The 288,358-nt window shown below is 38.9% G+C and overlaps 1 protein-coding gene and 1 pseudogene across 2 annotated transcripts; one reads left to right on the top strand and one right to left on the bottom strand.

Annotated features, from left to right (window-relative positions):
* The first annotated feature begins 86,981 nt into the window (after positions 1–86,981).
* GLRA2 (glycine receptor alpha 2) lies at positions 86,982–259,349 on the top strand. 2 transcript variants are annotated; one of them, XM_059680559.1, is made up of 9 exons: positions 86,982–87,402; positions 89,488–89,621; positions 121,881–121,948; positions 129,683–129,906; positions 150,732–150,814; positions 153,709–153,846; positions 155,478–155,692; positions 222,050–222,199; positions 259,071–259,349. In XM_059680559.1, exons 1-9 carry the CDS (start codon positions 87,335–87,337, stop codon positions 259,347–259,349), a joined length of 1,359 nt encoding a protein of 452 aa, XP_059536542.1. In that variant the 5' UTR covers positions 86,982–87,334. The 2 variants fall into 2 exon arrangements, with proteins under 2 accessions (XP_059536542.1, XP_059536543.1); XM_059680560.1 differs by lacking the exon at positions 121,881–121,948 and adding an exon at positions 121,718–121,785.
* LOC132224901 (F-box only protein 31-like) lies at positions 201,509–202,955 on the bottom strand (annotated as a pseudogene).
* Positions 259,350–288,358: the final 29,009 nt, after the last annotated feature.

The raw sequence follows: 288,358 nt of genomic DNA, 5'->3' as shown, positions 1-288,358 counted from the left end.
AGAAAAAAAAGGCTAAGGGAGTTTATTACCACCAAGCAAGCAATGCAAGAAATACTAAACGGACTGTTGTAAAAAGAAGAAATAGAAATGGAAGAATAAACACAGGCACAAAGAATAAAAATGACAACAAATAAGTACCTATCAATAATAACCTTAAATATAAATGGATTAAATGCTCTAATCAAAAGACATAGGGTGGCTGAATGTATAAGAAAACATGACCCATATATATGCTGTCTACAAGAGACCCACCTCAGAATAAAGGACTGACACAGACTGAAAGTGAAGGGATGGCAAAAATTTTTTCAGGTAAACAGAAATGAAAAAAAAAAATCTGGGGTAGCAATACTTATATCTGACAAAATAGACCTCAAAGTGAAGGCCATTAGAAGAGATAAGGAAGGCCACTTCATAATACTAAAGTGATCAATACAACAAGAGGATATAACTCTGGTAAACATATATGCACCCGATACAGGAGCGCCCAAATACATAAAAAAAAAAAAAAAACTTCTGGAAGATATCAAGGGAGAGAGCAACAGAAATAAAATCATGGTAGGGGACTTTAATACTCCATTAACATCCATGGATAAATCTTCCAGACAAAAACTCAAGAAAGAAACAACAATCCTAAAGGACTCATTAGATCAGTTGGACTTAATTGATATCTTCAGAACATTTCACCTGAAGGCAATGAAATATACATTCTTCTTGAGTGCACATAGGACATTACCAAAGATAGACTGCATATTAGGGCACAGGCAAAGTCTCTTCAAATTCAAGAAGATAGAAATCATATCAAGCATCTTCTCAGATCACAATGGCATAAAATTAGAAATCAACTACAATAAAAACAATTTTAAAAAATCAAACACTTGGAGGCTAAGTAGCATGCTATTAAACAATGTTTGGGATACCAAAGAAGAAATAAAAAGCATCCTGGAAAAAAATAAAAATGAAAACACAACAACCCAAAATCTATGGGACAGAGTAAAAGCAGTCGTGAGAGGGAAGTTCATAGCTCTACAAACCTACTTTAAGAAAAAAGAAAAACTGGTAATAAATTATCTAACCCTACAACTTAAAGAATTAGAAAGAGAGCAATAAGAAAAGCCCAGAGTAAGAAAAAGGAAGGAAATAATAAAGATCAGAATGGAAATAAATGACCTAGAGATAAAAAACAAACAAACAAAAACAATACAAAATATCAATAAACCAAGAGCTAGTTCTTTGAAAGGATAAACAAGATTGATGAACCTCTAGCCAGGCTCACCAAGAAGCAAAGAGAGAGGACCAAAATGAACAAAATCAGAAATGAAAGAGGTGAAGTAACAACAGACCCCACAGAAATACAAAAGATTATGAAAAAATACTATGAACAACTCTATTCCAACAAAATGAACAACCTAGGAAATGGACATATTCTTAGAAAAACACAAGCTTCCAAAACTCAATCAGGAAGAATCAAAATACCTGAATAGGCCGATAACTACCAAAGAAATTGAAGCAGTAATCAAAAATCTTCTAGCAAACAAAAGCCCTGGTCCAGACAGCTTTACAGGGGAGTTCTACCAAGCATTCAAAGAAGAAATAAAACCTATCCTCCTTAGACTACTCCAAAAAATTCAAGAGGAAGACACACTTCCAAGCTCTTTCGATGAAGCCAGCATCACCCTAATCCCAAAACCAGATAAAGACACCACAAAGAAAGAGAACTACAAGCCAATATCCTTGATGAACATAGATGCTAAAATCCTCAACAAAATTTTAGCAAATTGGATCCAGCATTACATTAGAAAGATCATACATCATGACCAAGTGGGATTCATACTGGGGATGCAAAGATGGTACAGTATCTGCAAATCAATTAATGTGATATTTCACATAAACAAATTGAGAGACAAAAATCACATAATCATATCAATCGATACAGAAAAAGCATTTGACAAAATCTAACACCATTTCTTGATAAAAACTCTCGGCAAAGTGGGAATAGAGGGATCATACCTCAACATAATAAAAGCCTTATGTGACAAACCTACGGTCAACATCATACTCAACGGGCAAAAACTAAATCCATTTCCCCTAAGAACAGGAACAAGACAGGGATGCCCACTTTCACCACTCCTGTTCGATATACTACTGGAAGTGCTAGCCATAGTGATCAGACAAGAAGAAGAAATAAAAGGCATCAAAATAGGAAAAGAAGAAGTAAAACTGTCCTTATTCACAGATCACATGATAGTGTACATAGAAAACCCTAAAAATTTCATCAAAAAACTACTAGACTTAATAAATGAATTTGGCAATGTAGCAGGATACAAAATGAACACCCAGAAATCTATGGCTTTTTTTGTACACTAATAATTAACTCACAGAAAGAGAAACTAAAAAAACAATCCCATTTACCATTGCACCAAAAAAATTCAGATACCTAGGAATAAACTTAACTAAGGGGTAAACGACCTGTATTTGGAAAATTACAGGACATTGAAAAAAGAGATAGAGGAAGACATAAACATATGGAAGAACATATTGTGTTCATGGATTGATAGAACCAACATCATTAAAATGTCCATACTAACCAAAGCAATCTACAGATTCAATGCACTCCTCATTAAAATTCCAATGCCATATTTCACAGACCTAGAACAAACTCTCCAAAAATTCATCTGGAATAAAAAAGACCCTGAATAGCCACAGCAATCCTGACAAAGAAGAACAAAGTTGGAGGGATCACAATACCAGATATCAAGCTATATTACAAAGCCACTGTTCTCAAAACTGCCTGGTACTGGCACAAGAACAGACATATAGACCAAAGGAACCAAACAGAGAGCCCAGAAATCAACCCAAGCCACTATGCTCAATTAATATTTGACAAAGGAGGCAAGAGCATATAATGGAGTCAAGACAGTCTCTTTAATAAATGGTGTTGAGAAAATTGGACAGATCCATGCAAAGAAATGAAACTAGACCACCAACTTACATCATACACAAAAATAAACTAAAAATGGATAAAGGACTTAAATGTAAGATGGGAAACCATAAAAATACTAGAGGAATCCAAAGGCAACCAAATCTCAGACATATGCCAAAGCAATTTCTTTACTGATACAGCTCCTAGGACAATGGAAACTAAGGAGAAAATAAACAAATGGACTATATCAAAATAAAAAGCTTCTGCACAGAAAAAGAATCATCAACAAAACAACAAGAGAGCACACTGCATGGGAGAACATATTTGCCAATGTTATCACCGATAAGGGTTTAATCTCCAACATTTATAAGGAACTTATGCAACTTAACAAAAGGAAGATAAACAATCCAATCAAAAAATAAGCAAAGGACCCAAATAGACACTTTTAGAAAGTGGATATACATAAGGCCAAGAGACATATGAAAACACACTCAAAGGCACTGATCATCCTAGAGATGCAAATCAAAACGACAATGAGGTACCATCTCACACCTGTCAGAATGGCTATCATCAACAAATGAACAAACGACAAGTGCTGGCGAGGATGTGGAGAAAAAGGAACCCTTGTGCACTGCTGGTAGGAATGTAGACTGGTGTAGACACTGTGGAAAACAGTATAGAGTTTCCTCAAAAAGTTCAAATTGGAACTCCCATTTGACCCAGTAATCCCACTTCTAGGAATATATCCCAAGAAATCAGAAACACCAATCAAATCTCAGAGGGAAGGCAGGGGAGGGTTGGAGGTGGTGGTGTAAGAGATCAACCAAAGGACTTGTATGCTAGTATAAGCATAACCAATGGACACAGACAGTAAGGGGGTGAGGGCATATGCTGGGAGTTGGCAGCAGCTGGGGAGAGGTCAATGGGGGGGGGAGGAGACATATGTAATACTTTAAACAATAAAGAATGTAAATTTTTAAAAAAGTAATACCAAAGGCAGTCTATAAGTGAAACCACATAGCTTTCAAGTATTGGTGTTGCCCCTATCTGAATCCAGATGCTAATGAAACATGTAGGAAGGGAATTCCTCACCAGACCCCAAATCATTTAAATTATTGGAGATCATATAGTGTGAGCCACATAGACCAGCAAATGATTAAAAATAAATGAATTGCTCCTGGCTTCTTCTATATCCAAGTGGGAACCCAAATATTCAATACGTCTGTTTAGATTTGGGAAAAGCAATATCTCACATTTGAAGATCTTATTATGCCCTATTCACCAAGTTCTCTAGAAGAAAGTAACTGATTGTTCCTTGTCTGTAGTAGTTGTACACAGAATTAAATATTAAAGGGGCTAAAATTCCTGTAAAATGTTGAATAATTTCATCAAAATATTCTATATCTACTTGTTAAATTCTCATATTTGTTTCATATGGGGATTAAAACTTCTGGGATAGGTCCAAAAATGTTGGGAGAATTTCTTGTACAGAGAGATTTGGGAATGTTAAAATGTAATGTGATTACAAAATTGCCAATGAAATGTGCTATAATCCAAATGCACTAGTGTTTTCTGGGTTAGAGAATTTAGGTAATTCACAGAAATTATTCTACTTGAACTTTTTGGGATTAAATTTTGGTTGTATTTTCTAACTCTTAATTGGTTTTTGAAAAAATGGACTGGTATAACACTGAGGTAAGTAATTTTAATGTAATTTGTATCATTTATTTATTGCCACAATAACACCACATGACAAACAAACAGAAAACAGTAGCATAAGACAATAAGTATTTATGCTTACACATCTGGAGTTGTTGGTTAAGATGGCTCTGCCATTCTTGGCGAGGCTTTATTACATGTGTGATATTGCTTGCTTTATTATACTGGTTGATCTTGGCTACCTGTGGCTTGGGTAAATGGGGCAACTCAGATATGTTACATGTATCTTTCATCTTCCTGGGTATGTTTTCACAGGTGGGTCACAGATGCAAGGGAGAGAGCAGAAACATACAAAGCTTCTCAAGAACTAGGCTCAGAACTGGCTTGCCATCACCATCATATTCTGCTGGCTAAAGCATGTCACAGGCCAACTAAAAAAAAGATGGGACACACATTCCGCTTTTTAGTGAGAGAAACTTCAAAGTTACTGGTAAAGGGTGTAGACACAAGAGGGGGAATGTGGGTGAAAAACTGGTACTATTGATAGAATCAATCTACTAAATACATATAAACAAAAGGCCTTTAAAAAGTCATAGTTCAGCCAGGCTGGCATGTCTCAGTGGTTGAGCATCAACCTATGAACCAAGAGGTCATGGTTCAATTCCTAGTCAGGACACATGCCTGGGTTGCAGGCTCCATCCCCAGTGTTGCGGGGAGGGTGCAGGAGGCAACCGATCAATGATCCACTCTCATCACTAATGTTTCTATCTCTCCACTTCCTCTCTGAAATCAATAAAAAATATATTTTTAAAAAGTCACAGTTCAATATTAAGGTCTCCATGATAAATAAGAAATTATGACATTATGACCAAAATAATAAAAAGTTAAAGAACTTTGGGGAAAACTTTAAAGATTTATAATTATCTATATTGACCTATTTCTTGCTTTTGCTGGTAAATTTATTTTATGGAATCTAGCTTAACTACTGGCAGCTTGTGTCTCTGTATTCTTTGGTGTTCCCTTAGAACAGGGGTGAGGAAAGTCTCACCTGCAGGCCATGTAAGGTCCACAAAATCATTTGGTCTGGTCCTGCCAAGGCAACCACAGGCAGGACTTGAAATTCAATGAATCTAGGAGTTATTTTCATAGCAACATAAATATTAAGTGAGTAATATTAAGTGAATCCTAGCTAATAAAGAGGGAATATGCTAATTGACCCTCACACCATCACAAAGGTGGTGGTGCCCACAGCCAATAGGAGGGAATATGCTAATTGATGCCATGCCCTCAAAGATGGCGGCACCCACAGCCACAAGATGGCGGCATCCAGTCCCCTCAGCCCCCCGGATCGGCAGGCACATGGCAAGGCTGGGCCCGAGCCCAGGTAGCCCTGGCTGCGCCATGTGCCTGCCTCCAGAGTCCCCCAGTCCCCTCAGCCCCCCAGCCACCCAGGGCCAGACTGAAGCACAGGCAAGCCTTGGATGGCGGCTTCCCAGCTTCCCAGAGCTTCCCGAGGCTCAGGCAACCAGGGCTGGCCGAGGCTTGCGCTGCCGGCAGTAGTAGCAGCAGAGGTGTGATGGGGCATTGCCTTCCCCTGATTTCCAGGTCACCTCCCACCCCTGAGGGCTCTCAGACTGTGAGAGGGGGCAGGCCAGGCTGAGGGACCCCTCTCCAGTGCATGAATTTTCATGCACTGGGCCTCTAGTAATATTATAAATATCCAAATGACCCTTGGCAGAATAAAGGTTCCCCACCCCTGCCTTAGAAGGATGTTGGGATTTCTTTTTTTTCTTTATTGATTAAAGTATTACATATGTGTCCTTATCCCCCCCCCCATTCCCCCTCACACCACCCCCCCACCCCCTCTCGTGCCCGCACACCCTCTAGTGTCTATGTCCAATGGGTAGGCCTATATACATGCATATAAGTCCTTTGGTTGATCTCTCCCCCTTACCCCACCCTCCCCTTCCTTCCCTCTGAAGTTTGACAGACTGATCGATGCTTCTCTGTCTCTGGATCTGTTTTTGTCAATCATTTCATGTTGTTCATTATATTCCACAAATGAGCGAGATCATGTGTTATTTATCTTTCTCTGACTCTTATTTTGCTTAGCATAATGCTCTCCAGTTCCATCCATGCTGTTGCAAATGTTAGGAGTTCCTTCCTTTTTACAGCAGCATAGTATTCCATTGTGTAGATGTGCCAAAGTTTCTAATCCACTCATCTGCTGATGGGCACTTAGGCTGTTTCCAAATCTTAGCTATTGTAAATTGTGCTGCTATGAACATAGGGGTGCATATATCCTTTCTGATTGGTGTTTCTGGTTTCTTGGGATATATTCCTATAAGTGGGATCACTGGGTCAAATGGGAGTTCCATTTTTAGTTTTTTTGAGGAAACTCTATACCGTTTTCCACAGTGTCTGTACCAGTCTGCATTCCCGTTAGCAGTGCACGAGGGTTCCTTTTTCTCTGCATTCTCGCCAGCACTTGTCATTTGATTTGTTGATGATAGCCATCTGACAGGTGTGAGACGGTACCTCATTGTTGTTTTGATTTGCATCCCTCAGATGATTAGTGACTTTGAGCATGTTTTCATATGTCTCTTGGGCCTTCTGTATGTCCTCTTTCAAAAAATATCTATTTAGGTCCATTGCCCATTTTTTTTGATTGGATTGTTTATCTTCCTTTTGTTAAGTAGTATGAGTTCCCTATAAATGTTGGAGATTAAATCTTTATCGGAGATAACATTGGCAAATATGTTCTCCCATGCAGTGGGCTTTCTTGTTTTGTTGATGGTTTCTTTTGCTGTGCAGAAGCTTTTTATTTTGATATAGTCCCATTTGTTTATTTTCTCTTTAGTTTCCATTGCCCTAGGAGCTATATTGGTAAAGATATTGCTACGACATATGTCTGCTATTTTGCTGCCTATGGATTTCTTTTGTTTTTCAGACAATTGGTAATTATAGACAATGGAAATCATTCAGACTGAGAGATGGCAGATAGTAAATATTTCAGGTTTTGCAGTCTCTATGACAACTACTCAACTCTGCTCTTATGGTGCAAAAGCAACCATAGACAACATGTAAACAAATGGGCATGGATGCAATCCAATAAAATTTATTTTAACAATAAGCAATTGGGCCAGATTTGTGTGGTGGGCTGTGGTTTGCTGACCTCTGATCTAGATTTTTCATACTTTTGCACCAAAGTTGATGATGCTTGAGCAAAAGAGAAAGAAGAGAAAATAAAGACTTCTAAATTTGAAGCAACAGTAAAAATGGAGAGCATTGTTTGTAGTGACAAAATATGGCATTGTACACCAGCAGTTACTGGAAGGAATAAATAAAACAGTTTAATAAGCTCTCATATTAGAGAATGGTAAAAAAAAAAAAGACCAGAATACTTAGACTTTAAAGAAAATGATTAGTGTTCTTTCATTCTAAGTGCATTACAACTTTGAAATAAGATTTCAGATTATGGACATATCTAATAATACTCATAACTTCAAAACAGTTTGTGTTTAGAAAAAAATTGACTTAATGCCAAATTAAGAATACAAGGATCATGGTTTCACATGGAGTGATTTTAACGACAGCAAGGAAACACTTGTATAATTAACATGAATGTAAAACTTTATAATTTTTAAACATTCCACATAGATTAACTTGTTTAATTTTTGCAGTAGTTCTTTTGCATATAGACAGTATTATTTTCATTTCACAGATGAGGACACTGAAGCACAGACAGAGTAAAGAAACTGTCCAAGTTCACACACCTGATAAGTCACAGAACATGCCCTTGAACATGGATTTTCTGCCCCCAAATTCTTTGCCAATTAAATATCTTTGCAAAGAGTTAGGGCAAAATATGAATTTAGAGGGCACAGTCTCTAAGACTGCCTTCACTTCTGAAACCAACTGCAAGTTTGGGGGGGTTCCCCAAAATACCCTCAGTTATATATGTCCTCAGCTATTATATTCATGGCATGGTTTATTATAGGGAACGGATACAGGTTAACACCAGTCAAGGGAAGTACATAGGGCAGAGTCCAGGAAGGTTCCAAACACAAAATGTCCATTGACTTCTCCCCATGCAGTCAGGACATTTTACTTTCCAGGTATCAGTATGTAACAATATGCATGGAATATTGACAAGTAAGGAGGCTCACTCAAGCTTCAATGTTCAGAGTTTTTATTAGGGCTCCATTATGTAAGCATGTTGATCAATTGACTACATAGTTGATCTCAGTCTCCAGGCTGACTACGACCACGTGACCTAAAGTCCATACCCTAAGCCATAGTGTTGGTATTTCTGGCATGGCCACCTTAAGACTATATGGGTGTGGCCCTAAATCACTTAGTTAGACTGTCCAGTATAACTCAAGGCACTCAGGCAAACAAAGATACTCCTAGCAGGCATACTATTACAAACGGCCAGAGAATACCTCCCAGAAAGAGGGCAAGGCCAAATTCTTTACTATACAATCATGTTGGGAAAAGAGTTTTCATAGCATAAAAAGATGTACAAAATGAAGACAGCTGGTAAATGCATATGTACATACATATATGTCAACATGGCTGGTTGAAATCAAATTTTGAAACTTGATTTGGCTTTGTTGTTATATTTTCCCCTAGCCGGAAGATAAGTGAATTGGGAAATGTAAGAAGTCCTCGATGAAGGGGATTATATCATTACCATGGTTCAGGTATAGCCCTTGTATCTTATAAGAAGAGGTACAAGTGTGAGAAGTGATAAAAGCATATAGCCTATTATTTGAGGAGAAAAGTCTGCTTGGTTTATGTTTTTTTATGGAGCTCTTAGTTGCTTTCAGTTTAAAAAATTGATATCCATTATCAGACCAGCAACAGTCAACTCCTGGGGCCTTTTGCTAAAATTAGTTTTGATACCTTAAAGAATATTGATGACATTTTAGAGTAGAAAAGCCTAAGAGATCCAAAATAAAAGCTTTCTAAAAGAGACTTTATCCTGTAGCTTTATCGAGGCCAAAAAAGAAATAAAAATGAATTCTGCTATTAGACATAAAGGCTCCAGTTATTTCTATTTATACAACTGCTCAGCTTTATCTAGCATAAAATAAATTAGAAGGAAGCAGTGCCATATATCTGAGTAAGCTGGGTATGTGCATAGTAATTCCTTTTGGCTTATAATTTATTTTCCTTTGGTATAATTTTTAACCATTGAAGTAGATGGAGACTATCTCTGGTGCCCTGAAACCCCAAACTACCACTTCCCATGCCCTTTTGCCAACTCTGTCTTCTCAGAGACCCTCTTTTAAATCTCCTGAAATTCTAAGACATCTTCTGTTTCATGTGCTACTCCTCTTCTGATGAGCATTTAAAATTAAGAAACTATCATGAAGATTAAATTTTCTAATTATATTTACCATTCTGGGTTTATTGGTTAGGATAGGCAAAGCTCTATTGTAGTAACAAAACTCAAATTTTCAGTGGTTTGACACTATAAAGGCAGAAACTTCATTTAGAGCAGATTCATGTGTATTGGGGGCTTCCCCTGCCTGATGTCTTTCTTTCTTTTCTTTTTAAATCTTCAAATATATTTTAATGTATTCATATAACATCCTTTTTAGATTGACAAGTGCTCATATTAATATTCCCTTTTAATGGGTGGAAGAACCCAGAAAATGGTGTATTGCTGAAGTCACACTTTTGTCAAGTGACACAGGCAAATTTTTGAACTCTCCATGTTTTCCAATAATCATCTATTATAAATAAATATCCTACATATGCAGTGTTACTTCCATTGTCTTTTAAATTTATCTTTATTATTGAAAGTATTACAGATGTCCCCCTTTTGCTTGCTGCTCTTTCAAATGTTGACTCAGGGACTGATGGCTTTTATTTTGCAATTCTGACGTATGAACCTAAGTGTGAGAGAGAATGGAAAACATAGCCTGCTCTTAATATCCTGGAACTGGATGTGACACACCTTTACTCAAGCTGCATTGGTTAGGATTAGTCACAGAGAAGCTTGACAGCTAGAAAATGTAGAGAGCAAAATGAGATATGTTTGGGAGAGAGGGAATTTCAGGAATGTACAAATCATACTAGCAGAGAATTGCATACTCCACTAAACAACCAGCTCAAGTTTGTATCAGGAGTTCAGCAGACCTAGATTGTTATTCTATTCTAAACCAAGAACTGTGCTACATGCTGGGCACACACAAAAGGAAACTGTGATGTTGAGTTAGGGAGGTTTACAGGGAAAGCCCTACCTACAATGCACTATGACATTTACAATAATAGGCATATGCACAAGTTATATTTGTACAGCATGTAATACTTCAAGACTGCAATGTGAGGGGTAGAATTAGGGAAAGCTTTACAAAGGAAGTGACCCCCTACACAGATGTTGAAGGAGTTTTCCAGGCAGAAAAATAGGAAGAACCTGTGAGAAAAACCTGTGAGAAAGATAATAATGTCAAAAGTGCAAATACAAATGAGAATGTAGTGTGTTGAAAAAGCTAAAGTGGAATGCAGAAGATTCATTTCAAGGTGGGGCATAGTAGAACAGGAAGATGGAGAGCTGGTCAGGGGCAATCTCTTAGATTCTTCCATTTAGCAATGCTGAGGTGCATAGAGTCCTGTGGGCAAAGGGAATCCACTTAAGGGTTCTTGGCAGGGAGAAGATCAGTATCTAAGCTATTCCTAAAAGCTTAAAACACTCCTAACCTTTACTGAGCTTTCACCATGGACCAACCAAGCACAGAGTGAAGCACTTTCTGGTCATGATCTTATTTCATTCTTTCAGAAACCTTATGAGGTATTATTATTATTATTATTATTATTATTATTATTATTATTATCATTTCCAGATGAGGAAACTTGAGACACTGAGAAGGCCAGTAATTTGCCCAAGGACATGCAGCTAGTATGTGGCAAAGCCAGGACTGAAACCCAGGCAATATGATGTGGAGTCAGATCTTTTTATCGACCATAGCTATCCAATAGAAATATAATATGGACCACCTAAAAAATTTAAATTTAGTAGCCAAATGAAAAAAATAGGTGAAATTAATATTTTTTTCATTTAACTCAATACAGCCAAAATATTATCATTTCAACCTGTAGCCAAAATAAACATTATTCATGGGTTATTTTACATAATTTTTCATCCAAGGTCTTAGAAGTCTGGTGTTTTACCATTGTAGCACACCTCCATTCAGACCAATCACATTCTTAATACTGAACAATAACATGTGGCAAGTAGCTACTGTATGGAAGGGTTATTTCTGTGATTTTAGGGAAATTCAGCTGAAGGATACTTAGAAACCATAAAACTAAATGTCTGCCATCATTTTCAAGTGGATTGTTTATAATCACATACATATATTCACAAACAGATTAAACAGCTCAATTTGAGATAATTTTCTCCTATCAAAACTTTTTCTAATTCTCCTTTCCTCCTTATAGCAGTATTCAGTAGTAATTATGCTTCTAATATTAAATGAGCACACCTGGCATTGATAGGTGGCATGGTTCATTAATAAGACTATAAATGACAGATGGATTATTCAGACTCCACATGCAGAAGGGACTACGATCTGCCTGGTAAGTAGTAAGTTTTCTCTTCCTAGTTTGTGTCCCTCAAAATGATGGTAGATGTTATACACACCCAACATGTTTTGAATGCCAATGTGAAAATTCTAGAAAATCTAATTAGGGTCAGCTTGGCACACTCCTGGGAGAAACATTAAACATGGATAATTGAGTTTCCTAAATAAAGGATGACCTCACTGTTTACCCTTCACAAATATACATGGTCTCTTAGCCTAATTCACTAAAATTCTATCTAAATATGTCCTGTGGGGAAGAGGAGTTTAAATAAAATCATCGAATAGTCTCTTTCAATCTCCCTACTCCACCAGATTTTTTTTTTGTCCATTATATGCCTTTATTGAAAATCTATCTGCCATTCCCATGCCAACCAAGATAATTCAGGCTATATTTTGAAGCACAAGACACACATGATAAATTTGTCTGTGGGAAAAAGTTGTGGTTGTTTATATTGCCAATGGAGCAAGTTTTTATCATTTAAAACCTACAATTTAATAAACCTTTTGGAGTTTCTATGACTAAGGAATTATCCTGGATCTTGGGAGATGGCAAATGATTTTTAAAAAATGATTATATACTGCCCCTGACTACAAGTAGGATAGCACAATGGCTAAAAGTTTAGCCAGGGGTGGGCAAACTTTTTGACTCGAGGGCCACAATGGGTACTTGAACTGGACTGGAGGGCCGGAACAAAAGCATGGATGGAGTGTTTGTGTGAACTAATATAAATTCAAAGTAAACATCATTACATAAAAGGGCATGGTCTTTTTTTTCAATAGTTTTATTCATTTCAAACGGGCCGGATTCGGCCCGCGGGCCGTAGTTTGCCCACGGCTGGTTTAGACCCTGATCTGAAATGAATCTGAGTTAGAGCAACAGCTTTCTTATTTATTTGACCCTGGAGTGAGCTATTTAAACTCTCTAAGCTTCACTTTCTACATCTGTAAAATGGAGTTAATGATATAGAACCTCCCTTATAGAGTTGTTATCTGAATTAAAGTATGAGATATGGAAGGCAATTAGCCCAGATGCTGGTAAAAAGTAAGTGGTCAATAAATACTCTTTTTCATTGTCTTTTTCTTTCTACTGTTATCATCTCCTAGTGGGGGAAGGCAGAAACATAAACACCTATAACAAAAACCATAGTGTGACAAATGCTAATTGTGGTGCAAATCAACACTAGGAAGGTAGAACTATTCATTCTGATTAAGGATAGAGATATTTTAATGGAGGTGGTAGCATTTGCCTAGGGCTTTGAAGCATGAAAAGGGACAGAGAGGAAAGAAGGAAATATTTAGCAAAACCATGAGCAATAGAAGTATAGTATTTAAATAGTCTAGAAGTAGCAACAGAAGAGATTGGTGTGTTGGGCCATTGAAATTTATTGTGGAGTATAGTTTGGTCCTCAGTAAGAGCTCTGAATAGTGGACTAAGAAATTTGGCATCTTCTTAGTAAATGGATAGCCATTACTGGCTTGTGAGAAGGGCAATTACATGCAATGTGTGTCTTTAAGAAGGTAACATTGAAGGCAATGTAGAAAACAAAATTAAGATGGAGGCCATCTGGGTAGATTCAAGACATGGCCAGTATTTTAAGATGGGTCATGAAAAATTAAAATTCTTGATTTTCAAGCCTCACCCAGTATTAGCACAAAGATATTCTCAATAGAAAAGGGACTATGTCAGTGGCTGTAAACTCCATCTCTCCTCTCTTTTCACCCTGTGTATTCTCAGGACTTGAAGAATTATAAAATAGATCTGGAAAATACATCTACCCCTAGTTAAGGTGATAAACACATCTACGATCTCTTATTATGATGTGGTATAATCATAAAAACATTGCCCTGTGGTAAGAAAACACTCTGGGGTACTTTTTAAATAATACTAATGCCTATGTCCCACCTGAGTTCAATTACATCAGAACCCCTGGGTGTGAAAACCACTGATCTTTCTTAGGTGCTTGGTATGAATTTGGATATTTAATAAGCAATGACTATGACTTGTGATAATATATACATGATGTTACACACAGATTATCCCAAATTACCCATTATGGCAAAAAAAACAAAACAAAACAAAAAACCTACTCTCAGGGAACTAACAGGCTTGTTATCTTTTTTAACCAAACCTTTTAAGAATACTACATTTGCACAATATGCTTATATTTGCTTAATTTAAAAAATAGTATTAAATGAAATTACATCAAGTAAAATTAACATGCCAAAAAGATTCACCAGGGTTTCCTGTGGTTTCCCATCTGCCTGACATCTCCAAGAATACATGCAAAGCAGTTGAAGATGCATAGAGAACAGAGAGATTTGATTAAAAATGAGCAGACTTGAGATTTAAACAGTTCTGCTACTAATCAGTTAAGTGGCTTTAATAAATAACTTGACCTTTCTGGCTGTGTGCATGTGTGTGCACGCGCGCACGTGCACACACAGAGTAAATGATATTTGAGGCCCTTTTATACAAAAAATATTTCAGATGAAAATTTTGTAGGCTCTTATAGAGAGCTGGAAGTCAGAGACTTGTCTCCAAGAGGTGAAACAGGAAAATCCTCAAATGGGAGGTATGTGCTTTTGGAATTGTTCTGTTTCTCTTTCATTGGGAATCCATTTCACAGAGATGTAAATTTACTCAAAGTTTGAATATCTTACTTTTTCTTTCTAAGAGCTTTAAAACCTAGATCTTCATTTATTTGCTGATTCATTGCTTTTTAAAATTGTCATAGTGAACAATTCCTCTACATTGTGTTTCAATAATCTTTTGCTGCATAACAGCTACCCCAAAATAGAGTGGCTTGGAATAGCAATGATCTATTACTCCTCACAATTCTTTGGGTTGACTGGGCAGTTCTGCTGCTCTCACTGAAGCTCATTGCACTCAATTTTTGGCTCTGCTTGGATGGCTGGGCCTCTCTCTTCAGATGATCTTTCATGTCTACTTCTCCACCATGGTTTCTGGGGTCCAGGAGGACAAACCCCAACAAACAAGCATATATCAAGCCTCTGCTTCAATCACACTTTTTGTTGTTCGATTACCCAAAGCAAGGGACATGGTCAAGTCCAGACTCCAAGTGAGAGAGAATTATACAGGGCAAGACTTCTGGGATGTGTGATTCACTTGGAGCCATTACTTAACAATCTACCACAACTACATGTCCACTTGATAAAAGTGGGGGCAACACTGTGATTTGAAGAATGCTAGGAAGACATTCTCTCTTGAAAAATATCCCTTTGGCCCTGGCTGGTTTGGCTCAGCGGATGGAACATCGGCCTGTGGAATGAAGGGTCTTGGGTTTGATTTAGGTCAGGGGCACATGCCAGGATTGCAGGCTTGATCCCAAGTGGGGGGAGTGTAGGGGGCAGCCAATCAATGATTCTCTCTCATCATTGATGTTTCTATCTCTCCCCTCTTCCTTCCTCTCTGAAATCAATAAAAATATATTAAAAATCTCTTTGTTATATTATCAGGGAAACATTCAGTTTCATTTCATTGGATTAAAGCAGTGGTTCTCTACTGGAGTTCATTTCAGAACTATTGTGGCATTTTCTTAAAAGACAGATAGATGTCTGATCCCCCCAGGCAGAGCAATAGAATCAAATCACTCCACAGTTGATTCTGACATACACACCTGGTTAAGGCCAACTGGGTTACAAATTCCATTTCCAGTAATGATGGATTAGCTTGTGGGAGAGCAAACCAAAAGTGGAACACCAGTTCCTGAGGGGCAAGCGCCAGACAAAAAGGAAAATCATCGAGGCTTTCCGATTCCTCCTTTTCAAGTCCTGTCCAAGTGGTACAGCTCCTCACTCCAGAATGTGGGAATTGATGCCAGTGATTGTTCTCCAGTCTCTCAACCAAAACCGAGAGTTTCATTTTAATATTCTGTTACAAGAAATTTAAATGTTGAATCCTTAGGAAGTTGCTTATTTCTCCCCAATGTATTTAGGTAAGTACCACCAGGTAAAGAAAAACAGGTTTTTCCTGGTGGGGTTAGGGCTTACTCTTATTGAAGATAACTGATATGATAGATTAGTACATTACTTAATCTATTCATTTCAAGTACATTAAAATATTTTAAAGAATAAAACATACTAATGAAATGCTCTTCAGTAATTAGGGATAAGCAATACCAAATTTAGCACCAAATGTAATTATGATCTTGCTTAATTTAACTCCAGTTTGTCTTCCAAAGTTGAATAAAGACATTCACCATGAGCCTTTTCTTTACAGTGGTTCAGGGGCCAACCCAGGCCCCTGAGGTTTTGCAGCAGCACCTTGGCTTTCTCATCTCACCCCACTAACAGAGTGTTTAGTACTTGCACTCTCAAGGGAGAGAACTTGCTTGCCCTTCTAACTTCCTTATGTCCTCTTCTCCAGTGGGCAGGGGCAAGGGGAAAAACAACAGGCCTCATTGTGACATTCCAGGTCTCAAGTGAGAAAGTAATTTACTCAAACCATCTATTCCTTTCTTTAAAGATGCTTGAATCAGCAGGCATAATTGTTATAAATGCTATCTTCAATCAGATTCTTGAGATTATCCATTAACCACTCACACAGGCACCTGGCTCCTTTGGAAACAGTTCTATTTTTAAGGGCTACACCCCTTTTTTATTTTTGGACATTGCTTTTGAAATTCATTTAAAAATAACTGTCTCTAAAGGAGCAGGTACAGGCATTGTGGAATGCGCTGGATGACGCAATTGGAGACAGGAAAAGCTGTGGGCTTTTTACATTTCCAGGACTCAGTCATCATGCTGATCACATCCATGGATGTGGAGCAGAGCCACAGCACTGATTTGATTCATAAGACTGGACCTGCATTTCTGGCTCCATCATCAATTATCTGTGAAGTCTTGAACATGTCATATCACCACGTGAGGATTTATTTCCTGTGTGGTAAAAGGGGGGGAGGCGGGTAGTTGCTAGTTTATTTCTAAAGTGATCGCTGGGTCTCCTAGTTGACAATTCTGAGCACATTGCACTTTGCTTGGTACTGACTTGATTCAGACTCCGGTTTGAGGTCATAAATATTTTGATAGCCTACATTTCTTTTAAGAAGATGTTACACAAATGTTTTAAGGAAACAAGGAGAGTGAGAACCGTTCTTACATAGCAAGAATTTTATATTTAATGCACTAAAAATGTGCAGCCTTTTCTTGTTGAAACTGTGAACCAATATGGGCTTATATATTCTCCAGAGGTTCTCTTATAAATTACCATGATTGGATAGCTAGGAAGCTACATGTTGATTCATGAACAGACCAGGTAGGTTAGCAAATTATTTATAGTTGTATTCCCTGAGGCAACTGCAAGCCTTTTACTAGTCAGTAAAGTGTTTTGACTAGTAAAAATGCAGAAGATGGGAACAACACATCACTGAAAAGATTCCATTTAACAATGTTCTGAGACTGGGTACCTCAAATTTAACGCACACAGATCACCTGGAGATCTTGTTAAAATGCAGATTCTGATTCAGTAGGTCTGAGATAGGGTCTCGGATTCTGCATTTCTAGCAAGTTCCCAGCTGAGGCCAATGCTGCTATACAGCCCTTTGAGTAGCAAGGCACTAAGGTACTGAATAAAATGTGTGTGGATTTTTCATCAAGTATAAGTCAGTTTTCCCATTCTAAAGACAGATAGGCTGTACACCACTTCCAAAACACAATACCTGAGCTACCATGAGAAGGATCTCTTTTCAAATGGCACATCAATAGAATGGCATGTTTCAACTTTAAATATTCATGACTTGTCTTCCTCTGGTTTCTTTCAAGCATTTTGACATTTACTTAAGTAATTACTGTCACTTTCAAATGGCGGCCCATATTTTTGTCCTTTGTAAATCCCCTACCTTATTATTCATGCCTTTGTTCTGCTTCTACTCTTGGAAGCTGCCTTTATCAGGTTTGCCAGGCAGATTCTGCACATATCAGAATTAATCTCCACGGCCCATCAGAGTGTAGCTAACTTCATTTAATCAAGGAAGACACAGGGAGGAAAACTGACTGGGAGGGAGGCTGGGAACCTGATGACCACTGCAACTTATGCTGATGGGACAAAAGAAAAAAGCCACTTTCCACTCATGTCTTCTTAGAACTAGCATTGCCAGACTCTTAATGTTTTGCTAAATGCATTGCAAAGAGTTGTCTTCCAGACATACAGATTGATATGTTAGTGTCATATAGTCTTTGCTTCTCAAGATTATCTATATTACAAATTGTCTTCCTCCCTCTTTGTGAGTCCATTTGGGAGTTGAGTTGTGGGAGATGCTTAAAGGAAAAGGGAGGTGATATGTGTTTCTACTGTGCTAAGATTTCTAATATATTCTTAATCCTCTAAGCCTATTTAGTGTTTTTAACACGTAAGTAGTTATGCATGAATCTCCTATGAATGGCTGAATTTTTTTATTAAAGGGAAAATCATTTTCTGATTAAGCAATTTTTAAAGTTCCTTTTTGATTAAGTTCCTTTTTTAATGAACATTCTTTTGGTTCTGATATACAGAAATAAGTAATCAAAGCTCTCTCAGTAATGGCCATAAATATTTTTGTACTTGAACACTTTTAAAGTAAAAGTTGAAGTCATTTTCAAGTTGATCGATTAGTCTACCAAGATTAAGTACATTTAGGTATTAGCATGCTATTGCTTAATAACAGTGAGCTGGCAGAACAGAAAGTAATCAGCCATAGATTGTTTATTTTCTGGAGACCATTAGGCAGGCAATTAACCAATACTTTACATTTTAATTTTTTTAGGTAAAGTAATCCAGAATGGGTTAATTAGCTTAACACAGAATCTGAGCGAATCGGATGGACAGTTGAGAAGCCACTGTTTTATGGTATCTGTCATTGTAGCAGTTTAATTTGGGGGAAAATTATATTTTAAAATGTGACCTCTTGACAATATTTCTTTAATATAATAAACATTGTTTGTTTCCTCCTGGCAGGCATTATGCCTTCTTCTTTTTCCCAAGAAACCAAATAGCACTCCTTGCAGGAAGCCTTTTGTTAGGTGCTCCATACTGTTGAGTCTGAGTACCCCCATGCTATAAGACACTGGTCTGTTAAGTGGCACACACACCAGCTCGCAAACGTATATATCCTTTGCAATCAGAACTTTCAGATTCTGCCAGGCCTCATTTGGAATCATTGAGGTCGGCTCTGTGATGTCAGAGTGTTCCTTTTAAGGAGGGAAGGTTCTCTGTGGGGTATGCTGACGTCTTGCTATAGAACGCTGTCAGTAGGGATGCTCTGACTCCTTTGGGGGCTACAAATCCATCCTGACACACATCTGCAGGGAAAAAATAGCTCACAGTTTCATTCACGCAGGCACAGCCTTTTTTGGCAGCCTCTGGGCCACTTCAGGTGAGGTCTACCACCTGCGTGTTTGTGAACATCACAGAGCAGAGAGAGAACACAGGACTATGTCTCAGGCTACCCTTTGCTGGGCTCACTTCCATGCTCCTTTGGCAGTTAATCTTTTGTGTCCCCTTTCCATATAACCTCTTAGCTCTTGAAATGCTTGATATTGAATATGTTGACCTTATTTTATGTGATAGATGCTATTAGGAATTAGAAATATCAGGGGGAACACTTTAAAAAGTATATGATTGTCTAACCACCATGCTGTATACCTGCAATTAAACATCTATCTCTATATATAAAAAGCCAGCAACCTTAACAGCCATAACAACCATAACAACCGGTCCCTATGATGTCCACTGTGTCCAGCAAACCGGCTGGATCAGGGGGTGGGGCCAGCTGGCTAACCTCGCAGCCCCTCCTCCCTGCCGGCCTGCCCCTGATAGGACTCTCCCACCCTGATCAAGAGCAGAGCAGCTGGCCAGATGCCACTCCCTTCCCACCCCCACCCCCACCAGCCCCACCCCCAATCAGCCAGCCCCACCACGATAGGCCTGCAGCCCCTTCTCCTGGCCACCCCGCCCCTGATCGCACCCCCCACCCCAATAGGGGGTGGGGCTGGCCAGCCAACCTCTTGCAGCCCCTCCCCCCAGCCGGCCATGCCCCCAATGAGCCCCCACCACCCTGATCAGCCCCTAGCCCTCCCCCCTGGCAGGCCATGCCCCTGATCATCCCCCACTCCAATAGAGGGCAGGACTGGCTGGCCAATCTCCTGCAGCCTCTCCCCCCATGTGGCCCCACCTCAGATCAGCCCCCCAACCCCAATCAGTGGCAGGGCTGACTGGCCAACCACCCATGGCCCCTACCCCAGGCTGTTGGCTCCCGATTGGCATCCCCACCCCATTCGGGGGTGGGACCAACTGGCCCACCACCCACAGCCCCTTCCCATGGCTGGCCCCACCCCAATCGGCCACCCAACTCCAATTGGGGGCCGGGCCCACAGTTCAATTGCCTGCGGCCCCTCCCCTCAGCCAGCCTGGTGCTGATGAGGCCCCAATCGAGGTGGCCCAAACAGCCAACCTCCTGCCATCTCTTCCTCCTAACAGACCCAACCCCAATCCACCCCGATTGGGGCCGGGCCAGCTGGACCCCACCCATGCACAAATTTGTGCACTGGACCTCTAGTACAAAATTATCTATCTATCTATATATATAAGCCTAAGCAACCACACGACCAAACAAATGACCGAATGAGCGGTTGACCAGTCACTATGAAGTGCACTGACCACCAGGGAGCAGATGCTCAATGCAGGAACTGTACCATGGTGGTCAGTGCACTCCCACAGCCAACCTCCCCAGGCCCCTCCCCCTGGCCTGCCCACCCTGATTGGCCCCAGGCCCCGATCAAAATAGGAGACAACCCCCATTGAGCCCTGATTGCCAACTAGGTTGAGGGACCCCACCAGTGCAGGATTTCGTGCATCAGGCCTCTAGTATTGAATATAAACTGCAATTGAAAAAAAGAAAATGTAAATATGTTAAAAAAGAATTGGTAACTTAGGATTAATCTTCTGTCCCCTGGACTCAGATCATCATGTGAGATGATTTATTTTCATTTCATAGTGATTTAACACTTGAGATTTGGCCATTAGTCAGTCAAGTAGTCAATAATCTGTAGAACATCACAATGTACTAAGGAAGTTTGTTATTTATAGGGGCTTTTAATGCAATGCTGCAAGGGTTAAGGGGTGTGAATAAAGGAAGTATGATTTCTTTGCTCTGTGGTGTCTCTCTATGGTAAGCATAGTGATATTGGAGAAAATTATATTAGAAAAAAATGAACTCTTAAGAATTTTTCCCTAACATTGAGTCTGATACCACTGAATAATATCTGATATTAGAAAGGAAACTCACCATCCATATCACTAGTGAGGAAAATTTTAATCTATCAGAGACTGGGGATCTTATAAAATGAGGCTTGACATGGGGATAATACATATAAGTGTCTATTCCATAAATGGAATAATGCCTTCTAGTTCACATTACCCCATGAAATGGTACTGTACTATCATTTCCAAACTGGATGATTAGAATTATAGTCCAAATTGTTATTTTCTTTACAATCCTGTTTAGGAACTTTTTGCCTACTCATAAACTATGAAAACAGAATCCTTTGTTTTCTTTGTTGCTCTTTATATCCACACTAGAGGCCCAGTGCATGAATTCGTGCACCAGTGGGGTCCCTTGGCCTGGCCTGTGGGATCAGGCCGAAACTGGCTCTCTGACATCCCCTGAGGGGTCCCAGATTGCAAGAGGGCACAGGCAAGGCAGAGGGACCCCACCAGTGCACAATTGGGGCCAGGGAGGGATGCGGGAGGTTGGCCAGCCAGGGAGGGACCACAGGAGGGCTCCATGGCCAGACCCCAACAGCAAGCTAACCTACCGGTCAGAACATCTACCCCCTGGTGGTCAGTGCACATCATAGCAACTGGTTGACCGGTCTACTGTCTGCCCCTGGTGGTCAGTGCACGTCATAGCATGTGGTTGAGCAGCCTTAGCAATCATTAGCATATCATGCTTTGATTGGTTGAACGGCTGACCAGATGATCAGACACTTAGCATATTAGGCTTTTATTACATAAGGATTATATCTGAAATTAATCTTTCTATATAGTGTGGGATAGTGGTCAAGATTCATTATTTTTCCCATTTGGACATTTTAAATAATCCAAGACCATTTATTGAAAAGACCCTTTTTCCCATTGTCAATTTTGTCATAAATTGTGTGACTCTATATGGGTGAGTCTGTTTCTCCACTATCTATTTTGTTCCAGTGGTCTATTTGTCTCTCCTTGTACCAATACCACATGGAACTTAATTGCTTTAGCTCTATAATAAGTCTTGATATCTGGCAATGTGCCTCAGTTCTGTGCTTCTTCAAGATTGTCATGGATGTTACTGGCCTTTGCTTTCCATATAAATTTTATAGTCAGTTTGTACATTTTCACAATGATTGAGATTGCATCAAATCTATGCATCAAGTTGGAGAGAAGTAGTATCTCTACAATATTGAGTCTTCCAATCCATGAATATAGTATATCTGGAGGAGAGAATTAATGTTTTAAAAGATCTGGAATAAATCCTGCTCCCCCCAGACATTTAGTTGAGTGCCAGACAGGTACTGAAAAAAGATGTGAAGAATGTGAATATTAGCCTCAGACTTTCTTTCCATTCTTTCTGTCTTCTTTCCATTTCCTACAACCAAATGCCCAGGAACTTCATGAATTCTTTTGGGTGTCTGGGCATTCATTTTAATCAAACTTCACACCACTTCTCCACAATCAAAACTCATGCATTACCCAGTAACACAAAACAGAATTGTGATGAGTTGCAGTGGCTATAAGCACAATACTGCTGCCTAACAACCAACCACAGAATCTCAGAGGCATATAGCAATAAGCTCACACACTCTGTGTCTCTCATTTACTCTGAGGAACAGGGAGATAGCCAGAGAAGGTTCTTCTCATGGAAGTAGCAGAGGTGTAAGAGACAAAGCCCAACCACTCAAGTGCTTTCAAGCTTCAGGATTCCACTACCTAATGCAACTAAATTAGCAAACCCAGAATCAAGGGATGGGCAAGTATATTCCACTCACAAAAATGGGGGAAGGGTGAGTGAATAATTTTTAATATATACCATAGCTAGGAAATTTTACAAATACTTAAACCATATTAACTTGTTAATTGCCAATAAATAATCAAATTCTGTTCCAATGAAATAATAGAAATTAATAGGATGTTATGTTGCCCCAAGAATTCCTTTGTTTCACATGTATCCACAATTCACATTTATTAGTGACATGATCTCATAAAATATGACTCCAAAATCCATTTTATTAACCCTATTCTCTCAGGATTTCAGTTCTCCACAACCTCAACCTGTCCAAATTGGCTCCCTCTGCATTCTTCCAAGTCTCTGAGAGTGGTCCATCTAGATCTTTAAGCAGAAGTCTGGGAAACATTCTTCATTATTTCCTTTTTTTGATCATTCTTTATATTCAATGAATGCCCAAGTGCTAGGGATTTTTTCCTAAAATTTTCTCAAATAAGATCACATCTTTTTATAGTCCAGGACACCCTCATTTTTCATCTGGTCTACTGCACTAGCCTACTAACCGGTCTCCATACTTTCTGGCTTGATTCCCTCTAATCCAAATTCCATAGCTTAATCTAAGTGATTTTTCAAAAATATAAATCTCCTAATGCTACTTTACCTACTTTCCAGCTAGATCCCACTATACAACCACTTACCAACTGGGTAGTTGTGTCTGAAACTGCTAATGGCCCTCATTATCCATTCTATCCTTTGACCTTTATTAATGGTATCCTTGAATTTTTACTGTTCATATGACTGACTGCATTTCCAGCCTCTCTTGCAATCATATCACTAGGCACTGGCCAAAAGAATGTGAGCAAAAGTGATGAGTGAAATATTTGGTTCATTCACTTTAAAGAAAAGGGGCATGCCTTCCACACTCCTCCTGGAACACAGCCATAATGGTGGGAGTTGGAATGCCATTCAAATAATGACATAGAAGTGATGGGTTGGAGATTACAGAGCAACAAGAGGTAAAGGGCATGAGTACCCACTGTAGATCTATCTTATGGCCCTGGATGATTTATGATTGGAGTGTTACATGAGGGAAAATGAATCCCTATCTTTTTAAGCTACTGATATTTTGGTGTCATTGTTAAAGCAGCTACGCCTATATCCTAAAATAACTGATGCCTGCCTATTTTTACTGCCATATTATGTACTACTTCCCAGCCTAACTGGTGATCCTTGCTTTGTTACATCTCAGTGCCCTTACATATGTGCCCCACTCATCTGCTAGGGTAACTTCCTATCCTTTCGGTAGGTCTTTTCTCCTCTGGAAGCCTCCCTAATGCCTCCCTCCTGTTGTGTATTTGAAAATGTCTGTCCCTGGTCTCCCATAGCATTCACACTGTGAATTAATCTATTAAAGCACTTAATACATTGTATTCAAAATAGGATTTGCTTGTCTGCCTTACTTTAACATGTCTTCTCTCTCAACTGCCCCATCTATTCCCTTACTGTGGCTTGCACAAGGGTAGGATTGGTTTTTATCTCTTTATCCCGGGTAATTAACAGTGGGCTATAAGTAAATTCATGTTAAATGAGGAAAAGAATGAATGATTTCTGTGCATATTAAGTGAGTGTATGCCTTCTTGGGCGTTTTTGTTTATTTGTTTTTGTTTGTTTGTTTGTTTTGTTTTGTTTTGTTTTATCCTAGAAAGTAGCAACATAATTCAGTCAGAGCATTTGTTAAATTACATGTTTTTGGTCTATTTAGATATTTTATGTATGCAGCAACTGAACTCTGGTTGGAGTACTCTCATTTTTATGCAGATAAAAAATGAAAAAAATTTTCAGAGGGGAAAATTACTTAAGTGTGAAGTCTTATTTTTATTTAAATTAAAAATCAGTTGCCTGATAAAATCTCTGGTTTTGCTTGATCTCAGGAAGAGACCAAGTATTTCTACACCTATTATATTTACATCTTCTGTGACTTTGGTTTCTTTGAATTTGCCTATTGAGATTAATGAAACAATGGAAAAACTCCCATTGCCCCTGAAGAGAAAATGTGTTTAAGTTTGAACTGCCTTTGATGACCTATCTTTCTAAGTAGCAGTCACACAGATGTGCCTTCCCCCAGCTTACATTTGTTTGTCCTTCTCTGAGGGCCCATCATCTGCTGGGTAGAATGCAGAATTAAAGATGCTTAGTTACATATGTTTCCTTTTAATGTACCTAAACTCTCAAGATTTAGGTTAAGAATTTCTTTAATTTACATTTTCAGTTAATCAATTCCTTTTTCTAATAATAATTTAATGTTTCTAAACAATGTATGGTCATTGTAGAAAATATAGACAATAGCAAAATAAAACAAATAAAACTTAAATGATCCCTAATTTCATACACACACACACACACACACACACACACACACTTGTTATGGAAAATAAGAACATATATTAAAATAAAAAAAAATATTTAAAGTCTCCATAAGCTCAACATCTATTAGAATAGAACCATTATTAAAATCTCATTCTCTCTCTCTGTGTGTATATATATATTATAATATTATATATTACTAGAGGCCCAGTGCATGAAATTTGTGCACTGGGGGGGGGGTATCCCTCAGCCCAGCCTGCATCCTCTCCAATCTGGGACCCCTCAGGGCATGTCTGACTGCCCTCTCACAATCCGGGACTGCTGGCTCCCAACCACTCGCCTGCCTGCCAGCCTGATTGCCCCCTAACCACTCCCTGCCAGCCTGATTGACACTTAACTGCCCTCCCCTGCCAGCCTGATTGATGCCTAACTGCTCCCCTGCTGGCCTGGTTGCCCCTTACTGCCTCCCCTGCAGGCCTGGTCACCCCCAACTGCCCTTCCCTGCCAGCCATCTTGTGGCAGCCATCTTGTGACTACATGGGGGCGGCCATCTTGTGTGAGGGCATGATAGTCAATTTGCATATCATCTCTATTATATAGGATATAGATATCTACGTGTGTATATATAATATACATATGTAAACACATGTTTTTAAACAAAAATATATTTACATATTGTTTTTAACCTATTTTCACTTTATACTATATAATGAACATTAGTATTTCCCCAATTCTTAATTATTTTTCCATCATATACTCTAATGACCAGATTATATTCCACTGTATTATATAATTAATTTACTCAATCCCCACTTGGTATATATTTAGACTTTTTTCTCTCACGTACATAATTTTAGCAAATATCCATGTAGCCATAGATTTTCAAAGCCGTATGATTTTTCCTCCCTTAGGATAAATTCCTAGCAGTAGATTTGCTAGATCAAAAGATATGCAAAGTACAAATTAAGTCTTTTCATATCCATTGCCAAATTGCCTTTTCTGGATTTATTTTAGTACTTATATATTGCTTTTCAGTTATAAGCAGCATGCCTTATAAGCTTATCCTGTCTTTTGTTCACTTCCTATGATCTCTGGGAACCCTGAGGGACATGGGATATTATGAGCTGTGGTTGTGCTACCTGCTGACTGAGCTAGCAGAGAAAATCCACATCAGACACACACTGGTGTCTGCCTTGCTGGAGTTCATTTTTACAGTGAGGCCCTAAAACTGCCCCTTAAGCCTTCATTGTGGCCCCTTGGGAAACAGTCAGGCACAGTTTCAAATCTTACATCAGGTTCCATGCCAGCAACAGCTAAAAGGGCCCACTGCTGGTGTTTTATTTTTAAAGGTTGGTCAAAGTACATGCCAGTCGCAGACTTCTTATTTATTCCTGAGAATCAGCTTTTTCACGGAGTGCATTTCACAAATGATGATATTCTCACCATACTTTCTACATAGACACTGTTAAAAAGAAATCACTGTGGGGGTGGGTGTATAAAGGTTGCTGTAAGTTTGAAAGGAAGTGTGAATATATGACAGTCATGGCCATCTTCCTAGCACAGTGCATTGCTCACAATGGACAGCCAGTAAACATTGGTTCAAAATTGGATAAGTAAAGAATGTTGTTTACTATTCTTGATGTGTAAAAGAGTTTATGTACAGTTGTAGTATTTTAGACTCAGCCATAGGTGAGACATAGCCATATTCTTCTTGAGCCTCACTTAAGTTTGCCAGAAGATATGTGTGGAGCTAGAAATGTGAGTTAGAATGCGCAATATTAACTATTATTTCAAGTATCACAGTTCTGTCAATTAATTGTGAACAGGGAAGTGAGATGGCTGGATCAGGACTGGAAAGTTTGAATAACAATGCTAATCCTAATTAATCTTGGAATTTGTGGTATTTAATTTTTTAGAATATTAGATTTGCAACAATATGTAACAGGAAATAAGACTATGCCCATTAGTGAGGGTCAAAAATCTCTTTGGAACCCTGCCCCTGATCTCTCTCTCTCTCTCTCTCTCTCTCTCTCTCTCTCTCTCTCTCTCTCCTTTTTTGATGCTCTGAAGAATTATTATTTAGTATTTTTAGACAAGAATTTGTATTCATTATCTATTGCTACCTAACAAGTTACTCCAAAATTTAGTGGCTTAAAACGGTACACATTTATTATCTCACAGTTTCTGTGGGTCAGAAAGCACATATGGCCTGACTGGATCCCACTGTCTCAGCGTCCAACAAGTATTTCTGTCATTTCAAGGCTTAACTTAGAAAGATTTGCTTCCTAGTTGACTCAAGAATTTGTTGGAACCATATTGGACTGATGGCCTCAGTTCTTCATTGTTGGTCAGAGGTTTCCCTCAGTTCCTTGCCAATGTAGCTCTCCATAAAGCATCTCTCAATATCACCCATCTCTCAATATCACCACTGGCACGTGTGTGTGTGTGTGTGTGTGTGTGTGTGTGTGTGTGAGAGAGAGAGAGAGAGAGAGAGAGAGAGAGAGAGAGAGAGAGAGAACAAATATAAGATGGTCACGGTGATTTGGAAGTTTTGTTATTTCCTCTATTGGAAATAAAAAAAAAAAACATCACTTTTGCTGTATTCAATTTTTAGAACAAGTTGCTACAGTGATCCAGGCTACATTCAAAAGGAGTGAATTACATATGGGCATGAATACCAGGAAGTGGTTTCTTTGGGATCATCTTAGAAGTTTGCTTGCTACAGAATACATGAGAGGGAATGGGTATATTGCTATACCTACTATCTGTCAATCCATCTATTCATCTATATCTATCTGTCTATCTATCTATCTATCTATCTATCTATCTATCTATCTATCATCTATCTATCTATCTATCTATCTATCTATTATATATCTATCATCATCATCATCTATCTATCATCTATCTATCTATCCATCCACCCACCCAACTACCTACCTAATTATGCATCTCTATCAAGGTTCCACGAAGTCCCTAGGTGGGCTCAACCACAGACCCCTCCCCCCCTAAAATTTGACTTGGAAACTACCCTTTCTTCCATTGTCATTCAGCTCTCTGATGCTTCTCCATCTTTTTCCCTCTGCTTTCTATGTACCCTACTGAACCTCTCTCTGTACAGGTACTCTTGCTCTGGTCTTTAAGTCACTTCTAAATAAAATTCAAGAAGCTAGCCATCTCACCATGGGGACAGATGCACAAATAATCAAAGCATGGTCAGAGTGATATGTCCTAGTAATGATTAATGTGGAGATAAATGTTGGCAGAATCCAGGGAAAGGATTATTTTGTTCCAGCTGGGAGGACTGGAGAAGGTGTCACAGAAGAGATAGCACTTGATCTGAGCTTTGGAGAATGAGAAGCATTTTAATAGAATGAGAGGTGGGGGAATTAGTGTTTTGACATATACCTGAAGTGATGTGCAGAGTAGTATGCTTAGAGGTAAAACTCTGCATGGGTACAGCCACTAGAATTATAGCTTTCCCCAACTTGTAGCATTATCTGTTTTATCTTGCATTTGTTATGATCTGCCTCAGTCCCCTTTAAAAAAGCATATTGTCAATCTAAAATATCAGTAGTGAAGCACCTATCAGATATGTTAAAATAAAATATAGTGACACAAAGTGCTGGCAAGGATAGAATCACTTATGCATTGCTAGTGGGGATGTAAAATGGTATAGCAACTTAGGAAAAACAGTTTGACATTTCTAATAAAAATAAACCTGCAACCACCCGAGGACTCAGCAATTACACTCTTGAGCATTTAATCAAGAGGAATGGAAATGAATTTTTCTACAAAGTCCTATGTGCAAATATTCAAAGCAGCTGTACTCAGAATAGCCCCCAACTGGAAAAAACGCAGGTATCCTTCAATAAATGAATGGTAAAGCAAACTATGCTTCATTCATACTGTAATATTACTTAACAGTAAAAAGAATAGACTATTGATACACCAACTTGGATGAATCTCCTGAGAATTATACTGAGTGAAAAACGCAAACCCCAAAAGGTTGCATACTATATGATTTCATTAATATAACATTCTTGACATGAAAAATGAAACATGATAGGAATGGATAATAGATTAGTGGTTGCCAGGAGTTAAGGACAGGGGAGAAGGAGAGAAGATGGAAGGTAAGGGTGCTTTTTAAAGGGCAATATAGAGGATTATTGTGGTGATGGAACTGTTCAGGATCTTGATGGTAATGGTGATGGGTTGACAAATATAACCATGTGACAAACTTGAATGGTATGATACCCGCCCCCCCCACCCACCCACACACACAAGTACGATTAAAACTAGGGAAATCTGAACAAGTTCAGTGGATTGTATCAGTATCAGTATCCTGGTTGTGATATTGTATTATGGTTTTGTCATATATTATATTGAATAAAATGTACATGGATATCTGTATTATTTCTTTTTATTTTTTTAATGATTATTTTTATTTTTTTATTGCTTAAAGTATTACAAAGGGTATTACATATGTGTCTTCCCCCCCCCCCCTGCACTTGACTATCCCCTGGCCTCCCCCACCCCCCAGCGTCCCATGTCCATTGGTTATACCTATATGCATGCATACAAGTCCTTCGGTTGCTCTCTTATACCCCTCCCTCCTGCCCCCCAACTTTCCCCGGCCTTCCCGCTGCATTTTGACAATCTGTTTGAGGCAGCTCTGCCTCTGTATCTATTACTGTTCAAAAGTTTATGATGGTCTCTATTATCCATGAATGAGTGAGATCATGTGGTATTTTTCCTTCATTGACTGGCTTATTTCACTTAGCATAATGCTCTCCAGTTCCATCCATGACGTTGCAAATGGTAAGAGTTCCTTCTTTTTTACAGCAGCATAGTATTCCATCGTGTAGATGTACCACAGTTTTCTAATCCATTCATCTACCGATGGGCACTTAGGCTGTTTCCAGATCTTAGCTATGGTGAATTATGCTGCTATGAACATATGGGTGCATATATCCTTTCTGATCGGTGTTTCTGGTTTCCTGGGATATATTCCTAGAAGTGGGATCACAGGGTCAAATGGGAGTTCCATTTGTAGTTTTTTGAGGAAACTCCATACTGTCTTCCATAGTGGCTGCACCAGTCTGCATTCCCACCAGCAGTGCACAAGTGTTCCTTTTTCTCCACATCCTCTCCAGCACTTGTCATTTGTTGATTTGTTGATGATAGCTAGTCTGACAGGTGTGAGATGGTACTTCATTGTTGTTTTGATTTGCATCTCTCGGATGATTAGTGACTTTGAGCATGTTTTCATATGTCTCTTGGCTTTCTGAATGTCCTCTTTTGAGAGGTGTCTATTTAGGTCCTTTGCCCATTTTTTGATTGGATTGTTTATCTTCCTTTTGTTAAGTTGTATGAGTTCCCTATAAATTTTGGAGATTAGGCCCTTATCAGATATGACATTGGCAAATATGTTTTCCCACACAGTGGGTTTTCTTGTTGTTTTGTTGATGGTTTGCATTATTTCTTACAACTGCATGTGAATCTATAATGATCTTGAAATAAAGAGTTAAAAAACTATTCAGATTCATATACTTTGATTTGCTCAATATTTCAGTAGAATATAACTTTTCTTCCACCTTATAATTTTTGTTTGCAAATGCTACTGTCTCTCCTAACTACATATGCTTCACTAGGCTAAGAAAATCTAGCCTGTTGCCAACAATACAAATACAGCACTAGAAATATGGCCATTATTTATCAGACTCTAACTTATCTCCAATATATTATGATTCATAGAACTAAAGGATAATAATAAAAAGCATAATCTCATCAGATATTTTAAATATGGGTGACATTTAAAACAAATGAAGTTTTCAAAATAGTTGTTTCATTCCAAGTTTTATTTGCTCAACATTCTTAATTAATGTTTTCTATTAGAGCTCCATAGACATTGCCCATGTCAATGTTGAGCCTGGTATGTTTATTCTTCTGTTAACTTGTTACTGCTAAGAATATATCTTTATTTCTTCTGTTCAGAATGAAGTTATTTGCCAAACCAGTTCCCTGTTGCAATGGTGCTAGTAGCTTTGCTTCTAAATCAGGACCGCTATCATACTTCTAGTACTAATGAAAATTCAGAGTGATGGATCAAAGATATAAAACCTGCTTTGTAAAATGAGGGATATTGCTATTTCTGAAACTGTGGAAGGTAGAAAGCAATAGGAGAGGGTGAGGTCTTTCAACTCTTCCGTTTGATTTATTTGACAAATAGAAGATAATCATAGTCTGTATGTCAGGACAAGATAGAATCAGAGTGTCAGCATAATTTCAGAGAAACATCTGGAAAATCACATAGGGCAATGATAGTGTATGCCTTTGAAAGCTGAGCAATATGGTACTTTAAGAAATTATCTGGCAAAAAATTTTGAGGATAAAATTGGCCTAATTATGGCTCAATAATCTACTTGCTTTACTTAAAGTGTTCTTTGTTTTCAACAATGATTTTGATAACTGAATGTTTCTTATTGACCAGGAAGAAGTTGAAAAATTATATGCTGATAGGGATCATTGTCTTCATCTTATTTTTAATGGAAATGTCTCTACTATTTAGTAAGAAGTTTGTTCTTAGGCTTTGATAAATATGCTTTGCTCAAGTTAAAAGGCACATTTATATTCATCACTAATACTTTTTAGCATTAACTTCTGTTTAATTTTAGTACATAAATCTATAAAGATTATCATATGGATTTTTCTTCTTTAATTGTTCAAATTGTTTTATAATATTGAATTATTCTTATATTTCTTCTGTGTAGTATAATATTCTTTTAAAGAAAAATACCACATGATCTCACTCATTTATGGATAATAAAGAACATTATAAACTGATGAACAAAAATAGATACAGAGGCAGAGAAGCATCGAACAGACTGTCAAACTAGAGCGGGAAGTCTGGGGAGGGTTGGGGGGGGGAAGGTAAGAGATCAACTGAAGGACTTGTATGCATACATATAAGCATAACCAATGGATGCAAGACAATGTGGGGAGGGGGGGTGTGAGGGCATGTGCCGGGGGGTAGGAGAGGCTGGGGAAAGGTCAATGGTGAAAAAAAGGAGATATATGTACTACTATTTGTAATACTTCAAACAATAAAATAAAATTTTAAAAAATAAAATCTAATATTCAATTTGCTAATGTTTTCAGTATATTCATAATTGAGATTGGATGATAGTTTTCTTTTGGGGAACAGAGGTATCCTTATCTAATTAGTGTGCTAACGATAGCTTTGTCTCTTAGAAATAAATATAGACATTAATCCTTTCCTTAGCTTTGAAATAGTTTAAATAGAATACATATTATCTTTTCCTTAAAGATACGATAGCCCTGTTCTACAGAACTAGGTGGTCAGAGGGGTTTTGTGCTGGGAAAGGAAACATTTTGACAACTTAAAAATTTTTCTTTTATGGTTCGTTCAGTATTTTTAACTCAACCTGGGTCATATTTAATAATTTTTATTTTCCTTGAAAAATGTTCCAATCATGTATATTTTCAAAGCTATTGGCATATAACTGTGGAATTCTCTTACATGCTTTTGTATAACTCAGGCAAAGCATAATTTGAAAATATTTACTTCTTTATACCACCAGCTATTGTATTAAAAAATCTAGATTTAGGGAAACTTATATCCTGATTTACTTGTGGGAAAAATTAGGACTTGTTTCTTAAGTGTCCTCTACTTTCAGGAAACCTTGCTTTAAATACAGTCAGAATTGGCAGTTGCCTGGATGACATGTATTAAAGGGAACCAAAAGCCTCTTTGCCCAAAATTCTTTACTATTTCTTGATCACAATAAGGGGTAATTGCACAAATTAATCACTTCTCTATATTAAGACTTTGGAGACCCCAGCTTAAGTGAAAATATGCTCTAGGAAAAGAGCGTCACATTCTCCATTTTACCTTATGACAATTATATTCAGCCCTAATGGATCTCTGGACATCCTGGTGGCATGTACACCCATGGTTTTCAAATTGAAATATAAATGGCCCCAAGTGCTTGCCCTTGAGAAATAGAGCAATACTTATTGTTTTATTCCAGACTTTGTATTCTAGATTTTATTCCATGCTAGGCAACATAAATTTAATTTCTGCCTCAGATTTGTTTGCATGCTTGATTTTGGATGTTTAACCCTGGGTTGTGATTTTTGGTTAACTAAGGCATAATCCTTCAGCAGGAAAATTCTGAATCCCCATACTAGATGCAGATGGATGTCCACTGACCACAGATAAGCTGGTGAAAAGTTAATTAACAATTAAGTAATGAACAACCAAATACAGGGCCATCAGCATGCATGGAACCAATGGCTGGGAAACTTAGTTATTCATTACCCTTGAGATTTGTGCTGACTAAGATGTATCTTCACGGCTTCTTGGCATTCATTTACCTCCTTATTATAAACTCAGAGGATGGTTAGGACTACCTAATAGTAAACCTAATGAAACTAAGAAGTTAGTTTTCCTTAATTCTAAAAAATGGAGTCTGGGGACACCACTGCATAGGGTATTTAGCTAAGAGCTAGTAGTCTGGAATTGAGCTCACCATGTTTAGCTCTCTCCACACATTGTCTCCATCTGCTCTAAGATTGAGCATAATAAATATTGATCCCTTTACCTCACAGGGATTTTTTTATGCAGTTTAATGAGCTGCTTGTGTACAGCTCCTTAGAGACAGCAACTGCTAAGATACAGCACTTCAAAATGCATGGAAAAGAAATCAATCACAGCCTTATCAAATAAGATTAGTACACAGTCACACACACTACCTCGTAGAATCCCTGAGGAAAGTCACATTTTGCGGGGGGGGGGGGGGGGGTGTTGTTTAAATCAAGAAAGCATTAAAGACTCAATTCCTTTTTGCCATTAGTCCCAAGAAAATAACTGTAGGGAAATCGGAGTGCAAGTGCCCGGATCGAATAAAGCCAGAGACTGATTGCATCTCTGCTGTGCATGTGAATGCCTCCCCCAGACAGTTCCACATGGGGAAGTGAGGGGGCTGCATTTATTCCATCCACACCCCTCTATAGCTCCAGTTCATGCCAAGCTGTGCTGCCCAGCTTCAGTTGTTAGTCCCCAGAGGGAAGAAGACTGCTTGTTAGCTTACTTTATATCAAAGTCAAATAGCCTAAATTAGTTACATGGGTCATATTTTATATTCCCTTTCAAATATTTCAGAAAGGTTCTGGGTTTGTTTCTATTTTACCAAATCAAAAGTTCATACACCTAATATTTAGCTTTGGTGTATATTTCAGAACAAAAAAGAATGCTTGAGTTCAGAAAAAAGGTAGCAAGTAAATATAATTCTTTCCAGCTTCTCCCTCACAAATTAAATCCTTGCTTTGTAACATAGTTTAGACCAATGTTTTCCTGATTTAAAGTGCACATAATCCCATGAGGATTGGAACTGGGTGGAGGGAAGCAGTGTGTGTGTCGGGGGGGGGGGGCAGGGCATATCTCAACAATAAAGATTTTTAAAAACGCAGAATCTGGCCCAGCTGGTGTTGCTCAGTGGTTGACCATCAACCCATGAACCAAGAGGTTATTGGTTCAATTCCCAGTCAGGGCACATGCCCAGGTTGCAGGCTTGATCCTCAGTAGTGGGAGTGCAGGAGGCAGCCAATCGATGATTCTCTCTCATCGTTGATGTTTCTATCCTTCTCTCCCTTTCCCTTGCTCTCTGAAATCAATAAAAATGTGTGTGTGTTTTTTTTTAAAAGCTCAAAGCCATGTATGTTTCCAACAGTCACCATTTACAATATTTTAAAGAAAAAATGCAGAGTCTGACTCAGCAGGTCTGAGTGGGGCCTGGGATTCTGCATTTCTAAACAATTCCCCAAATAATGACCAAATAGCTAGTCTGCAGACTACACTATGAGGAGTAGGGCTATACTGTCCTACGGAGATATTAACCAGTCTTTAAATGTCTTATAATATTAAAATAGAAACAAAAAAAGAAATGAAAAAGAGAAAATAACCTGATAAGAAAGAAAATATGGGAAGGTCGCCCAGATGGTATAGTGGTTAGGCGTCAACCTATGAACCAGGAGGTCACAGTTCGATTCCCAGTCAGGCACATGCCTGGGTTGCAGGCTCAATCCCCAGTGTGGGGCATACAGGAGGCAGCTGATCAATGTTTCTCATCATTGATGTTTCTATCTCTCTCTCAAAAATCAATTAAAAATAAAAAAGAACATACCAAAGTCAAATAGCCTAAATTAGTTACATGGGAAGGTCTGCATTTTCAGACAATACGTGAACAATAAGTAATTTGCTACCATTGTGCAAAACACTCCAAATTGGAGGCAAGATGTGATGGGCCTGCATGCTTAATCACTTAAGCTCTTTAAAAGCAGAAAACAGATCTAATGGAGATAAGCAGTAACTGTTCTGAACATGTATTCCACTTCAGTCCCCAGATGGATAGAGTTTCACTTTCTCATGATTCCTCAGGTAATGAGAAAAAACTCCTGAAGTGTGACATAAATGGCCTTCAAGAGGCTTTAGTGTTTCAAGACACACACACACAAATCTTTTACTTCAAGGTTACTGGGGGAAAGGAGCATTTCAAATGAGCAGAAATGGGGATAGCAAGTGATGAGGCAGAATTTTTCTTCTTAAGTGGGCCAGTTAATGAACTATTCAAGTCTATTTATAATCATCCAAATATTCTCAGGCATGAGAGTGTATCACAGTGTTAGGTTGACTTGTATCTTGGGAGGAAATGTCAGAAGGGATCTTTCCTTCTCTGTTTCCTTGAGGTGAGTAAACTATAGGATGGATATGGAAGGAGAAATTGGCACCTCTTCATCTTTGAGTAAAGGTGTTGAGCACTTGGGTATAATAAAAAGGAGCACTAGGCCAGCAGTCAGAATATCCAAGTTCTAGTGCCAACACCACTATTAACTACCTGTTGGACCTTCAGCAACAACTTCCTGAATAAATTTATTTTTTGAGAGGATTCATCTAAATTAGCATTCCCCAAAGTGCGACAGAATGCTAACTGTAGTTATGTGGGAAAATGCTGCCCGTGTTCAAATGAGGCGGACAGACAGATACTGAGTTAAATACACTTAAACAGGTTTCATTAGCACAAGCTTACTGAATTCTTTATGTGGAAATTCTGAATGTGGAAAGTAGCATTTCCAAAACTTATTGTATTGTGGAATCCTTTTTATAAGGAGCATCTCACAAGATTAATATTCCATGGGACTTATTCTTGGAAATGTTTTCTAGGGATACTTCCAATTCTAGCATAATATTATCCTACTACCAAAGTTAAATGAGGTAATATTGTTTTTAATTATTTGCTGATTTAACTTGATAAAATGTATTTTAAAAAATAATCTCTTGATCTGATTTTAAAGCCAATGTACTTTTAAAAATTTTTTTATTGATTAAGTTATTACATATGTGTCCTTATCCCCGCATTACCCCCCCACACACACACACACACACTCATGCCCTCACCGCCCTGTTGTCTGTGTCCACTGGTTAGGCCTATATGCTAGCATATAAATCCTTTGGTTGATCTCTCCCCCTTACCCCCACCCTCCCCTACCTTCCCTCTGAGGTTTAATGGTTTGATTGATGCTTCCCTGTCTCTGGATCTGTTTTTGTTAATCAGTTTATGTTGTTCATTATAATTTATTATAAAATTTGATTTGAAAAATGAAGAAGTGCAAAAAATTATATTTATTAAGATAGTTACAACCATTAATATTTTCATAGAGATCCTTCTAAAAATCAAAAAGTATTTCCTAGATTAATTAAGTTTATTGTTTTCATTCTTAAGTCAAGGTTTTTATCTCTCATTTAGCAGGTCTCATATTCAAGTTTGCATATGGTCATGCCACATTCACATTTGACCCATTTTTTTTTAAAAAGGACCTCAATATACAAAATGTTTCTGAAACAACATGAAATACCGAAGCTTAAAAATACCTTCAAATTTAAAGATAATAATAAATTGCAAAGTAGAAAATTAGTTTCATCATTACAGTCAGATACACTATTCTCATTATAATATTCTAAGGCTGAATTCATGTTACATATGAATATTCCCTGATGGTGGCATATTTATAACTTATCTTGTTATAAACATAATTTATGATGACTGTAAGTATCTTTAAATTGACTCCAAGAATTAAAACTCACTGGCTTTAAGATATTGAGAGATCATAGCCTCTTAAATATCTCTGAGGGTAGGAGATGATGACTTTCATTCCATAGACTCATCAGAATAGCAGGATTAATCATAATACCTGACTAATTCCTTCACATTGGGTGCTTTTATTGAAAAGACTAGAAGAAATTCTAGAAGACACTGTTTATAACCCTGCCTATAAAAATGAGGGATACACTAAATGACTTCTGAGCTGACTTCCAACTTGCTATGAATCCTTCCATTGGAGGGGGGGAAAGCTATTCAAGGAAGAAACAACAGGAATTGTTTTTCCCTAAAATGGTTTTTCCCCCTTAAAATTGTGCAGTCATTTTCTAAAAAGCCCATCTTACAAAGTCATATTACTGATATTTAAGGGACAAATCACAGGTTTTTTACTGGAAAGAAGTTTTATTGACTTTCTATGATTAAGGAATAAAGAGAAGATTGTGCAATGCCAATCTTCCTTTGCCAGCTGCTGGTATTTTGATTGTAAATATCAAAACATATTTCTCTTTAGTACTCTTAGAAAAATAAAAGTGAATCTAAGAATTGGAAGTAGTAATAGTTCAGAAGGTTTGCTGTCAACTGAGACCCCCAGATGGCTTAAGGATGAACGATCAGCCTCTCATCCTAAAACTTTTGTTTTTAATAATTAACATAAAGTATGTGTTGCCACCACTGTTCCCCACTTAATTACTTTTCTTTTTGATCAAACACATTAATGAAAAGAGACCTAATAAATCATGTGCCAAAACAGTAAAGCACTTAATTAACATGTGTTGCCCTGATTGATAGTGATGGAAAACCACAGCAGTGCTGAGTAGGCTCACAAGGGCACCTTCAACCGACCTGGTATCTTGAACAAACATAAGGCTGAGAGCAAAATACATGAACTCCATTCTCATTAAGAACCAGACATGACAACTACAGATCACATTGTGATTACAGTGTTTTTTTTTCTTTTCTTTGACTCAGGGGTTATTTCCTCCTGACCCAGGAGATGTAAACAGTATGTGGGAAACATAAACCAATGAATGCTGGGGTAGGTAATTTCTAATACTAACAGCCAGTATTTACTGAATACTTACTATGTTCCAGATACTATGCTATGTGTTTTAAAAGATTGTCTTTAGAAACAGACTCATATAGAGAGAGAACAGAGGAGCAGACTGACAGCTGTCAGAAGGGAGGGGGGTTGTGGGATTGGGTGAAATAGTTGAAGGGATTAAGAAATAAAAACCTCATAGACACAGACAACAGTATGGAGATTACCAGAGGAAAGGGGGGTGGGAGGAGGTGGGAGAGGATAAAAGGGGGATAAATGATGATGGAAGGAGACTTGACTTGGGGTGATGAACACACAATACAATAAACAGATGATGTATTATAGAATTGTACACCTGAAACCTACATAATTTTATTAACCAATGTCACCCCAATATATTCAATAAAAATTAAAAAATAAAAGACTGCCTTATTTAACTCTTCAACAATGTACTCAGCTAGTGATCATTACTATCTTCATTTTATAAGGAAGAAATGGATACATATAGATGGTAAGCAATGGCCCATATCGCACAGCTAATAAGAGCGGTAGCCCAGTCAATTTTATCCCATACCCTCATTTGATTGGGAACCTTCAGGTGCATCATTTGTGTATTAAGGGATGTGAGGGGAAGGCTGATATACTGTGTATCTCAGTTCTGCTAAATGCTCACGTATAAGAAGACAGAGAGCAGAGCTCTGGTGGCTGAAGTGAACCAGGGGAATCACAAAGGATGCTCAGAGCCGGGACAATTCCTTTGGTTCATGGAAAGAGGCAGAGAGCATCAGGTATGTCGTAGAGTAAGAAAAAAAAAGTTCAAATAGGTGAAAGGACCAAAGAAGAAATACAAAGAAGGCTGTAATGAAACTGGAGAGGAAATTTGGGGAGAGAGTTACCCCTCTTTACTTGACCCTATTTTGGGCCAAGAGATTCCAAAGTAACAATTGGAAGATTTTTTCTTCCCCATGGGAACACACGCCTAATTTCATTATAGAAGGGGAAGAAAAAATTCACAATGCATATGCAATGCAAAGTACATCTGTGTAAAGGATAATCAGGGTGTGGTTTAAAAAGAAAAACACAAGGACAGATAATAATTCGGGGAAGACCTGGAAAGGGGACAGGAGCAGGATGAGGAGGGCTAATGGGAGGGGTGAGGGTGGTCAGGGAACATTCGTAATACTTTCAACATAAAGATAATTTCAAAAAAAAAATTGAACAACAGCTCTCCATGGGAATGAACTGAGATGCTTGCGAGTTAAGATTCCATTACTGGAATTGTTCTTAGCTTTTTGGAAAAGGTAGTAAAGAAAAAGATTATTTTAGGAATCTGATGAAATCGACTGTACCCTCTTCACAGGAACAAAAAAACCACATTCACACATATGAATTGTTGTACTTAATCCCAGTGCTTCTGCATCCCAGCCATGGCCTATACATGGAGCCCATTAGAAAACACCAGCATTAATGATTGCTCTGTGTTGCTCCAGGTTTTCTCCCTTCCCCAATAGGTGTATAACAGTGATGGCGAACCTTTTGAGCTAGGCGTGTCCGCATTTTGAAAAGCCCTAACTTAACTCTGGTCCCGTGTCACATATAGAAATTTTTTGATATTTTCAATCATAGTAAAACAAAGACATATTTTTGATATTTATTTTATATATTTAAATGCCATTTAACAAAGAAAAATCAACCAAAAAAATGAGTTCGCGTGTCACCTCTGACACGCGTGTCATAGGTTCGCCATCACTGGTTTATAAGGTGCTATCCTTGTGTTGTAGGCATCTCTGTGTTTTGTCATCTTCTATGAACCCAACTCATCTTTCATTCAATAGTTGTCCACTCCCACTTTAGAATGATAAGCCAGCCTGCTCAGACTGCATTTCTGCACAGTGGGGACTGTGCAGTGATAGGATTTTCCTTTCTCTGTGATCAATGCAGGGATTTGATGATATCATGACAAGAAACTGTTTCAGATTTTAAAAGGAAAAGGAAAACTTTCTGAATCGAAGAAAATATGGAAGAGAGGTTCTAATTTCTTGCTTTCACATTTGATGGCAGGGTAAGTAGTAGAGAGTAGGGGTAGATTGTCACTGGCCCTGTCTGGATGTTTCCTGCTGCTCTGTTACATGGGAATACATTTTAAGAATGGTTTTGCACACAATCCAGATTAATAATGAAATATTGAAGTACTTATATCTTCTCAACATGTATGATTTTCTTAATAAAAATGGCCGAAAGCAATTCTTAGGCCTAAGAGGCTGTGTATATAATGACTACCCTAATTACAACAATCAATGTGGAATTTCTGTAATGCTGTACAATCCGTTATCCATTGAATGAGTCTGATCATATAATTAGACCATCCAATTTCCCAACTCACCAGGCTCTTCTTGAATCACTTCAGTCTCTCATATGATCACATCATCAAAACTGAACCACTCTACCAGGCAGAAATTAATTGGTGATTATCAATCAGCCTATACAGTTTAGTGTGGCTTGAGATACTTTGCACCTCAAGCTGCCTTGTGTAATGGTGCAGTTTGTGCCTGGTACATATTGTTGAGCTTAGGGGGCTTGAGTAAAGACAACTCCAATCAGAGCTTACTGGCTAAGTGTCTCGTTTGCTTCACTAAATACTCCAATACCTCAAACTGTAGTGGCTTAAAACAATAACTATTTTCTTATCATAAATATTATAGATTGGCAATTTGGGTTGGGCTCAGCTGCCTGGTTCTTCTACAACTGGCTGATCTTGGTTAGCTTGCTTTCTTTACCAACAGTTAGCTGGTGGGAAGGCTGAAGCTGGCTGGTTTAGGGTGGCCTCAGCTGGGATGGCTTGGGTGACTAAGACCTCTCCCCTTATAGACTCTCATTATCCATGTGGCTAACTTGGCTTGTTTGCATGGTAGGAAAGGTTACTGAGAGCAGTAAGAGGGCAAACCCCAATGTATAAGCTTTTTTCAAGTCTCTGTTTTCATCATGTTTGCTGATGTTCCATTGGTCAAATAGAGTCTTAATGACAGTCCACAATTACTGTGGAAGGGCAATACCAAAGAGTATGGATAAGAGAGAATACTTTGTGGCCCATTTTACAATATACTACACAAAGCCATGGCACTGGCCTGATTGTACATTATTAGCATGGTGGATGGGGCAACTTTTCTAGATGATCCAGCCATTAGTTGTGTCTTTTCCTAATTTCATTTTCCCAGAGTAACTCTTTTTTTACTACACACAAAGGCATTATATGCGCTAGCAGAGACTCTGATTGCTCCAAAATATGTTTCGTCTTCCTAACAAGATTGTAAGTGGTGAATAACATCCCTGGGGATATTTTACCCTTTTTCTGTTTAGCAGGCTTTCCAAATTAAGCAGTCTCAAAAAATAGAAACTGCTTCTTTAAATTTTTATGTCTTTGAGGGAAGGATCCATTTTTTATTCAACTTTGTAAACTCCACAGCCTTTAGCCTAGCATTAATTTGGGCTCAAAAATAATCTGAATTGTTAAATTTTTTATCATGAATATTAGTTATAATCTCTACCCTAGAAACATGTTGTTCAAAGTGGATCTGTGGACCACTTGAATCAGAATCACCAAGAGTGCTTGTTAAAATGCAGATTCCTGGGTCCCTCTTCAGTCTAGTGTACCAAAATCTCTGCTCTGGGCCTAAAAATCTATCTTTAATCCACCTGGGTACTTCTTGTGTGCATTAAAGTTTAGGAATCAATGTATTAGCCCTAGCCGGTTTGGCTCAGTGGATAGAGCGTCAGCCTGCAGACTGAAAGGTCCCAGGTTCGATTCCGGTCAAGGGTATGTACCTTGGTTGCGGGCACATCCCCAGTAGGGGGTGTGCAGGAGGCAGGTGATCTATGTTTCTCTCTCATAAATGTTTTTAACTCTCTCTCTCCCTTCCTCTCTGTAAAAAATCAATAAAACATATTAAAAAAAAGAATGTCTTAGAGAAGTGATTTTTGCAATGTTTTGAACTCTATCCATCCCAATCACACACACACAAAGACAGATAACTGAATAAAAAATTTTGAGGAGAAAATACCCTAAGTACAATAAATATTTTCTAATCTATTTAAGTTTTCTAAATGCTGAGCAGTGACTTGGATGTATTTCATGACCTAATAATGTGTCATGGCCTGGCTTTTGAAAAACACAGCTCCAGGGAATATGCTCATAGTATATTTACTTAAAGACATTCTTTCTTCTCCCATGTATACATGACAAATATATAATGCTTCTCCTTCTATAATTAATAAATGCCTTCTAATATCCATTTCCTGGTGCTGGTGGTTCTCAAATTTTGGTATGCATAAGTATTTGTTAAATCACAACTTCTGGAGGCCCACCTCCAGAGTTTTTGACTCAATGAGGCTGTGGCAAGGCCAAAAATTTGCATTTATATCAAATACCCACATTGATGCTGCTCCTGCAGAGACCAACTTTGAGAACCACTGCCACCTATATTCCAGTCTCTTTTATTTGGTCCACAAACCCTAAGAAATCCCTAAGTTTCGTGATTGATTTTTATTACTCTTTTCTAACTACATTTGTACCATTACCTGATTGTGTTTTTATTATTATTATTATTACTGCTTTCCAACTACATTTGCTTCAACTGGGTTTCCACTCAGACTTAGCTTTGCATTGTGTAATGAACATATTGGATTCAGCTGGCATTTTCCTAATGCCTGCCAAGTGCACTCTAACCATTGTCTCATTGGCATGTTTCCTTACTACGATTCTAAAGCTGTTCTTCTAGCTCCTCCTTTTCTTCAGAATGCACTAAGGTGGCTCAAGTCTCAGTCTAGTGTAAAGTTAGATTATTGTCATATCAGAGACAGCAGATCAGTCCTGCAAGGATGGTATTCTGATACTATCAATACTTTCTTCCTCCAAGGCTCTGCTAGGTCTCAGCCCGAGTCTACTGGCCTGTATTTATTAGCCTTACACTATTAGAAATTCAATACAACAAGCAGAGAGTGAAACATTTTTGGAAATTTTATGTGTTTGCTGGGAATTGGACAAAGTAGCAAGTTATTATTTCACCTTCTCTTCTCCTAATGCATAAATGTGACTTTTGTTCTAGCCATTCTATCCAGTTTCTTTGGGCTGTGAAGAAAGAGGAAGGGAGACGCAGTAAGTCTAGACCTCCCTGGAAATTCTGGATTACCCATGGTAAGACCAGCTTTGGATGTTTTAATACAGGGAACAGGGGACTCATTCCTGTCCAAGAACCCTGCATCTGGCCTCACAATCCTCTTGGTCATGATAAGCTGATTAATGTCTATGTCACAAATGCTCTCAAAGGAAAACTACTTGGGAATCTGATGTCATTTTGTTTTTTCTCCTTCACTTGTGACCCAGACATTCACAGCTAGAATGCTGTTATGGTGGTCATGGCAGTTGACCCTAAAATCTCCCTGTAAAATTTCCAAGGTCAAAGTTATCTCTCTATCCTATGATCTCTGTTTATCTGGGGAATGGGGTTGGATCCCTAAGTTCTCATACAGAATTTTGAGAAGAGTTTAAGTTCTTTTCTGAGAATAATTAGGACTCTGTGCCGAGGTCCATCTGAGGTTTTATTCCATTTAAAGGTAGGATGACTTTTTACCTAAGTGAAAATCCAAATCAGGTTCTTTAATTTTACAAAAGAAGGATGTTTATTTAACTTTGCCACACAGTCATCTGAACGTGAAAGCATTTGGGTTTCATTTCATTCAACAACACAAAATACATGTCAAATGCTCATTGGAAAGCATGTTTTGGAACTGACATGTGCCTTTGGCCAATATCATGGTTGGAAAGGGTTGTACATGCAAGAGATCATCTAGGTTATCCAGCAATAATTCTAGGATCTCTTACTTCTAGCCTGTATTAAGTGTTAGATCCCCTGAAAGCAATGCATTCAACAATATTATCTTGGTTGCACTACAATCCTACTTCAAGACATCATGCCACTCACACCCAAAAGTGAAAGTAGTCTCCTGGCAATCATTTTCTGTGATATGGCCTTGACTTTCTATGCACAGTTGATTGGTTCAGACTTGAATGTGTGACCCAGACTAGACAAAATAGAGGACCTTCCCTGAAATTTGGAATTGAGATTGAATTTCCAGTTTTCACTAGGACTGTTTATTTAAAAGGAGGCATTGAAAGTCCATGAGTGGTAGTGTGATCCTACTTTTCATCATGTGGACTGGAGATCAGAGAAGCCCAGGAGGAGAGAGAGAAACTTAGAGGAAAGAGAAAGAAATGAATACTTGTAGAGTGATGCAGAGATGAGAAATGGAGATAGCACAGAGGGGGTGTTAAGCCCTCCTTCTAATCTATTGCCAAGGCCTTTGTAGGCCATGTTATATCTTAGTAATAAATGGTGGCTTTTTTTTGCTTACACTAGTTTGGGTACACTTGAACCTATATCTTGTATATGCAACTAAAGGAGTTTTAATAGCACTTATTCCTTCTATGAACAACTATCTAATGTTATCTCTCAGCTTGTATTATAATCCTTACAGAAAAGATATCTGTGTTTTATATAGAGACATGGTTGAAGCATCCCCTTTTGCATTGCAAGCTTGGTTAAAAAGTATTTACACAGCCCAGCCAGTGTGGCTCAGTGGCTGAGCATCGATCTATGAGCCAGGAGGTCACAGTTTGATTCCAGGTCAGGGCACATGCCTGGGTTGCGGGCTTGATCCCTGGTTGGAGGCATGCAGGAGGCAGTCGATCAACGATTGTTATCATTGATGTTTCTATCTCTCCCTTCCTCTCTGAAATCAATTAAAAAATATTTACACAGACTTATAAGTTATTTGTGTGAGAGTGTTTCTGTGTGCACATAATGTTACATTTTCTCTATGAAAATGTTTACCTCACAGAAAAGATGTCTGTGTTCCATATGGAGACATGATAGAAGCAGCCCTCTTTGCATTGTTAGCTAGCTGGGTTAAAAATATTTACACAGACTTATATGTTATTTGTGTGAGTGTGTTTCTGTGTGCATATAATGTTACATTTTCTTTATGAAAATGTTTACCTTTTTGTAGTCATTTGACAAATGTTTACTGAGTACCTACTATGTGTGTTAAGCATTATGATAAGACCTGGTTTTAAAACAATGGCAATTTATTCTATTAGGTGGTGACAGTTTTATGATCTATAATGTTTTCCTAATTGTCTTGCCTGCCAGCAAGCTCCCAGCTAAACTTGCATGTTTGCTATGGGGACTATTTCATTTCATTATTTTATGGCTGTTACACTTACAGTCTCACTTTCTTTATATGATTCTTGATTATAATTTAAATTTATTTTGACTAGCTTTGCTTCACATGTCTGCACATTTTTATTTTAGTTCTACTCCAACACTTTCATGAGAAGGTGGGCACATATAATTTGGAATTCATACAAATGAAATTTGGTTTCATTTGGGTTGATCCTTAGAGTGAAGATGTTATTAACTAATGAGTTGAACCATGGCATGGCCATGTTTTCTGTGAAGTGGATGAGGGAGGGAAGGAGAAAGGAAGTGTGGGAGGGAGGGTAGGACAGAAAGGGAGAGAGAGAGAGAGAGAGAGAGAGAGAGAGAGAGAGAGAGAGAGAGAGAGAGAGAGAACACAAGAGAGAAGATACAAGTAGGCATGCAGAGAAGCAAAGCAAAGAATGTAACACTAAACTGGGCTTTCATCATTCACATGCATTCTTTCCTTTATTCTCCAGAGCTTTTTGGGTGCTTAGAAGAAAGTGTGCTGAGTGCTGAATATTGGAGACAGAGTTCACTCTTAGTTTTTATACCATCACGAAGGGATCATCATTTAAAACCTCCTTTAACTGAATCAGATTTCATATTGCTGACCCAGGATGTTTCTTTTTTCTTCCAGACTAGTTTTCAATGGGCTTTCTAGCTTTACTTCTGATCTATGTTTCTGGATTCCACATTTCACCTACTGGCCTAATTAATACTCAGGTGGCCTGTCCCAGGCTTCACAAAGCCCTTGGTATTTACTGCACACCCTAAAGCCAGGAATAAGTCAGTATTAGGCCGGCACCCAATGGTTTATCTCACTAAGGTCAATGGAGAGTCATGAGATGGGATGAGCACTTGATATTGGTAGCTGGCACTGCATGCAAGTAGCAATTTAAAGTGAAAATCCAGCTGCCTGTCCCCTGAGCTCTTTCACATTTTGACAATGGATGTTTACTGGCAGGGGAAGTAATGTCTGTGCAAAAAGAAAGATTGGAAGATAAAACATCACCCAATCTTCATTACTGAAATTAGAGCTTTGTTACTTCTCTTTACTAAATATTATAATATGTTGATCTGAAGAGATTTTCCTTCACTGTGTGACTAAATGAATTTCCTGAGATCCACAAAAATACTCTTATCATTCAGAGTCTGAAGAATGATTACAATGTATGGGCATAAAAACAATACACTCTCTCTCTCTCTCTCTCTCTCTCTCTCTCTCTCTCTCTCTCTTCTCTCTCTCTCTCTCTCTCTCTCTCTCTCTCTCTCTCTCTCTCTCAATTTTCTTCCAATTCAGTGAAATTTGGTCCTATTTATAGGCCTGTGTTTTAGCCCACTCTCACACCCAAGAATGCATTATAAATATTGCTTCAGAAAGCTGAAAGAAAAAAACATCAATTAAATGTTTCTATTTTATAGAATTAAATACAATTAAATGCATATATATATATTAGCAAGTAGGACTAACTATTGGCTGAACTATACATTCCTGATTTTTAAAAAGTGTGCCTTAACGTCCAATTGGTATTCTAAAACCTGAGAGCAAACTTCTTGTGATAGTGAATGGAAGGAATTGCAGAATCCAAAGAAGCCTTTCTTGATGTGTCATCACTGATCACAAAGAACACATACGCTTAGTGAACACAATTATAAATTAATTTAGAATACCCAATGAATTATTTATCAAAATTCAGTGTGCCTGTTTACAATGGACTTTGTATTGGAAATAGATGCATTTATAGTATGTATAATGAATTAGGTGAGATATTCCCTTTACAGGCAACATTATCACACTATTTCTTTCATCTCCAGAAATGCTCTAATCTGTTAACAAAATTGTTCAGAATTATGTCCTGCAAATTCTAATTTCTGAGCAATGTGGGGGGGGGGTCAGAGGAGAAGTTTTACCTAAGCAAAAGTCCTCCCCCAATTTTATTCAAATGAACTCTGGCTATAGGACAATTGGTAAAATATTTTTTTCAAATGCTCTTATAATGTGTCAGAGAGATGGCAAAGATGAAACATGTAAAATTCAGTAATGAGCTACAGAAAAACTCATTGATAAAGAAATGTTTCTAATTCTATATATTATATTCATAAATATAAAATATAGAACATCTCAGTTAAGCATCTAAAATTGAAGGTTATAAAATTGAGCATGCCAACAAAAGATAGTGTCTTTATCATCATCACTACCATCACCACTATCATCATTATCATCATCAATGTCATTATCATGGAGTATCTTTCATGTGCTAGGTATAAAGTTAAGTATTTCACTATCAATAGCTCATTTAATCCTCACAAAGACACTATAAAGTAGTCATATTATTACTATTATCCTTTTACAAGGGAACAAACTATGTCTTAGAGCAACCAACTATATAGCACTAAAGTTCCAATTCTACTATCCATCTAGTTATTTGTCACTATAGAGTCAGCAACCTTAACTGTTCTTGATTTGGTATCCTTCTAAAGATAACACATTTAAAGTTTGAAGCATGCTATAAACATTTGCTAGACTAAAGGGCAATCCTCTTCCAATGTGGAGTGTAAAAGAGTTATTGAAATATCATTTAAAAATTCTTTTACCAATACCTGACTAATCAAGAAGCAGCTATTTTAATATTATCATGACTCCTGTTTTCCAAATTTGTAAAAGTGGTGCACGAACTGAGAAGGGCACAAAATTAGAAGCTCACTCTTTTCACCCATGTTTGTCACTACAGTAAGTGATAGAGCCAATTTGCCTGCACATCAGAATGGCAGCACAACACAGAGGTTATGACATAGATTCTGGAATAGGACTGTCTGGATTCTTCCAGATCCTGGTTATATACCCCTTGCACCTTGTGTGAACTTGAGGTAGTCACTTAACTTGACTATACCTTTATTTCCTTGTCTGCAAAATGGTGGTAAAAAAATCCTACTTCATAGGGTTGTAGTAAAGATTAAATGAGCCCTAACTGGTTTGGCTCAGTGGATAGAGCATCAGCCTGTGGAATGAAAGGTCCCAGGTTCGATTCTGGTCAAGGCCATGTACCTTGGTTGTGGGCACATCCCCAGTGGGAGGTGTGCAGGAAGCAGCTGATCGATGTTTCTCTCCCATCGATGTTTCTAACTCTCTATCCTTTTTCCTTCATCTCTGTAAAAAATTGAATAAAATATATTTTAAAATGATGAAATGAGATGCTACATGCAGCATACTTCAAACTATGCAATAAATGTTAACTTGTATTATCATCTGACTATAGCATTCACCTCTTACTCACTAGTAAACTGTACCCCAGAAGTGATCATTGGGTTTTTGTTGTTTCTAAAACTATTGGCTTCTAATTGTCTCCCCATGATAATCAATTCCTTCATGATTGGAGCATTTGTTATCTCTTTATACCACCTAGTGCTTAGGACAATTGCCTTTTATGTGTAAGAACTCCATAGCATCTTGCTGCATTAAAAAAGTTTGGTTGATAGGGAATACCTTTGATTTTTTTTCACTCTGGCCTACCTTTATATTAGTTTTTCAGATTCCGAAAGCTAAAGTCATGACAATATAAAAGTAGCTGCTGTACTTGGCTAATGATACAAATGGAAAAGATCTTCAAATCACACTAAAGCATCTTATATACTTCTCATTACTTTGAAGAAAGGGTTTTACTTCAATCTAGTCAATGTTCACTGCTGGTTAGTGCCTTTTATTTTCTTTTTTAACTTAAAAAAGAATGCCAAATCAAGAACACGTAATGTTGCTGACCTTATATTAGCAATAAACCCAACTGGAATGGGTAGTAGAATTTGGCCTAATTGTATGAGTCCTTAGGTACTTGTATGAGTCCTTAACTCATTGGATGATGTTAGGTACAGAAGGCAGGAGTGTGGCACAGAGGGTTGAAGTCCTTGACAAAATCTTTTGGTTAGACATCTATTATAAACCCAAGGGAAGAGAAAGTACAGCTTTTGTATCAGCCACAGAAATTAATTTGGTTTTGATAGTGTTAACCTGAAAACCAAGTACCTGGTACTAGCTTTGAACACTGAGATATATGGGGAGACACTATGTCATGTTGATGATGGGGTCTGTCATTTCTGAAAGTCACAAAGTCAATAAGGTATACCAAGCCATCCATCATAAAGGGCTGATGCAATTAGAAGAGCATGTGGAAAGTGTTTTTCACTGGTCAGGAGCAGCAGAAAATGATGGTCATCTTGGTAAATAACTTTCTTCCAAGGAGCTCAAGTGTTCTATTTATATTCAGACAACAGAAATCTCAAAGCTCTCTACTGTAAACATCACCCTTAGGCTTGTGTTAAAATAGCACTTGGTCTTAAAAACATTGACCTCTTGGAAGCAGCATCATTACAGATACTCTCATTTACTCTGATTATTTCCCAAGATGGCCAGTGTTGTTAGTGCCTATTAGTTGCCTAAGAATCAAGGCTTACAGACACTACTCTTTCAGCTCAACTTCATTATCAGGCAAGGGTCACCACTTGAATGGGAGGGTATCTCTAGTTCTAAGGAACTATGTAGGATATTAAAGTCTGAACTAAGTTGTCCTTTATACCCATGCTCCATGAGGGAGAAAGAAGGATGATTTATTAAACACATATACATACCACATTTCAAACCTATACTGGGCACTATTTATGTATATGTGCTTTATATAGTCTACATATGCTATATATATTATATGTGTACTGTACACTGCATAATCCATCCTTATGGTTGCTCAACCAAAAATCTTATTGTGTCATTCTTGCTCTCTCTCTACTTCCAATGCCTCTCTTATCTTATACCTCACCATGGATTCATCAGCAAATATAATTATCTTTAACTTCATAGTATACCTGGAATCTGACCACAGGTCACTATCTCTTCTGCCATCACTCTGGTCCAATCTTCCATCTTCTCTCACCTGGATTATTGCACTGGCCTTATAATTGATATCCCTGCTTCCACTCTTGTCTCACAAAGGTCTATTTAAATTAGGCTCCAGAGTAATACCTTGAAGACATAAACAGGTCATGTCGATTCTCTGTCATCTCACTCCATGATCTGTACACCTAGTACCTCTCTGGCATTATCTCTTGCTCTTCTCTGTGCCTCATTGGACAAAATGTGGAATATTCTGTTTTGAGTTTTATGTAAATGGAAGCATAGATTAGTTATTCTTTTGTGTCTGACTCCTTTCTTTCACCGTTTTAGTAATTAAGAGGTTATAGTATCTTCTCAGGGTTAAACAGACTAATGGAACAAAAGGGAAGGTCTGGAATTGTGCCCACGTATACGTGAGAAAGATGAAAAGAGAAGAAAGATATATGAAACAAAAGGGCCTAGAATTGGTCCACATATACAAGAGTGGGCACAGGAGATCACTGAGTAAATAACTCATCTATTCAATAACTAAAACTGGAATAAATCGTTATCCCTATGAAAAGACTTGTATCCCCATTTTATATCATAAATAAAAGTCAAATACAGATGAATAAAATATTTAAAGGGAAACAAAAAATAAAGCTAAAAGAAATATAGAGGAATAGTGCTACAAACTCTAGGTGGGGAGAATTTCTTTAAAAAGACGACAAATGCACAAGCAAAGGAAATACATGCTAAATTAAAATATATTAAAATTAACAATTCCTGTTCAATAAATAGGCTACAAAAAATAAAAGACAAGCCACAAATAGGAAGAAGATATTTGTAATATATATAAATGACAAAGGATAAATATCCAGAATATTTCTTAAAAATCCCACAAATCAATGGAAAAAAACACACACACAAGAATACATTTAACAAGAAAAGATATATGGATAAAAAGATCCCTAAGCCCATTAATAATCTGGAGATACCAATTAAAGCTACAATGAGATGGCATTTTATGCCTACTAGATAAACAAAAATTAAAATGCTGACAAAGATGATTATTGCCAGAATGTGGAGAACCAACCATGTCTTGAACTGTTGGTAGATATAAAAATTGGTGCAATCACTTTGTAAAACAACTTGGCATAACCTCATAAAGTAAAAATATGTGTACTCTTAATACCTAGCAGTTTGACTCCACGATATGTGCCCTAGAGAGAATACTTCTTATTTGACCCTAGAAACATGTGAAAAATTATTCTGAGAATTTTAATAGCAAGAAAATAGAAACAACACTATTATCATTGACTGGAGAATGGATGAAGAAACTATAATATATTAATACATAGGAGCAGGGAACAAAAGAATACCTAATGTGTGCTTCCATTTAAATAAAGTATGTCAGTATATTAATAAGATCAGTACAAATGAAGTACAGCTATATTCATCAATAATGGGTGACAGTTAAACATAATATTTGGTTAAAAAAAAAGTCACCAAGGAATGTACACATTACAATTCTGTTTTTCAAATATCCAAAAACATGTGAAGTGAAATAAAATTTTGTTTAAGAATGAATAGAATGTTTCATAAAGACATAAAACAAAATAAGAAAATGATAAACACAAAATTCAGGATAGTAGTTACCTTTGGGGGTGGGGTGAGATACAAAGGCATCAGGCAGGGGCACTAGGGGAACTTCAGATATTTAGGTAATATTCTCTTTCTTAAGAAGGGTTGAAGTGTACATGAATTACTTTATTATTATTTAAACTGTATATGTTATATATTCTTTTGTGCCTATGGTATATTTAATAAAATTATAGCACCCATGAAGGCAACAGTTCTACTAGAACTAGGATTTCCAATATGATATTTCTTAGACATATGTGGCTATTTAAAATAAAATTGTTTAAAATTAAACAAGATCAAATATTCAATTCCTCAGTCATACTACCAAATTACAAAGGCTCTATAACCATATGTGGCTTGTGGCTATCATATTGGACAGAGAAGACTATTGGGAAACACTGTTCTAGAACATTCTTATCTCCTTAGAGTTAGATCCTGTTTTTATTCACTTTTTATAAAATCAAGCAATTCATTGGATTTCTGCCAAAACAAATACAAAAAACATGTCTCCAAAATTCTGTCAATAACAGCAGTGGGATATGAAACAAAGATTTGCTTCCTACGGATTTTGTTGATCCTCTTGGTTAAAGGAAATTCCATTAACAAATTTGTCAGGCTTTATATTTCAGTTCACTTAACTCGATCAAATGCCAGCATGAACCTCATTATTCTTCTGCTTCAGGAAGTCAAAGACTGTTTCCATGCAGCTTGTGCCAACAAGATTATGAGCAGAATTTAATCTGCTAAAAAATTTTATTGTGTGAAGATTTCCAAAGTTATATATCTTCCAAGGTACAATTCATAAGTGGACTTCCAGACACAGATCCATAGGTACTCTAAAGAAAGGAGACCTCTGTTTCCTTCCCACCTAGTTCCTAGTCCTCTCTAAGTCGACATTGCTAATATGAGTGGTTCAGATTCTAGTACTCTAGTGTGTGTTTGACCCTATGTTTTAGAGGGCCAAATACTAGTACATGGGTATATTTCCCTTGCCTCCATGGAGTACAATACAGCCAAGGGCTCTGGCTTTCCTTCTTTTCTATTGGGTTGAGGGAAGGGACGAACTTTGCCTCCCCACATGGGTGTAAGCTATGGATTCCTGTCCAGTTGCCTAGAAAGCTCTATATTAAGATTTTAGGTATAGGTTCACTGAAAAGAAGTGATGCTGTTTTTTTCTTGCCATTGCCCACTGTGGGCACAGTGACTCTGGAACAGGGGTGGGCAAACTTTGTGACTCAGGGCCACAATGGGTTCTTAAACTGGACCCGAGGGCCGGAACAAAAGCATGGATGGAGTGTTTGTGTGAACTAATATAAATTCAAAGTAAACATCATTACATAAAAGGGTACGGTCTTTTTTTTCAATAGTTTTATTCATTTCAAATGGGCCGGATCCGGCCCGTGGGCCATAGTTTGCCCACGGCTGCCCTGGAAACTTCAAGAAGAGAGAGGTTGAACTAAGATAAGACTCACTTGATGTCTTATCCTTTGCTCAAAGTTCCATTTAATTGCACTTGATGCCCCAACATCACTCCAAGGGATCCTAGATGGGGATTCATGATTCAAAATTGAGTGGGAAGTTAGGGAAGTAGCATGGCTCTGCTACTTTAGAGAGGAGTTTCCCTCACCTATGGGTCGTCATTATCCCATCAATACCAGCGGTGGTATGGTAGGGGGCAACAAGTTACCCTCCATCCTCTCTCAGGGCACTTAGAGCAAAAGGACCTTCTAATTCCTCTGCTCACCAATTATTGGTTGCATAATGAATAAAAACAGGTCTTCCTATATATGGACTTCTTTTTCAAATGTATGCAGGTGTTATGATCAATCAAGTACAAAATCATTCAACTAACACTAGAAACAAGTAAAATTACACAGTGATTGGAGATTTTTCTTTTTAAATTTCATTTATTGGGGTGACATTGTTTAATAAAATTATGTAGGTTTCTAGTGTAGAATTCTATAACACATCATGTATTGTGTGTTTGCCACTCCAAGGAGAGTTTTTCTGATGGTATAAAGGGGTCATCAGACTCATAGAGCTAATAAATTCTGGTTTAAGCCCTCTCCCATTATGAATTAATGTCTGCAAATGGACTATTCAAATTCTTGAGCAAAAGGAGACACTGCTGATCAGTGACTACATTAGAATGTTGCTGGAGCATAACCTGGGACAGAGACTTGGGATACTAACAAAGGAAAATGAACAAAGCTCTCTTACAACCAAAGAAAAAAAACCTTTTGTTTATTAAAATCGATTTTTCCTTTCACCTTCTGAAGAATGCTGTAACACCACAATTTCTTTCCAAACATAAAGAAATAATCAGAGGAAGCATGATGAGAAGTCAAGGGATCCCACGCATTTTGCCATCCAGTCTTTCATCTACACATTCCCTTGTTTTGCTTTTGGCTTCCCTAGGTGTTTGTGGATGGAGGCAGTGCCCAGTGAATTCATTAGTCAGAACCCTCACTTTCAAACAATCATCTGCCTCTTCTAGGGCTACTAATCTTCCTGAGATTCAAGCTGTAAGAAGATGGGTAGTCAGCTATGAACCCTCCAGGGGCTGCATATGCAATGCGCCAAATATCTCTGCAGTTCTCGTTACAGAGCCAACATTATCTGCTCTTCTTCAATTGAAGTCTACGGTAGGGCAGAGTGGGGACTAAAACTGGCAATGTGGCTGGGCTCCAGTCCCAAGATCAAGATAAGATGCGATAATTAATTCACTTCTGATGAATTTTTCATAGAGAAATTAATTGGAAAAACTTAAAAGTATTATATGATATATATCTTTTGCTTAAAGTTTGAACAGCAGAAATAAACAATTTTACAAAAAATAAGTTCCTCTGTATAATAATCTCCTTTAGCTCAGTTCTGTGTCTACACTTTGCACCTCAGATTTCAGTTCATCAGTTTGCAATATCATGTTCTTGGTAATAACTGGGAGTGGGCAGGCTGAACCAGAGGATCTTCATGGCTGGATGAAACAGAGAAACAATGGAAATTCTGTGCCCCTGATGCTAAGTCAGCAGTATTAGCTCTCTGTGGAAGAAAACACACCTTGATAAGGTTTGGGGAGATTGTGGAGAAGTGGAAGGAGAGCACAAAGGGAAATAAAACTTCATCACCTTCTATTGCCTACAGGGTTTTGGTGGACATTTTATAAGGCTAGTTTATCATACTTCCAAACTGCTATAATAATGGACAGCTTTAGCATGAGGCACACACTCTGCACATAATAAGTACCCAATAAACATTTATTAACAGCATCTGACCAATTCAAGACCAATTAAAAGAATGCTTCTGTTTTTTTGGCCAGTTTGCCAGTTTACTTGATTTCATCTCTCAGAATTCGTTTGCCTAGGCTTCACACTGAGACTATAGTCAGAATCACTATTAAAACTTACTCACCTTACCCTGGTAGAATGCTCAGAAAACAATTTCTTTCCTGAGGGTAATGCACCACAAATAGCTCTGCTTGTCCCCCCCCCATGTTTTCTGAATGTTATTTTTTAACATATTAATTATAAGGAAAATAAGAAACTGTCTTCATTTGAAAATGACTTGACTGTATGCATTTCCTTCAAAATAGAGTTGTATTTTTACCTACATTTCACAGTACTATTTTACCACCTATGATTGCAAAAGGAGGGCCACATACTTTCCTGGAAGCTGGCAGTCTTATTCACTGCTATTACTGAAGTCATGTTAGATCTTTCTTTTTGAGGTGTAGGGAAGTCTGGTCCTAAAAGAGTAATAGATCAACACTCAGTAGAAATTTTAAAAGATTGAGAAAGGCATCTCATTTCCTCTTCCCAACTTTTAAAATTCAGCTTCATGATAAGTATGTTACTAGTCAGTGTCTTTTTTTAATTCAAATTTTAGAAAGAACTCAGACAATTCAACAACAGGAAGACAAACAATCCAATTAAAAAGTGGGGAGAAGACCTGAATAGACACTTCTCCAAAGAAGATATACAGATGGCCAATAAACATATGAAAATATGCTCAATGTCACTAATCATCAGAGAGATGCAAATTAAACCCACAATGAGGCATCATCTCACACCTGTCGGAATGGCTATCATCAATAAATCAACAAGTGTTGGCAAGGATGTAGAGAAAAGGTAACCCTCGTGCACTGCTGGTGGGAATGCAGACTGGTGCAGCCACTGTGGAAAACAGTATGGAGTTTCCTTAACGAAATTAAAAGTGTAACTGCCTTTTGACCCAGCAATCCCACTTCTGGAAATATATCCTAAGAATCCTCAAGCACCAATCAGAAAGAATATATGCACCCCTATGCTCATAGCAGCATTATTTACAATAGCCAAGCTGTGAAACAACCCAAGTGACCATCAATAAAAAAGCTGTAGTATATTTACACAATGAAATGCTACTTGATCATAAAAAAAGAATGAAATCTTACATTTTGCAACAGCATGGATGGACCTATACAGCTTTATGCTAAGTGAAATAAGCCAGCCATACCATATGGTTTCACTTATATGTGGGATCTAATGAAGAAAATAAACTAAAAAAATAGAAACAGACTCACAGATAGGTGAACAGACTGATGGTAGACAGAAGGGAGAGTGTTGGGGGACTGAGTGAAAAGGTGAAGGGATTAGGAACTACAAATTTGTAGTTACAGTATAGTTACAGAGATGTAAATTACAGCATTGGAAATATAGTCAGTGGGGTTTTTTTGTTTGTGTATGTTTTTGTGGTTTTTTGTTGTTTTTCCTATTAACTTCAGAATGTATGAGAATGCCTTGTGAAGCATCACTAGAGGTCTGGTTCAATGTTGTCTGAACATTGGGATTTCTAACAAGCTCCCCAGTGATGCGGATTCCACTGGTCTGCAGGCCATACTTTGAGTTAATGGAGCCATTCAAAAGACCTGACATCCTCCTAGAGGATTATGTGTGGGTTCAAATAATCCTGCCCAATAAGTGAGGATGGATGTCAATACTTGGACATCTTAAGACTTAAGCTCTTGCTACACCAGAGATAGTATCTTTTGAGAACAGGTCCAGCTTGACAAATGTCTTGTCACAGTTGATCATCATGCCTCCCAATTCTGTTGTTAAGACAGCCAAATTGAGAAGGGTGTGTACTTTAGGGGAAAGCCTGTTTCCTTACTTGAGAACTACTGAGTCAAATCATTCCAGTAGGACTGTGCAAAAGAGGGAAAGCACTATATCAGATCCAGTTACTTTCTAAGATGGCAGTTTAAAACACTATAACTCAAGGGGAATGGGTGAACTTGTATCCTTAGAAAGCAAAATGGGTTGACAGTCAGAAAAACAGTGTGGAGTGCATTTCCAATGAACTGACATGAGTTCTTTTGCTCTCTTGAATTTTCTAGGAGCCTATCATACAGAGCAACAGGCTTTCCACAAACTTGGAGACATGATTCAAAGGAGAAGAGGTGTCACTGAGATGCAGTCATCTCATCTAGAGTTCTCATGCTTTTAAGTCCCATTTGTTTGTTGTGCTGTCTAAACCACATTCTATGAGAAACATACTAAAATTCAATTACAAAAGTATTGAGGACTTCTGGATCTGCCTGAGATGAAATAAGCACATTTACCCTATTCTCCAATGAAATACAAGGAAAAATCCTGGGTAGAATACATAAAGTACCTATCTGAGGATGGCAAATAAGCACACGAAAGTATGTTCAACATCATTAGTTATCAGGGAAATGTAAATGAAAACCATAATCAGATATCACTACACAACTGTCAGAATGGCTTATAAAATAATCTGACAATACCAAGTGCTAGTGAGGATGCAGAGCAACTGGAGCTTTCACACATTACTGATGGAGACTTGAAATGGGACAGTCATTCTGGAAAACAATTTTGCAGTTTCTTATAAAGGTAAACAAAATACCAAATATACCAACATTTCTAAGTGATTATCCCAGAGAAAGGAAACTTACATTCACACACAAACCTGTGCATGAATTTTTATAGAAGCCTTAAAATGAAAAAGTAAATGCCTTTCAACAGATGAATTAACAAACTGTAATCCATACAATGGAATGCTATTCAGTAATAAAAAAGGAATGAACTAAGTATATAGAAACAACAAAAATGAATCTAAAATAAACTGTGCTAAAGAAACCAGTCTAACAGAGGTTTCATACTGAAAAATTCTATTTATATGACATTCTGACAAAAGCAAAACTATATAGAGTGATCAGTGTTTTGTCAGGGAAAAGGGTGGGTGAGGGATTGCCTATAAAGGGGCAGCATGAGGGAATTTGGAGGAATTTTTATTGTTTAATCCTGATTGTGGTGATGGTTACATGACTCCATGCATTTGTCAAAATGCACAGAACTTTGCACTGAAACAAAATTGTATGTAAATTTAAAAATAAATTAAATTAAAATAGTATCTGTTAAGGTTTAACATATGCATATTCTAGAGCCCAGCCATTCCACTTTTTGGTTTATATCCAACAGATATGCACACATTTGTTCACTAAAAGACATCATGGAAATGTTTGTAGTAATATTCACAATAGTCCAAATCTAAAAACTACCCAAATGTCCATCAATAATAGAAGGGATAAATAAAATGTGTTATGTTAATGGAATATATGCAGGAAATAATGAACTGCAACTATATATAATAATGTAATCTATTCTTACATACATAATGTTGAATTTTTTTAAAAAATCTTTATTGTTGAAAGTATTACATATGTCCTCCTTTTCTCCCATTGACTTCTTCTAGCCCACCCTCAGCCCCTACCCCAGGCCTTCACCACCCTATTGCCTGTGTGCATGGGTTATGCATATATCCATAGAAGTTCTTTGGTTGATCTCTTCCCAAAATAAAACAAAATATTTTGTTCACTAGGATCCACATATGAGTGACATCATGTGATACTTATCTTTCTCTGACTGGCTTATTTTGCTTAGCATAATACTCTCCAGGTCCATTCATGCTGTTGTAAATGGTAAGAGTTCTTTATTTTTTACTGCTGCATAGTATTCCATTGTGTAAATGTACCACAGATTTTTATCCATTCATCTTCTGCTAAGCACTTGGGCTGTTTCCAAATCTTAGCTATTGTAAATTGCATTGCTATGAACATAGGGGTGCATATATTCTTTCAATGTTGAATTTTGTTGAATTTTAAGAAACCAAATATAAAAGTGTACACTGTAGATGATTTCATTTACATGAAATTCAAAAGCAGGCAAAAACTAGTTAAAGTGTTAGAAGTTGGGGTAGCATTTACCATTGGTGGGCAAGTGACTAAAAGGGGAAGATAGATCCAACTGGGGTACTAATACTGTTCTATTTTTTATCTGGATGCTGTTAATATGGGTGCGTTCATTTTTTAAAAAATTATCAAGGTCTAACCTTTAAATTTTTAAATTGTTCAATTACAGTTTACATTCAATAGTATTCTGTATTAGTTTTAGATGTACAACATGATGGTTAGACAGTCATGTATTTACAGAGTGGTCCCCAGTATTTTAGTACCCACCTGGCCCAAATTTTTATTAGTACACTTTATGTATATTATATTTCAAAATAATGTGACTATGCATAGATTTCTCTAGGTAGAGGTTTCAGTTTTCATCAGTATTTAAAAGGGGTTCCTGCCTCAAAAATAATTGAAACCATTGAATTTGGAAAGAAAAAGATGATCTTGGATGGCATTGGGATTGTGGGTTGACCAGAAAAATGTTTTGTTATGTTTTTCCGGATTTTTCTAAATTGAATGAGTCAAAGTCTTATTCTATTTAAAAAGTTGGTGGTCGTGTGCCATTCCCTAGTCTTGGCTATATTTATAGGGAAGCTGTTCTGTGTTTTCTCAGGACTGCAGGGTTTCCCAGGACTATGGACCACTAAAGCCAGGAAAGTCCTGGGCAAACCAGAACCGAAACGGAAGAAACCCCTGTTCTGCTTTTTCTTTCTTTTGAAAGGAAAAAAAAAAAAAGCAAATCTTCAAAGTCCTATGCCACTGGAGTCAGTGGGCTTTGGGAATAATCTGCCCCCATAGAAATACCCAGATGGGTTTTGTGGGGAAACAGAATGGAATTTCCAGTAGTTCCTGTATTTGAAAAAACACACACAACAAAACCAATGTGGGTCAGGGCAGTGTTTAGATAAGCCCCGGTGTTCTGAGGGTGAGGGCCATCATAGTACCAGCCCTTTAATCAACCCACTGAATGATTCCTCCTTTCATCTTCCATGCTAAGTGCAGAGACTTGGTTTCCTATATCACTTCAACTGGATGCAATTTCAGCAGCAGTTTCAGGACAAGTGATTAAACGAATGCCTTTCAGAGTCCTTGCTGGTGGATGAGATTTAGCCAAGGCAATCTTGTCCCTGTACAATAAGCTCCTGAATTCCCAGGGAGAAGGCACACATGTGCCCCAGCAACCCTTGAGAGTTTTCAGTATAAGGTGGCTCTCTTGCTCTAGGATTGGCTTTTCATGTTTTTCTCCTCTTATAATACATGAATGCCACTTAAAATATTCAATATGAGACAATTAAAACGTTTATCCAAGAAAGGACCAAAGCATCCTTTTAAAAAATGTAGAATGATTCTTTGCCTGTTTGCACTTGTGATTAACAAATGATGTCAGCAAGAAGTGGAGAAACAGACAAAGTGGCTGGATTCTCTAAATGTTGCAGAAAATTATAATGCAGGCTAGTGGACAATGTGTTTTATTTTTAACCTGGTTTTAATTCTCCTCCAAAGGAAAACATCTACACATCTATATTGCTAGGTGACATAGGGCCCTACTGTAGCTTCTTGATAAGCTGTCATGATTGGTATGAGAGGTAGAAAAGGGGGAGGGAGGGAGGGAGAGGGAGAGGGAGAGAGGGAGAGGGAGAGAGGGGGAGAGAGAGAGAGAGAGAGAGAGAGAGAGAGAGAGAGAGAGAGAGAGAGAGAGAGAGCACAATGCTACTAATAACAAGTTTATTGAGCACTAAATACTTATGAAATTTCTGGAGAGGGATATCTATCTATTCTTATGCATATATACTTATTACACATATACCTTTATTTAATCTTCTCAACAACTTTGAGAAGTTCTACAGATGAGACTCTAAGATTGAGAGAGAGAGAGAATAATTTGCTGTATACACAGAAAACAGCAGATAAAGAATTTTAAGCTTCTTTATGCCTGGTGATACAGCAGAGGTGTTATGATCACTGTGGGCCTGGGAAGTCAAAGAGTTCCTTTTACAAAGAAAGGCTTGAGCTGGGTGTTTTCAGGATAATTTTGTTCAGATCATTCAAGAGGACTATGGAAAACAAATGAAGGCAGACATTTGTGAGCCTTTATGTTTACAGGTGTGAAGAGTTCAATGTGTTTGGGAAAGAAGAAATAAACCAGCACGTGGGCAATGCAAAGTATGCATGGGGCCATGTGGAAGAAACAAAAAAGGAAGCTCAGATTGCAGGGGTGGGAGAGGGGCTGGAACCCTGGGTAGGGCATATTGGTTCAAGTGACCCAAATTTCCACCCTGGCATCAAGAGAGGCAAAACCCAAATAAAGCCTTTTTATATTCTGTTTATGGCACTATACACGTTGTATCTTCAGTTTCTACTCTGAAGTGACAGACTTCTCTAATAAAGATTAGCCAAATTAGTGCTGAGTAAATTCCACATATGTTGGATTGGCCTCAGACATAATTCAGATTGTTTTTTTTAATACCTCAATATGTTTTTCCTCAGTTTTCATTGCATTTACCACTACTTTATGTCCTAGAGGTAATTATATAAACACAGTTATCTCATCTATAACACAGGGCGACAGGCTGATATTACTGTATTTGCCTTAGAATTTCGGATATTGGAGATTTAGCTGATTTCACTTTCCAAAGTTATCTTCGTGATACCACCAAATTATTCTAAATCTAACATTTTCCCATGTGCATTCATTCTGAAGGATTCAAACTATTTTCTTGATTCTTTATTAATCCTCACAATATGCGCCAAAGGGACCATTGTCAAATGTCAAGCCCATTTTCCAGATGGAGGATTTGAGCAGCTTAACCAAAGATAAGTCAGTCATATCCTCAAAGGAGTGAAGTTACAGACCAAACATGGCCCAAGACCTGCTGGTTCCTGGCTGTTGCTTTGTTTATTAAGGAACATGGCTTCTCTAGGTTCCCCTCTGGTGCTGGTCTTCAGCTGGTTACTAGGCAACTTGAGCTACCCCAGCCAGGCTGGTTCATAATACTAGAACATCAAAGTCCTAGAAAAATTAGGCAAAATCCTGCCATTGCATACATGTTGAATTTAGTCCAGTACTGTGCCATTCTAGTCAAGATCAGCCAGCAAGATAATAATAATAATAATAATAATAATAATAATAACAGAGAGCTTTGAAGGGTGACCTAACACTGTACATCTGATAGATTTGATTTAATTTTAGGCTGATAATTATTACAGGTGCCTTAGAACACAGAAGAGGAAAAATAAAGTACAGCTGCTTGCTCTACAGAACTCAGAGCCCAAGGTACTGGAACAAATATTTGTACCACATGGAAAGATGATGCAAAGGGGATGATGTGAGGTCAAGTTAGAAAAGAGAACTCATCTGATAATTGGGGGGGGGGGGAGGACTTGAGTTTAGCTTCATTGACCTTGCATGGTAATTATAAAATGGAGAGCAAGAAGGTGAAGGTAGAGGGTGCAAATTACCCCAGCTACTTATTTCTAAAGCATAAAAAGGAAGTCCTCATAAGAGTAAGAGGAGGAAAACAAGCTCTGTGCAGTAATGTATAGTCCTCAGTGTATGCATTCACGTGGGCCTGGTTATGTGGAGTGGGCTTTGTCATTGAGGACACAAAAGGTTATGAGATGTGGACCTGGGCTTTGCAAACATCAGATCCACAAATCTACAGTCCAGTCACTAGGCACAGTGAGGGAGTGGCAGACCGAGCCTCCAGCTTCCCATTGTGCACAGGATTTATTGTCAGGAACATTTCACTCCACTTTGTTTAATGAGGGGGCATTTTGGCCAGACCTAAACAGTAAAATATTCAAATTATCTTAGTTTTTAAAATATCACTACAATTTTATGTCACTAAAAACTTGTGTCAGGCAATTAACCCCAGAAGTACTTTGCACCCTGCCCTGCCTGCTCCTTTCCCCATCCCCCATCAACCTCACAGCAAGGCAGAACCACTTTGTGAGAATGTGTCTCTTAAAAATCCTCTGGTTGTTTCTTTGTTCATTTGTTGCTTTTAATTTTATATCCCACACAGGAGTGAAATAATATGGTTTATATGACTTATTTCATGAACCATGATATTCTCAACATCTTATATATTCTCACTAACAATGTCACCCTAATAAATTTAATTTTAAAAAATGTTTAAAACCCTCTGATTGCATGTGGTTCTGCTCAGGTAGGCACTCTGAAACAGCAATATCATCCTAAATAAGACACAAAATAGAATATATCACATGTAAAGTACCCCGTCACAACTACAACTGTGGCATAGAGTAAACACTAGCCAACAGCATATACTCTCTCAAGGAAGAGATGCTACTATTTTCATTCTTCAGTGTTCTAGCTAATGCAATAAGCCTTAAAAAGTAAAGATGTATGTCAATATTCGAACACATTCATATTATACTGATTTGCAAATGATATATGATGATGTCCTAGAAAAATTAAGAAGCACAACGAAAAGTAAATTGGGGTAGGGCAGGGGCTGGGTGGAGGGGGACAAAGAGGAGGGATATCTGTAATGCTGTCAACAATTAAAAATAAAATAAAATAAAATAAAATAAAATATGTGGCACCTAAAAAAAGTAAATTACTGGATTAGAGGTAAAATAACTTAGTAAGGTACTGGCTACCAGAAAAAAAAATATTTTGAAAATGAATTCATTTTCTAGTAGAAACCAGATAGAAATAGAAACGAAAATGGAAGGGGAGATCACACACACACACACACACACACACACACACACACACACACACACTTATCCCCCTAATAATAAGAAACAAACACTACAAAACATGTAGGAAAAAATTTAACAAAGAAATGGTGGGAGGGAGAGAAGGAGTGGGAAAGGAAGGGAGAGGGAAGGAGAGGGAGGGGGAGGGGGAGAGGGAGAGAGAGAGAGAGAGAGAAGAGAAAATCTATTAGTTGCCTCCTGCATGTGCCCCGACCAGGGACAATACTCCAACCAACTGAGCCTCACCAGCCAGGGTGAGAGAACTATATATTTTGAGGCATATAAAACAAGACCATAATAAATGTAGACACATAACATGCTCCTGGATTGAAAGTCTTCATGTAATTAAAATGTTCATCTTTTTGAAATAAATAAATATCATTCAATTTCCATCAGAAACACAATAAGCTTTATTTTAAAATTGAAGATAGTGATTTAAGAATACATATAAGAAAACAAAGTATGCCAAATGGCCTAGAATGCTTTTGAAGGGTAGAAAATAAAGAGAGATTTATCCTCCATGCTATTAAAATTAAAAACTACTGTATTCCAAAATATTCCTCTCAGCACCTGCTTCTTGGGAACTCAACATGACACAGTAATGATAGTTTGTCACTCAACCATATTTTGATGGGGCTGTCAGAATTCAATTTCAATGCTGTGTTCTTTATCCAGATAAAGGAAGATGATAGGAAAGTGGGTTTAAGCTTTTTAAAACTGGACCCTACTGCCAATTGGGTCTATAGATTCAGAAAACATTCTTCATGATCCCTTTCCTATGTCTTATGGCTTTTTTTTAAAACCTTGGCCTTTGTGACCTGGTCCTTCTTCTTGCCTGGATCATCTGACTTGTATCTTGTCCAGCACAACTCCTCCCTCTTTTGTGTGTGATTCTGTGACTTGGCAACCCTCCGGTGTTTTGTTCTGGCTTGGCCACCTTTATGCCCCACTTGGCTTTGGCCCAATATCCATCACATTTTTCCCTTGCTCCATCCTTGCAGGCAGTTCCACAATTCCTGATTTAGTCATAGCCTCATTCACAATTATATTGCTCCTTCCCTGAAGAAACCTGCCTCCAGAGGATTATGACAAGTGGCTAGCCCATGAGTGGTTTGGAGTCTTGGGCCATGTCTTATTAATCAGCCAGGCACTAAGGTTGCAGTTGTATTTATTTGCTAGGGTTTCCATAACGAAGTACAACAGTCTAAGTGGCTTACAGAACAGAAATGTATTTTCTCACAGTTCTAAAACCTACAAGTCCAAGATCAAGGTGTTAGCATGATTGCATTCTTTTGAGGGTTCTCTCCTTGGCTTGTAAATGGCCATCTTCTCCCTCTGTCTTCACATGGTTTTTCCTCTGTGCATGTCAGTGTGATAATCCCTTCTTATAAGGACACCAGTCATATTAGACTATAGCCAACCCCAATGATCTTATTTAACACAATTACCTCTTTAAAGGCCCTATCTCTAAATAGTCAAATTTTGAAGTCCTGGGGGTGGGGTAGGTCTTCAACATATGAATTTTGGGAGGGACACAATTCAGCCCATAACAGTGGTCAAACTACCTAAGTTAAAATTGCTGAGCACATATACAGGTGATTCTTATTATTTGCAGCAGTTACGTGCTATAAAGTCACCATGAACACTGTATTAGTGAATACTTAAACATTGCTTCGGGGGGGGGGGGAAGAAATACAAAGTTAGCTTCCTGAGTCTCCAGTCACAACATTCTCATCAACTGATTAGTATATAACCTTATTTTAAGTATGCTTATGTTTAAGATACCTTATTTACTACTTATTGTTGGTTCATTAATATTGACCTCAAGGCCAACATCATTATAACTCAGCCCTGAACAAAGCTTATCTAACACATGTATTTTGACTGTAAGGCACAACACAGAATTCTTGTGTTTGACAACATCAGGCAGCACTTCAGGATTATACTTGGGAGTCACTTTCAACAGTGAAGTCACTAACAAAAAGCACAAAATGTTTTCAAACATGACACTAAAGTGACCAGAAAAGGGTACTTGTTTACAGCAGAAGAGCTTAAATAAGTAGGCAGACCTTCATCTTACTCAACCTCAGTTGGAAGCACACGTGTGCTTTGGAAGGTTATTTTTTTTGTTGTCGCCATGCATATGTACATAAATGACCTTGAAAGTACTGCAAGTATTGATTTGGAGGTTACAAATATATTTTAGTGAGTAGATGAATTTACAAACATAGAACCAGCAAATAAAGAGAACTGACTAGGTGTCAAGTATTGCATTAGGTTCTAGAGCAGTGGTTCTCAACCTGTGGGTCGCGACCCCTTTGGGGATCGAACAACCCTTTCACAGGGGTCGCCTAAGACCATCGGAAAACACATATATAATTACATATTGTTTTTGTGATTAATCACTATGCTTTAATTATGTTCAATTTGTAACAATGAAATTGGGGGTCACCACAACATGAGGAACTGTATGAAAGGGTCGCGGCATTAGGAAGGTTGAGAACCACTGTTCTAGAGCACAGTGTGGAACAAGGCAGTTTCTGTCTAGCAGGGGACAGGGTGATAGGGTGCCAAAAAGGGGATTAATGAATGACCTGCTGATGTGGAGTTGGCAAGAGTGTTCTGATTCCTTGAATCCTCTGGAAAGGAAGAGAATTCTAAGCATCTGCCTCCTAAAGGCACTTCACCATTACTCTGTTTACTGAATGAATTGTATCTCTTTTCAGAGAGTACCGTGATTGGGGTAAGACCCAACTAAAGTCCAAGATGAGTTATGGAGTATGTCAGTATGCCCTTGTGTGTTCTGTGTCTCCCTGTACTTGAATTACATGGGATGTGCATTCCTCTTATTCATATAGTCCCTGGCTGCAACACTTTCCCTTTCCAGTGTGGCCACGGCTCATTTCCTTTTAGTGCTCTCTGCAGTGGCCACAGCCAATATTCTGAATGGTGGCAGCATGGGGATAAAGGACACACCTCTGATCTTAGACTCACATGGCATTGTTCTACTTCCCATTCTGCCACTGAACATTAAAACATGTATTCTGGACTTTGGCTATATATGAGAACCATCTGAGAGGGTAGCTTTTTAAAAACCATCAGTGCTAGGCTCCAACCCTGACCAATTATATTGGTTCTGGAAGTGGAGCCCAGGCATCTCTAGTTTCTAAAGCTTCCAGATAGATTTACTGTGCATTCAGAGTGGAGAACCACCACCTTGATCTCTTTCCATCTCACTTCCTTCATCTGAAGAAAAAGATGCTGGTCCAGGATACAGCTATGAGCTAAAATTGTAAATTGTATTTCAACCTTACCAAGGTACTTCCTCCTCCAGTCTTCCTTTCATTGATGTAGCTTTTATAGAAAAGATGTCAATTAACGGATTTCCTTCCCAGTAGCATGTTTACAACATAATTTAATGTCTTTCTCCTTTTTTATAACTTTGAAAGGAAGTAAAGTGATTTTTCTTCTCCACAAAATAAAAACACGAAAGTACCAAAAATTTAACTTAACATTCACTGAATGGAAAGAAGAGTACCATGATCTTTCACATGTTAGTTGAACTTGAATGCTCTATGGCAGTGGTCGGCAAACTCATTAGTCAACAGAGCCAAATATCAACAGTATAGCGATTGAAATTTCTTTTGAGAGCCACATTTTTTAAACTTAAACAATATAGGTAGGTACATTGTTATTAACTTAATTAGGGTACTCCTAAGGCTTAGGAAGAGCCACACGCAAGGGGCCAAAGAGCCGCATGTGGCTCGCGAGCCGCAGTTTGCCGACGACGGCCTATGGTATGAATGTGGATGCCATTTCATATCTCTGAGGGCATTCCTTGAGCACTTAAGTCTGAATGCCATCACTGCAACTGGAGAGAGCAGGAAAGACACAGAGCTGAGCCAGACTGGTTTTTTGTTTTTGAAAAAAAACATGCCTGGGACTCTGAAAAATAGCTCAGATCAAATCTATGAAATAAGCATAGAAAATATCCGAGTGGGCAGATGAACAGAGCAGAGGTCACAAGGCTCTCCCCACAGGCCAAATGCTGAGTGAAGTAACAGCCACACTTGGGCAGAGTTCTCATCAAGAGACACTAAAATTCCACACTTGAGTTACTTACCCTTCCTTGGATGATATGTAGCAAGTCTTCTTCAGCAAAACTAAGTGGTGAGAATAATTTAGATATACTGATCAGCAGTGGTGCAAAGAGACTCTTTCTAAATGGAATTTTAAAAAAATATATCCCCTGCTAATCTGGTATGTCTGAACACTCACTTCAGGGACTAGATAGGGGGGTAAAATATATAGTTGGCCTCCACCAGTCAAGATATAATGTTTTCCAAGACTGTCAGCAGTTAAGTAAAAGGGTGATGGAAAAAAGCTGTGCAAAAGTCTGAATTGGTGTCTAGCAGCTTCCAGCATGTCCCAGAAGTTTGGCAGAACTGATTAGGAAAGCAGCAGTTACTGCAATTCACATGGACAGCAAGTGACACTCAGTGACATCTTCAATGACTACATGCAGTCAGATCCTAGATCAGAAAAATATCAAGGCTGGATAGAGGGTGTTGTCCATGACAGAGAGAAGTAAGCTTATAGAATGTATCTACATGGTATGAATCAGGAACCATGGGGTCAGGAAGCAGAAATGAGGAAGCCAGGCTCAAATATTGGGCCCCAAAGGTTGAATGACTGTGGGAATCTAAAGTGAGAAGGCAACATACTCAGGCTTTTATGAACAAAAACAGAATGTGATGGAAGGAAACTTGACTTGGGGTGGTGAACACACAATACAATGTACAGATGATGCATTATAGAACTGAAGACCTGAAACCTATATAATTTTATTAACCAGTCACCCCAATGAACTAAATGAAAAAGAAAAAATTAATAAGCAACAACAATAAAATTATCTTGGGATTAGGGGCTTCCTCGTAGGGTGACCAACCATCCTGGTTTGTCTGGGACGTTCTCTGTCTTTGCACTCAAAGTCCTGCACTCAGGGAAAATTCACAGACTTGGGAAAGCAGGGACAGTAGCTTATCCTGTTGCTGTGAAATCCTGAACCAACACCAGACATTTTCTGAGTAAGAGGCAGCCAATTGCAAAAAACAAAAAAACAACAACAAACAAACAAAGAAAACTATATAGGATATAGCTGATTTGAGGGGAGAAGTCAGAGAAGGACTAGGGAATCAAGAATACACCTTATATTAGTATTCTAAATGGTTACATAGCTTAATAATTATGCAAACTAGTTGTAAAGATTGGGAGCTAATATACTGCATAGATTATACACGTATAACTACACATGTATGCACACAGATATGGGGTACACTGAACTTCAAAGCCCAAATGAATAGAAACACATTTTCTTTTTTAAATATATTTTTATTTATTTCAGAGAGGAAGGGAGAGAAAGAGAGAGATGGAAACATTAATGATAAGGGGAAATCATTGATTGGCTGTCTCCTGCATGACTCCCACTTGGGCAGAGCCTGCAACCTGGGCATGTGCCCTTGACCGGAATTGAACCCGGGACCCTTCAGTCCACAGGCTGATGCTCTATCTACTGAGACAAACTAGTGAGGGCAGTTTTCTTTTTCTTGCTTTATTTGAGAGTGTACAGTAAAAGGGATTTTTTTCAAATGATTTTTATATTATTTTATTTTTGATTGTGCTGTCATTCTTGAAACAGCTGCTTTGCTTCTCTGTCAGAGATGATGAGGGCTTTCTCAGCATCTCATTTCTGTGTGGAATTTAAAAGAGTAAAGTTTTACTCCACTCTGTGTGGGAAAAAGTGCTTCTTATAGCTACCATATATGAATGGCCATGGGATCTTCTAAATGTTTTTTCATCCCTTGGAACTTCAATTTCCTTAATTGGTATTAGAACAATGACTTTTAATCATTTTCATTTTAGTCTTTTAAAAGGAACAGAATCCTTCAAATGAAATCTTACTCAGAAAGGAATACATACATGAGATAAAGCAGAGCCACTGTGCTGAAGCCAGGTTGGGGGACCTGTAGCCTTGACCACTTTGCTATACACTCAACCGTCCCTTATCCTGCCCCGCAGACAGCCCCTGAGGTATCTGTGCCAAATCTACACAGCTCTGAAAAACAGATTTTTAAAATTACCAATTGGATGATCTTCAAGTTGTCTCTGGGTCAGAAATCCTACAATGCTTCGGCCATCTGCAACATTATCACTATTTTCCAGAAATGGATTAGCTGCCCCTATTTTCAGAGTCCTGGCCTCAATATCTCTCCCTCTCTCCAACACACATACTACACAGAATACAGTCAGCGAATCAGCTTGGTTGGGCTTTACTTACTCTCAAAGTCAAATAATGTGAAGAAAACGTACTGAAATGATCATCTTTGGATCCTGGGAATACGGGTGACTGATTTCTCATAGTGTGTGTGTGTGTGTGTGTGTGCACGCGCGCATACACACACACACACACACACACACACACACACACACTAGTGCTTTTTTATATTTTATACAATTTGGATGAAATACTTATTTGATCTTGTGCCAAACCCTGGGGCTTAGACATGGCCTAATCTGCTATATTTGACTTACTACCTACTCTGTTCTTACTGTTTCCTCTTGGCTCCTCCCTTTCACCTTACATCCCTGCTATGACAATGCACTTTTTAAATTTTTCCCTTATATTGTTTTCCACCTTGTATTTCTTCCTCCTACTTTAGTTTCCCATGTGAGTTTCTAATATTAGCTTTAATGTCCCCTGCTCCCAAGAGATTATCCAACTGTAAGATACCACACTTTGTTTTTGTTTCAAGTGGGTATTCCTAGGAGCTAATTGCCTAGCAAAGTCTTCTTCCCTCACTGCAAATAGCTTTAGTCACCCTGTGCCCACCTCCCAGCCTTAGGGGGTGATCTACTCCCAGTTCTGTTGACCTCACAGAATCTGATTCCCTGTAAAGAGGATGTTCTGATAAGCAGAGACAAGTCCTTGAATCTGATAACCCTGGGTAGTATATCATTTGGTCTCTGAGGATAAAGACCCTCCAACTGAGTCTCAAGCAGTGCCAAAGGATGTGTCCCTCCCTTTGCCATATACAGTAAAGCTTATGGATATATATTGATGATCCTATCACCATAAAAGGATCAGGGCAACTGTATATTGTAAAATGATAGAAGAATCAGGTCTTTGGTTGCTTTAGGAAAAAGGATGATCAAAAAAACCCAAAATCTTTTATTTCATTTTTTTCCCATTGCAGTAGTTGATTACAAGGAACACTCAATAGTCTGGCAGTGTCAACCATTCTTATCTTCCAGGACCTGAATCAAGCCTGATCTGGTTCTCTTGGTCTTTTGTTTCCAGATTCTGTCTGATGTCATTCTTCTGTCAATACCCTTGCACATTACAAACTACCCAACCTTGCTACTTGCTGATCCTTAAGAAAAGATGGCGGTGGATAGATTTGAGTCAGGGAGAAAAACATTTTCCACCACTGATGGATTTTTTTTTTTTTACTTTCAGCATATTTTCTAAACTCTGTAAATCTCATTTTCCCCCCCATTAAAACAGAAGAGTTGCCTCAGAGGATTGTTGTGAAAGACTAAAGTATGATATTGATTAAATATTTGGCATAATACCTATCCCTTAAAAGATGATGACTTTTATTTACATAAAGCAGGGTTATTCAAAGTGTGGTTTGTGGACTAGTGCTAGTTGTTCATTACTAGTTAATGGTGAAAAAAAAGTACAGAAATTGAGAGCTCATACTTAGAAACTTTTAGACTGGAAATTTTCCTTTAAGAAAAACTGGTCCTTTCCCAAACATACTTAAAGAAGCACTGACATAAATGGGACCTCAGTTGAGGAAATGTCTGGGGTACCGCTTAGTCTATATCACCTGGAAAGACATTCTTAAGAAATTCCAAGTAGTTATAAGAAGGGAAGGGGTGGGGAAGAATGAAGAGGGAAAAGGGGTCAAATACATGGTGACAGGAGAACACTAGTCTTTGGGTGGTGAGGACATAACAGCACGTACAGATGTTGCATTATAAACTTATATACCTGAAATTGATATGTTATTAACTATTGTTACCCCAATAAATGTAAAAGAAAGACAAATATTCCATAACCTCTCCCTTTTCTGCTGGCCAATTACCTTCAAATCCTTGAAAGTCCTCCCATCACACCATCACATTCATGAAGGGCTTCTTTCCCTGTTCTGTTCATCTGTTGGTGTCTGTTAAGGAAACACAAATTAATGTTAACATTTGTTCAAAACATAACTCAGAAAATCTGTTTCAAAAACACGCAGGACGCATTCCAAAGCCAACTGGCATTTCTGATTTGTGTTACCCATGCCATTTCCTAAAGCTGTCAGGGGATAATTAAAAGTCAGAGGGGAAATTTTAATTCTTTTCATGTTGAGGTATAGTGGCTATAGTAGGAAGAAAGCATTAACACTTTCAGGGGAGGAGGGAGGAGCGCTTGATTAAATCTAAAGAAAACAGTCAATTGTAGGCATAAGCTGTGGTCACTTTATCCATTAGTTTCAGGATGAGCGCAGCATTTGGAGCACAGTCTTTTCAAGGCATTGGCACCAGGCCATTCCTGAAGCACACAGTCATTATGGAGACATTTAATTAGAGCATTTTGCTTGATTGCCTATGGACATAGGAGGGGCAATGTGCCATCTAGCCCTTTTAGGGTCAAGTAATGGCTGGAGGGAAGACCAGCCTGATAAGTCATGCTAATTCTATGAGGTTAGGGACTTCATATTACTTCCATTTTTATAACCCCCGTGCTCAGAATAGGGCCTGGAACATAGTAGGCACTCAATAAAATATCTGTTGAATGAATAAATGATTTCAGGGTCACCAAAGCTAGAATCCTTCTAGAAACCTGGTTCCATCACTGTTTCAGCTCAGTATGCTCTGGTCTTAGTAACTTACAGAACCAGGGTTCAAATACAGACCTGCTCAGAGTTCAATGCTCATTCTACAACAGCATGCTTCAGAGACAACACCAGAAACAAATACCATGCTCTCTACAGTTGGGGAGGCCCCAGAATGTGTGCTCTGGGCCACCCTTCCCCAGACACCATGGGGCTGAGTTACTCTTCACTTATCTCTCCTCTCTAAAAAGGGATAGGGATATATAGTGGTACCTTAAATTTATTATCAGGAATATAAAATTGGACTCTTCTACCATGGACAAATAAGTCCTCCCTCTCTATCACCATCTATGGAATGTGCTCTGGCCCTGTCTTGAAGAACCCAACCAGGCCCTTGAAGTATAAAGCCCAAATGGAATCCGGTTCTACAAATCCATTCCAGTCTCATCTTTATTTATCTTCCCTACTCCAACAGCCTCATGACAGCAGACTACATGACCCTTGAGCATCCTTCACTTGAATTTTGTTTAATACACTAAAATAACTAACAACAGTGTTTAATTTAAGTAAACATGATAGCACTTTCCAAGTAAATTGACCTCCTTTCTTTGATCAGCCAAAACAAAAAAAATTTAAGATGAGCTCTGTATTGTGCCCTGAAGAGTGGAAAATTCAGACTTTGTTATATAGAGAGAGCAAAGGACTTTCAGACTCACAAACTCAGAGTCATTTGATTTGTCATCAATAATCTAATTTAGTGGCTTTATAAGGGGGCTTGGGAATGATGGGGTTATAATAATTGGGTCCAGGAAAAAATAGAGGTGAAGGCATGGGTTAAGATTAAAAGAAAATAAGAAAGATTAGAAAGGAGGGGTTAAAAAGCAAGCAATAATGAATTAAAAGTTCAAACTCAGCTCCTAACTATTGCCTCTTCCTGGACTAAAAGTTATGAGAAGTATGAAGAATGTATTTCTGTGTCATCTTTAGGTAAAATATGTCTTACACTTAGCTAAATAATCATATGTGAATTTAAAGCAAAGCAAAATGTCAAAATATTTAGAGTATTGAAAATGTGTGCTAGAGATGATATGGAAGAAGAGAAGTATATTGAATCACAGCTTGCAAAACAGGGAAGTGAGGAAGAATAAAAAAGGGGGTTATACATATATGTTCTTTGGTTAATCCCTTCATCTTCTTTCATCCAGTCTCCCCCTATCCATCCTCTCTGACAACTGTCAATCTGTTCCATGTATCCATGCTTTTGTTTCTATTTTGTTCATTAGATTCACAGACAACAGTGTGGTGATAGTCAGAGGGAAGGGCGGTGGAGATAGGTGGAGGTGGGCAAAGGGATGGGGGAATGGGAACATCTGTAATAGTGTCAACAATGAAAATAAAGATAAAAGGGGAGTTAAAAGTCAGAGAGAAGAGTTTGGATGTGATGATTTGTATGGGAAAGGGTCTTGGCTAGGAACAGAGGGTGTACTCAAATAAGTTAACTCAAGAGGGTTTACTAAAAGGATTCTTTACAAAGGTCTGTGGTCAGGATTAAAGAAAGCTAACTAGGGATAGTGAAACACCCAGGAGCCAGAAACAGCAGGAAGCTGTTATCTTCCTAGGCTTGAGGGCACAGAGTGGAGCCATCACTGGAAACTGGAAAGAGCTGTAGTTGTAAGAGAGAGTCACTTTCTAGGAACTATGGCCTTTCCTTCCCTCCTCCTTCCCTCCCTCTCTCCCTCCCTCCCTCCCTCCCTCCCTCCCTCCCTTCCTTCCTCCCTTCCTTCCTTCCTTCCTTCCTTCCTTCCTTCCTTCCTTCCTTCTTTTGCCCCCTCTCTCCCACCCTCCTTCTCTGCCTTACTTCCTTGTCTATTTACTTTAATTAATGTAAAGATACATTTTTCTTGGCTTGTATTTTTGTGTTATGATGTCACTTTTTAGTGTCTGTTTTTTTATTTGTCCATGTTTTCTTTGGTTTGTGCTACAAAAATTGGGTTTGAAACTTTTCTACCCATTTTTAAATGAGGTATAATTGACATACAACACCATATTAGTTTCAGGTTTACAACATAAAGATTTCATGCTTTATATATTGCAAAATGATCACCACAATAGTCTAGTTAACATTTATCACCACATATAGTTACTTTTTTTTCTTGTAATGAGAACATTTAAGATCTACTCTCTCAGCAACTTTCAAATACACAATATATCATTATTAACTATAGTCCCATGTTGTACATTATATCCCCAGGACTTATTTTATATCTGGAAGTTCATACCTTTTGACTCTCTTCACGTATTTCACTTACATGCCATCCATTGCTGTGGCAAACACTAATCTGTTCTCTGTATCTATGAGCTTGGACTTCTTCAATTCAACATATAAGTGAAATCATACAGTATTGGTCCTCTGTCTGACTTATTTAAGTTACCATAATGCCCTCAAAGTCCATCCACGTTGTCACAACGGGTAAGATTTCATTCTTTTTATGGTTGAATAATATTCTATTGTATATTTCCTATCCATTTTTAATTGAGATATTATTCATACCTCATAAAATCCACCCATTTAATATACACAAATAAATGGTCTTAGTGTATTCACAAAGTTTTGCCACCATCACCACGATCTAATTCAAGAACATTTTTATCACCCACCAAAACCCCATATCCATTAACAATCACTCCCCATTTTCCTCTCTCCACAAGTTGCTGGAAACCACCATCTATTTTCTCTCGCTGAATTTGTCTTTTAACAGAACAACAAAGCCTCTACCAAATTTCTGCTTAGCTGGAAGGGAGCTGATGGAATAAATACCCCAACTTCTCTTTCCTTCCCTACTATGATATCCTGCTGGTGCCTCCTATTGACTGAAATCATATTGAGGCCAGATGTCGATAAAGCCTGATTTGTTCAGTTCATTAATGTCAGCCTCCAGAGGCACAAAGCAGGATGAGGGGTGGAAGGGAATCTGAAGGGACAGGAAAAAACAAGTGCTCCAGTGCCCTACAGATTCTTGATGAGAAGATGTTAGGGAGAGAATGGATTGCCAGACAACTAGAAAGTAGAAAGGGTGTGTAATCCTGGGGCAAGGAGCTGGGACTCCATGGTGGAAGGAGGTGCCCCTGGGGATAATGGGTCTATTCAACCGAACGAAATCAGGGGGTCTATGGTCACAGTGTTTTCAATGTCCTTATGCAACAAAAGATTAATCATGGCATCCTTTCATTTTAATTTTAAGTGGATTCTGGAGACCAAAGAAAATGATTCATCATCCATTATTCATATTTCATTTTCATTTTTATCTGTATCAATGTGACTTTGTAGACATGACATTGAGAATTGTATTTATCCTTTCTTTATGGTACCCTACAATAAATAAAAAGCTTATTTTCTAATTATATGATGGGAGCCTGTACAACTAGATTTGTCTAATATATTTACTTAAAAACTGATTTCTTTTTGCAGTATAAGTTGGCCTTATCATCAAGGAATTGCAAGCCATAATAAAAATAGTTGTCCTTAAAAGGAGAAAAATTAATGGTTATTTAAGTGTTTCAGTCTCTCTAGCTGATTATATTTCTTGGTGTTCTGTCAAAAAGCAAACACAATTTGCATGGCCAGTGTTGCTCAGTGGTTGAGCATTGACCTATGAAGCAGGAGGTCACAATTTGATTCCCTGTAGGACACATGCCAGGGTTGCGGGCTTGATCCCATTGGGGCAGGTAGGAGGCAGCCAATCAATGATTCTCTCATCAATGATGTTTCTATCTATCTCTCCCTTTCCCTTCCTCTCTAAAATCAATAAAAATATATTTTTTAAAAAGCAAACACAGCTCAATATTTTCCACAGAGTTGGTCTTATGGTTATATTAAATTACCTCCAAGGATTGAGTAATGAGGACAGATAATATCAATATTCAGTTTCATGGATGGATATTAAAGTTGGAGATGACTCCATCAGTGTATATGTAATCAACAGTCCTGCCAATCAACCAGTCAACAAATATTAATTGAGAATTTACTATATACAAAGTACTGCAGATTTTTCTGAAGATGAGGAAGTAATATGACATTATTTTGTCCCTCTGGGGACTTATGATCTATATATTAAAATAAGAAAAATAAATATAGAGGTGGGGCTATAAGCCAGGGTATCATCTGGGGAGATCAGCTTACTGACACCCAAGAGCTTCGGAATGTGGCATTCACCTATGTATTCTATGTATTCACAGTCTAAACTCTGGTTCTTAGCTTGTCAGGTTCACAAAATTAATCCTGTCAGTGTCCCAACTATGTTACCAATCAGGGATGTGACATACTAATTCTAAATACCTAAGAGCCACTCTAACTGTTTTGGATCAGTGGATAAAGCATGAGCCTGTGGACTGAAGGGTCCCAGGTTCGATTCTGGTTAAGGGCACATGCCCTGGTTGAGGGCTCAATCCCCAGTAGGGGGCATGCAGGAGGCAGCCAATCAGTGATTCTCATCGTTGGTGTTTCCATCTCCCTCTCCCTTCCTCTCTGAAATCAATACAAATATATTAAATACCTAAGAGCCTAACATATAAGCCAGAATGAAGATATAGAAAATATAGCTATCAGGCTGGTGAGTAACCCATGTAGGCTGAGCATCGTATATGTATATTTGATACACATTGCCAAGAAATGTTTCATGTTAAACATAGAATTAAATAATAGGATTTTTCTAATTTTTAATTTGTTTAAAATTAAATTTATTGGGGTAACATCTCTCTATATGTATGAAAGCCTAAGCAACTGTTATGACCGGGCGACCAGTCGACCAGCTGGTTGATGTGCACTGTCCATGAGGGGTAAGATACTCAACACAGAAGATGCCCCCCTGGTGGTCAGTGCACCCCCACAGCCAACCTCCTGGCTGGCCAACCTCCCATGGCCCCTCCCCCTGGCCAGCCGGCCCCAATCAGCCTGGCCAAGGGACCCCACTTGTATATGAATTTGTGCACTGGGCCTCTAGTTGATAAATAACATTATATAAGTTTCAAGTGTTATTAATTTGCCAATCTTGAGCAATCCCCTTCTTTGAAAGCAGCTCTGAGATTAGTTCTGTAATGGAGACAGGCTTGGTTAAGGTTGGAGTGAGGGCAGGATGATGTTAGGCTGGACAGGTTATGAAGTATGGAGGTTCCCCAAAGGGCACTCACAACTGTTGCCATTTTTTTAAGTTAAAATAATTCATTTTTTCAAAATCAGCTTCTTTTCACCCTTCTGTGAACCAAGAAGAGGCATTGTATGGGAAGGGGGAATAATATTATTTAAGTAAATAGTAAAACTTTAATCTCTGAGAACTCTCCAAAAGAAATTTTTAGCAAGAGTATGCTAATGAAGGTGATGTCAAGGCAGTTTTCACATCAGTTACAGAACCAAATCTAGGAGATTCTAAGAAGAGTGATACATAACAATAAATCTTATTGTCATTCATTATTTTCATTTTTAGAATTGTAGCAGAGGAAGCTTTCTAATACATTCCAATGGTATTACATTTGCTTTACCCTCAAAATTAATGTTTAGCACCTGATGTTTATGAAAAAAATGCTGCATTTCTCACATTAGTCAATAGAGAAACAATCACTTTATGAATCATTGCTGGAAATTGAAATTTTTTCAATTACTGCACACATATGTGGTCTGTGAACATTGAAGACTAATAAACAGAAGAGTTCCAATCCTAAAATGAGTTTTCTGACTTCTCAGTAATTTAATCCAGAAATGCTTTGGACAGATATCCAATTGTCTGCATAGAACTTGGAAGAGCAAGGATTTCATATTTTAGACTTCATGGCCTTGAAACTTGCCTCTCTGGGTGCTGAGCATTTTTATTCATTCCATAAGATAAAGAAGAGAGAAGAAAACTGGTTTCAAAAAATGAAAGTGAATAAATGCAGGATGAATAATCAGCTCTTTAGGCATGCTTGCTCTGTGAACAATGTTGGCCATTGAAAATAGCTTTAAATTCATTACTACTAGCACTTGTAGCAGCCTGCACAGACCAACATGCAGGAGCTATGTTTAATTTTCATTCTTTCTTTTAAAATTCCTGTCCTCTTGGTAACTTATTTAATCCAACAGAGTGGGCTCTATAGTGTGCTTTTCATTTCCAATCCAACTGTTGCAAAGAGGTAATGGATATATTAATCAGTGGGTGGCCATGAAAGTTGAAAGCCATTTGTTGACTCTGCAGTGGTAGCTTACAGATCTCAGATTTAAGAGATAAACTCTCTACCTGATCCCTGGGATATTATATATAGTAAATAATGGCAATCACTAATTATTAATCTCACAAGCTACATGTTTTAACAAATATCATAATCATCACATATCCTCATGTTAGAGGGTTTCATCAACCAGAAATCTAAATGTGGGTCCTACAGTGAGAAGAGTATCTGTTTTGGACAGGAGACTTTCTCCTAAAATTCAAAAGGTGCATTTCATCAAGATGAAATTAGCTCTATTGTTTTCTATGAGGAAGCATCCTCAAGCAAACAAAGATTTGATAAAACAATTTCTTGCCCTCTCTGATTTGCCTCAAACTCTACTTCTTGGTTCATGTCCATGGTACATTAATAAGTCCTTCCTTAATCTCTATTTTTTAAGTGGGGAAATGATGCCCATATTTTAGGATGACCATATCTCTGCAGGAAGTCCCATAAGACTTCACGAGGAGACCTGATAAAGGATGTTGATATATTAGAAATCTTTCAACACTTTCCCTGAAGAAATTGACTTTGGGACTCTTAATAATGGGCTTTCCATCTGTCACTTGTGTGTATGTGGAATTCAATATAATAGAAACCAAAATGTCATCAAGAAAGTGACACTTACTGCAAAGGAATAATAAACATAGCTATTAAAAATAGTTGTGGGCATATAGTAGATTTTAAGTGACTTGAAAAATAGCATCAATCATATATAGGATGAGAAATAAGTTTATTCACTTGAATAATAACTATAAAAAGTATGACTGTCAGTTAATAAACATGCTGACTTGGGAAAATTGATCAACTTATATGAACTTGAGATTCCTCATTGGAAAAATATGGCAATTAATCATTGTTCTGCCTACCACATGGTATGGGTATTTTGAAAATTGTAAAGCATTCTGTATACATTAGGGGTTATCAGTGTCAGTAAATAATATTTATTTTTAAAAAATATTTTTATTTATTTCAGAGAGGAAGGGGGAGGAAGCTTGAAACATCATATTGAGCTTGCAACCTGGGCATGTGCCCTGACTAGGAATCGAACCATGACCTCCTGCTTCATAGGTCGATGCTCAGCCACTGAGCCGTGCCAGTTGGGCAATACTGATTTCAAATGATATGTTTGAACATATGAAATGTCTTTATTTTTTTCTTTTATTTAGAATTTTTTAATAGTAGCATCATATAGACTAAATACTGTGTATTGATCCTTATGACACTACTAGTGGTCCGGTGCACGAATTCATTCACATTGAAAGGAAATTAATTAGAAGAAATATTTTAATATCGCTATTTGCCCTTTCTCTATAATAGAAGTGTCAACCAAATTCATGATCGATAATGACAGATTGAAACACATGAGTGTGATTGGCGCCAGCGAGATCTTTGTATGTATAGCGCATGCAGGAGTTAACTTAGCCTTTTATAGATATAGATAAACTTGCTTAATTGGACCTGCTTTCTGATTTAGCTAAACTTTTCCCAGCCCAGTGAAGCACCCCAACTTGTCTTTCAGGTAATTGTCAGCAACACAGCAGTAAATATCACCATGAAGCAGATTATTATTATAGATCACACAGGGAGAACAAAGGGTAAAATATTTAACTGCAGCAATGTTTGACTATATTCTGTATAGTGAGAAAACCTGAAGTTATTTTCAAGGTTCACCATTTCTGTCTTCTTTTCAGTCAGGTCAATTTCTAAGTTTTCTAAATCTCTGTTTTTTGGATAATGAAAAGAAAATAGGATTCCACCAAATCTCCTATCTAACTACTCCAGGACTTCTGTGAGGATCAAAAGAGATGAGGCATGAGAAAATGCTTCACAGACATTTGGTTAAAGTGTAAAATGTTTCTACAGGGCTATAAAGCAAGTTGTGTTCCTGGGCTGAAGAAACTCTAAGGAGGCGAGTCGCTAGGGAGAGGAAGTGAGATATTGCTACATGATGTCATTACCCAGCACCCACAGCCACCGTTTCTGGGTTTGGGCTGGGCTTTGGGCTGTATTTTGCGCCATGGGGTCTTGGCAGTGTTGGCTGTGATTTGGTGGGGTGTCACTCTGAGGTGGTGCTGGGGCCTGTGTCCCACTTGGGGGAAGCCGAGTGTTTGTGGGTGCCAGGTCCATGGTGCCATTTCTCTGTAAATGGCTAGTGCATGTCACAGTAGCTCCTGCATTGAGTATCTGCCCCCTGGTGGTCAGTGTGTCATAGCGACTGGTTGGACAGTCGGATACTTTGCATATTAGCCTTTTATATATATACACTAGAGGCCTGGTTCACAACATTCATGCACAGGGTGGGGTGGGAGGGGGTGCCTCAGCCCGGCCTGCATTCTCTCACGGTCCGGGACCCCTTGGGCTAAGCTGGAAGGTGGACATCCCCTGAGGGGTCCTTAGCATTGCTGCGGAGGTAAGAGAGACTCCTGCCACTGTCGCTGTGCTTGCCAGCCTTGAGCCCGGTTCCCCCTGTGGGAGCGCACTGACTACCAGGGAAGAGCTCCTGCATTGAGCGTCTGCCCCCTGGTGGTCAGTGCACATCACAGTGACCATCATTCTGCAGTTCGGTCGATTCGCATATTAGCCTTTTATTATATAGGATTATTATATAGGATAGGATGGGTCAGAATCTTCTCATTTATCTGACAAGAGTAAAAAAAAAAAGGCTGCCACATGCCTCAATCAGTTGTAATTTGGTAAACTAGAAGCATAGGTGGATTTGACTTCAGGATTCTATTGCATTGCAAATATGACCTTTCCAAGCTCTGAGACTTACTGTACTTGAAAGTATAATTGTCCAAGGGACAAAATCAAAACATGAATTTCAGTAGTCAATAGATGTTAAGAACTTAGATTAAGAACTTAAAACACATCCTCAGTTATGATTTAATATGACTTTTAAGAGTATTCCAGCCGAAACCGGTTTGGCTCAGTGGATAGAGTGTCGGCCTGTGGACTGAAGGGTCCTGGGTTCGATTCCGGTCAAGGGCATGTGCCTGGGTTGCGGGCATATCCCCAGTGGGAGATGTGCAGAAGGCAGCTGATCGATGTTTCTCTCTCATCGATGTTTCTGGCTCTCTGTCTCTCTCCCTTCCTCTCTGTAAAAAATCAATAAAATATATTTTTTAAAAAAGAGTATTCCATACAGAAATATTTTATGTAACAATATTACCATCACTTTACCATCTGTATTTTATATATTACAAAAATGAGACTTATTGGGATTAAAAGGCTTGTGCAAGATCACATAATTGATTGGTGTTATTCATTCTATCTATATGAATCAAGCACATCAGATTCATAATCTCCTACTTGTATTTTCATCTCATGCTATAGACTCCTGAGCCACTGAGCTTGGTTTCCTTTCAAATAATCATAGTTCTTAAATTGTTCATTTCCTCACATGTAATTTTTGACAGAACTACATATATTAAAGTATATTGTTTTGTTTAAGCAGTACTTCTGGGTGCATTTTAAATATTGTATTTGTATCTTAATCAGCATTGATACCATTCTGATTATTGTCATTAACATTGAATGTATGGGGATACAATAGTGGACCAAAACAAATGTTGTCCCTGTCCATTACAAAGCTCATTATCTAAGCAATTAATCATACACATGTATATATGCAATGATGACCAGCTCTTTGAATCAGAGTTGCTGAGTACTCAGAGAGCATATAATAGGGAGAGTTAGTAGAGTCACGCAGGTGATGGAAAGCCTTCTTGAGGAAATAACACTTGAGCAGAGATTTGAAAAATAAGCTAAAGTGAACAAGACAAAATGGGAGGCATGAGCATGCCATGGGATTAAGCAGCATGGCAAGCATGAGGGACTCAAAAGAGACCAATATGGCTAGGGGAGGAAGAAATGAGATGAGTAGGGTATGAGATGAAGGATAATGTAAGCATAGGCCAGACCTTGTAGAGCTTTTAGGTCATATTACATTTTCTTGTTCTACCCAAAGATCACTGGAGAGTCATAATGTTAATCAAGAGGTTTGACATAATTAGGTTTGGATTTTTGAGCAGTCATTCTGGCTGCAGTGTAGAGAATGAGGTGAAGGACGATGTGCTGTTGGTCCAGGTAGATCAGTAAGGTAGCTATTGCTGCGATAGAAGCAAGAAATAAAGGTAGGTCAACTGGAGTCATAGTGGTTGAGACGGAAAGAATGGACAGATCTTGGAAATATTTGAGGGATAAAATCAATAGGGTGATAAATAAATATGGTGGATGATGTAAAGGGAGTCTTAGAGATGATGCCTTGGTTTTTGGTTGGTGACAATGAAACAGGCACAGTAGAATAGAAACATCATTTGGAGGAAGTATTAAAGATTTGATTTTGAAATGTGGAGTTTGAGGATCCTTTGAGACATTCAACAGGAATTGTATAGGGAGCAGTTAGATATACAGGTCTGGATAGAAATACATATTTGTATATCATCTATATAAAAGGATATTGGAAGTTACGGATGGGCATAATATTGTATACTAGTAAGTGAGTGTAGTATAAGAAGAGAGGGCCAAGAATATAGCCTTTAGGAAATTCAACTTTCATAAGCCAGGTAGAAGAGAATATGTCTTCCAAAGAGATAGAACAAGAGGCAAGCCATGAGTTCACTGTGTCACAGAGTCAAGGGAGGAAAGTACTTTGAAAGCAGAGTGCTGGTTGCTAAGGACAGAGAAGAGGGGGGAATGGGGAGCTATTAATCAAAAGGTATAAAATTTCAGTGGTGCAAGATGAATACACTCTAGAGACCCACTGCATGATATTGTGCCCATAGTTAACAATATTGTACACTTTAAAAATCTCGCTGAAACCGGTTTGGCTCAGTGGATAGAGCGTTGGCCTGCGGACTGAAAGGTCCCAGGTTCGATTCTGGTCAAGGGCATGTACCTGGGTTGCATCGATGTTTCTGACTCTCTCTCTCCCTTCCTCTCTGTAAAAAAATCAATAAAATATATTTTTTTAAAAAAATCTGTTGAAAAAGTAGATATCATGTTAAGTGTTCCTAGCATAATAAAACTTTCTTTAAAAAAAAGACCGAGGTGTTCAGTGTCATGAAACTGTCAAGTAAGATGACAATAAAAAATATCCTTTAGTTTTAGTTACATGGAATTCAGTGGCAGACTTAGTAAGAGCTATTTCTGTGGATTGATAGAGCTGGAATCCAAATGGAGGAGAGCTCAGAAGTAAAATGAGGAGGCTAGACTAGATCCTCTGTAAAGTTCACTCCAACTCTAAAATAGTTAATTTCATGCTGTTAGCCAGAGTGTCCCTTTGTCACAGGTTTCCCTACCCACCCTACTCCTGGTTAATAAGAAGATTGCTATTGAAAGAAATTATTTGCAAAGACTATCTTACTTTGAGCAGCATTACAACCTCAAATCAATTTGGGACAAATCATTTTCTTCTACTTTCACACACACACACACACACACACACACACACACACACACACACACAACTTTTGGAAAGAATCTGGAGCATAAAAATCTTGTATGGTTTTTCCATAGCACCAACTGGTTTATTTTGGGGTTAGGACTGCGGGGATAAAATCAGGTCTAGAGTTTCCATGTGGGTGAATTTGGAAGTGAACAGATTCGAAGATACAGTCCAGAGATGTCTCACAACTACACTACACTGTCTTCCTGTTAAATTGAATCACTTTTTCTGGGCTTTGGGAGTTAAGGGAACACATCTCAAAGAATTGATTTTGTATGTAAGCAGAATGCTTGGGCACTGCTGCTTTTCATTAAGAAGAAGTTCCTATATTTTCACTGGCTTGGTGGGAAAGAAATCCAATAAAAGGGTGTACAGACTGTTGCTACTCAAAGTGTGATCAGTAGACCAGTTGCATGAACCTCAGCTAGGAACTTGTTAGAAATGCAGCATCTCAACCCACCACCTCAAACCTACTAGATCAGAAACTGCATTTCAACAAGATTCTCGGTCATTTATATTAACAAGAAAAGGTGAAAAGAACTCACAATTCCTTCTCATAATTTTTTTCTACTTTTTAAAAATATGAAATTCTTTGTTACTCTCCTATGAAATTCAAGCTGATCTTGGGGAGATTCATCATTTATGGACTAAAAATTAATCATATTCTTTTTTAAAATTAAGACCTGCAGTGGAGTGCCAAGGTGACTAACAAGGTAATTTTACAGACAAATGTAGCTTATTCACCCAGCTCGTGGTTAAACATGCATTTTTCAGTTCCCCTTACCAGAAGCTGCTAATTACTTGCACTGAACTATTTACCTTTCCTCTTTTATTATTAATAATACTTATAATTTTAATTTGAAATAGCAAGATTACCTGTCATGCTATTTTCTGTCTCTTTAGCCAATTTAGAAGAACTTCACTGTATTACATGACCCTCCCTAGTGATTAACATCTGGAATGGGCAGATGAAACCACCCACAGTCTCACCCTTCCTTGCTCCATTTCTTATGCGGAGCCCTATTCTAACCTTTAACCAGGGCAGGAAAAGATTGCTACTGCCCCCTTCTGGCCCATTGTATTTTTTCTTCTTCTACAAATCTGAAACTTCAAGAAGATGCCCAAGGATTTTGAGCCACTGAAGAAAACTCAGCGGAAGGGGTTTTCCCTAGTAGAGAGGTAAAGAGATACTTTGGGAACAGGCGGCTAAAATCAAAGGAAAACACTCAATGGGTGAGGAAGGTATAAAGGGCTTCTAAATTAATGTATCAATCCCCACGAATCTTTCCCTGCACACGGACTTCTCTATGCCACGGAAATATCCCCTGCTCCTCAGCACAGGACTCCCCTTCGCTTCCAGGTTCTACTCATAGTGGACAACCCACTCCCCTATTATAATTTCAGTACTCCAGATCCTGTTTTGTGCTTCCCCCAATTTCGTTTTCCCACGCCTAGACCTCAGTCCCTTCTCTTTTCTGCTTCAAACTCCTGTCCCGCCCACCCACCGACAGATTCGCATTTCCCGGAGCTCAGACCCTCCTCTCCTTCACCCACTCCGTCTACCCTGACCTCTGCTCTTCCTCGGTTGTCATCGCACCCTCTTCAGCACCCCTTAGCTGAGCGGGCAGTCACTCTTCGCCTTTGAATGACAGACATGTCCCCTCTTGAATGCCTCTCCCCGACCCCCGCCCCAAGCGACTGAAAAAGGAAACATGCGCACTTCAGAGCTAGAAGCTGTCCTAGTGCTGAAATTTATAGGCTGGGTAAGATCACGTCTCCGTCTCTTTCTGTAGCCCTCATTCCAGCACAGGATCTCAGCATCTTTGCTCTCTTCTCCCCACCCACTCCAGCTCGCAGAGTCCTTTCGTCTCCCTCATTTACAACTTATTTTAAAAAGAGAACATTTTCTAGAGAAAGGGGATTTGCTAAACAGAAAGGACTTAAAAGCCACAGCAACCAGACTTCCAGCATGGCATTGTCACCAGCCCCCTTTGCATGGTGATGCGATTAAGGTAGCAGCTTTTTTTTATTATTTAGGAAAAGCAGCTGGGGGATCATCAGTTCTAAGGCTTTGTCTTTCCTGGGTTAACTGATGGTCCCGAGCCCGGTTTGACCTGACCACGATGCTTAGTACTGGCACTTTTTGTTTTTTCTCAGCAAACTATACAAACCCAAATCTCTTTCTGATTTTCAAGGAAACTAGATTCCTGCCAGGTTTTGAATCTGGACAATAGACAGATACTTTGTCCTAGCTTCTTTCTGGAATCATTTCGGGGATATTTTCCACAAGATCACAGAAACAGGAATGAACCGGCAGCTAGTGAACATTTTGACAACCTTGTTTGCATTTTTCTTAGAGACAAACCACTTCAGGTAGGTGAAAAGACTTTGCATGTTGATATTTTCCACATGAAAACTGTTCGAAAGATAAGATGTCATACAGTTTTTCTCAATTTCCTATGCCCCAGACCATATTATTTTAATTTTATGGGAGAGAGTTAGATTTCTTTTGTTCATTTAAAAAGCTTAATTATGGTGGGAGGGGTGTAAATTTTCACAAAGGCAAGTTTTATGATATATAACCCCACTCTATGCATTTCAACATATTTTCACAGCCAATGTGATATTAAAGTAGTCTGATGAGTTGCATGCTCTTTAAATTTCTATGTAATGGTGAATTTTTTGCTTTCAAATTCTTCTGGAAGTCATTTAAAAGGATCATGTGGTGGAAGTGATTGGATTAATTTGCCAAGATCATGCTCATTTTATATGAGATATAAAAAAACCCTAATTCTTAGCCAACTTGGGACTTCTATTGTATTTCAGCAACTAAATGCATACTATGAGGACTACAATTCAGGAAATTTTTTGAAACATCAGTAACATTTCAAATCTCATTTTGCCACTATATTTTACTGTTCAGTATAGTTGAAATTGATTGCCTACCAAAATGTAATTAAAATGACATCTTTGTATTTATATATGCATGTGAAATAGACTATGAATAATTAAAATAAGTGAGAAATCATTATTTGCATGCTTGCATTTTCTACCTAATTTAAAAATTGTCAAATCAATTGATACTTCAAAATATTAGATTATTACCAATAAGTAAAATAGCCAACCTAATGAAAGATAGATAGGGGATGTTCATACAACAAAGTGTAGAACTCTTCATTTAATTTTCACCAAATTTTATGGTATTTTTTCACAGAACCAAGAGAAATGAAACATATAGCAGCAATGCTCTGAGTACTGGGAAAACCCACTACGTTCCTTTCAGGTCCACACCTCCTACTATGATTAAAAAAAACTGTAGGCTGGGTTTTATTAGAATCATCATCATCATCATCATCATCATCATCATCATCATCATCTTCACCTTCACCACCACCACCACCATCATAAATCAAATAGTACTTGATTAATCAGATGATTCTGCATATAGGAATGTGAGTATTTCTAGATGATCATATCAATTTTTTAACTCCTACCAAATGTTTGCATCATCTTTGCACTTATATTTAATATTAATTCTTTGAAAAACTGGAAATAATGTGGTATTTTTTTTAGTTATAAAATTAACAAGACTTCAATTATTAAAAACAAAGCTTGTAAAATTTCTTCAGGGTAGAAATCAACATTCAGTCACCACTATATATTGTGAAATAATTCATTTTTACTACAAACTAAATATGCTCTTTTTTTAATAAGCCCTTTGAGGAAAATAAAAATTTTCCAACCAACATTCAGTATTTTTGATCATTCAAAAGAGAAAGTAATTTAGAAGTTCTTTTCTATGAATACTTTATTCCAGTTAACAATTTAAATGCTTATGTATAAATAACAACTGATACAATAATAGAAGTACAGGCATGCTCATTGTTGACCTATTTTAGAATGAAGTTAAATTTCCAAGTGATGATTTTCTTTTAGACATTACATTGAAAAGTATTAATAGTTGATATCTGGAATAGAATCTAGCAGGTGAGAAAATAAGCAATGGGATAATTAGTTCATGCTTACTTTGTTCTGTCTATATTTCTTATAAAAAGTAGAGGACTTATTTAAGGGCTAAAATGCTGGAAGAATCTTTTTTCATGAGGAAATTATTTTAAGACAATCACCTAAATTTTAGAAGTTATCATCTTCATTTCTCTGTTGACTCTAGAAAGAAATAATGTCAACTATATGTCCATAAAATCTATACTCTAAAACTATGCATATTGTTTCATCTTAAACATCTTATGTATGGCTGAAGTTTAAAAACTTAGGAGATACGACTCAGAATTTGTACCTCTCATCATTTAAAGTTAACTCTAGATCAGAAGTTGGCTAAAGAGTTTGTAATTTATTTTCTTCTTAGTAACATATCAAATATATTTACAAAACATTCTGTATTAGTTCTTAGGCGATGAGAATGGAATTATTGCTAAAAAGATTTAATGATGTGTTTAGGGCAGCTTTCTGCAAAGACCATGACTCCAGGTCTGGAAAACAACCTTCGCAGACCCTATCTCCTTCAGATTTCTTGGACAAATTAATGGGAAGGACATCAGGATATGATGCAAGAATCAGACCAAATTTTAAAGGTATGTTTTACTTAAACTTATGTTAAGCCTGTGGGAAATCTTCTAGACATTTAAATATTCTTTAAAAAGTTTTCAGGTCTTTTTATTATAAAATGGAAACAAGTATAGTATTTATTTCAATTTGGAATTCTTTTGAACTAGTCTATTTAATAGCTTTAATTTTACATGTTGCTTGCAACTTTTGAAAACTTTCATTTGTGTTCTGTTTCATAAAGAAAAATAATGTCAGACATTATTGCCACATTCCCTATTTTCTCTTAAGTAAGAGTGTGATTGCAAATGAATACAAGAGCAAATGAGAGGCTTCACTTGTATGAATGTCAACCAGGACTCATATAAGATTCAATGGTTACACCAAAATCCTTGGTTTGGGTTTTAAATACCTATTCCCAAAGTAAAGATTAAATCTCAGCACAAAACATGCAATTTTACACATTTTCAGGCCTCTCTCATTTTTAAATATTGTGAAAGGAGGCTCTAATACCACATCAGAAAATTTTGATTTCCTCTTGTTTAAACATTCTTATTGTTTATTTGACATATCTGAAATTAACACAGAAGATAACAGAATTATAAAGTGCACATGTTAAAGATGATACTTTCTTTGTTCAACTAGAAACAAACCAAAAAATTTGGTGTTATTGTTGAACATTACAAAAATGTAATTAATAGTCTGAAGAAATTACTTTTTAACTATTTGGTTTATTCTTATTCTGAATCAGAAAAATACTGTAATAAGAACCAATCACTAATAATTGGATTATTTTTAATCTTTTAATTTTTAAATACATATTTTAAATGCTTTAATTTTTTAATATATATTTTAAATGACAATTGCATTTTATCTTATACTTTAATTTAATATAATGCATTGTGAAATGTTTATAATATTTTATAAGAGGCGAAACCTATAATATTCTAGATGTTATGTCACAGTCCATGCATTGCTTTGGTTCTGCTTATTAGAAATTTAATTGGTTTGCTTTCCTTGAGTTTTGATTAATTTTTATTATTAGCAAATGTGAGCATAAAAACTAAATTCTAAATTCATTTCTTCTTTAAATGCTACACCTCTGAATATACCCAGCTAAGAACACATTTCATAAAGAAATACATCAGAATTTTGACAAAACATGTTTTTTATTTATAAGGTATTTCCAAAAGAGACAACAGAACTAAGTTCAAAGCTTGATTTTCCTGAAAACAATTTTCATATTCATCCCATTTCATATTAATTTTGTGATCATTGCTTTGGAGTCAATATTTGAAACAAAATCCTATGAGTAACAAGAATCAGCTTTCAATGGGACTGCTCACTCATACATTTATTCACTTCGCTATTCAATAACTCTGGAGTCTGAACTATATGCAAAATACTAATTCCTGCATGCTTTGAGAAGTGGAAAGGTGACACAGGTTTGAGTGCTACCATAAAAATTTTCAGTAAGGAGATTAGATGTTACATGAATATTTATCTATATATCTCTATCTCTATCTCTATCTCTATCTATATCTATATCTATATCTATATATCCCTCTATATAAATGAAATATGCAAATGAGGCCGGGACACCATAAGGCAGTGGTTCTCAACCTTCCTAATGCCGTGACCCTTTAATACAGTTCCTCATGTTGTGGTGACCCCCAACCATAAAATTATTTTCGTTGCTACTTCATAACTGTAATTTTGCTACTGTTATGAAGCATAATGTAAATATCTGATATGCTATATGTGTTTTCCGATGGTCGTGACCCACAGGTTGAGAACCGCTGGGGGTCACGACTGGACAGGAGGAGGTTGCACACACAGGTGAGGCCTGGAGCAGAGAAGGAGACAGGGATGGGGGGGCCAGCGAGCCACCATTCCCCACCTCAGGCTGGCCCCCCAGAGCTGGAGCAGACATGGACAGGGACAGGGGGCCAGCCCACAGCCTCCACGGCCAAGTTCCGGCCTGGAGAGGAGACCGCGGGCCTGCCTCCCACAGAAGCAGCAAGGCTCCCTCCTGCCTCCCGCGGAAGTGGTGTGGCTCCTGTGGGCACAGCGCAACTCCCAACAGTGAACTACGGCTCCCGCTGGCTCCCGTGGAAGCGGCAGGTGGCCTACTGCATTCGATATCACACAATGGACTACTAGTAAAATATAATGATACTAGAGGCCCAGTGCACAAAATTTTGTGCACTCGGGGGGGTCCCTCAGCCAGGCCTGTGCCCTCTCGCAGTCTGGGAGCCCTCAGGGGATGTCCACCTGTTGGCTTAGGCCCACTCCCTGGGGGATCGGGCCTAAGCTGGCAGTCAGACATCCCTCTGGCAGCCCAGGAGCCCTCAGGGGATGTCCACTTGCCAGTGGGGAGCAGGCCTAAGCTGCAGTCAGACATCCTTAGTGCTGCTGAGGAGGCGGGAGAGGCTCCCACCACCACTGCTGTGCTGGCTTGTGGCTGAGCAGAGCTCCCCCTGTGGCAGTGCACTGACCACCAGGGGACAGCTTCTGCATTGAGTGGTCAATCTGCCCCCTGGTGGTCAGTGTGTGTCATAGTGACCAGTCATTTCTAGTCGTTCTGCTGTTAGAGTCAATTTGCATATTACCCTTTTATTATATAGGATAAGCTATATATTACATAGAAGTAAAGTCATTAAGAGTTAAGTAACATTAGGAAGTACAGATAAAATACTACAGGTTTCCAACAAATGAAAAGATGATTTCCTATTAAGCTATTCATGGAAAGCTTTATAGAGAAGGTCCAGAGATGAAAAATTGTTTCAAGTTCATGAGCATCCTGTAACAGCAGTTATTATTATTTTCTTGAAATAATTCTTCAAAAGGAGATACAAGTACAGAGAGTAATAAAACATCCATTTTGCCATTGCTACTTTAAGTAACCATATAGAATGAACAATCATTTCCATACACACGCTTGTTTTCTGGTTCTTCTGGGGATGTCACCTTTTGGAAGTAACATTTCCCATTATTCTAAAGGATTAATAAAAAAGGGGAATATAAAGTATAGTAAAGTATGGTCATGTTTTGAGATCTATCCACTACTTGAAGACCTGAACACAGGATGTTTAAAGACTTATAAAAGGGAAATATGTGGATATCATTTAAGGCTCTATTATTAGTGGACTTCACTGAGTTTTGTCTCCCTCCCCCTTTATATCCTCATTTCAATGAGCCCTGATACTCTTTCATAAATTTTATTTACACAGACAATTTATAACAGATCAATTACCTAACAGTTCCCACAATTCTCATTACTCTTAGGATCTTGGCTTTTCCTGTATATAGAACATTCCCCATTATTTTAGACAAAAACAATTATCTCTCCTTAGTGTTTCCATAAAACTTTATGTTTAATATGGTTCTTTAGCATACTTATGTTTTATCTACCCACCCCTACACCACATCTGAGAGGGCAGTGAGGTATATTATTATTTATACTGATGATGATGATGATGACGACAACGACAATGAAGAAAATGACAATGATCATGATTAATAAGAAGACAGAAGGGCAATATTTGACCACAAGAATAAAATCAATAGCCAGATATGGGCTGCTGAGGCAAAGGGAATGGCTTTTCTAGAAGTCTTACTAAATAATAGCACATTTCTGTTTCCTTACTGCCATGCATTGGCAAGGGAGAAAGAAATGCATATGCATAATTTTTCTTATTGGAAGGCATTTCTCCTTCATACTTTCAAGTCAGTAAAATGTATCACGTCTATTCAGTGTCCCTGATAGACTCTGAAAGATGTCATAATGGGGATACATATAAGAAGGAAGATGGACGTAAGCTAGAAAAGGGAAGCAGAGACATGATTCAGACTTAGGTCTATAATTGAGAGCCATTCTTAGAAGCTATAGGGAGAAAATAGCTTTTCTGATGTGAAGCATAAGTGTATAAACAGAGTCATGAGTCAGAGTTGCCAATTGCATTACATCTATAAGATCCATAGAGACCTGGGCCAGATCTTGTTAAAACATAAAATTTCAAAATCCTCAGTTCAGATAAAAACAGAAGCTACGTCTACCTGGTTTTGAAACTATGGTAAATATAGATTTTATGCCAACAGATGAGTCTTTTTCCCCACTTGGGTGTTCTGTCTCATTGTCAGTTGATTTATCATGATGTTATTCTATCATTCTATCAGCTATTCCTTTGTCAGTATTATTGTATCTTGAAAATGCCACTTTAAACATTAAGCTTTTAAAGAAGCCAAATGAAATGCTCAAACCCGAGCAAAATGCATTAGTTCTAATTCTCTGTCTTTGAAACAAAGCCTTTATCTATTGTAATGAGATTTGCTTTGAAAATTAAATTAACTTGGAGTTATATCCTAAGTTTCATCCCAATATGAATAAATACGTTTCACTATAACATTCATTTTGGAATAGGATCTTGAAAAGATAAAGCCAGGAGATAATTATTCACTTCACTTCTTTGTGCATGCCATGCACACTATTCCCTCCCCTCTGCCCCCCCCCCCATGTCTGGAGACCTAAATCTGAAAGTGTGATGTGTGACATTAAACCCTACATTTGCATGCAATTTGGCTTCCTTCATTTCCCAAGAAGATATCAGCTCAAGAGGTGTTTCAGATATAAGTAGAAATAGATATCCTTCTAGAGCAAATAAAGGTCTTCAGGTTTCTCCCCTTGGAAATTCTCTTATCTGTAGCCATGTAAACCTCAAACTCAAATGTTGTGCTTACCAATCCCTGTAGGGGGTGGCTTGAGCACAAATGTCAATCCAGTAGACTCTTGGAAAGAGTGATTTTCTCACTGATAAAGTAGCTATAGTGTGATCACTTCTTTGATCATCCTGGTAGATGTGGGCATCACATATTAATATGAAGAGTAAAATGTTTTCAAGTATCAGAAGTATTTGACCTGAGTACAGAAAGTAGCAGTAGCCTTCAGGTACCTGAAAGGGTAAAGCCATTTTAGAATATGACAACAGGAGATAAAAGGAGAAGAAAGGGTTATTAAAAAGAAAGGCTGTAGATAACAAAGGGAATGATATTGTTTAGGGATGATATTGATGGAGATTTTTTTAAATATCTGAAGTCCACTGTGTCATAATTTATTTTAGCTTTTGTGTTCTGGATGGACACCAAGTAACACATTTGTATATAGTAGGCTAGCTACTACAGGCCTACAAGGTGCCTGTCAGGAATTTCAGGTGGCATTAAAAAGGAGGCATCTTGCCTGGCTGGTGTGGCTCAGTGACTGAGTATCAACCCATGAACCAAGAGGTCACAGGTTTGATTCCTAGTCAGGGCACATGCCTGGTTGTGGGATCGATCCCCAGTGGGGGGTACATGGGAGACAGCAGATCAATGTTTCCCTCTCATCAATGTTTCTATCTCTCCCTTCCTCTCTCTAAAAACCAATAAAAACATTTTTTTAAGAAGGGGGCATCCACATGACATTCTAACACACTCCAGTAAAGTATATTCCAGTAAGTTCACCTTAGTGGAATATGTCTTCCATTCCATGGTGACAGAACAGTATAGTAAAAAGAGCCCTGGACATAGATCCAGAAAACCCAGGTTCATGTCCTGATTCAGCCACTTTTGACCTCAGGTTTTCTTCTGCCTTTGTTACTCATTTGGGTTGTTCTGAACATCAAAGGAGATTATGCATCTGATAGATTTGTTTTGAAGTAGGAAGACCTAAATAATTTCAATTATTATTATTAGTCCTCCATTTGTACTTTTAACCAACACTGACTATATATTATCAAAGCTCACCTTTCATGGCAATTGGGTCTTTATAATTGCTTGATGTTTTAAAAATACGTTTTTATTGCTGTTAGAAAGAGAGGAATGGAGAGGGAGAGAGAGAGAGAGAGAGAGAGAGAGAGAGAGAGAGAGAGAGATCAATGTGAGAAACATTGATAGCTGCCTCCTGCATACCATGCTCCCTATAGGTAGCAAGCCCACAACCTAGGCATGTGCCCTGACTAGAATCAAACCAGCAACCTTTCAGTGCATGGGACAATACTGAAGCTACTGAGACACACCAGTCAGGGCATTGTTTGATTTTTTTTTAATGAAAAAAAAAAGTCTTGAAAAGTTCTAGCATCTTAGAGTTCAAATACAGTAACAAGAACATAGATAACATGAATCTCAGCTAGTTCTCCCTTTATTAGTTTGGTGAGAAAATTTTCAACATGAAAGGGCTATTTCTAATCCTAAATATGAAACAAAGAGGGAGCCATTTATGGAAAGGAATTAGCTTTATCCATTCAAATGGCATCCCTCATTATTTTTGGACTCTTTAAGTGAACAAAGTAAAAGACATGGAACTAATTTCACATAACCCTAAATTTAAATGAAGATATATGACTGTCATTTCTGATGTATTTTCTTGTGCAGTTACTGCAGTTGCAATGGTTGTTGCACAAATATGCTGAATTTATTTCCTGTTTTAGAATAGGTATTTTTAAAAGCACATTTGGCCTCTACAACCTAGCAGGTTAAGAGCACTGGAAATGGGAAACCATAACTTAGTTTTGGAGAATGTATTACATTGCTCCTTAGTTGATTCTGGGTGACTTCATATCTTGAGTTTTCATTATTGAACGAGCCTGAACATTTATCCTGAATTCTATAGTGCTTGCTGCTCCTCCCCATCCTGAAAGGCAATTTAGCCCATTTTGCTGATAATCTGAGACTTTATATTTTTTTTAAAGATAATGGCTTAGATATCAGGTTATATTGTTCCATAATGACTGGATATTATGATGTGTCCAGCTGGGGCAAGCCAATTTAGAGTGACAAAAAGTCATTAGTTTTTTTTCTTGCTGGTGTTGGATATTTTTCTTGGTGTGTTAGATCAGACACATTTGGAATAGGGTCTTAAAAATCAAAATATAGTTGACCTAACCTCATAATAACAAGGTCATTAGAAGCACTCTGGGTTCTCCTTGGAGTTAACACCTCTTAAAAGAGGCAGTCCTGAGGGTGACATGCAGCATTTGCTCATTGACTTTTTTCTGAGAGGGCTACTCTGGACACTTGTGACTGATTGCAGACACATTTAGCCACAAAAAAACCCACTAAAGAAAGAGCATGGCCAAAAGGAATAGGTCTCTAAGTGGTACTCTTAAGTGTGCAAAAGGTTTAAGAATAAAGTCACTAGGTCACCCTCTTGGAGTCTAGTCTGGCTAGCCAACTAATGTGGTCTTGGGGCAAGTACAAGAGTGATGCTGGACACTCTCTGATTCATGCTCTGGCTTGTGTACTCAACATTCCCTTATGAATGTGAATACACCAAATGGTGGCTGTGTTTTATTAACATATTCATCCAAGAGTGCAAAACAGAATCCTGGATGGAGTCAAAACATGGAAACTCAATAGGCATTTATCACGAATATAAATGGATAAGTCTTGTTTTCTATTGCATCTTTTTCTCTGATGGCAGGGGGTTCACACTTTCTTGAGGAAAAATAAATTACATGCCCATGCATTGTCAAAGCAATAGAGTAAATTGTTGTCAAGGAGCACACATGTGGGCACAAAAATTATATGTAAAGATTTACATCTTTATATTTGAGTCTAAACACACATTTGTTTATTCCTTTAATAATTAGTGAACAATTAATATGTGCAGGTGCCATGTTACTTGCTAAGTATACAGTGGTAAACAGAAATTTAAGTTTTTATTTATATTTTGAAAATTGGAAGAACATAAGAATTCCCTTTATTATTTAGTGTTTCCATAAACCAAGAACTTTACAGAGATATGCTTTATTATTCATGAAACCAGAACTACATTTACCAGATTTTAGAGACACAGAACCTGACTTGCCATGACGTGATTTGCTTAATGTTACAAAGCAGCTCTATCAAATTGGGAATTTCGAACATCAAGAACCTGAATATTCATGACAATTTTTGTTGTTATCTTTATTTTTCAGTTACAGTTGATATTCAATATTATTTTGTATTAGTTTCAGATGTACAGCATAGCGGTTAGACAATCATAAACTTTACAAAGTGTCCCCCCCCCCATATTTCCAGTACCCACGTGGCTCCATACTTAGGTATTACAATATTATTACTATACTACAGGCCCGGTGCATGAAATTTGTGCACAGGTGGGGTCGCTAGGCCTGGCCAGCGATCAGGGTTGATCAGGTTCCCCGCCTCCCCACCTCCTCCTTCTCTCGCCACCCGCATGCCACCACCATGCAGTTCCCCACCTCCCCGCCTCCTCCTTCCTTCACTGCCTGCATGCTGCCACCCACCCCTGGTTCCCCAGCCCAGCCCATGACCTGGCCCCAACTGGGTGATCGGGGCCTGCAGGCTGGGGGAAGGGGCCAACCACTACCACAGCGGGCAGGCAGCAGGCCAATTGGGGCCTGCTGGCCGGGGGGGGGGATTAGGGGAGGGGCCCAGGAGGTTGGCCACCAGCCCTGAGGAGGGAGCAGGCCCTCGGCCCCCCTGGGAAAGCCGGTCCACCGCCACCTACCCCCAGTTCCCCGTCCCAGCCTGGGGGGCCCAGCCCCAATGGGGTGATTGGGGTCTGCTGGCCTGGGGGAGGGACTGGGAGATTGGCTGGCAGGCCCCATCGGTGATTGGGGCCTGCAGGCTTGGGACAGCTCCTGCGTTGAGCATCTGGCCCCTGGTGGTCAGTGTGCGTCATAGCGACCAGTTGTTCTGGTTATTCCATTGTAATGGTCGCTTAGGCTTTTATATATATAGATTCCCCATGCTGAATTTTACATCCCCATGACTATTTTGTAACTACCAATTTGTACTTCTTAATCTCTTCATCTTTTTCACCCAGTCCTCCAACACCCCTCCTCTCTGGCAACCATCCGTCTGTTCTCTGTATCTATGAATCTGTTTCTACTTTGTTTGTTCATTTACTTTGTTCTTTAGATTCCACATATAAGTGAAATTATATGGTATTTGTCTTCTTCTGACTTATTTCACTTAGCATAATAACCTTTAGGTCCATTCATAGTGTGACAAATGGTAAGATTTCATTTTTTATGGCAAAATAATATTCCTTTGCATATATGTACCACCACTTTTTTATCCACTCGTCTGTTGATGGGCACTTGCATTGTTTCCATATCTTGGCTACTGTAAATAATGCTGCAATTAACATAGAAGTGCATATACTCTTCCAAAATAGTGTTTTGGGTTTCTTTGGATATAAACCTAGAAGTAGAATCACTGGGTGATAAGGCCATTTCGTTTTTAATTTTTCTAGCAACCTCCATACTGTTGTCCATACTGGCTGCACCAGTCTGAATTCCCACCAAGTGCCTGAGGATTCCCTTTTCTGCACATCCTCACCAACACTTGTTTGTTGATTTGTTGATGTTAGCCATTCTGGCAAGTGCAAGATGATATCACATCCTGGTTTTAATTTGCATTTCTCTGATAATTAGTGACATTGAGCATCTTTTCATATGTCTATTGGCCATCTGTGTGCCCTCTTTAGAGAATAGCCTTCCACCCACTTTTAATTGGATTATTTAGGTGATTTGGGAGTTGAGTTGTATAAGTTTTTATAAATTTTATGTATTAACCCCTTATAGGATGTGTCATTGGTGATTATGTTCTCCTATTTGGTTGTTTTTTCATTTTGTTCATGGTTTCCTTTAGTTTGATTTAGTCCCATTTGCTTTTCTTTTGTTTCCTTTGCCTAGATAGATCAGAAAAAATATTAATAAGAGAAATGCCATAGATTTTACTGTGTATGTTTTCTTCTAGGATTTTGATTTTTGTTTAGGTTTTGAGTCTTACATTTAATTTTTTAATCCATTTTGAATTTTTTCTTGTGTATGGTGTAAGAGGGTGGTCCAGTTTCATTTTTTTTTGCATTTATATGTTCAATTTTCCTAAGGTCATTTATTGAATAGACTATCTTTACTGCATTATATGTTCGTGCTTCCTTTGTCCTATAGCAATTGACCATATAATTGTGGGTTTATTCCTGGGCTATTTTATTCCATTGATCCATGTGTTTGTTTTTATGCAAGTACCTTGCTGATCTGATTATTATAGTTTTACAGTATAGTTTGATATCAGGTAGCATAATAACTCCAACTTTGCTCTTCTTTCTCAAGATTGCTGTGGCTATTCAGGGTCTTTTGTGGTTCCATATAAAATTTTTTATTATTTGTTCTAGTTCTGTGAAAAACGCTATTGGTATTTGCATTGAATCTAGATTGCTTAGGGTAGTATGGACATTTTAATGATATTGTCTTCCTATCAATGAGCATGCTATATGTCTCCTTTTATTTATATCTTTTTCAAACAAATCTAAGATTTTAAATAAGTTTTTATTGATTTTAGAAAGAGAGGAGGAAGAAAGAGAGAGAGAAACATCGATGAGAAAGAAACATTGATCAGCTGCCTCCTACATGGCCCCTACTGGGGATCGAGCCATAACCCAGGCATGTGTTTGTGGGAATGCGCCCTGACCAGGAATCAAACCAGTGACCTCTTGGTGCATGGGAGAACACTCAATCCATCAGCCAAGCAGAAATCTAAGCTTTTAAATGCCAGTTCTCACTTTACTAAAAACTGAAATATAATTTCTAAGTTGAATGCTATTATCATTCAGGAAAGAAATGGCATACTCCAGTGAGGTATGGCAGGGTTTGGAAAACCAATCTCTAGAAGGATAGTATCATACTCTGGGACTATCAAGAGTAGACCTGAGAGGCAAGGGAGAGAGTGGTTACCAGGACCTAAAGGAGGTGGCTATATATAGAGGTCACCAAATGAGAGCTGTGGAGCAATGTAGTTAATCTGTGCTATCCTAGCAGGGAAGAGGCTGGGGGATAACTAGTTTTTACCTCACTCTCCTTATGCTTTCAATTTTCTTGTGGGAGCCCCTTATTGGCCAAATACAGCTAAAAGTCAGGGCAAGCTCAATGATGCAAACCTAGAAGATCAGCTTCCCAGGTACAGCAAAGAACAGAACAGAAAAGAGAGTGTCTCTGGGAATATATGGAAGATAATCAGCACAAAGTCAAGTTATGAGCAAAGTCACCCCTCAGGTGGTCAAGCAGACAGCTCCAAAATTCATGATTAGTTCTGTAAGCCTTCCTTTATCAGACTTAAGAAAGAATGGAAATCACAAAGTCATATCATTTGGATATATTATCCCAATAGATACATGATAATTCCAAAAGGAAAGAAGAGAGAGGAAGATAATGTAACATGATAGTCCTGTCTCCTAGACAGACAGTTGAACGAGGCACAACCAATATAATTTCCTTTATCTCTGATTTAATATGTGTATACGTTTGCTATTATCACTGTCCTTGCCCCACAGTAATCCCCTCCAGGATCCACATACTGGGATGTGTTATGGGCTTAGATTTGTGCACAAGACTTAATGCCAAGTCTCTTTGGGGCAGCGCGACTGCAACACATTCTTTCCCGCTGTGTTCTTCCTTTCTACACAGAGCTGAAGAAGAAGTGTTAGAAGAAGAAAAGATTAGGTATTTGAGGGGGTAGTTAGAAGAGTGTGAAGACAGGAGCAGAGTAGTGTGTGTTTCAAGAAAATGGCGACTCTGAGGAACAGTTGTTTGTTTTCAATTCTTTGGCTGGTTTGATTAATGCACCTGAAATACAGCTGCTAATGGCAATTCTACTACTTTAGGAAAACCTCAGACCACCTTACCACATAATTTTCCTTCATTTTTAAAACCCAAGTGTACAAAGAAGATAATATAATTTATCTTCTTCTGATTTATTTACATTTAAATACTTCAAGATGTTGATTCCTAAGAACCACTTCATGTCCAACAATGCAGTTGAGATTTCTTTCATCAGGCTTTCTCTTAGGAAAAGCATTCTTTGCCCCCCAGAAAGAATGTGTTGAGAAAACAGGGGGTTCTGTTTATTTAGTTTTGAACCTTGAAGTCTCTCAATAGTGAATGATACACACATTTGGCAAACCACACTATAGCAACTCAAGTTAAATGAGTTAAATGATGTAATTAAGAATACAGTGGGGCCTTGACTTACGAGTGTCCCAACTAACAAGTTTTTTGAGATACCAGCTGTCTCTCAGCTGATTTTCTGCATTGAGTTTACAGAGCAATTTGAGTTAACGAGCCCCTTAATGAGCTCGGTCTCTGGACGAATTAAACTTGTAAGTCAAGGCCCCACTGTAATTTATAAATATACTGTGCAATGTTTCAGATTTCTTACATTCTACATTTTATTTAACTCTGGTTTTAGTATTTGAGCACTATATAGAGTATGACAAATCAAAGGACTTAGGATTTAATACTAAACCAAATTAGCAACCAACCAGATGTGTTTCTTAAACCACATTCTTCAGAACACCTGCTTCAGAGCCAAGAGTCCTGTTAAAAAGGTACATACCTGGGAACCACACTTCTCCAGCTCTACCTCCGCAGAATTACAGAATGATGGGATCTTGAAATAGTCACTTTAACAAATTCATTACTCCCTGCAGTTTAAGAATGACAGGACTAGGATGAGAAATATTTCCCCTTATATCTGAAGGATACAGTATAGTATTTTCCCCAAGATACTGTGCACTGGTATTGCCTTACCAAAAATAGAGGGGGAAATACCAAATGAGATAAATAAATCTAAACTAAGACTCATAAGACCTGGTTTGATCTCCAGTTTTGCCAGCTGTGATCAGAAGCATGCCACTATACCTCTCAGGGATTCATTCTTGTCATCTCTAAAAGGATTTGTACCAAGATTTTTTCCATGTTGCCTTCCACTTTGATAGTCCCTCTCTTTACAGTCTGGGGATCGGGCCTAAACTAGAAGTTGGACATCCCTCTCACAATCCAGGACCTCTGGCTCCTAACTACTCACCTGCCTGCCTGCCTGATTGCCCCTAACTGGCCCCCACCGCCAGCCTGATCACCCCTAACCACCTCTGCCTGCCAGCCTGATTGCCCCTAACTGCCCCCCTGCCGGCCTGGTCGCCCCCAACTCCTCCCCCTGCTGGCCTGGGCACCCCGAACTGCCCCCCACCAGCCTGGTTGCTCCTAACTGCCCCCCTGCTGGCCTGGTTTCCCCTTGCTACCAACCCTGCTGGCCTGGTCACCCCCAACTGCCCCCCTCTGCCAGCCTGGTCACCGCTAACTGCCCCCCCACTGGCCTGGTCACCCCCAACTGCCCCTTCCCCCGCCAGCCTGATCACCCCCAGCTGCCCCACCTGCCGGCCTGGTTGCCCCCAACTGCCCCCGTGCCAGCCTGGTCGCCCCCAACTACTCTACTGGCAGCATGGTTGCCTCCAACTGCCCCCCCACTGGCCTGGTTGCCCTCAACTGTCCCCTTGCCAGCCTGGTGGCCCACACAGCCTGCTGATCAGTCATTTGGTCATCCCTCACTAACCCCAATGCCAGCCTGTTCTCCCTAAGCAGCTTGCTTTTCCAGTCGTTTGGTCGTCCCTCACTATCCCCCTGCTGGCCTTGTTGCCTCACACAGCCTGCTGGTCCTTACTGTTACTGTGACAGCATCCCTGAAAATTTGCATATTCCTCTATTATTAGTATAGATTAATATATTTGTGTATGTCTTTTTGTAAGTTATTGTTTCACCCATAGAAGAACTTGGATACATCTACTATTCCTAGAGAACCGGCCTCTCCTCTGAGAAATATTTAATTCTGTCCAGAACATTTTTTGTAGTTGCGCATAATTTATTTCAACTCCCAATATTTCAAGGATAATTCATTATACTCTGGGGAGACTCTGGAAACTTATGAGGGGATTACTGAAGAAATCAGCCATTGAAATTTCTTGCCTTGCTTTTGGTCTGGAGTTAGCAAATCAATGTACAGAGGCTGTCTGAGAAAAGCAGCTAGCATGCTTTACTAGGTTAGCATTTGGCCAAAGATGTTTCTCAAAACACCAGTCCCATGAAATATTCTCAGATATAAGGTTGGAAATGTAAAATAAGAATGGAAAATTCTATAAAACACCCTCTGAGAGAGTCCCAATATTTATTAGCATATTAAAAGGTTTTGAGGAAACCTGCAGTAAAAATACACAAATAAATATTTTAAAACCTTTTTTTTACACTGAGGCTTATCCTGTATTTATTTGGTCATAATTCTTTAAATGAGTACCATTTACAGAATACACTTTAGAAAATGTAGTCTTGGTAAGCTCCATAAATCTAAAAATGTTTCTCATGAAAATATATGATGTTGATGGGAAACCTAACTATACATAAAATACAATGATCATCTAGAAAGATAATAATCATAAGAGAGAGAAGGCCCATGCATTCAGTAATGTGGCTTTCTTATTGATACATGGTCAACATTAGCATTCCAATGCCACAAGAGAATTACTCTACAAATGAGATTATTATTGCAAGCTATTTATCTCCTGCTTCATTTACATGAATAAATAAGCAAACTGTGGCATTATGGAAAACAAATATTGAAGACAAAAGAAAAGACAGTGAAACTTTGATCTGATAATCACCTTCTGTTTTAACCTTTATAATTCTTGAAGGCTGAGTGACAAATACACATTTAAACAAGTGACCTTTGACGAACTACAGACATTTCTTTCAGCAGAATATGACAAAGGTTTATGCCTGAATGAAGAATTTCCTTTTAGACTGCCATCTTGTCTTTCATGGATAAACTTGTGGTTGTACAATTTCCATTCAACTGTTTGTTTAAAAAATTTCCCACCACTTCCTTGAAATGAAATGTTAAAAATATGAATCCATAGTAAAAAAAAAACTCATTTAAAATCAAAGTCATACAATATTTATATATTTATCTTAAGTAACTTGTATAGATTTAAGATTAGGTCTTTATTAGTATTAAAATATATTCTAAGTTTGTCTGCTCAAAATTATGTTTCATATACTTAGATATATAAATTCCCAGAAAAAATATTGAAATTGTTTTCAATAGATGGATGCTGAAAGAGAAATGTACTTGAAATAACACTAAATGTCTTTGGGAAGTGGCATATGTGTGTGTATATATATATACTCCTGTGTGTGTGTAAACTTCGTTATTGCTTGTTCTCTCCCCACACTTTTTTTGAGCTTGTTTTTTTAAATAAGCAAGTATGATTTGTTTCTTCTTCTTTCTTATTCCAGGGTCCTAGGAAAATATACAAAACAAAGTAGGGGGTGAGAAAATATGAAAGCTACTTAATGGCTGATGACCCATGTCATTTATTTCATACAACAGATGAAGACACATTGATAATGAAGCCACTGTACATTCTGTATCAAACTAGTCCTTTATTTGTAGCATTGCTGCATGATATCCACAAAATTTGTTTTCAAATTTTCTTTTATATAGTCTGGGTGCCTTACTCAGATTCCTTATCATTTGCTTCTGATATCACTGCTGCTTCTCCATTTCTAGAAGGCAGAGAGTGGCATTAGATATCGGGGGTGTGGAGATGGCTTTGCTGAATCTTTAGTTATAGAAGTCATGGAATACAAGAGGATAACATTTTCTCTAGGATTACAAGATTTGCTTTCAAAATGAAATATATAGTATCTTCCAAAAATATAAAAATTTAAGAACAGATCCTCCTGTTTGAAAGGAAGTGCTACATAGGCTCAATGCCATGTTTCATGAATAGGAAGCCCTGGCACCAAAACTTGCATTTTAGGAGGCTTTCTTATAGATAAAATACCATTTTGCTTGTTGCCATAGCTTGATAGCAACAAGTTGCCATGCTATTCAGGATTTCCCCCCCCCCCCCTGAAACATCCCCATTTCATTTACAGGAGTTAGTGACCATTCTGTGACCAGTGGCATACTTGACTAGATCCTTGCCAAACGAATCCTATATTATCGGACATTTTCTCTAGCTACCAAAAATAGGAGAAATTACTCACCGTCTTGGCTATCTGTTCCTTTTATTTCCCCTAAACACCTACATTTCCAATATTCACTTTTGTTTATCGTGCACATATGCCTCATTTAAGCTCATCCTTTTTCAAAATTTCTGAGCAAATATTCCCCCTGAAAACCCAGCAGGAGGCTTCCCGTTCCATAGATCTCCTGGTGCCAAACAAGTTTATAAGATGCAAGGCTTTCAGCAAAGTGTATAAATTTGTAACTTGGGGAAAATATCCCAAAGCCCATTACAGAGCAGGATTTCCTCAGCAAGAGAACAGACTATCTCAAGGAAAAAATTTCACACTTCCACCTGTCAACCAGACTTTGCAAATAACATGCTTACACACACGTTTTTTATTTCCTGCTTAATTTTGAAACTGGGTTTGCATAGGGCCCATGGGTAAAAAACCTTTCATAGTCACCACTCATCCCAACTGAGTTTAAGAGGTGTCAATTGTATAGTTAACAAAATATGCCTTGGGTGAAGGAATCTTAGTGGAGCTCTGTGGAAGTGGGTTGACATGTGAAGCTTCCATGATTGAGTTAGTACTTTATCATGGGAACTTTCTTATCCCTCAATACATTGAAACGAGAATTATTGCATAAGACTCGAACAAACAATATGTGCCATAATAAACTGTGCATAGGTAAAGTTTTAAGTGAGGAGGTATCCCCTTAGCGTCTAACTTCTCATATATATGTCAGAATGAATTATGTGTTTCAGCAATTGAGCAAAGCAATTGAGGGTGTTAACAAAAAGTGCCCATCAGTGACATCATGCAATATGCCACATAAATCGCAGAATGACACCTTTGAAAAAAAGTTATTCACTTCTGAGGAGTGAGGTGGCAGGTGCAAAGAAGGCAAAGAAATATAGAGAGGATAATAAATAGATCCCAAAGGAAAGCTAAGATCAGAAATAAACTCCTATACTTTTTTTAGAAAATCCATAGTGCAGCTGCTCTGGGGTGCCTGATTGGCTATATCTTTATCCGAATGCACAGGAAGAGCAAGCTGAGCTGTCACCCAAGGGAGTGCAGAGCTCAAAATACTAGTAACTTTGCCGTTCAAGGCCTCTCATGACTCTTGAAACTCTCCTGGGACTTCTCATAACTTTCTGATAAAGTTCACACACCTGCAAATAGCTTACAAGGGCCTTGGTGATTAGGTTTTTTACTATATCTGTCTGAGATTGGGTTTCTCAGAAGCAGACCCTGTGTGCAAGTGATTTATTAAGGATAAGTGAGCAGAGGAGGCATATAAGAGAGTGATAAAATCAGACAAGGACGAGAAAGCCCAGTAAGGGTGTGATCTCAAGAAAAGTTCAAAGGGGTGGGCTCCACCTTAATCCCTCAGGGGAACTCTGGAATGTAAGCCACATCCCAGAATTGTCCTGACTGGAAACAAGAAAGTTGGTTTTTCAGATTACCCTCTGTCAGTTATTAGGTAAAGACTACCCTCAGGGTTTGGGTAGGTGGGTGGGAGAGTAAATTCTCAGATGCTTCAATCTCTCCATGTGGGCAAAGTGAGCTCCAGTAGCCCCAGAACTGTCCTCTGTGAAAGACTGTAGGTGTGGCTATTGGAAGCAAAAGCACACTGAGGTGAGAGGCACAAATAGGTAAATGATATCCCAGGAATCTGAGTGGTGCATCAGTACTGTCCACATTAATATCAGCACTCCACTTCTCTAACCATGCCCTCCCACTCTGTTCCAGCCTCAATGCCCTGTTTCTTGTTTCTCAAACCATTTACTTCACCATACCTGCCTTCCTACCAGCCTAATGCCTACTCATCCTACAGAACTCAGCATCAATATTATTTTGGCTAGAAAGCCTCTTTAAAACTATTAGGTCCATCCTCTCCTATATCCTCAGTCTACAGTCTCTCTTGAGATTGGCAGCTTCCCTGTCTCTTTCCCTCCTAGATTAGTTCAAGGAGGCCAGAGGCAGGGGTTACCTCATTATTCATTGTACCTCCAACATCTGACAATACACAACCAATAAACATCTATCAAGTGAATAGAAAAATGTATAATACTAATAGTTTTTTCACTTTTATTGAGAAATAATTGATATATATCACTGTATAAGTTAAGGTGTACAGCATGATGGTTTGAATTATATACTAGCATATGTTGTGCAATGATTACCACAGTAACTTCAGTTAACATCCATCTTCTCATAAAATACAATGAAAAGAAGGAAAAAATGTCCTTGTAAGGATAATTCTTACATTTATCCTTTTAAAAACTTTTCTACACAGCATATGGCAGTGTTAGCTATAGTCATGTTATATATTACTAGAGGCCTGGTGCACAAAATTCGTGCACTCAGGGTAGGGGTCCCGCAGCCCAGCCTGCGCCCTTTCACAGGCTGGGAGCACTCAGGGTATATCTGACCACCAGGCCTACGCTGTCAGTTGGACATCCTTAGAGCTGCTGCAGAGGCAGGAGAGGCTCTCGCCACTGCCACTGCGCTTGCCAGCCATGAGCCTGGCTTCTGGCTGGGCCGTACACCCCCTGTGGGAGTGCATTGACCATCAGGGGACAGCTCCTGCATTGAGCGTCTGCCCCCTGATGGTCAGTGTGTGTCATAGTGACTGGTCGTTCTGCAGTTTGGTTAATTTGCATATTAGCCTTTTATTATATAGGATATCCTCAGTATTTATTTATCTTATAACTTGAAGTTTGTACCTTTTGACCACCCACACCAATTCTCCTGCCCCCCTCACCTCTGGTAACCACATGTCTAATCTATTTCTGCATGAGTTTGAGGTGTTGGGGTTTTTTTTGAAATTCCACATATAAGATCATACAGCATTAATCTTTTTTGTCTGACTTATTTCACTTATAATAATGCCTTCAAAGTTCATCCATGTTGTCATAATTTTATGGCTGAATAATATTCAAATAAATACAACTTTATTCCCATGTTTTTAGGTCTTGCATTTAAATCTTTAATCCATTTTGAGCTAATTTTTGTGAATGGTGTAAGGTAGGGTCCAGTTCTATTCTTTTACATGTGACTAACCATTCTAGCACTTTATTGGAAAGTCACTTTTCTCCATTGCGTATTCTTGGTTCCTCTGTCAAATATTAGTTGACTGTATACGTATGGGTTTATTTCTGGGCCTTTAATTCTGTTCCATCGGTCTATGTGTCTGCTTTTATGCTAGTAACATACTGTTTTGATGACTAAAGCTTTAGAGTATAGGTTGAAATCAGGAAGTATGATGCCTCCAGCATTTTTCTTCTTTCTCAGGATTTATTTGGCTATTTGTGGTCTTTTGTGGCTCCATTTAAATTTTGAAGTGTTTTTCATATTTCTGTAAAAAATGTCATTTGAATCTTGATAGGGTCTGCATTGAATCTATAGATGAATTTTGGTAGTATTGACATTCTAACAATATTCTTCCAATCCATGATCATGGGATAAATTTCCATTTATTTGTGTCTTCTTTGATTTATTTCATCAATGTCTGTTTTCAGAGTTTATCTTCTTAAATTTTTCATGTTTTTATTGTTTATGATATTTTAAATGGGTTCAATTTCTTTACTTCTTATTCAAGAAATTTATTGTTAGTGTTTAGAAGAAATCCTACTGATTTCGTATGTTAATTTTATATAATACTAATATTTAAATCCCAGAATTTGTACTAATGCAAAGGTGGATATGAGCAACTGAAAGAAGAAATAAATCATCTGCTAATACTTGCTTGTCTTTTAAAATGCATGAAGTCTTTTCCCATGTGTTATCTCATTTGGCTCTATCCATTCCTCAGAATGGAAAACAGTTGCAATTTTCTTTATCATTCTTGTTATTTAGGGGAAAGAAAAAGTTACTTTTCTGACAGACAAGGCTTAGGCCAACAATACCTTTTCATTTAGAGAATGATGACAAGGACACTCATTCTTAATCTCCAATACCATAGTGAATGCATTTTTTAAATATGACTGTCCCCCTTTTCTATGACAGGGTGAGTCTAGTTTATCTTTGAAGTCCCAGATTTTTGTGCACTTCCTATCTTTGTAGAAGCTCAATGAATGTTTAATGCTGAGTGAGTGGATTTATTTGGGATAACTTTCCATTTATTTGTGTCTTCTTTATTTTTTATTTATTTTTTCAAATATATTTTTATTTATTTCAGAGAGGAAGGGAGAGAGAGAGAGAGAGATAAAAACATCAATGATGAGAGAAAACCATTGACCAGCTGCCTCTGGCATGCCCTCTACTGAGGATTGAGCCCACAACCTGGGCATGTGCCCTGACTGGGAATCAAACCGTGACCTCCTGGTTCATAGGTCTATGCTCAATCACTGAGCCATGCCAGCCATGCTGTGTCTTCTTTTATATGTAGACATATATCAACCATTTAATATGCATATGGAACTGTAGTGGGCACCAAGTAGAGGGGAGTTTTTAAAAAATGTTAATGTATGAGCATTCTAACCTTCAAACCCTTCTATCCCCCTCCTTCTAGTTTACCACCATTCTAGGGCCAACACTGCATACATAAAAAGCTTTATATTCTATGCCCAATACTGAAGAGATCACGGGGACAGACAGTAGTGAAGGGAAGGAGAAGGGATACAGTGAGTGACTGCTACTTTCATGGGTTACACAGTCTGTGATTTTGCTTCTAACTAATGGTATTTTGTAGTCATTTTTTTCATCTTCTTTCAGTACGAATTTCTGATATATTTAAATACATTCCAGGAAAATGCTGACTGTGACATACCAAAAGCATGCCTTCCATCTGGCATTTTCTCTAATCCTATAGTCTACTTCCTAGTGCAGTTTACTATCTGGGCTCTGTAATGTTTTCATTCAGTAATCTCAGTCATTGGGCCTAGTGAGAGAAAAGGCTAAGTCAGAGGCCTGAAGTCTGCAATTTGATTCTCTTTATGATTACTTTACAACACATATGAAAAAGCCCAAGCTTGAGAAGTGAACAGGGGAGGTAAGATTTTGAGTGCTACTTGCTGGGGCAGGGTTCTTTAAGAACCAAGGAAACTACTCTCTGAAATAATATATGTGGTCTTTTCTTAAGCAAAGGAAGCACTTATGAACAAAGTCGAGTTTAATTTGTAGCAATGTACAAATTAATCACAAAGTATCTGGAGCAACACTTATGATGTGTCTAATTTTCAGGGACTTAGGGAACTTGCTGAAAGCAGTACAGATAATTCCTGTCTTCTAGCAATGTGTTATCTTACTGAACAAATGAAATACCACATATAAAACAAGTCTGAACAACACAAGACAATTCTTGTCTATGTAAACATGGAGCTATGTATGGAATTATGTCACAGAGGCTAGAAGTTCTGAGTAAGGGGAGTTGATAATGGCTAAAGTAGAAGGAAGATGTAGAAAATAAGTGAGGACTTGAAGTATGAGTGGGATTCACAGAGACAACATGTGCCTCATGACATGCCAGGAAACATGTTAAGTGTGTTAAATGTGTGATCTCATTTATTCTCTACAGTATTGATAAATACTATTGTTACCAATTCCATTTTTCAGGTCCAGAAACTAATGTTCAGAATCCTTACAGCTGGCACAGCTGTGAGAGGCCAACCAGCTGGTCAAATCCAGGTTCTGTGGTGCTGGAGCCCACATATCCACTGCACTGTTTGTCCTGGTGTCCTAGGCAGGGTATGAGTGCCAGTGTATGTAAATGCGCAGCACATATCACTGGAAGGGGCCTTTTGGAAAGTTAGTCATCAACCCAGCCTACTCCGCAGAAAGAAAACTCTCTTAGGTAGAGTCTCGCCTTATTTTAATTTGGGGGGCTTTCTATCTCCAATGCCTGAGAATTAGGGCCATTTCTCACCAAATGACTTTATTTTCTACAATTCTGCTCTATTGTGTTTGGGACAACACACAAAGTTAGAGCCTTCTTTTCTCAGAGGAACAGCTCTACTCAGCTCAGCATCAGAGATCCTGCCACACTCAGATGGAGGTGGTTATATATATTAAAATATAGACATATGATAGTTCCTCCACAACTTTAATAAATCTCCAACAATGAAAACTTTGGGGGGTCTCTGAATTTCAGGGAGGATATAGAATAAAAATGGCAATAATGCTGGCTCAACCTTCAATTGCTGACTAAACTTTGGCTAGTGATACATATTTTTTATAAAATAGAGCCATATCTTCCTCCTCTGTATATAAAGAAATACATCAACCTCCCTACAAAGAATATGTCCTCTCTTTTCCTTTTCCCATGAACAATTTGTTGCTAGATGCTATATTCCCTTAAAAAGTTTTATTCTATCGTGTTGCATTATAGTTAATCTAATTTATGTCTTTCTGCCATGACAGATTGTGAATTTATTGAATTCAAGGATCGAATACATTTTGGTATTTCCAGCATCTTGCAGGTGTCACTGTCAGTGCCCAGCCCACATCCCCAATTTTTTATCACATCAGTGCATCATTTGACTTTGAAATGCCAGCAGTTGCATTTCTTTGCTTGAGGGCTTTCTCTGACCCATGCCACTTTATCCACCCTTGTGGCAGACCAGAAGTGAAGATTAATTAATGGCCCTTAAAAATACTCTCATCTAATGACTGATGGGAGTTGATGTAAAATACCCCAACTCCTTCTTCCTTTGGGCATAATAGCTCAGAAGGTGTCTTCCAGAATTTCCCATGGGATAAAGCTTCATTTGCCCCCAGGAGATAATGAACTTGCTAAAGCACTTTTTCTTGGTTTCCTTCCTTACTGTCTCTGTTCCCCACTTCCCAACTAGTGTATGGCTCACTTTCCTAATAAAATACTTTCACTTGAATCCTTGACTTGAAGGTAATCCAAACTAAGAAGTCTAATAAATGTCCTTCTAATTAAACGGATGCATCATGTAACATGAGATAAGAGACATGAAAACACTATGCTACAATAGTGCTAGAGGCCTATCAGTCAATTCTTAGCCTATGTAAACACAATGAGCATCATGATTTCAGGGTTTCCCTCTGTGGACAGCAGGGCAGCGGCTGTCCTAGTTGTTAGAGAAGAGTGTATGTCAAGAACTCTAGCTTCTATTTTTAGATCTCTTGCTGAAATAGAAAACCTCTGTTTCCTTACCATGCAATAGTGACCTTCCTACCCTCACAGAAATGGTGCAGAATGGCTAATGAGAAAACAAGTCCCCATTTGTGGAAGCCACAGAGGAACAGAGAAGGGGAAATGAGAGCTGTGGTACAATTCATTGGCAGATATGGTGCTCTCTGATCTCTTTTGTCAGCAAAACAGCAAGTGCTGAGTTGCCTGGCAGTGCAATGGCCTTCAAGCATACAAAGCCTGGCTCTGAGTCTAACACTTCCAAAGGGTTATACTTTCTTAAAAAAAAAACCCTAACATTAAAAGAAATTTTTCTTTAAAAAATAAAGGTCAAATCATGACTCTCATACAAATATAAAATGAAAACATATTAACGATTTTGTTTAATTAATCAATGAATAATCAGGCAGATGGTATAACCGGTTCAAAAGAAAGCCCCCAAACAGACACATTTATAGATCAAGAATATTGAAATGAATGCTCAAATGGAGGCAAACTAGTCTCTTCCACAGTGGGGGAGGGAAGCCACTTGAACCTTGTCAGGACAGGACAGAATTTGCAAGAATAAGCAAAAGATATTTGACATTTCTATCAGTTATGCAATATATAGAGTTATAGAGTTGTAATATAGCTCCATTAGAATCACAGTCAAATAACATGGAAAGGTGTAGTATAAACAATGCATAGTTTTCCATTGAAGTACAATTATTTTCTATACTCTTGATTGTTAGATTTAATAACACAATTCTTTGCCAATAAGAAGAATATCATTTTTTTTTCTAGAGCCTATTTATACCTTTAAAATACGGGTCTTTTTCTTAACATTTTGAGCAGAGGTGAGAGTGATAAAATGTAGGGCAGAGATATGTGTTTGAGAAAAGTACATCTGATCATTAAATTAAAGGGGAAATCTCAAGGTTTAGGAGGAAGATCCTTCCTTGAAAGGGGAAGGAGATGGGAACAGGAAAGAAATAGATGATATTTCACACACACTATCACATCCAGTTCTCCCAATGAACCTGAGAGTTAGGTGAAGATATTACTTCTTTTATAGTTGAGGAAACTGGAACCCGGAGTGATTAAATAACCTACAGAGGGTCACACAAAGAGTACATAGCACAGCCAGGATTTAAATCCAGTTCTAACTCTGAAGTTTATTACTTTTTCCATTATTCCATGCCCTGCTGGTCAGGGATGATGTCAGGAGGGAGAGAAACAGTAAAGAAGTTTCCCAATCCTCTCTGCAAAGAGGACAACTCAGTAGCAGTTTCAAAGGGCCATGTTGCAATGCTGCTCATTGGTGATTGTCATGTTTTCTGTCACCATTTTATCATTCTGTTGATAAATAGAATTCACCTCTGATTTCACAGGCTTAAATGAGACACTTGATTTACATGAACAACCTTTTGAAAAAACTATCCTTTGAACTTGCAGGGATGGAGCCTAACTGATGGGGTTAGAATGCCTTGCATTTCAAGTTGCTCTGAAATGAAATGGAAATACACAGATTTCTTGGGATGCCACTGGCATTTCTTTACCCGAGGAGGCTTATATCCTGATCAATAAGATTCACTGAGTTTTTATTGAACGTCTACTATGTGCTTAGTAATATACTGAAATGCCTTGGGAAGCATTACAGTGAATCAGATCTGAACCATACCCTGTCTAGAAAATACTAGAAAAGGTTAGACACATTTGAAAAATTTACTATAATATGACATGATAAGAGTTATGGGGCTATAATAGTGCCAAGAAAGATGATATTCAAGTTGGGAGAATTATGGAAAAATTCACTGAGTAGGTATCATTTGAACTGGACTTTGAAAGATGAGAATATTTGAACATGGAAACATATGTATATATGTGTGGATTGCACCTAATTCCATTATTATAAACCCCAATACAGCATAGTTTCTTCTCTAAAAATTTTTAATGGAAAAAATATTTTCAATTTATCAGAACCTAACAAGTTGATGAACCTGCTATTCATTTTGCAATGTAGTAGATGATTCAATTAATATGAGAAAAAGTTATCTTCAATTCTATTTTTGTTACTTCCTAAAATGAAAGGAAATATCATTTGGGTTCATTAGAAATTCTCAGATCTCTTCATTTCAAAAGTAATTCCAAATGACATTTAAAATTTTCTTCTTCTAAGGTCAAATGGGCCTCTATTTATTATCTAGATCCAACTCCAAGAGAGCAAGAATCTTATGTTTTCCAGCATTTCTCCATCTGATGACATTTTATTATAGCACAAATGGAAATATATGTAGATTACCCTTATAAATTGCTCCCAACATGAAGGTTTCCATTTAGTCTGATATCTTTAAAATGGGAAATGAACCTTGTCACCACAAGCAAAGTGCCCTACATCTCCCAGAACATAAACTGCACACTTTAAGGTTACTGTAATCCTGCAATGAACAAAAAGGCAGCTGTTCACCTGTATTAGAAAGAAGCTGCCGAAACCGGTTTGGCTCAGTGGATAGAGCGTCGGCTTGCGGACTGAAAGATCCCAGGTTTGATTCCGGTCAAGGGCATGTACCTGGGATGCGGGCACATCCCCAGTAGGGGGTGTGCAGGAAGCAGCTGATCGATGTTTCTCTCTCATCGATGTTTCTAACTCTCTATCTCTCTCCCTTCCTCTCTGTAAAAAATCAATAAAATATATTTTTTTTTAAAAAGAAAAAAGCTTAACAAAAATGTCCTCTCCATAATGTTTGCTTGGCTATACACTTTTCCTTTCATTTGCCATTTCTTATAGAATGACTCAAGGACTTTATAGCAAATTGTCCTTAATGCCTGTTTTTTTAATATTTACTCCCCCCACTCACTATATCATTATAAACTAGAGGCCCAGTGCACGAGAATTGTACATGGGTTGGGTCTCCAAGCCTGGCCAGCGATCAGGGCTGATTTGTGGGGCGATTGGGGGCCCCCGCTGGCACCTGCCTTGGACTCACAGAGCCTGTAGTGACTATAGTTGACAATACTAAATTGTGTATTTGAAAGTTGCTCAGAGAGTACATCTTAAAAGCTAACTAATTGCTTTGTCTGGCAATTTCATCAATTTATCACCATGACTGATCCAAAGCAAATTGTTTGCTGGACAATCTCACCAGGCTGTGGGAATCAATAAATGCCCAATTTCTTTATTCCTCTGACTATTTTGCTCTTTGCACAGACCTGGATGTCAGCAACCAAACTGAATGTTGTAGGACTGGTAAAACCATTTTGACCTTGTGCTGGGGAAGAAGAATCAATTACTTTTAATACATTTGTGGTGAATTTTCAAGAAGCTTAATATAATTCAATGGGTTATTTTGTGTAACTATTTCTAATTACCATCATGCCATTAAAAAAACACAGCAACTTTCTCCATTCTTTCAGACTATGTGCCTCAAATCATTCCTCACAAAGGGAGTATCATGATGAAAAGCCATTCCCTCCCCTTGCAATCCTCCAAGGCTCTCTCTTTCATGGGCACCAAAGCACCATGGAACATAGAAAGCCATAATAAGAAACAGTGCTTCCCCATGTTCATATAGCAAGACTCTGACCTTTAACTACATATCTTCTTGCTTCCCCTATGTGCTTTATTTTCCCCTTTATCACTTGAGTTAATGGCAAGAAGTTTTCCTCTAGACAAAAATCTTATGCCAAAGGAAATTTAATTTCTGTATAATTCAAGCACATATATTTCATATTCCATTTCCATCCAATGGCCCCATACTAAAGCAATTGTAGTACTTGAGGACATGTTAAATTATTTACAAGAAATAAAATTCAAAATGAAAATGCCATTCTTGTCTATTTGTGGCAAGAGAGGAAAAAAGTAACATTTTTATCTTAGAAATGAAAGAATTTCCTCTGCTGTCATCTTTTGCCTTAAAATGATGTTGGAAAATAACATTAACTGAGGCAAAACTAACGATTAGTGACTAGTTGTTTTGGTATTATACATGATCCCCTATTTTTCCCTTATGCTTATTTTTCATCTTTGCTGCAGCCCTCTTTTCAATTGTTTTCCAGCTTTACTGAAATACAATTGACATATAACAATGTGTAAGTTTAAGGTATACAACGCTTTGATGAATACACTTATATGTTGCAAAATAACTACCACCCTAGCATTAATATTACAAAATAATTAACACTGTAGTATTAGCTAACACCTCCATCACATCATATAGTTATTTCTTTTTGTGCTGAGAACATTTAAGATCTATTCACTTAGCAACTTTCAAGTATACAATGCAATACTGTTAACTACAGTCACCATAACTTATTCATCTCGTACCCTTTGACCAACATCTCCCCATTTCCCTTATCCCCCACTGCTCCACTTTCTGTTTCTACCAGTTCAGCTTTTTTAGGTTCCACAAATAGGTGTTATCATGCAATATCTGTGGTGTTTTTACTTGCCCTTGTCCCATCCTCTCCCAGTAGTGGTTTTGGTTTTGAATCAGTGACAGCCTACATTCTCAGTATGGAACCCTGGTCCTTGGGTCTGAAGGGGGCAGAAACAAAGAATGGCATTATATATTGATAAAAGGGTCAAATCACTAAGATGATATAACAATTTAAAAAATATATGCACCAAACAACAAAGACCCCAAGTACATGAAGCAAACATTGACAAAACTGATGGGATAAATAACACTTCTACAATAATAGTTGAAAACTTTAATACCATTTTCAATAATGAATAGAACTTCTACAGAGATCGGTAAGGAAACAGAGGACGTGAACAATACTATAAACCAACTAGATATAACAAATATATACAGAATGTTCTGCCCAATGACAGAAGAATATACATTCTTCTCAAGCACGTGAAGTGTTCTCTAGGATAGACCATATATTGGGCTATAAGACAAGTCTTAATGAATTTTTAAAAATTAAAATAATAAGTATTTTTTCCAACCATAATGGAAAGAAGCTAAAAATCAACAATAAAAGGAAACCCAGAAAATTCAAATAATCCATGGACACAGACAATAGTGTGGTGAAAGCCTGAGTGGGACTGGGGAGGAGGGAGTCAGTGTGAGAAATAAATGGGGGCATCTGTAGAACTTTCAACAATAAAGATAACTTTAAAAAATATTTGGAAATTAATGTACTCCTAAATAATCAATGTGTCAAAGAAGAAATTATAAGGGAAATTAGAGATTAATAAAAACAAAGATACAACATACCAAAACTTATGTGATGCAGTAAATGCAGTGCTCAGAGGGAAATTTAAAATGTAAATGCATGAATTGAAAAAGAAGACAGATCTCAAATCAATAACCTAATATTATAACTTGAGGCACTAGTTAAAGAAGAGAAAACGAAACCCAAAGTTCTCAGAGAAAGTAAGTAATAAAATTTAGAGTAGAGAAAAATAAAAATATAAATAGAAAAGCAATTAGAGAAGTAACAAAACCAAAAGTTGGTTTTTAAAAAAGATAAAAAACACATACAAACCTTTAGCTAGACTAGAGAAAAAAAAGAGAAGACTCATAAATAACTAAAATCAAAAATGAAATTGGAGACATTGCTACTGACCTTACAGAAATAAAAATAATTATAAAAGAAGATGTTAAACAAATTAGATAACCCAGATGAAACTGTACAAATACCTAGAAACACACAATTACCTAAACTGACTAGATTAAGTGGAAAATTTTAACAGACCTAGAGCAAAAGATTGAATGAGTAATCAAAAATCTTACAACAAAGAAACATTCAGGGCTGGATATTTTTATTTAAATGAGAATTACCACACATCTTTCTCAAACCTTCCCAATAAATAAAAAAGGAAAGAATACTTCCTAACTCATTCTTGGAGGCCCACATTACTCTGATATCAAGCCAGATAAAGACATCAGAAGAAAAGAAAATCACAGACCAATATTTTTTATAAATATAGATGCAAAACTCCTCAACAAAATGTTAGCAAAACAAATCCAACAGCATTAGTAAAAGAATTATACACCATAACCAACTGGGATTTATCCCAGGAATGCAAAGGTGGTTCAATATCATAAAATCAAAGTAATACCCCACAATAATAGAATGAAGGAAAGAAAACACATAATCTCAATTGATACAGAAAAAGCAGTTGACAAAGTCCAATGTCCTTTCACAACAGACAGAAGAAAACTACTCAGAAAACTAGGAGTAGAAAGAGACTTATTCGACATGATAAAGAGCATTTATGAAAAATTCAAAGCTAACTACATGACCTGATTTTATGCCATCTACAGAAAGACTAAAAGCTTTCTCCCTAGGGTCAAAAACAAGACAAGGAATATCTTGTTTCACTACTGCTATTCAACATTGTATTTGGAACTTTTCTACAGAGCAATTAGACAAGAAAAAGAAATAAAAAGCATCCAAATTTAAAAGGAAAAAGTAAAACTATATTTGCTGGTGACATGATCCTATATATTTTAAATCCCAAATCATCTAAAAGAAAACTACTAGAGCCAACAAATGAATTCAGCAAAATTGCAGCATTTAAGATCAATACACAAAAATCAGCTGTGTTTTTACACAGCTGCAATGAACAATCTGAAAAAGGAGATTAACAATTCCATCTACAATAGCATCTACAAGAATAAAATACCTAATAATAAATTAAACCAAAGAGGTGAAAGATTTGTAGCTTCTATCATTAAGATAATTCTATTGGCCTAAGACATTTTACTTCTGTACTTAAAAAAAAGTGTCCCTAAGGTTAGGCAATTTCTGCCTCTTACAAACTCTGTGACCTTAAAAAATTAACTAACCACCTTTGTGCCTCATTTTCTTTATCTATAAGATGGGGAGCATGGCAACACTTAACTATTGAAGAATTAAATAAGTCATGTACTGACACACAGTGAGGTTTTAATGTGTGTCAACTCTTATTATATGCATGTGCTAATCCCTCATAAAAAAACTTTTTTCTCTTGGTTTTATATCTAAATGCAAATGAACCTTGAGACAATGCCTAAGATTGAAGAAGTCAGATGTAAAGAATAAAATTATCCCAGAAAGGTACAAACCAATGGAAAATACCATGATTGATGGGTTAGAAGGGAGAGAAGATACTGTGTAATGAATGCAGTGAAGCAAATTGGTTGAAAGTTTCAGTTTTGGGGATCAGAATGATGAGATGCTGAGTCTCTGATTTTCTAATTACTGTGACATGACTTTAAGCAAGTTACTTAACCTCTCTAACCCCCAGTTCCCACATTTGGAAACATTTACTGGAGCAATAAAACAATTCCTCTTTTGTAAGGATTAAACTGGGTAATTTTAATATGCCTAGTACAGTGTGTCAATATATTTTGAGTTCAGCAATATACTCACACTGCCATTTACTGGGAAGGATAAAAACAAATGTATGCCCTTTAAATGTTTCCAAGTCAGTTGGGGAGGCCAGACAAATAGATACTGTCCAGTACAAGACAATACTCCTGTTAAGATGACATTTCTCTTTTCCTGTTTCTTTCCCCATCATTCATTTTCTATATATCTTGCATATAAAAAGTCATGAAAGTTTTCCATCCTGAATTAGACTATCTAAAATAAAAAAGTTTTATTGTAAAAAGAACAAAAATGCAAACACACAATTTCTCATGACATTGCCTCTACCTTGTATAATTTATTTCTTATTAGCAGAAAAAATAGTGTTATAGAATAGAATTTTATGGCAAAGAGAGACTCATTTTTATTTTGTTTTGAGTAACCAAAAAACAAAAACAATATCAAGAAGAGTAGGAAGTGACCATGGAGAAGTCATCTTAGCAGATGCCGAAATAAGGGTAAGGGGATGAACTACAAGACTTGGAGGCTTTAAAACATTTTGGTAATACGGTGGTGTCTGCAAACTTTTTAAAGAAATACATGCTTTATCAGAAGTTAGTTGTGCTAAAAAGAAAAACAACTTAACACATCTCTTTCACCAAAACTCCTTACTCCTTCTTTTACCAAGGTCCTTGCCTGGAGATTTAAATTAGCTGTTCAGCCCATTTCCTTTCCTCATTTTGAAAACCCAACATGGACTTCAAAGACATGGTGCTCAAGTGCCACCACAGCTGTGTTTTATTAGCCTTTGAAGGAGGCCTCAAGCCAAATTCCTCCTCATTTAGATCCTATGAGCTAATTGAGTAGAAAGCCAACTGGGTGTAGCTTGCATCAGGTTGCTGCGCCTTTTTTGAGTGAAGACAAACTTCCATCAGGAAAAGCAAAGATGGTTCATGGTTTCTTATCTCAGAAAGCATAGGGAAAACTACATGAGGACAATAAACATATTCCCCAGCAAAAAAAATTAAACTGAAAATCATCATAATGATTTATTTATTGTCAAAGAGCAAAGAGTCTGTGGCCATACCTCTCTGAACACACCTGATCTCATCTGATCGCTGAAGCTTAGTAGAGTTTGGCCAGGTTAGTGCTTGGATAGAAGCCAAAGGGGAAGGGAAAAGAGAGCTAGTCCCTGTCTCTTTAAAGAAAAAAAAATAGGCTTTGTTCAAAGCACATCTAGCATTAATAAACCGTTGCTTTTACATTGTATTTGCTGAGGCAACAATCTGGACATCAATTGACATCTCTTTTTTTCTTTTCTTAAAATGAGCTAATTTTCTTCATTTTATTTTGTATTTCTGTACGTCATTTTTCTTTGTGGGGGTACCAAGGGATTATAGAAAAATGGGGTAAATTCAGAGGCATGAGAATAATCAAACTAGACCTACTGATTTAAAGGGTGTCATGGGAAAGGAGGTGAACCCTGACTTATGCACAGTTCAAACTACAGTTCCATTTAAATTCATGACCCAGGCTTATTTCATCACCATGGGGTGCTCACTGTTGATGTCTACAGCATTGTTGAGTCTAAGGTGAAAGAAATCCACCTACCCAAAAGGCTATTTTGATAGCAACCACTGACAATGAATTCAGTTTTAGTCTTCAGTTTGTATTTTCCAAGTCCAAAATTCTTCAGGGTAAGTTATCATTGCTTAACTGTCATTATTTAAAATACCAGTGGGAATGCTATCACTATAAACCTCTGGGTAAACATTTTTTTTGCAATCTCACCATCATTTTAATTTTGTTTACATCTCTAGTCATCTGCACAGATGTTGATGAAGCTGCATTTTTGCTTCAATGTGTATTGCAATATTCTTATTGCGTTCTGCAGGTCCTCCAGTAAACGTTACTTGCAATATTTTTATCAACAGTTTTGGATCAGTCACAGAAACCACCATGGTAAGTGCTACAATGCCACTGGCAAGAGAAAAACTTGACTTGATTATGCCATGAACACAACCTGTCAAATTTTCTATTTATTGTTCAACTTGCAGGGCCTCCTGTAAATGTTACCTGCAACATATTTATCAACAGCTTTGGGTCAGTAGCAGAAACTACAATGGTGAGTGGGACTGAACATTGAAGCCATGGTGTGAAGGAATGGGATATGGGATCCAAGAGCAACACTGTATATTTGTGGGATATTTACTGAGTGCCAATTTCCAAGTTCACTCACCTCTAGAAAGTAATTATTTATACTCTTTTACTTGAGAAAGTCATTAGTCAAGTGTTCATTACTTAAAATTCAATGATCTTTTATCCATCATGCCAAGGAAATTTTGGAAACACTTAATGTTTAGTTAGATTTAGGTAAATTTATCAGTAATAAGCATGGTGTATAGTTAAGGATATTAAAATATTTGCATCTCCAATGTTTCAGAAAAATAAATTTCAGTTTGGGAAATATTTTTTTATCCATTATTTTTCCTATACTGTAAGTTTTAACATAGTCAGGCCTCATATATGCAATGTTTAAGATATATGCCAAGGGGCTGACTTTACAATAAACACATGCATGCACACATGCACACACACACACAATTTTGTTGGCAATAGAAAGCAGTCCTGAGTCCAAAGAAATTACTTTTATTAAAAAATAACATAAATATAAGACTATTTAAAGCTCATCATAATGTACATGCAAACATGTTTTATGTATATGAAAGTGGTTTTAGATGCTTTCAAATTTGCCAGATTCCTTATAGATGTCATGGTTATGGTGTTGCCTTGTCACAGCCTATTTTTGATCAGTAGACTTACAGTGCTAGGCTATAGTGTGGAGATTGCTTTTTGAGTGAAATATTATCTTGGTCCCTATACAATTTATTTTATGCCCTAAGTCAATAGGCTGGTTTTAATTTTCATGACTGTAAAATATACAACCATATTATTGGATGAGATAAAAATAAAATATAGTTGAGCTTGATCAAATAGTAATTATGGCTGATGTACTAGAAACACTCAAGAAGTGAAATAATGAGCACAATGCCACTGAGATGTAAAAAATAATGTTCCCCTGTTTTCATGAATTTTCTCTTTTAGGCTACTAGGATCATGTCTAACAAATTATTATACTTTTCAGTATCCTTGATGCTAGAAATAAATAATTTATGTTTTACCACTCCTTCCCACTGGCAAAATTAGGTATAATCAACCCCACTACCCACTGTAATATTGCTCTGGCACAGCATTGTCCAGAAATGAGACTTATGGGCCTTGACAGAATATAGTGCATACATAATCTTACCCAAATAAAATAGTGTTGATAGGGTTATTAAATGACATAATAAAAGTTGAACATGGAAAGAATAATGAAACTCCGAGCTTGGCATTCAGTCTCTGTCTCTCCCCTTTTGGTTTTATCCTGATAAATCTCCCAGCAGCCCAAATCACTGTCACCAGCTTTACACGATGGCATTCAATGACAATATTTGCACGACCTAATGCTAATTGCATTAATTAGTCTCCTAAGTTGCTTTGATTAAATCTCCTCATTGCATTTTACCCTCAATCAGAAATGCAAATGTGCACCTTTTCGATGCTCATTAATGCAAGAAAAAGCTTACTATTTAAGGAGATGAAAATGGAAACTGTGGAGATCCTTATTTTCCAGAGTCTTTATCAGCTACTGACGGTGTTTAATAAATGGGCTGCTTTGGTGCTTCCCGGTCACTTATTAAGGTGTTCTTTGTCGTGTTTCCTATGAGGAAATTTGGAAATCATTGCTCAAATGTGATATCAACAGCTTGTCTGTTCTGCTGTATGAGATATATTGAATCACATGGTCAGAAGAGTGATGTGTTTTAAGCTTCTATTTTATTTCTTAGCTTTTAATGTAATGACAAACTTCATTTGGTTTTTTTTTTAAAAAAAAGCTCATTTATTTTCTTCAATATGTGTGAAGCTTAAAAAAATGTTTTTGAAACTCTATCATATTTAAATCAAGAATAAATCCCTGTACCACTTAAGGTAGGGACTGGCAAAATTTCTTTCTGTAAAAGGCCATTCCATAAATATTTAAGACTTTGAGGGCCAGGCAGTCTCTCACAACTCAATTCTGCCCTTTTGGCATGAAAACAGTCATAAACAATAGTAAGCAAATTGGTGTAGCCACACTAACAAAAATTACTTATGAAAACAGGCTATGGCCAATTGCCAACCCCGAATTTAAAGCATCAATATTTAAATATTTAGGTGCTCATAAGAATGTGTGAATTGCTCCACCCTCCAAAGGGTCTTATCTTCCGAAATCCCTAAGGCCTTGCTTGGGAATCTACATGATGTGCCTGAGCTTCCTTTACCAAAACCCAAGACTCTACCACCCATGATTTTACCCACACTTTCAGAAATTGGTCTCAACAAATTGGCCAAAAATGTTAAACAGAACCAGATTCTTCCCTGAGCTGTCTTTAGTTGGAGTGAGAACATCAGACCCTTAGCTTTCGAGCACAGTAATGGACGTGGTCATTGAGGACACTGATTAGTGCTATTTGAGGGGTAATAGTTTTGCTTTCTCTAAATTTTCTGGAATAAATTTTTACAAGAATACCTCAGAATTTTGAATTTCTAAACATGATTTTCCTCACTATCACCACACAGCCCCAATAGCATTATTGTAGGATTTAGTTTAGGTGTTTGTTTGTTTCTAAATAAGAGACAATGATTTTCTGATTAAGAACTCCACATGACTTTCTTTTGGTGCTATCCAGTCTTCCCCTTTTATGTTTAATGAAATCCCATATGTTTGATGAAATACCAAATAATTGTTGGCACTACCTGCCCACAAAGTATAGGCTTGCTTACAGACAGAATGTGGCCTCTAACTCACTCCTTTGATATGTTAGTGTTGAAGATGTGTGCTCACAGGATAACATATTTGTGTTATTCTAAGAAATATTTTTATGGATCATTATGATGACATACATTACTCCAAAATACATACTTTTGTTCATTGAGAGCCACAGGGATCTGTTGATGGTCACTGCTATTGCGTTAAGAGTATGCAGTGGAACAATTTTTTTTGTGGGTTCCAAAAGACTAGTAAGGGATGTATAATGAGACAGTTTATATATGGTTTTTGGAATGTCAGTTTACCATTTCCTTTTCTTTCCTCCTACTCTTTAGCTGCTGATGGCAAGTGAATTTACAGGATGGGGAGTGTATTTGCAAACCCCTCTTTCCTGATTTAAAGGCATAGTTTGGGAACATTAATAATGTCAGTAAAGGTCAAGAGGATTTGCATGACATCTGCATGCAACTCTCTGCAGGGATAGGCCATCAGATAGTGGAAAAAGCCCAGCCAGTGTAGCTAAGTGGTTGAGTGTGGACCTATGAATCAGGAGGTCATGGTTTGAGCCCAATCAGGGCACATGCCCGGGTTGCAGGCTAGATTCCCAGTAGGAAGCGTGCTGGAGGTAGCCGATTAATGATTCTCTCTCTCTCTCTCTCTCTCTCTCTCTCTCTCTCTCTCTCTCTCTCTCTCTCCATATCTCCATATATATATCCCTTCCTCTCTCTGAAATCAATAAAAATATTTTTTTAAAAAAGAAAATGGAAAAAGAGAGAGTCCCCTCAAAGCTTTCTAATGACTGCCTGGAAGGATGTGGGTAGACAGAGTGTGTTTTGGAACTGTGGGTGCTGGAACACTCACTACCCATGCCACAGCATAAGATCCTGACACCTTCCTCAGTGAACAGATTTGGGGACAGGAAGGAGCAAGAGCTGAAAGTATGCAAAATGTGTCCACTCAGTGAGCATCTTCACAATATGATCTTGGCTTCCCAAAACTCTGCCCCAGAGGAAAAATTCCACATGCTCTGCTGATTACTGTTGCATGGTCAAGAGTTGTTTTATCTCTGATCTGAACTCATCTTCCTGAGGAACTGGATAAGAGGTAGACAGCTCCTTATAAGAACACATGCTGTGTTGTAACTGCTGAAATGACACTATCAGCTCCCTTTTATTCTATAGCTGCATAAGCAATCCATAAGGAGATGCTAATTTATTAGGAATAGCAAGTAACTATACTTTCTATATCAAAGCTAGCATAGACTCAAGATCATGAAAACTGTATTACTGTGCAGCCAGAGGTAAAAACCAAAGGGCCACATAGGCACTGTGGGGAATCAACAAAGAATATCTTTGTCTTTGATAACATTATAACATAATTGGATTAAAATGTATATGCATAAAATAATAAAACAGTAATGGTAAGGTTTCATAAGAGTATGTATAAGGCAGAGTGGCAATCTCTATGTACAAATGCCAGGCTAAATATAAGAGTACAAATAATTCAATTTAAAGAAACAATCTTTGTGGCATCAGCACTGTATTAGAAGTTACCAGAAAAAGTGAAACTTTAGAAATTCTCGATTTAATAGGAAATAACAGTATGGAATATAGGTACTTGTATTACCTGTGTTAAGAATATAATAAATATTATACGACTTATACAGAGCTATTGAAAAAATACGTGTACATGTATTTACACACACACACACACACACACACACACACACACACACACACACACACATATATATATATATATATATATATATATATATATATATATATATATATGTTTTCATTGCCTAATCCAATATCCAGATTGTCAATAATAGGAAAATAAATTTTAATACAAGAAAATATTTATTTGAAGTAGAATCTATCTCTGGAGAGAGATGATGGTGTAAAAGAAAATTCAGACTGCATTTAGGCATGTCTCTCAATATTTACCTCCCTTTAATATTTCATTAAACCTAGAAGCAAAAATAAAGACAAAGAAGATTACAGACAATATAACTAATTCCTTTAGTTTGGAATGTCATGAGAGAATAAACCTATCTATAAATAAACAGAGATGATGCACAGATAAAGCACACATGTCAAATGTCTACCCTATACTGACAATGATAGAAAACTAAAAAAATTACAGAGGCACAGCCTCAGAAAATATCTTCTTTGGCTATCTACTTCTCTAGGTCCTTTTCTATTCTAATAGGTTTTAAGGGTTGCCATTTATTTTGGAATAGTGTATGTCATCATAAAAAAATTATGGAAAATTTTAATTCCTGTGCATTATGAAGAACAAATACTTCTAAAAGATCTAATAAAGGATTTATTTCACATAGTTCCTTTAATTATGGCATAAAATATATTTTCTACTTTAAGTTTCCAATTATCCTTGTTTACAAATAGGAGGATTAATTTATTTTAAATTAACTGTTAAACATTTAATGGTTCTACTACGGTATAATAGATTCAGTGATCTTTTTAAAGTTCTAATGGTGGGAGAATCTATTTTATTATTTTCTTTCTATATATAATTTAAAAAAAAACAACAACAACCACCCAGGAAACACTGGAGAATACTTGTGGAAAATACTTTTTAAAAAGATGTTACATTCGCTGTAAAAAATTACATTGAGATTTCTTTAAAGGTCAATGTTTTCATATTGCATGTCACTAATGTAATTCTCTCTAGAGTCTCTCAATATGCATGTTTAAATGATTCACAGGTTCAAGGGAGACTTGCAACATATCTTGGTGATTTTGCTTCCCCATACTTTCTATCTGGCTTCTTAAGTCCTCTTGCACCCTAGTATGCTATGATTACTTCCTGGGGGCCCCTTCTTGGCCTCATAATGGCCTAAAATATTTAACCCATTCACTTGTTATTTCCAGCTGTCATTACATTATATATTTAGAGTTTCTCTACCTCCACAATTGGAATTGTTATGGATAACTGGTTCTCACTCTAAGGAAATAAAAGGGGTGGATATCAAACACTGGAGAAGCTCCATTTTTCCCCTCAGGAAACCTTAAAAAAATCTCACAATTGATGTATTTAGTGCATACTTATATTGGATTATTACATTTTCAATGGCCTTTTAAAAAAATTTCCAAAAATCACACGTTCCATTCTTTACTTAAGCAAAACTCCAAAGCCTCCAGTAACTCCTATTGACAATGAGACACAGACCTGGTCATCTCTTTCTAGTTACAATCTTTTCGTCCCTTTGGACAATTCCAAAATACATGATGAGGAAAACTCTGAGGTGCTGCCATTCCTCTGGTCCGATCATTGGGGGAGGGAGTACGTACACAGTGAACACATAGGATGGGATGGAAGTATGGATGGGCCAAAAACAGCACTCTCTTAGGTCTGAGAATTTGCTGAGCAGGCCTGGTATAATCTCAAAAGTCAGCTGATGAAATTTTCCAAGTCAGAAAGTTATTAGGTTGTACAATTGAGAATCTTAAGGTTATTTCTTTTAATACTTCAGCCTTTCCAAATGAGCTGGGTTTTGATGACTGATTTTCAGAAGTTAGTGACCATTTGATTATTAGCATTCTTTAGGCCAACTACATTGGGCACACATTTGAAAAACCATCACCTTCGAAATACTCTATCAGCCTGATCATCAGGATGGCTGAATTTGAACAGAATTCATGAAAATTTGAATAGTTTAGTAATAGGTAGAAGGAACTGAACTGAAACTCTTTTCCGTACACCCTGATCTTTATAGCTTAAGTCATTTTTTTTCTTTTGGCCCTGAGGGTAATTAACCAAAACTGACCATCCTGAGGTGGCCTCCATTAGACCTGGTAGAGTAACTCACCATCCCAATTTTGCCTGGGACTGAGTGGGTTCCCTGAATATGGGACTTTGGAGGCTAAAACTGGGAAGTTCTCAAACAAGGACAAATTGGTCACCAGTAGATGGATGTAAACAATTACCAAAAGTCCAGGTGCCAAAGGTGTGGAAATAGAGCAAATGAGAATAAAACGGTAAAGGAAAGAAAGAAGGAATGAGTATATATCATCCTAAATGGGCACAAGTGGCAGGAATGGACAACTATTAGCTCTAAACCTTAGTCCCACTTGACTAGGGAATACAGTTGAATCCTATATGGGGTCCACTCTATCAAGCGAAGCAACAGTTTCCATGAACCTCAAGACTTTTGAGTAGAAATCCCCAGGAGAGCAATCACTGCCCTGTGCCAATTCATTAGCACAGAAAGAAATTTCCAGACCAAGTGGGAATAACAGGGTGTATCTGAGCCTCCCATGAAGAGCAACACAATTGTTAGAAGGTGCTCAGATGAGAACAACATGAAAAAGATCTCTATTTTGATGATGCATCAAGTTGACTACTATAGATACCCATTCACATAAGTGCTAAAGTATTTAAGAATTTCAAAAGTAAGTAGCTGTGAGGGAATTATCTTATCAACATGAAACATCTTAATAAATATTTATGTTGATGAGTTAAAGAAATATTGCCCCATCATGTAAGAGTTTTACAATAATATTTTCACTACCAAAAGTAGAGTGGGCTTGCTTCTGCCCAGAGCATCTGAGCAGAATGAGGAAATAGATCATAGCATTTCTGATTTGGAAAATGAATCAGTTTTATTTCACAATCTGGCATCACAGACTGACGTCTGTACTCATCATTACCTTTTTCTATAGCAAAAACAGCTTGAGTTTATATTATTTTCTCCCAGAATTAGTAATTCAAATGTAAACCATTCAACCAAGTCTACCTGGTTTGGTTGAGTTGTTTTTTTGTTTTGTTTTGTTTTGTTTTGTTTTGTTTTGTTTTTTTACTTTGTTCCCACTCCTCATAGAATGGAGTGGTTTATTTTTGACCAAGGTATACACAGCCTGCTTTACTCCAAGGTATACACCAACACTGAACCAAATCAGAGAGAAGAGTGAGGGGAAATGTAGATGGGCCTCGTGTGCCAGAATGGGTGATAAGTAACACCTTTCCATGGCATTTCTGTAGGATTACCGAGTGAACATTTTTCTGAGACAACAGTGGAATGATTCACGTTTGGCATATAGTGAGTACCCTGATGATTCCCTGGACTTGGATCCATCGATGCTGGATTCCATTTGGAAACCAGATTTGTTCTTTGCCAATGAGAAGGGTGCCAATTTCCACGATGTTACCACTGACAACAAATTGCTTCGGATTTCAAAAAATGGCAAAGTGCTTTACAGTATCAGGTAAGCTTCCTTTGCACCTATTCAGTTCTCCATTTTTCTCCTGGCCTAGAGCTGCCTAATTCTGCATGGCGAGATATATGTGAATATTTGACTTTTGTGGTCTCTTGTTTATCTTTTGAATCTTAAACTTGGTGAGAGGTTCTCATGATCTCAGAAGTGTGGTTCTCTCTATATATTTTGATACATATGTGTGTAATATATATATATATGATGGTGGATGGGTGATTGTATTGTGTAAATATCTGCACAAATGTGTTATTGATGAATTCAACAGAGGAAGTAGAAGCCCTTTAGTTCAATTATAATAGAACATAATGTACAAAGTATCATTTCAAATAATACTGTCATACCATAACATTTAACCTCTCCCCCCCAAACACACACACACGGAAATTCAATGCTCACCATGGTCACTGACAGCATACTTAGGGTTGGGTGTGTGGAAAACTGGTTCTAATCCCAGCTCTGCTTCTAATGAAACATGTAAACTTGATCTCTAAACTTTTCTTGGGCTTGAGCTTGAGACAGACAATTCCTAAGATCCATTTTAGCCTTTATAGTCTAATATAATATCCAGAATCTTCATCACTCCAGGCTCAAAATAATCTTTCTTTTCTGAATTCTAATAAGTTTCTCTGTGAATTTTAAAGCTCTTATTTCTTATTATCTCACATTTTAGCTATTTCTGTACATGAATATAGCATGGAGTTTGGGAATACAACAAATCTAAAATCAAATTCAAGCTTTACCACTTATTAAATAACATAACCTATATCCCTCAGGTATCTTAACAGTAAAATGGGAAACACCATATTTATTTCTGAGTATTCTTGTGATACTGGATGATATAGAGCAATTTTTTTTTTTTTTTTGCACAGGGCCAGACAGTATGTTAGCTTTGCAGGCAAGACTGTCTCAACTTTGTCACAACTACTCAACTGTACCATTGTAGTGCAAAAACGGCCATAGACAATACTCAAACAATTGAGTGTGGCTGCATTTCACTAAAACTTTATGTTCAAAACCAGGTTGTAGACTAGATTTGACCCTTTGTTCATACTTTGCTGACCCCTGATATAGAGTATATAAAAATACTTGCCACCACCCTGGCCGATGTGGCTAAGTCGGTTGAGCATTATCCTGTGCTTCTAGAGGTTGCTGGTTTGAATCCAGGTCAAGGCACATGTCCAGGTTGTGAGTTCAATCCCTGGTCAGGGTGTGTATGGGAGGTAACCAATCAATGTTTCTCTCTCCTCCCTCTCCCTTCCCTCTATCTAAAACCAATAAAAACATATTTAAAAAATACTTGCCACAATACATGACACAGAGGATGTGATCAATGAATAAAATGATGGGTGATTGTATTTTAAAGTTAACATTCTTTCTAATTAGTAAGCTCTTTTATACTCAACATATTTGGATTTTGCATCTTCTGTAACCCCTCCCAAAGGTCTAGATAATGTATTGTATATTAGACTTTCTAATACATTGAATAAGTATTGACATTTTAAAGATCCTTTATAAAATTCTTCCTTTTTCTCCAATATTATTACCTCCCCCCCCAAAAAAAAAGTGGACAGCTAGTGTCTTTGTGAATAATTTTCACAAGTTTACAGACTCATACCATTAAAACTCATTTCACAACTCTATATACAATTTAGGTTTGTACTGTATATTCCATTCTTAACCTGGTAATTTCACAGCTTGATGATGCTTGACAGCCCCAATGCCTTGTGGAACAAAAGAGGCTACTCATTTGTAAAAAGTAGCAAAGTTACTGCTTACACAAAGAACCAGGAAATTCCCTTATTTTATTTTTAAGGAACTTTACTTTTATTCTTACAAAAATTTTTAAGGAAAAAAAAATATTTCACATGGTGATGCATTTGGTGGGTAAGATGCAGTATTGAGCACAACCTAAGTTGATATGACCTGATGAAATGGGACATATGTAGAGCGTGGTACATGGAAGAAGAGTTATAAAAAGCAGCAGAGGGCATCAGCTGCCCCAGCTAACCCTCTGGGCTTTGGGTGGCATTTGCTCTAGTAAATACCTGGCATCTTGCACTGCTGAAATAAAACCAGGGATTTTTTTCTTTTGTTCCATGAAGTCCTTTCTATTCTAGGACTATGAAGAATATAATGTTCCCCAGACCTAGATCCACAGGCAATTCTTCTATCTCTGGTTCCAACTGTAGCATATTACAGGCTCTGAAATATCTAAAATAGTTTTGGATAGAGTGGAGTTTGTCCTGTGGCTGGCTGAGTTAGCTTTTCCTTCACTGTTGGTATTCTATGAGATTAATGAATAAACTGATCAAGACGGATCCCTACAAACTCCAGACATTAAGATTTGGACTGACCCACTCCTTGAGGGGTGCTTAATCTGAGGAGTAGGTGAAAATTCCAGGCTGTCCTTAAATTCCCCTAAAACTTTGCACATTTTTTATATTAGGTTATTTAAACTCTTTTTTGTTTGTTTAGAAGAAAACATAATTATCTTTCTAAGGAAGCTATGACCTTCCAACTGTTAAAAATTGCTTCAAGGATTACTACATGTACAGAACCCACTTTCTAGTATGGGTATGACCATAGCAATGTTGTTAAGGAAATACTATTTGCCTTTAGTGCCTTCTTAATTGACTGACTGGGGGCCTTTGTTACTCTCAACTGAAGAAAGTCCTCAAAACCATAATTAATTATAGGTTTGTCCCTCCACAACAGCACCTCAAAACACCAAAGTATTGGCTACCCTCATAATGAAACTTTACCTGAACTACAACTTATTCCTTAATAGTGTTGGAAGAGATTTGCTTGTTAATCCTTTTTGATGCCATTCATAATTCTAGGTATTGATGAATCAGCCTTCCCAGTAGTACTTGAATTTTATAGAGAACTCTTGGGGATTGACATGGCTTCTCCCTCTAATGGTAGGTTACAGACACCACAGAGTGTAGGTGGAGTGTAGATTTCTAGAAAGATATCCAATGGTGCTTTCCAAACAATCCTATCTAATGACTGACTCTACCTACACACATACAGGGACAATTTTTTTTCACATAGCCTCCCATCCTTGCCTCATCCTATGCAATAACTTAAAAAGATTCTTGCTTTAGTAATAGAATGATTTTTATGGCATAGGAAAAAAAGTCTCTATTTAGATGTCAGAGCTGAAAATAAAATGCACAGTGAACTAAACCTTATTTAAATGTTACCAATGGTAATACTTTGCTTATCCTCAGTTTTGATGAGATGCGTAAGTCCATATTTTCTGTTAGAAAGCACCTATAAAAATCTGTGATTTCTTCTCTCCATGCTTATTTGGACCATGTTTATCTTTATATTCTATAATCCAGGCAAAATTACATTCTCATTTCCCTACGCTATGTCCAAATCTTCATTACTTTTGTGACTTGATTTAATGCAGTAATTGATGACTGTAACATAAGCGCCCACATCAGAATTAAGCAGTGAGCTTTCAGAGAAGTGCTGAGAAATGCCATGGAAACCACGATGATTCCATTCTTCCTAGAGCAGTGGTTCTCAACCTTCTGGCCCTTTCAATACAGTTCCTCATGTTGTCATCCAACCATAAAATTATTTTCATTGCTACTTCATAACTGTAATGTTGCTACTGTTATGAATCGTAATGTAAATATCTGATATGCAGGATGGTCTTAGGCAATACCTGTAAAAGGGTCTTACAACCATCAAAGGGGTCACGACCCACAGGTGGGTCCTAGAGGCATGCAAGGCTGGGAAGGTGGGAGGCACTGGCATGCACATACACTGGTGGATTCAGCAAAAGCTGAGCTAAGTGGTGTGGAGGGGTATTTTTGGAGAGTAGTTTTCAAAAAAGGCATGGCTGACAGAAGTATTAAAGTCTAGAAAGTGGGTTCTGTACATGACAGACTCTCTTATAGTGCTGAAAAGCTCTGTTGAGATCCTGATTTGGCTCAGAAATACACATACATTCAAGGGCATAATATTGGTTCAAACACAACAGAGTAAGGGAAAAGAGGAAATTGTGCAATGAAATACATGACAGCTGGAATGACCACTTGCCTTTGGTTGTTTACCTGATTGAACTAGCAATAGCTACCAGTAGGTTTTCCTTCTTTTGGAGGCAAATTCCCACTGCATTAACATTCATCAGAGGTTGCTTTGAAAGTGATGGTGCAAATAACAATGCCAATAAGGTAGCTCATGACATCAGGAGCTCCACACGTCCTCCATTTACTGTATTCTCGAGACTTATAAAACAGCTCCTATAACCCTATCAGTTTATCATTCTGAGTCTCAGTTTCCTTATCTATACATTGAGTTTGAACCAGGAGATTAGATGGAGTCTGAGGCTCCTTGTAGATTATAAGTTTACTAGAGGCCCAGTGCACACATTTGTGCACTGGTGGGGTCCTTCTGCCTGGCCTGTGGGGATAGGGCTGAAACCGGCTCTCTGACATCCCCTGAGGGGTCCTGGATTGTGAGAGGGTGGTTCTCAGGTGATGCACCCCAGAATTGGGCTCCCTCCTCTCTTATCCCAATATTATGTCACTTTCTCTCTGTATCTTTCTCACTTCTTTCATCTCACTTTACCCTAATTTTGGCAGTAACTGACGACTTGTGGGCATTTAGCTGCAAAATGCAATTATTTAGCAAACAGGATTTACTTAGCCTGGGATCTAGTCAGTCTAGGGCAGGACCCTGCTCAATGTCAGGCTCCCACCCAGGACCTTCTGCCCAGGCAGAGTCCTGTGGCTGCAGGAACCTCCCTCTTCCCACCTGAGCTGCTCCTTCACCTCCTTCCCTCCCAGGAGGTTGCCCACTGGCGCTACTGTCCGCCCAGGAGGAGGGAAGCTGTGGCTGGTTTCCCTGCCAAGAATGGTAGCAGGAAAATTCGCTGCCTCCACTGGAAATCGATAGTGGATGGGCCAGCGTGGGCACCATATGTCAGGGCCACAGCCAGTAGGTCCTGCACATCTCATCATTTAGCTAATCGAGTCAAAAAGTTTCTGTAAGGGCCAGACCCACAACCTCTGCAATGGGCTAGATGCCTGGTGGGGAGCCAGATCCGAAGTGGGGAGCCAATGGGCTAGAGGCCTGGTACACGAATCTAGAGATCAGGCTGAAACTGGCTCTCCAACATGCCCCAAGGGGTCCTGAATTGCAAGAGGGTGCTTCTCAGGTGACACACCCTGGAATCAGGCTCCCTCCTCTCTGGTTCCGGGTGTGTCACCCAAGAACCGCAGCTGCCAAGTTATCATAGCTTGGCAGCTCCTGCATTGAGTGTCTGCCCCCTGGTGGTCATTGCGTGTCATAGCTACCGGTCAGACAGTTGAACAGGCGACTGATCACTTAGGTTTTTATATATATACTAGGGGCCCGGTGCATGAAATTCGTGCACTGGGTGTGTGTGTGTGGGGGGGGAGTGTCCCTCAGCCCAGCCTGCCCCCTCTCACATACTGGGAGCCCTCAGGTGTTGACCCCCACCACCCTCCAATCGCAGGATCGGCCCCTTGCCCAGGCCTGACGCCTCCGCCAGAGGTGTCAGGCTTGGACAGGGGACCCCCATCTCCCCCTGATCACTGGCTCTGGCCCCCGCACAGGCCTGAGGCCTCTGGCCCAGGAATCATGCCTGGGCAGGGGAGCCCCATCTCCCTCTGATCGCTTGCTCCACCCCCCGCCCAAGCCTGACGCCTCTGACCCAGGCTTCAGGCCTGGGCAAGGGGACCATCATATCCCCCCAATCCCCAGCTCAGCCCCCCGCCCAGGCCTGATGCCTCGGCCAGAGGAGTTGACCCTCATCACCCTCCGATCACCAATCACCGGATGGGCCCCTTGACCAGGCCTGAGGCCTCCGGCAGAGGTGTCAGGCCTGGGCAGGGGACCCCCAGCTCCCCGCAGTTGCAGGCTCCGCCCCTGCCCAGGCCTAACGCCTCTGGCTGAGGCGTCCGGCCCGGGCAACGGGGACCCGCAGCTGCAGCGGCCCCGCGATCGTGGGCTTCGCTTTAGGCCCAGGCAAGGGACCCCTAGCTCCCGGGACTGCCAGCTTTGACCGTGTCCAGCTCCCATTGCTGGCTCCACCCCTACTTCCTGCTATCACTGGCCAGGGCGGCAAAGGCGCCTGATTCTCCGATCATGGCTGGGGGGCAGGGCAAAGGCGGCCCCAGGGCCGCCTTTGCCCTGCCCCCCAGCTCTTAGCTCCCCCCTGGGTTTCTGATCACTGTCAGTGGCAGGGGGCTTCTTCCTGCTTTCCCTTTCGCCTCCCTGCATTGTGCCTACATATGCAAATTAACCGCCATCTTGTTGGCAGTTAACTGCCAATCTTAGTTGGCAGTTAACTGCCAATCATAGTTGGCAGTTAATTTGCATATAGCCCTGATTAGCCAATGAAAAGGGTATCGTCGTACGCCAATTACCATTTTTCTCTTTTATTAGATAGGACTAGGGGCCTGGTGCACGAAATTCGGGCACTGGGCGTGGGAGGGTTCCTTCAGCTCAGCCTACCCCCTCTCACAGACTGGGAGCCCTCAGGGGATGTTCTACTGATGGTTTAAGGGAGCGGGCCTAAGCTGCAGTCTGGCCTCCCTCTGCAGGAGTCGACCGAGCTGATCAGGTGAAGGCACCACCCCATCACCCTGCTGCTGCAGCCACTGCCAGCCACTGCAGCCACCAAGGTGTTTTCATCAACACGGACTCCAGTCCCTTCATCGTGAAAAAATGACAACTTTCTTTAGGCATTTTCAAGATGTGTCTTTCATAGGATATGACATTTCTTTCTTTTTTTTTTATCCTCACCTGAGGATATGTTTCCATTGATTTTTAGAGAGTGTGGAAGAGAGAGGCGGAGACAGAGAGAAACATCAATGCGAGAGAGACACTTTGATTGGTTGCTTCCTGCATGAGCCCTGACCTGGCCCCCGGCCAGGGAGGAGCCTTCAACCTAGGTATATGCCCTTGATCATAATCAAACCTGGACCCTGCGGTCAGCAGGCCGAGGCTTTATCCACTGAACCAAACTACTAGGGCAGGATATGACATTTTTTAGCCCCTACAGCAGCAGACCTTCATTTTTTCCTCCAGGAGTGAGGTGGAAAAACCCTAGATGACTTTCTTGGATTCTTATAACCCAAGTTACCAAGAACACTGCAAGTGGCGGCATACAGGGAGCTTAGCCAATGAGCGGCCAGAAAAGGTGTTTACACTTGAACTGGTTTGGCTCAGTGGATAGAGCGTCAGCCTGCAGACTGAAGGGTCCCAGGTTTGATTCCTGTTAAGGGCATGTACCTTGGTTGGGGGTACATTCCCATTGGGGAGTGTGCAGGAGGCAGCTGATCGATGTTTCTCTCTCATCGATGTTTCTAACTCTCTATCCCTCTCCCCTCTTCTCTGTAAGAAAAATCAATAACATATATTTTAAAAGAAAAGGTGTTTCCTCTGCAGTTCATGTGCAGAGGACTCCCTGCATTGTGTCCACTGGGCTAGGGGCATGTCCCCGCCACCGGGGGGAGGAGGGGCATGCCCCTGAGGCCAGCAGCCAGCCCCACGTTGTAGGTGCCAGGCTAGGGGGTGTGCAGAGACCCCGGCCCATGCGTGCAGCAGCCGCTGGGTCTCCGCACACCCCAGAGGCTGGCAGCCAGCCCCGCATTGTGGGCGCCAGGCTGGGGGGTGTGTGGAGACCCCAGGCCACTCGTACGGCAGCTGCCGGATCTCTGCATGCTCCCAAGGCCAGCAGCCAGCCCCACATTGTGGGCACCGGGCTGGGGGGCGTGCAGTCCTGGGCCACGTGGTGGCCACCACTGCCGGGGGCATGCCCCCCAGGCTGGCAGCCCCGTATTGTGGGCACTGGACTGGGGGGCGTGGGCCCAGGCCACCACTTGGCACCAGCACACGTGCAAGCGGCCACGGGGCAGGAACATCCACTTGGCACCTGTGCCCATAGGCCCAGAGTGACCGGGGGCATTCTGGGACTCCGGCCGCTCAGGGCCTACACGCATGCCTACAGGCTAGGAGTGGCCTGGGTCCCGAGGATGTTCTGGGGACCCAGACCGCTCCGCACCTGTGTATGCAATTTAACCCATCTTTGTCAAGTTAATTTGCATACTTACTCCTTATTGGCTGGTGAGTGTAGCAGAGGGATGGTTAATTTACATGTTTCTCTTTTATTAGATAGAATATAGATAACTCAAAATTATCTTCTCCTTCCCAAACCACAAAATTCCTTCTGGATGAGGAAATAAGAATAGGTCCTTCATGTCCCTTACATCTTGGGAGTCATCAAGAAGAGGTTTTAAATTTAAGGAGCCTACCTCAAACTATTTTGGGATTTTTGAACCTTGTTCTCCCAAACTGAATATCCAATTCCTGAGGAGAGGAACCTAATTTTGGAGTGGGGTAGTGAAGATTGGGCTACCTACATTTAACATAGAGTTTACATATAGACAGGTACTCAATACTGGACTCCTTAGTGAGAAATTTTACAATGAAAATTTAGATCATTTGTACCCCCTTATTTAACCAGTCAGAGTACCCATGAGATATTTTAGAATGTGTTCATGAATTATATGTTCATATACTGTTAGACAATTATACAAAAAGGTTGGCTGAAACAATTGATGCCTGGATATGTAGGCTAAAGGAAATCACAGGGCAGATTTGAGCCAGCAGAATTGAAGGGCTAATCTGCTATTACTCATTATCTGAATTTTCTTGTGGCAGGAAGCCAAAGGAAATTCAGAGGTCCTGGTGAGCCTGCACAACTTATGTTGACATGGGTTTCTCCCTGGTCCAGAGTGCTGCTTTTGAAAGGCTCCCTGGATGGCATTAATCCCAAAATAAACACACTATGGCTCTCATGAGACACATGAATTACTTTAGCACATTCTCATAGCACATAGCCCAAAGGAAAGGTGCTCCATTTTAAAATGGAAAAAAATTGTCCATCCTCAAAGCTCAGCATATCCTGGCTTGTGACATTTAAAATTACAAACCAACATCTGCTCTGAAGAGGATAAAACATTTATCATTGGACAGTCATTGAAAGGCAATTAAAGATGTATATAATTATGTGAAGTTCCACACACAGCCCACATTCAGAGCTGGCCCATCCAATATCTAATTGATCATTTCTTTTAAAGGACAATAAAACAAATGTTTTATTTGATGTTTAATTTTAAATAATTCTCTCTATTCTTTCTAACCCATACACATGGACATTTCTTTATTCGGTACCTATTACACCCCACTCAACTGGCCACCCATGCTTAGTTCCAAGCACATGGGTTGCCTTGTCTTGAGTTTCCTCCCTTTGGGAAGCATGGAGCTCATAATAGAAATGACAGTTGCATCTTCTTCCTGATAATGCTTGAGCCTCCTCTTTATCTGCTTGTTAAGAGTAAACTGAATAATTGTGCCTAATTTTAATGTGTTATCTAATAAAGGATGGAGCATCCTGCCATCTAAGACTTTGTTCTTTCTCCAACCTTTGCCACCAGAAACATGGCCACCAACTCTCTGCGAGTTACTACAATAGAAGTCTCAATGCACAAAACACCAGCAAAGTAATACAATCTTACTTTCAGCTGTCAGCAGACATAAAGTTACTTTAGTTTTCTTAAAGCCACATTTTCAGTGCACAAGTGCTTGTTCTCTTTCTGTTTTGCCAGCAAAATAATCCCAAATAAGATGTTAAGAAAATTGCTATACAGTGCTTTTCTTTCTTACTTCACTTCAATACCACCATTAAATATCTATAAAATTTGACACACAGTGATCATGGAATGGACAAATCAATCATTATTTTAATGTGAAGCTAATAACATTTCATCTTCATGAATGTTTAGATGTATAAACAATACTAGAAGTAAAATGACTGTGAAATTTAAAATGTAACTAAAATGGGAGCAGTATTGGTTATTTGAGTCTTTGGTAATATGAGCTCTTCATTCTGGTGGTGTTCACTTTAGCTCTCTCCAATTCAACACCTTCAAAACATTTTTGTTCAGGAATAATCAAAGCATTTGGAAAAGTTTTAGCTGAATTTTTATTGGTTAGACTCCAAGTTGAATCTTTTCCATATTTGGACTTAATTAACATGGGCCAACCATAGGTGTGCAAATTTTCTGAAGGGATCAGGCACAGATGGGAGAAGATATTGTATTTTTGTCCTTCCCAGCTAGTACTGCTCAATGCATATGGGTATTTTCTGCTATGCTTTTATTATATTTGCTAAATATGGACCTTCCTTGTTAGCCACTGGCATTTTAGTCAGTGGAGAGGAGTAGAATAGCTGATGAATCAGCAGTGTTGCCATTCATCTTCTCCAAATCCCAAGGTCAATAGGGAAAAACAGGTCTTATATTTTCTTATTTGGAATTATCTAAGAGGATAGTCTAACTGTACAGCTAATACCAACTTGGGGCTTAGGTTCAACCTGAAACAATACTGAAAAAATACTTTATCTCTGGTGCCATTGCCACACTGTTCTGAACCCTGTTTTTCATCCAGTATCACCCTTCTGTTTGCTATTCTCAGTATCAAAGTCAGCTCTTGGGAATATCACAAGGGAATCTGGGAATCTATCAACTCATATACACAAAGGAGGAAATGACTAACAGTTCTTGAAATACAATTATCTTCCCATATTTGCATCTTAATAGTCATGGGGGCTTTTAGTTAAATGTCTATTAGTTGATTATATATAGCAGCTAAGAGTTGAAAGGTGTTTGAGCAAGGACATGCACTGTGATCTTCCTGGAACTCCTAATAATTTACACAGCATGAATTTTCAACCTTTACTTATATGGAAAGCCTTCCTAAGTATAGCCACATCTGAGCCTGCCTATGAGCCAGGTGAACAGCTCAAGGCCAGAGTGAGGAGGACTTGCTCTATGCTTTATATGATGAGTGACTTCAAATAAGTCATTTAATTACAGAGCTTTCAGAAGACGAGCTTAAAATTTTCATTTCTTGCCTGTCTAGCCAAACTTGGTTTTTGCTTTCCATGGATCAAGATTGTTTTGTGGCCAAAGCCGGTTTGGCTCAGCGGATAGAGCGTCGGCCTGCGGACTGAAAGGTCCCGGGTTCGATTCTGGTCAAGGGCATGTACCTGGGTTGCAGGCACTTCCCCAGTGGGGGATGTGCAGGAGGCAGCTGATCAATGTTCCTCTCTCATCAATGTTTCTAACTCTCTATCTCTCTCCCTTCCTCTCTGTAAAAAATCAATAAAATATATTTTTTTAAAAAAAGATTGTTTTGTGGGTACCATGTGTGTTGATTCAGAAACTTCAATGATTATGGAAAGTCATACTTCCCTGATAAACCAAAAGGGTTCTCTCGGGATCTAGGTCTGTATGGGTAGATTATCTACTTACCCAATCAGTGTGAGACCTTATGTAGGCACCAAGAGAATAATTAAAAGTCCTTTTCTTGATTCAGATCATGTGTCTGATTTACATAATCTGGAAGGATTTTTTATATGTGTGTATGTTGTTGATCTGTTTGATTTTAATAAAGCAAGAAGTAAATATATGAATATATATAGAAACATGAAGAGAGAATAAATACCTAGAAGGAAAAAAATTAGAAATCCTTTTTTTATCTTTGCCACAAATTCTCCCTCCCCAACTTTTCTAGCTATAATTATTGTTAACAGTTCTATCTATTGGTCTATCTATCTATCTTGGAAGGATTCTTTAAATGGGGATTCGAAAACAACTTTAACAAGTATTGAGATATATTTCTTTAAAATAATATATTAACATATAACATATCTTATTAATATATTGATATTAAACTATGATCTACTTCATGAGAGAAACTGTTCTTTCAAGTATCTTATATGCATGACACCCAATAAATGCTTGCCAAAAATTGCTGAATAGATGTACTAGATTACAACTCAGGCAGAGTTCTGTTTAACACTAACTCCTCCTCACTAAGAACCTGGAACTGGTCCTCCTGTGTATTCTGCCCTCATCCCTGACTAGCACCATAAGCTTTTGTAAATTTTCAGTTGAGTCTAACCCAGCCGTGGGCAAACTACGCGCGGGCCATATCCGGCCCATTTGAAATGAATAAAACTAAAAAAAAAAAAAAAAAAGACCGTACCCTTTTATGTAATGATGTTTACTTTGAATTTATATTAGTTCACACAAACACTCCATCCATGCTTTTGTTCCGGCCCTCTGGTCCAGCTTAAGAACCCATTGTGGCCCTCGAGTCAAAAAATTTGCCCACCCCTGGACCCAATGCATGTTGCAGCCATCTCCCTAACTGCCTCTGAAGTTTCTCCATAGCTGATTTTCTACTCAGAGATCAGAGACAGTGCCCTGATGCACTGCCACTGCCCTAAGTAGAGTTCTATTGCCTATCTTTTCACATTCACATGTGTTAATAGGCATTCTGGCTTGGTTTCCTATCTGTGGCACCTGGCAGATGTCCTCCCATCTCTCTTCGCAGCTATCCCAGTTTTCTAGGCACACCCACCATATTCTTGGTTGCCAGTGGACTAACCTTGGTTTCACTGCCCTGACTTTACAGAATGCCTCTCCATTGTGACCAAGGCTCTTGATTAATCCCCCTTGTCATTAGTCCTGGGTCCAGTCACTTAGAAGCCTCCTTGAGCCTAATTGTCTTCCCTGGTTTCAAGTAGAAAGTAGTATTTCTCAAGAGAGTGCTAGTGCTACTGAAAAATTGTGGAGCCTTTCCTTAATCCTCTTTCTATTTCAATATTGTTTTCTTTTAGTCCAGTGGTTCTCAACCTGTGGGTCGCGACCTCTTTGCGGTCGAACGACCCTTTCACAGGGGTCGCCTAAGACCATCCTGTATATCAGGTATTTACATTATGATTCATAACAGTAGCAACATTACAGCTATGTAGTAGCAACGAGAATAATTTTATGGTTGGGTCACAAGATGAGGAACTGTATTTAAAGGGCCAGAAGGTTGAGAACCACTGTAGTCTATCATGGAGACCATTGATTTTCAACCATTGTGCCACAAGAATCTTTAAAATATGTAATACCTGACTATTTGGTCAGGGGCACTGACCTGTTTCCCCTCAGACTGTCAAATAAAAAAATGTCAACAGCCAATAAAACAATGGCCGTCTGGTCTGAATGAATCAACATGATAACTTTTCTTTGTCAGACCAGTAAAAAATATATATATGCTTTTTTGGTGTGCCACAGAATTTTAGTAATTAATTTACGTGTGCCATGAGATAACAAAGGTTGAAAGTCATTGTTTTAGACAATAATCAAAAGTCATCCCTTAGAGCAGCCATGGGCAAACTATGGCCCGCGGGCCGGATCCAGCCCGTTGGAAATGAATAAAACTATTGAAAAAAAAGACCGTACCCTTTTATGTAACGATGTTTACTTTGAATTTATATTAGTTCACACAAACACTCCATCCATGCTTTTGTTCCGGCCCTCCGGTCCAGTTTAAGAACCCATTGTGGCCTTCGAGTCAAAAAGTTTGCCCACCCCTGCCTTAGAGCATGCTTGAAATAGTGCTTTTAATATCTCTATCTCTATCTCTACCTATAGATAGACATAGATATAGATATAGATATAGATATAGATATAGATATAGTTATATATTATTGTTTTTAGAGAAGAAGGGAGAGGGAAAGAGAGATAGAAACATCAATGATCAGAGAGAATCACTGATTTGGCTGCCTCCCGCACAGCCCACACTAGGGATCGAGCCCACAACCCAAGCGTGTGCCCTGCCCGGGAATTAAACCGTGTTCTTCTGGTTCATAGGTCCACATTCAACCATGGAGCCACACCAGCTGGGCTGAAAAAGTGCTCCAGGACACCATTATCAGTGCTACCTGGGCTGCTTATCAAGAGGGCCTGGTAATCTGAATTCCTACCTCGCCCCTCAGATAGCACTATATCCACCAGAGTTTGAAATCCACTGTGTTAAAGGCTGTCTTGATCAGACAACCATCCTGGCAGTGCCTTTTAATCCACTGACTCCCTAACTTTTCCATCCCTCTTTCCATGTGTGAGCTATATTAATGATGCACTTTTAGCTTGACTTCTAACTTGCCCCCAGGCTAATTTCACATAAGGTCTAGATGGGTTAAGATGACATTCTTGTTCAATATTTGATGCATTCTGCAAATCTCTGACATTAGCATGTCATATGGTTCAGAAATTTCAAGGTACAACTGAGAGGAAAGATTCAACAGACCTACATTGTAGAGAAAGTCTGTCCTTAAGTTATTGGGGAAAGAGTGGATTGTGTTATAGGATGTTGGATGACAAAGCCATATCAGGGCAATAAATATCTCACCTATATACCCAGGGTGCCAAAAAGTTCCTAAATTAAGAAGTACTGTAACTTGCACTTAAGGCTTTCATCATATTTAAAGTGTGCGAACTCACCTATGAGAGGAAATCCTTTAAGCTCGTCACCTTCACTTAGTTTAGCATCAGATAAATGTTGAACAGCATGATGTTTTGGGCCCAGAGATTTAGTCAAGATCAAATAGCTCTTTTTTTCCAAATATTTTTTTATTGATTTCAGAAAGGAAGGGAGAGGGAGAGAGAGATAGAAATGTCAATGATGAGAGAGAACCATTGATTGGCTGCCTCCTGCATGCCTCCCACTGGGAATCGAGCCTGCAACCTGGGCATGTGTCCTGATCAGGAATTGAACCATGATCTCTTGGTTCATAGGACGATGCTCAACCACTGAGCCTTGCCAGCCAGGCAAGGTCAAATAGCACTTTAAGAGCAAGCTGTGTCAACCAACCAGTTCCCTGGATCCACAGTGAATGTACTCTGTGAGGCTGCCAGGGAAGGTTGGAGGGGTTTTTAAAAATGACAAGTCATGAGAAGTCCAGACACCTGAAGAAAAATGAAAGGGGTATCCCTGAGCAGGTAAAAGACAACTAAGGTGTCTACAATCCACTCTGCTGACTTCATAGACAAGACAGGATGATAAATTAGCAATCAATTCTTTTACTAAGGAGGAAATGTGGTAGAGTGGGAAATAATAAATCAGTGATGGCGAATCTATGACACGCGTGTCAGAGGTGACATGCGAACTCATTTTTTTGGTTGATTTTTCTTTGTTAAATGGCATTTAAATATATAAAATAAATACCAAAAATATAAATCTTTGTTTTACTATGGTTGCAAATATCAAAAAATTTCTATATGTGACACGGCACCAGAGTTAAGTTAGGGTTTTTTAAAATGCTGACACGCCGAGCTCAAAAGGTTCGCCATCGCCATAGCTGGTTTGGCTCAATGGATAGAGCATCGGTCTGCGGACTGAAGGGTCCCAGGTTCGATTCCGGCCAAGGGCACATGCCTGGGTTGCGGGCTCGATCCCCGGTGGGGGGTGTGCAGGAGGCAGCCAAACAATGATTCTCTCTCATCATTGATGTTTCTGTCTCTCTCTCCCTTTCCCTTCCTCTCTAAAATCAATAAAATATATTTTACAAAAAAAAAAAAGGCTCGCCATCACTGTAATAAATGAACTATGACATCATTTAAAGTTAGGTTCAAATTCAACTCTGTTCACTTACTTGTGACGTTGGGAAAATGGCTAATCTCTTCAATTTGCTTATCTCAAAAACAGTAAGAATACTATCTGCCTTGTGTGATGGTACTCCATGATTGTAAAGTAATGACAGTGCTTGAGCAGAATTATGATTCTTAATACTATCATCATCATCATCACTTTTTAATTTTTTACTTAAGTATTTTAATCCTAAAAGAGCACCATAGGTCCTACCCCGTTTGATTTCCACAAACTGCTGAGGGTTTATAGCATGCTGCATAGAATGTGCTAAATGTGGTCCCCAAACAAAAATATAATAGCAATATACTCGAGACCAGGGGTCCTCGAACTACGGTCTGCGGGCCACATGCAAATACAAATATTGTATTTGTTCCCGTTTTGGTTTTTTACTTCAAAATAAGATATGTGCAGTGTGCATAGGAATTTGTTCATAGTTTGTTTTTTTTTAAACTATAGTCCGGCCCTCCAACGGTCTGAGGGACAGTGAACTGACCCCCTGTTTAAAAAGTTTAAGGACCCCTGCTCGAGACTCTCTTGCATTTCCTGAATAAAACACAGAAGCTCCCTCTTGTTCTTACTTTCCAAATAAGACAGACTACTGTAACCATTAGAATTAACTCTCCCAAAATAGTACATTGGCAATCTTTGTTACAGGCAAGCCAATCACTCATTAAAATGTGTCTTTCTGAAAATTTGTTTTTCTCTTCAAATGGTTTTCTTTTCCTCAAGAACATTTCACTTGTAATGGACTCCCAATTTCAATACCACTAAGTTTCTTATGAACTAGTAGTTCCTTTATGAATCCAGGTGCATCTGTCCACCATAATGTTGTAAAGTTAAATAATTAATTTGAATCATTCTAACAACGTGAAAACAGTCCTGCCTGGCCATGGACCTAGCCACCTGACCAAGGCTCAAAGACAGGTGGATGGAGCTTTCTGGCTTTCCTTCACCTTGATTTGCTTTATTTCTAGTGGCAATTTGTTAGCAACTTACAGAAGAGGCCAGGCAAGTTTTGCTGGCTTCCTGTGCTTGTCTTGTAATTTGGCAACACTCTATGGGCTCTGATGCCCAGGCTCCTCTCTCCTAAATCCCTAATCCTTTCCCATTTCTGCAGGATAAAAGCCTGAAATTCTCCCGCAGAGTTTTAGAACACTAATTCATTCATTTGGTAAACAAATATCTATGGACTACTTACTCTGTGCCAACCACTGTTTTAGGTGGTAAAGAACAGAGTCCCAGCCCTTGTGGATCTTGCATTGTAATAGGGGACAAATAAGTAAATAAAAATATAATATTTGATTTTAAAAACTAAAAGGAATGGAAATGATTTACAATGTCTGCATCTATTAATCATTTAAACTTTAAGCAAGGTATAAAGCCAAGAACTGGTTTTATGATCAAGGTGAACTGAACAGGAGAGTAGTAAGGAAGGGAAGTGAAATTTTGGGAGACTTTGTTTTGTTCTCTTGCCTTTAAAACTGAAATGTTTGCTCAGCCTCTTACTCTCAGTAAAGAAGCAGGGCCTCCCTGTAAGAAAACTATATTCCTTCCCTTGTACAAACCGTAGCTTGTATGTTGGCCACAATGACAGTGGGGGGATGTGTGATAATGCTTCAGGAAATGAGTTCTTTAACAAAAATCAAATGGAAGATGGGCAGCCTCAGCTCACTGCTCTCAGGTGCAATGGCCTTAATATTTTAGATTATGAAAAAAGATGAGAGAGCAAATCTGACATGTTCTAGGCAGTGTCTGCCAGCAAACAGCCTGAATCTCAATTAAAATACTTTGTGAGACCCACCAAAAATAGATGGAGATCCAGAGTAAAGCAGATAAAAATTGTTCACATTTTAGTGTGATGTTGTATGTGGCCATCTTATTTGATGCAATTTCTGCATCTGTACAAAATATTAAGTTCATTTTACCCAAAACTACTTTTAAATAAAAGAATAGCTTAAATAAAGAAAAGCAGTGGTGGCTACTTTTGAAGGTTCTTGACTGGAAAGAGAGCACAAGGGAATGTTCTGGGGTGATGGAAATATTCTAAAACTGGATCTGGGTGCTTGTTAAGTGGGTGGATAGAGATATAAAAAGTCATCACGGTACGACTTAATATTTGTATAATTTCACTGTGTCTTATAGTAACTTCAGTGAAAAAGGAAGAAAAAATAAGTAAAGGGCAAGCCCGCATTTCAGGCCTGCAGATGTATAGTAAACTAAACATCATAAACTATGGGCTCTCCAGCCTGTGAAGGGACTGATTTAGATCCCTACAATTGCTTCCCATTTGCTCAACTGATTACATGATTTAGCACACCATGGAGCTGTTAACTTGCCTCCTTGTTATTGGCACCCATTGGGTTCCAATACTAAACCCATCTAGAAAGGAAATTAGAAAACAAATAAGGAGAAAGGGAAATACCCGCTGAGTTCTCAGCTGAGCCAAAATTCAGAGACAGTTTCATGCTTGTTGGGAATTTCTCTCAACAGGGTATTCCATGCTGGTAATAGTTCACCCCAAGAATTCTGGATATCCGTAGGATTGTTAGATCTGCCACAAAGGCAGAAATAATTGTGTGTGTGGCTTCTGCTCCCTAAATAAATGTGAAAAGTTCACCTCACAAAAGAGTCATATTCAGCAAACCTATGATTAAGAATATTAAAATTGGGTTGTTTCCAATAGCAAACAAAATATAGTTGAATTCCATGTTACATGCTTGTAAAACTGTATTTATTTCCACTATTATTACTTTCTAATTTCTCATAAGAAATTTATAGATTTTTCTGGGTTTGGTTCACTTAAATTATGTACATGCTCACTGATTATTTTTCTATAATGAACTTATTTTTGTTTGATGAAACTATTTCCTCTTAAAAAATAGGAAAGAATAAATAGATTCTCCTTGAGTTAATAACAGTTTTTAAAAGTCATAGATTCTTTTGCGGTTCTTACCCCTTTACAAAGTGTCAGGTTTTTTAAATTGATTACTAGAGATTTTCATTTTGATCCCTTTACTCTACTTTTATTTAAAAGAGTCCATGTCCACATATGTAATACCCTTTGGATTACTTTAAGCAGTAAAACAATAAAAATAAATAAATACATACATACATAAATAAATAAGTCCATGTCATTAATCTCAATAAAACTGTGCTTTCCAAAAAATAAAGTCTCCTATGCTGGAAAAATTTTTTACATATCTATATCTCTAAATGAAATCCATGACTGACAAAAATTATTGTTCCTAAAATGTTAAGTCAATTGTTGATAACTCAAAAATCTATTTTTTTCTCTTTAGAGACATGGTATCTGTGTTCGCAGAATAGCCCACAGAAGCTAGGTAACTTATTTAGCAATGGAGGTAAAATACTGTATGTTTATGGAAAAATTTAAATAATAATAAAAACATTATAGCAATAGCAGTAGCAGAAGGTTACTGAATAAGACAGAATTTTATAATTTTACCTTTCAGGTATTGTTTGAAGACATGTTTAATTACATGAAAGACATCTTCAAATAACCTACATATGTCAATATAGATAATGCAGAATAAAGAGTAAAAACAAAATATGAATCATCCTACAAACCAAAAATATCTACTCTTAATATAGTGTTGTACTTATCTCCAAGAATAAGAATATATTTTTACACAATTGAGGTCACACTGCACTGTTTTGTATCTTGCTTTTCCTAATAACTGTTGTATTTTAACAAGTTTGAAGATTGTCAGCATAGATTCTTTGTCTAATCTCACTTCAGATCCCAAATCTTTACTTTCTTTGAAGTATATGCCACTACTTTGTGTTTCATATTATATAGAATGTACAAAATGAAACAGAGGAAGAAAAGAGAAGAGGACCAGGAGGAGAGAGTGAGAATGAGCATGCCAGCAAGGGAGAGTTTCGGTTGTAGTGCCAGAGTCAAAGGGGTCTACAGATATAAAAGAGTTCTTAGAGAAAATGAACAGGACTGGAGCAGTGAACTTTAGAATAACAGGGATTCTTGTATTGGTGCTAAATAGAAATAAACATTATTTTATCCTATCCCATCATTTGATAAGGAGATGAATGTTTATCAAGTTTAAGGTCTTGCTTAGGGGACAGAGGTAGTTTGAAGCAATACTGGTAAGGGAACTCAGATATGCTAATTCTCTACCTTAATTTCCTTCTTGAATCACTGAGGTATAGAAAAATTAAAGAGCAATAGGTAAGCACCATCTCACTGAGGACGAAAAAAAAAATAAGGGAAATGGTAGCCCTGGCTGGTTTGGCTCAGTAGACAGAGCATTAGCTTGTGGAACTGAAGGGTTGTAGGTTTGATTCTGGTCAAGGGCACATACCTTGGTTGCAGTCTGGACTCCCAGCCACAGTCAGGTGCATGTAGGAGGTAACCAATCAATGTGTCTCTCTCACATCAGTGTTTCTCTGTGTGTCTCTACCTCTCCCTTCCACTTTCTCTAAAAATCAATGGAAAAAATATCCTTGGGTGAGAATTAACAAAAATGAATGAATGAATGAAATGGTGCAAAAGAGATGGTGGCTCAAACAATATCTCGACGATATAAGGTTTGATCATCGCTCGCTGGAGCTCAGAAAAGTTAAGGAAAAGGGGAGCAGAGTAGCCCTCTTGGGTGCAGAGATGTGAAGACTATTTACAAGCCACTATCCTTAAATGTTTTTCTTTCAGCTCAAGGATTACATGCTCCAGATTTGTCAAAATTCTAGAATGAATGCTGCAATATATTGTTAACCCACCCACATAGATTATCAAATGAAAAGACATTCAAGTTAAATATGCTCATTTGATGGAAGGAGAACCAATGCTCAATCACAACCAAATATGCTTATCACATCTTTTATTGTCATTGAAGCAAAGCCCACCTGTCCAAAGTATAAATCTAAAACAGTATAAACTTTATGTATTTTGGACAGCAGTATGGGTAAGAGCCCATTTTCCTCATTATTGTATTTCTCAGTGCTCTTGCTGATTCCAAAATAAGCTTGTGTCCAGTGCCACTGGGAGGTAGGAGTCAGAGATTGGAAGATGGGAAATAGAAAGTAAGGAGTTATAGTAAAACTGTACATTATTTTTAAAATTTACCTCTAATGGTAAACTTAAAAAATAAAAAGCATTGACCTGTGTGTGAGATTAGATTTCATTATTTGAATCAATCACTTTGCTTTAATATCAAATGTATTTTTGGTTTGTTTCTCAAGAATCAGACCTCACAAATTTAAAACACTTACTTTTTTATTTTCTATAACTTTTTTTTGCTAAGGCTCACTTTGACCTTATCCTGTCCCATGGACTTGAAGAATTTTCCAATGGATGTCCAGACATGTACAATGCAGCTGGAGAGTTGTAAGTCACTGCTGTTGAAATGACTGCCTCCTTCTTTTAATCAATAACCTGGTTCTTTTAGTGTGTCATTAATTAAGGAGAAAGACCCATAAGTCTCATTCTCTACCTACTTACCAACTCCCAAGGTCCTAATGAAAGGGCAAGCAAAAGTGTGTGTGCATATCTGATATCTAATAGACAATCTTTCAAAGTAAAATGCCAAATAACTCACTTTCCTCAAAACAAGCCTGATTGAGTAAGCTATTTTTTGAAATGAAAATATCTCCTCAGAAAATTAAGATGATTAGTCATTCAATCTCTATAATGAATTGCTCTCTAATCAGAAAATTATATGTCTATCTTATGCTCATATAGACCATCACCCCCAAAGGAATTTTGGCAGGGAGGGATAATTGATTTGAGGACAAGATACAAGAGACTTAGTCAGAGGAGGATGCAAAACTGAGGGGCCTGAGATGATATGAGATGAGGCATCTCCTGCCCTGACCGGTTTGGCTCAGTGGATAGAGCGTCGGCCTGCAGACTGAAGGGTCCCAGGTTCGATTCCAGTCAAGGGCATGTACCTTGGTTGTGGGCATATCCCCAGTAGGGGGTGTGTAGGAGGCAGCTGATCGATGTTTCTCTCTCATCAATGTTTCTAACTCTCTATCCCTCTCCCTTCCTCTCTGGAAAAAATCAATTATATATATATATATATATATATATATATATATATATATATATATATATATATATATATCATCTCCTTTAGATGAGCAGTGGACACATAAAGGCATGGTGAAGTAAGTAGAGAAATGCTATCTACTTAGTCCCCTTTATGCCCCAGCCGTGATGCCACTGAACTCTTTGACACATGCCATAAGCTGCTAATGCCTCCAAGGAAATGGCATGTTCAGTCAAGACACATGAATTTTTTTTCTGGCTTGCTCTGACAGTTTCTCTGTTTGTAAAATGTAGAGAATAATAAGTCCTACTGACCTATGGGGATGTTAGAAGATTTAATGAGGCAAGAGCAAGGAAATACTTTTAACTTCTTGGTTTAGAAAAGTAATAAATACAAAAGATATCAACTATTATTTTTTTAAAAAAGAGGCAGTGACAGGGTTTCCTTCTGATCATTTAAAATCACCATGATTTCCCTTGAAACTTCCTACAGAAATAAACAAACTAATAAAATGTCTTTGTTTTAAAAAAAGTTGTCAGGGATAAAATGAGAATTTGATTGACAATAAACTTTATGTATTCTCCCCCCCCCCATAACCTCTTCTCTTGAGAAGAAAGTTAAGAAAAAACTATTTCTTACATAATGATTCCTTCTTCATATCTTCTCTACTGCTCCAAACTCACCCCTGCCTCAGCCCAACACTTATGTTCTCTATAAATCAGCAACCAGAGTTGCCATTTGAGGCTCCTCCAAGGCTTAAAAAACTCCAATTAGTAAATATGGTTGGTCTTTGCAGGACCTAGAAGTAGAAAATCAAAGAAGTAGTAATGTGTTTACCACTAACTTTGAATATGAAGGACAGAAATTACTCTCTACTTTTCTACCCTCATATTACCTCCTCCTTCCCCACCTCTTTACCTGATCTGTCTGCTCCAGGCTGGGTCTTCAGGGTAACTGACAAGACTATTATCATGGTGGCCAGCAAGAAGCTCACCAGACAAGGATATGGGGTGTTTGATGATCTTCTTGTATTTATTGGAGATTCCCAACTACTCATATAGCATTGTAATAGGGTTGGCCATTCTCTCTGTTGCAATTCCTTGTTTTGTAATCCCTTGCTTCCCATATTATTTTTGGCTTTGAATGAAAAAGTGGTCCAAAGAAAGAGGAAAGTAGATTCTAATTGACATTGACATTGATTCTGAGTAGCTTTGGTGAGTCACTAAGCTGTAGTAAACAATGATAAGAATCTATAAACTTAATAAACATGCTGAGGTTACTGGTTAATCAAAACCTCACATAATATTCCTTGTACTCTTCACTCTAATTTTAGTGTTCAAATATCACAAAGAGAGAGGAGAGAGAAATAGCATCTGAAGGAAGAGCAGTCTTCATTTCTGGGGCTTTAAAAGATCCAGAGCACTTTATAGATAATGACCTAGTTAACAAGGAGCTTGGAGACTAAGAACTAATTTTGGTTTAGTTAACTAATAACAATCTTACTTTGGGTGATTCAAGAGTCATATAACAACATGACGTTACATATAGAGAATGTACATATAGATAAATTACTTCATATTTATCATTGTGATGAGTGGACCCATTTTGCAAGACACTAGAACAAATGAATATGCTTGATTTGCATATTCTACAACTCCTCCTTAGGTTACCTCTCTCTAGCTTTCCCCACATGCTAAAGTAACTAAGGACTGACCATAAGAACTTTAACATAAGCTTTCTGAAAACAAAGTTCATAGACCCTAGGAGAGGGGCCAAATGGCAATGGGAATGCTTTAGGCCTATGATGAATTCATTCTCATTTCTTAAAAAAAGTTTTTTCATTTTCAATACTAATGCTAGCACCATGAATTGCATTTTCTTATTGGATTGTCACAGACAGCACTCTTTCAAGTAAAGATAGTCTCCAATGGATTTTTATATTTGTTTGTTTGTTCTTCAGAAAAAATTAGTGAAGAAAATGGACTTCATAGATTCCATTCTCTCATTATATGGAAATAAATCATTCAGAAATAGCTTGTTATCTTCAATTTTGTTGGCTACAAAGGCATGTACTTTTCATGATGATTGCAGCTATTCTATTAAAAATGCTCTTACTGATAGAGCATGTGTCTGCTTAAACAATTTTCTTGTTTGTTTCTTTACATGGCTAGCCTTTCAAGGTTTCTTGGAAAGATGCATTCAATTTTTCACTGTGATTTGTTTATCTCAGTTGGATACACAATGAATGACCTGATATTTGAGTGGTTAAGTGATGGTCCAGTACAAGTTGCTGAAGGATTGACCCTTCCTCAGTTTATTTTAAAAGAAGAGAAGGAACTCGGCTACTGCACAAAACACTACAACACTGGTAAGTTTTCTTTCAGCTGCTAAACCCAAGTGGGCTCCATCTGCAGCTTGGGTTATATATCCCATCACCTTAATGGCTGCATTTTCACCGAAAAAATGGAGCTACAAGGGCAAGGGCCTGGACTTGACTCCATCTCACCACCCCCCCGCCCAGCCCCGCCAAGATAAGATACCTATACCCTCTGGAATAGGTCAGTGAGCACAACAGAAAATTTCTCCAAAACAGAGAGATAAGTAAAGAGATTTGGGAATCTTTTACTGTTCTCTTGCTGACCATCTGCTGTCAAATGAGTCTGAGAACCAGTGTATAGGACCTTGTAAGTGGTGCAGGAAGTGTATAAATTCTGGCCAGTTCCTGGCATCCACTTTTGACATGGGACACCAAGTCAATTTGCACTCTCTGTCTTAGTAGAAGAGAGGAATAATAACATAGGTCGTTGTAACCCAGAAGCACAGCTGTTGTACTCCCCAGGACTGAACAATAATAGGAGTTTGGATGAAAATCAGCTGGCAGGAATTCAGCTGGCTCTAAAGACATGCATTGTCAGTAGTGCTGACAGACACATGGCGGGGGGGGGGGGGGGCGGGGGGAGAATTTGAGTCAGTAGCAACAGTGGGCATCTGTTGTTACCTGGGAGATTATGCCTGCCCAGTAAAGTTAGTTGATGGGTTTTCATATGCATGTCCCAGTTTTGATACCACACAAGCTGAACATAGGTAGGCAATCTAGACATGATAGTTTGTTCAGTGACTGCTCCAGGTCCCTTGCTGAGTAAAATGGTCCATGAAAACTTGTTTTAGCAGTCAACAGTGCTTCCTATTCAAGTAACTAAAACATAATTTCAAGGTGTTCTTCCTGACAAAGAAGAGTCCAACCCTACCTCTTATAATTTGTCTGGACTAAGCCAAATTACCTTCTGGAGCTCTAATGTCAAGCCGATTAAAGAGGGGAAGTGTGGAAAGGAGAAGGAACATCTATTTCTTAGTAGTATGTCAAAAATTTTTATATCTTTATATGCACTCTTTTTATAGGGAGTGTAACATTGTAAACAGATTCTAGGAATATTCTAAATGTCCTCAAGCAATTACCCAAAAGGCTAGGAAATGTTTATAATGACTAGATTATATGCATGGCTGATACAAATATATTTTTTTCTCTTGCTATTGATAACACAAAAATAAATACACAATTATTCAAATTCTTTGGGAGGCCCATGTGAACTTTACAACTTTGGAGAGAATGGTTTCAAATGTTACATATTACATGTTATATATTATATATATTATGCTGTATACGATATACTATACATATATTCTGTGGGTTACATATTATATATGATAGTCTTGCAAATTCTGAAACTCTATCAAAATGAGCTTCAAAAAGGCACAGATTTTGAAAATTAATAACCCCACAGGGTTTTGGTCCAGTGACGCTTTAGATCACTCATTCTTGTACTGTCATTTCTATTACTGGTTAAGTAGGAAAAGAGTTCAACTGCTTACGTAGAGCGAGCATCTTGTAAAATCTTTCAAATCCATCTGTAATACTCTTATTTTTAAAAAATAAAGTGTGAGTCTAATAGGAAAGATAAATTCTAATTGGATTTTAAGTAATCATTTCTTGCCTTCCAGGAAAGTTTACCTGTATTGAGGTTAAGTTTCACTTGGAACGCCAGATGGGATATTATTTGATCCAGATGTACATCCCCAGTCTCTTGATAGTCATTTTGTCCTGGGTCTCCTTTTGGATAAACATGGATGCAGCCCCTGCCAGGGTCGCACTGGGCATCACCACAGTTTTAACGATGACCACCCAGAGTTCAGGTTCCAGGGCATCTCTGCCAAAGGTAAGAAATCTCCTCACTTGACAATAGTGACCTGAGAAGTTTGTCAAAGGTTTTGTAGGCTGGAGGATTCTGGAAAGCTAGAAATACCTACCAGTCTGTGACACTGTTGGAGATGCAAATGCAATAAGAGAACAAAGAACTGAGTTTAATATCATTAGAGCTTTGAGGATATGGGGCAATTTTATAATCAGATCAATTAGGGGAAAGGGGAGTCAGGGTTATGAGAGAGGAGAAATGAGTGGAGGCAGAAACATTCAGGAATTCTAAGAAGCGCTTGAGTGCTTTTGACATTATGTTGTTTATGAGCCATGAAGCTTGCAGGAATTGAAGATTAATTCAACTTATGCTGTATTGTCAACATTTTATTGGTGAAGTAATTGTGATCTGTATGCTCAGTAAAGTCACTTACATTAACAAAAATTTAAATTAAGCTCCTGGAAGTTTATGCAGAAAAGCCATCTCAATGAATATATATATATATATATATATATAGAATGAATGTACAATATTATGGTGCAGTAAATGAGATACATGAATCTTTGTTACGCCTTAATTTACCATGATGGCTGTTACACTACTATTTTCAAGTGACATAATTACCTAGAGAAAGAATCCTCCAGCTTGGTGGACATTCTGGTAACTATGGGAGGTTGACAGAGAAGTGTGGGGTGGATATCAGTGACACATAGACATTTTGTGGCAAGTCAAGTAATAATCCATAATGGCTGAACAATCTATTTTTATGTAAGGCATGCCCTCTGCATTTGTAAATACTACTTAAGCAAGTAATGATATATGCTCCACTTGTGAAATGCTCCAGCTCCCCAAAAGCGTACCTATGTGTGTTTCCCCCTTTCACTGAGTACATTGAGGCATTGGCTTCAATTTTACAGGAGTGTGAGTTCGATTTAGTATTCAGTGTATACTGCCTCATATGGTTGAGCAGCCTCTCCAAAAACCAGTTCCAGAAAATTGAGATGTAATCCCATATCTTTGCTGGCTTGAACTTATTCTCAGTTGTGCTGCATTTCACATGATGAGAAATATTAGATTGTGGTCCACATTATTTCCTATGTTGGAAGATACGGTGACATGTGAAGGTCTGTGGCTATAATGGAGATGGACTGGATGCTGTGAAAGTAGCTCTACAAACTTTTCAGGTCCATGCCTCCAAAGATAAATATTAGATTTAGTATGCTAAAAGAGAAAAGAATAGATGTCTCTGATAGTTTTTTTTTAGAACAAATAGTACAAAATACATGGGCCATATTTCTATTGGAATATAGTTGTTAAAAATACTAACAGCCTTTTATTCAGCTATAAAATCACAAATCAATTTTACCTATTAGAAATTCTAATCCACACTGTGCTCCCTCCCAAACTGGTTCATTTGCTTATTTCTCTTTAGTTATTAGTTACTGCCATCACCGCATGCCATGCCATTATTAAACCCCAGGATGCACAACCATGTATTTTACAATTTAATAGATAGCTAAGGTATTGGTGACAAATTGTAAGCAGATAATGTCAAAAGTAAGACATTTAGCCTCCAACCACTTATTGCTATGAAAATAGTAGCCATTTATTTTCAAAGTAAGAGCTTGAGTTTTAAAAAATGTGTTACTCATTCTTATTAGCTATTATGTTTCTATATCAATGGTCAAAACTATTGCTAAGTAAATTGTAACTAATCAGTGATCTTTGCATGTAGAGATAATCAGGAACCAAAAGAGGGCATATTCAAAAATCATTTTATACTGGGCTCTGAACTCATAGTGGTTATCTTTTTGCCATCAGCAGGTTTATCTTCCTACATGTATTTTTCTTAGGCTATTATTAAACATGGTTGGCTTTCAGCTAACTGTGGAGAGATGTGACTCATATAGATGACAAGTGAGAAAAGAAAATGGGATCAAAAGTGAGTCATGGAAAATAAAGAATTAACCATACACTTACACACACACAAACACACACATACACATATATAGATACTCATTTTAATTTATAAATACTGCAGTCCCTGAGCAGGTGCTCCACTATGCTGACTGTAAAGTTACTCCAGTGCCTGTGGCAACAACCTTTACAGAGTAGGCATGCACATTATTTCAATTAATTATTTTTTAATGTCTAGTTGTCTGCAATAATACAGGGTTTTGGGGAATAAGGGTCTCTCAATAGCTTTTTCATTCTTCAAGAATGTCCTGCATCCTGCATGCAAATGTGTATGTAGTCTCCCTTAAGAGTGAGGCTTTAGTCAAAATTATGAGATAACAAGAATATCCCCTCTCAAAACTGTTAAACTTATAAAAGAAATATTTAATTTAGAGTTTTATCCATATGATGGTAAAAACTCCATTGATTTTATTCAAGTTTACATAACCAACACTAGCAGAAATCCTGGCTCATAATAGGTGCTCATTAAAGTGCTGATTAGTGAATGAATAAACAATGTTGAATAGTCTTATAGTCAAGAGGTATTTCACATGTAATTTATTATTTTTTTAATATATTTTATTGATTTTTTACAGAGAGGAAGGGAGAGGGATAGTGAGTTAGAAACATCGATGAGAGAGAAACATCAATCAGCTGCCTCCTGCACACCCCCCACTGGGGATGTGCCCGCAACCAAGGTACATGCCCTTGACCGAATCAAACCTGGGACCTTTCAGTCTGCAGGTCGGCGCTCTGTCCACTGAGCCAAACCAGTTAGGGCTCACATGTAATTTAATTGACAATTAATTTACCCATTCATTTATTCAACTAACATTCATTAAATGTTTTCTCTGTGCCACTCATTATGCTAGGAGCTGGGGAAATGAACTATAAAGTAAACATAATCCTTGCTCTCAGGGGCTTGTAATCTTTAATGTCAAAGACAAATACTTGGAATAGTGATTATTAAACAACTAAAGGCCCCATGAATGAATTCGTGCAAGAGTAGGCCTTCCGTCCCCTGGCTGCTGGCACCGACTTCCCTCTGGCACCCGGGACCCGGGCTTCCCTCACAGCCCCGGCTTTGTCCGGAAGGACGTCTGGTCTAATTAGCATATTATGCTTTTATTATTATAGAGGTGGAATACAGTCAAGCACCACATGACAACAGTTCGCTCAATGACAGACCACATATATGATGGTGGGCAAGATTATGAGAGAGCTGAATTTCCTGCAAAAAACTGAAGGATTTGTGGTTCAGGACAATATACAACAGCCAAAACTACATGGCCATGACAGTCCCCTGTGTTCCTCTATCTCTCCATTTTGATTTTCTTATTCCGACTGACCCTCAGATAACCTTTGATTCCCTCCTGATCTATGCCTTGCTGATAACTTAAGATATGCAGATGATACCATCTTACTGGCAGAAAGTAGCAATGATTTGAAACAACTTCTCATCAACATGAAAGAAGTGCCAAAGAAGGACTGCATTTGAACATCAAGAAGACATACATCATAACTACAAAAGAATCACACAACTTTAACATTTTTGATTGACATAAAAATTATTAAATATTTTTGCTTACCTTGGTTCTGTCATCAATTCAAATGGAGACTGTAGCCAGGAAATCAGGACAAAGCTGAGACTTGGAAGTGCAGCAAAGGAAGAATTAGGAAAGACCACTAAGAGTAAAGATGTGTCATCAGAGACCAAGACTGAGATCCTCCACACCCTCATATTCCCTATTACTATGTACGGATGTGAAAGGTGGACAGGGAAGAAGGTTGATGGGGAAAACTTGATTCATTTGAAATGCGGTGTTGGAGGAGAGCTGCACAGATACCCTGGACTTTCAGAGAAATGAAAAAGTGGGTCCTAGAGAAAATTAAACCCTTAACATGCCTGGAGGCAAAAATGACCAAACTAATGTTGTCCTACTTCAGGCACATCATGAGAAGGCAGAGTTCTTTGGAAAAGACAGTGATACTGGGAAAAACAGAAGGCAGCAGGAAAAGAGGAAGATCAAATATGAGATGGATTGACTCCATAAAAGAAGCCGTAGGCATGAGTCTGCAGGAGCTGAGCAGGGCTGTTGAGGACAGGACATTGTGGACAGCACTCATTTATAGGGTCACAAGCAGTCAGAGCCAACTCAACGGCACATAAGAGCAATACGCTTTAACCAGTCAGTTTCTCCTCAATATTTCTAATCTATCCAGTCCCTATCCCTATTCATGGAGTAGCACAGACAGCTTCAGTGTTCTATTCCCAACCCTGTCAGAGGAAGCAGGCAGAACGCTTGTGGGACAATGTTTATGAAGTCTATAGTAGTGTAGCGTAATGGCCTAGGCCAGCCGTGGGCAAACTGCGGCCCGCGGGCCGGATCCAGCCTGTTTGAAATGAATAAAACTAAAACTAAAAAAAAAAAAAAAAAAAGACCGTACCCTTTTATGTAATGATGTTTACTTATAATTTATATTAGTTCACACAAACACTCTATCCATGCTTTTGTTCCGGCCCTCCGGTCCAGTTTAAGAACCCATTGTGGCCCTCGAGTCAAAAAGTTTGCCCACCCCTGGCCTAGGACTTCAAATTCATTCACCACTCATTCATTCACTCACCCAGAGCAACTTCCAGTTCTGTAAGCTCCATTCATGGTAAGTGCACTCCAAAGGCATATCATTTTAATCTTTCATGCCATATTTTTACTGTACCTTTTCTAGATTTGTGTAAGTACACTCTATGATGTTCGCAAAATGATGACATCACCTAACAACACATATATCAGAATATATCCCCATCATTAAGCACACACGACTGTATAAGTACATCAAGAAAGATGCCTAACCTATTAAATAGAGGAGGGAGAAATGGAGGGGGAGGGGGAGAGGGAGGATAGAAAGAGGAAGGAAGCAAGAGAAGGAGAGAGAGAAGTTAGGAAAAAGCCCTAAAGGAGGTAGCCTGAGCTGAATCTATAAAGCAGATTAAATAGGTGAAGTAGGAGGAGATAAAGGTCATTCCAGGCGATGAGGCCTTCCTACTCATATTTGGGTTACACTTATAAAATAAGCTTTTCTAGAAGACAATCTGGGCAGGTTTCCAACCTGCTTCACAAATTTTAAACACATTTCAAGTAAGAAACTTGTGTTTATTGATTCCAAGTTAATATCCTGCCTTCCTGCCAACCAAAGGTTTTTGTGGATTTTACTTTGTTTGGTCTGGTTTTGTTTGCTTTGGTTTTCAGAAGTTCACTGCCTTCCCCAAATACAGGAAAATGAAATACTAGCATAATATCTGTTCCATAGATACCATCCCATTTGAAGCTGTAAAACTAGTTCTAAAAATAAACATCTCTGCCACCCTGACCAGTGTGGCTAAGTTGGTTGGGTGTCATCCCATGCATGGAAAGGTTGCTGGTTCGATTCCCTAGGTAATGGGTTCCATACCCATGGGTGGGGATGCAGGAGGCATCTGACTGATGTTTTACACTGATGTTTCTCTCTTTCCCTCTCCCTTCCTCTCTCCTTAAAAATCAATAAAATATTTATATCTATCTATATATAATACTATATATATATATATATATATATATATATATATATATATACACACACACACACACACACACACACATACACAGGGTGTCCCAAAAATGCATACACACTTAACAGCTCATAGTACAATTGAGGTTTATTTCTTTTCAGATTTAACTCACTGAAATGAATAATTATACTAAGTATGTACACATTTTTGGGACACTCTATATGCATCTCTGCCAACTTCCAAGAAACTGTTCAGCTGATAATGTTCTAACCATTTGGAGCCTAAAACCCCCAGTGGCATATTATAGGCTGGGTGTATTGTTGTCTTTCTAACATGCAGGAAAACATCAGGCTATGAAACATCAGGCAGTATTTTCCCTTACTCTGTGTTATTATAGCTGAATGTGTTGTGGGAACTCATAAGCGTGTCTTGAGTCCTCATTTGTGACTGCAGCCTAGACACTGTAGAGGTGAGAGCAAGCATTGGTAGGGAACAGTGGGGATGGCACAAGTGCCCAGGTGACTCTGACAGGTCCATAAACATCTCCTTGGAGCAAGGATCCAGAGGCATCTTTAACCATTATTAACGGAGATGCCCTATTTCCTATAGGAGAAAATGTCCCCTTATTTTCAGCCATCTGGTAAACTAAGACCAGCTGGGCCATTTTAAGCAGCTACCAAACCCAGGACAGCTTGGAATTTAAAACAAAAGAGGCCCTAGCTCTGCCACATTCAGTCTTGCTTTATTCCCCATGATAATGTTTCAATGTAGACACTGTAGTGAGAGAAACTATGAAAGCAGTAAGACTGATAGTTATAGAGGTTCTGAAATAAGGATTTGGATGTCTGTTTTAACTCTAAAAAATAAAGATAATTGCTCCTCGAATCAGGTACATCCCTAGCTAATTGGAATGAATTTCTTAGGTCAGATTGGTATTTCTGGAAAAGGTTGGGAAATGTTTTTGTATTATAAAATCAGGATGCCACTAAGTTCTTGGATAAAAGATTAAAAAGTCAAGAACGTCCAAGGTTTGGCAAATTGATCTGCAGACCAGCTTGCGTTTTAACCAGATGTCTGTATATGTGGGAGACTTCATAAATTTTCCCTCTGACATTTCCCAAGCCACAGCAAATTGAAGAGTCATTGATGTAGTGAGTGTGTGATAAAAATATGCAAAGAGATGACGTGGGTGAATTCTCTCAGGACAGAGCTGGAGCACCAGTGGCACTTTAGTTTAAGAATGTTGTTGGCAGCCTTTTCAGGGAAGCTGACAGTCAGAGAAGCTACCTAGGCTATGCTTCTTCTCAAGTCCTGGTAAGGCTCATAAATTTAGGGAAATAGCATTTTGAGATTAAATATAATTTCAAACACTCTTCCATTTCATTAAAATGAATAACTCTCTCAGGGTCATACAGCCTAAGTGTCTTTAGGTGAGGAAAAAATGAACTATTATGCAGAATGTATTACATACTCAAGATACAGACCTGAAAAAAGAAAACTTTTGTCCTTAAGAAGACTGACACATACATGAGATAGAATATTTTAATTCATTAAACTAAGGGCAATACAGTAGTTTTGTGGGGGTTTTGTTGTTGTTTTTTTTTTTTACAAAATGACCATAATAATTCTGCTCTCTATATCCATACCCTTTAGGTAATAGCTCCCTTCCACATTGACTGTCAACTTGACCATATGACTTGCCTTGGCCAATGGGACAGTGACAAATATGACATAAGCAGAGATTTGAAAAATGCTTGTATATTGTACTTAGCTTCTCTTGCTGCTCTTGGGGCTCCTATGGACACCACCAAGTGAATAAGGCCAGGGTAGCTTATTAAATGATGAGAGACACATAGCCCAGTTATTTCAATTACCAAGATGATAGCCAGTTAACCACTACTTTCTTGCTCACTGCTCCAGGTACTGGTCTCCTCGTTGTTTCCCAAACATGCTAGGCACATGCTGTCATTCCTGGGCCTTTGCAATGACTGCTCTCTGTACCTGGAAAGCTCTGCCCCCAGATATTCACATGGCTAACTTGTCTACCTTTTCCAAGTATTTTTTTCAAATTTTACCTTTTCAATAAACCCTGCTCTGGCCGTTATCACTGCACCATGCTTCAGCAACACCTTGGCCCCACTCAACTTTTTAATTTGTATTTGTTTCCCCCACTGTATTTTATTACCTTACCAGAGTCCGGGTGCACAGATTCATGCGCTGGTGGGGTACCTCGGCCTGGCCTGAGGGGATCGGGCCCAAACTGGCTCTCCAACATCCCCTGAGGGGTCCTGGATTGCAAGAGGACATAGGTCAGGCCGAGGGATCCCTCGGGTGCATGATCAGGGCTGGGGAGGGACTGCAGGAGGGCTCCAGGGCGTGTCCAGCCCATCTCCCCCAGTCCCGATCGGGCGGACCCCAGCAGCAAGCTAACCTACTGGTCAGGGCGTCTGGCCCCTGGTGGTCAGTGTGCATCATAGCAACTGGTCGAATGGTCAAAGAAATGGTTGGACACTTAGCATATTAGGCTTCTATTATATAGAATAGCAACTCCAAGATTTATATCAAACTCTACTATGGATTATGTTTATTTTAATTGTCTATTTCCCTTAGCTTGACTATGAACTCCATGAAGGCAAATATCTTTATCTGGCTTACTCCCTATAACAGCACCTAGCTTATAGTATATGTTCAATAAATGTTTGTTGAATGAATAAATGGATATATACATCTCCAAAGTCTAGTCACTGAGAAAAATCCATCTAAGCTTTCTCTAGGATATCTTGACTGGCTATTCTTTACCACAGAGTATCCTGGCTACCTGCATTATATTACTCTAACACAGTGATGGCAAACCTTTTGAGCTCGGCGTGTCAGCATTTTGAAAAACCCTAACTTAACTCTGGTGCCATGTCACATAGAAATGTTTTGATATTTGCAACCACAGTAAAACAAAGACTTATATTTTTGATATTTATTTTATATATTTAAATGCCATTTAACAAAGAAAGATCAACCAAAAAAATGAGTTCGCATGTCACCTCTGACATGTGTGTCATAGGTTCGCCGTCACTGCTCTAACATAATAACACTTTTATAAAGTTTCACTTCTCTGATTCTATCAAGTAGTATATTCATTTTTCTTAGATTGCTTATAGGCAATCTAACCAAAGAAATAATAATAAAACAGCAATGGTTTGGATGAGAGGGCAACTAGATATGCCATTTTTATTGCTGTCTTGCTTCCTTAGCACTGTCACAACTGTTTTGGAGATTTCTCAGTGAGCCAATGCAAGTGACTATTTCCTCTTCTTGCTCTTCTAGTTTGTTTGGATGCAAGCGTATTTTTAAAATCTCATAAAGGCATCCCCAGGTCTCCTCATCTGAGCTCTCTACAGTCATTCCAGACCAGAGGTATATCCCCATACTCTTCCATGGGGCCCAAATATCAGAAAATACTCCGTTTTCTTTGCCTACAAAAACCAAGTGGTTTTTTGTTTCTCTGATTCTAACATGTCATCAAAGACTTTCTGTGCATTTGAACATTAGAATTTCTTTGGACTTGAGGAAACCATGAACTCTAATCTGAAGCAAACTGCATGATATGCTTAAAGCAAACCATTTTCTATGCCTCACAAAAAAGGGGGGCAACCCCAGTTTGCTTTCCAAAATTAACTATGTCTTAAAAAAACTGGAATTTCAAAATATTTTCCAAACTGGACATGAACTGATCTTATTAAATCTTAAATTTTTGTGTTGTTAGCAGAAGAGCAGGCCTCAGTATTCCTGTTAGGGATGGAAAAACTGATGACTATGAAGGTCAATTCACTTCCCATTTTTGAAGATCTGCTTGAAGGTGCTACTTCTTACAGGAAGCCCTCGTGAATCTCCATCAAATGTAAACAGCCTCTCTCCCTTCCTTGCATCTATGGCATTTTGGGGGTCTTATATCGATCACTGTATTCCAACATGTGGCTTAATGATCAGGGCTCATGTGTACTTGTCCTAATATATTGTAAACTCCTTGTAGAGAGGACCACGTATTGCTCAACTCTGCATGGCCCATGTGACTTACATAGAAGATATTGTTAAATACTCTGTGGGGGCCACATTCAATGGTTCCTGATGTTCTGTGATCAGAGCAAGATTTAGTGTTGGAACTTACTTGGCCTCATAAGGAAGTGTCACTAAAGCAGGGGGTCTCAACCTTTGTTGCACATTTGAATTGACCAGTGGCTCATATGACTATTGATATGGTTAGGTTTTAATCTATCATTTTATGATTTTATTTGTCCCATCTGTTCTTTAAGCTTTTCTACCTTCTTTCTGATTTCCTGAAGTTTACTGGCTCTTTTCAACTCAAATCCTACCCTCTGAACTCTAGCTTCTGTGGACTCTCCAGACCTTCAGCTCCATCTCTTCAATTTTGGAAGTTTGTTGAGTTCTGCTTAGGTTCCTCCTCTCTGCATCATGACCTGAAAACTCTCTCAAGACAGTAAGCTGGAGAAATAGCAGGACTGACATCATTTGTTTTCTATGTCTCATGGAATCACTGCCCTTTTTGCCTAATATCTGATGTCCTGAAAACCACTTTTTCATATTTTGTTCAGATTGTTTTTTAGTTAATTCAGGATGGAGGGTAATTTTGATCCCTGTTACTCCATCTTGGCCTTAAGTGGAAGTTAATGCCATGGTTCTGAATCTTTGATTTCTTTCTAAAATTTGACATGAAATGTAAATAAATTGAATGTAACAATTTTGATAACTGAAATAATTATCAGACCTAGCATCTGTAATAATAAAAGTGTAATATGCTAATTAGACTGGACGACCTTCCAGATGAAGCCAGGGCTAGGAGGGAAGTGTGGGTCCTGGGTGCCAGAGGGAAGCCAGTGCCGGCAGCTAGGGAAGGAAGGACTACTCTTGCACGAATTCGCGCATCAGGCCTCTACTTAGCTTATAAATGCTAAGATTACAGTTGTCCTAATCAATGAAGACCACATTTATTAAATAAATGGCTATGAACTCTAAGACTGAGAACAAAAGTTCTTTGAAAAATTAATAATTGGTATGTATGGGCACAAATAATAGCCTAATGGGAAAATCAATTTTTCTCTACAAAATGTTTCATCAAAAGATTTGCTTCAAAGTGTTATATTCCAATATATTTAGGCTTATAATCAACTGATTATTTTCAATTCTTTTTTATAACACACTTTGGACTGCTCTGGGAAGAGGGGACCTTACCTCCTGTGTAGCAACTCCTCTTCACACGTCAATTTCTCTTAATGGTTCCTATTTGCCCCCCTGGATGCACTCACTTAAATCACATAATTATTTACTTTAAAAAGGTTTGATTCAACACAATAAAATATTCAAGGTACACCTACTATGTTAGACATTAAGTCAAAAAGATAGTGAAATAGTCCCTGCCCTTGAAGAATTTATTATCTAGTACAAGACTCAGCAAATATCTATGAAGGGACAGACAGTAAACATTTTAGGTGTTGTGGGCCATATACTCTCTGTCACAACTACTCAACTCTGAACTTATAGCACAAAGGCCGCCACAGACAAATGCTAGTACATACACACAAGAGCATGGACTGTGTTCCAATAAAACCCCTGACCTAATAGAAAGAAGCAAAGGTGTACATAGAACAATAGAGGGTGGGGCAAAAGTAAGTTTACACAGAATACGAGAAACACAGAGTTTATTTTTATATTATTATTTCTTAATTAATGTATTAGTTTCCATATGAACAAATATAAAACTACTTTTACCCCACCCTGTACATGTATTACAAAGATGACCAGAAACAAATCTTAATACCTGGTTTATAAAAACTGAATGATTTAATGGAGGCAGCAATGTATGAGCTGATGTATTAAAATTTGATAGCATTATAATAAGCAAAAATGACAGGGGAAGACCTGAAATAAATATCAGAGATGAGTAAGCACTGAAGATTTGGGGAATAAAATAACCCTATTTAGCTGGAATGTTGATTATACACACAAGTGAGGTGGGAAATAAAGAAATGTGAGGCCTTTGGATTCCCTCCCACAGAGATAGTGTCTTCCTTTGCTGGAGTGGTTAAGCTCCTTTCTTCCATCCTTTATCTCATTCTGTCTTATATTACGGTTATTTTTGCATTTCTCTTTATTCCTCTACTAGACAATCCTCACATTTAGGGCAATGATTATATACTGCTAATTTTTAAATCTCCACTGCTTCTGGCACAGAGATAGATGCCAGCAGCAGAGCAAAATTATTTGTGGAATTAATAAATGAAACCATCCACTTCAGCCCAAACCATTTGGGCTTGCTAACTAGACCCTGAGGCCATGCAGAAATAGTTTAAAGACTAGCTGACTAACAAGGAGTGGAAATGTTCACTAGTTACAACAGTAGCACCTTTATTTTTCAACAAGAGTTTTGATAAGAGACCTTGCAAATCCTCATTGATTAATTTCTTTGATTCCTTCATCATGCAGATTTGGCCATAATTAGTAGCCACTTGAAATACAGCTTCTAAGTTGTAATTCTCCACAGTCTATTTCAAGGGGGGAAATCCATATAGTTAAGTACTTGGGTTTTATTTTTTAATCAAAAGGTTAATTAAGTGAATTAATCTTTATGTTTGAATACATTTTTGCATGGAATTTTGAATAAATAATTTAAATGGGTTAAAATTAAATTAGTGTGGTATTAGAATGAATAATAAAGCTTAGGGAATGAGTAAAAATCTCATGTGTTCTATTAATTATGTAACAGCAGACAAAATTGCCTATGGCAAATTTAACCTGAAAAGACAGGAAAGCGGATTCTCAAATCCTCCTGCAATTGCTGGTATCTCCATAGAAATCATTTTGTAAAATGTATAGTGTTCCATGATGACATAGTTTTTGAGCAGTTCTTTAATTTTATTTTTATTTTTAGTGCTTTCAGAGAGGAAGGAAGAAGGGGAAAGAGATAGATAGAAATGTCATTGTTCAGCTGCCTCCTGCAAGCCCCTACTGGGGATCAAGCCTGCAACCCAGGCATGTGCCCTGACCATGAATCAAACCTGGGACCCTTCAGTCCGCAGGCTGACACTCCATCCACTGAGCCAAACCAGTTAGGGCCGAGCAGTTCTTTAAAGAAAAGTACTAAGCAGTTAGCATTTAAATGAATCTTCTGAATTGCAATGAGAGTAAATAAATGTAGAATCATAAATCAACTTTGTCATGTCCACTAAGGAAATGAAGATAGCAAAAATGGAATCTGAGTACACACGTGTGGCTGAGAGAAGAGGCCCAGAATCATTTAATGAAGATTTTCTAGGTGCAAATAGCGATACCATCCATCAGCAGGATCTGTTTATATAACACCTGTGTCTGTGAGATTACGTAGGTGGTGGCTTATGAGTAGGAACATTTTTTTGTTAGTAAATGTTACCAATAAGCAAATAAGCTAAGAGAAATATGAGGGCCAGAATCTGTGTTACTATTCAGGAGAAAATGGATAGTAAAAGAATAATGTACACTTCAAAATATGAGAATGCAAGACAAGTTCCATCATGGTTTTTGACAGTCCCAAGAGAAGTGCTAATTTCTTCTTTATGTGAAATTAATCAGGTCATAAGAAATGTGTGTCTCAAGTTAACTCTATTGGAAACAATTCCTAGGGAGGAGTTTTGAATATGTCTCCTATCTAGAAATTACAGGGATCAAATACTGCAGTTTGAATGGAAAGCAAAGAGCTACTTTCCCTAGTGCCCATACGGAATCACTGTTCCTGGTCTTCCTTGTCCATACCAAGACTGGTTTTGGGGGGTGGGGGGGAACCCATAAAGAGAGGGGTATGGTGAAGGGACATAGTAGCCAATTGAATGAGTTCCCAGTGGCCAAAACTAGAGCAATTCAAGCAACAAAATAATATAGTATTAAATAATAACCCATATCATAAAATAAATACCCATGAATCTATACTGCTATAAATAAATGACTGGATAAAATAATTATGGACAGTAGATAAATCTCCCATGCAGAATTATTCTAAACTAGATGCCTGTTGCATGAAATTCGTGCATGAGGGGGTCCCCTAAGCCTGGTCTGCAAACTCTTGAAATCTAGGACCCCTAGGGGGATGTTCAACTGCCGGTTTAGGCCTGATCCACAGTGGGACATCCCTCTTGCAATGACGCTGGCCCCTAATGCTTGCCTGCATGCCTGATCACCCCTAACCACTCGCCTGTCTGCCTGGTCGCTCCTAACTGCCTCTACCTGCCTGATTAACCCTAAGCATTCTACCTGGCTGATCTCCCCTAACCACTCACCTGCCTGCCTGGTCACCCCTAACCACTCTCCTGCCTGCCTGATCGCTCTTAACTGCCTCTGTCTGCCTGATCGCCCCTAAGCACTCTGCCTGCCTGGTCACCCCTAACTGCCTCTGCTTGCCTGATCGTCCCTAACTGCCTCTGCCTGCCTGATTGCCCCAAACCACCTCTGCCTGCCTGTTCACCCCTAACCACTCTGCCTGCCTGCCTGATTGCCCCTAACCGCTCGCTGGGGACCTGCCGGCCAGGGTGAGGGGCCATAGTCATTCTGGTCTTTGGTCGTTCCACTGTTTCAGTCACTGGGCTTTTATTATATAAAATTACTTATGTAGATATTTTACCCCTTAGGAGGTGGAAGATAATTCCCCACTTAAACACAGGTTCTGTATAGTGACTTCCTTCCAAAGACAGTATGGAAAGGGGAAAAAATAATAACTTTACAGTAAAGAAACCAGACAAATACTACCTCAATCAGAAGATCAAGATCAACAACAGTGATAAGTTTTGTTGACAGTATATGTCCTTGATAACAATATGATGAGAAGGGAACTTTAACTCTGTAGTCTTCCTCCCCAAAACCCATAACCCTAATAATCACAAGAACAACATCAGTTACCAATTGAGGGACATTCTATAAAATACCTAACCAACACGCCTCAAAACTGTCAAAGTCATAAAAAACAAGTCTGGCCAGCATGGCTCAGTGGTTGAGTGTCGACCTATGAACCAGGAGATCACTGTTTGATTCCCTGTCGGGGCACATGCTCAGATTGCAGGCTTAATCCCCAGTGTGGGGCATCCAGGAGGCAGCTGATATGACTTTCTCTCATCATTGATGCTTCTATCTCTCTCCCCCTCTTCATTCCTCTCTGAAATCAATAAAAATATATTTTTAAAAATAATCTGAGAAACTGTCACAGCCAAAAGCAGCCTAAGGAGAAACAATAACTTAATGTAATATGGTATCCTGGATGAGCTACTTGAACAATGCCAACAAAAACTAGGTAAAAATTAAGGTATCACAATTGGTTTATTAGGTGTGACAAATGTACCGTACCAAAGTAATATGTTAACATTATGGAAATCTGGGTGCAGGGTGTATGGAAACTATCTGTGTTATCTGTGCAACTTTCTATAAATCCTGTATTATTATAAACTGGAGGCCTGGTGCACAAAATTCATGCACAGGTAGGGTCCCTAGGCCTGGCCAGCGATCAGGGCCGATCAGGGCCTTCTGTCTGCTGGCCAGGGCCTTCCTTCATTCCACACCACCCCCTGGTGGTCAGCGCACATCATAACAAGCTATAGAACTCCCGGTCTTCCAGTTGAACTCCCATGGGGACACTTTGAATATTAGCCTTTTATATCTATATAGATATTTTTAAATATTTTTAAAAGTTATATCTATTTTAAAGCAAAGGAGATGTCTTATAGAATCTAAGAATTGATCTGTGGTTGGGCATACAACTTAGATTAGATAGATGGAAAAGACTATGGGAATTTTCTCTCTCTGTGTCACTAAATAAGAGACTTAATGTGTTCTGTTCTCTCTTACTCGTCTTTGTCTCTTATCCACACAGGGTAGAAAGCCTGGAAACACACAGTGCTGGGATGTTCATGTTGTATAATTCCAGGTACCTGAAGAGAGACTTCTCTCTCTTTCTTTCAGACCTATTTCCAAATTCCCAGAGGAAAGGAATGCTGGACAGAAATCCACCTCTCTTTGCATTAATTGTGAGAGGCAGGGTCAGGGAAAGGACTGATGAGCCTATCTCAGGCTACCTGTTCACCCTGAACAAGTCCATTTCCACCAAGGAAATAGAATTACATGCCCAGAGACCCTCATCTGTGGATGATAGGAACCATGGGGAGGTTGGAGCGAAGAAAAGGAGGAGTTTCTTACAGGGTGCAGAGCAGAAAAGAGGGCATGGCAGTTCCCACCCAATAAAGAAATGGCCATAGAGCATCTAAGATGAAGGGTGGGGATGCAGATATAATATGAAACATAAATATTTAATACTTCTGAAAATGCACAGGTCCAAAATCCCTTATCCACACTTGTGAAATCCCCAAAGCTCTGAAAACCAAGAGGTTTCCATAGCTCATTTGGCAGCAAACCTGTCCTGAAATGATGGGAGGCTAATTATAGGCTCTACATATTTACTGTGAATATTCATACTGTTTGCCAAAGAAATGTTAATGTGCTTGATTATAGGGTCTTCCTTAAGCCCTATACTCCAGTGGTACCTGGACCACTGATCAGGAAGACAGAGGTCTCCAAGGGCCCAAGAAGACCTGGCATGCCCACCAAGGCCTTATCATCCAAAGAGACCAGTATGAAGGCAGAAGCCAAGAGCTAGAGTGGGGTGGAGAGACACTAAGACTCAGAGTTTTTATTCCCCCCAAAGACATCACTTCATTTGTTTTTCTGTAACCTATTTATCAATAAAGATAAATAGGTCCCCATTGGAGACCTCTGTCTTCCTGGTCAGTGGTCCAGGTACTAGGAGTAAGTCATATGTAATAAATTGTATATGTTACAGTGTTACCTTAATAAAATCTGAACAAGTCTGAATCACAGTGCTTAACTGCTCACATGGGTTTTATATAAGGACTATATATATAATAGTACATATATTGAAGAAAAAAATATATATATATATTTCTTTTTTATTGCTTAAAGTATTACAAAGGGTATTATATATGTGTCTTTTTTTCCCCCGCCCTTGACAATCCCCTGGCCTCCCCTACCCCCCAGTGTCTTATGTCCATTGGTTATGCTTATATGCATGCATACAAGTCCTTCGGTTGATCTCTATATAGCTCTGAAAACAAGAGCCACAAAAATATAAACCATAGCCCAACCGGTGTGGCTCAGTGGTTGAGCGTCACCTATGAACCAGGAGGTCAGGGTTCTATTTCCAGTCATGGTACATGCCTGGGTTGCAGGCTCAATCCCCAGTGTGGGGGCATGTAGGAGGCAGCCAATCGATGATCCTCTCTCATCATTGATGTTTCTATCCCTCTCCCCCTCTCCTTTTCCCTCTCTGAAATCAATAAAAACATTTTTAAAAATACAAAAAACTACAACTTTAAAACACTGAAAGGAAATATACAATATCTACACTAGATTTAAAGGATAGCCTAACTCTATTAATAATAATACCTTAGTTTTATGTAATGTTTACAGTCTTGAAATCTCTTTTATGTTATTTTTTTAATTATCAAAATAGTTCTTGTACATAAGCCAGACAAATACTATCATTGCTGTTTATGGATAAGAGAGGGATACCCAGAAAATATTTTACTAGAGAAAGTGTAAGGTCTCGGTTGCATGTCTCATAATCACTAATCCGATGTCCTTTAACTCTGGCACTTTGGCAGATGGAAAGAGATTATTGAATTGGCATTTTCAGCATGTAGTTAACACCATACCACGACTACTTAATATGCAGTTTCTTTGAAGTTTTGAGGACTATGAAAAGGAAGGTTTGCTAAAGGTCCTTGGGAAGGGTAGTGATGAGGCAGTCTTCTGCAGTACTATAAAATAGCCAGGATTCAGATTTCCTTGGATCTGAGTGCTGTAGGTGCCCTCATTAGCTGTAGGTACCCTTGGTAAGCCAGTTATTATAATAGCTACCTCCTAAGGTTGTTTTGGGGGTTTTTCATAACAGTCCTTAAGTAATGTCTTACATGGTATATTCATAAAAGATAGTTCTAGTCTCTTTTCCTTCAAATTCTTGTGTATCTTTCTCAGGAAGTCACCAAAACTTTCCTTCTTAGGTGACTCTTAATGGGAACTGCATCCCCAATGCTGAGAAACATGACACTGTAGAGTAGACTATATACCTCGTGAAGGCAGAAAACCACTGTGTACCCAGCATAGACAGAACTTGATATGAAGCAGCTGTTCAATATGTATTTGTCAAATGAATAATTAGAGGAAGACTGGGAAATTCCTATTGGAAAAAGTCCCACTTCAGAGGCAATGAAATCCTCAACAGTTCATTAGTTAAATTGGATAATTTAACATTCTTAGAAAAAATTCCCTCCTGCATTGCAATTATTAATGGTTTTTGTTGTTCAGTGACAATGCTTTTTCTATTTCAGTGACAGTATGGGAACCCCAGAGACAATTATGAAAGCCAGCTCTTCAGTTCTGAGCCCTGTTCCCCTCTACTTTCCATTCCTTAATGCTGCCCATCATTAGCAATTCTGAGACTCATGTTGCCTGTGTAAGATTCTAAATTCTTAAAGTGCCCCAAAACGCCACAAAAAGACTGACATCTGTCTAAACTTGGAGAGTTCAAGCCTATTTAAAGAAATCTCCATTTGTTTGTTTGCTATGTTTGTTTTTATCTTTAATATAAATGTTTCTATACAGCTTTTAAAACACTTGTATTACTTTGCAGAGTATTTTTAATAAAAAAAGAACTGCTGATGCTGAAACAGATGTCAAAATAGTCATAGTAAAAATATTTTGTACGATGTATAAAACAAGAATATTTTATATGTGAATTTCACATATCTGATGATCCTATCAGTATTTTAATATTGAAACTCAATTGTAGCTCCTAATTGGAAGAATATTTTGCAACTCTGTTTCTGTGCCATTGCATGGTTTCTTCCTCTTTGCCTGGTCATAATATACTAACACCTAACCCAAACCACAGCATGTAGATAAACATTTTAAATGGGTATACATGGTAATGGTTGCTTTCGTTAAAGATTTGGGTTTGTGGTAAGAAGAAGGAGGGAGAGGAAAAGGGCAAGGAGAGGGAGAAGGAGGTCTCAAATTGCCCTGTGCTTTACCAAGAGATAGGCCAGTGGTTGGCAAACTGCGGCTCGCCAGCCACATGCGGCTCTTTGGCCCCTTGAGTGTGGCTCTTCCACAAAATACCACGTGCGGGTGCGCATGTACAGTGCGATTGAAACTTTGTGCCCCATGCGCAGAAGTTGGTATTTTGTGGAAGAGCCACACTCAAGGGGCCAAAGAGCCGCATATGGCTCGTGAGCCGCAGTTTGCCAACTACTGAATAGGCAATATATAGCAAGCATTTTTAAGGAAGGTAATGTGTAATGCTTCCACATTTTGTTTGGGAGATGACTAGAATTATGTGGTAAAACTCATGATAAGAAAAATAATCAACAAGTGTAGTGCTTGCATCATAAGGAAAATAATATCATGCAAATGAAAAGGAAATGAAAAAAGCTAAATGTCCTGTTCAATCAGAAATTTAAAAATTCTTAGGCCCAAATCCTCCCTTGCTTTTCATTTTCAATTTTACATTATGTATTCTTTTATGACCGGCTTCTTACATAGAACCTAATTGCTACGGGATGTATTTATGCTGTTTGTGTGGCTGTAATATGTTCTTTTTTTTCTTTTTCAGTGGCATTTTATTTTATTTATTTTTTAATTTTTATTGATTAAGTTATTACATATGTGTCCTTATCCCCACATTACCCCCATCCCCCCTCCCCACTCATGCCCTTACCCCCCTGTTGTCTGTGTCCATTGGTTAGGCCTATATGCTTGCATATAAGTCCTTTGGTTGATCTCTCCCCCTTACCCCCACCCTTCCCTACCTTCCCTCTGAGGTTTGACAGTCTGATCAATGCTTCTCTGTCTCTGGATCTGTTTTTGTTCATCAGTTTATGTTGTTCATTATATTCCATAAAGGAGTGAGATCATGTGATATTTATCTTTCTCTGACTGGCTTATTTCACTTAGCATAATGCTTTCCAGTTCCATCCATGCTGTTGCAAATGGTAAGAACTCCTTTTTTACCGCAGCATAGTATTCTATTGTGTAGATGTACCACAGTTTTTTAATCCACTCATCTACTGATGGGCACTTAGGCTGTTTCCAAATCTTAGCTATGGTTAATTGTACTGCTATGAACATAGGGGTGCATATATCCTTTCTGATTGGTGTTTATAGTTTCTTGGGATATATTCCTAGAAGTAGGATCACTGGGTCAAATGGGAGTTCCATTTTTAGTTTTTTGAGGAAACTCCATACTGTTCTCCACAGTGGCTGCACCAGTCTGCATTCCCACCAGCAGTGCACGAGGGTTCCTTTTTCTCCACATCCTCACCAGCACTTGTTGTTTGATTTGTTGATGATAGCCATTCTGACAGGTGTGAGATGGTTCCACATTGTCGTTTTGATTTGCATCTCTTGGATGATCAATGACTTTGAACATGTTTTCATATGTCTTTTGGCCATTCTTCTGTCTTCTTTCAAAAAGTATCTATTTAGGTCCGTTGCCCATTTTTTGGTTGGGTTGTTTATCTTCCTTTTGTTAAGTTGTATGCGCTCCCTGTAAATGTTGGAGATTCAACCCTTATCGGTGATAACATTTGCAAATATGTTTTCCCATGCAGTGAGCTTTCTTGTTGTTTGCTTGGTGGTTTCCTTTTTACTGTATGTAGAAAACCCTAAAGACTCCATCAAAAAATGATTACACTTAATAAATGGATTCAGCAATGTAGCAGGATACAAAATTAACGCCAAGAAATCTATGGCATTTCTATACACCAATAATGAACTTACAGAAAGAGAGACTAAAAAAGCAATCCCATTTACCATCGCACCAAAAAAATTAAGATACCTAGGAATAAACTTCACTAAGGAAGTAAAAGACCTAAACGCAGAAAACTACATGGCACTGAAAAAGGAGAGAGGAAGACATAAACGGATGGAAGAACATACCATGTTCATGGATTGGTAGAATCAACAACATCAAGATGTCCATACTACCCAAAGCAATCTATAGATTCAATGCATTCCCCATTAAAATACCAATGGCATATTTCACAGACCTAGAACAAACTTTCCAAAAAGACCCCGAATAGCTGCCTCAATCCTGAGAAAGAAGAACAAAGTAGGTGGATTCTCAATACCAGATATCAAGCTGTATTACAAAGCCACTGTTCTCAAAACAACCTGGTACTGGCACAAGAACAGACATATAGATCAATGGAATAGAATAGAGAATCCAGAAATCAGCCCCAACCACTATGCTCAATTAATATTTGACAAAGGAGACAGGGACATACAATGGAGTCGAGACAGCCTCTTCAGTAAATGGTGTTGGGAAAATTGGACAGATACATGCAAAAAAATTGAAACTAGACCACCAACTTACACCATACACAAAAATAAACTCAAAATGGATAAAGGACTTAAACATAAGATGGGAAACCATAAAAATATTAGAGGAATCCACAGGCAGCAAAATCTCAGACATATGATGAAGTAATTTCTTCACTGATACTGCTCCTAGGGCAATGGAAACTAAAGAGAAAATAAACAAATGGGACTACATCAAAATGTAATTTGGTCTATTTTTCTGTCCATTCTCCTATTGGTGGGCATCACTTCCAGGTGTTAGTGTACTATGTGTTAAATCTGCTATGAATTTTTACATAACTTTCATGGATGTATATACTCGCTTAGCTTGAGAATATATCAATGAGCAGAATTGCTGGGGTACAGGTATGAATATGTTTGGCTCTGGTATATATTGACAGTTTTCACAATTCATTGACCTAATGTATGAGAGCTCCCGTTGCTCCACGTTGGTGTCAACATTCATTGTCAGCCTTGTTCATTTTGGCTATTCAGATGCTACTTAGTGGTAGCTCATCATGGTTTTAACTTGCATACCCCTAATAACTAAGGATGATGAGAACCTTTTCATATCCTCATTGGCCATTTAGTTATCTTCTCTTATGAAGTGTTTATTCCAAGTTTTTGCCCATTATGTTATTACCTAAGCACAATTAAAAAACAAACAAACTATCTTTATTGTTGCAAGTACTACAGATGTCCCCTTTGTTTTTTTCCCCATAAACCCCCTCCACCCTGCACTCACCCTTTTAGGCCTTTACCACACTATTGCCTGTGTCCATGGGCTATATATATATATTCCCTCATAAATCTCTCCCCACCCTCTGAAATTTGACAGTCTGTTCCATACTTCTATGTCTCCAGATTTATTTTGTTCATCAGTTTATTTTCTTCATTAGATTCCATATATGAGTGAGATCGTGTGATACTCATATTTCTCTCGCTGGCTTGTTTTGCTTAGCATAATACTTTCCAGGTCCACCCATGGTGTTGCAAATGTTAAGAGTCCCTTCTATTTTACTGCCATGTATTATTCCATTGCGTAAATATACCATAGCTTTTTTATCCATTCATTTGCTGATGGGCACTTTGGCTATTTCCAAATCTTAGCTATTGTAAGTTGCACTGCTATGAGCATAGGGTGCATATATTATTTCTGATGGGTGTTTCAGGTTTCTCAGTATATATTCTTAGAAGTGGGATCACTGGGTCAAATGGGAGTTCCATATTTAATTTTTTGAGGAAACTCCATATTGTTTTCTATAATGGCTGCACTAGTCTGGATTCCCACCAGCATTGTACTAGGGTTCTCTTTTCTTCAAATCCTCTCCAGCACCTGTCATTTGTTGATTTGTTGGGGGTAGCCATTCTGACAGGTGTGAGGTGATACCTCATTGTCATTTTAATTTGCATCTCTTGGATAATTAGTGACTTTGAGCATTTTTTCATATTTCTTTTGACCTTTTGTATGTCCACTTTGGAGAAGTGTCTATTTAGGTCCTTTGCCCATTTTTATTGGGATTTTTGTCTTCCTTTTTTAAGTTTTATGAGTTCCTTATATATTTTGGAGGTTAGCCCCTTACCATATGTATCATTGGCAAATACGTTCTCCCATGCAGTGGGCTCTCTTTTCATTTTGTTGATGGTTTCTTTTGCTGTGCAGAAGTATTTATTTTGATGTAGTCCCATTTGTTTATTTTCTCCTTAGTTTCCTTTGTTCTAGATGTATTGGTAAACATATTGCTACAAGAGCTGTCTGAGATTTTGCTGCCTATGGTTTCTTCTAGGATTTTTATGGTTTCGTGACTTACATTTAAGTCTTTTATCCATTTTGATCTTATTCTTGTGTATGGTGCAAGTTGGCAATCTAATTTCATTCTTGTGCATGTACCTGTCCAATTTTCCCAATACCATTTATTGAAGAGACTGTCTTTACTCATTTGTATACTCTTGCCTTCTTGTCAAATATTAATTGAGCATAATGGCTTAGGTTAATTTCTGAGGTCTCTGTTCTGTTCCATTGATTTATATGCCTGTTCTTGTGTCAGTACCAGGCTGTCTTGATTATAATGGCTTTGTAATATAACTTGATATCTGGTATTGTGATCTCTACAACTTTGTTCTTCTTTCTCAAGATTGCTATGGCTATTCAGGGTCTTTTTTTGGTTCCATATACATTTTTGGAGTGTTTGTTCTATATCTGTGAAATATGCTGTTGGTATTTTAATAGGTATTGCATTAAATCTATATATTGCTTTAGGTAGTACAGACATTTTAATGATGTTGATTCTACAAATCCACAAACACGGTATATTCTTCCACTTGTTTATATCTTCCTCTATCTCTTTTTTTCAACAGCCTGTAGTTTTCTGAGTACAGGTCTTTTACCTTCTTGGTTAAGTTTATTCATAAGTATCTTAATTTTTTGTTTCAATAGTAAATGACATTGCTTTTTTAGTTTCTCTTCCTGAGAGTTCATTATTGGTGTATAAAATGCCTTTGATTTCTGGGTGTTAATTTTGTGTCTTGCTACATTACTGAATTCATTCATTAAATTTAGTAGTTTTTTTTTTGGTGGAGTCTTTAAGGTGTTGTATGTACAATATCATGTCATTTGTGAATAACAATATGTTACAGGGCAAGCTTTAATTCCTTGTTTCCAATTTGGATTCCTTTTATTGTTTCTTCATGTCTGATTGCTGTGGCTAGGACAACACAAGCAGAACTTTTGATTTGATCTCAATTAGCTGAGTACTCTATGTTGAGTTCTACATAATTTTAGTAACCAATCTAATGAGGTTTTTCAGTGGTAATAATTTTTGTCTTTTTAGAAGTTCTCTGTGGTATTTTCAAAAACAGTGATTTCAAAATGACCAAGTTTTTCCAGGTGCAGAATTCTACATGGTATGATTCTTATCCTGTATATATTATAAGTAAGATAAAATCCCTTACAGTTTAGTGGTTCAGAGCATAGACTGAGTTCAAGTCAGATGATCTTTGTTGTATTTACATGCCTCTGATACCTCCTCTGTACAATGGCGATCATGGCACAACTTGCCTTCTAGTGTTGTGGAGATCACTGGATTAACCTATATATAGCTCTTAGAATAATACGCAGTGTACAGTAAGCCCTCAATAAATACTAGTTATTGATAATATTGCTTGGGGTGCCATTCTGTCTGTGCAACGAAGAGAAGGTTAGAACATTATCCAATGAATTGGGGGAGACATTCACATGTGGATCTGGACCACTCAAACAAAACTGGGAGATTGGGTGTAAATCTCCAGAATTTGCTGTTCTGAAATGACCACTAAAATGATCACTGAAGCCTGTTGAAATGTTCTTTCTGGTCCATTTGGCTTTGAGTACCCAACATATGCCTAATGGCTCCTTTGGTGTATAAGTTAGGAGGGCCCAGGCCAAATTATACATATTCATGACTTGTAAATTGTTCAGTCTGGCTCTGAATAGGAACTAAAATATTTAGGATTAAAAGAGCAGCTCCCATTCCAAGCAGCCCAGGACACAGGAACACTTTAATAAAATAAGCATGTGGGTTCCACAAGAATCATTTTGTAGAACCTACAATGCAGTCCTGTAAAGGTTAGATACTCAAGGGAATCCAAGAAGCTAGAGAGCACAAGTCAAATGTGGCAGGGGAGAAACTGCTTAAGTAAGAGCACTTCCTCCCTGTCAATAAGTTAAAGGGGGCAATGGGCTTTTTCTCTCATTAAGTCCATCTGCCGAGGCTAGGTGCCTGGCAGTTCTTCTGCTAATGAGAATCTGCTCTTCCTAATACTGGAAGAAACAAGTCTTTATCTCTGCCCCTTTGCATGTGCCAGTGTCACATCAGAAATAATTTTTCAGGAAAGAGATATTTCAAGGCACAACCAAGTATGATCATTCAGTCACCCAGCTTCTCAGTCTTTTGATGCAATGAGAACAGGGGACACTGCTGACTGACTGTCCCCGCTGACTCATTAGATTCAGAAGGAAATCACATTTTTTATTATCCATCACCACCAGAATGTAAGCTTTCATAAATATACACATAACAATGTGTAATTATTTGCACTTGGTAATGATTATTTTGTACAATTCATTAAGTTATGGCTACATGGATTTCTTGCTATGAATATGTCCACTGAGAAGATAATCATTTTTATTTTGCTAAGTTTTTTTAACTTCTTGGATTTTAAGAAAATGATTCTTAATAATTATTTGGCTCAAAGAAAAGACAGTCCTGGGGTCCTTTTTCATATGCTTATTGATCTGGTGTGATAAGCAGAATTTAAAAAATTTTTATACACACATCAAACTGCCAATCTACAGAATGGGCTAATAAAATTGGTGTTGTTTTAAGCCAGTAAATTCATGGCAATATGTTACAGGGCAACAGAAAGCTAATACATCTGATTTCTTCTCTTTGCATTTTTTAAAAAATGGCCAAGCAATAGAAGTGGATTGGGTAAAGAAAATTAAAAGGCCTGAGAAATACCCAGTGATTAACTCGGGTTATTAGAATTCATGGGGTCATCTCGAGAAGAAGAGGCTCCAATTGTAATGAGCACAATTGGGACAAGGAAAAGAATATTGAGTCTTCCAGCAGAAGCATAAGAGATTCCACCAGGAGCTGAGTTTGACAATTATTTTTCCTCAAGTTTGAAATCATACCAGGAATGCCATTTGCTTTTTGTGCTTCCCTTTTCTCCTTGGCTTAGAAGAGCTCTTTCTCATTCCTGTAGCAATATGGTCAGAGGTCAAGAGTGCCATGAAAACTCCATGAATGAATTGGGATCATGCATCATTGTCACAAAACACAACAGTGGTGTCACAAGGTGTTAGAAAAGTGAAAGGCAGGAAGTGGTGATAAAAATATTTTGAAATTTCCAGAATTACAAGAAAGTATAATATGTGAATTCTTGGGAGAGAAAGAATCTTAGAATAGAAAGAGATAGAAGTATGGGTCCTTTTAAGGTAGGAAGCCACTAAGAGAGGGGTATACTTCTCCATTCTCTGCAGTACCTAGGAATAGATCTGCAGGCCCTCTACTCTGGTGTGAACTACCCCACTGGGCTCTGCTTCCACAGGTGTGCCACCATTCCTGCTGGTTTTCTCTATACTTCTGACCTCCTTTGCCTCTCTCCTCTGTGGCTAGAAGGAGAGCCCTTCCAGTTCTTAGGACAAAAATTTTCCCCATAATAGTGCCTAAATGACACTCTTCTTTCTGATTTCCAGGGTCCTCTTCTCACTAGAGTGCATATTTCTTGCTTTGTTTAGATAGACTAATGGGATAATCAAAGAAATAAAGTAGATTATCTTAGGAATAGAGAAATTAAGGGTCATGAATTTCAATAAACTAATGGGAGCAATCTAGATATTTGGAAAATCCCTATTTCAAATAATATTCCAAGCTTTTTAAAAATAGAGAATTCTTTATGGAAAAAAATGTGGACTCAAAGTCTGTTAGTTCAAGCAAGGTAAAGAAATATGACATTCCCTACAGCCAAAGACTCAAAAAGAAAAGCACAGGGCATCTAGCCTATGTAATTTATTTTACTATCATAACTTATGGTGTTTCTTTTGCTGATATAATATTTCAGAGGATGTATTTTATTTATATTTTTCATTAGTATGCTTTTAAAAAAACTAAAATTCTCCTTGGTCTACCAAACAATTTTATTTCCTACCTAAGTGAATTGTTCTAAATTGTTTAAAGTATTGCTCTACCCTTCAACATTCTAACTAGTCATAATAAATGCTGATTTGAAGGAAAGAATGAACAGGAGAATATAATTCAGTTCAATATTGGCTTTTGGCTTTATAGTTTGATAAAAGCAATTTCTTGCTTGCTTGTTTATCCCTTAGCTTTCTGGTGCTAGCCTCTAGAACTAATCACAACATGTTAGTGAGTGTTGTAAATAGTGTTGATTTTTCAATCTCAGAAAACATATTCGTGCTTAAGCCTTCATCTTCATGTAAAGAATTTTTATGGTAGTATAAATAAAAGTGACCAGAACAACTTTCTATATGAACATTAATGAGAAATATTGATTTTATACAACTGATATGACTTCTGTGATCCATAGCAATAGCATAGGGAGGTAAAAGTGAACAGCAAATTCCATGCTTGCTCTGTCCATGGTTTGATTACTTGGCTTAAAGATAATTGGAAGGTGGAAGCTGTAAATTTTCCTTGATTTCAGCTATAGATCCTCTTTACCTTAGATCAAAGAGTCTAATTAATATTCTCCCTTTTCTTTCATTAGTAAAGATAAACCCTTAATTGATGCCACCATTTTTGATGGTTATATGTGCTTCATATTCTTATTGGGTTATATTTCCCAAGCTCTCCCTCTGGGATTGGAATTAAATTATACCTTTAGCAACAGAAAAATGAGAAAAATATGGAGAAATGAACTCTATTTTTCTCTTTCTTTCTTTGAGCCCATAATTAGACACTTTGTATATATATGTGTGCAAAGGGCAAAGTCATTTTTTCAAAGCAAAACCCTTTGAACATAGATCCAGACAGAACACAGCTCTCAATCCATTAACTTGCCTCTTTGTAATTAACCTAAAGGAAAGACTAGAACAGGAACTCATCACAGCTTTTGGAACAAAGTCCTCCTGGGGCTTGCCAGACTTAGCACAATATTAGATGGCTGCTTTTCCCATAGAGTGTGAGAGAAGTGTTTTGAAAAATAGCTCCTCTACCTTCCAACCTGACTTTGATAATATACTATGAAAGCCATCCCTCTGAAATAAATAGAGACAATTAGACAGTGCTCCAGAAGACCATAATTAAAGAATTAGAGGGGAATTCCAGTAACCTAAGAAAATAAAAACAGCCAATTCTATTGCATGCTTCTTAGGTACTAAGCACTGTGCTAAAAACAATTTATACATATGTTATCTAATGTTTAACACAACCCTATATGGTGAAGACACTATTATTACAGTTGAAGAAGTTTGGCTTACAGAGAATAATTACCTAGTCTTAGATTGTGTGGCCAGTAAGTGGCAGAGACAAGATTAAAACCTAGACAGTTTAGAGTCTGCAGCCATGTGCTAAGTTCCTTTAATTCAATTAATTGGTATACTGTACTTGTATTGACTGCCTACTTGGTACTGAGCAATGTAATAAATTCTTTATGTGATCAACTCATTAAACCCTTCAATTAACTCACTCAATCAAACATCAAATGAGGTAAAGATTCTCAGTAGTTCATTTTACAGTTTTACAAACTGAGGCAAAAAGAAGTTCAATAACTGGGTATTTTCACTAAGAAAGTATGGCACAGCTGGAATTTGATTTCAGAAAAACTTGCACCAGAAGCTGTGCTTTTAACCATGGTTTCTCCTTGTGTCATTAAATAACTAACTTGAACCTTCCCCATGAAAGGGACTTGGGGAAGTAAACTGAATTTGGGGAGCCAGACTCAGTCTCAAACCAACCCAGAGGGCTTAGAAGAGGATAATTGGGGTGTGTAGGTGCACACATAACAGAGAAGACTGAGGGTGACAGAGTCCAAAAGGGAAGGTTTAACAAAGGTGGGGAGGGTTCATTAGCAAAGGAAGGTGGACAGATGAGTTGTGGTAACCTCACAGTTTTGCCTAGGGAGGCAAGACCCTTTGATGGTGTTGAAAATAGGAAGTGACTGCTTACTCAGCTTCAGCTTTCCTTTCCTGCCATCTATATTCTAGACCTCATAAAAGACAGTGACAGCTATTTTCAGGCCAGGTTTTCACAACTTTAAAAACCCAAGTAAATTGGGCAAAAGAAGCCATTATTCCCTTCATATTAGCTTTAGAAAGTCTGACACTAGGAAGCATAAGCAGACGTTGTGCATTGCATGCAGGGATCTAAAAGTATCTAATTAAACATAAAGCAAAATGCAGGGAGGAATTAGAAGTTAGGGTTTGCTTTAGTCATAGGGACATTCAGAGGTGAAGAACCATTTAGAAAACGCCAAAAATACACCTGCCCTAAAATGTTCCTTCAGCAGCAGAGTTGAGAGATGCATGGATTCAGCTAAAGGTTGGTTTCAATAATGATTATAATAGTTTATAATTGTATGGCATATTACATTTACAAGTGAATTTCCCATCCATTGTATTATTTAATTTCCAGAGCAGCCTTCAAAAGCAGGCAGGACTAGATCTCCTTTGCAAAGGAAACAATTAAGGGCCCAAGCCCAGCTGCCAGTGCCTTACAGCTAAAGTTGAAATCCAGATCTCGTGACTCCTGCTCTGAGTTAATGTGAGGCTGAACAGGGCAATTTGGAGGGAGCATCAACATGGGAGCAAGGGTGAACCTACTAATAGAAAAGAGCATACCACATCCAGAAGACAGGTATCAAAAAAGAAATGGTAGAAAGCTAAAGACAAACACAATTTATTTTATTTAAGATAAGATAGATGTAGGTTTGTGGTTGTGTACATAAAGGAGCACTTATATTGACCTGGTTATTTATCTGGTGAGATCATGAGAAGGTACATAAAAGTATTGGCTTTTGAGCTGGGTAGGATATTCTCAAACAGAAATGGGGTGCTGAGACTTTTAAGATGGATGAAACAATTTGAATGAATGTGAAGAGATGGAAATCAAGGTCATAGATGAAGAACAATGCATTACCAGTGCACTTGTTGCACTGGATATGTGAAAGGGAATAGCAGAAAATAAAACTGGAAGGGAAGATGCTATCATAGGCATTTTTGAATGTCAAGCTAAACTGATCTAATTCATAGGCTTTAGAAAACCAATAATAGTTTATATATATGGAGGTAACACAATGCTTCATGGGTTTCTTGTGAGATTTTAATAAAACGATGCAAAAGTGCCTTGTAAAATATGATTTAAGGAATTAATATTATATACAGTGGAAACTCAGTTCTTGAACTTATTTAGTTCCAGAAGGCTGTTCCAGAAGCGATTTGTTTGAAAACCAAATCATTTTTTCCCATTAGTAATAACGTAAATTGAATTAATCTGTTCCAGACTCCCAAATGATTCCCTGTTTTAACCTTTCTCAATTGCCTATAATGGTTGTTTCATGAGCACTCTCACACCCTTAGCAACATTAGCACTCCTGATGATCGCTTTATGTTTTAAAATTGGGCTAATCTTCAATTTCGCTGTGCCATATTTGGTAGCCAGATCAGACACGTGAACATCTCTATCATACTTTGCAATTACTTCTTTTTAAAGCTCTCTTGTTGTTCTCACAATTTTCCCTTACATTTTGCTGCTATCACAAACCTCCTTAGGACTCATGGTGACTTACTGTACATCTACACTAATAAAAGAGAAACATGGTAATTGGCGTACGACCGCTACCATTTTCATTGGCTAATCAGCAAGATATGCAAATTAACTGTCAGCCAAGATGGCGGCCAGCAGCCAGGCAGCTTTAACCTAACATGAGGCTTCCTTGCTTCAGTGAGGGAGGAAACCAACGTTCCCCGCCTGCGGCTACAGGCCTCTGAGCGGGCAGTTTAAGAAACATTGTAACAAATATCACCGGACTTCAGCCAGCAGATTCGCAACATTGTAAGCAAAGGCCAGAAACCTACTTTCAGCCTGAGGCCTAAGAGCTGGAGCCAAGCCTCAAGGTAAAGCTGGCCCAGAATAAAAAAAAAGAAAAGAAAAAAAGGAGCGGTTGGGAACTTCAGTCACTCCCAGCCTGAAAACAGCCCTCAGCCCATAACCCAGACTGGCCAAGCACCCCAGTGGGGAGCCCCACCCTGATCCAGGACACCCTTCAGGGCAAACCAGCCGGCCCCACCCATGCACCAGGCCTCTACCCTATATAGTAAAAGGGTAATATGCCTCCAGGCACCAGGATCAGCGTGACAGGGGGCAGCGCCCAAATCCCCTGATCGCCCTGCGGCTCTGTGTGTGACAGGGAGCGGGGCCCCAACCCCCTGAGCAGCCTTGCTCTGTGCCTGATAGGGGGGAGCTCCCCAACCCCCCCCCCAAGGGCCCTGCTCTGTGTGTGATGGGGTAGAGCCATAACCTCCCCATCGGCCCTGCCCTGATTGTGAGAGTGGCGTCACCCCAACCCCCTGATTGGCCCTGCTCTGTGGGTGATAGAGGGCGGTGCCCCAACCCCCTGATGGGCCCTGCTCTGTGCGTGACGGGGGGTGGCGCTGCAACCTCCCCATCGACCCTGCCTTGAGTGTGACAGGGGACGGTGCCCCAATCCCCCAATTGGCCTTACCCTGAGCGTGACTGAGGGTGGCATCACAACCTCCCAATCTGCCCTGCTCTGTGCATGACGGGGCAGCGCCCCAACTCCCCAATCGGCCCTGCTCTGAGCCCGACCAGGGGCTGCACCTAGGGATTGGGCCTGGCCTCTTCCACCTGGGAGCAGGCCTAAGCCAGCAGGTCGTTATCTCCCGAGGGGTCCCAGACTGTGAGAGGGCACAGGCCGGGCTGAGTGACCCCCCCTCCCCCCCCCCCGAGTGCACAAATTTTTGTGCACCGGGCCTCTAGTATTTAATAATAATAAGCAGCAACAAAAGCAAAAACACACAAAAATATTCATAGCACAATTTCCTGATGTTAACAATGCAAGGTTTAGCAGTAAACTGGCTCATACTCATGCATCCTCTCCTTTGTCATCTGAGAGACGCAGATCAACCATACAGATATCAGCAAGAAATGGTTAGGTTAGGGTAGAGAACCGAAGTTTTGTTTGATAACTGAGACATTTTTTCAGTGAACAACTTGGTCAAGAACCAGATTGTTCAAGATGCGAGGCATTTGAGAACCAAGGTTTGACTGTAATTGCATTATTTCATACATTCATTTCACAAGTATTATTTGAGAGTCTGTTATCAGGCATGGTCTGTCTAGGTATTTGGTATTCATAAATGAACAAGACTTATCACTATGCACTGAAGCTCAAAGTCTACTAGGGAAATTGAACATTTCAATAATTACAATTAAGTAGTCTGAGATAAATGAACATATGGTGCTGAGAAAGTACAGAAGGATGGTTTGATAAACATTTCCTGGCAATCAGGGGAAATGATATTTGAATTGAATCTTGAATAACTATAGATAATAATGTAGGAGCTAAAACTATTAAAGTTTGAGAAGAAAATATGTGAGATCCTGGATTAGACATTTTCTCAGAAAAATCAGGAAAAGCACAAACCATAAAATAAAAAAGTGCTAACATGGACCTTATTAAATTTTAAATTGAACATGGAAGTAAATAAAAAAGGGAGAAAGTATTTGCAAAATATATAATGTAACAGAACTCTTCTATCTAAAATATATATAAAAAAAAGCTCTTACAGGTCAATAACAAGAGAAACAACCAAATAAAATGATGAGCCAAAAAGTTTCAACAGACACTACAAAAAGATATACAAATGGCCAATAACCACAAGAAAAGATACTCAACATCTTTAGTCATTAAGGTAATGCAAAATAAAATCACAATGAGATAACATTGTAAGCCAAAAAGGTTAAAGTTAAGAACACTGATTATAATCTAATGTTGATGAGAATGTATAGCAATTGAAATCCTCATCTATTTCTGGTGGGAATTCAAAATATTAAAGCCTATTTTTTTAAAAAAGAAAAATTAAAAAAGAAAATAATATGGAACTGATTCTAAAGTTAAAAAGACACTTAGCATATAACACAACAATCCCATGTCTAGATATTTACCCAAGAGAACTTAAAATATTGCCCTAACTGGTTTGGCTCAGTGGATAGAGCGTCGGCCTACAGACTCAAGGGTCCCAGGTTCGATTCCGGTCAAGGGCATGTACCTTGGTTGCGGGCACATCCCCAGTTAGGGGGTGTGCAGGAGGCAGCTGATCGGTGTTTCTCTCTCATCGATGTTTCTAACTCTCTATCCCTCTCCCTCTCTGTAAAAACTCAATAAAATATATTTAAAAAAAATAAAATATATGCCCACACAGATTTGTATATATATATGTACTTATTAGTAGTATAATTCACAATATTCTAAAATTGTACAAAACCCAAATGCCCATTAATACTTGAATGAATAAGTACATTGTATTATATCTATACTATAATCTTTAAGAGTTTAAGGACTGGTGGTACTTATTTATCTGTAGAATTAAAACTAAATTAAGGCTATAAAGGATAAAACAGTACATAATGGCTTTATGCTTTGACAATGTAGATGCAGCACAGCTAGAAAAAATAACAGGACAATGAGAAGAATAAATTCACTGCTCAATGATTTTAAAATACTTAAGAAATTTTAAATAAACTTTGTTATGCTTAGAGATTAAAATAACTTTTAAAAGACACATTTAAAGTAAATAAAGTCCAAGATGCAACATGTCATCTCTCTCCCTAATATTTAAGTTTTCTCTGACCTGCCTAATCTGATTCCAAGTAAATATTCTTGTCTAAGATTTCTTCTTTATCTGATCAGGAATACATAGATTTTGGTCACCTGCCCTAAAAAAAAAAAAAAAAAAAAAAAAAGTAGAGCTAAAAAGTATTAAGCAGTTATCCTAAAACTCTTCATTGTTTTGAATAAGTTAGTTGACATTTATGTAATGACTAGAGGCCTGGTGCATAAAATTTGTGCATTCAGGAGGGTCCCTCAGCCTGGCCTGCACCCTCTTGCAGTGCAGGACCCCTCGGGGGATGTCTGCCTGCCTAAGCCGGCAGTAAGACATCCCTCTCACAGTCCAGGACCCCTCACTCCTTACTGCCTGCCTGCAGCAGAGACGAGAGAGGCTCCCGCCACCTCCGCTGCACTCGCCAGCTGTGAGCCCAGCTTCTAGCTGAGCAGCGCTCCCCCTGTGGGAGTGCACTGACCACCAGGGGGCAGCTCCCGCATTGAGCATCTGCCCCCTGGTGGTCAGTGTGCGTCATAGTGACCAGTCGTTCTGCAGTTTGGTCGATTTGCATATTAGGGTTTTATTATATAGGACTATTCAATGCAAGTTTTTTAAATATGCCAAATAAAACACCAAGTTACAGATTCATATGAAACATGAAATTCCAACCCAGGAAATATAACATTGCATATATTAAAGCATAAGAATATTTTTGTTTCTGATTATCACAGGACTACTGCACTAATCACCTTCAAGAACTAATAAAACATTGGTGCAAGGAAAACAAAATCCAAACACACCATAATTACTACAGGGAAATCTCTGATGAAATATTATTATATATAATAAATGACAATTTTGAAAACTTTCTCAAACTGTGTTTTAATCATGTTTGTCTCCATTAAGCTTATAAGTTAATTAAATAGGCAAGCCAACTTGAGACAAGGAAATTGATTTTCTGTGTAAGACACTTTCAACAGTAGCAGACATAAAAAAAAATCAATTTTTCTTCATGGTGTGCAAATTAAGCTCTGTTCAGAAAAAAATTAACAAAATCCCTGTTCCCTTGGGTTCTTTTGTTCTTTCGGGACATGTTAATCAAGTAAATATGGCAAGAACGAAAAATACATTTGAATGTTCCTTGTACCTTTCACCTTTGGGAAAACAAAGAAGTCTCCTGTCTCATTAGAGAGAACCTTTAACTACTCCTTCCAGCCTTCTGACTAATGGAGCATGGGTATTGAGATGTAAGGAGTAGCTCCCAGCTCCTTTCCACCCATCAAGGAATTTTAGTAGCAATCTATTCAGCATGGAACAACAACAACAACAAAAAAGTAGTTTGTGCACTGCATTTTTTAAATTAAAATAAAGATAGCCTATTACTTTGCCTTTCATTTCATCACAATTTCCTCATCTCCATTCCAGTGACGCCAAGCACATAAAGGTCTCATTTTTATTTGCCTCCCCAAAAGAAAAATCAAGAGGATCCATATTTGCCTATATTTGCTAGGCTAGAGAAAGCTTAGCTGGGGCATCCGTAGCTTGATCTCTTTGACATGGGACTTCATTGTTTTAGTGACTAATTCCAGAATTAGTGAATGGAGGATTCTCTGGTATGCTATTTAACTAAAAATAAAAAGAATATCCTTTTGTGAATGTTGATGCTGAGAAGTATGTTTTTGGATAGAAGGTGGAGGAAAGGATTTTTCCTTTACCCTTATACTTATTATATTCATAATGATATCAGTAAAGCTTTCTATATTCCAGAAGATACATGTTAACAGTTTAAATGTCATAGTGTAGCATTCACTGTAGAGCATGCCATCTCTGAGATAATTACCTGCAAATGTAAATATATTGTTTCTTCTTCTATTAAAATTGAATAATACCAAGATCATCATTTGTGAAAGTGGTATTACTGTGTCATGAGGAAAGAATTTGCTAATAAATGAAGTTCAAGCAAGAGCTTTTAAATCATTCCAGAAAATTGTTTTCCCCACACTTTGTAATCCTAAATCTGTGGATAGGGGGCAATATGTTTTTTTAGATGTAAGGATCAGAGTGTTGAAAAATTTTAAAGTAAACTTATGCCTGACATTATAATTACCCTACATTATAATATAAATTATATTACATAATTAAAAAGATATTAAAATATAAACTTACATTTCATATTGTAATGCATCACTCAATTATAGCTTAACTCCATGTTATTATATTCAGATACCCCACTGTAAAATCAGGTTGGTTGAAATGTAAAGCTCCAAAGAACATACCTAACTTAGAACATATGTGACTAACTTTGTTTATCATGCTTTATTAAGGTTGCTATCTAGTCATTCCTTCACTTGCCTGAACAGAAATCAAATATGGGTGACTGGACATAAGTGAGGACAGTCATCTTGATGTCCTTGAGATAGAAGATAAACACTGCTCTGTTCTCCCTCTTCAAGTATCCCCCCCACCCCCCGAAATACATAGCTAGCATGTGGACATTTCTACCCCTAATCCATTCTTAGTCTTTGAAATCAGCATCTACTTCTGGTAAACTTACATTCACACTCAGTACCCTATGCATAATAGATACTGAAAATATTTGAAGGTGATGATATGGAACTCTGAATTCTCAGAGTATTCCAAAATGGAGGAGAGTGAGAGCTGTTTGAGTAGAAACAAATAAGCCAGGTGTGATACTCACACTGAGCAGGGGCCACCTGAACAGTGGGAATTCTCTAAAAAGGAAAGTAAGGACTCACTTGGGTAAATCCCAGAATCTTGAAGTTTAATTCTGGAAATAGGAGAAGCTGGGTAAATAACTGAGACAGGAAAAAGTTCTAGTCCTCATAGAACTTATATAAGACATATGAATAATGAACAAGCAAATAAAAATTAAAGTAGAATAGATACATAGGTAGCAATAAATGCTAAGAAGAAAAATAAAGCATAGTGAAGTGTTGGAGTGATAAATTGATAAGTTCAAGTGGGGAGAGGTAACTCCATTGAGTGATCAGAGAAGACCTCTCTAAGGAGGGGACATTTGAACAGAGACTTGAACGATGGAAGAAGCAAGCCAAGCAAAGATAGGCAGAGAGCATGCAAGGATAAAATCCCTAGGTAGAAACAAGTTAGGAGAGGTCAAGGGGTATACAGAGAGCAGTACATTCATTTAAGTCTTGAAAACTATCAAAGCTTAAGTGCATTTGTGGAAAACATAATTTATCTGAAGGCAAAAATATCTTACATTTGAGGCAGCAGAAAAGTAACAAAAAGCCAGAGTATCATCATCATCATTGGCTCGACTTCTCTACTCTTCAACATAGTAATATTTTACTTTGGAATCTGCAGGCCTATGCTTCCAAACACATAAAGAGATAGTATTTACTAGTCCAGGCAGTGCCTTGAGTTCAGCAGATTTACTCCTTCTCTATGATGTAATGAAAAGGTCCATTTAGGGATTCTTCTGCTTTTGTCTCTGCCCCTTTGATGTACTGAAGTCCTGTGAACTGCTCATAAAACCAGGACCAGGAGAAAGCCAGCCCTTTGGGCCTAGTGTACAGAGTGCTGAAGCATGGCCCTGGTTCCAGGCTGTATGAGTCTCTAGTTCCAGCCAAGAAGCAGAACATCACTATTCTGTTGCTGTCCTCCTTCTTAAACCACTTTTTTTTTCCAGATGTCATGGTTTTATTTATAACATTCAATTGCCGAAGGACATTTAGGGTTCAGAGATTTGTGTCCCAATTATGAGTCCTAATTGCAAAATCTTGAAGTAAGAATATAAGCCCTCAAAGAAACAGTGTCTGGTGATGATGACTGGTGATTGTGATGGAAATGACGATGGTGATGATGATGATAAATGTAGCCATGATGGGTCTCCTCTGTGTTTTTTGGGGGGGTTTTAGTGTTGTTGTTTTTTTTTAACATTTATAGCTTAAAGGTTAGGCTATTTTCAAATATTTTTCAATTATTTCAGAGAAAGGAAGGGAGAAAGAGAAACATGAATGATGAGAGAGAATCATTGATCAGCTGCCTCCTGCACGCCCCCTACTGGGGATCAAGCTCACAACCCAGGCATGAGCCCTGACCAGGAATAGAATTCTGACCTCCTGGTTCATGGGTCAACACTCAACCACAGAGCCACAGCAGCTGGGCAGGTCTCCTCTTTTTCACATGCTATTTGGCTCCAGTAGTGCAGGTTAAATACTCATTAGAACAGCATTGACTAACACAAGATAAACCTAATTACATTCATCTCTCTTTTAAATAGCTTACATTGGCAATCAAATTTAATTCCTACAATCTCCTTATACATTAGTTACTGCCATCTTCATTCCCAGAAACCTTTATCATATAGATTTGGGGAAACTTATCCAAAGGCATACAAGAAGTGAACACACCAGTCTTCAAAGTCCAGACTTTCTAGTTCCAATGCCTGAGTTCATAGTCGTATCACTTAACAAACACCTACTCATTTATAAAATACAACTTGAGTTTATTTTCTGTGCAGCTTTACCTTATCTCTCCCTCATCAGGTATAAACACCATAGCAAAAACTATGTAATTACCATTTTAAGTTCTGTGTCAAGGTCTTTGGTTAGTTCTGTACTTATGTAACCCTTACAAAGTTAGATTGCCTCCAGGCCAGGCAATAAAATGGTTTTATTCCAAGTCCTGCACTGTAAGATTAAATTATAGTTTTAGTCTTTATTGCATTCTCTATAAAAACTGCAGAGGAGAATTACATTCATAACACAGAGAAACACTTCTTAGAGTCCTTCTCTCCCTCCTTCCCCATCCTGTCATGCATCCTCCAGCATCCCTCCAGTTTACAAAGCAGTGTATTAAAGCTGCCTCCAATCCTACCTTTTCCAAACTTCTAAAACTCTCTTCCTAAAACCCATCCCAGGATGGCTTTTGTGCGCTCTCTCCCTCCCCCTTCCTCCTTCTTCTTTTTTCCAAATCCATTTTTTTTCTCATGAGAGTAGCTTTGTATCCTCTCCAGTATAAATCAATCTACTATGTTTTAGGCTTCTTTTGCCTTGACCTTTGTTCTACATAGCCAATAGGATGAATGCTGAATTACCTGGCCTCATCACAGAGTCAGCAGCCCTAGCAACACAGAAGCCTTTTTCAGAAGAAAAGTAGAAAAGAGAAGACAATAACCATCCATATGTTTATATTTTACCCTTGTCATATACACTTTCTCAATTTATTATCACTACTCTCAGATGGGTTTAAATTTTTGCTATTTTAAGATTTTAAAAAATGAGAGTTAACTCATTCACCAATAGGATAGGGCAAGTTCATACAAATTCAGAATTTGAATATACTCTGAATAGATAAAGCCCTTGAGTTTAGCCAGACCTGACATTGGGTATGTGACCTAATCCCTTCAATCTTCCTTAAGGGCTCCAGTTTCTTCTACAACAGGGGTCACCAGGCTATGGCCCATGGGCCAAATCCAGCCCACTATCTGTTTTTATAAATAAAGATGCATTGGAATGTAGTCACAGTCACAGAGTGTGTATGGCTGCTTTTGTACCACAAAAGCAGAATTGAGTAGTTGTGACACAGAATATATGGCCCAAACTCAATTATGATGTAGCCCTTACAGAAAAAGTTTGTTGATTTCTGCTCTAAGAGGAAGATTCATAGCTTGTCTAACAGTTAACTGGAAACAGGCCAATTCACCACAAATAGTTTTAAAATAATTTGGTAATTTGATGAATTATAAATATGGTAAATTGGTCATTTAATTAATTTATTTGATGCAAACTAAATTCATCAAGAAATATTAATGGAATATCTACTGTGTTCCAGGTTATCTTAGAATTGAATATCTACTGTGTTCCAGGTTATCTTAGAATTTATTAATGAAAATTATCCATATACTCATAGTTTACATTCCAGCAGAGAGAAACAGATAATAAACAATACATATACTACAAAAATCATATGGCACTTTGGAAGGACTATGTACCATACAGTTAAAAAAAAAAAAAAAAGCTTGATGAGCCCTAGCCATTTTGACAATGGATAGAGCATTGGCCTATAGACTGAAGGGTCCCAGGTTCAACTCTGGTCAAGGGCACATGCCTGGGTTGCAGGCTCAATCCCAACTAGGGGGCATGCAGGAGACAGCCAATCGATGATTCTCTCTTATCATTGATGTTCCTATCTCTCTCCTTCTCCCTTTCTCTCTGAAATCAATAAAAATAGTTGGTTTTTTTTGTTTGTTTTTAAAGATCAATGGGAGGTTGAGAGCAGATATAGAGGGGTACAATTTTAATATATTTTATTGATTTTTTACAGAGAGGAAGGGAGAGGGATAGAGAGTTAGAAACATCGATAAGAGAGAAACATCGATCAGCTGCCTCTTGCACATCTACTGGGGATGTGCCCGCAACCAAGGTACATGCCCTTGACCGGAATCGAACCTGGGACCTTTCAGTCCGCAGGTCGACGTTCTATCCACTAAGCCAAACCGGTTAGGGTGGGATACAATTTTAAATAGTGTGATCAGAGCACATCTCATTGAGAAGAAGATATTGAGGAAAGACTGAATGGAGTGATGAGAATGACACATAGATATCCAGGCAAGAACATTCGAGGCAGAGGAAACAGTCAGTATGAATACTCTAAGGCAGAAGCAACGTAGAGGACAGTGTGTCTGAAGTAGAGAAGGGGAAGTTAGTACATGAGGTCAAAGTTATTATGGTAGATGGACCATGTAGGTCTTGGTTGACCATTGAAAGGATTCCAGCTTATCTTCTAAGTGAAATGTGGGCCATAGAAGGATTTGAATGGAAAAGTGACATGATATGATTTATGTTTTAAAAGGTTACCTCAGCTGCTTTGTTGATGATACACTCTGGAAGGACAAGTGGTGGCGGCGGGGGGTGTGGGGGGGTGGGCAGGGATTCTAATTAGGATACTATTCTAGTCATTCAAATGAGAAATGATGAAAGACTGGGACCAGTGGCTGGCAGTGGGGAAATGAGAAATGGTCAGATTATATTGGATGTATAGTAAAGTAGAGCCAAGAGAACTTCCTGATGGATTGGATGTAAAAGTTAAATGAAAGAAAGTATTCAAACTTTTTAGCATAGCAACTAGAATGATGGAGTTGCCAACCAATATGACCTTGGGAAAGATTGCAGATAGAGCAGGTTAGTATAGGTGTCCATTAAACACCAGAGTTATTGAGTTGGAATTGGGTATACAAGTGTGGAGTTAATGTAAAATTCTGGTTAGAGTGCAAATTTCATTGAATAAAATACAGCTATGGCATTTTTTTGTTTCTTTTACTACACTATAAATTCTTTGATGGCAGGACACTGTCTCTTTTATCTTATTTCTAGCACTAATAGGGTGCAAGAGCAAAATGGATTACAGTGTACTTTACTGATATTCAAAGATGCTACATGAATAAATAAATGAATATATGGATGGATGTATGGATGGATGAATAGATGAATGAACAGATAATTTAATGAGACCAATTTATACACTTTGAGAAAGGAATGTCATCCTTCTGTGAAAGAGAGAAAACCTCAAATTGTTTCATTTACCATGAATGGTATTTAGGATCAAATATGACCTTCAAACTTGGCAGTGTGCTGTCTTTCCTATCAATTCTGTTGTATGAACAGATAACAAATACATTGGCAGTCCCACTTGGTTATTCTTGGTATAACAGAATGACTCATTTTGTTCAAAGAAGACTTGTCAATTTCTGTACAAGCTGAATGATCAGAGAAATTAAATTCTAAAGAAAAAAGCCAGGAAAATTCATCCATCTGGGAAAAACTATATAGTTGAAACAATGCCAAGAGAAAAATAATAAATTCTAGGAAGTGGATAACTTGGCTAAAACTTAATTTTAAAATAGAAAAGATTTGCCAAGAAAAGATTTGTCTGAATTAAGTACATTTTCACAGATTAATAATTGTTGAACTGAATAATATCTCAAACCTATGCTTTATTAAAATTTTCAACTCTGCCCAAATAAATATAATACTAATAAATATTTTATCACTTTTAATTTCCATATCATATTTGAAAAGGGGGGTAGAATAGTTAGATGGCTAGAACTGAAGTGCCCAGGACATCTGGAATTTATTTTTCCTGAATACTTCCCAATTTGTCACTATAATTCCTTTTGTTGACTTCAGATAAATCAGGATGATTTACACATCCTAAGATCTTTGTCTTTATAAAATTCATGAAGCAGAACACACACTTAACTCCTGCCCACTTTGTCCCCTCCCACACACTTATACACAAAGACCTATTAATGAACATTCATCATCAACAACACAATTTTTCTTTAAGGGGCCGATATAGCTTGATTTCAGAGTTCCAGAAAGCTTAGCTCATATTTTTTCACATTAACTTTGTGTTACATATTACTTCAAAGAAAGATGAGCAACACAATTCACTTAAGCTCATTTTTAAAACTCTTTTTCAGGTATGAATGATGACAAAAATATAGAAATTATTCTGGTAAGAATTTTTGTCCCTAAACAAAATGTATATGAATGTTCAGGCTTTAGAGGTTTAGTTGCACCTGATTTATATTCATGTAAATTTAATTTTCGGAACAGGTAGTAATACATTTATATGAATGCCCATTCGAGGTATTTTATAAAAGTCTCCCCTGACCCCATATTCCACAGGCCCAGTTCCTAAGTCTGTATCCATCTCAATGGGAGAACATTTCATCTATTTATCAGGAACACATTTAACTATAAAAGGATTAAAACATATATTGAACCTTCCTATGCAAGTACATGGAATGTCTTTTTATTTGTTCAAATTAACTTTTGTGTTCTTGTATATTTCCTATTAATTTCACTCAAATGTTTTATTTTATATTGTTACTGTGAATTGATTGTTCTTATTGTTTTATATGAATAAAAATTTTGATTTTTATATATTAATTTTGTATTTTGCTACCTCGCTGAATTATCTTAATACTTGTAGATTTTTCAGTTGATTCTCTTGGGTTTTCAAGGTAGACTGATATTAAATTCTACAAGTGGTTATAGTATTACAATATGTTTTCTAATTTTTATACCTCTAGTTAAGTTCTTCTGCCTAATTGCCTTAATGTCTACTTCTAGTACAATGTTGCATGATAATGGTTAATATAGACATCCCTGTCTTGTTCCTAACATTAGTTGTAATTCTACTTGTGTTTTCCCACTATACATAGATTTTGCCTTTATATACACACTAGAGGTCCGGTGCATGCACGGGTAGGGTCCCTAGGCCTGGCCAGCAATCAAGGCCTTCCAGCTGCCCACCAGGGTCGTCCTTTGTTCTGGGATGCCCCCTGGTGGTCAGTGCACATCATAGTGAGCAATCAAACTACTAGTCTCCCAGTCAAACTCCCAAGGGGCCACTTTGCATACTAATCTTTTATATATATATAGATTTCCATAAATTTTAAATATTTTATTAAGAGTTTATGGTGAATTTTATAAATATCTGTTTAGAATATCAGTAGATGACCTCATACTTTTTTTACATTGGAGTTCCAGGCCCAGATGGTTTTACAGAGGAATTCTAGTATACCTTGAAATAAATAATTCTAATCTGTTTTGTCTACTCCAGAACCTAGTGTATGAAAGAAAAACTTCGAAATCTAAAGCTAATGTAACAGTGATACCAAAATTCCTCAAAAAGATTATATGCATACATACAAAAGATAACTGCATATAAGTCTAACTCAGGAAAATAGATGTAATAATTCTATATGGCAAACAATTTAGCAAGGCATTAAAAAATAGTAAGTTATGACCAACTAGATATATTCAAGAATGCAATGATAATTTGCTGTAAGAAAATCTATTGATAAAATACTCCATATTAATTTATCTAAGAAGATAAATCATATGGTTATCTATATGCTGAAAAAGGTAGCCCTCAAAGAAACATCTCTAATTTGTCTAGGGCAGCGGTTCTCAACCTGTGGGTCGCCAACCTGTGGGCCACGACCCCTTTAGGGGTCAAACGACCCTTTCACAGGGGTCGCCTAAGACCATCAGAAAACACATATATAATTACATATTGCAGTGGTTCTCAACCTGTGGGTCGCGACCCCTTTGGGGGTCAAACGACCCTTTCACAGGGGTCGCCTAAGACCATCGGAAAACACATCTATAATTACATATTGTTTTTGTGATTAATCACTATGCTTTCATTATGTTCATTTTGTAACCATGAAAACACATCCTGCATATCAGATATTTACATGACGATTCATAACAGTAGCAAAATTACAGTTATGAAGTAGCAACGAAAATAATTTTATGGTTGGGGGTCACCACAACATGAGGAACTGTATTAAAGGGTCGCGGCATTAGGAAGGTTGAGAACCACTGGTCTAGGGAAATGCTCTACTTATATATTTTTAAATTTTCTTCTTGGATTAGTTTCAGTAAATCATATTTCCCTATAATATTGTCTATTTCATCCAGGTTTCAAATATATATGTTTAAGTTGAACAAAGTAGCCTCTCATTATTTATTCATAATTTACTTTTTTCCGCTTTATTCCCTACTAGAGGCCGGGTGCATGAATTCGTGCATGGGTGGGATCCTGAGGGGGGGGTGTGGATAGGACATGATCAGCCCTCCGGGTGGGCGGTGGGATGCCCTTGCCAGCCTGGGACCCGTATCCATACTGCTGATGTTCATGCTGGTTGTCGGGAGCCACCTGGCAGCTGCTTTTATATCCTTTCTTCCTTGTGGAGCATCCAGGGAGGGGAAGCAGCCATGGTGCCCAAGGCCAACTTCCAGGACGTTGGCATGGTTGGAATCGTGCTGGCAGCACTGGTCCGTTGGTGCCTGGCCACTTCTCCAGAGATTGGACCTGTAGGACTACTGAGGGAGTCCGCCAGGCTGGTGGGCCACCAGGACGGGTCAGTCAGCTGAGCAGTGCTCCAGTTGTGGGAGTGCACTGACCACCAGGAGGCAGCTCCTGCATTGAGTGTCTTCCTCCTGGTGGTCAGTGCACATCATAGCAACTGGTCGCCCGGTTGTTCCGGTCATTCTGGTCATTTGGTCGTAATAGTCACTTAGGCTTTTATATATAGAGATTGTCATTTCTTAATTTATATAGTTATCTCTTCTCTTTCTTGACTAGTCTACCTAGTGGTTTATCTTGTTGTTTTATTGAAAAAACAACCAAGCTAGCTTTTCATCATATAGGGTATCCCAGAAAAATGTATATATACTTTAACAGCTGATAGCTCAATTCTGAAAATGAAATGTATTCTAATAAACATTGCCTTTATAATTATTCAAGGTGTGTGTATACATTTTTTGGACACCCTATATTTATTTTTCAAATAATTTAGTTTTTGTAACTCATTAATTCCTACTGTTATCTTCATGATTCATTCCTTCTATTTTCTATAATGTTTTATCATTCTAAGTACTGCTCTAGATATGCCTTATAATTTCAATTCATATTATTTTATTAGTATTTTCTAGAAACTATGTAATTTCAGTTTATATTTCCTCTTTTTAGTCAAGGATTAAGAGACATTTATTCCCTCCCCCCTCCCCCGCCAGAATGTAAGGACTTTTTTATTTTCTGGGTTTTTCTTATTTCTAGTTTTGCCATATTATCATGAGAAAATGTTTGCCATACTATTTCCAATTTTTGAAATTTATTGAGATTTTCTTGGCTTGCAAGTCCTATTCCCAGTCCTACGCAACAATTTACAATAAGAAGTGAAAGTTCCATCAACACTATTAGATCAAATATCCTTGGATCATTAAAAAGAAAAGGTGAAATGGTATTTGAAGATAAGCCAAAGAGATTTTTCCGAGGTGCAACCAACATGTTTCTTCTGATATGAATATGTGTCTATCATCTGTTCAGATGTTCTTGATGGAAACAACAGCAGTGTAGGATATCCTTGTAATTCACTGGCTAAAATCAGCACTGTCACAAACTCTCCTGTGTCATCTGCTGATTCTGGTTTCCATTTTTATATTTTTAATAACAGCTTTATTGAGATATAATTTACATACTATAAAATCCACCCTTTAAAAAATGTACAATTCAGTGGTTTTTATTATATTCAGAGTTGTACAATCTAACAATTGACACTATCTAATTTTAGGGTCTTTTCTTTTTCTTTCTTTCTTTCTTTTTAAAAAGACATGCTCAGCCCTAGCTGGTTTGGCTCAGTGGATAGAACCTGGGCCTGCAGACTGAAAGGTCTAAGGTTTTATTCTACCTCGGTTGCAGGCTCCTACCCAGCCTGGACCCTTTTTGGGGCTCGCGCAGGATGCAACCAAATGATGTGTTTCTTTTACATCGATATTTCTGTCTTTCCCTCACTCTTCCACTCTCTAAAAATCAATGGAAAAATATCCTCGGGTGAGGATTAACAAAACAAACAAGAAGGTGGGTAATCTGGTCAGAAGGTCAAATCTTCAAAGTGTATGCCAGCTGCTCTTCCTTTGAAGCCACTTCTCCCTGCTGTCCACCCCTGGGCAAGGGAGGGGCCATCAGGGGGTCAGGACTGAATGTTCTTGAGCAGCTCCTGGAAGGCCTGTGGGGATGGTGCCTCCGCATTCTGGAAGGTGACCGGGACTCTGCTGTACAGACTGAAGCATTTCAGCTCCAGCCAGATGAACCTGAAGGGGTCCTCATTGAGCAGGATGAAGACTCCAGGGATGCACTGGGGGTTGGTGAAGCCATAGCCGGCAACAATGTCCATGCCATAGAAACACATCCTGCAGGTTCGGAGGTAGTTCTGGTCACTTGAGCTCACGACCACAGGCAGAACAAACTGGATAGCCTGCTCCTTCAAAGCTGCAGCCCAGGACTCCCCGACATTGGGCTGGACAGGGCTCTGCCAGCCATGGCCCTCCCCGTCCTCAGTCCTGTCTTCTTGCTGCTTCTGCTGCTGCTCCTAGATCACCTGCTCAGGAGCCTCCTGGACGATGCGGGAGAGCTCATTGAAGTTGCTGAAGATCTCCACAGCAGGCAGCTGGATGCAGTGCATGAGGTGGCTCTCTATCATCTGCTGCCCAGCAGGGACATTGGGGTCTCCCGTGATTTTCTTGGCTCTGGGTGGCTCAGGGTGGGGGGAGGTAGATGCAGCAGTAGGTCAGGCAGTTGTCATACTGATGGTAGATGAACTTCATCAGGATGAACTGCAGCCTGCCCTCCTGGATGTCCTCTAGCGCCTGCCCCCATTCTTCCCTCAGCCAACTTAGTAAATCCTCTCAGCTCCAGCGAGATATCCAGTGGTAGTCCATCTGGTTGCACTTGGTGGAGAACCCATCCTTCTGAATCTGCATGTGGCAGCTGTGGGGCCCTCTGTGGCCGTACATGCACTCCACCGTGGCCGATTTCCTCTCTGTCAGGCGAATTCTAAACGAGCGCTTGAATTGCTTTGGGTCATCCACATGGGGGTAATGGGGAGGCAGGTGTCCAACCAATAATGCATCAGCCGTCCACCACTACATTCAACAGTCTTCCATAGGGCCCGTTATCTTCCTGCCACAATCCCAAAATGTGTCTGCATGGGTGGAGCAACTTCACATAGACTTCTCGACAAGACATACCCATCATCTCCAGGTTCTGCAAGTTTTCACAAATGCTATCCTCTTCCCGGCAGCACCGTCTCCAAGTGTGCAGGATGCAGTGGAATTTGGTGCAGGCCTGGGCCAGGCTGGGCAGGTCGGTGCCAGGGAAATGAGGTGAAGATCACCACCAGCAGCTCTGGAGGCAGTGAGCAGCACGGGGCAGGCGGGGGCAGCATGGGGCTCGCCCTCCACTCCCTGAACAGCACTGCACTGCCACCTGGATGTGCTCCTCTTCCATGGGTGACCAGGGCAGGGCCGGCTTGCCATGGGCTGCCGAATCTCAGCTGGGCCCCGGCATCCCCGTGAAGGGCTCATGCCGCAGAGGCAAGCACACTCCTCCTCCATGCCTGTCTGAGTAACAGCCGCCATCTTCACTTATTATAGTAGATGAACTTTCATCTAAGAGATTCACCTATCCCAAAACTTTCTCACCAATGGAGAAACACACATGGGTATTGTTTGGTATCATTTTCTACTTTTTTTCTAAAATTCTGTTTATTTATAGGATTTGAATATCTAATTCCTATGTGTGTCCTTAAAAATAATGTAGTAATATGTTCAAAGATGTTTTCCAAATAAGAACTATGTTGAAGATAAAATTATACATCTTCAAGCTACTAATATATAGAAATATGCTACACCTGGACTTTAAAAAACAATAAAAAACTCTATGTACATGGATAAATAAAGTTATAAATTCTGGTAGAAAACAAACTAATAGATACGGACAACACAATGGTAGTTACCACAGGGGAAGAGGAGTGGGTGGAGGAAAAAGAGGGTAAAGAGAACCAAATAAAAGATGACAAGATACTAGACTTCAGGAGAAAGCATACAATAGAGTACACAGATGTCATATTATGAAGTTGTACACCTGAAATTTATATACTATTATTAACCAATGTTACTCCAATAAATTGATTATGTTTTTAGAAATTTTGTTACCAATAATCAAAGACAAATAAAACAAGGGGGAAGGGTGTAAGAGATCATCTTGTCCAAACCCTTTCTGTAGGCTTAAGTCGCCTGAAAAGAGGTATTATAGAAAGCATCCTGGTTAATCAAATATTTGTTAGATCTAAAATGCTGAAGGAATTATAGTACAATAAAAATATTCAAAATCTTAAAACTAGAATGAACATATGATGTCATAGTAGAAATAAAATGTGGCTTTGTCATAGCAGCATAATTTACAATAGCTAAGATCTGGAAACAGCCCAAGTGCCCATCAATAGATGAGTAGATAAAAAAAGTTGTGGAACATTTACATAATGGAATACTATGCAGCTGTAAAAGAGGATCTCTTATCCTTTGAGATAGCATGGAGGGACCTGGAGAGTATTATGCTAAGCTAAATAAGCCTGTCAGAGAAAGACAAGTATCACATGATCTCACTCATATGTGGAATATAATGAACAAAATACACAGATGAACAAAATAGATCCAGAGACACAGAAGCATGGAACAGACTATTGAATCTCAGAGGGAAGGCAGGGGAGGGTGGGTGTGTGGGAAGAGATCAACCAAATAACTTGTATGCATATATGCATCACCCATGGACACAGACAATAGGGTGGTGAAGGCCAAGGGGGCGGGAGCGGGCTAGAAGGGGTCAATGGGGGGGGGGGAGGGGATAAATGTAATACTACAATAAAGTTCTTTTTTTTACCGCAGCGTAGTATTCCATTGTGTAGATGTACCACAGTTTTTTAATCCACTCATCTGCTGATGGGCACTTATGCTAAGTGAAATAAGCCAGTCAGAGAAAGATAAATACCACATGATCTCACTCATTTGTGGAATATAGAGAACAACATAGACTGATGAATAGGGACAGATCCAAAGACAGAGAAACAGAGATCAGACTATTAATCCCCAGAAGGAAAGTAGGGGAGGGTGGGGGGAAGGGGGAGAGATCAACCAAAGGACTTGTATGCATACATATAAGCCAAACCAATGGACATGGACAACAGGGGGATGAGAGCATGAATGGGGGGGTTGGGGGTTAATGGGGGGATGAGGACACATTTGTAATACCTTAACCAATAAAGAAATTAAAGATAAAAAAAGGTTTTTTTTAAGTATGGCTTTGCTCTTAACTGGTTCTTTATGTTAGCACAATTTCTCAAGCTCTCTGACTTCAGTATTTGCACAACAATAATATATAAAGATAGAATGAATTATATATTAAAATATTTTTGAAAGATCAATGTACTCTACACAACATACCTAACAATGATTGTTGATGGTGGCAATATGCTTCAGAATGTTAGAGAAAATTGGGTAAATTATGCAAATTTAGTATTTTCATAATGGTACTCATAAACAGAATGCCTTCAACATTACCACCATGAGTCATATTAGATAAACTTCAACAAAAGTTTATGGAAAAGATCAAATTTGATTATGAATTATAAAAGCATAAATGAATCTCTAAGTAGCATTTGAGAGAATATAGTTTACATCTTTTTTATCTAAAATTCCACAGGAATAATTTTGCCCAGTTTTCTGAAATTAACATTTTTAGATTTAAAGGTAAAACTGAGCCATTTCAGGACAAAGGATAATTTAAAAACAAGAATAGTAGCGGGAAAACTAGCCCCTCACTGATAGCTTTTATTTCAAGTACAGCAGTTGCCTGAAATTATTGTCGTGCTTCCATCTAGAAAAAAAGTCATATGAGACTAACTCCCACATTCAAATTTAATGAAGATCCTAAATTGGATGAAACCATTAATTAATCTAACTAATTTGCAGTAGTCAAGGCATAAACTCTAATGGCAGGATGGGAATACAAGAGGTCAACTGTACAGTGATGATGTGACTTAATGTGTTTGAGCATTGACAAGGTACCAGGCTCAGTTGTAAGTACTACCTACTTATTATTTCATGCTTATCTCAATCCTTACCATAAATCTATGAGATAGGCTCCATTACTGTGACAGTTTTTCAGCTGAGAAATCTGAGACACAGAGTGATTAAGTATCTTGCCCAAGAAGTATAGCTAGGAAGAGGCAAGGCCTGATTTTGATCCTAAGTTGAATACTGGTGCTAATGGGTTTTACCACCACACCAAGCTAGCACTGACAGAGTGCTTGGCCATCATCTGTTTTCTTTTCGTCCCCTCTATAAAACAGGTTTCTCAAGGGCAGGAACCAAAATTATCTCTCAGCATCTCCCACATGAGGAACAGTTTATGATGATTTGTTGACTGACTGCTAAAAATATTCAATTCATTTTGTGACCCTATATCTGTACACACAATGACATCAAGAAATTGAGATGAGAATTTAAGTGATTCCAGAACAGAGCGCCATAGAAAATATGTAAATGAATGGGTATGATAATAAACCAGATTTAACCCATGGGCACTAGTTCCTTGACCCGGGACTCCAGCATAAGTGAATTTATTTATAATAGCTGCTTTATACATGTTTAAATGAGTAGATTTAAAAAATAATATATTATGGTTCTTATTCACTTATACTAATTATCCTCATAGACATCTTATCTATGATTTTTCTTAACTAAACTTTCCTCTTTAAGAAGTCCAAAAGTAGCCCCAGCCAGTGTGACTCTGTTGGTTGAGCACTCCAAAGGGTCACGGTTTTGATTTCCCATTAGGACAAATACCCAGGTTGCAGGTTTGATATCAGGTAAGGGTGTGTATGGGAGGTAACCAATGTTTCTCTTTCTCTCCTTTTCCCTTCCTCTCTCTCTAAAATCAATAAAAACATATCCTTGGGTGAGGATTTAAAAAATTCCTTATTAAAACAAAAGTCCAAAAGTAAACCATCAAATCTTACCAAATTTTGAATTTGTGAGGCCCAAAATAAACAATTTATCTCTCAGCTCTCTCCCTTCTTCTCCTAAAGACATCCTATATTAGTTATTTATTGCTGCATAAAAAATTACCCCCCAAAAAACTTAACCACTTAAACAACAACATTCTAAGCACAGTTTCTGTGGGTCAGGAATCCAGGCACAACTTAACTGGGACCTCTGTTTCAGGGTCTTTCAGGAGGTTAAAATCAAGGTGTCAGTTGGGACTGCAGTCTCACATGAAGGCCCAAGTAGAGAAGGATCCACTTCCAAACTTATTCATGTGCTTGTTGGCAGGATTCAGTTACTCCTGAGCTATTAGACTGAGGCCTTAGTTTCTCAGTGAATGTTTGCTGAATGTGACCCTCAGTTTCTTGTCAGGTAGCCCACCAAGGCAGCCAGAGAAGAGCCAGAGAGAGAATGCCAGCAAGAGAAAAAGTGCAAGCAAAAAGGAAAGTCGATCTTTTATAACCTAATCAGGAAAGTGACATCCCATCACTTTTGCGATATTGTATTTGTTAGAAGGAAGTTGCTGGGTCCAGCCTGCAGTCAACAGAAGGGGGTTACCCAACGATATGAATAACAGGAGGCAAGAATCATAGGGGGGCATTTTAAAGGCTGCCTACCATGCACTATTAACACTAAGTCTCATTGATCCTTTAGTGGAGGGGTCCTCAAACTACGGCCCGCGGGCCACATGCAAATACAAATATTGTATTTGTTCCCGTTTTGGTTTTTTACTTCAAAATAAGATATGTGCAGTGTGCATAGGAATTTGTTCATACTTTTTTTAAAAAACTATAGTCTGGCCCTCCAACGGTCTGAGGGACAGTGAACTGGCCCCCTGTTTAAAAAGTTTGAGGACCCCTGCTTTAGTGTAATGCTGTTAACATTTTTAATTGATGTTCTGTCAATAGGAGTAATTTGTACCTTCAAAATGTCTATATCTTTATATAACTTTAACTCAGTATCCCTAAGTATGATATGCAAACTTCATACCTACATGGAACAGATTATTTATATATTTCTGCAAATAAGGTGCTGCCATTATTTCCCTGTTCCCAGGAAGGTTGGTACAGTGGGGCCTTGACTTACGAGTGTCCCGACTAATGAGTTTTTTGAGATACCAGCTGTCTCTCGCCAGATTTTTTTGCATTGAATTGATAGAGTAATTTGAGTTAATGAGCTCCTTAACGAGCTCGGTCTCGGAACGAATTAAACTCGTAAGTCAAGGCCCCACTGTATATGCTGAATACTTTTTGCAACATATTAGATGGGAAATATTAGCTTTTATTATAGTTACATGGTTCTAAGGCAGCCGTGGGAAAACTACGGCCCGCGGGCCGGATCCGGCCCGTTCGGCTGTTCTATCCGGCCCGCGGAGCCGAAAGAGCGGAGGGTTCTCTTGCTCTCCCCTCCGCTCCTTCACCAGCAGCAGTGTTAACATGACAACGTCGGGAAACACGGCCGCAGCTCCTTCTTCTGAGTCCAGTTTAAGAACCCATTGTGGCCCTCGAGTCAAAAAGTTTGCCCACCCCTGTTCTAAGGTCATCAATTTAAAACTAGCTGTGCAGAGCAAAAGGGGGGTGATGAGTGTTAAATTACATGGGTAATAAAGATCCCAAATTGATTTCATACTTAGTTCTCCAGATTAGTTTTTGAACCATGTCAATACACCATTCTTGTTGATGATGTGTAAAGCAGCCAAACATAGGGCTTTTGTCAATAAGAAAGGAATTTTCAGGAGGCTGTATGGTTTGTTTGCCATCCTGGTTCTAAATAGTGCATGCTGTGGCAGGCATCATTTATGTGTCAGGCTTCCCTGATCTATTTCAGGTTCGGGTCATTTGTTTCAGTGAACTGCAGATCCTATAACAAGTGTTTGCATGCAGATAGTTCTGTTGGGATGTGGTCTCAGAAAGGACAAGTGAGAGTGTGTGGAGTGTAAAAAAGGAAAGGAGAAAAGCCAATAAAGTATATTACTCCGTTGGTTACCATGGAGGGTAACCAGGGGTCAATATGGCTGGGCATTCTCTGGAACACCATGCAGAATTATCATAGACTTGTCCCACCAACTGGAAATTTCGGGTCTTTACCCACCAACTTCCATCCCTTTATGCCTGAGATCTGCCCCTGAGAGTGTTCTAGGCTTCCTTGTATGCAAGTTGAGAAAGTTATTAAAGTGCTAGAAAAATCTCTTGGATGGAGAAGCAAAAGGGTTCAAGGACTTGAGGTGAGTTGCTGATGGTTTACAGGAGACTTTGCCATTAAATTTGCAGGTGGACTCAGTGCATCTGCTTATACATGTAAATGTTTTTCACCAATACAATTTGTTTCAAAGCAAGGAATTCACCATTTTAGGCAAGTTCTGCCTGGCCCACAGAGGTACTCAATGAATATGCATTATTGGATGACACTGAAGGTGATAAGAAGGCGTGAGGCTACTGCTGGGACTCAGGACTCTGATCACCTTGAGATTGAGACCCCATGGTGCTAGTGACTTAGTTTCCTCTCTCATCACTTTCTCTTTCCCTGGAGTCACAGAATCATAGAATAGCAGAAACATCAGACATAGTCATATAAACCTTTCATATTTTCAAGAAGTAACCTGAGGCCCAGAAAGGTGAAATGACATGGCCAAGTCAGCCAGTGGCAAAGCCAATACCCATATCCCTGGCATCTTCTCACAGCTCTCTCTATCACAGCTCTGCTGCCTCCTCTTCGTTTATATAATTCTACAGGATTGATTTCCACAAAGGAACTGAAATTGAGCTCTCTGAAGCAGATATATGCAACTGATATATTAGAAACTGATGTGTTCAATGAGCCCAAACAAAATCTTTTCACATTTACAATTTATCTTTTTTTAGCAATCTGTACACTTCCATATTGAAATATAATGTCTCCATAATGTATGGCCTTTTACATTTCTTCAAAGAGCTTGCACATCTATCTGTGTCATTTTATTCAAGAGGCTGTAGAATTTCTTTTTAATTATAACAGACTCCTGCAGGCTAATATCTATTGCAAATAAGTCATTATAAGTGGGTGATTTGTGGTTCTGGCTTTTGAGGTGAAGGGAAAGGCATGGAGCTGACTATCATCAAAATGCTGCTTAGCTACAGGAAATGAACACAGTGGAGGCCAGTTCTTTGGTAATTTACAGTAACACAAAGTGAGATCACCAGCCCAGTCAGAGGCTTTTGCACCATATTAATTTCCAACCTCTGATTGACCTGTAGCTTCTTTTCTTGTTTTCTCCTCCCCACATGTAACCTGGAACATGATGGGGGCCTGGCATTATTCTATTTCAGTTTCACTTTGGATGTTATGAACTAGTAGGTAGCTGATTAGCTTCAAGAGCTTTAACACACACCAGGCATGATTGTCCAGGGTCTCATACCAAGAATGGAAGGTTTCTTTCAAGGTGGCTCCCATGGAGACATCCTCACCAACCTGCTGCCTCCACTGTGAACTCACATTGAAGTACAGAGATGATGCTAAAACAGGCCACTGGCTGGAGGTTGGGCAATAAAACTTCTTGGCTACCACTGAGTTTATCTTTCAATGAAATTAATATTTTGTGCTATAGTCTCAGTTGTGACATATGCTTTGGCCCTACACCAAAGAAACACCTGTCCTCATCCCCAGGGCGTAGCATCCTAGTGCTCAGAGGCTTCAGGTGCATAGGGGGGAAACTCAACACCTGGAGAAACCTCTTTGTACCCTGGAGTCATGACAAGATTCATGGTATTCTTGAAGAAATGGCTTCTTTATCGCTGCAGGCTGAACTGGGCTTCTACAGGCTGCCTCCATTTTGTAGTCCAGAATCTCCCATTCCCCACCTATCTTACCCACCAGTCATCTCAGAATCAGGTTTGCATCAGGATACACCATTGTGATTGCTGTCTGATAATGAAGAATCTGCTCTTCAACATTGACCCTCACTCAGCACTGGCCTTCCCACTCACTCTGCTAATTTCTGAGTTTCAGAAATGGTTAGGGGTGAGAAGTTTGGCCCATGCTGCCTTCCTGATTTGGCCTCCTCATACTAATCTAAGGAGCATACCTCTTAGAAATCATAAGCCAGTAAGCCCCGTCTAGGAGGTGGGGTCTCCTCAGCTTTTCCATACTCCCCCGCCCATTAAGTCCCCTCTCTGGGTAAGTCAAGATGGAAAAGAAGAGAAAACCTTTGTCATCACTGTAAACCCTATCCATCATTCATTCCAAGGCCTTTCACTCAGCCTTAGTTCAAAGAACAAGACTAGACTGTTATTATTTAACTTCCTGACTCTCCATTGTTGCTCACAAGTATGAAAATTGAATCTGGGGTGGGGTAGTTGGGGTATAAATAAAGAAGTGGAAACAGCACTCACTGCAGACTGGGAAATTAAATGAAGAACAGCCTGGTTATCTTTCATATTTAAACATTTCTTTTCATAGTATCTCTCTGGCTGCAGGTGATTATACTGCTGTTTCTTTCCTCACCCACCCCATTGCATGCACTTTCTCACCTCTCTTTCACATCAGATGTTGTCATCTGGTGTGAGTAATCCTCCTGACTCACTCCCCAGAGAAGGAAGTTCCTACAGGGGTCAGTGAGCCAGAAAAGCAGAGTGTGGCATCAAACCAGAGTAGATGTGAATAGCAGCTCAACCACTTTTTATCTGTGTGATCTTGGCAAAGTTAATGGGTAAACTCAGTTTTCTTACATTAATAATGGAGACAACACAGAGTTGTGTTGTTGCAAGGTTTCTGTTTATGAAAGTGGCGGTGGTTTGTTGTTTTCTTTTGTTTTGTAACAGTATGTCTCAGTTGCCCTGACATACAAGAGTGCTCACTACAACCAGGTCCCATTTTATGTGAACTTAGCTTATGTGAATTTGAAATAGGGCAATACAAAAATACTAATAAAGTCTTAATGCATGCACAGAGCATGGAACACAACAAATTCTACTTTACATTTTTTCCTCTAGGGAACATTGCCTTGAATTATGCAAGTTTTGAATTATGCAATGTCTTTAAGAGCTCATTTCTGGCAAACCAATGTGACTGAGTGTCTACAATCTGCCAAATGAGTGATAAGATTTACATAAAGTGTCTTATTCAATCCTTCAACAGCACCATGACATTGGAATCCTTGGGTCCTACTTTAATATAAGGAAACTGAGATTCCAAAAGGTTAAGTAATTTTTCCCAGTTCATTGGCCATTCATCTAGGATCAAATCCAAGCTGGCCTGGTTCCAAAGCTGTTCATTTCCTTCCTTTCTTGCCCATCTTCATATATTCCCCAATCTCCTCCTCCCTGATTTCTCCCCTCCACATGCATGCACTAACTACACAAATCTCTATTAAGTGGAGTGTCATCACATTATTCCCCAAAGCCTATGGTTGTCTTTCCAATACTGAGATAACCCAACTGACGCTTTTGTTGCTGTTGTTTTTTTCCCTACACTAGTGGACAATCTGCTCCTGACTCCCACTCCATCCTCATTCCTGCTCTTGTCTGAGAAGCAATATGCTGCACTTGTTTTGTCATTGAAGGTGCAGCCACAGGAAGTAGGCTATTGAAGGAATCATTATTCCTGTCCATCAGCTGAGAATGTGCTAGGCGCAAACACAGGAAAATGCCCTCTAGTCCTGCTTCCTCCCCTTCCTCCCGGTGCCACTCCCTTTCCCCCTTGGCTCCCTCCCCCAGATGCCTACATTTGCTGAAGACTGACATTTGGGGGTACCTCTGACAGTGGATATCACCTAGACAGTGGTCGGCAAACTCATTAGTCAACAGAGCCAAATATCAACAGTACAACGATTGAAATTTCTTTGGAGAGCCAAATTTTTTAAACTTAAACTATATAGGTAGGTACATTGCTATTAATTAGGGTACTCCTAAGGCTTAGGAAGAGCCACACTCAAGGGGCCAAAGAGCCGCATGTGGCTCGAGAGCCGCAGTTTGCCGACCACAGATAGTATTCTCGGGTATTTGGGGCTGGCAGTTCTACCCTTCTCTTACTTCTGCACTCACCAAACTCATGTGGATGGTGTGCTTTTGCAAGATACTTTGAAGTTTTCTGACCAACATAATGGAGAGAAACTTATTCCTCTTTGGAAACAATATCAGCTAATTAGGTCGGTATGCCACCCAACACCAACAAAGTGGTCCCTGAAGGTTGTTCCGTTCCTGTCCTGATAAGTTTTGTTAACCAGTACCATTTGTAACTAGTTGGCACCTGAAGATACCAGGCTTGGAGGTACTGCCACCTACTGGCTGTTTCTGCAAACAGCACCTTTGTAAGAGTGTGTTGACTCAATACTCTCTACCCAGAACCCAACAAGAGCGCAAGATATAGATAGAAAATGGAGTGGTTGTAGTGACACTGGATAGGCTAGGTAGTCAGTGCTGCCACTATCCCTCTCTGCCCATGAAATCTTATCTTCCTGGCACTAAATAGGTGTCAGTTCTTTAATTAGGCAATAAAAATGGCAAGTTGGTAGTAAAACTATAAAGATAAAATGTACAACACCACGAATCTTTGGCACTAGGATTAATTCGATAGTCTATATTTTTTCTGATATCTTTACAGTGATTGAATGTAGGTAAGAGACAAAACCAAAAATCAAAGACAGAATTCTCATTTCCACTTTTGCTGATTACTAGTTGTATAAGATTTAGACATGTATTTAATAAATTTATTTTTCTCTCCCACAAAATGAGAATGGAGAGGATGGTGATGTACTTCATAGCACTTAATTAAAAAAGTTGGTTGGAGCTACCAAAGTCTTCTGTTCCATATAACGGAAGCACAAGTCAGGTTACTGTGACCAACAGGTATCTTTCATTTCAACAGCCGCATTAATGAGGGTTAATTACAATTTTTCTCCTAAATTAGATAAAAAGAAATTATACTGTACAGAGCAAAAAAAGCTTCTATTTTGGTTTAGCAATGGGTTACATGTATAGTTTGTGAATAATTAAACATTGACTCAAGCAGGTGGGTGTGGCAGATCATTCCACTTAAAGAAAGAAAACTATCATTATTTTGAGATTATCCTACAAATTCCATTTTGTTTATTTTCTATTAAAAATAATACTTGGTTATAGTCATTAGTAATATTTCTTCACTGTAGAAAGCGTCTCTATACATGTTCATAACCAATCCTCCTTGATTGGCTGCTGGAAAAATGTCACAGCTCTCTGGAATCAGCCTAGGGGATAAACACCAGGTAGAAAATGACCCAACTCATGAACAACTGGCTTCATGACACAGGAAATGATGTAGTTTTTTGTGTTTTTTTTTTAAACATAGACAAAACAAATTATGGGACTAAAGTAAATAAATTAATGGTTTTGTTTTCCCCTTTGATTCTAATCTGAGTATATAATTAATAAAAGACTGACTCTAGAAAACTTGCCAAAGTTTTCCAAAATGCCAAGTCAGTGTTGAAAGAACAATACTGGAAATGTCAGCATGATGCCAAATCTGAGCAAAGAGCTAAATTGATCTGTTCAAATATCCACTGTTTACTTAGTGCCACAAAAACCTAAACCCCTTGAGTGGCTCTATTTTTTTTTTTACCAGGTATGTTTGTAAACTATATGAATTGTAAAATCATGAGAATAATAAGCATTCTTCTTGCCCTTTAGTAAAAATAAATCAAGAGTACTTTGGATATCATCAACTATCAGGTTTAAAATACCTAAGCCATTTTTTTTCCTTTTAGCTTTCTTCCTCTCATTTTTGGTATCCAAACCTTTATATATAGCAGTGACTGAGAAAAGAATTTGGATTTATATATGGCTTGAGTAATGTGTCAATCAACAGAAATTATGGGGCCTTTACTATATGAAATTAGTGGCATAGATACAAAAGACATTACTGGGTCCTTATACTCAAGTATCCTATACTTTAGTTGGATGGATAAAACATGCATGAAGCAAATGCTAAATTGTTATCCTAAATGTAAGTGCATTACAAATTCTAAAGATGGGTAAGACCACTGTGGGCTAGAACAGACAAAGTATCACTCTGGAGATGGAATTTTAACTACTCTTTGAGGAATTATCTGGAAATAAAGATATGGAAAAGACAGGAAGAATTTTTATGCTGAGAGAATAGTACACGGATTTCTCAACCTTATACAATTAACATTTGGGGCTTGGATAATTCTTTGACATGGGGTCTGTCTTACGCATTGTTGGATGTTTAGCAGTATGCCTGGCCTCTACTCACTAAAAGCCAGTGGTAAAACCCCACTACCCAGGTAGGACAATGAAAGACATCTTCAGATATTGGAAATGCCCTCTCAGGGCAACGTCACCCTCAATTGAGAACCACTGGAGTAGACATTGATACCTGGATTTGGGAGGATTTCTTTATCAATCTCAGAATTTATCAAACTCAGAATTATTGACATTTGTGGATAGGTAACATCATTGTGGGGGCTGTCCTGTACATTATCAGATGTTTAGCAACATTCGTGACCTCAACCTACTAGATGCCAGTAGTACCAACCCCTCCCCCCACATTGTGACAACCAAAAATATCTCCAGACATTGCCAAATGTCCCCTGGAGTGCAAAATCACACCTATATGAGAACCACTGGGATTTTCAGTAGGAATGGACTTGGCTTCCTCAGGGGTAAGTAGAATTGCTTAAACAAAGTACACGGTATGTGTTAGGAAAGAGTGGAATAAGATTGAATAACTAGGGTGGCCACACACTGTGTGAGATCTTGGATGCGAAAGCCTGTAATAGGCAGCCAGAGTAGTTCTTAAGCAGGTGTGTTGCAAAATAAAATTGGTGTTTTAAATTTAATCTTGCAGAAGCAAAATGATAAAGTGCCACCGGGAGGAACTGAATACAAGGGCATCAGTTAGAAAGCTGTTATAATAACCAGGTGTAAGTGTTGATGGCCAGAGTTGTAGTGACATCTTTGGAATGGAGACAAGAGAGTTAAACCCAAGGGTACTTTGCAGAAAAAAATGGTGAGCTTTTGCAATAGATTGAATATTAGAGATGAAAGCAAGGAAAGACCCAATGATGAAACTAGGGTTGCTAGTGGGAAGAAAGATGCAAATGAGATAAATGGGAAGGAGGAGCATTTAATGAGTTGGATTTTGCAAATGCTAATTGCAGGCATTTTAGAATTAACATGGGAATGCTGCTGAGAGGTCATGACTGAGTGATGAATTTTGGAGTGTTGAAAACACAAAATCCTGAAATCTCTATTGTATTAATTAATACAATAAAATTTTATTTCTCATTCACATTACACTCCACTGTGGAGTTAGTGGCCCTGGGTCTTTTAGGGATCCTGATTTCTTCCATTTTATGGCACTGCCATCTTAAATGGGTGACATCAAGGTGACTGCAGAAGGGTTAAGTCCTAAGGACCTTGTGGGAGATTTTAGAGGCCTTAAAGTGCTGTAAATTATTCCTGCCCACATCCCACTGGGGACCCAACTGAACTGGAGAATCTAGTTTGCTGGTGTTCCAGGAAGAGAAAATTTGATTCATGAGAACTTGGCTAATCTCTGCTATAGGACACACACACACACACACACACACACACACACACACACACACACATACATACACACACACACACACGAAGAAAACTATAGGAGTGGATGAATTAATTAAGGACATGAAGATTAAGAGTGAAAATTGAGCCCTAGCTGGTTTGCTCAGTGGATAGAGCGTCAGCCTGTAGACTGAAGGATCCCGGGTTCGATTCTGTTCAAGGGCACATGCGTGGGTTGTGGGCTCAGTCCCCAGTGGGGGGCGTACAGGAGGCAGCCAATCAGTGGTTCTCTCTCGTCATTGATGTTTATATCTCTCTCTCCCCCTCCCTTCTGCTCTGAAATCAATAAAAATATAAAAAGAGTGAAAATTGAAGAGGAAAGTGTTCAAAGAATACAATAACAAATAGAAGAAGATCCAGCAAAGGACTCAGGGATGTTGTTAGAAAGCTTGGAAGAAAACCAGACCTGTATAGGGTGGAAAGTGGCAAGATCAGGGGAGGTAACTTTCTGTAAGATAAGAAAATGTCTGCTTTTGCCAATATCTTGCTTTTGGAAACAAAGTTCACAAATCTTACAAAAGGACTTATACATCAATACCCCACCTCAAACCATCATTAGCTTATCTTTAAAAGCAGTCTGAAACTGAAACCCCTCTGCCTGCCCTTCACTGTGCTTGCCCAGCCTATCTGCCCACACCTCACCATGCACTTCCCAGGTACCCAGCATATCCTGATCACTGGGCTGTTCATCCTGAACCCACCTTCTCTCTCCCATCTTCATGGCTTTGCTTTACATCTTCTACCCATCAAAAGCCTGGCTTTCCTCAAACCCTAAGTCAAATGCCACACCATCCAGGAATGAAGCCTTTTCTGATCTTCCCTATCAACATCAACTTCCCCATATTCCATCAGCTTTGTGATCTTTCTTATACTTTGGCACATGGGACCATGCATTTTACATCTATAAGTCATATGTTCACTTGACATTCTCCTTAAATAGACCATGGTTTTCTCAAGTATCAAGCAGGGCCACTGGGATGTATAATCCCAGGACAAACCAAACAACACTACAGTCTAGGTCAAGGGCTGGCAAACATTTTCTGTACAAGACCACATAGTAAGTATTTTAGGCTTTGTAGGCCATATGTTCTCTGTCACAATACTCAATAGTGCCATTTTAGTTCAAAGCAGCCATAGCCAATATGTAAATGAATAAGTATGGCTATGTTCCAAAAAAAGTTTATTTATAAAACATGTGGTGGGCCAGATTTGATCAATAGGCCAAACTGTGCTCCCTGACCTATGTGAATGACACTTTCTGGAGCACAGTGAGATTGGGGTTTCCTGGAGCGTAGTCTGAGAAGTCATAGGAAGAATCAATGTGCATCTTAATTATCCGGATCTCTTCTGCCCCATCTCCCAACAGCACTTAGTACATTGCCTTCCACATAGTAGGCTTGCAATGTTTTTCTAAATTAAATATGCCTGGAACTCAGTGAATCATCTTAGCATTTTGAGAGCTTAATTACCTTTGAAAACTATTTTGTAAGATTGTAGTAAAGTAGTTCAGGAAGGGATCACATAAGCCCAAGAATCATAAAAAAGAATGTGACAGGGGAAGATGTGAGCTGAAAACATCTAAGGATTAGCAGCCAAAGAGAGAGAAGCTGACATCAGAGCTGTGTAAAAGCAACAAAAAGGTATTTCAATCCTGAGAGACTAGCACCAAGTGGCATCACACCATATGTAATAGATGTCTCAAAACACCCTCTAAATCCATGTGAATAATGCATTTAATACCAGCACTTCAATGCTAGAAAGATGTTCGTGATTTGGAGGAAACTCAGAGACCAACCAAAATGATTAAGAGACTGAAAGGATTCATTTATGAGTGGCTATAAAAGAAGCCAAATACGTGCTTGGCCTGCTGATGGCCAGAAAGAGATGGGAGTATGGTTTACAAATTACTGAATGTTGTAAACACCAGGATGGGGAGGAATGATGGTCAGCTCTATTGGACTTAGCTCTTGGTATGGACATATTTCAAGCATTGACAAAGTCCTCTCATTATTGGGTCTTAAAACATTTATGGGCCATCTGAATAATATATAACTGAGAATGCTGTGATTGGTAATGTTCTATTATTACAAGAGAATAGGATGGTTCCTGAAGAACAAATACAAGACAAATTATTGCTTATTAAGGAAAGAAACACTCCAGGAATGCTAGGTATACTGAGAGAATTGAAATGTGCTAATAGTCTACTTTTTAAAATATCAAATACATGAAATTGTGGATATTATTCTTTGGTGCAGAATTCTTGAAATTAAAGCACAAATGGAAAGGTGGCCAAATATTTCCTTCATTCCTTCCTTCTGTCATCCAATCATTTATTTAGCCATCTATCCCACATAGCTAATGCTTACTCACTATTTGTCATGCCCTGTGATACAAAGAGTAATACTTCACAGGGCCTGTCAAAAAGAAAAAGCTTATAGGTCTAGTGGTGGGGTCAGGGAATCTGTTAGACTAAGAAGGAACATCAGACAGGCTCAATAGAAACTGATAAGGAAGGAAAGAAAAGTGGCCCTTAACCCAGACTGGAGAAAGCAAAAAGGTTAGGGAAGCTTGTCAGGGGAGCTGATATCTGAGCCAAGTCCTGAAAGATTCTGAGAAGTCTATTAATCACAAAGAATGAGAACAGCATCCCAGGTAAGAAGAGTGAGCATTTACAGTGCTGAAGATGATAAAGTGCTGGACCACTTTGTCACAACTTATGTGAGACTGACAAGTTGTTCAGATTGACTGAGACAAATAGTGTAAGGAATGTGGCCTTAAAAGAACTGGAGAGTATTATGCTAAGTGAAATAAGCCAGTCAGAGAAAGATAAATATCACATGATCTCACTCATTTGTGGAATATAATGAACATAAACTGATGAACAAACACAGATCCAGAGACAGAGAAGGATTGATCAGACAGTCAAACCTCAGAGGGAAGATAGGGGAGGGGAGGGGTAAGAGGGAGAGATCAACCAAAGGACTTGTATGTATGCGATAAGCCTCCCGTGGTCAGCAAACCGCGGCTCGCGAGCCACATGCGGCTCTTTGGCCCCTTGAGTGTGGCTCTTCCACAAAATACCATCTTCGGGCACGCACGTACAGTGCGATTGAAACTTCGTGTCCCATGCGCAAAAGTCAGTATTTTGTGGAAGAGCCACACTCAAGAGGCCAAAGAGCCGCATGTGGCTCGCGAGCTGTGGTTTGTGAGCCGCAGTTTGCCGACCACTGGAATGGACACTGACACCAGGGGGGTGAAGGCATGAGTGGGGGGTGGGGGGGCAATGGGGGATAAGGACACATATGTAATACCTTAATCAATAAAGAAAAAATTAATTGGAATATATTTCTCTTTTCCTTGTTGATTTTTCTCCCTTCCAAACTTTCTCCATTAACAAAATCACACCCTTATGTAGCCAAATTGTAAATATTTATATAGCACTTATTCTGTGCCACACACTATTCTAAGCATTTTGCATATTATTAAGTGATTGTATCCATATAATTCTATAAGACAGGTATTATCATTCAAGGTACAGATGAAGAAGGAGGCCAGAGATAAGTTGAACCACTTGGCGAAGTTATAGAGACCGTCAGGAACAGAGCAGTGTTTCTTATCGGGGCATCTCACTGTGGAGTCTCTGCTTTTACATCCTCTGTGCTGGTACTAACTTTCTAAGTCAAGAGCCTATTTTCATAGCATTTATTCCTATAATTCCAGTCTAAATATTGATCTAACATAAATATACAGTCAAATACTTGAGAGGAAAGATTTTCACAGCCCCCAAATTTATAGTACCAAAAAATAAAACTAAAAATTACCTAAATGTCTTATAATACAAAATGATTAATCATGATATGGACCATTATGCAAGCATTGGAAATTATGATTTAGAAGAAAGTTAAATGGCATAGGAAATGCTCACTATAAAGGTCAAGGGGAAATGCAAGAAACAAACTGTATAATCCCGCTAATGTGTTTGTGTGTGACCAGAAAGAAAATTCACTAGTCAGACTGGGATCCAATCACAATCTTGGCTCTGACACTTATTAACTTTGTGACCTCAGGTAATAATTTAATCCCTCTGTACCCCAGTTTCCTTACCAGAAATGGGGGAAATATAGTTGTTGTGAGTGTTAGAAAATTAATACACGTAAAATATTTAAAACTAAATGCACGGTGCACAAAATTAGTGCGTGGGTAGGGTCCCTAGGCCTGGCCGTCAATCAGGGCCAGCCAGGGCCTTCCTTTGTTCCGCGCTGCCCCCTGGTGGTCTACACACGTCATGGCGAGCCATCGAACTCCCAGTCTCCCAGTCAAACTCCTGGTCTCCCGGTTGAACTCCCAAGGGTACACTTTGCATATTAGCCATATATATATATATATATATATATATATATATATATATTGGTAGTAAGAACTCAGTGTTAGTTATAAAAAAACCAACAATAACAAGAAAATCTATTTATATGTTCATAGCAACACAATTTACAATAGCCAAGATTTGGAAACAACCTAAGTGCCCATTAGCAGATGAGTGCATTAAAAAACTCTGGTACATCTACACAATGGAATACTATGCTGCTGTAAAAAAGAATTCTTACCATTTGCAATATTATGAATGGAACTGGAGAGCATTATGCTAAGTGAACTAAACCAGTCAGAGAAAGAAATATATCACATGATCTCATTCATTAGTGGAATATAATGAACAACATAAATTGATGAACAAAAATAGATCCAGAGACACAGAAGCACCAAACAGTCCGTCAATCTTCAGAGGGAAGGCAGGGGAGGGTGGGGATGGGGGCTAAGAGATCAACCAAAGGACTTGTGTGCATGCATATAAGCATAACGAATGGACACAGACACTAAGGGGGTGGGGGCATATGCTGGAGGGTTGGGGTGGCCAATGGGGAAAAAAGGAGACATATGTAATACTATATGTAATACTTTAAACAATAAAGAATTTTTTAAAATAATGTAAAAAAACAAACAAAAAAACAGGACTAGATAGTACACATTCAGCTGGCAGTTTTATAAGCATCTTTTCAAGTCTAGTGTCCAATATACTACAATTTTTATCTAGTTATTTTCACCCTTACATTTAACAAATAATTGAAACTTAAGTGATATGAGGGGCACTTTCCATTGCAAGTAAAAAGTACTTTTCTTGAGAATCTCCTTTATTAAATTGTAAGATGTACTAAATACTCAAACAACCACTGAAGGGTTATAAAAGTGTTCTTTTTAACCAGATACTTTCCCCAAGGCTAGAGCCCTGATGTTTTATTTTGGTTCAATATCCTTAAATTGTGATAGTCTGAAACTAAGAAATTTGTTTTCATGCCAGTTAGGGTCAACAGATGGATAAAATTTTAAAATTGGTTTTTAAAGGGCCCAAGACCACAGTTTATTTCTCATCCAAGTTATGGAATGTCTTAATGATACAGTGGGGCCTTGACTTACGAGTTTAATTCGTTCCGTGACGCAGCTCGTAACTCAAATTACTCATATGTCAAATCAAAAAGTGAACGAGTGAGACATGTGATGCTGGGCTGATGTTGTGGCGTTCACTATGACGTTCGCTGCGCCAACTAGCGGTGGGGGATCTGAAGCTGGGTCGTAACCCAAATTTTAGCTCACAACTCAAAGCAAAAAATCGGCTGAGAGACAGCTCATATCTCGAAAAACTCATTAGTCGGGACACTTGTAAGTCAAGGCCCCACTGTATTTGTTTTTAAATGTTAAGAAAAAAAAATAGAAGAGAATGAGCAGTTTCGAGAATAGTGTCCACTCTATTTTCCTCAAAGTTTTGGTTTTATGTCTCTTTTCTTCATTATGAAAATTCTTTGGAGCTGTTCTCAAGGATAAGGCTACTTGAACAGATGGGCTACACTGAGAAAGATGGAAGAAGGACTCAGGACATTGTGGGTGGGGTGTGTAACTTCCACTGCTCTGCCCAGCATCCACAAATGAGGCTGTTCTGCTCACAACATTAGGAACAGGGTTCCGCACAAGCTGTCATGGACTCTCTCTATCTGTCTCTCTCAGGTCTCCTATGTCAAAGCGATTGACATCTGGATGGCAGTGTGCCTTCTGTTCGTGTTTGCTGCCTTACTGGAATACGCAGCAGTGAACTTTGTCTCCAGGCAACACAAGGAGTTCCTGCGGCTCCGAAGACGGCAGAAGAGGCAGAATAAGGTACAGTTGAGCCTCAGGCAGCTAGTCAGGTAGTGCTTGAGGTGGTGAACCAGACAATATAATTCAGAAAACACAAGAACATATAATAAGCAAGAAACTAAGGTTAATTTTTGTTCTGCTCTGCCCTACTATACTGAATTACTGCTCAGGTTAGTCATTTACAACTGGGGCAAGGTTGTCACACTTAGCAAATAAAAATACAGGCACACAGCTAAACTTGATTTTCAGATAAACAATAAACACTAATATATATATCTCCCAAATATTACATGGGACATACTTATACGGTGAAACCTTGGTTCTCAAACTTAATTTGTTCCAGAATGCTGTTCGAGAAGTGATTTGTTTGAAAACCAAATCATTTTTTCCCATTAGAAATAATGTAAATTTAATTAATCCATTCCAGACCCCCAAATGATTCCCTGTTTTAACCTTTCTTATATATAGTACATGTCTGGTGTACTGTTTAATCTATAAATAAACACTTGTGTGTGTTTTTAATTTATTGAACCACCCCTTACTAGCCTTAACAAATCACTTTCAGCACTTGTGCCAGGGGTGTCTTTCAGGTCAGGTTATAGCATCTTTGCTTGTTCACATGTCATTGCCTCTGAAATGCTGTCACAGGGCTAATTGCTTTTCCTTTATCCAAATCAACAACAGTTTTTCTACTTCTTCAATTGCCTGTGATCACTGCTCCTTTCACACCCTTAGCAATATTAGCACTCTTGAACGCCTCTCTCTGTTTTAAAATTATGCTAATATTCTATTTCACCAACAACAAAAGCATTCTCTCCTTTGTTGTCTGAGAGATGCTTTTTGTCATGCTGAGGTATCACCATGAGAGGGTTATCAGCTCAAAAACCGAAGTTTTGTTCCACAACCTAGACATTTTTTCTGTGAACAACTTGGTCGAAAACCAAATTGTTCGAGATGGGAGACATTCAAGAACTGAGATTTGCCGAAACCGGTTTGGCTCAGTGGATAGAGCGTCGGCCTGCGGACTGAGGGGTCCCAGGTTCGATTCCGGTCAAGGGCATGTACCTGGGTTGCGGGCATATCTCTAGTGGGGGATGTGCAGGAGGCAGCTGATCGATGTTTCTCTCTCATCGATGTTTCTGACTCTCTATCTCTCTCCCTTCCTCTCTGTAAAAAATCAATAAAATATATATATATATATATATATATATATATATATATATAAAGAACTGAGATTTGACTGTATTAATAAATTATTCATTGTTTATCTGAAATTCAAATTTAACTAGGAGCCCCCTGTTTTAGCTGACAACTCTGACTGGGGATATATACTTAATCTGACAAAATTACTTTAAAATCCTGTTTTGAACATTGATAATTGTATGTATGTGTATGTGGAACTTTGTGCTATAACTTCTTTAACTTTTTCATCAATAATTCTGACTTTACATAAATAAGGTTCCTACCCATGTTGATTGCAACTTGATAAATCCAGTCACATGGATTTCATCATCTCAACTTAAACTTTAATGCAGAAACCTGAACTTTATCCAGGGGACTGAGCTTTGAAATACATGGCTCAAAATATCCAATTCAGTGGTTCTCAAACAACTTGCCTGCACGTTAGATAACCCCAGGGATGTTTCAAAAGTCCCAAACCTTGTCCACGCCCCATACCAAGTAAACTCCAGTTTTGGGATGGAGCACAGCATTCAGTATTTCTTAAGCACCCTCCCCGCCCCAGTAACTGCAGTGTGTGAACACCTTTGAGGAGCACCGCTCTGGTTTATAAGCCAATTTTATATAGGACAACAGAAGGCTCGCACTTGTTTTCAGTTTCAGATTCTGGGACAGAAACATGCTCTTTGGTATGGAGAATGCTAGTGCCTGTGGTAATATCACTAGCAAACTAAAATTAAAATTTTATATACAGGAGGTAAGAGATAGTTTTCAAAATCCGCCCCCTCCCGCCCCCAATCAATAAATTAAACCTGCTGGTAAAGCCATAATTATATGCTACCCCATCAGAGCAAAACCAAAATGTTTCATTGTCAAGCTTAAGGCTTCCAGGTCTAGATGTAAAATTAAGCATCTTTTATGGTTTACATGTTGCTTAGGCTGTGGAGCTTATATGTGTATGAGCTCACTGAGTCCCACCTGCATCTACAAAATGTTTCCTGCACATACTCTGGACTCATATCCTGCTGGCTGCCATGTCTCTTTCTCTTCCCTACCTTTTAGGAATATTCTGTTCTGCCACAGCCTAAGGAAACACACACACGCACACACACACACACAATTTCTGTACATTGTTGAATATCAAGCCTTTCTCAATTTTCTCCTCCCTGCCTCCCTGTGATAACCATTTCTTCAACCTCATCCACAGGAGTCTGGTACAAAGTGACACAAGTTTGATGTCACTTGTGCTGCCCATGAAATTTTATTAGAATGTGAGGATATTTCAGCACATAAGCAGTGTTCTCAGAATTCCCTGGCATAGCATAGTAGGTGGCCATTGACTGCATGTTCTCCTAGACCTGAGATAGAAAATTAGTTTCATTTTGCTTCTCATATCTGAATAATTGAAATGCTATGGGGAGGAATCTTAGGCTGTATCTGTACCTAATCTTATTATAAGAATCACCTGGAGTGCTTGTTAAAAGTACAGATTCTTGTGTTCCACGCTCAACCTTATGAATCAGAGTCTACAGGAAGGTCACTAAATTACTGTGGTATTTTTCACAAGAGTCCTGGTGAGTCTTATTATGATAAAGTTAGTTTCGGGAAAGTTGAACAGTATTAGAGCAGGGAGTAGCAAATGAGAAAGGCAAAGCAGAAGATGAGGTCGGAGACATAGCTTATTTCAGGTTCATATAGGACTTTGCAGACCAGTGTAAAGGAATGATTTTTATTCTAACTGATAAAAATCCATTGGTTAGTTTCAACATACCAAGTGTCAGGCTATTGCATAGGTAGTCTGTAGAGGCAAGAGTAGCAGCAGCAAATCAGTTAGGAGGCCATTGTAGAAATATAGATGAAAGATGTTGGTGGCTTTGACTATGGTGTTGGTCATGAACATAGAGCCAAGAGGTCAGATTCAAGATACATGCATTCATTCTACAAATATTTGCTTCCTACTCTGTGCCAGGCAATGTCTGCAGCCTTAGAATACATTGTTGAACAGGACAAAGTGCAATTCCTTGATGAAAATTACATTGTAGTGGTTTATCCTTTGGAGGCAAAACCAATAGGTCATGCTGATGCATTTGATGTGGGAAGGTGAGGAAAGAACAATATGGCTCAGATTTTTGGATTAAGCAACTGTGTGGGCAGCGTTACTATTTAGAATGGGGACTATTGTGACAGAAGCAGATTTGGGGTAGAACTCAAAAGTCATATTTTGATGCTGTTAAATTTAGATGCCTGTGAAACATGCCAGTAGAGTTGGCAAGTAATTAAATATATGTAGCATCTCTAAGGAGTCTCTCTTTAATGTCCACCACTATCAGCCATCTCAAGTATCCTCCTTGCTCCTCATTGTGAAGCCTGAACAATCATCTCCCTTTCCTCCTTTCTCAAACCCAGCTCCATTGGAGCCTCTGAAGTTCAGGTGATTTCCCCTATCACTGCTGTTATCTATCAGCCTCCAGCCACATTCCTTATTACTGACTTCAGCACCGTTTTCACTATCAACCTAACACTCTTATTAACTTTACCTTTCCTGGAGGGTCTTTAATATCCATATAAATAACTGACCCCAGCATTGGCTTCCCAATTCCTGGACTGCCTTGCTGTCTATTTTTCCTGTATTCACCCTTAGCCATATACTCGCATGGTTATAATCACTGCCTTGTTTTCTTTAAAAAATATTTAAGAAATCCAAGCTTTATATGGTTTATATGGCAATGTTCCTCAATTTGACTGTGCAGGGATATTCAAAATATGAAGTTTAATTAACAAAGTTAAGGCTTGAGGGAATGATGGAAAGCAAAACAAATCATGCTTGACCTTTGCAGTCAAGGCAGTTACTGTCATTAACGATTAAATTTTGAAAAAAAAAAAAAAAAGAGCAGGAGACATTTCCAATTATTTGTCCCTTAGGAAATGGCATCTTTTTCTCTAAGGTAGCGCTTTTAAAGTTTTCTGAGTCTGAACTATGGTAAGAAAAAAATGGTAACAAGAGCTAACACTGCTTGAATGCTTGCCATATGCCAGGCACTTTTCCAGGCACTTCCCATCACAGTACCTGACTTAATCCCCAACAACTGTGTGAGTAGCGTGATCATACAACCTAATTTACCATGGCACATCCTGGTTTTGCCTATTTTCCTGATGCCTTGTGTGATTTAGCATTTGTCCTGGATTATTCATTTTAAACCAATCACTTATTAACACTTGCATGAAAATAAACTGAGATGGGTTTTTCGACCTCCACTTTGTACATCTGGTTTCTGTCATGCTGTGATCTTCTGGGGTGGGAGTATACATATGCAGTGCACAAGTTCTCGCTTTAATGTGTGGTGAAATGTAGAAAATAACTATAATTGTCCTTGGCCTCTTTGGCTCTTTCCAGAGCAATGTCATAACTGATACTCTTTCCAGTATAGATCAAAAGGGCTTGCTGATAAAATGCAGTACACTCAGACACAAGAGGCTGGGGATAAATAATTCTTTTTCTTGGTCTCTGTCAACGGTGGGACTCCCCTGTCCTGCTGGTCACCTCAGGTACCAGCTTTGGTCCATGATAGAGCATGCAAAATCCATTAAACCACTAGCCTACCACTTGGTGGGGTCAGTGAAAAACATGGAAAATTCCATGAACATGAAACAAAATAGAGGCTAAACAGCCTTGCTGTTGAACATCTGAATGTTTATGATTGAATGGTTTTGTCATTTTTGCATGATATAAATCTGTAACTCTTTTACTGTTTGATAATGCTTTTTAGTTTTGCAATAATTAACATTATAAAGCTGTACTGCCTGTTAGTGACACTTTCCACTATCAAAATTGTCCTTGTTTGGATAAAGTAAGTGGCCATCCTGCCAAAAATGAAGGCAGTGTTCTTATCTCCATTTTACAGATGAGGAAACTAAAGCAAAGGCAGGTTAACTAAAATGCCCAAAGCCACACATGCAGGCAGTCTGGCTCCAGCATGTCCCTTACCATAACTGCTGCTGCTCTGAGCTCACATTTTACATGTTACATTATTATGATCCATTCTCTCTTTCTCTCTCTCTCTCACACACACACACACACACACGAAACACCTCTAATGCACTCTAATATTCTATATTCTGTGTTGTTTTTTTTAAATGGCCATCAGGGATGAGCCTAGGGTAAGGCAAGTGAGGTAAGACACACAAGTGCAGGGTCAGATCCTGTTTTTATTTAAAATCGATATTTCCTCACCATGAATTTTTGCATTAATGATGATTTTTTTAAATATTGCATTAAATATTTATCTGGAGTACTGGGGTTTTGACATCTATTAAATTTTGCACCTTGTCCTAGTTCCAGCCCAGCTGGTCATGATCCACTGAATTTTCACAGACCCTAACAAGTCGTGGCCTAAGTTAAGAAAACAACAACACACAAAATCAAACACCACCACCAACAACAACAACAACATTTAAAAATGTTTAATATTCCCAATGAAAAAAGTCAACTCTAACTTTCTACTGCGAGACTGACTTCCACAATACAACACAGGTTGATTCTTTAGCAGGTATTAGTAAAACCAAGAGCAGATTATTTCCACAAATGACATTGGCATTCAGATTTATTTAAGGAAGATATTTATTGAGAAAACACCATTACACTTACACGCATGAGAAGAGTGCCAGGTGTTTACTGAACAATCAAGTTATGAAATAGGGTCACTTTCAAGGAGGGGCCAGGCAACTTGAGACTCAGTGCATTTACTTTGATTATCTTTCCCACATCTCACAAAGCAGTCACTGTCAATTTTATCAAAGTAGTGTTTCTCAGAATCAATCAAGTCCAGATGTCACTGATAAAACTTGCAAATCCCTATGGTTTGGCCAACCTCAGCTTACTAGAAGCTGATGCCCCAGGTCTATGTGGTAAAATCCTATTTTTATGTTTTCTCCTCAGCTCCAATAAGAAGTTCTCATCCCGTGTGATGTTATTACAACTTCCCCACAAGAACTTTAAAGCCTCACATGCCTTTCTCCTTTTCCTTTTATATCTGGCCACACCGTATCTGGCTTCTGGCAGTGTGCCTGATTTCAGGCAGTTCCAGAGGCTCACGTAGCCTTTCTTTATTTTCAGTGACTAAACAGACATTGTGGCTTCTTGAGAACGTGGTTATGACTTTTAGGCCACTTAGTGATAAGCCACCATTTAAAAAGATTGATGTTAACACACTGTTTAAATTTCGATCTCCCATCTTTGGCTTCCTAATTCCTGGACTGCCTTGATGGGAAGAAAATATGAGCCCTCTTAACCTGATTAGACAATAGGTTAAGGAAGGGAGACTCTGATCAAAATGTCTCGGGTGATGATAACTTGGGAAAGCAGGAATTCAGTACTCATTTTTTTGCATTATTTTCTTTCCCTTTCCCATCCTATTCTATCCTTTAAATCTTAGCTAAATTGTTGATTCTTCAAAAGATAATTTCTTGATCCTACATAGGCTAAAATAATCCCACTCTTTCAAGCACCCACAGTACCTAATTTGTTCCTATTTATAACTTCTGTTACTTCTATCTATTTGTTGTACATGAATATAAAATGGAAATGGTATTGGGAGATATTATTTAGGACACTTGACTTATTAATACCTGAATGCTGCTTTCAACAGATCATCTTCCCATTGACCTGTGGGAGGGAAATAAACCTAAAAGGACAACAAACTACCTTATTTTTATGAAGGTGTCAGCCTCAAACCCCAGTGTAATAGAGGAGACCAACTGAGAAGAAGCCCCTGTCCCTCCACTTGGTAGGTCCAGAAGCCTTGAACTATTTTCTTCCCAATGTTCCAAGGGGACACCAGACCCCAATGATAAAGATAAGAGGACAAGGACCCAGACCAAATGGTCACCTGGGAGTGGCTTATTTAAATGCATGGGGTCCTGGAATGTCCCCAGTTAGACTGGCACTCCTCCTCCTTAGGGGTAAAAATCTCCTCTCTTCCTGGAGACATCCCTCAAACATTTCAGGATGGTGAGCTGGCAGGTAGTCTCAATTCTTCTGTATAAATAGAACTAGTCCTTCCTATGATATGGCTTACAGCCCTCAGTACACTGGTGACCCTTTCTCTAGTTTTCTAGTGAACATCTTGAAGTATGACTTACAGAATCTGAAAGATAGTTACATGATCAACATGTAACACAGATGAGCAGTAACATCCCCTGCCTTTATGTGTAATTTTTAACAGAGCATTAAATTACAGTATTGCTTTTAAGTATTCATATTCCACTATTTGCTCATTCTGACCTTGCTAATGCTTGTTAATTTCCAAAGTCTTTTTGTCCTATTATTAATATGATTGGCTATATTAACATGCTTGTGGGGGGTTTTTTCTAACCTAAATAAAGGACTATATCTATTCCTGTAAATTCTCCCCTCATTGTATTTGGCCCATGTTCTAGATTGTATAAATTTTTCTGATACTGATTTTAAAAAGTACTAGCTTTGTAACATTGACAAATAGGTGTCAACATCCTTCAGCCAGAGATCACAAGAATCAAGCTTGCATATAGTTAAACAAGTTGCGTTTACTCTTTGTAGTGTGAAATAAGGCACACCATTGGGATCCATGAAGAGGGTGCCTCTGTAAACTGGGTGATTTAAGAGGAAAGTCTAAGGAAGCAGGGGTTTGCTCTAGATTGGATGCTGTCAAAAAGCAGGGAATATTCTAAGACTGGGTATCTCAAAGGGGTAGACTAGACAGACTGAGAAGAAAACTATAATTTGTGAATAAGCAGCACTCATTTTAACCAAAAGGAAGATGTTTAGCATTTTGTGGATGGCATAGTGACCTTGTTTTTGCCTGTGCTTAGACAAAATTATGAAGTGGCCTTGTTGTGTTTCACTTTATCATGGTCACAGATTAACCTTGTCTGAGGTTTGTATTCTGTGAAATGACTTGAAATTTTGGAACTGTGGTTTTCGCCTCCTAAAATGAGAGGTTAAGCTACAAAAATTAAAATGGAAGCTCTATCATTTACCAGTTCTGTGACCTCGGCAGGTTACTTAAAAAACACCTCTCTGTGCCTCAGTTTTCTCATCTGTAAAATGGAGTTAACAGTATTCACCTCATAGAATTGTGGTGAGAATATGAGTCCCATGGATAAAGCTCATAGAATAGGCCCTGGCATATGGAATGGAAAGTCCCATGTTTAGTGATTGCTCATTTTAGTATGTACTTTTTCCACCAGAAAAGTATGTAGCAGACTCTGGGTCACAAAGCTTTTGTTCAATTTATTGGGGAACATGTTCTACAAATTAAAAACAAGTATATTAGAATAACTGCAATAGGCTGCCTACATACATCGTCCCCTATTTTTACTCCTCTTTTTTCCACAAAGAGAAATTAGATTGCACAGCAAGATGTGACCCATGTGCAGCTATTTTTATAATCATAGGATTGAAATAATGAGTTCGTGCTTTTACTCTACAGCATCTAAACAGAAGTGGGAAGAATTAGGGGCAAGCTGAAATCTCATTTTACCTCTCACTGATTCTGACTTTGGCTGATGTACATCTTAAGTACAAGAACACTTTTCCCAAAAGTAGAAAACCCATTAAGACCCTTCCAACTCAATTAGACTGTAAACTGACTTTGAAAGAAGGCTGTTGAAATGCAGATGTCACTACCACTAAGTCTAATCAACCAAACAAATCTAAGCAAATGAGGAACCCACAGAACTATAATCAAAGGAGAGTCAAGCTTTGAGAATCTTGCTGAAAGTCTTTCACTTTTTTCTCTTCTTTTCCAAACACTTAGAGCAGTGGTTCTTAACCTGGGTGATTCTGTCCAACAAGGGACATGGAGCAAGATATGTTTTGTTGTCACATCTAGCGGGGGTGCTACTGGCATCTATGGGTAGAGGCCAGGGATGGTGCTAAACATCCTACCAAGGACAGCCCCCACCACAAACAATTATCCAGCCCTAAATGTTGATAGTGCTACCATGGAGAAAACCCTCATTTATAACATTGTTAGGCTATACTTCTCAATATGCAATTGTCTTATTTTGTTTCTTGTATGCAAATTGTATGTCCCTTGCAAACACTGCTCACTAAGCCAGGAGAATGCTTTCAGTTCTGCTGACCTCAGTCAGAGTCCATTCCTGCACGATTCATATGTAGGTAGAGCCCATTGGGTGATGGCCAGTTGTCTTTCTCTTACATTAGAAAAAGGCAAATTCTATCCAGCAGCCTATCTTTGAAAATTTGATTTATTTATTCAAATTCACACTCAACTGAGTACAAACAAAAACTAAATCTGATTGGCTTCATTCATTAAGTAAAGACATAAATCATGTGGATATACACACCATGTGCCCTACCTATGATCTCTGATGTTATACATAGCTTCATGCATGAAGTAAGGCAGAGCCCAAATCTGGGAAATATTAGGTTCAGACTCTGAATTAATATCCAGATTCTGGGAGAGGAAGATGCTTGTATGTGTGTAGGAAAAATTACATTCTTTATCACACCTATTTAGGGAATACATTGTGGTGTGAAGAGTCATAATGAAAGCTTATTTTTAGTATTGACACCTAGACATGTGCGATTGAACAGGCACACACAATGATGTTTAGTGTTAAAGAAAAAGGGAAGGCAGTAGAGCAGTGTTAAATAAGAGAGAACAACAATTTCATCCATTCCAGAAAGAACCCAGTAGGCATTTTATATTGGGTTGGTTACTAATACTGGGAGAATGCACATAAGAATCCTCACTAGTTAGACTAGCAATAAATACAGGAACTGAGACTATCAATAACAAATGCCCTTGTCCAGCTGCAGACTACAACAGTCAAAAAACTGGCACTGCTGCATGGACTACATCTTGATCTTTCTATTCTAGATCAATACTTCCCAAAGTGGTACACATAAGAATCACCTAGAGGCCTAGGTAAAACACAGAATCATATGCCCCAGCCCAAGAAAGTCTGATTCAGTAGGTCAGAGCCTGAGACTTGATTTTTCCAATAAGCAGGTGCCAGGTGATGATGATGCTGTTAGTCCAGATAACCACACTTTGATTAGCGAGGGTCCAGAGGACTCCTAAAATGTGGCCTTCAGTAAAAACAGTGCTATGATTGCTTCAGACCTTTCCTATAAATGTGTCCATAGTCATGTCCAAGACATTAACCACAATGATTCCACGGTGGGAAACTAACCATTGAAGGATTAACAAAGAGAAAAGAAGGTGCTCTTTAAAGACATTTTTTATAGACTGGAAATCCTTACAGATGTTCTTCCTTGTCCTTAGAAAGGAAACTCCATAATCTTAGCATTTTTTCTCTTTCAAGAAGAATACAGAGAAACGGCATGTGCTCTCTTTTTTCATTTAGCATTTTTTCATATTCTGCCACATGTTTGCACAAGGTGTTTAAAGAGGATTTCATAGATCATTAATTAAGGTAACAACTGTTTCCTTAGCAAGCAGGATGTTGAAGGGTAGTAACTTCTTCTCCAGGGAGTCAAAGGCATGTTTGTTTGTGTTTTGTCTTAAAGGTTGAGGGGTTTAGATGAAGCTTTTACAGACCTGTATAGATTAGGAATTCAGATTTAATTTTAAAATCCAGCAAGAATAAATAAATGTCATGGTACTTTGTAATTGCCCTATACCACCAGGACAGAAAGCTGGTGCTTGTCAGGGACATTGTGGCCTGAAATATTTTTAAGGTGTTTTTCTTCCAAACTTGTTCCATTTTGCTAGGTATTAGGACAGACTGTTATTTTGGGGCTTGCGATATGTAAAGTAATTTGCAGAAACAGCCTTGCAAATGAAATCCCTATCTTTTTAGTGTATCTCTCTATTTCCTCCTTCCATCTCAGGCTATTTCCCATTATCTCTATTTTCTTACAACCTTCCTTCCTACTTCAGTGGTTCTCAACCTTCAGGCCCTTTAAATACAGTTCCTCATGTTGTGACCCAACCATAAAATTATTTTCGTTGCTACTTCATAACTGTCATGTTGCTACTATTATGAATCGTCATGTAAATATCTGATATGCAGGATGGTCTTAGGCGACCCCTGTGAAAGGGTCGTTCGACCGCCAAAGGGGTCGCAACTCACAGGTTGAGAACCGCTGTGCTCGATCATACTTTTCTGTCTCTAATTTTCACCTTTTCTTTATTCTCAATCTCATCACTTTAGACTATCTCATTTCATTCATTCATTTATTCATTCATGCATGCATGCATATATTCAGTGTAAATCTACTGCACAGCTACTACATGTAATACACAATATATTTGGCTCTTGGGAACACACTGAAGGGACCCTGTGGTAAACACTGTCGATGCCCCACCTACTAGTATATCCCTGTGGCACTCATTGTTTCTACATAGGGGTGCATACATTCTCTCTGATTGGTGTTCTAGTTTCTTAGGATATATTCCTAGATGTGTGATCATTGGGTCAAATGGCAGTTTCATTTTTAATTTTTTTGAGGAAACTCCACACTGTTTTCCACAGTGGCTGTACCAGTCTGCATTCCCACCAGCAGTGTACTAGGGTTCCTTTCTCTCCACATTCCTACCAGCACTTGTTTGTTGATTTATTGATGGCTATCCACTTACCATTGCAGCAAACAAAAATTAAGATACTTAGGAATAAACTTGACCAAGGAGGTAGAAGACCTGTACCCGGAAAACTGTAGAACATTGCAAAAAGAGATAGAAGAAGATATAAACAAGTGGAACAATATACCGTGTTCATGGATTCAACATCATTAAAATGTCCATACTACACAAAGCAATATATAGATTCAATGCAATACCTATTAAAATACCGAAGACAGCCGAAACCGGTTTGGCTCAGTGGATAGAGCGTCAGCCTGCGGACTCAAGGGTCCCAGGTTCGATTCCGGTCAAGGGCATGTACCTTGGTTGCGGGCACATCCCCAGTAGGAGATGTACAGGAGGCAGCTGATCGATGTTTCTCTCTCATCGATGTTTCTAACTCTCTATCTCTCTTCCTTCCTCTCTGTAAAAAATCAATAAAATATATTTTAAAAAAATACCAAAGACATACTTCACAGATCTAGAACAAACACTCCAAAAATTTATAAAGAAGACTCCAAATAGCCGCAGGAATCTTTAGAAAGAAGGACAAAGTTGGACAGATCACAATACCAGATATCAAGTTATACTACAAAGCCACTATACTCAAAACTGCCTGGTACTGACACAAGAACAGGCATATAAATCAGTGGAACAGAACAGAGACCCCCAAAACAGAAATCAACCCAAGCCATTACGCTCAATTAATATTTGACAAAGGAGGAAGAGGCATACAATGGAGTAAATATAGTCTCTTCAATAAATGGTGTTGGGAAAATTGGGCAGATACATGTAAAAAAGTAACTAGACCACTAACTTACACCATACACAAGAATACACTCAAAATGGATAAAAGATTTAAATGTAAGTCATGAAACCATAATAATCTTAGAAGAAACCATAGGCAGCAAAATATCAGACATCTCATGTAGCAAAATTTTCACTGATTAAACACACTTTTAATTGCCTAGTTAATCTATAATTACCTGAAAGCCGTCCCTACACACACATGCTAGTTCACCTTTTGGTAATTTTGCTGGAATTACCTTTCCAAATCTGGGATACATACTATGACCTTAGCAAAGCTTGTCAAACAATCAAAAATACAAAAATGCTTTTGTGGTTCAAATTAATTTGCAATAACAAATGCTTCTTATCATTGCTATAACATCACTACAACTTTAGTGCTTTAAAAGAAGACAGAATTATTATATACGATTCTGGAGGTCGGAAATTCAATACAGAACTCACTGGGCAAAAATCAAGGTGTCTGCAAGGTTAAATTGCTTCTGGAGGCTTATGGGGTTTCTTGGAATTTGGAGGCTGATCCAGGAAAAAGATATACTCACCACACAACAAGCTGTATGGGAGGGGCTTGAGCAAGGTTGCATGAGAGGAAGTCCCTCACAGCATGAGATGGTCCAGAGGCTTACAACAAAGAGCTACCACCCAGAAGGGGAGAGAATATCAAAGAGGAGACTTACCTCTCTAGGTGACATTGTTCAGCAGTACACAGGGAGTGTCAGAGAGCTCCAAAGGGCAACAGCAGCTTGAGGTCTTATAACCCCAAGGCAGATGCTGGGCCTAGTTTCATAAGGTATACAAAGTAGGCAGGCTCTAAATGGCTAAAAGTCTGCTTGTTTGGGCCATTTAAAAAATTATCCTACATGGCCTTTGCAAGCATTGCTCAGTGGTTAGAGCATTAGCCTGTGCACCAGAGGGTCTCCAGTCGAGGGCAGGTACCTGGGTTGCAGGTCCAATCCCGGCCCCCAGTCAGGGTGCTTGTGGGAGGCAACCAACCGATGTCTCTCTCTCACATCCATGTTTCTGTTTTTTTCTCTCTCTCCCTCTCCTCATCTCCCCTCTCTGTCTAAAAATCAATGGGAAAGAAATCCTCAGGCAAGGATTAAAAAAAAATTATCCAACATGTGAAATTTGAGTTAGGTGTTTTGAGCTAGCAGGTCTCAGCCAGCAGTGAGGAAATAAACAACCAATACACAATGGTCAACGTTATCTCATTTCTGTAACAAGGTTCCAGTGAAGAATCTGATTTCTTACCTTTTCCAACTTCTAGAGGCCACGCACATTCCTTGACTTACAGATCCCTTTCTCCCTCTTCAAAGCAGGCGATGTTGCCTCTCTCTGACCCTTCTTCCATAGTCGAGTCTCCCTCTGAGTACAGCTGAGAAAGGGTCTCCACTTACAGAGCCATATTATGAAATCTGGGCTCACCTGGATAATCCAGGGCTTTCATCCCATCCCTAGTCCCTTCAGTTAATCACACCTGCAAACTCCCTTTGCTCTGGTAAATAACATATTCACAGGTTCCTGGGAGTAGGACACCAACACCTTTGATAGCCATTATTCTATTACACACAGCAATGGTTTCCTGTGACCATCTGAGTATCTGTAGGCCACTCTAGTGTGCTCCATGCATACTTGAGGCAAGCCAGAAGTGCCAAGAGGTAAATGCCCCAAGGGTGACCCTCAACCAATGAGTTAGGGGTTTGGTGGCCTAATACCCCGAGCATTCACACCCCTTGGTAGGTCCAGTCTGAGTCTCAGAGATTTGAGCCATATTTGCCAACAGTGGTAATCCGCTGGTCACCCTTGCACCCTTTATAGCCTTTCCTCCCTTCTCTGTCCCATGCCCTCTCTCCCTCACCGCACTTCTGATACTGCTCTCCAAATAAACTACTTGCACACCAACCCTTGTCTTGGTGTTGTTGCAGCGGTTCTCAACCTGTGGGTCATGACCCTTGCACAGGGGTCGCCTAAGACAATTGGAAAACACATATATAATTACATATTGTTTTTGTGATTGATCACTATGCTTTAATTATGTTCAATTTGTAACAATGAAACTGGAGGTCACCACAACATGAGGAACTGTATTAAAGGGTCGCGGCATTAGGAAGGTTGAGAACCGCTGTGAGAGAACAAAATCAAACTGAAGTGCAATGCCTCCTGGGCCAGGGGCCTAATGACAATCATGGTGCCATTTAAACCCATCCTCTGCCTCCTCACGAAATACCAAGCAGATCCCAGGGTACCTTTTCTGTCTAAAGTGTGGGAAAAGGGGGCTAAATTTATAGAAGCAGCAAATGCCATCCTTGAAGACAGAATATTACTTTCTTCAAATTACCGATAAAAGTGAATTTTACTTATTGCAACTTCCAGTTGGTATTGCTAAAATATTTCTGTGCGACTGGGTTTTCCAAACAACTTGACAGGTTTCATAATACAACCTTCAGCTCTATGATGGCAGATATCTTAAACCTTCTCCTTTAACTGTCCAGCTCTTAATTGCTGTAGAATTCTTCATGGTGACACAAACTGTGGTTATCCTATATAATAAAGGGGTAATATGCAAATAGACCAAATGGTGAAACAACCGGTTGCTATGATGCGCACTGACCACCAGGGGGAAGATGTTCAATGCGGGAGCTGCCCCCTGGTGGTCAGTGTGCTCCCAAAGGGGGAGTGCTGCTCAGCCACAAGCCGGGCTGATGGCTGGCCCGTGGCAGCGCTAAGGGTGTCCCACTGATGGCTTAGGCCCACTCCCCATAGAGAGCAAAACTGCAAAAGGGCAAAGGCCAGGCTGAGGGGTCCCCCTTGCCTGCCCCCCCCCCCGCCGCCCTACCCCCTGAGAATGTCGTGCACCGGGCCTCTACTTTCAATATAACTGGACTCCTAAAAAGATCAAACTGAATAAGAGAAGTCTGGTGCTTCCCTGATACTACATTAAAGAGATACAGGTTTGCCTAGTCACAGTATTAATGTGTCTTCTATCAATATAATTCTTGTTTGTAACAAGCTCATTTGGGAACAAAACATTTAAGTCAGTGGTTCTCAACCTTCTGGCCTTTTAAATACAGTTCCTCATGTTGTGGCCCAACCATAAAATTATTTTCGTTGCTACTTCATAACTGTAATGTTGCTAATGTTATGAATCGTAATGTAAATATCTGATATGCAGGATGGTCTTAGGCGACCCCTGTGAAAGGGTCGTTCGACCGCCAAAGGGGTCACGACCCACAGGTTGAGAACCTCTGATTTAGGTGAAGCTGGAGTTATTTCTTTCCTAATTGATGTATTATTATCATAAGTAAGTGTAACCATTTAGAAAATAAATGTTCCTGGCTCTGTCTAGAAGTAACTATATAGAAATGGCCCCCATTCTCTTTATTTTAACTCTAAGCTGTGGGACAACCCTAGAATTCATTTGTTCAACAAGTATTTTGTAGAATGCTTGATTTGTACAGAGTTCTACTGTAGATAAGAGAGTGAGGATATGAAAACTGCTTGAAACCTGTTGCATGAAGCTTTAGAAATCAATAAGAGAGAAAAATTAAGTGCAAAATGTTTCTAACATGGGGTAGAGAACATTAACCATAATAGTTATAGTTGGAGCCCTGGCTGCACATTGGAATCAACTGGGAAGTACCTCCAGCTGATGAGGAGGAGCTATTTTCAAGGAGGAAGTGGCCTTTGTAAACTTCATTTAGTCTTGGAATGTTAACTGTAAATTATCTTAAGCTCATTTTGTTATTGTGAATGAATAAATAAAATAGATTTAAATAATTAAACAGGTAATGAAAATTCCACTCTTTAAGGTGGCATTCAATACTCACCAGAGAATGGCCTCATCCTACTTTGCTGATTATCTATCCTTTGCATCAGATAAACCTGGAGAGCTTCCCACACTGAGACAGTCAAGTTAAAAGTGGGAGTCAGTGATATGGAAACCTCCCTCGATGTAAGGCAGTGAGTCTCAAGCAGGGGCTATTTCTCCTGTGCCCTAGAGGGCTTCTGGTGATGTCTGAAGGCATTCTTGGTTCTCACAACTTGGATGGGAGACTGTGTGAGCTAATGGCCTTGAGTAGGTGGAGGCTAGGGAATATTGGTAAACATCCCACAATTTACAGGACACAACACCCTCAGCAAAGGTTACTGAGGTGAGAAGTCCTCATCAAGGGACAGAGACATGCTGTGCACACAGAGGACTGAACTTTTTGAGAGAACATTTTTAAAAGCTTAGCTTCATAATTACAACTTGCTTATGAACAAAAATATCGCTCCTGTCAGGAGTTATTAATTAGAGCTAGTATAACCCAAAGGGTGGTACAGAGAGAAAAACCTTTAAATTAGAAATTTCCTCTTTAGTTAGTATTTTACTCTAGACAAGCTTCTTTTCTTTACACCAGAGAGTAAAAAAGGGACCCAAAGCCTGGTTCTTTGCACTGGTAGCAGAGGTATGAATTTTGTTGGGTGTATAATTTCATTGCTTTTCAGGAAATTGACATGGGTGTAAACATTAGTAGGCGAAGTTACTGAACGTTTCTACTTCATTTCACTCTGTCTGCTGCTGGATTTATTCCAGAGCAACAAGAGTCACACCAAATATGAGTCCTTACATTTTCTAGAGACTAGGTAACCCACGAGAGTAAGCTTCTCAATCCTGGCTGCACATTCTAATCACCTGGAGTCTTTTTAAGATCTCCATGCCCAGACCCCACCCCAGCCCAATTAAGACAGAATATTTGCGGGGATAGAAAAAAATCAAGACAGCTTGATTTTTAAGGCTTCCTGGTTGATTCCAATGTGCAGCCAAGTTTGAGAACCACTGCTGTAGATCTTCTCTTCTTAAAGTATCACTTGGTGATCAGCAGCACCAGCAGCACCTGGAGCTTGTTAGAGATAGACTCCCAGGCCCCACCACAGGCCTTGGGAATCAGATTGTGCACAGGATCTGCATTATGACACAACCCCCACCCTGGGGAACTCACAAGCACACTTGAAGCTTGAGAAGTGCTGCACTAGAGCATATTGCAAATAGTTCACTAAAAATGCACACATATTGCAGTATGCACAGTCTTAAACAAGGTATACTATTAATGCATGGAAAATGTTCCAATGCTCTAAATAAAATGTGTGGGGAGCTGGCATGGCCATGGCATACTCATGCCAGCTCAGCCTGGTTCAGTGACCCTGAGTGGGGGCGATGTAAGGCTTAGAAAAGACAGAGAAGAGAATGAGCTGGGTCTCGGTGGGACGCTGCCTCTCTGATGGACAGCACCAGCGCCCACAAGCCGTGTCTTTATAGCAGATGCCACGAGGCAAAGTAGGGGCATGATCAAGATGTCTACAGCATTCTTGTTGGTTTCAATCCTACTCAACTACATGCACCAGAACTCTATCACTCAGGCACGTGGGGCCACGTGTTCAGACCATAGGTTCAAGCTTACAACTACAGCTGTTGGCTATAAGTGTGCTGGGAAGGCTCTGCCCTCCAAGCAGGGACTTGCACGTGGCAATGAGAGGACTCTGCCCTCTCCTCAGTACAAGGCTTGGACCTGTCCAAAACACTGTAGCCGCACCCCATAAAAATTAATACCCGTTTGATGAAAAATGTTAAGTTCATCACTATGGTTGCTTGTGTTTCTTCAGTACATTTTATTTCTTTTTAATTATGAAAGATTTTAACCATACAGAATAATATATTCCTACATTGCTTGTTGTGTTGTTTTCCTTAAAAAGAGAAGCATTATCATTCTAGTGTTGGGAGCCAAATGGGAATCCCATGCAGCACCTTTTCCTGTAACTGAGAGGGTGCCCCCTCAGATCTGTGTTCACATAATAGGGAGGTGATCTCAAATGCCATCCAATAGAATCCACCTTAGTTAACTGGATTGAACTGTGTACACATATAACATAGTAAAACAATTGTTCTAAATATTCATATGGCTTTATTCTGGAAAGCACAAAATGCTTCAAATTAAAGTCATTTGGCAGTAATATCTGCACAGGGAGTTTATGAGGTTTGCTAAGTGTCGTACAGCCAGACCTTACTTACATGCCTTAATTCATCATAGAATCATCAAATGCCCTTTTACACTTCCTGTGATTAAAAAACAAAACAAAACACAAAAATCCCTGTCATAAAACCAGCTTACCTCATCCCAGCCAACTACCCCGTCAACACGTTTCATTACAGCACCCTTTCCTGGAATAATTCTGCCATGTGAATGCCTGTCCCCTCTCTCTCTCTCTCTCTCTCTCTCTCTCTCTCTCTCTATATATATATATATATATATATATATATATATATATATATATATATATATATATACACATATATATACTTCAAATCATACAAATAAAGACATGGGAGAGAAGCAGGGCACTGTGAAGTGTGTTTCAGCCAAGAGTCTAAGTGAATGAATTCAAACCCTGCCTAGTACGATAATTGCTTGGCTATTTGGAGCCATAGTCTCACTCTGGTTAGTTTCTTCCTCTGTAAAGTGGTCTAATAAAGGCCTTTCTCGTGGGATTACTATTAGGAGTAAACAAGATTATGCATGTGAACACTGGTGCACTGCACACAGCCAACACTCATCAAATACTTCCTTTCACTTCCTGTCACCTGTTTTGTAAAGACCCTCAAGAAAATCTCATAAATCTTCTCAACAGCAAAGCTATTATTCATCTTTCAATCTGAAGAGCCTGTAACATTGTCTGGTACATGCTAGGTACTGTTTGCTGAATGAATTGCTGGTTTCCACTCAGGTCTCATAGCTCAGTGGTCTGAGAGTAGAAAACCCGCCAGCACTAATTCATCAGAAGTCATGCCATTTCTTATATGGAGTGATTTAAATATAGACTCGATGTCTTCTTATGAAGTCAGCCCACTGACATCTAACTTCTAGCATAACGCACAAATCTGCACAAAAACGCACAGCCACCTGGAATAGTAAAATTGAGCTCTTTATGTAAACTTATCTTCTTGTGCTCATATAAAATGTCCTCTGACTCTTCAAAATGATCCTGTGTGTTAGTGTGATTAAGTTAATTGCCCACTAGTGCACAAGAGACCCACAACTATATTGTTAAAACTCAACCTAATACATGCAGGCATTTAGGAGAGAATATAACAAAAAGGTGTGGTTACTGCTAAACAGAGGTGGCAGAAATCAGAAGGAAAGAACCTCCTAAATCAGTGGTTCTCAACCTTGGCTGCACATTAGAATCACCTGGGAATCTTTTTAAAATCCTGATTTCTGGGCCTCATCCTCTGGAAATTCTGTTTCTTTGTTACTAATGTTGTGGCCTCACCCCATCACAAAGAAACAGAATTTCCGGAGGATGAGGCCCAGGAATCAGGATTTTAAGAAGATTCCCAGGTGATTCTAATGTGCAGCCAAGGTTGAGAACCACTGTCCTAGATGGAGCTATAATTTGAGCTAAGGATGCAGGAAGTCTCAGGGCTGAGCACAATGCCTGGTACACAGATTTCCCAGACTCCCTGTGGAATCCCAGCACCTTCTCAAGCATGATGGATGAGCTGCAATGAGTTTTAACAATATCTGATTCTTCCTTCGTCAGGACTCTCCTATGTATTTGGAAGCCTCCCTTTCCAATTTCCCCATGACTAGCACATGCCTGTCATATGGTAAATTCTCAGTAAACAGTTGAAGACTGAATACTGACATTGAAGAAATCAGTCAAGACTATTAAACACAGAACTTATCAAACTGTGTGGTGTGATTGACTTGTGAGTCATAAAGTCAGTTCAGGGGTCACCACCAGTTTTTTGTTTTGTTTTCTTTTGGGGGTTTTTTGGTTTGTTTTACTGCTTAAAGTATTACAAAGAGTATTACATATGTCTCCTTTTTTCCCCCCTTGACCTTCCCCTGGCCTCCCCTACCCCCCAGTGTCTTGTGTCCATTGGTTATGCTTATATGCATGCATACAAGTCCTTCGGTTGATCTCTTACCCACCCCCCCAACCCTCCCCGGCCTTCCCGCTGTAGTTTGACAGTCTGTTCGATGCTGCTCTGCCTCTGTATCTATTTTTGTTCATCAGTTTATAATGGTCTTTATTATCCATAAATGAATGAGATCATGTGGTATTTGTCTTTCTCTGACTGGCTAATTTCACTTAGCATAATGCTCTCCAGTTCCATCCATGCTGCTGCAAATGGTAAGAATTCCTTCTTTTTTACAACAGCATAGTATTCCATTGTATAGATGTATTAGGAAAAAATTAGAAAATATCAGAGTGCAGTCAGCTTTGAAAAAATGAATGCCACTTTGTGAAACTTTGTTTCTGTTAGAGATATTCATGTTTGCGGGAGTGTATATGTATGTGACCTGGTCAGTAATGGAAAATGTTTTCTGCTTTGGGTCAGGGGGGAAAAAAGTGCTTTCAGAGTGTATCAGGTGAAGTAAACAAATTCACCTAAGTTTCAATGGTTTAAATGTTCTCAGGTACCTTAAGAGTCAGTCACAGGTCTATATTTGGTTGCTGTGATGACAGGGACAAGAGGCATACCTTGCACCTCACTTAAACTCACTGAGCCCCTCATCCTTGCTTTACCAGTCCACATCCACTCCTCACCCTGCCCCAGACTGGGATCCCCATGACCTGGGTTCACATGCAGTGACCTGCACTGATAGTGTGGAAGTTGTCATTTTCATCTGGGCATGACATCTGCCTTATAAGGAAGCACATTCTGGGGTGGGGGGAAATAAAGAAGCACCTACCCAAAGATTAAGTCTGTTTGTATAAAAATATATCTTCTTATAACCATACTAGAAGCCTGGTGCATGAAATTCATGTACTGGGGGGTGTTCCTCAGCCCAGCCTGCACCCTCTCCAATCTGGGACCCCTCGGGAGATGATCAGGTTTAGGCCTGATCCCATATCCTTCTCACAATCCGGGACTGCTGGCTCCTAACCACTCGCCTGCCTGGCTGCCTGACTGCCCCTAACCACTTCTGCCTGCCAGCCTGATTGCTCCCTAACCACTCCCCTGCTGGCCTGATTGACACCTTACTGCTTCCCTGCCAGCCCAATCACCCCCAACTGCCCTCCCCTGCAGGCCTGGTCACCCCCAACTGCCCTCCCCTGCCAGCCATCTTGTGACAATGTGGGGACGGCCATCTTGTGATGATGTGGGGACAGCCATCTTGTAATGACGAGGAAGTGGCCATCTTTGCGGTGACCATCTTGTGACAACATGGGGGCAGCCATCTTGTGATGTGAGGGTGTAAGGGTCAATTTGCATATTACCTCTTTATTATATAGAATAAGGTTTCCTCTTTGCCCTGATTATAACTATTGCATTGACATATTTGAGAAGGAAAAGGAGGCAGACTCCCCATTAAGTGTCAATGCTGCATAGCTTCATGCACTTTCTAAATGAGAAACTCAATTGGTCAACAATTAGGTCAACAGATACTGGTATTATTTTCAAATTGTGCCCAATTTCTGTCTTCTTTGTTTACTGCAATCAATCTTTCCTCTGGGCCTACAGACAAGTTTCTGTCTGAAATGTTAAATCTGGTAAGCATAGTAATGAAGTAGGAAGAAGGTAAAATTTTGGAAATGTACTGCAGATACAAAAAACCCCCACAAACTCCCCCCCCCCAAAAAAAACTCTCATTTTAACCATTATATTCCATTTGCCTTTGTCTAGTTATTTTTTGTAAGAGTTGCTTACAATAAGCTATAGTTGAAGTGCTAGTGAAAAAAATGGTTGCAGGAAAGTTAGGAAAGAGGTATAGGGCATAGATGATCTGCAAGCTAAATAATAAGCCAGAATAATGAAGCATGGATGGTTTCTGATACACTTTGCTGCTTTGAACGTTCTTGGGAGAAGCAACAAAATGCCTCCTGGTGGTTTACAGTGTTCATCTGCTTCAGTTACTGCTAATTTTAAAACAGAACTAACAGTGCATATTCATTAGAGAAGAGCTAGCTTACCAGGATCATTCAACTTCAGAAGGAAATAAGATTGGCCAGAGAAAGCAGATTTACCATTTTTTTACCTGGAGAAACCATGCTTGTTCTGCATCTATGGAAAGCAATAAAGTGATAGCCCACTTCATTTTCCTCACTGTTCTTCTTTCAAAACCTTCTAGTGCAGTGGTTCTCAACCTTGGCTGCAAATTAGAATCACCTGGGAATCTTCTTAAAAATCCTGATTCCTGGGCCTTATCCTCCGGAAATTCTGTTTCTTTGTGATGGGGTGAGGCCACAACATTAGTAACAAAGAAACAGAATTTCCAGAGGATGAAGCCCAGAAATCAGGATTTTAAAAAGATTCCCAGGTGATTCTAATGTGCAGCCAAGGTTGAGAACCACTGCTCTAGGCTGTCAAACTAGATACTTTTTAATAAAGACAGGTCTCCATGAACACGGTGTGTTGACCTCTATAAAATACACCCATTCAGTGTACTTTACAATGAGGTTACAGGTTACTCTTTTAGGATTTTTATTATTCTACTAGAGGCCCAGGTCACGAAATTCGTGCATGGAGGGGAGGGGGTCCCTCAGCCCGGCCTGCACCCTCTCCAATCCAGGACCCCTCCGGGGATGTCCGACTGTCTCTTGCAATCCGGGACCACTGGCTCCTAACTGCTCACCTGCCTGCCTGCCTGATCACCCCTGACCACCTCTGCCTGCCTGCCTTATCACCCCTAACTGCTCCCCTACTTGCCTGATTGCCCCTAACTGCTCCCCTGCTGGTTTGATCGCCCCTAACAACCTCTGCCTCGCCCTGCACCCAGGACCCAGGATTCCCTCCTCTGGCTGGTCGCAGGCACCCAGGACCCGGGCTTCCCTCTGTCTCGCCAGCCACAGGCACCCAGGACCCGGGCTGGCTTTCCCCAGGCCAGCCGCAGCCACAGGGGATGGTGGGCAGGCAGCTTCGCCTGGGCCACAGCCACAGGCACTGGTGCCTGGGACTGCAGGGCGGGTGGCTTGTCCCTCTCCCGGGCCACAGCCTGACTGGTCCCCATTCCTCTCTCGTGAGCTCATTTGTGCCTGGCTGGTCCCCATTCCTCTCTCATGAGCTCATTTGTGCCTGGCTGGTCCCCATTACTCTCTCTCCAGTGTTGAGTGTCTGAGCCATTAAGGCGTGACAATGTGAGGGTGTGATGACCATTTGCATATTAGCTCTTTATTATATAGGATATTATATATTTTATATGCTCTATATTAGAATTTTCCTCAAAATTATAATAGCAGCAAGGGACTTACTGCACAAATGACACCCTCAAAAGTAATGAAATAAAATGTTTTGCAAGTCAAAGGTAAGTGAAAGAGAAAACACACCTTAACCCAAGGGTCCTCAAACTACGGCCTGCGGGCCACATGCAAATACAAATATTGTATTTGTTCCCATTTTGTTTTTTTTACTTCAAAATAAGATATGTGCAGTGTGCATAGGAATTTGTTCATAGTTTTTTTTTAAACTATAGTCTGGCCCTCCAACCGTCTGAGGGACAGTGAACTGGCCCCCTGTTTAAAAAGTTTGAGGACCCCTGCCTTAACCAAACTGTCGCTATGGTTTTCTCAAAATGGGATCAGAAGGACTAGAAATTTCTAGGAGGTCAAGGAGGGTCATAACAGGGCACAATTTGTTGAATACATATTTCCTGCACCTTCAAAGTAGTTTGCCCTTCTGGACTTCTTCACTTAGCAATTTTTAGATACAATCAGAAACTCCCACAATTAGAAGGTACATAAATGGTCATCTAACTCAAACCTACATGTTACATTAATACCCAACAGCTCCAACAAATGATTAAACATGTGATTATCTCTAGTAAAAAGGAATTCATTACCTTCCAAGGTGTTGTGCTCCATGTTCATTTTCAGAGTTGTTAAAACTTCTTCCTCATATGGAGTTAAATTCTGTCTCCCTGTAATGTCAACCAATTGCTTCTGATTAGCAACCTTAAAGCCATTAATACAAATGTTCTTTACTCTTTTGAAAACACCTTCCATATGAGTCAGACTCATCTGTTTTCAAGGCCAACCTCTCTTGTTTCTTCTATGGTTCCTCTTGTGGTGTGCTTTCAGGAATATTCACCACCCTAGGAGGAGTACCTTGCTCTTCACACTGTCCTGAGGCTGTCCTGATTGTGTATCTCCTACCCCTTTTTCTGTCCAATGTCCCAAGTACAACAGTCCACAAACTAGGATATCAATGAGAATCTCTTTCAATAATTTGAAGGAAGAATTACTCTAATTAGATGATAGTAAGAACTTGAGTTGAAAAGGTTCCCATAGGGTTGAGGCTTGGGTGGCCCAGTTGGAACATGCGTAAATAAAGGAATCAAAGGAGAAAAGCAGAACTTGAAGAGAATAATAGCCCTGAGAGAATAAGAAGAATCTCATTTTTGACTTGCTCAACTGGAATTCCTGGGCTAGGTAGCCCTCCTCCCACCATCATCAATGTCATGATCATGGCTAACATTGAGTACCTACTACATACCAGACACTGTTATAAGCCCTTAATGTGCATTATCTCACTGAATCTTTTCAAAAACCCTATAAGGAAGGGGTTTTATGTCTATTTTTACTGCAGAACAGACTGAGACATGTAGAGGTTTTATTTACTTACTCAACTCCCACACTGATTAGAGGCAGAACCAAGATTTGAAACCAGGAGCTCTGAATACAGAACCCAGGCTTCTTACCTGTACAGGGCACTGCTTCCCTATCCTTAGAGACTCATAAGATTGTTTTACAATAATTTTTATAGTAATTTTTAAGAAATTCCCCATTTATTTAAGCTACCATGAGTAGGTGTTTGTCCTTTGTAACAAATCCTCTTTGATTAAAATACAGAAAGATTAAAAGATCCGTACTCCTGGCCAAATGGCACAGGCAAGTACCTTTCAGCTGCTCTGTAGTTGTACTAAAAGGCAAGCTTGGTTAACAAAATGAAGCTGCCTTTACATGGGTTGCTTTTCTGTAATATATGTGTAATTAATATTCATGTATATCTTCCAGAGGCAGTCCATTCCATGATGTTATTATAGAAAAAATGCCATCTAACTTTCCTTTAATTATTCTACCATAACATGCCCTCTAACCTCTCTATCCTGTGGCTTGTGCATTCCTTTATCATAACAGATATCACATTATATTGGAATTGTTTGTCTATATCAGGGTTTCCAAACCTCAGTACTATTGACATTTGAACCTAGATAATTCACGCTTTGTTGTGCGGGACTGTCCTGTGTATTATAGGACATTTAGCAGTATCCTTGCCTCTACCCACTAGATGACAATAGGACCCTCTCTTCTGTTGTGACAACCAGATGTATTCTGACATTGCCTCATTTCCTCTCAGGGGCAAAATCACTCTTGGTTGAAAACTACTGGTCTATATGTTCTTGACCCTCTACTCCAATTCCACAATGATTTCAAGGACAGGACTCTATCATTTTTTATCCTTATTTCTTTCTAATCCTTAGAACATTATGATGCCTAATAAATTTTAAGTGAGGGAAACTACAGTAATTTGCATTAAAATTATGTTTTTTGTTAAAACTCTGGAGTACCTGTATACCTGTATCTTGTTGGGTTTAGTCAGGAAAACAGAGACATTCCGCTTACTACAAGAATAAGGGGTTTAATGTAGAAATTAGGGTTTCTATGACTATGGGAGTAACTGGGGGAATGAATCTCCGGTTGGAAAATCAGGTGTTCACCAAGAAATCTGAGAAACTACCATGTCTACCTGCTAAAGTGAGATCATAAAATGGGATCCCACAGAAAAGTTTGAAAAGCTGTTGTGTCTAATTGGACCCCCACATATTCCCCAAAATAATAGCCTCTGCTTCCCTTTTACCTTCCAAATCTCCCAAATTCCTCTCACTGGCAAACCCTAACCAAGAATCAATCAAGAAGGGGATTCTGGGAAATGTAGTTCTTCCCTGCATTAGGCAGGAACTTCTACAGGAGTGGTGCCAGTTAAATAATAGATAATTTCACACAGTTACCAGTTTTTGACACCAATTCTCTCTCTTCTCTCTCTCTCTCTCTCTCTCTCTCTCTCTCTCTCTCTCTCTCTCTCTCTCTCTCTCGGCGGTCATGATCATCCAAGTTAGAAAGCAAGTAACTGATAACTGCTTCATGTTATTTGTTGTTGGTGCTATCATTATTATTGTTTTTAGTTTGGCAGTTGGCTCATCTACTAATCACCTGTCTCTTTCAGTTTGTGCTGTGTAGACAGTCTCAACATTCACTTTGCACCCTGAACAGATGGCAAATGATGTTAATAATTGAACAGCTCATCCTCCAGATGGGAGATGTTCACCTTCATGCTTCTTAGAATTTAGTGTGTCTTCTGAGCATTCTAGATAGGCTAGAATTGACAGAGACTACTAGGAAAAAAATGTCCATATGCAAGGCATTGCTTCCCTCTTGAGGAATTGCAACATCACAACCACGTAATTGATTTCTACACTATTCTCTAAGACTACAGCTGACAGTAAGTGAAAACATTTCAGCTTAAAGATTTTGAGCCAAAAGTCAAACAATTACGTTTAAATAATTACTTCTAGTCCATTAAAAATATGGTGCTATAGGTAAAGTGTGGTCCAAGGTACAGTGAAATATGTATTTCACTTTAGAAAATTTGTTTAAAATATATATTGAAAATACGTATTCTTCAGAGACTGCATGGCCCATGAAGTCTAAAATATTTACTATCTGGTCATTTAAGGACAGTGTTTGCTCACACCTGGGCTAGAAGGAGAGCAGCAGGTGAGGTCTGAAAGGTAAAGGGGACATTACAAAGACCTGATTTTTACTGAGTGAGGTGAGAGCCACCAGAGAGTTTTGAGCTGATGATCTGACTTGACTCACATTTTAACAGGATCTCTCTAGTTGCTGGGTTGAGAACAGACATTATTGTTGGGAAGGAGGGTTTTAGAAACCAGGGGCCCAGGTAAAAGACTACAATAATTCTGCTGGGAATGCTTTGATGAGTCACCGTTGAGTAGCTCAAACTAGCATGTAGTGTTGGGGGTGGTAAGAAGTGACTAAATTCTGGTTTGAAGATTGAGCTGATTGTACTTCCTGACACTAGATGTGTTGCATAGCCTCACATATGTACAAGGAGGTTAGAAAATGTAGTCTCCCCATGTGCACATGTTTGACCAGCTAAAGCAGGATTTCTTAAAGTAGTGGCAATTTTTTGCCCCAGGAGACATCAGGCAGTGTCTGGCAACATTTTTTATGGTCACAACTTGAGGGGGCGGGGAATGATACTGGAATCTACTCAGAAGAGGTCAGGAATGCTGCTAAACATCCTGAAATACACAGCACAGTTCCCTACAATCAAAAATTATCTGGTCCCAAATATCAATAGTGCTGCAATTAAGCAACCCCAAGCTAAAGGGAGGTCTACCATTGGAAGAAGAAAGAAAGATGGGTCTAGGAGGTGGATAACTAGAAATCTTATCCAGCTCAACTTCCTATGATGTGGCAATATAAGTTCTGGAATCCCTGCTCATACCACAGCTGAATTCTGTTTGTCCGCCCTTACCTACATATTATCCCCCTGTTACTGGGGGTGAGCTTTGTCCTGAATCAGAGTCTCTGCTGGCTTTTTTTTTTTTAACAGAAAAACATTTTAACTTCATTTAACATGTGATTGAAGCCAATGAAGGAGATTTTGTGTTATGATAGCTAAATGTTGAACAGCACCACAGTATAGGTATTAATTTGTTTTAAAAGATTTGTGAAGAAAAATGTTTCATTGATTAGAGTTTCAAGACTTAAAACTGATGTTTGGTGGTAACCATTAGATTTACAGGAATTTTATTCTCTTCACCAAACCCAAATGGATGGCCTATGGTTCAAATAACCTTAATGTTATGCAAATACTCTTTGGTCTTTTGTTATGAGTAAGAACTGATAAGGTCTAATTTATTTGGTGAAATATTTGCATGTAACTAATGCATACTGGCTTTTCAGTTACCTAGCTTTGTTATTTTGATTTGCCAATAGATACATATATGACAAAAATATTTCTTTGTATTCTGGAGTGTTTATCTATTCCATTTATTTTCTTTACAAAGAAAGCATGCTTTTTTTTAACTAATATTGTTAATAAAGTGCATCTAATTTTACATATTTTCACACTATCTGGATGGCTCATTAGCTTAACACTGGGCTCAAAAAAGATGGACAGTGTTTCAAATTTAGAACACAAATACCTCAGTTCCTGAGTTGCATTGTTAAGTTTAGGTTTGACTTAGTATTATGTAAATTAAATATGTGAAAATAAGCCACATAATAAATAAGCAAGAAAAATATTTTTCTTATTAGAAAATATTTTTATACCATTAATTTAAGAAGAATTTACTTTATATATATTCAACATAGGAAGCTTCAGCCAATTATTATTCTAGGTACTAGGGCTATCAAGATATACATAACTGGGTCCCTGTACTTGAAGGTCACATAAGAGGCTGACATGTAAACAGCTGATTTTAACAGCAGGTTCCACTATGGAGACATGTTCCAGGTGCTACAGGAGCTAAGGAGGAACCCATTGCCCAAGCTCAGGGGTCAAGAAAAGGCATCACAAATGGGGTGATGGTAGAGTAGAGTCTTGTAGGACATGCAGGAGCTTGCCAGGTTAAGAGGGAAGGAACATTCTATGCAAAGGGAAGCAGTTGACTAAAGTCAAAGATCATGAAACGTCAAGAAAGGCATATGGCAGGACATAAGAGTCCTTGAATTTCACACAAAGGAGCTTGGGAGTGGTCATTGAGAAAAGAAACTGTTGATAAGAATTAAGGCTGGAAATGGAAGCAATGGGCAAATGGCATTCCATCAATTCTACTAAAGCAGAAAGCCAGGCTGGCTTAATAATTTGTAGGGCCCACTACAAAATGAAAATGTGGGGTCCTTTTCAAAAATTATTATGAATTTCAAGATTGCGACAACAGAGCATTAAACCAGTTATAGGACTCTTCTAAGCATTGGGCCCTGTAACACTGCACAGTATGCATGCCTTGAAGCCAACCCTGGCAGAAGGTATCAAGGCAGGCATAGGATGAAGACAACAAGACCCTTATTTTTGGAGTATTTGAGCTCTTGATCCCTGGCATATGTCATTAGTTTAGCTCAAATAAACTCTTATAAAAAATTTAAGACACTTATTTGCACTCTATCTACTCTCTACTTGGGAAGAAACGTATCAGCCAGATAAAGATTAGTCTCAAGGCAATATACTAGCCAGCATTATAGGGCTATACTCAAACTCAGAAAATGGCCAAATGCCTAATGTCTTCATTTTAAAGATAAGGGAATAGGAGAGCAAGAAAGCTGAGGGATTGTCCAAAACTCACAAATCTCTGAGGCAGTAAAGATATGAATTGAACCCGTCTTTCAGGCTCTATCCTAGTGTTTTCCTCTGGTCCTCTACCATATCAAGGCTATTGAGTCTCTAGTGAGAACAATAGGATGGAAATTCTTTGAGGAAGATTGATCCAGAGGCTATGCAAAGGACTGCAATTGGCAAAAAGAGGGAAATCTGCTAGGAGATAATCACTTTTGCCTTCTCTCCCATGGGGAGCACTACCTTTCAAAGCCCTTACTCAGAATCAAGTGGGTCATTCCAAGCACAGTTATTGAATAACTATCAAGGGCTGAGGTAACAGATAGGGCTGACTTTGGCACACTCCTAACAGTTCACCCTCCAGTGAGTGAAGACAATAGTGGAAAACAGCTATCAAAATTCAGAGTCCCTGAGTACCTATTATTTAATATGATTGAGAAGCAAATATTTAAAAATAATAATAAAAAGCAAAAATAGAAATTAATACTGAAAAACCAATGGGTAGCTACAGAGTCCTTTTCATATTAGGTGATTTGTGTATCTCAGCAATATTACCTCACCAACTCTAGAGACCTCAGGCTTATCTTAATGCCAACAAACCTTTTTACATAACTCAAGAATATCTCTCATATTTTACTCTATTTAGTTCTCTATGCCCCTTTCCTCCAAAAAACCCAAGGTCTTATTCATCTTTTCCTTCCCATGGTTCTTAAAATAAAGCTCCAAATAGGCATATGTCTTGCAAGAGCCTACATGATCCAGCCCCTGGTCATTTCTGAAACTGTCTCATCCCCATCTTCCCTGTGCATTTCAGGAGCCATCCTACCATCTCTCAATTGCAAAAAACCCTCCAATCTCAGACATCTCCCAACTCTGCTTTCACCTCTTTAATGCTTTCATTTTTTTCATTATCTTTAATGAAATATCATTTCCTCAGGGAAAAGCTTCTCCTATCTGTCAGATTAGATGAGGACCCCCATTAATAAGCTCTCACCGCACCCTATAGTTTTCCTTCAGAGCCCTTGTCATTGTTAATAATTATCTATTCATGTGATAATTTTATTTTTGTTTTCATCTCAAGGTTGAAAACTCCTTGAAGGCAAGAATCTGATCTAGTTTGCTCACTACTGGATCCCCCAGCACATGGCACAGTGCCTGACATCTCCTTGGGCCTTTTCTGACCACTCAATCTAAAACATCCATTTCCCTGCCCCTCACCTCTCTTGTCTCTTCCTTTGATTGTTTTTCTTCAAAGCATCCATAATCATTTCTGTGTGTCTGTGTGTGTGCATGTAAGTATGTGGAAGTGTACTGTGTATGCATATACATGTGTATATGTATATTTATACATATATGTGTATCTGTACATACATGTATATATGTATGTGTTCGTGTATAATTTCTTGTTACTATTTGTTCTCCCCACTAGAATGTAAGCTCCAAAAAAGTAGAGACTTTGTATTCTTGTTCACTGCTGCATCCCCACCACATACCTGGCACATAATAGGTGTCCAATGACTATTTGTTGGAAATATAAATACATGACTGACAAGTGCTCAAGAAATGCTTACCAGAACTTTCTTCTTAAAAACTCAATAATAGCCAAAACCGGTTTGGCTCAGCGGATAGAGCGTCGGCCTGCGGACTGAAAGGTCCCAGGTTCGATTCCGGTCAAGGGCATGTACCTGGGTTGCGGGCACATCCCCAGTAGGAGATGTGCAGGAGGCAGCTGATCGATGTTTCTCTCTCATCGATGTTTCTAACTCTCTATCTCTCTCCCTTTCTCTCTGTAAAAAATCAATAAAATATATTTTAAAAAAATAAATAAATAAAAACTCAATAATAATTATATCTTTCACTGAAAAAGAGATGATCTATTGATATGCTTTTCTTTTAGAAATATTGCCGTTCACTGCCTTCCCAAAATGACACTTTGACAGTTTTAATTCATTTACCACATGTCATTAAGAAACAATACTTATATTTGGTTTACTTTATTTCAACTTTGTTGTTCTACAAAGTTAAGTCAGATTCTTCATCCACATTCTTTAATGAAAGCCATGTGGGATTTTATAGGACAAACATAAAAATAAAAGACTTCTAGAATCTTTGGAATCAGACAGACCTGGATTTGAATCTCAGCTTCAATATTTATCAGAAATATAATTTTGGAAAGCCATAGAACTGGTCTCAGCCTCAATTTCACCAGGAAGCATGTGATTGGCAGGGTTGGTTTAGTGATAAGACTGACTGTAGTCTTAAGTGCATGGTGTACAGTCATAATCAATAATGATATCTATTCATTCTTCATATCTATTCCCAAGTCCTTGTGATACAAAAAAGGGAATTGAGGCCATAAGAATTGAGTATTTCTCAAGACCATCCCTCTTCCCCAAGTCCAGGTGATAGAAATCAACAGGCCTACAATTAAGCATCATCCAGCCTTCATTTGCTCAGGGGACTTTTTAGTGAAAACATGCTGTGTTTGAACTCATACTGTTTCCTAAGTGGGGCTGGGGATCCCATTATGTCCTTGCATTGATTGAGGCTTACTACAACCTCAGCTCCAACTGAGCAATTTCTTATTCCAACAAAAGGGAGACTTAACCCAATCAAAGAATCTGGGTGAGAAATGTGATGAAAAGAATCTTTTCCTATCCCAGTTTTTAGGAGTCCTTTTATTTCTTCCTCTCTAGGGCATAAAAGAATAAGTGAAACTATAGGCTCTGCTAAAATCTTTCATTTTATAAGTACCATGTTCTCTAATTATATTAAAACTAGGGGCCCAGTGCACAAATTCACGCACCTTGAAAGGAACTGTGGGTTGTGAGGCTGTGGTGGGCACAGGGGCTGTGAGGCTGTGGCGGGTCTCAGCCCATCCTCCATGCCCCTGCCCGGCCCCTCCCGCCATGGCCCCTGATCCCCTGTCTGCCAGCAGCCCCGCTCCTGTCACTGCCACTCCCACACATGCTGAGGGTGCTGGCTCCGCTCACACCCGCTGATGGCACAGAGCGATTGGGGCTGGTGCCAGCAGTGGGTGCAAGTGGCAGCTGCTGCCCCTATCACACCTCAGGAGCAGGGGGAGGTGGAGAAGCTCTCAGGGGGATCAGGGCCTGGAGCCACCACTCCCACGCACTGACAGCACTGAGTGATCAGGACCAGTGCCGGGTGCTGGCAGCAGGTGCAAGCGGTGGCTCTGACACTGGCTGCAGGTGCGAGCGGGGCCATCACTGGCAGCGGGTGCAAGTGGCAGGTGCTGGCACCAATTGCTCCTCAGGAGCAGAGGGAGGTGGAGAAGCCCTGAGGGGCAATCAGGGCCAGCAGCTGCTGCTCGCACCCACTGATGGTGCTGAGTGATCGGGGCTGGCGCCGGGCACTGGCAGTGGGTGTGAGGGGCAGCTCCAGCACTGGCAGTGGATGCAAGCAGGGCTGGCACCAGCAGCAGGTGTGAGCGCCGGGTGGGACCACAGCTCTCGGGAGCAAAGAATTTTCAGTAACCACCAGAGACTTGCCCCGATGATAGCGACTGGCACCCCACCTTGGTCTGGCTCACCTGCTCCACCATCCCACCGTAGCTCATGCCTGCCATGTTCTGCACGTGCCCCCTGGTGGTCAGCGCACATCATAGCAACTGATTGTTCAGTTTTTCCACCTCTCGTTCTATTTGCATATTAGCCTTTTATTATATAGGATTATTTTCTTAAACAATTCACTACAATGCAGTTCTAATGATGCTTTAGGTCTAATTTCACATCTAGACAACAGTTATTCCAAACATAGGAATAAGTAAATTTTACAGTAAGTAAAATTGACTCATAAAATAAATAAAATAAGATAATACGTCTCAAACAAATTGCATAGTGTCATGAAGTGCTTCATACAGCAGAAAAAAATTGAAGATTTTATCACAGTGGGATATAGAAATTGTATATATTGATACTTGGACTGGATGATTCATTTTCTATGAGAATTTAGTCAGTGAATAACAAAATAAATGAGCTTGAAGTGTTTTCTGCTCGAAGTTATTGAAGATGGCTGGTCAGCAGCAATAATTAGCTAATTGGTTTCCTAGCTAATTAGAAGAAATGGGTAATATATGCCTAAAATTCTATTCTTACTGAGATGATATAACTGACTCTCCCTGTGAATACATTCAACTAAGCTATGCCTACAAATTGTTCTTTATTTTAGCTTCTGTTTATCCATGAAGCTCATCTCCATTTTGCCCTCATATAGGAATCTTTACATATTATTATACATTTTATTCTGAACCTGCTATAAAGACAATTATTCATTATAATTCAGAAATTGGTTTCAATTATGTTTTCTGAAGCAAAACCATACCCTTTTATGTGGCTAGTTTAAGGTTCTATATTTAGAAAGCATTGAATGAGTCATAATGGTAAATAAGAAGACCCTTAAGTTAGCATTCACATCTCCTGCATATGAAACATTCAATGGATAATTTTCTACCTATGACAGATTTATGTTTATGGTGGAGAATTTTAAAGAATTGATTTAACTAGCTGAACTATACTAAGAAGCATAATTTAAAATACTGTTGAATGAGTGAGGAAAGTATTTTCAAGCATAGAGAAAACCTCTTCAAGTTTCCTTTTGTTCATTATTCAACAAACATTTATTAAGCACCCACAGGTTGCATGGCAATGTACAACAGAATTATAACCTAACCTGGTATAATTCTATTCTAGCTCTGGTAGTGAAGTGAATAAGTTAACCTTTTCAGCTATCCATTCACAGTATGTGAGGAAAGACTATAGAAATTAAATGAATGAGTCAGTCTGAAAATAAATATGGACATGTGTATTTAGGTTTCCTTTTTTCATATGCTAAAAGTGGGTTACCAGATAACTACCCTTTCTATTTCTTCAGGGGCCCAATAATTTTAAATAATCTTATCTCACTCAGGCAGTAAATTGTATGCTTAATCATGAGTTTCGAAATGTTTATAGAGGTGAGAACAGCAATTTGCAAGATTCTACAGACATGGAAAGAATAAACAGCACAATAAATTTAGGCAGACAAGGGGAAATTTAAAAGACTGTTTCCATTTGAAAAGTCACTTTATACTCAATAATATAGAATAGATTCAGGATTTTAGAAATGGACATTAGAGCTCATGTAGGCCATTGGTTTCCAACCTTTTGCATTAGAGTCACTCAATTTTTCAAAATATAGATTCTCAGTTCTCCTTACCAGAGATTCTGATTCAGTTGGTCTAGAGGTTGCTGAGAGGGGAGGCAGACAGACATATACATACAAAAGCTCCACAGAAGCCAAAGCTGAGATCCACACATCTAGTCTAGCCTCAAAATTTTTGGCATGAGATACCTGAGGCCTTGAAAAAATAAATATCTTGCCTAAGATCAACATAGCCAGTTCTAGAACCAAAATACCCAAATTCCTAGTCTGGATCTCTACTAAACCAACTGGCACTATTTCTTCTACTTCTCTGATACACTGGTTGATATCTAATTATCAATCAGTATAGAATGTCCAAGATGGCTTATAACCCATGTGATAAGCAAGTCCCCTTCCCCTAAAGGCCTCTATGCTTCCTTTCTTGCTAAGTACTAAATAAGTCGTCCAATGACACTGCAATGATTAATATATCTATTTATTCCATATTTTGAAATACTATAATTAAAATCTTTGCATCCATAAAATATATCATTCCGATTTTCAGGCAAGGTAAATAGTGCAGTGCCTCTGGTTTCTTGAAAGGGTTGCATAGTGTTGTGGAAGGCAGTAATCTAGTTTCAGAAGAAGATTCAATCGATGGATATTCAGAACTAAATTTTCATTAAGTAGGTCATTTCAATCCTGCCTTTTCAACCCCACTATTTTGATCCACCTCACACCCGGATTCCATACATTTGTCTCTATCAAGCTATTTACTCTTTACCCTGAGGAATAAATACAATTTTAAGTCTTTTATCTAAATAATGTAGAAATAATCAATACAAAACACCACTGACATCAGATAAAAGGTCATGTGTTTAAATATGTTAGAAATAAATAACTAGCCAAAGAATCAATGTTAAAAATTAACACTAGAAAAATTAGCCATGGTAGCCTTGGCTGGTTTGGCTCAGTGGATAGAGCATCGGCCTGCAGACTGAAGGGTCCCAGGTTTGATTCCAGTCAAGGGCACATGCCTGGGCTGCGGGCTCGATCCCAAGTAAGGGGCGTTGCAAGAGGCAGCTGATCAATGATTCTTTCTCATCATTGATGTTTCTCTCTCTCTCCCTCTCCCTTCCTCTCTGAAATCAATAAAAATATATATTAAGAAAATTACCCATGGTAGAAAGATCCAATACCAAATAACGAATATTTAATCTCTGCCATATAACTGAAATGAACTAGAGGGCTAGAGGGGAAACATATACTTGTGAAAGGATAATCTTAGATCTACCATTAACGTTAAAATCAATGTCAATAGAAGGAACTGGACTGTGAATAAGCCACAATACTATAAGTTACTACCTCAGGGCCAGGTACACTGCAGGAATTAAGTAAATGCTTTTTTGAATGAATGAATGAGTAAATGAATGAATGAGTAAATAAAAAATGATCCTCTTCATAGAGTGAGTATATGTTTGTGATTTAGAGACTTCACTTTAAAACAATCTATTCAAAGCTATGGATTAATACATTTGATTTTGGAAAAGTTGGTGCTGAATATAATGTAGGTGTCTCTGTTTGTTAATTAATTAAAATGACCACGAAGTCATTATTCTTACCCTTAATTTCTCAGCCTGAAAAGTTAATGAACTGTATCTATTCCATGAATAATTGAGTTAAACTTGAAAGAGAACCACCCATTCCAAAAGCCTCCCACACTATTAGTTAACTGTGATTCATCCTTTTACTTCTAAAGAATTTTAAGCATCTTCCATCTGATTTGACTGACAACCAAACTGTGCTTTCTCTGTCGTTCTTCTCTCAGGAAGAAGATGCTACTCGTGAAAGTCGTTTTAATTTCAGCGGTTATGGGATGGGTCACTGCCTCCAAGTGAAGGATGGAACAGCTGTCAAGACCACACCTGCCAACCCGATCCCACAACCCCCAAAAGATGCAGATTCCATCAAGAAGAAGTTTGTGGACCGGGCAAAAAGAATTGACACGATATCTCGAGCTGCCTTCCCACTGGCCTTCCTCATTTTCAACATCTTTTACTGGATCACATACAAGATTATTCGGCATGAAGATGTCCACAAGAAATAGATGTGCCCTTCAAACCCTGGGACCTTCTTGCCTAAGTGTTGTGCTTGTAAATACACAGTGAAATTGTCTTTATAACACTTTGATAGAGGAGAAGATTGGGGGAGGCGGGAGGGAGGATCATGGGGTGGGTTTCCTGGCACCTAGGTGAATCAAGGTAAGTTATATGGTAATGAAGGAAAATGTTTGCACAAAATAAAGTTGTTGCAGAATCACGTGAGCATAATTCCCTCCATAGACTTTAGCATTGTTCTTTCAGATGATACATCAATTAGACATATATGCAAGGTCAGGTTTTCAAGGGCAATTTGTCTTTTGGTCTGGTTTTGACTAATTCTAGTACTGGAAAAGCTTAACACACACACACACACACACACACACACACAGAAAATGCTTACCATCAGACCATAGTGACTAGCCTATTGTGAGTCGAGGACCAAACTTTTTTCAGGAAAACGCTGCCTCATTTTTAAAACAAGCCTCCTGAGCTACATTCTTTACAATGTCTGTAATTAGTGTTTCACCCGTGAAATCCTTTTGTGGGTCATAAATTATTTCTACTCATCAAAAAAAAAACAAAAACACCCTCAATCACAAAGAACAGATTTCTACTTTACTGTCTGTGTGGGTGTGCATTTTAATATTATTTTCTTTCCTAGATGTAATTTTGGGGTTTAAATTGTGTCTTGTGCAGTTGTTTGATAGTATACCCTCTTAAAATTAAATGCCCATTTTATTTTAGATCCAAGTTAGCAGACTATATAAATTTTTTTCGCTTTGGCTATATTTATGTGTGAAGTGCTCAAGTGTGATGTAGCCATTGCAACCTCACAGCCACAGTATTTATGAAGATGGTGTATCCTGAATGGTGTAGCTCTTATTAGTCCGAACTTCCCATTTCTGCTCTCATTATAGGTGTAACTACTAGTCCTAATGTTAACTGACCCATCATTTCTACTGTCAATCCAAGTAAATATCATTTTAGATATCCTTAACCAACTTAAATAATTTTGAAATTGTACTGTGATTTTCATAACCTGTTGCCTTTTTGGTACCAGAGCTACGTGGTTTGAATCCTGGCTACATGTTTTAAGTAAGAAAATAAAAAAAGACGTATTTTTGCTTACTCAGATAAAAGACAACCTGTAAAAATATAATGAAAAAAATTGAACTTTACATGTTCTGTAAAAGGGGCTATTTAAAAAAAAGTATTCGTTCAATTACAATAAAGCTAAGTGTGCCACAGAACTTCTTTAAGAGTCTTTCTGTGTTTTTCACTACAATGTGAATAATTTAGATGACAATGGTAACTTGGATTTTTGTTTCTGGTCTACCTCATAAGCTTGAAGCACTTATATAGCTATTATATTATTCTTAACTATAATAATAAAAGCATAATATGCTAATTAGACCAGACGTCCTTCTGGGCATCCTTCTGGATGACCTTCCAGACAAAGCCAGGGCTGTGAGGGAAGCCTGGGTGCCGGGTGCCAGAGGGAAGCCGGTGCTGGCAGCTGGGGAAAGGAAAGCCTACTCTTGGATGAATTTCGTGCATCGGGCCTCTAGTAATATAATAACAGTTTATAGTATCCCCATGAAGAAAAAAATGTTATTCTCATTGTAGAAATAGGAAAATAGAGACATGAAAGCATTAGTAGTCATTGTGAGCAGAATCTAATACTGGATACTTCATATGAAATATGGAAATACTCCAAGAACACTGAAGATTTATAAAATTTCAAAGTGATAAGAAATACAAAAGACCAACCTGTCCAGCTACCCATCCTGATTTTGTCAGGAATGAAGTTCTAAAGTAAAAAAAAAAAATCTGAGAACATCAGTGAAGCAGAAATAACTCATCTTGACCCCAGTATATTTTCCTTAACCAGAGAGATGCATCATAATATTTTTAGGGAGATGTGAAAACATAAGTCAATGTTTATGCCCTCTTAAATCTATTCAAATAATAACTCATTTCCATAGAGAAGAATATTGCAGCATGGCTAAAGCATGAATTTTGGTGATAGAAAGACTAGCTTGGCCACCTATCAACAGTGTGATCTTGGATGAATTACCTAAGTTTTCTGAGTAGTTTCTGTTTCATAGAGTCTTAAGAGGATAAACTGAGAAAAATGCTAGTAAAGCTATTAGTTTGGAGTCTAACACAGTAAATTCACAATAACTAATAGATAGTAATAAAATTATTATTATTATTAATATGAATAGTATTGGTCATCCACAGGGTAAAAAGCTTCACAGTGCCTAACCTTGGCAAGAACAATGCCAGGTTTTTTGCACCATTTCTGAAATACTATCTCTGTTTTATTGCTCATTCCTTTTTAAATAAATAAAGTAAAGCCTTTGATTGGTCTTGATTTTCTTCCTTCCCCTACAACCAGTAAATATGAGACTAAAATGTCTCTCGAAATGGGCCTGACCGCATAAGTGACCTGAGAAGAGCCCTGATTCTACATATGGCGGGTGCAGAGTTACCTTGGGGAAAATTCTCAGCTAAGTGGTCATGTCTAACCAATGTGTGTACCATATAATTTTTTGTGAAGGCATGGTCCCCACATTAGAAATTTTTTAAAAGATTTACTTCTAAACATATATGTCAGCCACTCAAGTAGGCAAAGGCATCCTGGATGGCAAGAGGGATTCTTGGCTTTTGTCTAATTCTAGTCCATGTTCAGTGGAAAGAACTCTTGAATGTACTGATCTGGGTTATATAAATAAGATAGGATTTTGAGTGCCACATATTCTGGTGAAATAGATAATTCCTCTAAAATGTTATTCTAGTTTTTAAGTAGGACATTTCTTTCATAATAGTATTTGAAGGAAACTAGTTCAAGAGTAAGATTACAGCTCTGAAGAAGAGAACTTACTACCTTTTTTCACGAGATTGGAAGCTTCTGGAAGAAATTGGCTATGTCTTAATTGGCTCTCTGGAATTCCTACCAAAGTTCAAATGCTCAACAGATATTATTACTATCACTAGAAAGAAGCTGGTGAAGGAGGATATGCTATGCCTATTGACAAAGTTATGTAAGTTTTCCCACCGAAACAATAATATGAGGTAACCAGTTACTGCCATCATTTTTCAGATGATGGGTTACTAAGGGATTTGTCTTTTAAACATTTTTCAATTAAGGCTTAAGACTCTTTATGACATTTTCAACCATCTTGACCCCAAACAGATACTACAAACCAAATGGGCTGTAGATTTTTAAAAATCCTCATAAAAGTGTTAGCATTAAGCTCATCTATGCCACTGAACATATCTGCCAGATTCTGAAAACAAAACTTCCAATGTAAATGAATATCATTTTACATTTTGCTTACTTGATATTTGCATAATATCAAGCACAAAGGTTCTAACCAAAATACAGCACAAATTCCATATCATAAGATTCACAGCTTTGGAAAATAAAAACAATCTATTTGGATTTTTTTTTGATTTATGCATTTCCTAATTTAAATCTGAAGCCAATTTGTTGTGTGAATATAAGTTATATATCTGCCAGATATCCCTTTCTAAATCTTTCAACCTCTGCTATAAACTTTTTCTTATTTTCACCAACTCATTTTTTTTTCTTTTTAAAGTATAAAGTTGAATGATTCAGGTAATACATACTCTTCATAGATCACGAAGTAGAACAACTAAAGCTAACACCACAACCTCATATTCATATAGTGCTTTCCACATATCAACATGTTTTGATGCCTACAACAGCATTCAATTCTAATATAGTAGTCATCCAAGGTAGCCAGATCACAGAGTCAACAACCCCCTTTGATCAATAGATAAACCAACGTTCTATGAGTTAAATGTCTTACCCAAAGTTCCTATCGTGTTAGAGGTTGAACATTCCAGCAGTTTGTTTCCTATAGCCTTTCACTATATCCACACTGTGTAGGAAAATAAAAGCCTGAAAAAGTAAAAAGTCATGCCACCACTAACCCACCCTCATGGATGACAAAACAGATTGGTAAAGGAGAGCATATAATAGAATATTTCTGTTGAAAATGCTTAATAGAAATAACTCAAAATTGTGCTTACAGCATTAAAAACCTTTTCACAGAGTAAATATCATATGTGATTGAATGCCCAAAAAGATACTGGGGTTGAGAAAAAAAGAATTCAATTTGTAAAGTGTTTATTTGCATTTTTGAAGGAGAGAAAATGACCTTCACATTGTCACACATGCCCCACATAAGATGCAATATTTCTGCTTTGGTGCAAATGCACTTTAAAAATAAGTAACATACTTTCCTTCAAGCTGAGGGGAGTGTGTATTAGATGTTTTTAGACCACAAGCCAGCATTTACACGTACATTATCACTTTGCCACAAATGATTTATAAATAGGTGAAGGCACCTTGAAAGAGGAGAGCAAAGCTCTGGGGTGCTCTTTGTGAAGCAAGCAATTGTACTGGCCTTCTCGTATGACCCAGGGCTGGTCATGGAATGAGAAGCTTGGTCAGTCCTCATGCAGACTGAAGTCTCATAAGAGGCTCCAGGTCCTCAAAAAATGATGGAACCAAGGGCTAGGAGACCCTTCATGTACAAGTATCAGAAATAACTAAGACTTCATCAAATTAAATGGTTAATCATTTCTTAAACTAACCCTTCTTTCTATGGAGAAAGATTTGGAGGGCTGAGTAGTGGGGAAGGGAGAGAGATAAAAAAAGATAGTGGAATCTAATTAACAAAATAAACTGATGAACAAAACAGATCCAGAGACATAGAAGCATGGAACGGACTGACAGATTTCAAATGGGAAGGTGGGGGTTGGGGGGAGAGATTAACCCAGGAATTTATATGCAGATATGCATAGCCCATGGACATAGACAATAGGGTGCTGAAGGCCTGGGAGGTGCGGGTACAGGGTGGAAGGGGTCAATAGGAAGAAAAAAAAACCAAAGGGGACATCTGTAATACTTTCAACAATAAAGATAAATTTTTATAGAAAACAGTAGATGGAAAGTTCCTGTTAAGGCATAAACCAAATCATGTCACTTTGCTTCCCATCTTACTTAGAGAATAAGCCAGAGTCTTATTTGTGGCCACATGATCTTACCTCCCTTCTCCTCCCACCACCTTCTGTTGTCCCCACTTCCTCTGAGCATACTGACCACACTTCTACCTCAGGGTCTTTGAATTTGCTGTTTCCTCTACCTGGTTTGCACCTCTTTCCCTAGACCAGGAGTTGCCAACCATTTTAAGGTCAGTAAATTGTTTAGACTTTCCAGGCCATACATTCTCTGCTGAACTACGTAACTCTATTATTGTGGTATAAAAGCAGTCATAGATAATATGTAAATAAATGAGTGTGGGTGTGTTCCAATAATATTTTATTTATAAAAGCAAGTGGCATTCCAAATTCAGCCTGTAGGCAGTACTTTGCAAACCCTTGCTCTAAATATAAACAGGGCTTACTCACTCATGTAATTCAGTCCTCTACTCAAACATCTTAGCTGAGAAACCTTCTCTGACCTTCTATATAATAAAATCCTAAGTGACCGCTACGGCAGAACAACCAGAATGACCAGTTGCTATGATGCACACTGACCACCAGGGGGCAGACGCTCAATGCAGGAACTCAGACAGAAGCTGGGCTCACAGCTGGCAAGCATAGAGGTGGTGGCAGGAGCCCCTCCCGCCTCCTGGGCAGCATAAAGGAGCAGCGAGCCGAGCAGTAAGGGGCAGCGAGCAGGTGGGTGGTAAGGAGTGAGGGGTCCCGGACTGCGAGAGGGTGCAGGCTGGGATGAGGGACCCCCCCGCCAGTGCACAAATTCCGTGCATCGGAATTCTAGTCCTATATAATAAAAGGGTAATATTCAAAATTGACCGAATGGCATAACAATCGGTCACTATGATGCACACTGACCACCAGGGGGCAGACACTCAATGTAGGAGCTGCCCCCTGGTGGTCAGTGTGCTCCCACAGGGGGAGCTGGGCTCATAGATGACTATCGCAGTGGTGGTGGTGGGAGTCTCTCCCGCCTCCGTGGCAGCACTAAGGATGTCCTACTGCTGGCTTAGGCCCACTCCCCACAGGAAGCGGGCCTAAGCTGTCAGTCGGACATCCCCCAAGGGCTCCTGGACTGCCAAAGGGTGCAGGCCAGGCTGAGGGATGCCCCTGCCCCGAGTGCACAAATGCCGTGCAGCCTCTAGTGTTATATAAACTAGTACCCTCCAACCATTATAATCTATTTACAAGTACTGCCTTATAGTTTTCATAGTACTTGTCACTATCCAATAGATACTTTTATGTATTTATTGTCAAAACACATACACACACACACACACACACACACACACACACACACCCCTCCTGAAGGACAGCTTTATGTGAGAAATTAGAAACATAGGTTCATTGTTGTATTTCCAGGGTTTAGAGCTGAGCCTGGTACTTAGTAAGTGTTAAATCAACACAGCATTTGTTCAATGAATATTGAATAATTATTAAGGAGTTGCGTGTTTGCATGTGAGACTTAGGGATAGAACTAAAGAACATAATCTACCCAGTGAGATAAAAATTTCTGTCACTACAAGCAGTTTTTAGGTCTATAACAATTAAGAAAATGCACTAGATTAGCATTTTTTCAAAGAGTTTTCTGAAAAACCCAAATTCTACAAATCCTTAAGGGTCTGAATTGACTTTTTGTAATTTCCCATTGACTTTTATTAGAAAATGTATGCCTTCTAAGACAGGGGGTTCTGAGAGGTATCCCAGAGGGTTTCCTGCAGTTTAGACATATTTCTCTTTATCTGCATTCTGTAGTGGCAACTCAATTTCCCCTTGATAGATAGTCATGATCAATCACCCCCCCCCCCCCCCCGCCCAGTACAGAAAGCCCCTTATTTGCCTGCTGCCTGCCTGGCTCGAAGAGCTCAAAATGCCACGTAGAAGTTTCGACTTCCAGTTCCAGTTTTGTGTCACTTGGAGGATGGAAGCCAAGACAGAGATTCAGAATGCTTGTAGATTTGAGGCTTTCTATCCAAATACTCTTAAAGTATAATTTTCAAAAGATAAAATCATGACTCTGATACAAATATAAAATTACCATATGTCAAAAATTGTATTTAACTTGTTCATTAAAAATAGTAAAATACCAAGACCAATCCTTCTCAAAAAGTATTTGAGAAGTTAAGTATTTATAAGCAATATTAGGATACGTTTCCTGGGTTAGATACAAAATTGGTTGATTTCCAACAGGGCCATAAACAGCAACCTTTAGAGTTTTCTATCTCTTCTTTAGACAGAAAATATTTGCATTTCTACTGAACAGAATTCACCAAGTTCTGCCACTATGGAGTGGTGAAATAGCCCAGACAATACAATGTCATGCTCAGCACTGCACTGGAAGAGCACCTGTAACCCTTTCAAGCCTATTTCCAAGTTTCAGATAATTTTTCTGACCACTGCCATTAAAAGTTAATGCTTAACTAATATCTGACTATTAATATCACACCTTAACAGGACCAAAACCCAGAACATTAACATGACATGCCACCATAACACAGCATGTTAATGTAACTTTGGGTTTAGAACCAAAATCCCCTGAATTCTGTTCTGCTAAGCCTATAACTACCCCCATTAGCCTTTGTCCCATGTATCCCAGGCAGAGAAAGTTAAAAATTGCATTTTATCTCCTTTAAATTATTCTACATCCACATGATCATTTGCTCATTCTTCTGGAAGGCAGGTGTCATGGTTGTAAAGGTGTCACAGTTGGTGGGGTCAAATTCTTCCTCTGTCTAATATTTGCAGGGTGTCCTTGGGCAATGCTTTCATTCCCCAGAACCGAAGATATTGTAAAATATAACATAATAATATCTACTACATACAATTGTAGGTGAGAACTAAATTGATTGGTACCTACCTGCCTCTTAATATGTACTGAATAAATATTAGTTCTCATTCCCCTTCCTACCGACCTTTGACTAATAATAACACCATTCAGAGCCTATCAGCTATGAATGGAGTCAATTTATGTGTAGTTACTTTACTGTAATTTTAAATCATCATCTAAATATAAAAAAGGCTGTAAGTGAAAAGACCGTATCTAGAGACAGTCTGAACACACTTCTTTGGTATAAGGGGACAATAGAGATTTAATTGTTTCACTCTGAACTAATACAGCAAGGACAATATTTTTTATTTAAATGTTGAAAAAGTTCAAGTTGGCATGACTAGAACCAGTGGAAGGAAGTTATTAGGAGGACTTTTGCTATATATAACTAATACTGGTACAGCACCAGCACAGTTTACAAATTGCTTTCACATAAATTTGGGCAGATCAACCTGCAATCACAGGAATGATGGCATTGGGCAAGTTTCTCTCACAGCTTTACTTTATTCTCCTGTAAAATGGAGAAAAATAATGGTTTCCCATCAGAGAGCCTAGTAGGTGATAACCATCATCATCATCACTATCACCACCACCATCATCACCACCACCACCATCACCATTGGCAGCAAAAGCATCACGACCATATCAATATCATTATCATCACCACCACCACCATCACCATTGACAGCAAAAGCATCACGACCATATCAATAGCATTATCATCACCACCACCACCATCACCATTGGCAGCAGAAGCATTACCACCATCAGCAGCAGCAGCAGATGCAGTAGCATAACCACCACCATCATTAGCATGGTGATCCTTATTTTACTAAAAATGAAACAAAGCACAATGGAGGCCACTATCACAGAGGCAGATCCAGCCATTGGGTACTAACTTTGAAACACCAGGCAATGTTTGCAGAATGAGATTGATGATATTTCCCCCACCTACCTGTCTGTTTCCAAATCTCCCTCTCCTTTTAAGGACACTTCATAGTGCACATCTTAATCCAATATGACCTCATCTTTTTTGTTCTTGTTGTTAATTCTCATCCGAGGAGGATAATTTTTCCATTGTTTTTTAGAAAGAGTGGAAGGGAGGGGGAGGGGAAGAGAGAAGGGGGGAGGGAAAGAAATTCTGATGTGAGACACATGGATTGGTTGCCTCCCACATGTGCCCCAACCGGGGCAGGGATTGAACCTGCAACCCAGGTATGTGCCTTTGAAATGGAACCAGAGACCCTTTGATGCATGGGCCAATGCTCTAACCACTTAACAATACCGGCTAGGGCCAGTATGGTCTCATCTTAACTAACTGTATCTACAAAGATACTCTCCAAATAAGGTCACCTTCCGAAGTTCCTAGTGAACATGGACTTTGGGGGAACACTATTCAATCCAGTACAGGTACCAATTGTGTCTAATTTTTTACAGCTTTCAAGGTGTAAGGTACATACAGGTTCAGCCAGATACAGCTTAGAAGTTGAATATGCAATTGATGGTATGAGATTGTCTGGGATCAAAGTTCAGTTTCATTTTACTAGTTGTGAGCCTACTATGGCAAAGGTTCCAAACTTCCTCTGCACTGCAGTCCTAATGTGTAAACAGTACCTATTTCACATAATTCTAATGAGATTTAAATTAGTTAATTCATGTCAAGTGCTTAGAACAATCATTAGCCCATAACAAATGTTTGACAAATATTATTAGCATTATATTATTTTAGCAAAATATATTTTAGACAACAAACACAATATTTGTTAAATAAAATAATGAAAGCAAGAAGTGTCAGAAAGCACTGAAAACAGCTTATATTCAAACTGTATAATATTATAAAGCATTTTCACATCTGCCTTTTCTCTGAGCATAGTCATTTTAGGGCATCAATGAACATTCAATTTAAGAGAGAGAAAGGTGGTAGGAGGAACAGAGGTGAAAAGGAAAAAGCTTGCCTTTCTTTCTCCCTCAGGGGAAAAATTTCAAAAGAGCCATGGAGAAGCAGTATTATTTCTAACAGACCATGCTAGGAAAATGGAATTGCTTTTCTGCAACAAAGCAGAAGATTAATACCTAGAGGGTCTAAAATATAATAATGGTATTGATCTCAGGAAAGCTTAGGATGAATCTAACTTTCTTTTTCTTTTTTGCACTCCAATATCATGAAAATGGGCTCATATGTAAGGGTCTGCAGACTATAAATATCTGAACATCACACTTCAAGAGTTAAGTATGCAGCCTGGCTGGCATGGCTCAGTGGCTGAGCATGGACCTATGAACCAAGAGATCAAGGTTCAATTCCTGGTCAAGGCACATGCCCGGGTTGCGGGCTCGATCCCCAGTGTGGGTGGTACAGGAGACAGCCGAACAATGATTCTCTCTCATCATTGATGTTTCTATCTCTCTTTCCCTCTCCCTCTCTGAAATAAATAAAAGTATATCTATTTTTTAAAAGTAGGCAAGCAGTAAAGTATTATCACTCTGTGGTGAAGAACACAGGCTTTAGGCATTAGACAGGCCTGGGTTTAATGCTCAAATGAAATGTATCACTTTCTGTTCCTTGGACCTTTGATGTGTTGCTTAATCTCTCAAAGTCTCAGTTTCTCCATCTGTAATGGCAATAATGATAGCAGCACGTGACTTGCAATGCCATTGTTCGATTCATGCATGTAAAGTTTAAGAAACTAAATTACATGGTTTGGGTGGAGGGTCATGTCCCCCAAACTCTACATATTCCTTCTGATCTCTCTCAGCCCCTCACCGTAAAGCAAAAGTGACTGAATCTCACTGGGGAACTTGAAAGTGTTTTCCTGGCCCCTCCACTTTCCTTTTTCTTGGGGGATGGCCAATTCTCCAAAATTGCATGTTGTGTTGTGGTCTTGCCATATGTTTTCAACATAATGGAAATGTTTCAACGTTTCCCTTCAGGGAAAGCCCACAATTCTCCAGCACAATCTGTGACTCAAAAGATAAGTCTAATTCTAGAGCACAGAATTTTAGAGCCTTCTTGCCCACAGATGTAAACCACATTTTCTAATATTGGCACTACCTACAATAAAAGTGAAACAGGTATATCACATAGAATGTGTATTCTGCTAATGTTTTCTCAGTAAAATTCCTCTTGTTTTTTCTAATACCCAAACTTCACCTAAGTACTTTTCAAGCAAATGGATGTTGTATTCAAAAATTACATTTATGCCTTAAAAAAAATCAGTGCAACCTTTTTAACAAAAGACCATGAGGGAAACATCTCAAGTTTCACCCCTAATACAATTGGCATTTGTAATAAATCAAATTTAGATGGATCAGAAGTACGCACAGATATTTTTTAGTGCTCCAGAGTGTTAACAGAGGTAAGGGTGTTGCTGGCACCAAGAAAGACATGATTAGACAAAACAACTGCTTGTTAATAACCATATTAATTATTTGGCATCAAGGAAGCAATGTTTTAAGCATTTTACCTCACGATATGACAGTTTGTTCTTTACATATTGGCATTTTAATGTGTTTTAGTTGGTTGGGGGCTTGGGGTTGATTTGTAATGCATAGTAATTTTTCCCAATAAAATAATTGAAAAAGGGTTCCTTTAGCATTTTCATGTAGAACAACTGATTTCTTTAACAGAAAACCAACACTAAGCAAGAGATGTCTGCACTTTGGGCCTCCCACCTGCCTCACCTCTTTGTCTTATTTTTCAATTAGCTCACAACTCAATGGAAAAGTAGATAGCTATTTGTTGGCCTCCACTAATAAACAGAATATATCACGAAAGTGACAGAATGTCACTTCTGAGATAAGGTTATAAGGTGTGATATTCTCTCTCTCTCTCTCTCTCTCTCTCTCTCTCTCTCTCTCTCTCTCTCCCTATTGTCTGCTTGCTCTGAAGAAGCAAACTACAGTATGTTGAACTGCCCTATGGTGAGGCCTATGTGTCAAGGAACCGAAGGAGTCCTCTGGCCAACACCCAGCAAGGAAATGAGACCATTAGACCTCTGAGGTCTATGAGGAGCTGAATCTGCCAACAGTCACATAAAGGAGCTTGGAACAAATTATCCACCAGTTAAGACCTGAGTTGATTGCAGACCAGGACAACATTTTGATTTCAGCCTAGTAAGGTACTCTGAGCCAGGGGACCCAGCTATGCCACACACAGAATTCTTGACCACAGAAACTATACAATAATAAATGTCTGCTGTATTAAGCGGCTAAATTCTAAGGCAATGTGTTGTGCAGCAATAGATAATTAATACATTCAGTAAATGTATGCGAATGAAAGAATAAAGTCATGACTTAATTATTCCCCAAAGATTTCAATTGATTTGGATCCTTAGATACTTACTGCCAGGAAATGGACCAAGATTTTCTGAGCATGCTCTGGTGTTGTGGAAACCTTCTGGTCTTTCTCAGCCCCTCCCCAGAAAGCATCCAATTAAACTGGATCCCATCCAATTAAATCAAGCCAAAATGTAGAGAATTGGTGTCTGGAATGAAACTTTGAAGTCATTAGCCAAATGCTTTCATTTTGCAGAAATGGAGACTAAGATTTAGAAAAACTAAGTGACTTGCTCAGGGCCACAGGGTCCATGGAAGTGTCATGCTAGAACGCAGGGCTTCTGATTACCACTCCAGGGTTCTTCTTCCACAGCATCCCGTGCAGAGGAAAGGAAGAGGAGAAGGGTTGGAGTAACCCTAAATACAGAAAGTAAGGCTTAAGCACGGCTCAGATGAGGGTAGGATCAGGGAAGGCATTGCACATGACGGATCTATGTGACAGGAAAATACTGATGAGGTGCAGCTTATGGGAAGAGTACTGAGAAACCAAATCTCCATAGTCTGAGCCACCATTTTGAAGCTCATATGAAAGCTGAGAATGGGAAGGCCTTGGAAAGATATGGTACCTACAAGGAACAGAGATCAGCAGAGAAAGGAAGACAAATCTTGTTAGACAGGCAAACAAAGGAAGAACATTTGCATAAGACTTTATGGCAGGCATTCAGAGTGAATCTGGAAATAAGAAAAACAGGTAGGCAGGAAGAAATGCTGGGCATCAGAATTTTGGAAACTTGCTAGTTTCACAGTCTTTAAGTATAAGGAAAGGGGAAGGGCTTAGATTTATAGATACAGGGCTCAGATCTGAGCTTAGAATGTACCTGGATCTTGTGGTGTTTGTATCATCCATTATATTACTACTAGAGGCCCAATGCATGAAAAGTCATGCACTGGGGGGGGGGTTCCTCAGCCTGGCCTGCCCCCTCTCACAGTCCGGGAGCCCTCAGGGGCGGGAGACGACCCGGCGATCAGGGGAAGGCAACACCCCCATCACACCTCTGCTGCTGCTACTGCCAGCAGCGCAAGCCTCGGCTGGCTCTGGTTACCTGAGCCTCAGGTGGCCCTGGGTGGCTGGGTAGCCACCATCTGAGGTTTGCCTGCACCTCAGGCTGGCCCTGGGTGGATGGGGGGCTGAGGGGACTAGGTGCTGCCATCTTGTGGCTGTGGGCACCACCATCTTTAAGGGAATGGCATTCAATTAGCATATTCCCTCCTTATTGGCTGTGGGCGCTGCCATCTTTGAGGGTGGGGCAGTCAATTAGCATATCCCCTCCTTATTGGCTGTGGGCACCACCATCTTTGTGATGTAGCATATTCCCTCTTTATTAGATAGGATATGAGCTACCAGATATGGTTATGTAGTGTTCAATCTATATAGCCATACACCATAGCCCTGTAATAAAAGAATAAAGCTTGGAAAACTAGCATGTAAAATGAGTCCACAAGAAGACAACTTTAAACAATGTATTAAGAAATTACTGACTTCTTTAAACTACTGATTCCTCAGACTTAGTTCCCAAATGTAACAGCAGCCCATTATAATGTGGTTTGGTAACGTCTGTGATAATTCCCTGGCTCCTGACACAGACACCGAGGCGTCAAGAGGAGCCAAAAGGACAGTGAACTGGAGTCACAAGGCTGGTTTCTAGTCTCTGTACTTCATTTTCTTCAACTGCCCAGTAGAGATAATAAAGCTGTCTGTCCTATGTCACAAAGATCCTGTGAGGCTTGAAGTTTGAAAAAAAGCATAAAAGAGTTTTGTACAAGTACATGGCTATATATAAAAAGAGGTTCCACTAAATTTTCCATTGTTACCATGAAAAGGCCTTTTTCCAATTCTGTAATGGCTTCCTTCACAAGAACAAAGAGGTTCAAAGGCTAAATTACACAAAATTACATCACATTGTCACAGCACACGTAATAAATGATAGGGCTAAAGTTGATTCACAAAGATAATCAGATCAAGGTCCTGCATTGTAGAGCTTTTGATTTCTATGATCCTGGCAAGTAAGGATAGGCAGGGAAGTAAGTCTTCAAGATTTCAATCACAGAAAAAGTACCAGAATCCAAATGATGGAAGCAGGTGGGATAAGTGTGGAAACTTCGCTGGTATACTAGTTAAGTTAATACAAGCTGTTATAACAGATAAGTGCCCATATCTCAGAGGCTTAGCACAATAGAAGTTTATCATTCACTCATGCAAAGTCCAAATGGACATTTCTGACCAGTAGCTAGCTCTTCTCTCTTCCAAGCAGTGATTTAGGAGCCAGGCTCCATTCATAACTCCAGCCTCATTATGGACTAAAAGGCCCATGCTGAATTCTCTATATCTGTCTGGTGAGAGAGAGAAAAAAAGATAGGGATAAGAAGAAACACCTAACCCTAGCTGGCTTGGCTCGGTGGATAGAGCTTCGGCCTGTGGACTGAAAGGTCCCAGGTTTGATTCTGGTCAAGGGCACATGCGACAGTTGTGGGCTTGGTCCCCAGTAAGGGGCATGCAGGAGGCAGCTGATCAATGATTCGTTCTCATCATTGATGTTTCTATATCTCTCTCCCTCTCCGTTCCTCTCTGAAATCAATAAAAATATATTGAAGAGAGAGAAAATGGTGACCAGCAGGAAGGTAGGGAGGGAGAGAGTGTGAGAGTGCAAGGAAGTGATAGAGGAGTGTGTGGATGTGTGTGGTGTGTGTGTATGAGCTAGGGACAGTTAGATTCTGCAGGTCTTCTAAGGGGCTGCTAAACCGGGCAGTCTTAGGCGGCGGAGTCCCGCTCCCTGCGCGGACACTCCTGGGCAGCCAGCACAGGCAGGGCGACCACGCCATCTTGGGAAACAGAGCTGCTTGAGACTAGGATCCTGGCCTCAGCACCACCCAGTCTGATCTCAGACGCATACCAGGACCCTGCAGCTACTGGGGACAGAGACCTGTGACCACAGCTACAGACCGGCGGACACCAAAAGTTCAGAAATCCCCGGGGCAGATCCGTGAGTAACAGAGCCCATCCCCCCTTCCCTCAGGCTTGCAGGCAGAGCCACAGTAACTAACTGACAGACCCACCCCTTGTGGGGGGCCTCAGCGCTGCAGGAACTTTGGCCTGGAAGTGCTGGAGCACCTTGGAACTGATCCCGCATAGGGCCGAGTTCAGGAGTCCTGGGCTGGGAGCAAACGCACAAACACAGGGAACTGATCATATGCGCACTGCCGGCTTTGGAGCCCTGGGCTGGGTGCAATCGCGTGAACACCAGGAACTGGTCCTGCTCGCACTGCCTGCTCCAGGAGGCCAGGGCTGGGAGCAAATGCGCAAACACCGTGAACTGATCCTACATGCACTGCGGGCTTCTGAGATCTGGGCTGGGAGCAATCCTGTGAACACCAGGAACTGGTCCTGCTCGCACTGCCTGCTTTGGAGCCCTGGGCTGGGAGCAATAGCACGAACACCGGGAATTTGTCCCGCGTAGCACAGGCCCAGGGACCCCAATTCGCTGGGCAGGAGGTAGCACCAAGCACCAGTGACTTGACTGTGTTTCTTATCACCTGCGCCTGAGATCCTGATTTCCTGTGCATTCATACTAAGAGCCAGTGACTCCAATTCCTGGTGCATACGCACACAGGGAACCTGATTCTCAAGGCGAGGTCGCGCGAAGCAACAGAGACTCTGATACTGGATTCTTGGGGAACTCTGACTCCTGGTGCACACTAGGGGGCTCTGGTTTTCAACACGCTCCAGGGGGGTCTCTGTTTCAGCATGGTGCAGGCAGGGTCCCTGATTCTAAGGGCGCGTACGAGACCACATTGAGCACTGACTACACTGACTCTGAGCGAGCCTGGTTCCCACCAACCCACCACAACCACCCATCTTAGTGTCAGAGCTCTTCAGTGACACTAGTGTGGTGGGAGGCTCCTATTGCACACGGGTCAGGCCCACGCAACTAGACGTTTGAACCATCGGGAGATAATCAGAATGAAGAGACGAAACAACACCCAGAGGAAAGACAATGAGGAGCCACCAAGAAAGGAAATTAATGAAGTTGAAGCATGCAACATGACAGAAAAAGAATTCAGAATAATGGTTGTACAATTCATTCACCGGATGGATGAGAAAATCAACAACCTATGCAAGAATCAGGAAGAAATGAAAAGTTATATAGCTACAATCAAAAACACCATGGAAAGTTTCAACAGCAGACTAGAAGAAGCAGAGGACCGAATTAGTGAGTTAGAAGATAAAGCAGAGAAACAAGCTCAATCTGAACAGCAACTGGAGAAAAAAATTAAAAAGCAGGAGGAGAGCCTAAGGGAGCTTCGGGACAACATGAAATGAAGTAACATACGCATAATAGGGCTGCAAGAAGGACAGGAAGAGCAGCAAGGATTAGAAAATCTATTTGAAGAAATAATGTCAGAAAACTTCCCAGATATGGGGAAGAAAAAAGTTACACAAGTACAGAGAGTCCCAGGCAAGATGAACCCCAAAAGACCCACACCAAGACACGTCATAATAACGATGGCAAATGTACAAGACAAAGAGAGAATCTTAAAGGCTGCAACAGAGAAACAGAGAGTTACCTACAAAGGATCCCCCATCAGATTATCAAATGATTTCTCAACAGAAACACATCAGGCCAAAAAAGAATGGATAGAAATTTACAAAGTGATGCAAAGCAAAGGACTGAATCCAAGAATACTCTATCCAGCAAGGCTATCATTCAAAATTGAAGGGGAAATAAGAAGCTTCACAGAAAAAAAAAAGGCTAAGGGAGTTTATCAACACCAAGCCAGCAATGCAAGGAATGCTAAAGGGACTGGTGTATAAAGAAGAAATAAAAAACCCAGAAAGAAAACAGCCACAAAAAAATAGAAATGGCTACAAACAAGTACCTTTCAATAATAACTTTAAACGTAAATAGACTAAATGGTCCAATCAAAAGACATCGAGTGGCTGAATGGATAAAAAAACATGACCCATATATTTGCTGTCTACAAGAAACCCACCTCATTAGAAGGGACTCACACAGACTGAAAGTGAAAGGATGGAAAAATATCTTTCAGGCAAATGGAAATGAAAAATAAGCTGGGGTAGCAATACTTATATCGGACAAAACAGACCTCAAAGTGAAGGTCATAACAAGAGATAAAGAAGGCCACTTCATAATACTAAAGGGATCAATACAACAAGAGGATATAACCCGATAAACATATATTCACCCAATGCAGGAGCACCCACATACATAAGAAAACTCCTGGAAGATATCAAAGGAGAGATCGACAACAATACAATCATAGTAGGGAACTTTAATACACCACTGACATCACTAGATAAATCCGCTAGACAACAAATCAGCAAAGAAACAGCAATCCTAAATGACTCACTAGATCAGATGGACTTAATCGACATCTTCAGAACACTTCACCCCAAAGCCACAAAATATATGTTCTTCTCAAGTGCTCATAGGACATCTTCAAAAATAGACCACATATTGGGTCACAAACAAAGTCTCCCCAAATTCAAGAAGATTGAAATCATATCTAGCATCTTCTCAGACCACAAGGCCATAATATTAGAAATAAACTACAATAAAAACAACTCAAAATACTCAAACACTTGGAAGCTGAATAGCATGTTATTAAATATTGATTGGGTTACCAATGAGATCAAAGAAGAAATTAAAAACATCCTGGAAACTAATGACAATGAAAACACAACAATCCAAAACCTTTGGGACACAATGAAAGCAGTCCTGAGAGGGAAGTTTATAGCTCTACAGGCCTATCTCAACAAACAAGAAAAAATGGTAGTAAATCATCTAAATCTACAGCTCAAAGAATTAGAAAGAGAGCAACAAGAAAAGCCCAGAGTGAGCAGAAGGAAGGAGATAATAAAGATTAGAGCAGAAATAAATGACATAGAGACCAAAAAAAACAAAAAATACAGAAAATCAATGAAACCAAAAGCTGGTTCTTTGAAAGGATAAACAAGATTAACAAACCTCTAGCCAGGCTCACCAAGAAGCAAAGAGAGAGGACCCAAATAAACAAAATCAGAAACGATAGAGGCGAAATAACAACAGACCCCACAGAAATACAAATGATCGTTAAAAAATACTATGGACAGCTCTACTCCAACAAACTAGACAACCTGGAGGAAATGGACATATTCCTAGAAAAATACAACATTCCAAAACTCAATCAGGAAGAATCTAAAAATCTCAACAGGCCAATAACTATGGAAGAAATTGAAGCAGTCATCAAAAAGCTTCCATCAAACAAAAGCCCAGGACCAGACGGTTTCACAGGGGAGTTTTACCAGACATTCAAGGAAGAACTAAAACCTATCCTCCTCAGACTACTACAAAAAATCCAAGAGGAAGGAACACTTCCAAGCTCATTCTATGAAGCCAGCATCACCCTAATACCAAAACCAGGTAAAGACAACACAATGAAAGAGAATTACAGGCCAATATCCCTCATGAACATAGATGCCAAAATCTTCACCAGAATCTTAGCAAATCAGATCCAGCAGTACATCAGAAAGATCATACACCACGGCCAAGTAGGATTTATCCCAGGGTTCAAGGATGGTACAATATCCGCAAATCAATAAACGTGATACATCACAAACAAATTGAAAGAAAAAAACCACATAGTCATATCAATTGACGCAGAAAAAGCATTTGACAAAATTCAACACCCATTTTTGATAAAAACTCTCAGCAAGGTGGGAATTGAAGGATCACACCTCAACATTATAACAGCCATATATGGCAAACCCACAGCCAACATCATACTCAATGGACAAAAACTAACACCATTTCCCCTGAGAACAGGAACAAGACAGGGATGCCCACTCTCACCACTCCTGTTTGACATAGTACTGGAAGTATTAGTCATTGCAATTAGACAAGAAGAAGAAATAAAAGGCATCCAAATTGGAAAAGAGGAAGTAAAACTGTCCTTATTTGCAGATGACATGATATTATACTTAAAAAACCCTAAAGACTCCATCAAAAAACTATTAGACTTAATAAAAGAATTCGGCAATGTAGCAGGATACAAAATTAATGCTAAGAAATCTATGGCATTTCTATATACCAATAGTGAACTTGCAGAAAGAGTGACTAAAAAAGCAATCCCATTTACCATTGCACCAAAAAAATTAAGCTACCTAGGAATAAACTTAACTAAAGAGGTAAAAGACCTTTACTCAGAAAACTACAGGACATTGAAAAAAGGGATAGAGGAAGACATAAAGAGATGGAAGAACATATCATGTTCTTGGATTGGTAGAATCAACATCATTAAAATATCCATACTGCCCAAAACAATCTATAAATTCAACGCACTTCCCATTAAAATACCAATGGCATATTTCACAGACCTAGAACGAACTCTCCAAAACTTCATCTGGAATAAAAAATGACCCCGAATAGCTGCAGCAATCCTGAGAAAGAAGAACAAAGTAGGTGGGATCTCAATACCAGATATCAAGCTGTATTACAAAGCCACTGTTCTCAAAACAGCCTGGTACTGGCACAAGAACAGACATATAGATCAATGGAATAGAATAGAGATCCCAGAAATCAGCCCCAACCAATACGCTCAATTAATATTTGACAAAGGAGGCAAGAACATACAATGGAGCCAAGATAGTCTCTTCAATAAATGGTGTTGGGAAAATTGGACAGATAGATACATGCAAGAAAATGAAACTAGACCACCAACTTACACCATACACAAAAATAAACTCAAAATGGATAAAGGACTTAAATATGCACGGGAAACCATAAAAATACTAGAAGAATCCAAAGGCAACAAAATCTCAGACATATGCCGAAGCAATTTCTTCATCGGTACAGATCCTAGGGCATTGGAAACTAAAGGGAAAATAAACAAATGGGACTACATCAAAATAAAAAGTTTCTGCACAGAAAAAGAAACCATCAACAAAACAACAAGAAAGCCCACTACATGGGAGAACATATTTGCCAATGCTATCACTGATAAGGGTTTAACATCCAACATTTATAGGGAACTCATACAACTCAACAAAAGGGAGATAAACAATCCAATCAAAAAAAATGGGCAAAGGACCTAAATAGACACCTTTTAAAAGAGGACATTCAGAAAGCCAAGAGACATATGAAAACATGCTCAAAGTCGCTAATCATCCAAGAGATGCAAATCAAAACAACGAGGTACCATCTCACACCTGTCAGAATGGCTATCATCAACATATCAACAAACGACAAGTGCTGGAGAGGATGTGGAGAAAAAGGAACACTTGTGCACTGCTGGTGGGAATGCAGACTGGTGCAGCCACTATGGAAGACAGTATGGAGTTTCCTCAAAAAACTAAAAATAGAACTCTCATTTGACCCTGTGATCCCACCTCTAGGAATATATCCCAGGAAACCAGAAACACCAATCAGAAAGGATATATGCACCCACATGTTCATAGCAGCACAATTCACCATAGCTAAGATCTGGAAACAGCCTAAGTGCCCATCGGTAGATGAATGGATTAGAAAACTGTGGTACATCTACACGATGGAATACTATGCTGCTGTAAAAAAGAAGGAACTCTTACCATTTGCAACAGCATGGATGGAACTGGAGAGCATTATGCTAAGTGAAATAAGCCAGTCAATGAAGGAAAAATACCACATGATCTCACTCATTTATGGATAATAAAGACCATTATAAACTTATGAACAAAAATAGATACAGAGGCAGAGCTGCCTCGAACAGACTGTCAAACTACGGCAGGAAGGCTGGGGAGGGTGGGGGGGTAGGAAGGGGGTAAGAGATCAACCGAAGGACTTGTATGCATGCCTATAAGCATTACCAATGGACACAAGACACTGGGGGTTAGGGGATGCCAGGGGATTGTCAAGGGCGGGGGGGAAAAAGGAGACATATGTAATACTCTTTGTAATACTTTAAGCAATAAAAAAATTAAAATTAAAAAATAAAAATATATATATTGAAGAAGGAGGAGGAGGAGGAGGAGGAGGAGGAGGAGGAGGAGGAGGAGAAGGAGGAGGAGGAGAAGAAGAAGAAGAAGAAGAAGAAGAAGAAGAAGAAGAAGAAGAAGAAGAAGAAGAAGAAGAAGAAGAAGAAGAAGAAACACATGCCTTCAACTAGTTATGCCTGGAGATGACATACATCTCTATCACTCATATTCTCTGGGTAAGAACCTTCACATTATCCCAGTAGGTACAGGGGGAACAGTCCTGGTTTGCCAATGACAACTCAACACCACAAAAGGGGAGCTCAAATCTTGGGGGAAGAGGAGATCTTCTCTGCCTCCCCTGGAACAGAAAGAATACAGATCTCTACCATTTTGAATCCTTTCCTTTTGCCAGCATTTTCAGGCAATACAAACATCTAAGGTTTGTATAGCTAGGATGCCAACAAATAGACAACATTGCTTGGAATGCCACTGTTAGTAATCCTTAAATCGCATAAAAATAGTCTAGCATAGTTCTAAATCAGAGATCAAAAGCTTATTGGAGCACACCATTAAATGAATAAATAAATAAATAAATAAATAAATAAATAAATAAATAAATAAATAAATAAAAATAAAAAACAGGCTTCGAAGTCAAGTCAGGCTAGGTTGTAATCCCTGCTCCTGCCCAAACAATAATGGACATTGCATAATTTATTTAACCCTTCTAAACCTCGAAGTCTTTAGCAGCAACATAAGCTCCATAAGATGTCAAAACGATTTTATAAAGACTCAATGATATGGCATGGCAAGTGCTTACTTAGCCAAAATAGTGTCTTTTATGTCAACATCTACTGAAGTTGAGTGCATACATCTCCTACAGGCCAGCAATTCCACTTCCAGGTATACACCCAACAAATACACATATTTACCAAAAGTCAGGTACCAGCACTGTTCATAATAGCTAAAATATAAAAACAACACATATGCCCATCAAGAACAGAATGGACAAGTAGATTGTGATATATCTTACACACAATACTACACAGCAATAAAAATGAACAAATACAGCTATGTGCACCAATATGGATGAAACTCACACATATTGAGCCAAAGTTAAAGAGATTACCTACTGTGTGATTCCATTTATATAAAGTTTCAAATGAGCAAAATGAATCTATTCTGTTAGAAGTCAGAATGGTGGCTACCCTCGTAGAGAACTACTGAATGGGAATAGATGTGATAATGGATTGTGGGATGCAGTTAAATGTTATCTTTTGGAACAGAGGTGCTGCTTATGGAGTGCATCCAGTTTGGGAAAATTCATTATGCTAAATACTTATAGCAATAAAAAGTTTTTTTTAAATGGTGACCTTCCCCTGAGTGACACTCTCAAAGTGCTTAAATATTGATCATGATGGTGACCAGCCTCTGGAAAGGAAAAAAAAAAGGAGTAAGAGGGATGGAAAGGAAGAAATGTGAAAGTCAGCCATAAAGAGGAGAGTTGGTGAGGACACAGAATAAGGCTGCAGGGTATCAAGAGCCAGAGATATCTACCACTTTCCTAAAAAATGCCATTTTGTGATATATGTCCCAAATCTCTGACAATAACAAAAGGATCCAAGACACTTTTTCATAGTGACACTGGCATTCTCATTTAGGCTAAATCTTAGTGCTACTAAAAATACAAGCCTTCCCCATGGGCAATCCAGTACATGCCTTCCAGATTATAATGTGTCTTTCTGTTCCATATGCCATGCTGTCATTTCTGTCATTGGATTCTTCTTTCCTATTTCATATTGAGGAGCTATGGTTGTGTGTGTGTGTGTGTGTGTGTGTGTGTGTGTGTGTGTGTGTGTGTGTGTGAAGGATGATTCTTACCAATCCCAATCCTTGCAATCTAGATCACTTATCCTAATCACCAATAAGGGCTTCCAACACCATGATCATGCAAACATCATTCTCCACTAATAACATCCCCAATTAGCCTAGCTTCTACAGGGGCAACCATGTAATAACTCAAGCAAATGCTCACTATACTTCTACTATACTAGAGGCCCGGTGCACAAAAATTTGTGCACTCAGGGGGGAGGGGGGTCCCTCAGCCCGGCCTGTGCCCTCTCGCAGTCTGGGACCCCTCGGGAGATAACGCCCTGCTGGCTTAGGCCTGCTCCCGGGTGGCAGAGGGCAGGCCCAATCCCTAGGTGCAGCCCCTGGTAGGGCTCAGAGCAGGGCCGATTGGGGAGTTGGAGCGCCGCCCCCTGTCATGCACAGAGCAGGGAGATTGGGAGGTTGTGATGCCACCCTCAGTCACGATCAGGGTAGGGCCGATTGGGAGGTTGGGGCACCGTCCCCTGTCACACTCAAGGCAGGGTCGATGGGGAGGTTGCGGCACCACCCTCGGTCATGCACAGAGCAGGGCCAATCAGGGGGTTGGGGCACTGCCCCCTGTCACGCACACAGCAGGGCCCATCAGGGGGGTTGGGGCTCTGTACCCTGTCACGCACAGAGCAGGGCCAATCAGGAGGTTGGGGCGCTGCCCCCGTCACACACAGAGCAGGGCCCATCAGGGGGTTGGGGCACCGCCCTCTATCACCCACAGAGCAGGGCTGATCAGGGGGTTGGGGGCGCCGCCACTCTCACACTCAGGGCAGGGCCAATGGGGAGGTTATGGCTCTACCCCGTCACACACAGAGCAGGGCCCGTGGGGGGGTGGGGTAGGGAGCTCTTCCCTATCAGGCACAGAGCAGGGCTGATCAGGGGATCAGGGGGTTGGGGCGCCTTTCCCTGTCACAAACAGAGCAGGGTGGATAGGGAGGTTGTGGCTCCGCCCCATGTCACACACAGAGCCGCAGGGCGATCAGGGGGTTTGGGCGCTGCCCCCTGTCATGCTTATCCCGGTGCCGGGAGGCCTCATGGCTCCGCTGATCCCGGTGCTGGGAGGCATATTACCCTTTTATGATATAGGGTAGAGGCCTGGTGCATGGGTGGGGCCAGCTGGTTTGCCCTGAAGGATGTTCTGGATCAGGGTAGGGGTCCCCACTGGGATGCCTGGCCAGCCTGGGTGAGGGGATGATGGCTGTTTGCAGCTGGTCACACACCCTTCAGGGTGGGGGTCCCCACTGGGGTGCCTGGCCAGCCTGGGTGAGGGGATGATGGCTGTTTGCAGCTGGTCACACATCCTTCAGGGTGGGGGTCCCCACTGGGGTGCCTGGCCAGTCTGGGTGAGGGGCTGAGGGCTGTTTTCAGGCTGGGGGTGACTGAAGCTCCCAACTGCTCCTTTTTTTCTTTCTTTTTTTTTTATTCTGGGCCAGCTTTAGCTTTGAGGCTTGGCTCCAGCTCTTAGGCCTCTGCTCCTGAAAGTAGGTTTCTGGCCTTTGCTTACAATGTTGTGAATCTGCTGGCTGAAGTCCGGTGGTATTTGTTACAGAGTTTCTTAAACTGCCCGCTCAGAGGCCTGCAGCGGCAGGCGGGGAACGTTGGTTTCCTCCATCACTGAGGCAACCAAGCCTCATGTTAGTTTCAAGCTGCCTGGCTGCCGGCCGCCATCTTGGCTGACAGTTAATTTGCATATCTTGCTGATTAGCCAATGAAAAGGGTAGCGGTCGTACGCCAATTACCATGTTTCTCTTTTATTAGTGTAGATTTCTATTTAACAATGCACCCATTTTCAGCCATAAATATATGTCATGTAGTTATCACGTAATAACAAAGTGTCACTAAGATTACAGCACTAGAAGTCATTTCTTAACACATTTGGTTTCATTTTATAAGTATTTTACAAATGTTAGCATCAGTAGGAAACTTAAGATATTACCTTCCTGTTTAATATAGGAATAAAATTGAGTCCAAGAGAGGAGAATTACTTGTTTCTTGCTTTTTGGTTTTTTTTTTCCCTCACCTGAGGATATTTTTCCATTGATTTTTTTTAAAATATATCTTTATTGATTTCAGAGAGGAAGGGAGAGGGAGAGAGAGATAGAAACATCAATAATGAGAGAGAATCATTGATTGGCTGCCTCCTGCACGCCCCACACTGGGGATCGAGCCCGCAACCCAGCACGTGCCCTTGGCCGGAATCGAACCCGGGACCCTTCAGTCTGCAGGCCGACGCTCTATCCACTGAGCCAAACCGGCTAGGGCTTTTCCATTGATTCTTATAGAGAGTGGAAGAGAGAGGGGAAGATAGAGAGAAATATTGATGTGAGAGAAACACAGTGAATGGTTGCCTCCTGCACAAGCCCCGACCAGGACCCAGGCTGGGAAGGAGCCCACAATGGAGGTACATGCCCTTGACAGAAATCAAACCCGGGATCCTTTGGTCCACAGGTTGATGCTCTATCCTCTGAGCCAAACCAGTTAGGGCTAGAATGACTTGCTTTAACACATAAAGATAGTTGTAGCAGAACCAAGACAATAATCCAGATTTTCTGCTCCTTATACAGTACCCTCTCTACTAACCCACACCTGTAAAGGGCTTTTGTTTATCTCCACATGTATTTGGCATAAAATTAACATGATTCCAGCATTTTCCATTTCCCATTTCAACCATAAGCCCCAGGTCTGATGTCTACACAAATAAGTGTTTTGGCTTTTGTCTAAAACAAATGTATTGAGATAATGTTCTTAGGAAGTTCCTGAAGGAAACTATACAAGTTAATTTTTTTATGTCCTCAATTGTCAAGGTTTTACTTTTTAATTTTTTTGAAATATTTTTAAAATTATAAAAGATACAAAAAAGTATAACTAACCTCCATATAATTTTACCCAGACTGATTTCTTCTTCTCCTTCTCCTTCTCCTTCTCCTTCTCCTTCTCCTCCTCCTCCTCCTCCTCCTCCTCCTCCTCCTCCTCCTTCTCCTCCTCCTTTTTCTTCTTCTTCTTCTTCTTCTTCTTCTTCTTCTTCTTCTTCTTCTTCTTCTTCTTCTTCTTCTTCTTCTTCTTCTCTCTTTCTCTCTCTCTCTCTCTCATTATTATTATATTATCTGAGAGAGAATATTATTATTGTTATTTTTCTCATGGAGTAGGTTGTATAAATCATGCCATTTTAACTCATAACACTTCAGTGTGTATTTCCTAAGAACAAGGATATTTTCTTACATAACCAATATAATTATAAAATTCAACAAAATTCATATTGTCACAATACTATTATCTATTCTACAGTCCATAATCCATTTCCTAAATGGTCCCATAATGTTTTTTAGAGCATTTTCTCCAAGACCCAATCCAGTATGACATACATTTGCTTTGCATGCCTCTTTACTCTCCTCCAATCTGGACTACCTCTTTGGTCTTTCTTTACATTCATGAAATTGACATTTTTGAAAACTGCAGGCCTTTTTTTGTACTAGAATGTTCTTTAATTTAGGTTGTATCAGTTAACTTTTGCTATATAACAAACTACCACCCAAACATAATAGCTCAAAATGAAAATTTATTACAGCAAAAATGTATCATTTCTCACAATTCAGTGGGTCAGCTAAATGATTCTTCTGGTTTGGCCCAACTTGGTCTAGGATGGTCTAGGCCAGTGGTCGGCAAACTGCGGCTCATGAGCCACATGCGGCTCTTTGGCCCCTTGAGTGTGGCTCTTCCACAAAATACCATGTGCGGGTGCACACGTACAGTGCGATTGAAATTTCGTGCCCCATGCGCAGAAGTCAGTATTTTGTGGAAGAGCCACACTCAAGGGGCCAAAGAGCCGCATGTGGCTCGCGAGCCGCAGTTTGCTGACCACTGGTCTAGGCTGACTTCACTCACATGTCTGGCAGTTGGCTGACTATGAGCTGAGGTCATAAGGATGACTTAGCCAATTGTATCATCATCCAACAGGCTGATCCAGGGCATTTACATGGTGGTGATCACAGCTCTAAAGTTCAGCAAGAGAGAAAGCCCCAATGCACAAATGCCTTCGAAGCCTTTGCTTGTATCCTATTAGTGTCCCCTTGGCTAAAGGAAGTCACAAGGCCAGTACAGAGTCAGCGTAGGAGAGTATGCCCATAGATCATGGAGAGAAATAGTAGAAATGTTACAATATACCACAGCAGCTAAAGGCAAGGAATAAAATATTTTTTCAAAGAATAAAGAATATGCTACTAATGGGAAAATGAGAAAATACAAAAGCTTCCAAATAGTAAGGTAGGAACACTTAAATTACAGCCTTGAAAGATTCTGAAATCAAGGTGCCACAGCAGTGAGGAAAAAGGATCTATAACAGAAGTTCACTAATAAAGGGTTTGTCATCTTGTTTCTTTTTATTGGTCAAAGAGGCCAAATTTAAAGGCCTATAAATTACCTGTAATGCTCACTCTCTGAAGCTATAATGCAATTACCACAAACAACTGAATGATGGAGAATTCTGTGCAGAGCAATAGGTCCCTATTATAAGAAAAATAACAATAAGAGAATAGTGATAAAGAAAAATTGATGCTCTTTCTCCCTCTTGGGGCAACAATAGGGAAACTGAGGCTACAGAAAAGAAAGAGCATGTGTGCCTTTTACAAGCAGCAGCAGCAGCAGCTCCTTCATTACCGCTGAGTGTTGTCATGCAGCAGTGGAGGCCCTGGAATACCAAATGTGCCTTTTTCTTCAAGAAATTATAAAAACCTAGATTTACATGTAGAATTTTCAGATATCTAGATATTGGTTTAAATATTTTTAAGAGAACATGAACAGGCTGAATTTGAAAACTTGACTTTTCTAACCTAAAATTAAAAAATCAAACTAGCCATAAATGGTTTGGCTCATTGGATAGAGCACTGGCTCATGGACTAAAGGTTCCTGGTTCAATTCTGGTCAAGGGCACATACCTCGGTTTTAGGCTTGATCCCAGGCCCTGGTCGGGGCACATGCGGGAGGCAACCAATTGATGTGTCTCTCTCATCAATGTTTCTCGTCTCTCCTCCTCCCTTCCACTCTCTCTAAAAACCAATGGAAAAATATCCTTGGGTGAGGATTAGCAACAACAAAAAATCAAACTAAGAATAGGGAGGGTTTCAAAATTGAATAGATGAAATGCTTAGCCAATCCCTATTATATCTGACTAGAGGCCCGGTGCATGAAATTTGTGCACTGGGAGGGGGGGGGTGTCCCTCAGCCCAGCCTGCACCCTCTCCAATCTGGGACCCCTCGGGAGAAGTCCGTCTGCCAGTTTAGTCCCTCTCACAATCCAGGACTGCTGGCTCCCAACTGCTCGCCTGCCTGCCTGCCTGTTTGCCCCTAACTGCTTCTGCCTGCCAGCCTGATCACCCCCTAATCACTCCCCTGCCGGCCTGATAGATGCCTAACTGCTCCCCTGTGGGCCCGATTGCCCCTAACTACCCTCCCTTGCTTACCTGATTGCCCACAACTGCTCTCCCCTGCTGGCCATCTTGTGGCAGCCATCTTGTAAACACATGGGCGTGGCCATCTTGTGCGAGGATGTGATAGTCAATTTACATACTACCTCTTTATTATATAGGATATCTCTCTTAATCTGTGACTATGTAAAATATATTTTCATTTATCCTCAATAACTATAAGACTTAACATCATATATGTACCATAGATATATCTTTATGCTTGATAACTATTGCCTTTATCATCATATACCACATATAGCATAGTTGATTGAAGTTGTAATAGTGGAATATGCAGACATTCAAGAGGTAATGGAAAACTCACAGAAGATAAGGCCATCACAACATTTCTGAAATCAAAAGCCTGAATTTATTTTTTATTTAAGTAAGGGAGAGTTTTGCTGGTCAGGTAGAAACATTCTGAGCAAAGAAAACCACTGATTTCAGTGATAGGTTTGTTCTGAGGTTACATTTGTCTAAGAGACAATAGACAATAGTGGGTCAGCCTTAGAAATGTCTTCAAGTCAGCAGCTTCCC

Source organism: Myotis daubentonii, chromosome X (genome assembly GCF_963259705.1).
Source record: "Myotis daubentonii chromosome X, mMyoDau2.1, whole genome shotgun sequence".
NCBI lineage: Eukaryota > Metazoa > Chordata > Mammalia > Chiroptera > Vespertilionidae > Myotis > Myotis daubentonii.
This window is presented reverse-complemented; position numbering and strand designations above follow the sequence as displayed.

Excerpts from the sequence above, each read along its gene's own strand:
- GLRA2 (XM_059680559.1), top strand. The coding sequence starts at position 87,335 with ATGAACCGGCAGCTAGTGAACATTTTGACAACCTTGTTTGCATTTTTC. Across the intron at positions 89,622-121,880 it reads AATCAGACCAAATTTTAAAG|GGCCTCCTGTAAATGTTACC; the intron begins GTATGTTTTACT and ends TTCAACTTGCAG. Across the intron at positions 155,693-222,049 it reads CCAGGGCATCTCTGCCAAAG|GTCTCCTATGTCAAAGCGAT; the intron begins GTAAGAAATCTC and ends TGTCTCTCTCAG.